Here is a 244,372-nt window from a genome sequence, read left to right as displayed (position 1 = left end):
TGCCCCAACAGGAACGTATGCAGGATGTCACCTACATCTTGTTCCCCTAAGCAAACACTCCTTCCTCTAGAGGGACTCCTCTACATTCAGCACTGTAGGAGTGCATGCTCTCATTTATATCCCCCATCCTCAAAACAATCATTTGGGGTACACATATCTCACGAGTGTCTCCCACTTTGGGGTCCATACAGTCTAGTAAATGCCTCTAGAGAGTATGTATCTCCCACCCCTAACATACTCATTCCCTCAGGAGGAATACATATAGAATTTCCTTTGAAGAAGGGGACATGACCTATTTACTGCCTCAGATTTAGGATTTGCAAAAGGTGACTATTGGCCTACTCTGGTAACATGCCTCTGTTTTTGACTGCCCTGTTTTGCTTGGAGATCGTGCTTTCTCCTATTCTTGGGTCCCCTGGAGAAAGAGATTAGGCCATTGTCTCCTAGGTTTGTGTCTAGGATGGAGAAAGAAGCAGCAGCTGTGAAACGTCAAGAGCTTACTACAGGACAGAGTTCATCCTGCTGAAGGCGGAAGCTTATCCAATCAATGTCAGCATAAGGCCCATTGCCTAGGACCTCTCTCCAGTCCTGCCCTGAGCCTGGGATTCAGTCATTGCTGAACCTCTCTTTTGCTCATTGTGCCAGTCACCCCATTCTGTTCCCCTTCTGGTGTTTATTGCTGCCCTGCTTAGCTGGTCCACCTCATTCAACCCTGTCGTTTTTTGGGAAACAGCCAAGATAGATAGGTTGTAGCCAAGTGCTCCTTACAACTCCATAGTGGGTCCCAGCATTAGGATTGAGCTGGAGGGGGTGTAATTGCCCACCTCCTCTTGTGCTGCTGCAGAAAAGAAGCTGAACTCTGCAGGAATGCCCCAGTGCGAGGCTGGTCCCTTTTCCCACCCCCTTCTCACCTCCCCCAGGCAGCTGGAAACAACCTCTCCCTTTGTCTGAGCTTCTTGTACAGAATAATCCTCCTTATGGACAATGTATTCTCTGTGCCCTGTGGACACAGGAGCTGTGTAAGCTGATCCCAGCACCAGGCAGGACGGAGGCTGAGTCCTTCCAAACGCCCACCCTGGGTCAGCTCCTGATTACAGTCCAGATGAACTACGAAGGGGTGTACATTCTCTTCCATCTGCTTTTCCTATCTGCTCCAGAATTAGGGAATAGCCTACTGAAGTGTAGCATTGGGCCAGAAGTAGGAACAGGGACTGTGGTCTTTTTCTGCTCAGTCTTGAGGGTTCACAGTGCCTACTTATGGAGGCTCGATGTGACTCTTGCCTGGAACCTTGAACACACGGGGACTAACCCTTGGAAAGGGCTTGCCACTGTGCAGATGGGGCTTTCTAATTGGAACAGAAGGCAAACTCCAACCCATCTGACGAGACCGTGGTGCCCCATCACTTCAGCATGTGTTTTGTCCCACAAGACAAAGTTCCTTTCTTCCCTTTAACTACCATCTCTTGTTTTTGAGCTCCATGTGTCACTGAGGCAGCTCTTGGATTCCTGTTGTGGTCTCTCAATGAGTCACATGCCATTTGGACATGGCAGCTTCCCTAAGTACATCATGGACAAGGCACCTCACTTCCCTGAGCCTCAGTTTTCTCACTTGGTGGTCCCAGTGATCCTTTTTAGGTCTAAAGTCTGTGGCAGTGATTTTCAAACCCATTTATCCCCAGGTGTTTTGTTTTGTTTTGTTTTCCTTGGTGCATAACTGTTACATAAATAGGCCAAATTTTCCTAGATGAGCCCCCAAGTCCCTCAAACTCCTATAAACTGTTCCTGATGTTCCCTCGCTGTCACCTACACCTTAACATACCAACATCTTTCAGACCACAACATTGAAACTGCTTTCTAAACATCTTTCTCTAAGTGAAGATTCATCAAAGAGATGGTAAGTTACCACAAAGTTATCACAAGTTACAAGTTCTGACATACCTTGTGTGTTAGAAGTCACCCTCCCACTCTCAGACATCTCTCTCTCCCCAGGCAAGATATATGTACCCAAGACACTCCTCCAGTAGAGGCAATAAATTATACTTTTTCCACATGAAGATAACCTTTCCTAGTGAGTCAAATATAAAGTGCCTTGGGATGCTCGTCTTCCTGTGTTTTCTCTACCATTCCAATGCCTTCCCTAATTCTAACCCTAATTTCCCTTGTTTGTGGTCATTTTGATGCTTCATCTTTTCTTGCCTACATTCCCCATGTAGACATCCTTTGTTCTTTTTTTTTTTTTTGAGGCAAGGTCTCACTCTGTCATCCAGGCTTGAGTGCAGTGGCACGACCACCTCTCACTGTGATCCTGCAACTCAGGTGATCCTCCAGGCTCAAGTGATCCTTCCACCTCTCAGCCTCCCAAGTAGCTGGGACCACAGGCCTGTGCCTCCATGCCCACCTAATTTTTTAAATTATTATTTGTAATGGAGACAGGGTGTCTAGTGTTGCCCAGGCTGGTCTCAAACTCCTGAGCTCAAGCGATCCTCCCACCTCAGCCTCCCAAAGTGCTGGGATTGTAGGCGTGAGCCACCACACCCGGTCTATCCTTTGTTCTTTTTGCCAATTTCTCTGGGCTACATTTCATGGCCCTAGATAGTGCCATTTTAGTGTCTCGTCCATTTTAAAAGATCCTTCTTGACCCTACATCCCCTCTCACTGACTCACTCACAGCCATGCTCTTGAAACACAGTGCTTAGAATCACTGTTTCTTTTACCTCCCATTCACTTTTTAACCCCTGTGTTTGGGCTTCTACTTCCACCATTCCTCAGAAACTCAGAGATCACTGTTGACCTAATGACTAAACCCAGAGTTTTTTCAATCCTCATAGTAATGTATCTGCAGCATTAATGCTGACCATTTCCTTTAGCCTCTTTCTCCCCCATGGTTTCTATGGCACACGCTCTCCTTGTTCATCCCCCTCTCTAGCCATTCCTTCTCTGCAGCTTTTGGATTTTTATACTTCTGCCTACTTCTTAAATGTTAGTCTCTAGCACTTGTCCTTAACCCCCTTTTCTTCTTATTCTGCCTGCTTTCTCTGTGACCACCACTTTTATGTGCATAACTTAAGTGAGTTTTATTTTCAGCTCAGACCTCTTTGCTGAGCTGCAGATTCCTAGTGGATATCTCTACCTATATGATCCACAGCTGGTTGAATGTCCAAATCCAGTTATTCTAGCCTACATACCTGTTTTTCTTCTAAGCCAGGAATATGGAAACCATTCTAAACTATTCTCCCTCTGGGTCCCCAACCCCCTCATACCTAATCAGATACTAAATCCTACCAATTCTGTCTCCACCCTGTCCTACAGTTTAGGCTCTGGGCCTTTCTTACTAAAAGTATTGTTCAGACTCCATATCTCCAGCCGTGCCCACTCTAACTCATCTTCCAAAAGGCTGTTAGGTCTTTCTAAACTGCAGATCTGATCTAATTACTCCCCTGATTAAAATCCTTTATCTTCAGTCCTGCCCACTTTAACTTGTCTTCCAAAAAGCTGCCAGGTAGGTCTTTCTGAACTGCAGATCTGATCACATTATTCCTTTGATTGAAAGCTTTCTGATAGTTTACTCCCCATGTGTGCCAGGCATACTGAAAATCACAAGATAAAATCATCCTGGAATGTTCATTTTAAGGGTAATTTAAAACAATACACATTTAGCATGTATTATTATTATTTTATTATTTTGAGACACGGTCTGTCTCACTGTCACCCAGGCTAGAGTGCAGTGGTGTGATCTTGGCTCACCGCAACCTTCACCTCCCAGGCTCAAGTGATCCTCCCACTTCAGCCTCCCAAGTACTGGGACTGCAGGCACGTGCCACTATACCTGGCTAATTTTTGTATTTTTGGTAGAGGTGGGGGTATATGGACCCACCATACCTGGTGGGTGGGTTGGTAGGGGTGGGTGTGCCAGGCATACTGAAAGTCACAAGGTAAAATTATCCTGGAATGTTCATTTTACTTAAGAGTAATTTAAAACAGAGACCACACATTTAGCATGCATTATTATTATTATTTTATTTTGAGACACTGTCTCACTGTGTCATACAGGTTAGAGTGCAGTGGTGTGATCTTGGCTCACTGCAACCTCCACCTCCTGGCTCAAGTGATCCTCCCACCTCAGCCTCCCAAGTAGCTGTGACTACAGGTGCATGCCACCATACCTGGCTAATTTTTTAATTTTTGGTAGAGATGGGGTTTCACCACGTTGCCCAAGCTGGTCTCAAACTCCTGAGCTCAAGTGATCCTCCTGCCTCAGCCTCCCAAAGTGCTGGGATTATAGGCATGAGCCACCATGCCCAGCCAGCATGCATGCATTATTAAGATAAATAGTCTTCAAAGAATTCCTACTAGTCTGAACAGCTTCAGACTAAGCCACCAGATTCCCTAGGGATATTTACTTACTCGTGTTGGCCATTACATTTACCTCATTGGAAAAGCTTAAAAAATAGCTCAGATTGGCCGGGCGCGGTGGCTCAAGCCTGTAATCCCAGCACTTTGGGAGGCCGAGACGGGCGGATCACGAGGTCAGGAGATCGAGACCATCCTGGCTAACACAGTGAAACCCCGTCTCTACTAAAAATACAAAAACTTAGCCGGGCGAGGTGGCGGGCGCCTGTAGTCCCAGCTACTCGGGAGGCTGAGGCAGGAGAATGGCGTAAACCCAGGAGGCGGAGCTTGCAGTGAGCTGAGATCCGGCCACTGCACTCCAGCCTGGGTGACAGAGCGAGACTCCGTCTCAAAAAAAAAAAAAAAAAAAAATAGCTCAGATTTTCTGGAAAGGCAAGTAAGATTCTGTGTGATGCAGCCCCCTGCCTCCTCCTTCTTAGTGTCATGCCACCCACTCAATTCCCAGGCCGTCCACATTGCTTGCAGTTTCCTGAATGTGACAGCTCTTTCAAACCTCCATTCCTTTATTCCCACTGTTCCCTCTGCATGGAACACTTTGCCCTATCATTGTATCTGACAAATACCCAATCTTTCAAAATTCAGCTCACAAGTCACCCCACTCTCGCTGGTGCAGTGGCTTACGCCTGTCATCCCAGCACTTTGGGAGCTGAGGCATGAGGACTGTGTGAGCCCAAGAGTTCAAGACCAGCCTGGACAGCACAGGAAGACCCTGTCTCTACTAAAAAATTAGCCAGGTGTGGTGGCATACACCTGTGGTCCCAGCCACTTGGGAGGCTGAGATGAGAGGATTGCTTGGGCCTGGGAGGTCAAGGCTGCAGTGAGCTGTGATTGTGCCGCTGCACTCCAGCCTGGGCAACAGAGCCAGACCTGTCTCCAAAACAAACAAAAAAGAAAGTCACCCCTATGTGAAGTTTTTTAGTAACCCACAACTCAACACTATTCCCAAGGTGAGATTAATTACGTCCTCTTTTATGCTCCACATTTGTACCTTGTACAAACTTATTCTAGCTCCTGGTGCACTTTATTGTCTCCCAGGTTCAAGCATCCTGAAGTTTGAATCCCAGCTCTTCCACCTGAGAGCTGAGTGATCTTAGACAAGATAATGTGTGTGCCTGGCATACTATAGCATCTAGCCCATCATAAACACCATAAATGGTAGTGCTACTATTATTATTACTATCATGATTTGTTTGTCTTCGGAGAAGTAGTATAAAATAACATTTTGGTTTAAAAAGCAGGTTCTTGTGCCAGACTGCCCCAGTTCAAATCCTAGCTGTGCGACTTACCAGCTGTGTGGCCTTGAGCAAGTTAGTTCACTTCTCTATGCCTTTGTTTCCTTATTCCTGGGGTCGATAACAATGGCTATTTCATAGGGTTGCTGCGAAGTTTAAATGGATTAATACATATGAAGTGCTTAGGATAATGCTGACAACAGTAGAAGCTCAATACATATTATATATCCATAGGGTAACACCTGGAAATCTCTGCTGTCAGTGATTGTTGCTTGAATAAACGATTGACCAATTCCTCTAAGAGGTCATAACCTCTCCTTCCCTCTGCAGCTCCCCTGTGCTCATGTCTCAGGCGCTTAGCCTCAGGAGATGCTTTTTGTGCATACTTCATCCCCCATGGTATCTCCCTAGTAACGTGCAGAGTAGGCACTGGAGCAGTTTTACATTGGATTACCTGACATAAGTCAATTTCAAATCTAGTTTTGTGAATTTTATTTCTCCCACCTAGTTGTTGCCTACATTCTTTCATTAAGAAATTGTATCCTTTTGACTTGAGGCCAAATGACAAGACCTCTCACCTGAAATTGTTTTTCATGCCTTCTGAACTGTATCTCTTCCCTGTCTAAACTAGCTAACCACTCAGTTCCATAGTCTTTCTACAGTCTGTCCCTAAAGGGGGCCCTTCACCACTCATAGCTTTCTCTGTGCAGTTGTGATGAATTCTTGCCTCGCTTGTCTGTGCTTGCTGGGTCGGGCTCAGTTCTTTGTGGGTGGCTGTGTATAATTCACTGGAGATCAAAACCAGAGCTCTTTGGTGCCATGCTTACCTCTCTTCCCACCACATTGACCACCAGTCCTTCAGACTTTGTTTTGTCATGGCATACTCCACGATTCTTGCCACTTTGCCATAAGTGCTCTCAGCTGTAGCCATAAGGACATAGCTGGGAGTCAGGTGTTGCCTTATACCTCCGGGGCTTACACATGCTCTGCCCTACGCAGTACTCCCTCTCTTTTTCCTGCTCCAACCCCCTTATTCACCTGATAAATAATTCATCCTTCTAGTTCAAATGTCACCTACTCATGTAAAGTCTTTCCTACTTCCTCTCCTGTACACTTGACCATTCTTAAACTGTACCTCTCCTGTGCCCTGTACACACTTCCATTCTCGCACCCATAGTTCTATTGCAGTTTATTTATTTTCAAGTTCATATCCTGCTTTGGACACTTATCCACTGTGTGGCCTTAGAAAGTTACTTCACTTCCGGCCGGGCGCGGTGGCTCAAGCCTGTAATCCTAGCACTTTGGGAGGCCGAGACGGGCGGATCACGAGGTCAGGAGATCGAGACCATCCTGGCTAACACGGTGAAACCCCGTCTCTACTAAAAAAACACAAAAAACTAGCCAGGTGAGGTGGCGGGCGCCTGTAGTCCCAGCTACTCGGGAGGCTGAGGCAGGAGAATGGCGTAAACCCGGGAGGTGGAGCTTGCAGTGAGCTGAGATCCGGCCACTGCACTCCACCCTGGGCGACAGAGCGAGACTCCGTCTCAAAAAAAAAAAAAAAAAAGAAAGTTACTTCACTTCCAAGAACCTCAGTTTCCAGCTCTATAGGATGGGATTATAGTACCAACTTCAAAGAGCACCTTCAACAAAACGTATTTAAAGTTAGTAGCTCTTAATTTTCTACCAGATAAAGTCCAAGCTTCTTAAAAAGGCCCTTCAGGCAAATAGTCAACACTCAAGTGGTAACTGTTAGTCTCTTCTACTTTCTCCTGAGCAATCTCATTTTTATGTGATGGTCTAGTAGACTGTTTTGATTGCAAGACATTATAATTAAACTAGCCTAATAAAAATTACAATTAAACTGGCTTAATAAAAAAACAAAAAAAAAGAATCAGCTGTATTTGGGTTATGTGGATGGCTCTAGGTGGGCTCAGAGGCTCAAATGTTGTCTGGACTCTCTGTCTCTGCATTTCTCCACTCTACATTATTAGAACTCATCTCATGGGAGAGCTCTGGTTTCACTTGGATTATGTGCCGTTAGGAGCTTGGCCTGGGAGGAAGTAGGGAAGAATACCAGCATTAATGAGCCAATGGGGTAGGGAATTTCTCAAAGGAAATGAAAGCAGGGGATGGGAAAGTTTCTGAATACAGCCAAAACTAGAGCTACCACACTCCAGTCCACTTTGTGTGGTTTCACCTCTATATAGAGAATCCTCAGATTTTTTTTCTCAAGTTCCGTCCTTTCTCCTGAATGCACAGTATTATGTTTTAGATTGCTTGTTGAATGGGCCATCTCACCTCAAACTCAGGATGTCCCAAACTGCATTCATTTTCTCCATCCTGCCCCACCTGAGTTATCCAGCTGGACATCTGCTGTTAGTTCTGGGTCTTCTTTCTGCTGTATCCCCTTTTCTTCCTTCTCACTGCCATTCTTCTAGGTCAGGCCTTTGTTATGTCACACCCAGACCTCTGAGCTGGCTCCCAGCTGGTATCCCTGCCTTCTTCTGCTTTCCTCTTGATAATATATCTTACTCTTGCCAAGTTTGTCTTTTTTTCTTTCTTTCTGAGACAGTCTTGCTCTGTCACCCAGGCTGGAGTGCAGTGGTGCGATCTTGGCTCACTGCAACTGCCACCTCCCAGGTTCAAGCGATTCTCCTGCCTCAGCTTTCCAAGTAGCTGGGACTACAGGCACATGCCACCACGCCCACCTAATTTTGTATTTTTAGTAGAGATGGGGTTTCACCATGTTGGTCCAGGCTGTCTCGAACTCCTGACCTCAAGTGATCCACCCACCTTGGCCTCCCAAAGTGTTAGGATTATAGGTGTGAACCACTGTGCCCATCCCCAAATTTGTCTTTTTAAAGCACAGTGGGGATCATATCAGCCTGCCACTTAAAATCTTTAGAGACGGGCCAGGCACGGTGGCTCACACCTGTAATCCCAGCACTTTGGGAGGCCGAGGCAGGCACATCACGGGGTCAGGAGATCGAGACCATCCTGGCTAACACAGTGAAATCCCGTCTCTACTGAAAATACAAAAAATTAGCCGGGTGTGGTGGCGGGCGCCTGTAGTTCCAGCTACTCGGGAGGTTGAGGCAGGAGAATGGCGTGAACCCGGGAGGTGGAGCTTGCAATGAGCCGAGATGGCGCCACCACACTCCAGCCTGGGCAATAGAGTGAGACTCCATCTCAGAAAAAAAAAAAAAAGAAAGAAATCTTCAGAGACATCCCAATATAAAGTAAACTCATTTTTTAAAATTCAAAACATTTCATGATCTGGGGCCACTCATTAACCTTCTATCATATGAAGGCCTTTCATTAGCCATATCCTTTAGCCCAAGGGTCCCCAACCCCTGGGCCATGGACCAGTACCGGTCTGTGGCCTGTTAGGAACCAGGCCACATAGCAGAAGGTGAGTGGTGGGCAAGTGAGCAAGCGTTAACGCCTGAACTCCTCCTCCTGTCAGATCAGCAGCAGCATTAGATTCTCATAGGCGCGGGAGCCCTATTGTGAACTGTGCATGCAAGGGATCTAGGTTGTGCGCTCCTTATGAGAATCTAACGAATGCCTGATGATCTGAGGTGGAACAGTTTCCTCCTGAAACCATCCCCCTGCCCCTTGCCCCCCACATCACCCCACAAGCCCCCATCCTTGGAAAAATTGCCTTCAACCTCTGATTTCAGTTTATCTGTTAAGAGGTGATCATATAACTTACCTTACAGGATGGAAACATTCGAACATATGGAACGCAGCTGGTTTCATCCTTGCCAGAAAAAGTACTAATAGAATAATAAGTTTCTCATTCCCCTCTTGGTCCTTCTCATGTGTCTTCTGGATCTTACTAACTCCCTTTCCTCCATCTTGATAGCATCCCCTGGTTTGCCCCCTAACAAAAAGCCTCTCCTTTTTTCTCTGCAGAGTTTTTCCTGCAGGTTCTGTCACATCCCTTTCCCCCTTTCTAAGTTTCTTTTGTTCAGTTCAATGAACAGTGAATGATACCCATAGTACGTAGGCACTGGTTACCCACTGATGGATCAGACGTTGGCCCTGACCTTTCAGGGGTCCAGGCCAACCCTCAAATTCCAGAAGATCCAAAGAATGTTTGCATGCAGTCTCTCCCCTCTGCCAGCCCGATGTCTTTCCAGCCCTGGTTCCTTCAGCCAAGGTCCCAGCCTGCTTTGGAAGAGGATACCAACTAGCTGGCTGGGGCCCAGGGACATGCAGAATTATTAACTGGCAAACTCTTTGCCCTCATCTTCGCTCTCCCATCCTCACAGGCTAACCCTCCCATCACCTCTTCTGCGTGGGTACTGTGTAGGAAGTGTCCTTTGTCCTTTACAGGATGGAAAATGGAGAAGCTTGACACAGCCCCCAGGAGGCTGCTTCCATCTCCACCTGCCAGTTCTGTTGCCCCTCAATCTGGACCTTCAGTTCCTGTTCATAACTGATACCCCGTCTCTTATTGTGTTTTCCCTCCACTCTTCCACTCACTCACTCACTCATGAACATGCAGGCGTACCTTTTTCCATTTTTTTCCTCATTGCCATTTCTGTTTCTCTGATCCTACCTCCATTTAATATTTGTGCTGAAACATATAAAGCCTCAGAAAATCATGGGAATCGAGTTCATACAGATAGTGATTTTCAGGCTGAACTTCTGGAGAAACGACATCCATGGTTTATCTTCTTGAGAAAGAGGATGGAGACCGGCCCTTTGAAGAGCAGTGAGTGAGGAGTGAGTCAGACAGGGTGGGACCTGGGGGAAGTCGCCACCTCATTTCCCATTAGTCAGGAAGGCTCCATGAAAGGGATGGAATTTTAGTTGTTGGACTGGGTTTCCTTTCCCCACTGTACCTGGCCTTCATCCTTATCAAACCTATGAGTTCCTTGACCTCTTCAGTTTCTCCAGTTTATCAGTGTACCCTTGGTTTAGTTTAGTCTACTCAGCCTTCACTGAACCCTCTCCCAAGCAAGGCCTTCCATCTGGCTTCCCTACAGATCCCTATTTCCGCTTTACTGACTCCCACTCACTTAGCTCTGCTGGAGAACATCATAGCCTTCTAAACTGGTACACTCCTTATGGTCTCCCACCCAGCGCGGCCTTCCACTCTGTTCACCAAGCTTTCCCAGCATTCCATCATCAGCTACTCTAGACTGTACCACTTCCCTACAATTCCTTATCCTACCACCTACCCATCCCCCACGTTCAGCAAATACCTGACATCTGACTGAAGGAAAAAATAGACTCCTTTAGACTCCCTCAATTTCCTCCCATTCCACTGATGAACTTACTCTATTTCCGTTCTCCTTAGCCAGAGGCTACTCTCTTAATGTGTATGCTGGATCCCATTGTCTCTCTCCACACAGCATATAAACATGCTTCGGCCTCTTCCCATTGAGAACAACCATCTAGCATCAATCTGGAGGTGAGAGCCAGGCACTGATATTTTAAAAGCTCCCCAGTTGATTCTAGTTGCAGCCAGGGCTGAAAAACGAACAGAATAAAATCCATTCTTCTTCTTATGGCATGCAAGGCTCTTCATAAACTGACTCATGCCTTTCTTGTCCTTCCATATGCCCTCTGAACTGGAGTCATACCAAACTACTTAGCGTTCCCAAATCCGCCACATCTCTTGCTTCTATGCCTTCACATACATGCTTCACTCTGTTTAGAATGCCTTTCCCTGCTTTCTAGAAAGTGTCTTTTTTTTTTTTTTTCTTTTTTTTGAGATGGAGTCTCACTCTTGGCGCCCAGGTCAGAGTGCAGTGGTGCAACCTCGGCTCACTGCAACCTCCGCCTCCTGCCTTCAAGTGGTTCTCCTGCCTCAGCCTCCTGAGTAGCTGGAATTTTAGGCACCTGCCACCAGGCCTGGCTAATTTTTGTGTATTTTTTAGTAGAGATGGGGTTTCACCATGTTGGCCAGTCTGGTTTCAAACTCCTGACCTCTGGTGATCCACCCACCTCGGCCTCCTAAAGTGCTGGGATTACAGGCATGAGCCACCTCACCCGGCCTAGAAAGTGACCTTTAATGCTCAATTAAGTGTCATTTTTGCATCATCTTCAAGAATTAGCCTCCACACTGAGTTAAGGTGCCCCCGCACACCAGTGCTTTCATAACCCTCTGGGTTTATCTCTATGGGAACACTCACCACATATATAATTGCTCATCTATATGTCTGTCTTTCCTATCACACTGAGTGTTTTGCAGGAACCCCAGGGCCATGAAGATGCCATTTGGTAGGATCTGGGGCTAAGTGGTCTATATCAGATATTTAAAGATGCTTGCTCCGATCCATTTTTGTTCAGTTTGCCAAACTGAACAAAAGAAACTCAGGAAAGGGGAGAGGGGTGTGATACAACCTGGGACAAGAGCTGAACAACTGTCTTTGAGCATGTTCATTCATGTAATCAGTCAGCATTTATTGAGGGCTTGCCATGGTCATTTACCAATATGGTCCAGGTAAATAAATACACAGTTGAAGTTTCCTATCACTACTGCGTTTGGCCTCTGGGATGGTTTCATCATCTATAATAGTCTGCTTTCTTTGTCTCTAGTGCACTCTTATGATGGACATTTAATCCAAAATCTCTCAATAGTGCTCTCACAACAGTGGTTTGCACAGAGTAACTGTTTAGGAAATATTATTAAAAGAATGCTCATGAATCTACATATAAGTATGTACCTTCCTGATATTTTGGGCACTTTCCCACCTTCTCCATTAAATGTTGAGACAGAAACAGTGCTAAGCACTTTACATGTGTTATCTCCTTCAGTCTTCACAGCAGTCCTATGAGATAGGTACTCTTATTGCTCCAATTTTATAGAAGTTCAGCAACTTACATAAGGTCACACCCAACATCACTGGAGTATACCTGGAACACAGGCTTTCAATAAATATTTATGGACTCAGTGATACTGTTCCCAAGGGAAATGGAAAGGCTTTCAAATTCTTATTGTCTTCTCCCCTTGACTCTGGTTCCCTTGGCCTCTCTTCCTTTCCCACATCATCCCATTCACACTAACATTCATTCAACAAACGTAGAGGGTCAACTGAGTACCAGATAATGGGCCAGATGCTGGAGATACAGAGATGACAAAACATGGCCCATACTGAGAGGAACTTACAGTTTTGCGATGCGGATAAGCAGATAATTACAATTGTGGGAGCAAGAGGAGGGAGTGATTTACTGCCTAGGAGACCTGACTGTTCCTTGTGCTGAGCCAGGGGGTGCGGGTTGAGGGGGGTATGAAAGATGCTGACATCCTCGGGGAATGGTTAAAGCACTGGGTGGGGCCCAGGAGAGTGTCACAGGTAGAATGAGAGGACAAGGCAGGGACCAGATCAGTTAGGATCTTAGTGTTGGAGCTTTTTAAATAGTGAATTCTTCTGCCATTTCCTTTCAAGGGTGGGTACTAATGGGCTGGGTCATATCTGTACTTTGGCTCAGACCTGTTACCTAAGCTCTAGGACTAAACTTTCACATAGCTATATCCCACCATTTGTGGAGTCATTTATTTATTCATTTATTTAGAGACAAGGTTTCTGTCATTCAGACTGGAGTGCAGTGACGTGATCTTGGCTCACTGCAACCTCCGCTTCCTGGGCTCAAGTCATCCTCCCACCTCAGCCTCCAGAGTAGCTGGGACGATAGGCATGCATCACCATGCCTGGCTAATTTTTTGTATTTTTTGTAGAGCCAGGGTCTCACGATGTTGCCTAGGCTCAAACTTGTGAGCTCAAGTGATCTGCCTGCCGCGGCCTTACAAAGTGCTGGGATTACAGGCGTGAGCCACCATCCCCAGCCTATCCTACCATTTATGAACACCTTTTTTTTTGTTTTTTGGTTTTTTTTTGGAGACAGAGTCTCGCTCTGTCGCCCAGGCTGGAGTGCAGTGGCACAATCTCGGCTCACTGCAACCTCTACCTCCCAGGTTCAAACAATTCTCTTGCCTCAACCTCCCGAGTAGCTGGGACAACAGGCTTATGCCGCCACACCCAGATAATTTTTTTTGTGTGTGTGTGTGTGTTTTAGTAGAGACGGGGTTTCACTGTGTTGCCCAGGCTGATCTCGAACTCCTGAGCTCAGGCAATCCTCCCGCCGTGGCCTCCCAAAGTGCTAGTATTACAGGCATGAGCCACCGTGCCTGGCCTGAATATCTTATTCTCCCAACCACCACGTCTTCCGAATTCCCTCTTTTTTTTTTTGGAGACGGAGTCTTGCTCTTTCGCCAGGGTGGAGTATAGTGGCTCCATCTTGGCTCACTGCAACCTCCGCCTCCCAGGTTCAAGCAATTCTCCTGCCTCAACCTCCCGAGTAGCTGGGATTACAGGCATGCGCCACCATGCCCGGCTAATTTTTGTATTTTCAGTAGAGATGGGTTTTCACCATGTTGGCCAGGCTGGTCCTGACCTCAGGTGATCTTTCCGCCTCAGCCTCCCAAAGTACTGGGATTACAGGCTTGAGCCACTGCACCCGGCCGATTCTTTTTTCTATTTTTTGAGAGGGAGTCTCGCTCTGTCGCCCAGGCTGGAGTGCAGTGGCTGGATCTGGGCTCACTGCAAGCTCCACCTCCCGAGGTCAGCCATTCTCCTGCCTTAGCCTCCTGAGTAGATGGGACTACAGGCGCCTGCCACCACGCCTGGCTAACTTTTTGTATTTTCAGTAGAGACGGGGTTTCACTGTGTTAACCAGGATGGTCTCAATCTTCTGACTTCATGATCCGCCCACCTCAGCCTCCCAAAGTGCTGGGATTACAGGCATGAGCCACCGTGCCCGACCTTTTTTTAAAAACTGTGTTTATTTTCCTTGTGGAGCAGTGCTGCCCCATAGGCAGTGTGCCCAGAGTAGCCCAGATTCCCAAATTCTGTCCACACTTACACAATCCAATCCTGCAAGCAGTTAGTAGATCGTTGTGTGCTCCTGTTCCAGGGGCCGCTGGAGGCAGAAATTCCATTTCACTAAAATCTACTCCGTCCTTTGCACCCACTAGTTGAGTCCAGTTAGTGAGTGTGGAGGTGGGGGCTGGGGTGTAGAATAGATAAATAAATATATAGAGAGCCAGTCCAGCTGTCTGGAGGAAAGCTCGACATTGTCCGCCTCTTCCAATCCCATCAGTTGCCACATCTTCTTTGGTCAGGCTGGCTTTGTCACCTGGTCTCCTTCCTGTGCCCTCCTCACACTAGCTGCCAGAGTAAAGTGATTAAGCCAGAGAGACTGCAAGCCCCGTGAGTGCAGGGACGTTGGGTGGTCCATAAACGTCTGATGAATTTATGATACAAGCCTGATTATAGTCTCCTCAAAAATCTTTACTGTTTCTCCTCTGCTTCTAGAATAAAAATCAGATCGCTCATTTGGCCTTCACGACCTACTACATTCAGCCGCAGTCAGCTTCATTTCCCTTTTTTCCTTTCACTACCTCGAAGGCCAGTTTAGCCAGTGATTCACTATGCTTGCCCCGGGCCACTTGTATCCTCCCACCTCCATTCCAGGCAGCCCTCGCAGCAGATCCTAACGCTTAGGGCTCCTCCAAGTGTACGGGCTCGTGAGGCTTCCCTCCCGCTAAGACCAGTCCGTCCTCAGCACACGCAGTGTGCTCCCGCCCGCCGCTCTGCGCTCACCCTGCAGGAGAGGGAGCTCTTTGAGGGCAAGGCCGAACCCTCCCCCGAGCCCTGAGCTGGGCCTGCCGCACACAGATGCGCGGTCCTGCCGGGGAGCAGTCACCGGGGGACAGGGCCGGGTCCGAGGCTGCACGTCGGGAAGAGACGGCGTGCTCCCGAGGTGGCCAGGCCGCTGTAATCGGCCAGGGCGGGCCCGGGCGGCGAGGGAAGAGGTGGGGAACCCGGGCCGCGGCGCTTCCTGCCGGGACCCGGCGGCCCGCCCCAGCCTCTGCCCCCGCCCCGGCCGAGCCTGCGCTGCCGGCCTCCGGCCCCGCTGGCCGCCCAATCAGCGGGCGCCCCCCGCGCGGCCCGCCCCTCCCCCTCTGGTGACAGAAAGTCGGCCCAGCAGATGAGGAAGTGGCAGGCAGGCAGGCTGGCCCCGGGGACTTCTCTGTGGCCCTGCTCCCTCCAAGCCCTCCGCCGTTGCCCGCCTGGCCCCTACGGGTGAGTCTGGACCTTCCACGGGCTCTCCACGTGCCGGCGCCCCCTGCCTTGCCAGCCCGGCCCAGCTCTGCCCTGCCCTGCCCAGGCTGTGGGAGAGGCTGTTCCCGGAGCCAGTGGGTGGGAGGTCCCAGCTCCCTGGGGCCGGGCCTCGCCAGCACCCTCCCTCCCCCACACCCCCGTCTCTGGCCCCCATTTGCCTACACCCAGGCCTTCCTCCACCACCCGTGCTTTTATCCCTCTCCCTCCTCCTCTCCCTTCCCTCCCCCGGCTCCCCTAACTTTGCCAGGCTCCTTTTCCCTTCGATCCATCTTAAAGGAAGGAAGGGACGGGCTGAGTTCCCCGACGAGGGACACACCCAGATTTTCCTGCAGCTTGGGGAGAGGTCCTCCCAGGAGCCTTGGTCCCTCCTGGTCTGCCGGGTGTGTGGGTTGATCTTGGGGGCTGGTGGTTGAGAGATAACAGGCTGGCTGGCTCCCATGTGTCAGGGAGGAACCTGTGTTGGCGCCCTCGCCCCGGCCTGGGCCCTGCCGGGGATGGGCGGCCAGCAAGCCCGATGGTGGGGGAACAAGTGAGGAGGGGATCCGAGCGTGGCCAAGCAGCGCGCACACGTGTGTGAGTGGCCCCGCGGGTGAGCCCGTGCGTGTGCCTGGGCGGCGGCCGAGCTGCGTGAGGGCCGGGAGCCATGCGTGTCAGCCCACGGAGGTGCTGGGTGGTGTGTCAGGCAGGAAACATGTGTGCCAGCCCTTGGCGTGGCGCCTTCGCCGTTGGGGGTGGAGAGCTGGGTGAGGGGTGGGTGTGGACAGCAGGCTTGGGGCCTGACCACGGTGGGCCTAAAGAAGCCGGGCCTCCTGGAGGTGAGGGGTGTGCGGGGCGGGGAGGTGACAGAGGTGCGCCTCTTCACTTCGCACCTGCACAGGTGCTTCTCTGGAAGCAAGGAGTCTGGGGCACCTGCTGCCCTGGGCCCTGCTCTGTTCCAAGAATGCCTTGTCCCTCAGGGATTGTCAGTACCATGCTCTCCTGGGTCTGGCCAGAGGCTTTTATGTCCCTGGAAGCCTTCCCCCGACATTCCTTTAGGCCCTGAGGGGGAGGGGGCCTAGCCCATTAGGGCCCCTCCCTGAGGGAGGGGAAGATTCCTGCGACCTCCCCCACTCCCCAACCCCCTCACATGCCACTGGCTTCCCTGCCTTCCCAGGAAGGGAAGAGTGATTGTACCCATTCTGAAGTAGGACAAACTGAGAAGTTCTGGCCAGCTTAGGAGAGGATGCTGGGTGTGGATTTTCAGCAGTGCTTTGGGCCAGGGCTGGGGCTGGGACTAGGGTCGGAGGAGGTTTCTGGCTCAGAACCTAGGACCTTAGTTCATCAGGCTGGTCCCGGGTTGGTGGGTGGTGAGCCTGGGGCTTTACTTGGCTTTCCCAATCCTGGTGGGTCCTGCTTCCCCAGGCACTGACCTGTGGCCTGGACCCACCCTCCACCCCATGCGCAGTACAGCGGGGGCGGGCAGAGGGCGGGGCTGCTGCCAGATCTAGTCAGACAGGTGGAGCCGCCGGGGCAGGAGTCTCAAAGAGCCAGGCTCCAGGAGAGGAAGGGCTCTGCCAGAGGAGAGAGGAGAGCGCTGGAGAGGAGAGGCTGGAGGTGAGAGCCCCGGGAAGGCAGAGGAGAAACGTAGGGAGATGAATGTCCCAGCACAGGCAAGGAGGAATCCCAGGATAAGGTTCTGGAGGGAAAAGAAGGGCCCAGGGAGGTGAGAGTCCTGGCAGGGGCAGGAGGGACCCTGGGGAGAAGAAGAGAGTTCCTGGAAGGGTCCAGAGGGACGGGAAGTAGAGAGGGCAGGAGAGGAGAGATTGAAGGGGAGAATCCTGAGAGAGAAGAAAGACCCAGAGCTGGGGGGGTGAGGGACTCAGGTGAGGAAGGGAGACGGATTTCAAGAGCTCCCTGTTGGTGAGAAGGTAAGACTCTCCAATAAGAGACCTGGAATTGAGAGTCCTTTTGTGGAGGAAGAGGGGAAGGGAGGCCAGGAAGTAAAACTGTGGAGAGGAGAGGAGAGGAGAGTAAGGTGTGGAGAGGAAGGGTAGAACAGCCGTTCCCAGGCAGGGAGGACGTGTGGGGAGCAGATGCCTCAACCAAACTGCCTCCTCCCACTAGTTACCAGTAATTCCTTCCTTTCACTGTTCTGTCCTTTCTGCAATGAGGCATTGGGAGTTTTCTTGTCTGGTTCTGTGTCTTATCTCTGTGGGATGGGGGTGTGCAGTGGGCTCTGTCTGACATCCACCCTCTGTACCTCCCCAGAGTCCTGAGCCAGGATGGAGGCTGTTATGAACTTGTACCAAGAGATGATGAAGCACGCAGGTAAGACACTGTCCACCAGCCCTTTCCTCTCTTCTTTCCCGGGATCCCTGGATCTAGGGCTGTCTTCTAATGGAGAGTTCCTATGAACCCCTTGACCCTTGACCCTTTGCGACCTGACCTCATGTCTGTAGACCTAATGAAGACCCTTCAAACCCTGTGACTCTTCCTGATTCTTTGACCCTTATTCATAGATCCCCGGATCCAGGGCTACCCTCTGATGGGGTCCCCCTTGCTAATGACCTCCATCCTCCTGACCTACGTGTACTTCGTTCTGTCACTTGGGCCTCGCATCATGGCTAATCGAAAGCCCTTCCAGCTCCGTGGCTTCATGATTGTCTACAACTTCTCACTAGTGGCACTCTCCCTCTACATTGTTTATGAGGTGGGCCCCTGGGATGCTGGGCTTTAATTTCTGTCAGCAGGATAAGGAGCAGGCCATAGAGCCAGAGCATGGCATTTCTCCTTTCCAGAGAGGTTCAGATACATGTCCTCAGCTAGTGAAGGGGAGGGATGGCTGGGAAGGGAGAACTCTGGTGGTCTAATCCACATCCCTTCCTAGTTCCTGATGTCAGGCTGGCTGAGCACCTATACCTGGCGCTGTGACCCTGTGGACTATTCCAACAGCCCTGAGGCACTTAGGGTAAGTAGGGGCTGGGGCTAGGTCATAAGCAACCTGGTAGATATGACCAGTTTGGGGCCTGTGCTCAAGGCCCAATTTAGGGAGGCTCTTAGAACAGCGTATGAGGTCCTAAGGCTATCCCAACTTCTTGCAGATGGTTCGGGTGGCCTGGCTCTTCCTCTTCTCCAAGTTCATTGAGCTGATGGACACAGTAAGTAGTTATATGAGATGTGAGAACTTGTGGGGAGAATGAGGTGGAGAGGCCCAGGTTCTGAATCCCCTTCCCTCACTCTTCTCTCAGGTGATCTTTATTCTCCGAAAGAAAGATGGGCAGGTGACCTTCCTACATGTCTTCCATCACTCTGTGCTTCCCTGGAGCTGGTGGTGGGGGGTAAAGATTGCCCCGGGTGAGTGGTGAAGGCCACTATGGGAAAGGGTGGGCACCAGAGGCTGGACTCTGCTGACCCTGTCTTATTGTCTACTCACAGGAGGAATGGGCTCTTTCCATGCCATGATAAACTCTTCTGTGCATGTCATAATGTACCTGTACTACGGATTGTCTGCCATTGGCCCTGTGGCTCAACCCTACCTTTGGTGGAAAAAGCACATGACAGCCATTCAGCTGGTGAGGGGCTTGGCCTGACTTACCTATAACCATCCCCCCACATTCCTAGCCTGGATCCTCCCTTTATCCAGTCTGTCTCACCTTTGACCCCATCTGTCCCTACTCAACATTTCTCTTTCTCTATATGCTCTTCCCCTCTAGTTCTCTCAGTATTCCCTCTGACCCTGACCTTTATCTATCCTAGATCCAATTTGTCCTGGTCTCACTGCACATCTCCCAGTACTACTTTATGTCCAGCTGTAACTACCAGCACCCAGTCATTATTCACCTCATCTGGATGTATGGCACCATTTTCTTCATGCTGTTCTCCAACTTCTGGTATCACTCTTATACCAAGGGCAAGCGGCTGCCCCGTGCACTTCAGCAAAATGGAGCTCCAGGTATTGCCAAGGTCAAGGCCAACTGAGAAGCATGGCCTAGATAGGCGCCCACCTAAGTGCCTCAGGACTGACTGCACCTTGGGCAGCGTCCGTCAGTGCCCTCTCCACCTACACCTGTGACCAAGGCTTATGTGGCCAGGACTGAGCAGGGGACTGGCCCTCCCCTCCCCACAGCTGCTCTACAGGGACCACGGCTTTGGTTCCTCACCCACTTCCCCCAGCCAGCTCCAGGGATGTGGCCTCATTGCTGTCTGCCACTCCAGAGCTGGGGGCTAAAAGGGCTGTACAGTTACTTCCCACTCCCTGCCTTAAACTTGGGAGAGGAGCACTCAGGGCTGGCCCCACAAGGGTCTCGTGGCTTTTTTTCTCACAGAAGAGGTCAGCAATAATGTCACTGTGGACCCAGTCTCCCTCCTCCACCCCACACGCTGAAGCAGTAGCTTCTGGGCCAAAGGTCAGGGTGGGCGGGGGCCTGGGAATACAGCCTGTAGAGGCTGCTTACTCACTTGTGTCTTAAATTAAACGTGACAGAGGAAACCACAGAGGCTGTGTGTATACATGTGTGAATGGAGGAGGTGGAGGAACACAACATGCTTAGCCCTGTCCACAAACAGGAGCAATGGATGATGGTCCAGGCTCCCAGAGGACATATCTAGCTCTCTGATCCCAGTAGAGTAGAGCCCCTAGGAAGGCTGCTGGGATCATGAAAGAAGAGGGATTAGCTGAAACAGATTAAAAAAAAAAACACGAAGGGAGACATGACTTTATTAGAAAAATAAAAAACAACTGAGGTGATGGGTTAGTTTTCAGCGGATGCCTTGGTGGATGAGGCTGCTTTTGGCTGCACTGGCCTTCTCCCGCTCCCGCCGCCGCGCAGGGTCCAACTCAAAGCAGCGCCATAGCCTCAGGGTTTCATCTGCTGCTGCGGATGCCACTGTGGCCCCATCTGGGCTCATGGTCAGACTCAGGACCCGGGATGTGTGACCTGGAGCAAATGAGAACAGTACATACGAATGTTGATGCAGCCATAGCTCTCCCATAAAGGAGGCACATGCCTCCCTTTTTTTCTTTCTTTTTTTTTTTTTTTTTAAGACGGAGCCTTGCTCTGTTGCCCAGGCTGGAGTGCAGTGGCGCAATCTGGGCTCACTGCAAGCTCCGCCTCCCACTCCTGCCTCAGCCTCATAAGTAGCTGGGACTATAGGCACCCGCCACCATGCCCGGCTACTTTTTTGTATTTTTAATAGAGACGGGGTTTCACTGTGTTAGCCAAGATGGCCTCTATCTCCTCACCTCATGATCTGCCCGCCTTGGCCTCCCAAAGTGCTGGGATTACAGGTGTGAGCCACCACGCCCGGCCTCCTCTCTTTTCAATGGTGTTACTGAGATATAATTCACATACCATAAAATGCATCCTTTTAAAGTGTACGGTTTAGTGGTTTTTAGTATATTCACAAAATTGTACAACTGTTAAAACTAATTCTAAGACATTTTCAACACTTCCCATTACCCTCTCTCCTCAGCCCCTGGCAACCATTAATGTGTTTTTTTCTGTGGATTTGCCTATTCTGGACATTTCAGTCATACATTATGTGGCCTTTTATGTCTGGCTTTTTACCTAGCCACTTACCTTTGAGTTCAGCCACCTTGGCCATGGTTGGGTACTTCCAAATAACCAGCTGGTTCTGTGCAAAGCCATGGCCTGAGATGAGCTCCTTGTAGTGGGGAGACCAGAGGATGGAGCACACCTGTGGAGAGGAGCCAGTGTGGGCATGACATATAGCCAAGGCTACTTAAGTCAGAACTGAGCCCATTCTAGTGTTAGGCACCCTGCCACGTGCTCCAGACTCAGAGTTGAATGATCACAGTCCATACAAAAGTTCCTTGAGAGGCAAATTATAGACACTCCCTGACGTAACCATTTTTTAACTTTACAGTGGGTTTACTGGGACTTAAATCGGGGAGCGTCTGTATTACCCATTGTACAGATGAGGAATCAATCAGAAGGAAGCTCAATAGGTTGCCAAAGGTCACATTCAAGTTTAGCAGATGATGGAGCCAGAATTTTAACTTGGGCAGTCTGGCTCTAGAGTCCATATCTACAGTGAAGGCTGAATGTGAGGCGAGTGGAAGGAGAGAGCCTCAAGCATCTTTCTAATGGATTTGAATTATATGCCATAGGTGATGAGAAGCCATCACAGGTTTAAGGACAGTATAGTGTAACAAACCACAGCATGGAGGATGCATTGCAGGAGATAACAAAGAATGCTTGACACCAGTGAGGAAGCACTGTGGTGGGCCTCCACTGGGAAGGATGAGGCTGAGGGGAGGGGACAGATGTCAATGATATTTTAAGGTAAAACTGATAGATCCTGGTGAGGAGGATGAAAAATTCTAGGAGGTTTTTCAGATTTCTGAGCAGGTTCTGCCATTCCAAAGCAATGTGACAGAGGAAGGAACATTTCAGGGAGGCAAGGGGAAGTGAAAAGGTTAATTTGGGACAGATCAAGGTAGTGGTGCTTATAGGACATGGGATTGGAGATAGCCACAGACTGCTGGAAATGAAGCTCATGAGTTAGAAGTTTGGGAATCACCAAGGCACAGAGTTGGTGAAGACATTGGAATGGATGCACTCTCGATGTGGATGCCCAGTAAGAATGCATGTGGGAGAGGCAGGAACAGGCAAAAGATTACCTGGGAATGGGCATCCACAGCACTCAGACAGGCCCCAGAGCACACGTTCCAGATGCGAATGTGTCGATCACTGGTGCCCCCTCCTGTTGCCAGGACATTGGACTGCCAGGGACACCATGCTACGGCCTAGATGGGATAAAGGTGGGGTCAGCAGGTACTAGAGCTAGACAAGGAGCTCTGGGGGTCACAGATTAACCCAGTCCAATCCTACCATCCCTTCTCCCCTTAACAGTCCCCAGGTTATAGGTGAGGGTCTGCAGAGGCTTCAGCCCAACCCTACTCACCTTGACAGCCCCTTGATGCTGGGTGAATGTCTGCAAAGGAACCCAGCCACCCTCTCCAGGAGCGCTAGGCCACACATTGACCAAGTTATCATTGCCACCACTGGCCAAATGTCGTCCATCTGGGGCCCAGCGCAGCCCACACACTTCCTGGCTGTGGCCACTCAGTGTAGCCACATGGTGTTCTGCTACCCGAACATCATGGTGGTGGATGTGGCCAGAACGTGAACCACTGGAGGAGGAAAGAAGGGAATCAGGTTCTGTGGCAGCACCAAATGCAAGCAAGCCAGAGGTGGTTCAGTTCAGGGGTGTACAGTCAAGGGTAGGGTGGGCAAATATCAGACTACCATAGACCAACAAAAACCACTGACCTGGAGAGGATATAGCTGTTCCAGCTTAGGGAGCCCACTCGGGCAGAGTGACTGGTCATATTTCGAAGCCGTTTCTGCTGCTGCACATCCCATAGCTAGAGAGAGAAGCCCACTAGGATCAGAGATTGGGACTTGGCATTAATATCCTCCAGCTGTGCAAGCCTATTGGGACTGGTGTGAATGGCAGCACAGGACATGTCTCACCTGCACCTCAGCACTGCTGGTGCCCACAGCCAAGTAGTTGCCCTCTTTGATCCAGGCCACAGAGGATACATATTCCCCAGGCTGCTCCATTTGCAAAAGCTGCAGGATGTCACCAGAGCTTGCGCTCCACAGGTACACACTGTTGTCCAGTGCCACGGCCAGTACATTCCCAGAGCTCCAATCCACAAGGTTCAGGTCTGTCAGAGGCGGAGAAAAGAGCATGAGCTTCCTTGTTTGTGTGGTCCCAGGCCCTCTTTCTCCATCCATGAGGCAAGGATAAGGATGCACTTACAGTAGTCATTTCGAATTTCAGGGGCATCCAGGATGCGGTCTGGCAGGGAAGGAATGTAACGGCAGGTCTTCCGGCTGGAGCCAGGAGTGGCCTTTTGGCTGTAGAGTACTTTCAGTCTGTTCTGGTAACCTGTGGCAACAGAGTGGGTCCAGACGCTGGGAAAATCAACACCTCCCTTGCCCTCAGTCTTAGATAAGAGCAGACAGATATCTGTGCTCAGCCCTGGAGATGAACTGACACCTCCCTCCAGGAACCAGGAACTTCGGGTCTTACCCTCTGGTGCATTTTGTGGTTTTCCACTGAGCCTAAGGATCTTGGCTTCCTCTACATCAAAACCGTTCAGGTTCAAAGCCCAGGCTTTCTGATGTTCCTGGCATAAAGGGTAGTGGAGAAGCAAGATAGTATTATCCAAAGAACAGTCGGGTCCCGTGCCTTAAGCCCTTCTGGCACACATACCTTCTTGGTGGGCGTCTGGCTGTTTTCAGGCTGGTTCTCCTTGCTCAGGAGGAAGCTGGCCACCTCCATCTGGGCAGCACTGCGATGGGGGATATAGCGGTCACCGCCAGGTTTGCTAGGAGTGGTCTGAACCTTGGAACTGGATTTGCCTGGGGCGGAGAAAGAGAAGACAGTCTGACCAGGCTCCCGGGGGAGAAAGTATGAAGGCTGCTCTCACCCAGTTCCTTTGGCACCTCACTGACCAGGAGTTCGGCCCGGAGTTCTGCCGGCGCTGTGGGATCGGTTGGCGGCCCGCATGGGTGAGGGGGCCGGGCCTGAGGCTTCCTTGGCTTTGCGCTGCCAGCGCGCAGGGGGTGCATTGGGGATGGGTGCATCTAGCTGAAGCAGCGAGTGCAGGTCACTCTCGAACGCGAATTGTGCCATGGGAACGCCCGCAGCGGGAGGGGTCCTTGCAGTTGGTGCCTGCGGAGCCCTGGAGGAAAAGAGGCGACGGTGCTCAGGGGACAGCAAAGGACCCCTTCGCTCCTGGCCGGCCACACAATCAGGGCCACCCTCGGTTGCTGCCCCTTCTGGCCTAGCACCCCCTCCCCCTGGCCACGACCCGAACCAGGCTCAGCCCCGCCGCCTCTCACCGTGCCCTCCCGAGCAAGTTGCAGTTCCGACCGGCTTTAACACGCCTCGCTTACGCCTCTTAAACTCTCCGCTCTGAGCGCCCATTGGCTCCTTCAAAACCCAACCGTCGCAACCGTTGCCCTCGCCCATTGGCCTCTCCGGCGAAGGGGGCGGGCCTTCCGGGGCAAATCTCAGCTATCACGAGAGTCCAGCCGCGGAGCGGGATTTGAAGGGTGAGAGAGGGGCTGGGAGCCGGCCCCAGAGAACTGGTGCTGGAAAGCGGGCGGGGCGGGCCCGGGGTGGGCCTGCTCTGCCTCAGCGTCCTCGAGTTGTCCCGATTTGTTCCTCTGCGTCCCCTCTACCGCCGCGAGCTCGGAATGTCTGGCCCCCCGTGCTTCAGGGTCCGAGAGCCTGCAGAAGTTCACACTTAAATCCTAAACGAAGGTCATATTTATGATGCAGAACTCGGTGCAGAACCCGATGGAGGTGACCAAGGCGCTTGAGCTGTTCCTAGAAGGGAAAGGAGAGCCGCGGGCGGCAGCGGGACAGGGGACGGAATTGGGAAGCTAGGGAGCAGGAAGAAGGCCAGAGCTACTTAGGGTACATTCCACTTTTGCTTGGCGCCGGGTAGGAACCCTGCTAGAAAGGAAGTAACGTGTGTTTGTCTTGTTTGCTGTTGTTGTTACAAACAGGGAAAATGAGTTTGAAAAGGGTGAATGAATTCCTTAAGGTCAGGAAAAAGGATCGGTATTCAAACCTGCCTATCTGGAAGATAAGCTTAGACTGCCCTACAGGAGGCACTGTGGCTTACCCCCTTGGGGCTTTAAAGAGATGTGAGAACCTTAGAGATCCATTAGTCTAATCTGTGCGTGGTGCACCCTCCCCACCCCAACAACAAATCCGTATTTTACAGATGGAGAACCGAGGCCCAGGGAAGGGATGTGCCCGAGGTCATACAAAGAAGTTTGTGGGAATCCAGGTCTGGCTCCATTCAGTACAGTGCTCTAATAATGACTTGAGTGAATTGTATGAATGTGCTCATGGGTGGAGCAGCTATCATAAAAATAATAATGGTACCATTTATGGACCATCTAACTGCTGTGTTAAAACAGTTTACAGGCCGGGCGCGGTGGCTCACGCCTGTAATCCCAGCACTTTGGGAGGCCGAGGCGGGCGGAACACGAGGTCAGAAGATCGAGACCATCCTGGCTAACACGGTGAAGCCCCGTCTCTACTAAAAATACAAAAAATTAGCCGGGCGTGGTGGCTGGCGCCTGTAGTCCCAGCTACTCCGGAGGCTGAGGCAGGAGAATGGCGTGAACCCGGGAGGCGGAGCTTGCAGTGAGCCGAGATAGCACCACTGCACTCCAGCGTGGGCAACAGAGGGAGACTCTGTCTCAAAAAAAAAAAAAAAAAGTTTACATACATAATCGAGTTCAATCCTTAATCCCAATAAGGCAGATAGATACCCTATCTTCCCTTTACAAAAAAAAGAAACTGGGTCAGAAAGATTAGAAACTTGCCCAAAGGCTTGCAGCCAATAATAAGTAGGAGAGCCCAGGATTCAAACTATCTGACTAATCCCTGCAATCCTAACAATACGCTATACTGTCCCAGAAAGAGGCTGGAAAAATCAAGTTTTCAATCATTAGCCTAAAGTCCACTCTGATGCTGACAGATAATGTTATTATCTTTGACTTGAAGACTTTGCATTCTCTATTTCTAATTACCTTGGAAAATGAGGAATTGGATATACTTAGGTTAGAGGTGGGGAGTTGCCAGAAAACATAGAAAAGTTTGTCTCATGTCAGGTTGGTCAGGGTCTTAAATGTCAAGCTAAAGACTTTGGACTTTATCTGCTAGGCATTGTGGAACCTGTGGGGTTTCTGTGTAGGGAAGGACCAAATAAAACATATCTGAGCGGGGGAATATGGCAATAATTTGCAACTTCTGGACTAATGGTAGCTGTAGAGAGGGCTAAAGGGTATAACCTCAGGGAATTTGTACATTTAAAAATAAAGGATTTGGGCCGGGTGTGGTGGTTCACTCCTGTAATCCCAGCACTTTGGGAGGCTGAGGCGGGCAGATCACTTGAGGTCAGTAGTTCAAGACCAGTCTGGCCAATGTGGCGAAACCCTGTGTCTACTAAAAGTACAAAATTAGCCAGGTGCGGTGGTGCATGCCTGTAATCCCAGCTACTCGGGAGGCAGAGGCAGGGGAATCCCTTGAACCTGGGAGGCGGAGGTTGTAGTGAGCGAGATCACGCCACTGCACTCTAGCCTGGGTGACAGAGGGAGATTTTGTCTCAAAATAATAATAATAAAGGAATGAATGAAGGCAATGGAAATTATCCAGACATGGATCTTGAAGTGGGAGATACTCTAATATGATGTAAAGTAGTCAAGTGAAATGATGACAGAAGGGGTCAGATTTGTCCATTGAAAATCAAATCACCGGTGACTTTGGAGAGAGCAGGATCAGGAAGGTGGGTGGCCTGAGATCCATTTTGGAGGAGTTGCAGAAAGAATGAAATAGGGAGAACAGGAAGCCGGCAAGCATAGGTGACTTGTGTACCTCGTCCCCTGATATCCTCTGTATTCGTTTGCTAAAGTTACTGTAATAAAGTACCACAAACTGGCTTAAAATGTACTACAAACTGACTTAAATGACAGAAATTGGCTGTCTCACAATTCTGGAGGCTGGAAGTTCCAGATCAAGGTGTCATGAGAGTTGCGTGAGAACTGTGAGGAAGAATCTGTTCCATGCCTCTCCCCTGGCTTCTGGTGGTGGTTTGCCAGCAATCTTTGTCATTCCTTGGCTTGTAGAAGAATCACCCTGTTCTCTGCCTTCATCTTCACTTGGCTTTCTTTGTGTATGTGTCTAATTTTCTCTTTTTATAAGAATACCAATCACATTGAATTAGGGCCCTGACCTCATCTTAACTAATTATATCTGCAATGACCCTATTTCCTAATAAGGTGATATTTGACGTACTGGGAGTTAAGACTTCAACATCTGGCTGGGTGTGGTGGCTTACACTTGTAATCTCAGCACTTTGGAAGGCCAAGGCCGGAGGACTGCTTGAGCCCAAGAGTTAGGGACCAGTCTGGGCAACATAGTATCAAACTGTCTCTAAAAAAATACAGAAAACAGGCCTGTGAGGTGGCTCATGCCTGTAATCCCAGCATTTTGGGAGGCTGAGGCGGGCAGATCACCAGATCAGGAGATTGAGACCATCCTAGCTAACACGGTGAAACCCCGTCCTACTAAAAATATTTTTAAAATTAGCCGGGCGTGGTGGCGGGTGCCTGTCGTCCCAGCTACTTGGGAGGCTGAGGCAGGAGAATGGCATGAACCCAGGAGGCTGAGCTTGCAGTAGGCTGAGATCACGCCACTGCACTCCAGCCTGGGTGACAGAGCGAGACTCCATCTAAAAACAACAACAACAACAACAACAAAAGCAAACATTAGCCAAGTTGGTGGTGCACACCTGTAAGTCCAGTAGTCCCAGCTACTTGGGAGGCTGAGGTGGGAGGGTTGCTTGAGACCCGGAGTTTGAGGCTGCAGTGAGCCATGACCACACCACTGCATTCCAGCAGTGCATTCCAGCAGAGACAGAGTGAAGACCCTTCTCAAAAAAAAAAAAAAAAAAAAAGACTTTTGTCTTTTTTTGTGGTGTGGTCTTGGCTCACTGTAATCTCTGCCTCCCAGTTTCAAGTGATTTTGTGCCTCAGCCTCCCAAGTAGCTGGGATTACAGGTGTGTGCCACCGCGCCCAGCCAAAAAAAAAAAAAAAAGAAGAAGACTTTAACATGTGAATTTGAGGGGGAGGAGAAGAATATCATTCAATCCATAATATCCTCCTATTGTTGGAACCCAAGCAGAAACCAAAGCCCAAGAGAATGCTTTGATTTTGATGCAGGCCATATGAATCAGCCTTGCTAAGCACAGGACAAGATGGAGAACAATGGAGAATAGGTCTGGGTGGGACAAATGGATGACGTCCAGTATACCCAATCTCCATAATTCCTCCCCAGCCATGTGAAAGGCTCTGACTTTACTCCTAGGGACCCAAGACTGGAATGGGAGGAGCATGAAATTGAGCTGTCTATCCCCCTGGCTCTCTCATTGCCACCTGCCCATAGGCTGGCCGCATCCCTCCACCAAAGAAAGGCCATGACTCCTTCCAGGCAGCCCTGTCTTACAGCTACTCTCTGGTGATCTGGGAACCACTCCCTCCCTTACCCCTTGATGCCTAGGGCTAGTGCCAGCACCTTGTTATTGTTAGCCTCAGAGGCACTTGCACTGTTCCTTGATGGTTTTCCCAAATCTTGCCCTCATCTTTGTAAATACTGTTTGCCCTTTATTACACTCTCATCATATTACCCAATTTGAGTGTGTCATCTATTTCTGCCAAGACCCTGACTGATACAGTGGGTATGTTTGGAGCCAACAAAAAACAACAATGACAACAAAACCATTTGTTTGAGAATTGGAATGTGTTAGGAGAGTCCATAACCAGCGGTCTGAGCACATTTACTACTGCCTGTGAATGGTTTAGAGGATGAGAACAGCTGGCATGGGATTCAGGTAACCTTGCCCAGAAAGATTTCATTCATTTAGAGAAAATTTATTGAAGGCCTACTATCATGCACCAAGCACTACTCTAGGTGCTGGGGGAAAAGGACAAATAAATCATGGTCCTTTCCCTCAAGGAGCTCACAATCTAGTAGCAGGGGACAGACATGTAAACAGTTAGTTGCATAAAGCATCACAGTGCTGTAGTAGACGTCTGAGCTAGAGATAAGAACTTTAGAATGGTCAACATATAGTAAAGGCAGAGAATAGATGGGATTGGAGACTCTTAAGAAATGGAATCTTGAAGGACTGTAATAATTGGAAGAAATGCTAGAAGAGAGTAAGAAGGAATAATTACAACAGTAGTTCAGATATATTAATCATTTACTATGTCCTAGGTACTGTGCTTTACTTAGATTACCTCAATCCTCGTCACAACTTTGTGGGGTGCTGTTATTATCCCTGTTTTATAGATGAAAAAACTAAGGCTCAAAGACATTAAGTTATGTGCCCAAGGTTGCACAGCTAGCACATGTGAAGGACAGGAATTCAATCCAGCTCTGATTCTAGATCTACTTTATTCTCTTAACTACTAGTACACTCAGCTGGGTGCAGTGGCTCATGCCTGTAATCCCATTACTTTGGGAGGCCAAGGTGGGTGGATCACCCGAGGTTAGGAGTTCAAGAGCAGCCTGGGCAACATGGCAAAACCCTGTCTCTACTAAAAATACGAAAATTAGCTGGGGCTGGGCGCAGTGGGTCACACCTGTAATCCCAGCACTTTGGGAGGCCAAGGCAGGCGGATCATGAGGTCAGGATATTGAGAGCATCCTGGCCAACGTGGCAAAACCCCATCTCTACTAAAAATACAAAAAAATTAGTCAGGTGTGGTGGCAGGCACCTGTATCCCGGCTACTTGGGAGGCTGAGGCAGAACTGCTTGAATCTGGGAGGCGGAGGTTGCAGTGAGCCGAGATCGCGCCACTGCACTCCAGTCTGGTGACAAGAGTGAGACTCCGCCTCGAAAAAAAAAAAAATTAGCTGTGTATGGTGATGTGCACTTGTAATCCCAACTACTAGGGAGGCTGAGACCCAAGAATCGCTTGAACCCAGGAGGTGGAGGTTGCAGTGAGCTGAGATTGCGCCATTGCACTCCAGCCTGGGTGACAGAGTGAGACCCTGTCTCAAACAAACAAATAAAAAAAACTACTAGTCTACTCAAAAAGGCAGGACCAAGGTAAGAAAGAATTTAAAGGAAAAGTGAGTAGTCAGCCATGACAAATCTCACAGAGAGATCAAAGGAACTGATGATTAACGAGATCCTTTGGATCTTGGAATTCGAAGATTTGAGGTGCACTTTGCCTGGGCAGTTTTACTAGCAAAATGTAGTAGGGGAACTAATTGAAGTAGTCTGAAGAGTAAATGGGGAGTGTGGGGAAGTGAAGGCTTGTTTTCAAGGTGTTTGGCATTAAGGAGGAGAGAGAAAGTAAAAGAAGAGCTTAGTGAAATGAGCCTGCCTGTGGAGAAAGGGTCCTGGTTTTATGTCAGCAGCAGTAGAGTAAGATCAGTGCTATGAAGCCTAATTGTGAGGGCAGACAGAGGGGGATGAAGGTGAGGTCTGGGGTACTTGTGTTGTGGGGGTAGGGTGGGGAAGTTCACAGGGAAGTCTTGAGGGTTTAGCTCCGTCCAGGGAACTGGGAGTGAGGAGCCTCAAGGCTGTCCTCAAGGCTGCTGCCAATAGCTTAGTGGTAGGTAGGAATGATTGGCAATGTGGGTGGTACAGCAGGACCCTGACTCAGCCATGGGTGGGCACACAGACAGGGGCATGGTCCCCAGGCAAGAAGGCTGCAATCTTCGGTAGTCCATCTGGGACTGGGAGGAACACAGGGGCAAAGGAGTCCTCTCTGAGGACTTGGGGAGGATTTCAAGGAGGCTGGGTTCCACTTCTTCACAGGTATCTGAGACTGTGGCCTTGGGCTGGGAGAGATGAGGAGAGGCATTGGATTAGAGCAGATCCTGTGGGAGGAGGGGCTGGACTGTACAGGAAGGAGAAGGGCTGGGGTAGTGCTGGGGTAGTGCCTGGGGATGGCACGCTGGTAGGGCAAGGACCTTGAACAAGTTGTGTTGTTGGGGCAAAGATCCAGTACCAGGCAGGGTTGGTGGTGGGCACAGGGGAGGGAACCTCACTCACCGGACTCAGGGCTGCAGTGTCCCTAAGGTACTGGCCTAGGACTCGGTGCAGATCTGGAAGTGAGGGCCACAGGGCATGCCTCAATCTCCTGGGGGAGAAGAGAAGCAGACTGAGCCATGGCAGTGAATTGGTGTGGAGGAGGAGAGCAGTTGGGGTGGGGGAGCAGTGAGGCCAGGGAGTAAGACTTGGAGAGATAACAGCATGGTCAAGGCAATAAAGTCAGGCAGGGGAGTAGAGTAAGAAGAAAACCTCAGGTAGGGGAGTGAAGTCAGTGGTGGGCAGGTTCAACAAAGGGTGCTGCAGTTTCCTCAAACATTCCAATGTTTGTTCTGTCTGGAACACTGGATTCATTCCCTCACCTCATTGTGGGCCTCTGTTCAAATGTCATCCCTGACTACCCTGCCTGAAACACAGTAGTCCCCCTTTATCTGCAGGGGATATGTTTCAAGACTCCCAGCAGATGTTTTTTCTATACGTACATACCTATGATAAAGTTTACAAATTAGGCACAGTAAGAGATTAACAATGACTAATAATAAAATAGAACAAGCATAATAATGTGCCAACATCACTACTCTTGTTCTTTGGGGCCATTATTAACTAAAATAAGGGTTACTTGAACACAGCACTGCAATACCTCAACGAGTCAATTTGATAAGCAAGACAGCTGCTAAGTGACTATGCGGCAGAGAGCATATACAGCGTGGAGATGCTGGACAAAGGGATGATTTACACCCCGGGTGAGACAGAGCGGCATGGCAAGAGATTTCATCATGTTACTTACAATTTAAAATACGTGAATTGTTTATTTCTGGAATTTTCCATTTAATTTTTTTCGGACCTTAATTGACCGCGTGTAACTGAAACCACAAAAAGTGAAACTGTGGATAAGAGGGGACCACTGTAGTACCACTTCCTTTCCCCATGACAGGCTATCTCCTGCTGTACTTCATTTTTCTTTATAGCATGTGACTTGTACATTTATTGTATTGTTATATATATTTCTTTTTGTCTATCTCACCCCACTAGAACATATGGTCCCTGAGAACAGAGAGTTTGTCTATTTATTCACTCCTATATTTCTAGGATGTAGAATAGTGTCTGACCCTTAGTATGTGCTCAGTAAATTAGCTGAATGAATGAATGAATGAATGAATGAATGAATAAAACCAGTGGAGCTTATTAGTAAGTTATCTGGGAAGAATATGGATTAAGGTGTGTTGGAGGAACCTCAATTCTTTTTTTTTGAGACGGAGTCTTGCTCTGTCACCCAGGCTGCAGTGTAGTGGCACCGTCTTGGCTCACTGCAAGCTCCGCCTCTCAGGTTCACGTCATTCTCTTGCCTCAGCCTCTCCAGTAGCTGGGACTACAGGCACCCACCACCATGCCCATCTAGTTTTTTTGTATTTTTAGTAGAGACGGGGTTTCACCGTGTTAGCCAGGATGGTCTCGATCTCCTGACCTTGTGATCCGCCTGCCTCGGCCTCCCAAAATGCTGGGATTACAGGCGTGAGCCACCGCGCCCGGCCAGAACCTCAATTCTTTAGCCTCATATTTCCATGTGGAGGGACGTCAGCAGAACATTTCAGGCTGCTTCAGTGACCTCACTCATATCTCTCCAGAGGACGAGGTGTGACTTACCTGGTAAATTGGGGAAAAGGAACTGAGTATGCCTTCTCAGCAGACCACCTCCTCCTACTTCTCCAACTTTTTTGTTGGATCTGGCTACCTTCATGAAAGCTACCTTTCAGTCTGCTCATACATATGGGTAGATTAAAAGTTCAAAGAGAGGTATGTTCAGAGGGAGATGGTAGCCCACGAGAGTGGCACCTGAACCAACCCAGGACCATCAAAAGACACCATCTGGAGGAGCTGACTTCTGAGCTAAGTCTTCAAGAAGCAGCAGATGAAGGACGGAGGTGGGATGCATTCTACCCTTCATGTTTATAGCCTCCAATGGCATTTCTCCTCAGCCTTCGTCTTCCCACATAAATGAGTCACTCATTAATAACATTTATTTAAGGGCCTGCTTTTTGGCAGGCACTGTGCTAAGGATTTAAAGATGACCAAGTAAGGTATAATAGGGAAGATATATAAAGAAATAAACACAGTAAAACACTACTGGTACTGTATTGGAGCACAAAGCAGCGGCCAAACGGGGGAGGGTCAGGAAAGGTTTCTTATGAGTTGGTGAAGAAAGTTATTTACAGATGAATGGGTTTAGTCAGACAGGGAGGCTATTTCAGGCAGAGGGGACATTATGTGCAAAGGCACTGAGAAGTAAAACCTGACTTGTGGAGAAAACCAGTTTGGAAAGGCTGATGCACAGGGTAGAAGAGGCTGAAGTGCTTGCTGGCAGGGGTCGATTTTGCAGAGCCTCGCTTGTCATCATAGGGAGCCTGGACTATATCCTGGGAGCTATTAAAGGGATTTAAGGAGGGAATTGATAGGTTCATGTGCGCATTTTAGAAAGATTATTCTGTTGGCTGTGTGAGGCTAGATCGGAGCGGGAAGAGGTTCTGTTTCAGTGAGTCAGGGCTAGAGAAAGGGGGCCATTGTTTGGACTAGGTTTAGGAGGTGGGACCTGATGGCCAATTGGATGGGGGTGGAGTGGGCAGTTTGGCTGAAGGGTGGACGGTGGCCTAGTCGCCAAGGTGAGCAGCAGGAGGCGGAGCTGTTCGAGGTGTGCGGTATAGTGGGCGTGTTAGAGTGTAAGGAGTCGCGGCAAGTCCCAGAGGAGACGTGCAGGAAGCGGCGAAGCCGTAGGTGCGCACGGGCGGTGACCGGAGATCTAGGGTCACAGAGCGAACCGAGAATGCCTGTTTAGAGGCCTCCGGCTCCGCCCGGTCCACCACCAGTCTCCTGCCTGGCGGGGGTGGTACCTGTAGTGTGCAGGAAACTGCCACCTCAGCAGCAGCAGGCCCAGGACGGCGCTGAGGCCCAGCACTAGCAGCAGAGCGGTCACCAAGGAAATCCAGGCTAGGAGACAAAAAGGGTCAGACCTCTGCCCACAGGGCCTGAGCCCCGCCCTCAGCCCGCCAGCCCCTGCTCTGGCCCCGCCCCTCGCCGCCCTGGGCACTGCGGGCGCCCGCGCAGCCGTCAGGGCCCCGCCCCTCTCCGAGCCCCGCCCCTCCCGCCTCCGACGCCCCGTCCCTCCCGCACCCGGCGCCCAGTCCCTGGCGCAGGCGCTGTGCGGCTTTGGCGCGGCCGGGGCCTGCCTCACCGGTCTCGGTGGCAGTCTCCACCCTAGCTGGGTCCGACCACGAGCTCCAGGGACCTTGGTAGGTGGGGCCATTGAGCCTGGCGCGCAGCTGTAAACGGTAGCGAGATCGCGGGCGCAGCTCCAGGGTCCCTCCTCGGGCCCCGAGAGGCGGCTCCAGCACCTGCACAAAGAAGTGTGCGGTGGCCCGGCGTCGGGGCTTCGACAGCCGGGCGTCTGTTTGACCCAAATCCTACAGCTCCGAATCCCCAGGCTGTCGGAGATCCCCACAAAGAGCCCCACTGGCATAAAACACGCTTCCCGGCAGAAACAGGATAGAGCGCCCTAACCGAAAGCCTCTCCCCAACAGGATCACGCTCTGCCCGAGAGAAAGGCGCCAGACCTCACCTCAGAGAGCTACGTATCCTAACACCAACACCCAGGTACACCCTCGGCAAGGATCCCGGTACACACGCACCCTGCCCTGTGCTCTCACAACTCCAGGTCGGGCGATGGACACCCCCAGAAACAGATATATTCAGAGTCACATAGACCATGCCACAAATAATACTCATGCTGCGGAGGATGCCAGATTTGCGTCAGGCGCTGGGGTACAAGCATCACGTGTACAAGCAGGAAGACAGCAAACATTTATGAACTGTGTGATACTCCAAACATTGGGTTAAGCAAGCGCTGGGGAGAAAGCAATAAAACACCGTCTCTTACATGTCTAATGAGGGAGACCCAAACAGGTAAATAATCACAACAATTAATTAGTGCAAGGCACCATGGAAGTCCAGAGAAGCATTTAATGCTTGGTTTTGTGCCACAGAGTAGTTTAGTGTGCTAAAAGCCTGGATGACAAGGCTGGATGGTCACAGATGAGGCTAAGGCAATCCTGGTAGGAATTTGAGGACTGTTAGTACGTTATTGCCATCAACTTAGTTGTTGATGAGTAAGGGGAAGGGGTAAGGGAAGAGCAAGAAGAGTCAAGGGTGCTTCCAGGCTTGGGTACTGGGTAAGTAGTGGTGCCATTGTCAGAGACAGGAAACAGAAGAGAAGTTAGTTTGGGGAAGATATACTTTAGGGTTCCATTTTATAGAGTTCAACAACAATCCAAAGGAATCAATGGTAATGTCAGGATGGTGATTACCTTTGGTGGCGGGGGATGTGGTGGGGCATTGGGAGCTTCTGAGGTGCTGGAAATAATTTATGTCTTGATCCTGGTTATGGTTACATGGATGTATACACATGTACAGACTATTTGTACACTTTGTTGTATGTAAGTTTTATCACAATAAAAAAGTAAAGCTTCAGGAGGAAGAGGAGTTCCATTCTGGATAGACTGAGTCTGAAATGTCCAGGGGGAGGAGGTTTTGCTGGAACCATAAGATGTTGCACATAGTTGTATATATGTGTGGCAAATGAGAATAAACGTAACGTATATTGGGCACTTTCCTTATGCCAGTATTTAGATATAGTATTTAATTTTTACTATAACTCCATAAGGTAGATAGCTTCATCCCCATTTCACCAATGAGGAAACAGACTTCAAACGTTTTGGTAATTTGTGGTTTGTAAATTCCTTTCCATATGGGAATTAGAATGGTAAAATTGCGATTGTAATGTATGGCCATTGAAACCATGGAGTTGAAGCACTCACCTGGGGAGAAGATATTTTTTTTTATCAGAGGAGAAAAGAGCCTAGGATGAGACTGTAGGAAGCACAGCATTTTGTGGAAGGCTGGCAAGGAGGAGACAGGAGAGGAGAGTGAGAAAGTTCAGTCAGAGAGGTAGGAGGAAAATCAGGGAAGACTGATATCCCAAAGACAAAGGGAAGAGAAATGTTAAGTAGGAGTAGCCAGAAGTATCGGATGCTCAAGAGAGACTAAGATACCAGTTGACTCTGATAAACATAGATATACTAGCAGAGACTGGATACATAGACACTTTCACTCCTGCTAACAGGCATGGCCAACCCCAGGGATCCCCTGCATAGTGAGGTCTGTGGGCGTTTGTTGCTTGACCATACCTTCCAGTCCTGATGGCCTTCTCCTGTGTATCGGAGTTGATAGCAGGTCTCTTGGGCTGCCCAGGATGATGGGTGCTGCCACTCCAATTCCAGATGCCCGCTGGAGATCTCCCTCCAGTGTAAGTTTGGGGTGGGGAGGCGCACTACAGGGATGTCAGCAGGGAGCAGCTTAAGTCCTTCTGTGTACGAGGCGTCGTGCCACCAGAACCATTGGTCAGAAGGGTCAGAGTTGGGGATCCTGGGCACAGGGTCAGATTCAGTGGGGCTGGGAACTATGTGGGAAGAATGGGGAAGAAAGTTCTTACCAGCCTGGTGGATCCAGAAAGGGGAGCCCAGGTAACTGTGAACAGCACCCAGGGCTGTGGTCACCTCCACAAGGATGTGAATAACGCTGTCATTTCGTGACTTGAAGTGGCAGCGAGAGAACTGTGGGGTCTGTAATCCTGGATTTGTTTTCTCTTCCTCTTCACAGTCCTCCCAGACGGGGTACCTAAGACCCAGCCCCACAGAGTCATTGAATCAGGCCTGCCCCAGAGACTAATCCCAAGGCTTCCCATCCCACAAGAACGATGGCCTGCAGGGATTATCATCTAACTCCTTCCTTCAAGGGGCCTCTAGAGCTTTCCCTCTGTCTTTATGCCATGATGTTTTCTTTTTTTTTTTTTTTTCTTTTTCCTGTGTTCATTTGATCATTTGTTTGTTTTTGCTATTTTGCCATGATGTTTTCTGAAGTCAGCTTTGGTGTCTGGCCTCTTCCCTTTGAGGAAAGACCTAGCATGATATGTGAAAACAGCATGGGTTTTCACCAAGAGTTCAGGTCTTGGCTTACTTTTGTATAACTTTGGGCAAATGACTTGGTTTATTTCTGCTCCAGTTTCCTTCTATTTGTAAAATGGGTTAATGATACCAACCTCACAGGATTGTTTCAAAGATTAAAGAACCCTCATCTTTCTGGAGAAAAATATCCTATATTTTTAACGTGTTCTCATACGTCATTCCTCCTACTCTCCCCTATGTGTTATTTTGCTATTAGATTATTACAATAGTCTCCTAACTGGCTTTTCTGCTTTTGTTTTTGCCACTACCTTCAAGTTGTTCTCCACATGGCTACCAGAATTTGTTTCCACAAATGTTGATGTGATAATGTCCAGAATATAATGTCACAAATCTATTGATTTTGATCTTTACCACTGCTATGTTAGATGAAGCCACTATTATTCCTTGCTTGGATTAAGGCAAATTTCTAACTGGTGATTCTGCTTCTACTCTTATTTATTTATTCACAGAGAAACATATCTTTTAAAAATGTCATTCAAATTGTCATCGTTTACTGCTTAAAATCCTTTAGCGGCTCTTCATCCCACTTTGAATAAAACCCAAACTCTTTACCAGGCCTATGGGAGTCTGTGATTTGGTTTCTCCTTGCCTCACCATTCTCATCTCTTATGATTCTCATGCCAGTTTATCACCCTTTATCCACACAGGCCTTCTTTCTGTGCCGCAGATATGCCAAATGTGCTATCTTTGCACTTTGCCTTTGCCCTGGATTGCTCTGACTGCAGGTCTTCATGTGACTCATTCTTTCTTGCCATTTAGATCTCGGCTTATCTATCACCTCCCTGGTGAGGCTTTTCCTGGCCACTCAGTCTAAATTAGCAGTACCCACCCCGCCCACCCACCACACGCCCCCCTTTAGTCTCTATTATAACTTTGTTCCTTTATTTCTTTACTTACTTGTCTCCCCCTCCTTTTCCCCTCCCCTCTACTAATGTAAGCCCCAACAATGCTGGAACCTTTTCCATTTTATTTATTTTTAAAAATGTTTTGAGACAGTCTTGCTTTGTTGCCCAGGCTGGAGTGCAGTGGTGCGATCTCAGCTCACTGCAGCCTCTGCCTCCTGGGTCCAGGCAATTCTCCTGCCTCAGCCTCCTGAGTAGCTGGGATTACAGGCACCTACCACCACACCTGGCTAATTTCTGTATTTTTAGTAGAGATGGGGTTTCACCATGTTGGCCAGGCTCATCTCCAACTCCTGACCTCAAGTGATCTGCCCACCCTGGCCTCCCAAAGTGCTGGGATTATAGGTGTGAGCCACTGAGCCTGGCCCCTTTTCCATTTTATTTGTTGTACTATTTATCCCCAGTGCCTTGTACAAAGTCACCCTCAATAATTCTTTATTGAACAACTGAATCATGTCTCCCTCTTGATTATAACCCCTAAGTGGCTCACCATCACTAAAATGGGTATGTTTACCCATTTAATCAACAAATAATTTATACTATGTGCCAATTGGTACTGTGCCAGGCCCTAAGAGTGCATAGAGGAATAAGCTTCAAAGAGCTCTAATTTCAGTGGGAAAGACAGAAAAACAAACATGCTATTTTTCTGTGATGTGCATAGACTGGCTTGGGAGCATCAAAGGGGAGCATCCACCCAGACTAGGAGGGTCAGGGAATGCTTCCTGGATAAGGCGATGTTTAGACTGAGTTTTGGACTAAAAATAGGATAGGCAAAAGGGACAAACAGGCATCCCAGGCACATGGTTGTGCATAGATAAGAGAGTGTGGTGCTTTGGGGGAGATTCTAAGTGGTGCAGATGGTTTTCGCATAAAGGGCCTGGTGGTAAGTGGTAAACGCAAGACTGCAGACCATGTCATGGATGGCCTTATGGCCTTTCTGGGGAGCTTGAACTTGAATTACTGCTAACTTTGTAGTAGTTATGTAGACATTTAAGGATTTTCAGCAGGGAAGTGCTTAAACTGGCTTTGTACTTTAGGAAGATCATTCTAACTGCAGTCTGCAGAAAGGATTTGTGAGGGCCGACTAGAAGCAGAGAAATCCATTATGACACTCTTGTAGTTTTTCATGTGCTAAGTGATGAGGATGTGAAAATAGAATAGCGGCAGTGAGATAGAGGGGAAGAGATGACTGAAGAAATATTGAAAAGGTGAAAATGACGAGACTATTTCTGGTTAGGCCTGGAGGGTATAGGAATGAGAGAAGTCCAGGATGATTTCTGTTTTTCAGTCCAGGAAAACTCAGTTCGTGGTAGGATCGGGGACAATAAAGAAAAAGCAATTTTTTAAATTTAATTTTATTTTTTGAGAAGGAGTCTTTTCTCTGTTGCCCAGGCTGGAGTGCAGGGGCATGATCTTGGCTCACTGCAACCTCTGCTTCCCCGGTTCAAGCATTTTTCCTGCCTCAGCCTCCCAAGAAGCTGGGACTACAGGCATGTGCCACCACGCCCGGCTAATTTTTGTATTTTTAGTAGAGATGAGGTTTCACCATGTTGTCCAGGCTGATTTCCAACTGCTGACCTCAAATGATCCACCCACCTCGGCCTCCCAAAGTGCTGGGATTATAGGTGTGAGCCACCGTGCCCAGCAGGAAAAGCAAGTTTTGATAGAGGAAATGATGACTTCAGTTTTGCTACTCTTTAGTCCACTCAGGCATCTCTATCCTATGGATATCTATGCAGTGATTAAAAAGAATGAGTTACATCTTTTTGTAATGATCTCTGAGACATGTTTTTAAGCAAAAAGGCAAACTACATATAAAATGTAATCTAATTTATATTAAAAAATTAAATATTAGGCTGGGTGTGGTGGCTAATGCCTGTAATCCCAGCACTTTGGGAGGCTGAGGTGGGTGGATCACTTGAGGTCAAGAGTTCAAGACCAGCCTGGCTAACATGATGAAACCCCATCTCCACTAAAAATACAAAAAATTAGCCGGGCGTGGTGGCGCACGTCTGTAATCCCAGCTACTTGGGAGGCTGAGGCAGGAGAATCGCTTGAACCCAGGAGGCGGAGGTTGCAGTGAGCTGAGATTGCACCACTGCACTCCAGCCTGGGCAACAAAGCGAGACTCCGTCTCAAAAAAAAATAATAATAATAAATAAATATTAGGCTGGGAGTGGTAGCAGGGCTGAGATGGGAGGATTGCTTGAGCTCAGGAGTTTGAGACCAGTCTCAGCAACATAGGGAGACCTTGTCTCTACTTTTAAAAAAAAAGAAAGAAAATGCCTGTAGTCCTAGCTAATCAGGAGGCTCAGGTGGGAGAATCGCTTGAGCCTGGGAGGTCGAGGCTGCAGTGAGCCATAATCACGCCACTGCACTCCAGCCTGGGCAATGGAGCAAGACCCTATCTCAAAAATAATAAAATGTAAATGTTGTATATAGATGTATGTAAATACATAGAAAAAACTGGAAGAATATATTTAAATAGTTAATAGTGGTTTTTTTTCATTATTCATTAGTTCAACAATTTTTTACTGGGCATCTACTATTGGTAGGTGAGAATATATTGGTGAATAAAAACAGACATTGATCTTGCCCTCATGGATCATATTTGGTCAAGGTCAGACTTTCTCAATTGGAGTTCTAAGAGATTTTTTTTTTGGAGACAAAATCTTGATCTGTTGCCCAGGCTGGAGTGCAGTGGTATAATCATAGCTCACGGTAACCTCAAACTCCTAGGCTCATGCCGTCCTCTCACCTTAGCCTCCCGAGTAGCTAGGAATACAGGCACATGCTACCATGCCTGGCTAATTAAAAAAAAGAAATTTTGTAGAGACGAAGTCTCACTATGTTGTCTAGGCTGGTCTCAAACTCCTGGCCTCAAGTGATGTTCACACCTTAGCCTCCCAAAGTGCTGGGATTACAGGTGTGAGCCACTGGGCCTAGCGAGATTTTTATTGTCAACCAAATAATCATATAAAGTGTAAATATAAAAGTGTGACTATGATAAGTACTCAAGAAGGAGAGGTATGGCCGGGCGCAGTGGCTCACGCCTGTAATCCCAGCACTTTGGGAGGCCGAGGCGGGTGGATCATGAGGTCAGATTGAGACCATTCTGGCTAACACGGTGAAATCGCATCTCTCCTAAAAATACAAAAAATTAGCCAAGCATGGTAGCAGGTGCCTGTAGTCCCAGCTACTTGGGAGGCTGAGGCAGCAGAATGGCACGAACCCAGGAGGCGGGGCTTGCAGTGAGCCGAGATCGCGCCACTGCACTCCAGCCTCAGCGACAGAGCGAGACTCCGTCTCAAAAAAAAAAGAAGGAGCGGTACATGGTACAACAAGAATGTATAATAGTGCTATTGGACTTAATAAGGAAGGCCAGAGGAGGGTCCCTAAGAGAGTGACGCTTGAGTTGAGATTTGGAGGATAAGTAGAGGTTAAGTAAAGACAGGAGGGCTGGGTAAACAGCAGTGTAAAGACCTAGAGCAGGAGGGAATATGCCAGATATGAGTGGACCACAGAAGGCCCGTGCCGGAACATGGGGATCAAAGGGCAGCATAGCACAAGATGAAGCTGAAGAGGTAGGTAGGGTCTGAGTCTCAGAACTTTTCAAGTCCATGATAGAGGTTTTTTTTTATCCTAAGACTAGTTGAAAGCTATTGAAGATTTTTAAGCAGAGAGTGTTATGTTCATTTTTGCACTTTTAAAAGATCCCTTCAGGCCAGGAACGGTGGCTCACACCTGTAATCCCAGCACTTTGGGAGGCCGAGGCAGGTGGATCACCTGAGGTCAGGAGTTCGAGACCAGCCTGACCAACATGGTGAAGCCCTCTCTCTACTAAATACAAAAAAAATTAATGGGGTGTGGTGGCACATGCCTGTAATCCCAGCTACATGGGAGGCTGAGGCAGGAGAATCACTTGATCCCAGGAGGTGGAGGTTGCAGTGAGCCAAGATTGTGCTATTGCACTACAGCCTGGGCAACAGAGTGAGACTCTGTCTCAAAACAAAACAAAAAGTTCCCTTCAGCACCTGTGTGAAGAATTACTTGGAAGACTCAGGGTGGTCAGTTACTACATCTTTTCAGTAGCTGAAGAGAGAATTGATGATGGGTTGTAGTAGGATAATGGCAGTGATAGACAAGTGGGCAGATTCTAGAGTTAGTTAATAGGTAAAATCAATACAACTTGGTTATAGATTTAGATATGGAGAGGATGAAGAATTAATGAGGTGCTTGGTGGAACTCTTTGAAGGCCAGGCTAAATTTTTTATGGCTTTGATAATGAGAAATTGCAGTACATATTTGAGTAGGGGGAGACCATGCAAAGTTAGAGCTTTACAAAGGTCATACACAGTTTGAGCTTAACAAAGATCACTCTGTTAGCAGCATGGGGAATACACTGGAGGTGAATTAGACTGTAGGCTGTTGCAGTGGTCCCAGTGACATGACTAAGGCTGAACTAAACCAAAGCATTCCCAATGGGAACACAGAGGGGTTGAGAAGATAAAATATCGACTGGAGGATGAGAGAATAGATAAGAGAGCATTGAAAGCTGTATGGATTTGGGACAAAGGAGGAGAGTGAAGACGACCAAGAACACTCTCTTCCTTTTTTCTGCAGGACTGTGGCTCACTCCCATGACACCAACCTCAATCAGCAGTTCAGCTCTCACCTGTCTCTGGGGCAGCACCGTGCCCTGCTGTGGTAGAAGAAACCTTGGGATCTAGCATGGTCCTCTTGCTGCCATTGACAGGTAACATTCTTCAGGTCCAAGGTAAAGCATTGCAGTCCAATTGCCACTAAAGTCAAAGAAGTAAGTCCCATCAGGGTCCGTGTGCCCCTACTGTATAGGGTGTTCAGATCATTTCTACACATACAACTTAGAACATGGACTCCTATTCTCTCTTCTTTCCCTGAACATAGTTCATCCTGTCCAATGGCAAGTTCGAGATCATCAGGGAGGACCATGGTTCCCAGAGCTTGAGATCCAGCCCAGGCTTCCCTAGAGCTCTTCTTTTATCTGCTCCCCATCTCCCTATTCCTTTGTGGACTCACCTGCATCTCCAGGCAGGTCCACAGTCACAGGGAGGGACCAGGATCCCCAGGAGCCACCGAGGGAGATCCCATCAGGTTCGCTGCGCAGCTGCAGCCAGTAGGAGTTGCCAGGCTGGAGTCCTGAGATGAGGCAGCTTCCACCCACTGCTGTCAGAGCTGAAGCCTTGGGAGGAAAATCCCAGCTTCACAATCTAGGTCTGCCTGTCAGCTGAGACAGCCTCCAACCCTTATATTTGCACACTATCCCTGTGGAGAGGAGCTCAGCTCCTTGCTGGATAGATATGCACACAGACCAGGGGCCAAGTTGGTGGGTTTCAGGTGGTGTTCAGGGTTTTGTTGGGAAATCTCCATTAATTTGGAGACCTAAAAGACTTCATTTTTATCAGTGGGAATGACCCAAAGTAGGAAGCCCCTAAGTAGACATGGCTCATATCTGAGCCTATACTAACTCTCCAAGGATGAACCCAGGTCTGGAATCCCCAAAGTATGGTCTGTCCTTTCCTGGGGCAAGATTGAAGGTAGGAGATAGGAGGTGAGGCAGAGGAAGGTCAGCATACTTCTCTAGTTGGGGAGGTCTGCTTTGGTCCATCTTGCCAGGGCACTGTGGGCTGAGCACATGGAGACTGGTCCAGAGCAGAGGCTGAGTGTGGCCTCTGCAGAGCAGGGCAGCAGGTTTCTGTGGCGATCAACTGTATGACCGTGGGACCAGTGGAGTTCTTGAGATCTTTGGGGCCATAGCGGAGTTCGTACCTCAGGAAATCACTGATTTCTGGAGCTGGGGCCTCCCAGCTGATCTGAAGTTCCCCTGGCTGGCTCCCACCCATGGCCTTGATGATACTGGGGGGAGCCGGCAGGCCTGAGGGCAAGACAGGGCACATCAGAACTCTGAGTACCACAGTCTATGGCTCAGCCTCTGGACTGCAGAGAGGGGTGCTGGGGGCTGAATTGGGGCAGCTTCTGGATTCAAAAATTGTAGGCTGTCATTCTCCTGGAGGGCAGGCTAGGGAGGCTCCTGATTCTGTTCTTCCCTCATGAGAACAGTGACTTCATTGCAGTATGATGGCTAGCTAGACTCAGTGCTTCTTGGAAGCAGGGATCCCGTTTTCTCCATATCCCATCACCTAGCCCAGTGTCTGGCACACAGTAGGTATTCTGGAACTCTTGAATGGATGAATAAATGATTTGTTAATGATGGGAGGACCAGGGTGTCCCTGGTGTGAAATGATATGTGGGGCAGTTCTAGCTCTAGATGCCAAGGCTGGGAGGAATGACAAGGGAGTCTTGGGGTGCCTCGGGGGTCTGTTAATAGGGGTATCCGTGCTGAGCCGGAAGGGCACAGATAAGTCTGATTCCAGGAGCTGGACTGGGGGCAGCAAGTGGAGGGGCCGGGTGACAGGAGGATGACTCTTACCTACACTGTCCACAAAGAGGACTCGCTGAATCTGAGTCTGGTTTAGGAACACATTCTTCACCCAGAGGTGCAGCGGAAAGAAGAGACGCACTTCTTCCTGGGCTGGAAACTGGCACACGTATCGGGTTCCAAAGCGGGGCACGCTCTGAGAACTCAGGGGGCAGGCACGGGGCTTCTCCCTGTTGGCATAGCAGAGATCCCTCCTACACAGCCACCAGGCAGAGCCCTGAGGACCCAGACCTGGGCTCATGCCCAACTTTTGTCTCTAGTACTGCCATTTTTCTTCTTAATGCCTGGGATAGGTGGGATTAGGGGTTATGTAGGGCTGGAGTTGGGGCCCACATACATCCAAAGCACATCTGTTCAAAAACTGGGTACTTAGGGCTTGTATTCAGAGTGATCCTCGGACGGGCAGGAAAGCTGCTGGAGTGGGACTCAGCTAAATGCAGGGACAGATAGATATATGGGGAGTGGGGCACAGTCCAGCACCTACCCCGGGTAGGCATACAGCAGCTGGTATGTCCCACTGGGTGCTGCCTCTTCCTCATCCCAGAAGCAAGTGAGGTCCTCAAATGTTCGGGAGAAACACTTCAGGGGCTCTGAGTCCGAGGCCAGCAAGGAGACATCTAAGGAACAGCTGGTGAGTTGGCCCTGGGTCCTCCCAGGCATGTTTACGTGGAAGAGGAGGGGACCAGCAGGAGAGCCTCTTACTCTACCTCCCCTCCCAGGGCCTTGCATCCCCTCCCAGGGCCCTGCATCACCTCCCAGGGCTCCCTCTTCCTGGGCATAGGTGATCTCCACCCTCCATGCACCTCACCTTGGCTGCTGACTTGGGCCAGGTTTTGAGGGGCCAGGAGGAGGCAGGAGGTGACCATGAAGAGGGCCCAGGAGGGCATCTTCTCCGCCACTGTGTGCCTGCCTTAGCCCATCCTCCCTTCAGGAAGCCGGGCCCCAATCCCCTCCCAGGCCAGCCCCTCAGGTTCCTGTCAGATACAGCCCCACGTCCTGTCCCTGTCCCTGCCCCTCTGGGGCCCATCCAGACCACACTGGGGCCAGGGGCCAGGGGAGGGAGAGTGGGCAGGAGGGAAGGAGGAATTTGAAAGAGAGGACACAGGCCTTTTGGTGGGAGGGAGATGGGGGTTGTATATTTGACTGTGTACCAAAAGGCAAGTCAGCCTCTGTATCTATGTTAATGATTATAGAATGGTATAACAGCATCAGAATAGCAGCCTTTACTGAGTACTAACTATGCTGCCATGTGTTAAGCACTTTATATCCATTCACTTAGACAGTCCTCACAATAGTCTTGTTATTTCCATTATAGAGATGAGGAAACAGATGTAGAGAAGTTAAGGATTTGCCCAAGATTACATATGTACTAAGACATGAAGCTCAAGAGGTCAACCTTCAGAACCCATGTGAGTAACAACCATACTGTGCTATGCTCTTAGGAGGCTAATGTGCTGAGAAATGACTGTCTGCCCCACAACATGCCAAATGGTGGGTATTTCCACTTTAATAGTTCTGTGACTTTGTGCATGAATAAACACATTCTCTCTGGAACTGGACATGCCCTCTCCGTTATGGGCGGCCTCCACGGCTGCCTCTAATCCCTTGCTACTCAAAGTGTGGTCTGTAGACCAGGAGCAACAGCATTAGGTGGACACTTATTAGAAATGCAGAATATTAGGTCCCGCCCCAGGCCTGTTAAAATAGAACCTGCATTTTACCAAAATCCCCAGATGGTTTGAATGTAACTTAAAGTTGGAGAAGCAATGGTCTTCAATACTTTTATCCTGTTTGCTCAGAACCAGTGGGTCGGGCTGGGTGCAGTGGCTCACACTTGTAATACCAGCACTTTGGAAGGTCAAGCTGGGTGGATCATCTGAGGTCAGGAGTTTGAGACCAGCCTGGCCAGTATGGTGAAACCCCATCTTTACTAAAAATACAAAAAAATTAGCCAGGCGTGGTAGCGCTTGCCTGTAGTCCCAGCTACTCAGAAGACTGAGGCATGAGAATCTCTTAAACTCAGGGGGCAGAGGTTGCAGTGACCCAAGATTGCACCACTGCACTCCAGCCTGGGTGACAGGGCAAGACTGTCTCAAAAAAAAAAGAAAAAGAAAAAAAGAAAAATTCAGTGGATGGCTGGTCTCAGCTCTTCAGCCTGTGCTCATCTCCTGTCACTGAACCCCAAGCCTTCCCCTTGGACTGCTCTGTATATGGATTTTATGCCAATTCTAGGAGCCTTGACTCTTGTGTGGGTGGGGGTGGGGACAGGAGATGAGTTGTGGGGAGGGCGCATAGCCACATTAACTCCCATTTTTCGCTGGGACTCCCATTGCTGGCTTTACAGACTAAGTATCCTCAATATCACCTTCCTGTCTTCTTCCTTCTTAATTAATTTTACTAACAGAATTGTGGGAGGTGCTGGAGGAGATGGAACTCCTTCAGCCCTCCTGTGAAGTCTTAGTTTCTCTGGCACCATTTCTCTGCAAGCAGTCCCTGACTCAGATTTGTCTTTAGCTGTACCTGGCTCTCACATTATGAGGACTGATGGTAATGACATTGGATGCCTTCCCCAGTCCCCAGGCAAGGGCTACCCAAACTTCTGTGAGATCAAGTGAGAGGGGAAACACAACTTGAGTGTTCATGCAGTCCCATGGCTTTGATGCTCTGTATATGCTGATGACTTCAAAATGATATCTCTAGCTGTGACTTCTTCCCTGGGCTCCAGATTTGGATCGCCAACTGCCTACTTGACTTCCCCACTTGCATATCTAAAAGCATCTTATACTTTTAAAAATTTTTTGTAGACGGAGTTTTGCTCTTGTTGCCCAGGCTGGAGTGCAATGGTGCAATCTCAGCTCACTGCAACCTCTGCCTCCCGGGTTCAAGCAATTCTCTTGCCTCAGCCTCCCAAGTAGCTGGGATTACAGGCGCCCACTACCACGCCTGGCTAATTTTTGTATTTTTAGTAGAGACAGGGTTTCGCCATGTTGACCAGGCTGGTCTCGAACTCCTGACCTCAGGTGATCCACCTGCCTTAGCCTCCCAAAGTGCTGGGATTACAGGTGGGAGCCACCACGCCCGGCAAGCATCTTATACTTAAGGTGGTCAAAATAAAACTCTGGATTCTCATTCCCACCTCTAACCCTGTTTATTTGGTTTTCCTCTAGCCTTGCCTACCCCTGTAAATAGCATTACCACCTACTTAGTTGCTTGAACCAACACCCTCCATACTCGTTGATCCCTGTCTCTCTCTTACTCTGCATTCTACATCCAATTAATTAGCAAGTCCTGTCAGACCTTCCTTCAAAATGTATACTGAATCTGAACACATTTAACCACCTCCACCCTTACTGTCCTAGTCCAAGTCTGGGTTACTATAATAGCTTCCTAACTGGTGTCCCACCTCCATTCCCACCCTCACCCCCCAGGCTGTCCTCCACACAACACTGTGATATGTTTAAAATGCACATCGGATTTCTTCACTCCCCTCTTAAAATCCTCCAAAGATTTCCCACTTAGAATACCACTCAAATGCCTTCTGATGGCATGCCTGGCCCTGCCTGACCTGGCCCCTGCCTACTTGAATCTTATCTCCTACTTTCTTTCTTCCCTCTCAGCCAGCCACAATCATCTCACTGTGTCTCTCATCTTAATCCTCTTCGTATTCAACCTTTCTGCAACACTTGATAATCTTCATCCTTCCAATGTCACATTCTCCTGGTTTCCTGCTACCTCCTATCACATCCCCACTCAGTTTCCTTCTGTGGTTGCTCTTTCTCTTAAATCTTGCTGCCTCCAGGTGTCCCTGCTCAGCCCTTTCTATTGCCAGAGTGATCGCATGGCTTCAACTCTGTCTACACACTGGTAACTTGCAAGATCTCATCAGTCTCTCGAACTTCAGATTCTCAATTGGACATCTCTATTTGTTGTCCCATAGGCACTTCAAACTCCCCAAGCCCCAAATATAACTAACTCCCATACACCCTTTGGGTCCTCTCTTCAAGCTCTGTTCTGCATCTCTCATGGGCTACCTAGGCTCCTAAGCCTGGAACCTGAGAGTTATCCTCAAACCTTCCTTCTCCCTCTACACCTACATCTAAGTCCTGTGTCTTCTACAGGGAGGCGGTATAATAGCAGTTAAAGGTGCAGAGACCGCAAGGGGCTTGTGTATGACTGTCAGAAAGGGGCTTTCTGAGAGTTGAGAAAGGGGCTCTCTGCTTCTGCATGGGAGAGGTCCACTCTCTATCCCTGTCATTTTCCCATTTTCTTTTGCTTCCACACAGCTGAAAAAAGTAGTCTTCTCCAGGCCTTGATTCCTTCCTTCCTTCCCTCCCTCCCTCCCTTCCTTCCTTCCTTCTCCCCCCCTTTTCTTTTTTTGATGGAGTCTCGCTCTCTCGCCCAGACTGGAGGGCAATAGCACGGTCTCAGCTCACTGCAACCTCCGCCTCCCAGGTTCAAGCAATTCTCCTGTCTCAGCCTCCTGAGTAGCTGGGATTACAGGCGCCTGCCACCATGCCTGGCTAATTTTTGTATTTTTAGTAGAGATGGGGTGTCACCATGTTGGCCAGGCTGGTCTCGAACTGTTGACCTCGTGATCCACCTGCCTTGGCCTCCCAAAGTGTTGGGATTACAGGCGTGAGCCACCACGCCTGGCCCAGGCCTTGATTTCTTTAGAATATCAAACAGGAACTGGGATATCTAGGAGAAAGGAGGCCATATAGGTCTGCCTGCTTTGGTGAAGGAGTTCTGCAGGCTCTTGAAAGTCCAATGCTGCTCAGCAGGCCTAGGCTTTCCTTTTGGGATATAAGGCCAAAGACCTGGCTTATAAAACTGGTACCTGATCTCTGGGTAGCTATCATTCAGAGAACTCAAGGGGTTGCTGGATGAGGATTGGCTCAGGCTATGGTGTGCTGACAAACTGGCTGAGGTGGGGTAGGGTGTTCTGTTTGGTAACATTTGCTGCTTTTTGTGGTGTAAATACTTCTGTCATGGCCTGTTTCAAGCTACTAACATGATGTCACTGAGCAGTGAGCTGGGAAGATAACTGGCTCTTGGCTCTCGTGACCCTGTGCCTGTGCACTTGCCCTTTATCTCCCCATGTTTTCAGATTTCCCAACACCTGCTGGTTTTTATCCAGTTAGAAAATTAGGGACAGGTAGCTTTAGGCACTAGGATTCTCTATCGCCTCATCTCTTTCTCAACATTGCTAGTTGTCTCTCTAGAATGATGGTTCCGGCCGGGCACGGTGACTCACGCCTGTAATCCCAGCACTTTGGGAGGCCGAGGTGGGCGGATCACCTGAGGTCAGGAGTTCAAGACCAGTCTGACCAACATGGAGAAACCCCATCTCTACTAAAAATACAAAATTAGCCGGGCGTGGTGGCACATGCCTGTAATCCCAGCTACTCAGGAGGCTGAGGCAGGAGAATCGCTTGAACCCGAGAGGCGGAGGTTGCGGTGAGCTGAGTTTGTGCCATTGCACTCCAGCCTGGGCAACAAGAGTGAAACTCCATCTCAAAATAAACAAACACATAAATAAATAAATAAATAAATAAATAAATAAACAAATAATGATGATTCCATTTATACACTTAGCAGCATGTTAGGGTGCTGTATTTCCCCCACATCCTTGTCAACTTTTTTGTTTGTTTGTTTTTGTTTTGACAGTCTTAACTCTGTCGCCCAGGCAGGAGTGCAGTGTGGGACACACAGCCCCTGGGAGGAGCCTGAGCTGCCTGCAGGAAATCACCCCTTCCTTGGGGGCGGGAGGGGAATGAATGACTCAGGGCCAACTGGTGGGAGTTCTGTTTTTGTGGTCAGGATGGGCTGTAGGGAGGTTCCTGGGATGAAGTACTCACTGGGTTCGCCTTTCCCAGCTGCCTCCTAATGAGGCTTTTCCTCTGACCTTTTCCATTCTATACCTGGAAACAAGTTTGTGCTACTGGTCTGGTCTTTTGCTCCAAGCCCCACCCAACCCAGGCCATCTCCTGTGAGAATATGGCTGTTGAGTGAAGCAGTGAGAACTGAGGCTATAACAGGTGCGGGCAGGCGAGGCTGAGCATTTAGGACTGTGCTCTGGACCTGCAGTTTGCTGACTTGCGTGTATTGGGGTCCTGGGTCTTCAGTGCTACAGTGGGAATGGGGAGACCTTCTGTTGGGCGAGGGTATCTTTGGGGCCCACAACCTGGAACGTGGTGTGTGATTGATATATTTGTGGTGAATTTGGAAGTGTACTATACCCAAATCTGGCCCTTTCACTGTGCCAGAGAAGCAGCATAGTACTGTGGCTAAGAGAGGGAGCAAGAATATCCAGGTTTAAATATCAGCTCTTGGCCAGGTGCAGTGGCTCACGCCTGTAATCCCAGCACTTTGAGAGGCTTGAGGCAGGAGGATCACTTGAGCCCAGGAGTTTGAGACCAGCCTGGGTAACAAAGGGAGACACCCCTCTCTACAAAAAAATAAAAAAAAAAAAAATAGCTGAGCATGGTGGTGCATGCCTGTAGTCCCATCTACTTGGGAGGCTGAGACAAGAGGATTGCTTGAGCCCAGGAGGTTGAGGCTGCAGTGAGCTATGATTGAATCACTGCACTCCAGCCTGGGAGACTAAGCGAGATCCTGTCTTAAAACAAGAACAACAAAAACATCCACAAAAAACCGCTCTGCCCCTTACTAGCTATCAGATTTTAGCCAAGTTACTAGCCTCTCTAGTCCTGTTCTCTGTAAAATGAGAATAATAATGGTACCTACTAATAGGGTTGTTGAAGACTGAATGAATTAATACGTGCAAAATGCTTGGAATGGTGCCCAGCAATTAAGTACTATGTAACTATTAGCTGTTTTTATTCTTTTAGTGACTGGTATCACCACCCACCCATCATATAAACAGAAGCTTGGCAGCGATCCTAGACTCTTCTCCTTTCAGTCCCATATTCAACCCCTGTCCATTCTTTCTTCGTGTTATTTCTTCCAGTTTGCTACCACCACACCATCGTTTCACTCACACTACTATATATAGTGGTCTTTCACTGATCTCCTTGCCTTCACTTAAAAAATAAACCCAGCTTGGCCAGGCGCGGTGGCTCTTGCCTGTAATCCCAGCACTTCGGGAGGCCAAGGCGGGCAGATCACAAGGTCAGGAGATCAAGACCATCCTAGCTAACACAGCAAAATCCTGTCTCTACTAAAAAAAAAAAAAAAAAAATTAGCCAGGCGTGGTGGTGGGTGTCTGTAGTCCCAGCTACTTGGGAGACTAAGGCAGGAGAATGGTGTGAACCCGGGAGGTGGAGCTTGCAGTGAGCCAAGATCGCACCACTGCACTCCAGCCTGGGCAACAGAGCGAGACTCCATCTCAAAAAAACAAATGAATGAACAAACAAAAAACAACCCAGCTTTATTTGGATATATAATTCACACACCGTACAACTCACCCATTTAAAGTGTACAGATCAGTGGTTTTTAGTATATTCACAGATATGTGCAACCACAGTCAAGTTTAGATCATTTTTATCACCTCAAAAAGAAATCCTGTACCTTTTACACTCATCCTTTTATCTCCCCAACTTCCTTCTAGTCCTAAGCAACCACTAATCTACTTTCTACCTCTATAGATTTGCCTAGTATGGAAATTTCATATAAATGGAATATGACTACCATATGTTGTCTTTTGTGACTGGCTTCTTTCACTTAGCGTGGTATTTTCTTTTTTTTTTTTTTTTTTTTTGAGACGGAGTCTCGCTGTGCTCCCAGGCTGGCGTGCAGTGGCGTGATCTCGGCTCACTGCAAGCTCCGCCTCCCGGGTTCATGCCATTCTCCCGCCTCAGCCTCCCAAGTAGCTGAGACTACAGGCGCCCGCCACCACGCCCGGCTAGTTTTTTGTATTTTTAGTAGAGGCAGGGTTTCACCATGTTAGCCAGGATAGTCTCGATCTCCTGACCTCGTGATCCACCTGCCTCGGCCTCCCAAAGTGCTGGGATTACAGGCTTGAGCCACCGCACCCGGCCTAGCGTGGTATTTTCAATGTTCATTTACAATATAGCATGCATTAGTATTTCATTCACCGCCCCCCACTCTTTTTTTCTGAGACTGGATCTCACTCCATCGCCTAGGCTGGAGTACAGTGGCACAATCACAGCTCACTGCAGCCTTGACCTCCCAGGCTCAGGTGATCCACTCACCTGAGCTTCCTGAGTAGCTGGGACTACAGGCATGCACCATCACTCCTGGCAAATTTTTGTATTTTTTGTAGAGACAGGGTTTTGCCATGTTGCTCAGGCTGGTCTTGACCTCCTGGGCTTCAGCAATCTGCCTGCCTCAGCCTCCTAAAGTGCTGGGGTTACAGGTACAAGCCATCATGCCCAGCCTTCATTCCCTTTTAATGGCTGAATAATATTCCACTGTATGGATATACCATATACCATTTATCCATTCATCAGATGATGAACATTTGAGTTGTTTCTACTTTTTGGCTATTATGAATAATATTGCTATAAACATCCATGTACATATTTTTGTGTGCACATACATTCTCATTTCTCTTGGGCATATATGCCTAGGAGTGGAATTTCTGGGTCTTCTGAGAACTCTATGTGTAGAGTTTCCACATGTTTAAGGAGCTGCCAGACTGGTTTCCAAAGAGGCTGCACAATTTTACATTCCCACCAACAGTGTATGATGGTTCCATTTTCTTCCTTGCCAACACTTGTTATGTTTTTCATTATAGCCATCTTAGCGTGTATGAAGTAGTATCTCACATTGGTTTTGATTTGCATTTCCTGATGACTCCTCATGTTGAACATCTTTTTCATGTGCTTATTGGCCATTTGTTTTTCTTTTTTGGAGAAAGGTCTATTCAGATCCTTTGTCCATTAAAAGATACTGGGTTATCTGCCACTTTACTATTGAGTTATAAGGCTTCTTTATATTAATATATTCTAGATATAAGTCTCTTACAGGATATGTGACTTGCAAATGTTTTCTTCTATTCTGTGATTTTCACTTTCCTGATACTGTCCTTTGATGCACAAAAGTTTTCAATTTTGATGAATTCTAACTTATGTATTTTTTATTTTGTTACCTGTACCTTTGCTGTTACATCTAAAAATCCACTGCCAAATCTGAGGTAATTATGATTTACTTCTATGCTTTCTTTAAGGGCTTTATAATTTTGGTTCTAATATTTAGGTCTTTGACCCACTTTGAGTTAATTTTTGTATGTGGTGTTTGGGTAGGAGTCCAAATTCATTCTTTTACATGTAGCTATCCAGTTGTCCCTGCACCATTTGTTGAAGACTATTCTTTCTCCGTTAAATGGCCTTGGCACCTCTGTTGAAAATCAGTTGACCACAGACACATGGGTTTAGTTCTGCACTCTCAATTCTGTTCCATTGATCTCATATGTTTGTATCTAAAAAAAGATACAAAAATTAGCCAGGCATGGTGGCGGGCACCTGTAGTCTCAGCTACTGGGGAGGCTGAGGCAGGAGAATAGAGTGAACCTGGGAGGTGAAGCTTGCAGTGAGCCGAGATCACGCCACTGCACTCCAGCCTAGGCCAAAAAAAGAAAATTTCTCAAAAAAAAAAAAAAAAAAAAAAAAAGTTTGCCAAAAAAAATAATTTGTATACTTTAATGTTTGTTTCCCGTATAAGTCTGAAGATCCAGCGAGGTAAAGGCCATGTCTATATATTGTTTCTTTTTTCTTTTTTCTTTTTTTTTTTTTTTTTGAGACAGAGTCTCGTTCTGCGGCCCAGGCTGGAGTGCAGTGGCGTTACCTCGGCTCAATGCAAGCTCCACCTCCTGGGTTCACGCCATTCTCCTGCCTCAGCCTCCCGAGTAGCTGGGACTACAGGTGCCCGCCACCTCGCCCAACTAATTTTTTGCATTTTTAGTAGAGATGGGGTTTCACCATATTAGCCAGGATGGTCTCCATCTTCTGACCTCGTGATCTGCCCGCCTCGGCCTCCCAAAGTGCTGGGATTACAGGCATGAGCCACCGCGCCCGGCCAATTTCTGTCTCTTGGGTTTAACTACGCCCCTCACCCCAAGATTGACCAGCAGTAAAAGGTAGACATTGAATGGAGCTTATTAGAACATTTATTTTTTTCTGAATGACAGGCCGGGAGTGGGAGTAGCTGAACAGGGCATGTTAGTGGTATGAGTGCTGGCTTAAGCAGAGGAGCTGGAGTGGGGGTTTGTGTTGGGGAAGGAGTGGGATGGGAAGCACACCTGTGGGGCAGCTGAACTAGAAGGAAGGATGCCCAGGATAGCTATGAGACACCTACAAAGCATGAGGACCCAGTTCCCCTAAGCCCACCCCATCCCCAGATCCCTTTTTTTCTCCCTTAAGTTAAAAAAATTCATTGAGGCAGCTTAAGTCAGAGGCTGTAAGGGTCAGACTGGTCACAGGTTAGACAGCAGAGTTTGCTCCGGCCAGCAGAGCCAGGTTCTGGCTGGATGGCAGCTCAGGCCTCCTCAGCTGTGGCATCAATGCCCGCGTAAGTGAAGTTCTCAAACAGCGACATGTTCACATAGGCCTGGGGGCAGAGCAAGCTTTAGTGGGGGCCAGGAATAGGGATGAATCTGGCCGCAAGCTCTTTGACTTCCATGTGGTTGGGGCATTTGAACTGACACTGATTTGTTCTGGAGACTCAAGATGGCCCCATGGCCAAGAGTGGCCTTTACCAGCCCAGGGCAGTGAAGGCATCAGGCCACAGCTGGGGCCTCAGGTGAGAGGCCCTCAATGCCACTGTTAGAGGACGGTTTTTATATGCACTCTTTCAGTGAATTCTTGGCTTATGCATTCATTCATTAAGTAACTTACCTGTTCAAAAGCCATTTTAGATGACTCACCCATTTATATGGTTATTTGATCATTCCCTCATTCTTAAGATGGTTAATCATTAATTTACTTGAAGAACTCTTCATATTTACTAATTTTGATATATTTTTCATTATATTTATTTGATAATTCACTTATTCACATGGTTAGTAGATTCAGTTATTGAATTACATGTTTATATGATTATTGTATCATCTATCCACTAATTCCATTCATTCATTCATTCATACAGTTACTGTATCACTCATTTACCCATCCATCCATTTGGTTAGTGACCATTCATGCACTCTGCTCTGGCTCTGGCAGGTGGGGAGAGGTGTCCCAGATGAGAATGGGCTGATGGCCTCAGCAGAGGACAGGCAAGCAGTCTGGGACTTGGGACTCAAGGGAGGGATTTGCTGCTGGGGCTAAGCAGTGGCCTTGAAAGAGTTTTGGAAGGGCCTGGTGTCTAACCCAGTGAGGGCTGGAAAGGCAGGCTGCATCCTGGGGCCCAGCCTAGCTGTGGTGACAGCCCCCAGTGAGGGAGTTTGGGCAGGTAGTGTGGTTGGGACAGGGTCACGGCACCTCTGAGAGGGCACTCTGGAGCACTCTGTGAGCCCAACCCGCCACCTCAGCCCGTCTCCTCACCTTCCTGGCTTCCAGCATGCGGCCTAGCTGCAGCGCAATCTGGGCAAAGGGGGGTCGCTCATAGGGACGGTCCCGCCAGCACTGACGCATCAGCTCGTACCTGCGAGGGGGCATTGCTGAGATGAGGAGTCAGGCCAGCTGGGGTGATGGGGTCACAGGGATCAAAGCTGAGGTCACTCATCACAGAGATAGGGTCATGGAGCTCAAGGATGGGGTGACTCACACTTCATCGTCACAGTTTCGAGGCTGCTCCATGCGGTAGCCCTGGGGCAGCTTTTCGTAGAGCTCGGCACAGGTCATCCCACAGTAGGGTGTACCTCCTGCGAAGGGACAAAGTGCTCTTGGTCCAGGGCTCCACGTGGGGTAAGGTGGGGCACTCTGGGCAATGGGGGTTAGGAACTCACCAAGGCTCACTATCTCCCAGAGAAGGACCCCAAAGGACCAGCTGAAATAAGAAGGATGCACTTAGTTACCTTCTAGGCCCTGGCCCCTAGCAGTTTAGTTTCTACCTACCCAAGATGTGCAGTACCTCCCAGCCCCCCTGTATGTGTCTACTCTGTAAGTATCTGGCCTTGGCCAGCTGTGGTCTCTGCTCTAGTGAAGCTCCTTCATACTGCCCCCATCCCTGGGCTCAACACCATTAGAGCTAATTTTTTTTTTTTCTTGAAACAGACCCTGTCACCCAGGCTGGAGTGCAGTGGCTTACTGCAGCCTCAACCTCCCAGGAACAAGTGGTCCTCCCGCCTCAGTCTCCCTTATAGCTGGCATGTGCCACCATGCTCAGCTAATGTTTTGTTTGTTTGTTTATTTATTTATTTATGAGACAGAGTCTTGCTCTGTCGCCCAGGCTGGAATGCAGTGGCGAGATCTCAGCTCACTGCAAGCTCTGCCTCCCGGGTTCACACCATTCTCCTGCCTCAGCCTCCCCAGTAGCTGGGACTACAGGCGCCCACGACCACGCCTGGCTAATTTCTTTTTGTATTTTTAGTAGAGACGGGGTTTCACTGTGTTAACCAGGATGGTCTCAATCTCCTGACTTCGTGATCTGCCCACCTCGGCCTCCCAAAGTGCTGGGATTACAGATGTGAGCCACCACGCCCGGCCATGTTTTGTATTTTTAGTAAAGACAGGGTCTTGCCATCTTGCCCAGGCTGGTCTCAAACTCCGGGTCTCCAGTGATTTGCCTGCCTGGCCTCCCATAGTGCTGGGATTACACATGTGGGCCACCACAGCCAGCCGAGCTAACATTTTCATTGAGCACTTACTGTGGTCCAGGCACTGGTCATTTAACAGATATGTTAATTCATTTAACCCTCACACCAACCCTATGATACAGATTCTATTATTCTTGCCATTTTACAGATGAAGACACTGAGGCACTGAGAGGTTAGCTAGATTGCCCAAGGCCATACAGCTAGTTAGTGGCAGAGCAAGTGTTCAAACCCAGGCAGTCTGGCTCCAAAGCTCTTGCTCTTGACTGCATCTCACTTTGTAACAGCCTCTGTGTAGTGTGCATCAGGCCTGAGACCAGGGGAGAGAGTTCAAGGAGGTGGAGGGAATCTAGGGAGTGTTGGGGCAGAAGCAGGAAGTAGGCATGTAGTGGTCAGAGGGGTGATCAGTGTGGTAAGCAGTGAGCCGTGCAGGCAAGGACAAAGGGCTTGGGGCAAGGGGTAGGTTCAGACCAAGATGGACATCCCTGGAGAGACAGGAGGAGTGTGCCAAGAGGGCTGTCTGCAGGGGAGGGGCACAGAGAGGGAGTCTTGGGGGTCATGCTCTGGTAAGATCCTCAGGTGGGCATGACATTGCCCTTCAGGGAGGAAGATGAGAGCAATTCCTGAGTGGCCTCTCTATCTACCTCAGGAAGCATCCACCAGCATTCCCAAACCTCTCCAAGGCATCCCCCTGTCACTTACACAAACATAATCTGAAACTACCTTTACCCCAGTCCTATCCCTGAAACACCTTCTGAGACTCCTTCCAGCTGGCCCCACCTTGGCTGGGTACTTTATACCAAAGACACACCCGTGTCACACCTGGAACACAGCCCAGGTCATGCCTTAGACCACCCATGACATTTCTGAGATGTGTCTAGGTCAGGCCTGTGTGATTCTTGGGGCCAAGCCCTCCTGTGCCCTCCCATCCTACACTCACACATCACTCTTGGTGGTATAGACACTGTAGTTCAGGGACTCAATGGCCATCCAGCGCACGGGGAGACGCCCCTAGGAGAGAATGGGTTTAAGGGGCTGAGTGTGGAGGAAGGGCCTGTTTGAGGCCCCTATGGGGCAGGGCCAGGCACAAGCCCTAAGGGTGAGGGTTGAATGAGACTCACCATCGTCTTCTTCACATAAACCTCCTCTCCTCGAGAAAGCCCGAAGTCTGCAATCTTGGAGGCCAGGTTCTCTCCGACCAGCACATTTCGGGCAGCCAGGTCCCTGTGAATGAACTGTAGGCAGGGTCAGAAGTCAGGAGAGACTGGGGATGAGGGAGCCCAGGCCAGTCAGGCCAGTAAGGAGTCAGTCTTTGTGGGTACCCTGGTTGCCTTCAGTACCCCATACTCTTTCTCCTCCCCGCCTGGCTGAAATCTCATCAGCTGACTCATGTCTGAGAAAGATCAGTGTTGGTTCTCACCCGCTCCTTCCTGGGCCATGGCCAAGTTCAGGCTGGATCCCTTTTCCTGAGACAGTGGTGGCCATACTGCACCTTCTCCTCTTTCCATGCTTCTCCCCCTCCCTCTTCCCATCCCCTGGGTTCCAGTTTCTCTCCCTTAGAGAAACTTTCTTCTCCCCAGCTTCCAGAGACCTCTCTCCACCAGCCCCTCCCTCTGCACTGGCCCTATCCCCTGCCCCTCTGCTTTCAAACATACTCAAAACTTTACTATCTTTAAAATGCTGGCCAGGTGCCGTGGCTCATGCCTGTAATCCCAGCACTTTGGGAGGCTGAGGCGGGTGGATCACTTGAGGTCGCGAGTTCAAGACCAGCCTGGCCAGCATGGTGAAACCCCGTCTCTACTAAAAATACGAAAATTAGCTGGCCGTGGTGGTGCATGCCTATAATCCCAGCTACTCAGGAGACTGAGGCAGGAGAACTGCTCGAACCTGGGAGGCAGAGGTTGTAGTGAGCCAAAATCGTGCCACTGCACTCCAGCCTGGGCAAAAAAATGAGACTCAGTCTCAAAAAAAAAAGAAAAAAAAAAAAAGAATAAAATGCCTTCCCTCAGTCTTACATTCCCCTGGACAGTCATCCCCCTGTCCTTTCATTCAGGCCTGAGCTGACTTGGGCTCGGATCTCTGCTCTTCCCTCTCTCCGGCAGATCGTACCAGGTCCATTGCCATTAGGCACCATCTGTGGGGTGACAGCTCACACGCAGATGCTGTCTCCAGCCTGGGCCTCTCTCCTGAGTTCCAGGCTAACATCTAGACCTGCTCACTCAACACCTGCACCCTCCATACTGGAAGTCCCCACCTCCTCCAGACCTGCCCCTTGGCCCTGCCTCCTCGCTCTGCTTGCACCCACACACCCACTTGGGCCAGGAACCTCAATCCCCACATCCAATCAGGGCCGGCTGACTTCTTCCCCTGACATCGGCCCAGTGGCTTCCCCCTCTGGCCTCCACCCGCCCCCACTCACACACACCTGCTTCTCACTCAGGTACTGCATGCCATTGGCTGCATCACTGGCGAAACGCAGCAGCTGCCGGGAGCTGAGGGTAGAGGCTGTCCCATGCTCTCGAGCAAAAGCTGGGTCAGTCTCTAGGACCCGGCTTTTCCGCAGAAAATCTAGCAGGTTCCCGTAGGGGGCATATTCAATAGCGATATACAAGTAACCTGAGAGGCAAAGAGACAGACCGTGGTGATTTAGACACAGGGAACCTAGGGTGGGAGCAGGCACCCGATGGCAACAGACAGGGATGAGGGAGGATCGAGGGCGATGCACAGGTCGCCAGCAGCCCCTGGCAAGCTAGTCATGTGGTGGAGGTGATGGCTGAGGATGGGGGTTTGGAAGAAGGGGTAGGTGATGAGCAGGGGGCTCACCTCGGTTCTTACAGGCCCCCAGGAGGTTGATGATGTTGGGGTGATGCCCCAATTTGCACAGAACTTCCAGTTCTCCAGCAAAGTCACGATGGTCATTTTCGGAGGCATACTCTGTAAAGAATCCAGTATTACTTTTGCCAGAAATAACTCTGGAGAAAGGGCTGGCAAGGGCTGGGGTCAATTGCTGGAGGAAGCCAGGTGGGGCCTGGGATTTGTGGGACAAAGGAGAGCATTGGGGCTGGGCCAGGGGTCGCCCCAGTGGACCTTTCAGCATCTTGATGGCTGCATTCATCTTCAGCCCATCCTTCTTGATCATGGCCCGGATGACCTGGCCGAAGTTCCCCTCCCCGATGAGGTCCTCAAAGGTGATGTCCTCCCACTCCAGCACTGGGTAGCTCAGGGGCTCAGGCTGCGGTTTTGGCCGCCGGGTCAGTGTCAAAGTCCCTGAGCTGAACTGCAGGATGGTCTCCTCGCCCTTCACAGGATGAGACAAGAGGGTAGACAGTCCACGCGAGAGTTAAAGGGGGCAGAAGGAGGCACAGACAGGCACACAAGGAGGTTTCAGTGTCAGACAAGTGGGCAGAGACCCAGACAGAGGGCACCCTGGTGGTCAGCCAGGGACGGACAGGCAGACAGAGGACATAACTGAGACAGAATCTTAGGTAACAGAGCCACAGGTAGGCTGCTGGGTGGGCAGATGTCCAAGGAGAGAAATGCAGAGGCTGCAGCGGGGGGATCAGGTGTGCAGGACTCCGGAAGGCAGAACCAGGGCTTGTGGGTAAAGTTGCTAGAAGCCACAATGTGGGTCAATGGAAGGAGGATATTTCTAACATTTAAAACAGAAAAGGATTGGAATGAGCTTCCTATGACTGTGCTAATCCCACAACCAGGGTTTTTTTTTTTTTTGGAGGGGTCACCAGGGAAGCTCTGGAGAAGATTCCAGCCTTAGGGAGTAGGCCAGGGTATATTCCCTGAACACCTACTACATGCTCAGCCCTGAGTTGCTGGGAGCCAGTGGAGGGGTTTTCTTCTCCACAGTAGCAGAGGCAGAGATTACCCTGTCCACACACTTGGCTTCTCTCCATAGCTCTAAAACCAGGCCAGGACCTGCAAATAGCAAAACCATAACAAAGAGGAATGTCCAATTCCCTAATTGAGTAGGAGGAGGCCATCTGGGCGGGGCTGATGGCAGGAAAAGGAAATAAGTGAACAGGACCAAAGAAGCTACCAATATGAGAACTGGAAGAAGGGTTAAGATAGACCTTCTGGTGGAGCTTCCTAAGTGCACTGAAGCCCAGCTTGATGGGCAAGGGCTGAGGACCTGGGGCACCGGGATTTGCATGAAGCACTGGTGCTGACGGCACATACCAAATGCACGTGATGTTCTTGGTGCATGCATGTATAGGTCCATATACACACGCAGGCCTGAAGGTGCACAGGCATAGGGACACGTGCATCTGGGACACATGCATTTACACATGGGGCACTCACAGGGGATGCACGTGTGCACTCATACATGGGGCGCACGCATTTGTGCACACACATTTCCTATCCATATGCAGGCACATGTACCAGGGATATATCCTTTTGTTTGTTTTGAGACAGGGTCTCGGTCTGTTGCCTAGGCGAAAGCGCAGTGGCATGATGTCAGCTCATTGCAGCCTCAAGCTTTTGAGTGCAAGCAATCCTCCCACCTCAGCCTCCCGAGTAGGTGGGCCCACAGGTGCACACCTCCACGCCCATCTAATTTTCATATTTTCTTTTATTGTAGAGATGGAGTTTTGCCATGTTGCCCAGGCTAGGGGGATATATCTTGATATATACTATGACACCATGTCTGTTCAAGACTGCTTTCCCATCTCCTGCCGTCAACATCTGTATCCACTGCCCTCCCCCACCACAGCAGTGAGGGCTTTCTGTGCACTGACCTCAGAGGAAGGGCCAACACAGCTTGGAACAAAGAAGCCAATTGAATCTCTGAATGGATTTTTTTTTTTTTTTGGAAGTGGAGTCTCACTCACTCTGTCGCCCAGGCTGGAGAGCAGTGGCATGATCTTGGCTCACTGCAACTTCTGCCATCCGGGTTCAAGCGATTCTCCTGCCTCAGCCTCCCTAGTAGCTGGGATTACAGGCACCTGCCACTGTGCCTGGCTAATTTTTGTTGTTTTAGTAGAGATGGGGTTTCACCAATTGGGCAGGCTGGTCTTGAACTCCTGACCTCGTGATCCACCCGCCTCAGCCTCCCAAAGTGCTGGGATTACAGGCGTGAGCCACCACCTCCCGGTCTCTGAATGGATTTTTTAAAGGCATAGCAGGGACACTAGCTTTTCTATCACAAGGGTCAGCCCTTGAGAGAGAAGAGGGTTTTCTTTCTTTTTTTTATTTTTTATTTGAAATGCCAAAGCTTAGCTCTCAATATTAAGAGTCCAGGCCTGGAAGGCCAAGGACAGAGTTCGGATCTTAAGTGACGACTTGAGGAAGCCCTCAGAGGAGACAGGACCTGCGGATGGGTGGCTAGAAGGAAGAATGTGACAGGATGAAGGGATAGTGGGTCTGCTCCCACGCCCCACCTCTAAGCAGGGGCCTGAGGGATGGAAGGGTGTGGGCCACAGGAGGACAGAAAACTCAGGCAGGATTACAGGGAAGCCAGGAGGAGTGGAGGTTTGTGCTTCCTCTTTCAAGGAGCAATGGGTGAGGTTGCAGGCCAGCACAATTCTAGAATGGTAGAAACAGTTGTCTAAGTGGGACAGTGGGTCTGAGGGCCACAGAATATGCCTCCCTCCATAAGGTATAAGGAAGCCCCTATAGTTCTTTAGTTCTTTCTCTTTTTCTTTTTTTATTTTTTTGAGACAGGGTCTTGCTCTATTGCCCAGTCTGGAGTGCAGTGGCAACATCTCAGCTCACTGCAACCTCCACCTCCTGGGTTCAAGAAATTCTCCTGCCTCAGCCTCCTGAGTAGCTGGGATTACAGGCGTGTGCCACCATGCCTGGCTAATTTTTGTATTTTTAGTAGAGACGGGTTTTCACCATGTTGGTCAGGCTGGTCTCGAACTCCTGACTTCAGGCGATCTGCCCGCCTCAGCCTCCCAAAATGCTGGGATTACAGGCGTGAGCTGCTGCGCCCGGCCCCTTTCTTAAGTCTCTGAAAGGAGGCCCTGGGATTTGCAAGAATGGAGGTTAGGATGAGGAGGTCACAGCATGACTGGCCTACTGGCAGGTGACCACAGTAGAGCTAAGGACATCAGCCAAAGATGTGTGCAGACAGAGGCTGGCTCTCAAGTCCAGGAAGGCCTGCAAGGACAGAGGCCAGCATGAACCCCAAGTGTCCTTGCATTTGATCACCTTGCTATTTAGGCCTAGATAACCGCTAGGGAGAAGGAAAAGAGGGGAGAGGAAAATCTCCAATTGACAGAGCCCAAACCTGGAGTGTCCCTCATGAAATATGGTCATCACGGAATTCTTTTGAATTGGGAATATTAAATATTTCACCACTAATATAAATGGGCTCGTGAGCTGAGTTCAGTTTTAGAGAAATAAAGAAAATTATATTTTGTACCCTTTAACATTGTTGAGTGTAATCTTTTACCTGCTACACACACACGCACACACACACAAGGTGTACAAGGTCTTGTGTGTACTCAGGTAGAAACACATACACGGGCTGTGAGCATGCACCTGGGGGCGGGGCGGGTCACTGACCGAGCCTGACTGGTAGGTGAAGGTGCGTCTCCGATGCAGGCAGCTTCTGCGGATGCACACCAGGGTTAAAAGGGCTGCCAGGATGGTGAGGCAGGTGGCAGACACGGAGCCCACCACCGCCAGGATCAGCTGCTGATCCAGGCCCTCTTCTGCTGCCCGGCTCTCTTGGACTGGGCCCTCAGCCTGCAGCCCTGGATACAGTGAGAGGGGCAGATTGTGGGGACACCGGGGTCAGGGAACCCAGAGGCCACCATGGGGTTACACAGAGGGAGAGGTGACAGATCCCAGTGCCAGGACTGTCAGGAAATCACTTGGGCCACATGAAGGAAGGGATGAGGGGTGTCAGAGGGGTGACATGATTTTCCCAGCCCTAGGACAGTGGATCATGAGAAGGGAAGGCTAAGTCCCCCGGACTGGGGCTGAGTCTTTGTTGGGAGGGGCCTGGGATGCCCTAGTTCCACAGCAGGGGGTGATGTGGAGGGAGAGCACGCTGAGCTCTCCCCGCTCAGAGCCCGGGGGTCCCGTGGGCCTTCCCCTCTCACCGTTGCCCAGGGTAGACTCTTCTACTGTGTTGCTCCAGTCCCCGAGCCCCTGAATGCTGGCCCGCACGCGGAAGAGGTAGCGCGTGCTGGCGTTGAGGCCACGGATGATGGTGCTTGTCTCCTCAGGCCTGTCCACGTCTATCCACAGTGGGTCTCCTGCACCCCCAGCCACCTGCACCTCCACAACGTACTTGGATATCGGCCCAGGCAGAGCCTCCGGGTGCTGCCATGTCAGCTGGATCTCGGAGTCTGAGAGAGCCTGGGCGTGGAGGTGTCGGGGGGCTGGAGGCCCTGAGGAGATGGGGGCGGGAAGGCAAGGCTCAGACGGGACTGGGCTATGTAGCTGTGGCGCTGGACACATCTGCTCTAGCTGTGCCCCCTGCTCTGTGGGTCCACGCACAGGAGCCACCCTGCCAACTTCCTCCTCCCCACCAGCCTGAATTCCTTTCCATTCCCCCAGGCCACCTTCACCCCCAAGCTTCTGCTTCTCCTTGTACTACTTGTATCCCAAGTCCTCTCCACATCCTCCCATGCCCCCTGCTCCCCAAGTCTCTTGCCCTCCCATGACCCTGGTTCTCGCCATGAACCCTGACCTCCCCATGCTCTCCCCACATGCTCCTGGTGATCTGTGTCCTCCTGGTATCCTGGATCTTCCCCAAGTCCCATGTCCCCGCTGGGGTCACGTCTGCCTAATACCCTAGGCATGTCCCATGTCCTCTCCATGTCCATTAATCTATAGCCTCCTGTGTCTCCTAGGTCTCATGTGTCCCTGCGTCCCACGTCCTCCCCCAACCCCCAGCTATCCCTGCGCCCTGGGCATACCACTGGGGGGCAGAAGCACGTGTGCAGGGGGCGAGGCTGGGCCCAGGAGAGTGCAGTGGTAGAGCTGCACATCCAGCTGGTAGTGAGTGCCAGGCGTAAGTCCCGTCAGGAGGGCAGTGCGGGCCTGGGGGGATGAGACGTTCTCCCGCCGCTCCTGCCCCCGTGTCCCGTCCCACAGGCGCAGCAGGAAACCGTCGCCCACCAGTGGCCCGGGCACCAAGGGCAAGGACCAGCTCACTCGCAGCCGGTCAGGGCCTTCCACATGCCAGCCCTCCAGCCACGGCTGCAACAAAGGCTCTGGGGCCAGAGGTCAGGGGTCAGAACTGTCCAGTAGGTACTTGGGGCTGGACAGGACAGTGATCCCCAGTGAACAAGGAAGAACAACCTCCAATGGGAAAGGCAGGGGTCCCTGGGGTGGACAGGACAGTAACTGCTGGGGGGACAGGAAGAGATGACTCTTGGCCTCTCACCAGGACAGTCTGTGGTCATGAGGGTGGGAGGCCCCCAGGCCCCCTCTCCTCCTTCCCCTGGCCGGCTCAGCTGCACACGAACACTGTATCCTGTCTTTGGCCTTAGGTTCATTAATGTCACGTTCTCACTGGGGTCCACTGGGGGTGGGGTGTACAGCACACATCATTCAGCCCCCACCTCTTCTAGAAGCTTCCATGCTCCCTTCAGCCCCCTCGAACCATTTGCCCTCCCTCTCCTGCTCACCGTATCCCTTCACTATTACCCAACACCCCTGTCCTGCCCCAGCTCTCTCCCTACTCACCCACAATGGTCGACCAGTCCATGGTACTGTCCTGGGGCCGGTAGTGCAGGCGGACGGAGGAGATGGGTCCATCACCAGAGAACGAGACCAGCGGGGAGACCACAAGCTGGCGGCTCTGCTTGGTCAGGAGCCGAGGTGCAACCAGGGGCACGGGGGGCACTGCCAGGAGACTTGGGGTAAGGCATGGCCACACAGCCTATCCAGTCCACTTCTGTGTCTTACTTCAAGCTGGGGACCCTCTGGGCTTGAGGGACACCAAGTTCAACAGATGACCATAGTGGCCAGGGCCCAGGGAGGACAGAGTTCGGGCCCCTGGGTAGCTTGGGGCACAAGGATTAAGCAATAAAAGCATGAGGGTGTCCCAAAAGATAGTAGATGAGGAAGTGACATGGCCAGACATGGTTTGGGGGTGCACTCTTCCCATGCAGTGTGGGGGTAGACAGAAGGGGCTGAAACCCAGGGCAGGGAGACAACCTGGGCATCATCCTGCTCTCTGCCCCTGCCCTCATTCACCACTCTCTTAATTTAAAAAAATGGCACTGGCCCTGAAGCACCTGCTCCCCACCACATGCTTCATAGTATGACCTCTAATTCTCACAGCCACCTTTCCGTCAGGGCTCATTAGCCTGCATTATGAAAACACTGAGACTCGGCCGGGCGCGGTGGCTCAAGCCTGTAATCCCAGCACTTTGGGAGGCCGAGACGGGCGGATCACGAGGTCAGGAGATCGAGACCATCCTGGCTAACACGGTGAAACCCCGTCTCTATTAAGAAATACAAAAAACTAGCCGGGCGAGGTGGCGGGCGCCTGTAGTCCCAGCTACTCGGGAGGCTGAGGCCGGAGAATGGCGTGAACCCGGGAGGCGGAGCTTGCAGTGAGCTGAGATCCGGCCACTGCAGTCCAGCCTGGGCGACAGAGCGAGACTCCGTCTCAAAAAAAAAAAAAAAAAAAAAAGAAAACACTGAGACTCAGAGACACCGAATAACTTGCCTAAGGACACACAACTAGGAGGAGATACAGCCATGTGTTGAACTAGGTCTGTCTGCACAGGCCGCCTGGATCTATCCATTCTACTCCAAAACAGCCTTCGTGTCCCTGTCCCACTTCCTCACCCCATGATCGCTGTTCCTATTCTGGACTCAACTTTTTCTCTCCAGATTATTGCATTAGTGCTTTTAACAGGTTCCCTTGACTCTTACAAATGTTTATGAGACTGGCTTTTTGAGAGGAAAGGAAGGAAGGAAAGAGGGAGGGAGCAAGGGAGGAAAAGGATGCAGCGCTGTAAGCTGAGGGAGTATCAGGCAGCAATAAGCATGTCAGGAGGCGGTGCTGATTTGGGGGGAGATGAAGGTCCATTTTGGGTGCGGAGAAGCCCTTGGTGCCTTTGTCTCATGCAGGGGATTAGATGTCCAGGAAGTGGCTGGATATAAAATGGGCCTCTGAATCATACAGCAGCCACTTTCCACACTAACTTCAAAACCAGACTTCCAGAGAAGATGCCCCACTTCATGGAGGCCCCACCAAATGATCTGGAGTCAGAAGAGGGGTCCCGGCTGCAGATCATATGTGAGAGCTGCTAGAGAACAATCAAAATCTAGGGACTAGGTGACATTTTAAATAATAAGAACAATAATTATCAACATATATTGAGCATGCACCCTGTATTGGGCACTGTGCTAAATGCTTAAATGCATCATCTAATTTAATCTTCCTAACAACCCCATCAAGTGCTAACTATCCCCATTTCACAGAGAGAGAAACAAAGTAAGAGAGGTTAAGTACTTTGCTTAAGGTGATGGGGCAAGGAATTTGTGGAGAGAGGGTTCAAGCCCAGGTTGTCTGGCTCCTAAGCCTGGGCAGAGTGAGAAGAGAAAGGCGGAAGGTGGGGCATGATGGCAGAGAGGGATGCACAGTCACAGGATGGGGAGATGGCGAGGACCTGGGAGGCAGAGTGTGGCAATGAGAAAGCAGAAGGTGAGAGAGGGGGCTTACATGCGGTAACAGGAAGCAGGAGGAGAGGGACAGCAGGGTCACGGGGTGGCCGGGGTGCAAACGGTTAAGGCTTAGGGTGCTGGAGAAGCTGGAGAAGGTGAAGGGACTGGGGGTTGGGGGTGCTCTGGTCTGAGTAATCTTGGGCACTGGGAGGTCCCTCCTTATTTACCTGGCAGATTCCTAGGCATGCACCACTTCTAGGAAGCCAAGCTGGTCACCCTCTGAGCTCCACAGCCCCATGTGCTCCCCCTGGGCTAGCACTGAGTGTCTGTGGGGTGACTCAGAGATGGGAGGCAGCATCCCTGAGCAGAGTTAAAGGTACACTTGTGTGTGTGTGGTGGTTGGTGGGGGACAGCATGGCTGGGCAGGAGGAAGGGCGGGGCTGGAGAGTGTCCCCAGTTTCTGGGGCACAGGATGTCCTTTCCAGATGGGTCTAAGCTGTACTCCAGCCTTGACACTGCCCAGTCCGGACCTCTGGTTGACCACAACCCCTCTTTTTGCCTGGCGCTAGGCTATGACCTTAGATGTCCTTGTCCTTCCTGCTAGGACCTCCAGCCTGAGCAGCATCAGCTAGAGCCTACTGTGGTCACCGTCCATCCCCTGTGGACCTAGGACATCACTGACCTTTCACATTGACCTTGAAGCGCCGGCTGTCTTGGCCGCCAGATGTGGACACACGGCACTCCCAGAACCCACTGTCCGCAAGAACCAAGCGTGGCACCTCAAACTCAGCTGTGGTCTTATCTGGCTCCACAATGGCCTTGGTGGACTAAAAGAGATGGGGGAGGGGGACAGGTCACAGGGAAGGAGCACCCCTGTGGCAGGCACGCAGGTGTCCATCTGGACTGATGGCAGGACAGAGGCCCAGTGGCAGCCCCTCACCAATCAGCCTGACCTCATCTGAGCAATGGTCAGGCCAATGGGTGGGCCCTATAGAAAGTTCTGAGGGACTAGGGGTCTAGGGATCAGCTGTGAAGCAGGCGGCTTGTGGGACTGGTGGGTTGGGTGACTGGGGCTGACCAGGAGCACAGTGCCATCTGGCTTGCGTAGCTCTATGCTGCCCCGCACTGGGAAGGGGTTCCCTGCAGCTGCACAGTTGATCCGGGGCATCGTCTCTAAGTTGAACTCCAGTTCTGAGGCCATGTTGAGGATTTGGGGGATCCGGTCTGGGGAGAGAGGACACTCATCCTGGAGCTTACACGGGGCAAATACGTGACCACCAAAGCGCCCCTCATCCATGTTCTGTTTCTCAGTGGAAGCACTGCCATCTACCCAGTCCCTCCAGCAAAGGCCCGTATGACTCCTCCAGCGTCCCAGCCCCACATCCCATCAGCTGCAAAGTCTACTTCCTACCTACTTCCCCACTTCCTGATACCCTCTAATACCTGCCAGCAGGCCCCTCACCATCCTCCCGGCCAGCACACTAGCTCAGGCCTCATCATTTCTGGTCCCCAGGTACAGACTCCTCCAGGGTCTCCTACTCTCGCTCCCCGGCCAACAGCTACGGGTCCTTTCTCCAACACAGATCTGACCCCTTTGTTCCTCTTTAACAATTCCCTCTTGCCCCATCATATGAAGTGCACTCTTTGGCCTTCATTCAAAGGCCCCACGATTTGACCTCTTTTGACCATTTCCCCAATCCCCCACTCCACTGTCCCGGCACCCAAGCCTGAGTCCCCCATCCCTGGGTCCCCTACTCCACTGTCCCGGCACCCAAGCCTGAGTCCCCAATCCCTGCGTCCCCTACTCCACTGTCCTGGCACCCAAACCTGAGTCCCCAGTCCCTGGGTCTTTGCTCTTGTTCTTTCCTCAGCTATCTCTCTCTTGTCTTTCATATCCAATCTCAGATCACACCTGCTTCCAGACCCTTCCCTGACCTGCTCAGTCTGCCCAGGGGCATCCTCTGGGCTCCCACATTCTCTGGGTTGCTGCCCTTTCCAGTATGGCTGGTTGGCAGTGAGCTCCCTGCTGGACTGACTCCCTACCAGACTGACTCCCTGCCAGAGCTCCCTGCCCACTAGACTCTAAGCTCCCTGAAGGCAGGACTTGGACCCTTGCAGGGAAAGGAGGGACCAGTCTCTTCCACCAGGGAGAAGTGTTTGGTAAAGGCCGACTTATCTTGGGGGAGTCTCAAAGGTAATAGTGCTTATACCTGACTTCTCACAGTGCACTCCATGCCACCCAGAGGGGCAGACACAGCCACTGAACCGGTCACAAGTGCCACCATTCTGACACTGGCACTGGAGTCGGCAATCAGCCCCAAAATGACCAGGGGTACAGGCTGGGAATAGAGGAGGTATGATTAGAGGGGCATGGGACAGGGGGCAATTAGGGCACAGATTAGGGCACAGATGGGGCACAGGTTATACAATAGGCTGAGGGTAGAAGGACTGGTCAAGTGAGCAGGGGGGCTTGCTGTGTAAGTCAGAGGCAGAGTGAAGGGTCCGGGTCAAGCTTGTGGCCAGCTGTCTTGGTCAGGGACCATGAGGGTGGGTTAAGCATACCTTCCTGGCACTGGCTTCCTCTCCAGCCAGATCCACAAGAGCAGCCATAGGGGTCTGGGAGGCAGAAGGTGAGGCCCCGGCAGCCTGATATGCCTGGGCACTGCTCCTGGCAGCTCTGCCCGAAACGGCCCTCTCTACAGGCTAGAAAAAGAGTGTGTGGGGTGTATGGGCCTTTATGGGTCCCTGGGCCCAGGACCTGTCTGTTGCCCTCACCCCCCAAGCTCCACCCACATGGTTCTAGGGTCTCCTCCCAGTAAGGGACCCTCTCCTGCCTGGGTCCTAGCTCCCCTCCTCCTTACCCTGTTCACAGCGGGTGCCAGTGAAGCCAGGGGGGCATACACATTCACCGTCATGGTCATGGCAGACACCTCCATGTAGGCAGCCTGGGCACTCTTTGGTACAGTCTGGCCCCCAGTGCCCAGCCCCACAACCTGGAGGAAGGTGTCTTCAGCAGCGGCCCCTCGCCCACCTGACCACTGCTGCTGAGGACTGGAGATCCAGGGGCTTCAGGGGACCCACAGGAAGTACCCACAGGGCTCTCAGCCTCCCACCCTACCCACAACCTCTGCCCTCTGCCTCTGACCCCGCACGATGAGCCGAAAGAAGGCGCTGCCCAGGGGGCTGGCTTCCAAGTAAGTGGCACTGTAGATGCCGCTTGATGGTGGCTGCACATTTGGGAGCTGCAGCAGGAACCGCCCATCCTGGGCTTCATGCCAGTCCAGAGTGTAGAAGTAGGATCCTGGGGGAGCATGAATGGGTCAGGGGCCTCAGCACTCCATGAGGGTTGTGTTACCTCTCTCTGTCCGCCTCTGCTCAGGTCACACCGGTGGGCCCCATGCACAATGATGAGACCTGGGGCCGGCACCAAGAGAGCCGATGCCCATGCCACAAAGCTCAGAAGCGCCCTCTTCTTCATGCTCCATCAACCACCCAGTAAATCACCAAGTCCTGCTCCGTCCACCTCCTCCTCATCCCCTAACCCAGTCCGCTTCTCCCCACCCACTGCCACTGCCCTAGTCCTGGCCTCCAGGGCCTCGCAAGCAGGCTCCTCTGCCTCCAGTGTCACCCTTTCTTGTCCCTCCTCCACCCAGCAGCCAGCGTGATTTTTTACAACAGACTCCTCTTTAACTCCTCCGCTGAAACTCTCCTGGTTCTACAGTGACCTCAGGACAAAAATTCAGCTCCTTAGACATCATTTTCACCAATTTGGCCATGGCCAAGCCATCCAGCCCCATTCCTCTTCACCCACTTCTTGACTCCTAACATTTCTGAATTCCTGAATGTATTGTTTATCTTTCAGAAACACCCTTGTGTTTCAGATCCCCCTGCTCTTCTCAGTCCCTCCTCCTGGAATGCCCTTCCTTCCCTTTCTGCCTTCTTTGTCTTCCCATTTTTCCTCTGAGCACAATTCAAGTGCCACTTACTCTGGGGTTTCTCCCGTGAGCCTCTCCCTTTTAGAAGAGTGCCCCAGTCCCTGCCCCACCCATTTCTTGCCTCTTTGCTCAGGGCTGAACAGAGAGCCTAGAGACCCAGGTCTGCCTGTGCCTCTTCACATCTCCTGTCAATTCAGGGAGTCCAGAGCTCAGGAGGCAGCCCCCATGGCCAAAGGAAAGGGTCTTCCTCCCTCAGGAGCCCAGGGATTCAAGAGTCAGCCAAGGGGTTGTGAACCTGAGGACTGAGGCAGGAATCTTGGGGCCACATAGGAAAACAGCTTCCTGCTATGGGGTGGCCAAAGGGTCAGGCCTGGGACTGAGATCCCAGGGATCTACCCAGGCCTCAGCATCAGGCTGTCTTGGGTATCAAGGATCTGGGCTGGACAGATCTTTGGGAGAGGCTAGCCTCTGCCCTGCCTGTGTTGGGCATGATGTTACCAGTTCTCTTCTTCCTCAGGGGGACTGCTGCTGTCCGCCAGGTTGACTATGTGACAGCACCTGCTAACTCCCAGGGGAGAGTCAAAGATGAGGGTTTAACATCATGCTCATTTGGGGCTAAAAGGGAAGGGGCAGCTGACCACAGGCTCCTGGCCCTCTGTGTACAGTAAGAGGGCAGCTCAGAACTACAGATAAGATAGGTGCAGGTGCATCCCATGGGACCTGGTCCACCACAGAGGAGGGGCCCTGGAGGTCGGGTGTGTTAGGGACCAAAGCTGAGGGTTCCATGGGCGATGAAAGTGTTGGGGCCTCAGAACGATGGGTCTACCTACCCCATCAGTTCAAATGCCCCTCTCACCGTTGCTCTTCCAGATCACATCTGTCTGCTTCTCCTTGTGCACACGTGCAGAAAGTACAGCGGTGTCGCCTTTGTTCACAGTGTGTGTGACCTTGTCTGGAAGCAGGTGGGCTGTGGGATGGAAGGTAGGTCAGCGGCCTGGTTTCCCCCTTGCCATCCCCTTGCCTGCCAGACTCACCTCCAGGACTGTTGTGCACATAGATGACGCGCGTGCGCCGTGTCCCGGAGCCGCCCACGCAGGAGAAGACGCCCACGAGGTCTGAGGGCTTTGAGAAGCGGTGAAGCGTGACCTGGTGCGAACCGTTGCGCGCCAGGCGCAGGGGCTGCCCGGGCGGGGTGCGCACGATGCGGTCGTCCTTCTCCAGCAGCAGGGGCGGGCCCCAGGCGTCGGAGCCCCTCCCCGCCCCGGCCTCCCCAGACACGCAGGTCAGGAAGAAGCGCTGGGGGTCCGTGAACCGCAGGTTGGCCAGCAGCGTCAGGTCCACCGCCGCGCCTGGGGCCAGGACACCAGTGACCCTATTGTAGTCCCAGCCAACCCTAGTGCCCTAGAACCCCCCAGCCCCAGTCCTCTAGTCTTACTGAACCACCGTCCTCTTAGAAGAGGGTCTCCAACCTTCACCCCTCTTCCTTCTCCTGCCCGGTTCTTCGGACTCCACAGGCACCTCAGTTTATCAGGCATGCCCATCCCCCTCTGCTTTCCCCTTCCATGCGCACTGTCCTCTTCCCTCAAGTCTCTTCATTTTAAAAGAACGAAAAACCACGAATCCTCTGGCCGCGTCCCCTCCCTTCTCCTGCCAGATGGCTTCCCTTTCGCCCCAGCTTTCGGAAAGAATGATCTATGCTCCCTGTCTCCGTTTCCTCACTTTATTTTCTATCAGTCCTGTTTCCCCACTCGTCTCTAAAACAGCCCGGCAAAGGTCGCTGTGAGCCACTTCTCCCTGCCCTCACCACGAGAGTGCAGGCCAGGAGAGCCAGTCAGAACAGACGTGTCCCATGGGTCCCCCTCTCTGTCACTATGGAGATCTAGAAATGTCTGCTGGGCTGGGATTTGAGATGGGAGAGGCTGAGTCTTGCAGCCAGAAGGTTGTGGCGCAGAAATGGAGCTAGGGCTGGGTGCGGTGGCTCACGCCTGGAATCCCAGCACTCAAGGAGGCAGAGGCGGGAGGATCCGTTGAGCACAGGAGTTTGAGATCAGCCTGGGCAACATAGCAAGACCCCATTCTCCGGAAAAAGAAAAACAAAAAGAAATGGAGCTAAGCTTGGGGCAGGGCCCAGAGCCAGGGAGGGCAGCCCCAGGGCAGGCCTGGAGCCCAGCAGACTCAGACACGAGGTGGGTCTTGGTCTTTGCCTTCCAAAGAGCTCACGCCCTACTTGGAGGAACAGGCATGGACATAGCTGCCAAATGTAGGGCGCTGTGCTTTTGAGCACAGAGAAGGGGCCCCTGATCCAGCCTGGGGGAGCACAGGGAGATGAAGAGATGATTCCTGGGAGGTAAAATTGGAGCAGGACACATTGGTGTGAGGACAATGGGGAGGGAGAGAAGTCAGGGGCAGGAGAGGGCATCCTAGACAGAGGGAACAGCCTGGGCAAAGGCCTGCAGTGGCAATATTATGGCAGGTGAAGACTCCAGGTTTGTGTGGAGGCTGAGGCAGGAGAGACCAGGTGGAGTCAGAATCCAGGTTGGATGGTGGAGAGCCTGCGAGCCTGCCTCAGCTCCAGGACCCAGCACCCCTCCACCAGCCCTTCCTTCTCTGTCTCTGCTAGCTGACTGTCAAGCAGTTAATTAGTTTAAATACCACCTAGCTTATCAGTGTTTGAAAGGCTACCATGAGCAAATGAAACTGGCATTTACTGACCGCCCAGCACATACCAAACCCCCATTTTCCACTGGATCCTCACAACCAGTGAAGTGGATATTCTTTCATTTATAAAGGAGGATCATGGTAATTATTCTACTGTCTTCTTTGAGCAAGCTCGCCCACTCCCCTGGTTTTAACCATCACCTCTGAGTCAATAACTCGGGAACTGTCTTTCAGCTTGGACCTGCATTTCCATCAGCTTTTCCCAAACCTGCTCCTCTCCAGTGCTCCCTGACTCACGGGTCAGCACCTGCCACCTGAGACACAAACTATGGAGTCATCTCTACTCCCATTGTCATGAGAATGAATGTTTATTGGCTGCCAGTTATGCACCAGGCACTTTACTGATGTTGTCTCATTTTACCATCCCAGCTATCCTGGGAGGTGGATGTTATTATCCCTGTTTTATAGGCAGGAAAGGGAGGCTCAGAGAAGTTAAGTAACTTGCCCAAGGTCATACAATTAGTAAGCGGCAGGGCCAGGTTGTCTGATTCTAAAGTCCACACCTCTGAGCACTGTGCTGGCTGCCCCATCAGTCACAGAAGTCTGCACATTGTTTCCTGAATGCTGCTTCTTCATCCCACACCCCCAGCCTGCCTTTGTTCAGCCCTCCTTACTCACCTGGACCATCCCAACAGCCACAGCCCCTCCTTCTGCAACTCATCCTCCACAGTGATCTAACACCAAATCTGATCTTGTGACTTTCTTGCCTATGACCTCCCACGGCTCCCCGTTGCCCTTAGGATAATGTCCATGCTCCTGAGCCCCCCATGCTGCTCCCACACTGTCCCTCCTGTTGTGTTCCTAACAGGCTCCTTCTCTCCTATGCACCTCCATGCCTATGAGACTTGCATTTTTTATGTTCTGGCTGCCTGGAATGAAGACCACCCCTCTTAGTGAAATCTTCCCTGACTCCCTTTTTGTCTCCTACCCGAGGCAGTGTAAGCTGACTCCTCCTCAGTGCTCCTCTAGAGCTCCTGTGTCTGTCCCTGGTTAGCCCTCTCCCCCTGTCCTGTGTTCTGCACTAGACCATGAACCACTCAAAGGCAGCCTCTGTGTGCTAATCCTCTGACCAGCAGACTGAAGGAATCAGCTGCCACTTATTCAGAAATCCTTAGCAAGCGCAGGGCACTATGCCAACTGCTCTGCATCATTTTCTCATTTAAACCCCATAACAACCATAGGACGCTGGCATCATTTAATCTCATTGTACAGACTTGGGGGTTGCCAGCCTCTCAACTAATGGCCCAGCACTTAACACAACTCCTGGAATATTGTTGGTGTGCAATAAATGTTTGTCCAGTGAATAATTGAATGAATCCAACACAATGATCCTAGGAACACCCCCTGAAAATGGCCTCCCACAGATCCTCAGATCCAACACAGTCAGCAACTACTCCTCACTCCTCCCCTGATCCCAGGTTGCAGTGATTTCTGGCACTTGCCTGGGTTTTCCTGGCCTTGATCTCACTTTCTAGTGGATCAAAATGATGGCAGTGATGATAGGGTTTGTTTTCCAAAGTTTTTTATTGTGGTGAAATACATATAACATACATTTTACTATCTTTGTTTTTTGGATGAGTCTCGCTCTGTCGCCCAGGCTGGAGTGCAGTGGCGCCATCTCGGCTCACTGCAACCTCTGCCTCCCAGATTCAAGCGGTTCTCCTCCCTCAGCCTCCTGAGTAGCTGGGATTACAGATGCCTGCCACCATGCCCAGTTAATTTTTGTATTTTTAGTAGAGATGGGGTTTCACCATGTTTGCCAGGCTGGTCTCAATCTCCTGACCCTGTGATCCACCCGTTCGGCCTCCCAAAGTGCTGGGATTACAGGCATGAGCCACCACTCCTGGCAAATTTTACCATCTTAACCATCTGTAAGCAGCATATAACCCAACGTGATTAAATACATTCCTAATGTTGTCCCACCATCACCACCATCCATCCTTTTTTTTTTTTTTTTTGAAAAAGAAAAAAAGTTTAAACAAAATGGAGATGGGGTTTCACTATGTTGACCAGTCTGGTCTTGAACTCCTGGCCTCAAGTGATCCTCCCATCTCGGCCACCTGAAGTGCTGGGATTACAGGTATGAGCCACCGCACCCGGCCCCATCTTTATAACTCTTTTAATCTTGTAAAACCGAGTAAAAATCTTGTAAAAAACTCTGTACCCTTTAGACAAAACTCCCCATTTCTTCCTCCCTGCCGCCCATGGCAACCACCATCCTACTTTCTGTCTCTACAATAAAATAGGGTTTCTCGGGTGGAAATCAGGGCCTCGGGGCCTAGAAATGGGGTGAGGGACTCAGGGGAGACTTACCCACATAAGAAGCCAAGAAGAGGATGGAGAGCAAGAAAGGAGGCACCCGCCAGACCATACTCCAGAGGCCGACCCAGGCCAGCCAGGATGAGCTGGGCCTGGGGTCAGATGCTGTGGGCCTGACTGCTCGGCCTGTGCTGGTCTGTGTGGGTCGGTGCTGGGGAGGAAGAGGAAATGAGATGGCTTGGGTGGGAGGGGTGGCAGGGGTGGGGGTGGAGGACTTATTCTGCCTTTGAGGCCTCTCTGGCCCCCACAAGGCTGGGGATGGGTGTGGCCTGGAAGGAGTCACTTGAGGTGGGGGGAAAGTTATGGTAAGGGCAGACCTGGGGACAGTTGGACTGATTTTTCCCAACCCCTGCCTCCCTCCAATCCTCAGTCTTGCTGGCACAAAGGAGGCAGGAGGCAGGAAAGGGAGGAAGCCAGTGGCTTCCGCCTATTGAGGAAGGGGGTGGGGTAGGGGACAGTGTTCTGGGGTCTCCCCTCCCCCCAGCGCAAACACACAATACGGCCCACATGAGTCCTCATGTATGTGCCCCAGGACACAGGTGGTTACCTGGGTTTCCTAGAGAGCAGTTCATACAGGAAACACAAGGGACCTTTGTGGGCCTGAGAACACGTACACTCAAAGGAACACAGGGCTCAGGCAACACAGAGCCTTGGAGTCTACCTTGTGTACCTCTCCCATTTTACAAATGGGAAAACTGAGGCTCGCTGTGCTCGAGGGCACCCTGAGGCTGTGGCAGGGCTGGGACTTGAACTTCTGACTTAGTCCTTGCTTTCTTGGTGCCAGTCGCTCCACAAGGGCACACATTAAGCAGACCCAGGGGAACACACAGGGAGTGTCAGTTGCCTAGATAGTCCTCAGCTTAAGCTGCTAATGAAAGCTTCAGCTTATTGTCTGCCAGGTGTCATTCATTTTGCAGCAAACCCATGTCTATCCCTGGGCACTGGGGCAGCAGAAGTCTGCCCCGGGAGGTGCACTCACTCTTGACGGCTGACAACAACCTGGGGGCAGTCCCCCTGCCTTGGCAAAGTCTCTAAAGCCCTGTGGATCTTGCCTCTGCTTCCCTCCCAGACTCACCTCTCCCTGCCCTGGCACCCGTTGCTCCACCTCTTGCCACCACTGGCAGTTGCCAGAACAGAACAAGACCTGTAGGTACAGAATGCCCACGAAGAGGCCCTTCCAGGGAGCAGAGGGAGCAACCGTCGGATGGGCAGCCTCGCTGGTTGAATCGATGACCCCTCTGACCCGGAATGGAATGATTGGGATGGATGAGACCTGGTGTCAGCTTAGGTGACTTAGGTCTGGAAGTACAAACCCTCCCCCTGGGCCTGGGACATCTTCCCAGAATCTTTTCGGTGAAGGCTTCATTCTCCTCTGGGTGCACCAGGCTCACATTCACTTTCCTCAGGAGGCTGGGTCCCTGCAGCTTCGTTGAGCTGGTTTAGGCCCAGGGTTCTTCTGAAGCTCCCTGAAAAGTCTCAGGAGAGGTTTTGACTCCTGGAGTAGCATAGAAAAGGATCAGGAAAGACCTCCCCACCAATGTGTGGCCCACAGAGACTCCCATTCCTGGGCTTCAGGCTGGGAAGAGCGTTCTCTGGACAAGGCTTTGGGTGGGATGGGAGTAGGAGCAGGGGGAGAGTGGTGGATGCCTTAGACTTCAGCTCATCCTGGTGCCAGACCTTTGAATCTGGAAAGAAAAAGGAGCTGGAAAGTGCTGGGACTGTTTGTGTGACAGGATTCACTTTTGTGAAACAAAAGGAACTTTTCCTCTGGTTCTTGGAAGACCTGGGGGGCCTGATGTCATTTTGCAAATGTATGGAGAGCACTTAGGCAGCATTCATTCTTCTTGGAAGTGACACAGATATTGGCACAGGTATTTGCTTCGAATGGAAAAGTTTGAGACTGCACGATCCTGGCACATGTAAAGACTCCGAGCCCATCTGCCCTCCCCACTCTCCACTGGGAAACAAAAACTGGTAATAATGATCTGTACATCAATAAAATGTTAATGGAGTTTGTACACAAGAATTTGTATTATAAAACAATACCCTACAAGTGTAAAAGTATTTTTACATGTGTTGAGATTATGCTGCAAGTAATTTAAATAGCATCAATTTACAAACAATATGTCCTAAATGAAATATTACTGCACAAACAAATTTTGAGTGGGTTGTGTATACATCTGCTGTTGCAGATGTATAAGAAGACTTAAGCCATAATGCACATCTTGAAGTCTCAGTCACTGGAAAATTATAGGCTAAAAATAATGCAAATATGAAGTTCTATACATTGGAGGGTTAACCTCCAAACCCGAAACAAACTCAACTGATAATGATAGAGTTAAACTCAAGGCCCCCGGCCAACTCAAGGTAATTTATTTTTTAACAGCCGGGCGCAGTGGCTAACACCTGTAATCCCAGCACTTTGCGAGGCCAAGGCAGGCAGATCACTTGAGGCCAGGAGTTCGAGACCAGCCTGGCCAACATGGTGAAACCCCATCTCTACCAAAAATACAAAAATTAGCCAGGCGTGGTGGAACATACCTGTAATCCCAGCTACTCAGGAAGCTGAGGTAGGAGAATCGCCTGGACCCGGGAGGTGGAGGTTGCAGTGGAACTGAGATCGCGCCACTGCACTCCAGCCTGGGTAACAGAGCTAGACTCCATCTCAAAAATAAAAATAAAAACAAAACTCTTCCTCACTACCGTTCTCACCTATCAGTTTGGCAGAAGTCTGGGAGTTTTATAACACACATTCTTGACAAGGTCGTGGGGAAATAGGCATGTGCTATATAGGCATGTTGATGTAACTCTGATGGAGGGCAACTTGGGAATATCTGGCAAATTCATGAACAAGGCCAGGGGCGGTGGCTCACGCCTGTAATCCCAGCACTTTGGGAGGCCAAGGCAGGAGGATCACGAGGTCAGGAGATCGAGACCATCCTGGCTAACACGGTGAAACCCTGTCTCTACTAAAAACACAAAGAATTAGCCGGGCATGGTGGCGTGTGCCTGTAGTCCCAGCTACTCGGGAGGCTGAGGCAGGAGAATGGCGTGAACCCGGGAGGCGGAGCTTACAGTAAGCTGAGATCGCGCCACAGCCCTCCAGCCAGGACTACAGAGTGAGACTCCGCCTCAAAAAAAAAAAAAAAATTCATTAGCACATGTATCCTTGACTCACAATTGCATTCTTGGGACTTTATCCTGCAGGTATACTCCCATAGCACAACAAATGTCATGGTTATTCATTGTAGCATTATATGTAATGGCAGGAGATTAGGAACAATTCATGTGTCAATCAATGGGGAAATGGTTAAATAAATTTTGATGTAGCTATACAGTAAAATATAACAGCTGTGAAATTTGTTGAAGAAACTCTCCAAGTCTATATACTGGTTTTTAAAAGCTCTCCAAGACATACTAATTAGTAAGTGATAAAAAGAAGGTACAAAAGTGTATGTTGTATGTTAGCGTTTGCCTAAAAAAGAAAAAATAGGAATATATATTCATACTGCTTGTACACGTTGAGTATCCCTTATCCAAAATGCTAGGGACAAGAAGTGTTCAGATTTCAGACTTTTCTGAATTTTGGGATATTTGCATATACATAATGAAATATCTTAGGGATAAGACCCAAGTCTAAATATGAAATCCATTTATGTTTCATGCATACCTTATACACATAGCCTGAAGGTAATTTTAAACAATATTTCATATGATATATATGACCCATCACATGAGGTCAGATGTGGATTTTCCACTTGTGGCATCACAAAGTGCTCAAAAAGTTTCAAATCTGGGAGCATTTCGGATTTCACATTTTCGGATTAGGGGTGCTCAACCTGTGTTTGCACAGGGTGAATATCTGTTGTGGTATTAAATTCCACTTTGGTGGCAGTGCTCATTTGGAAACCAAAGTTTTTTTTTTCTTTTATGTTAGGAAAGTAAAGGTCCATCCCCTGTGGCCACTCCAGCGAGTTGGACTCACTGTTCTCCAAGTGACTGTCATGATCAAGAGGGACAGGAAAGCCTGACTCTCCAAGTTCCACTCATTTCCCTTAACAGGTGGCTCAGACAACTAATCTATGCCCCTTAGAACATTCATTTGGGGCCGAGGCGGTGGCTCAAGCCTGTAATCCCAGCACTTTGGGAGGCGAGACGAGGCGGATCACAAGGTCGGAGGTCGAGACCATCGGCTGACCGGTGAAACCCCTCTCTACTAAAAATGTCCCAAAACTAGCGGGCGAGGTGGCGGCGCCTGTAGTCCAAGCTACTCGGAGGCTGAGAGGCAGGAGAATGGCGTAAACCCAGGAGGCGGAGCTTGTAGTGAGCTGAGTCCGGCCACTGCACACTCCAGCCTGGAAGCGTGGGAAACAGGGCGCTCAGTCTCAAAAAAAAAAAAGGAGAACATTCATTTGGGTCTTTTGTGTGGCTTCTTACAATGTCCTTAGGGTTTTGGAGCATGAGCACATGTGGAAACATTTGACAGACTCTTTTTTTTTTTTTTTTTGAATGGTCTGTCTGTAGCTGGAGTGCAGTAGCAGCAGATCTCAGCTCACCTATCCGCCTCCTGCCTCAACTCAATAAGCTGCTCCCGCCTATTGGCATTACACTGTATTTTTTTAGCTCTTGGCTTGCTGGATAGTCATTCTGACTGGGTGCCCGTCTCCTGTCACTAGATGACTCCTGAAACAGACAGACTCTTAAAAATGTCTATGAATTTGATTTAATTTTCTCTATAGACAAACTCCATAGTCTTCTTGCAGAAATGATGGCTCAGTTGAGATCCATTTGGGTGAAATTGTTGTGCAAATTATGCACAAAAAAGCTGGTGAAATTTGTGACTGGATCAACAGAGGATGAGTTGGGGGGAAAGAATGAACCTCTCCAAGTTGCTCCCCAAAAATGAAGTCAGGGCTATCTGGATTAAAGAGTCAAGTTGGTACTATTCTAAGTAACAGAGACCTCTTCCAATTGAACTTGCCAGACTGGGGTGGGTTACATGGGTGACCATGCAGTTAGTTTTCAAAATAAACAGTGAGAGGCCCGGCACAGTGACTCATGCCTGTAATCCCAGCACTTTGGGAGGTCGAGGCAGGCAGATTGCCTGAGGCCAGGAGTTCAAGACCACCCTGGCCAACATAGTGAAACCCCATGTCTACTAAAAATACAAAAAGATTAGCCGGATGTGGTTGCACACACCTGTAGTCCCAGCTACTTGGGAGGCTGAGGCACAAGAATTGCTTGAACCCAGGAGGCAGAGGTTGCAGTGAGCTGAGATCATGCCACTGCACTCCAGCCTGGGTGACAGAGTGAGACTTTGTCTCAAAAAATAAAAAGCAATAAATAAAACATAAACAGTAAGAGTCCCATCTTTGCTTCTTAAAGTCAAACTATTATATATAAGCTATGTAAAGTCAGTATGTGAAGTAGAATGCTGCTTTGTTTTGCTCAGTGATTTTAAAGGGAAGGAGTAGTTCCAATTTTCCTCCCAAATTACATTCCTATGTTCTCCTAAAGCATGCCCTTGTGTCTTGGCTCCTAGAATATTTTGAAAAGCATTTAAGATATTTCTTTGTTATGTGCAGCTCCAAATGCTGGCATCTTTGTATATGCCATAAGTGCCTTAACTCTCTGTACTGTTTGTCACAATTGCTTTTCCAAGAACCACGTACATGCTGCCCAAACAAACTAGAACGTTTTCTTTTGGTTGAAATAAGCAACACTTTAACCCGATTCCTAAGTTCTACCTTTGCCTGAAATTGACTTTACTGATAAATCATTCTTCATATTGATCAGCAAAGAAAGGAAAATTTCTTTTTTGTTGTTGTTGTCCAAAAAACAGAAAAAAAAAGAAAAGAAAAGAAAAGGAAAAGAAAGTAATTCTTTTAAGATTTTGTTTAAGTTAACAGTAACAATGGTACTTTCACTTAACTTCAGCAGCAACTAAAGCCATACTGTCAATTCCAAAATAATTTTTGTTGTTCTTCCAGGAAATAACTCTGTAGTGAGAGGAAGTTTGCAGTAAATGCTTTTGGAGCATCAGGCTAAGTCTGTGTCCCTGAAGCATGTGTGTGTGTGTGTGTGTGTGTGTGCGCGCGCGCATGCGTGTGTGTTTTCACACTGGTCAGAAAAGACATGCCAGGTGTTTGTGACAAGCTGTGATGAGGACTGGAGATTACTTGGAATCCATTGTGTTCTTTTCCTTGTTGGAAAAAGAAAGCTTCTAAAAACAAGCCCTTATTTAAAGGAAGCCCCAGTTAATTCAACAAGGCTTTGAAAGAAGTCCCTTTTATAGAAACTGCTTGACAAAGGCCATTTGGCCCAGAGGAGTCCTGTGAGGTCAGAAACTGAAATCAACCGCCACGTCGGGTTCAGGCAGTTAGAAGCTCAGAGCATATTTAGTAAAGCATAACAAACTTTTACCCACTTTGGTCAGAATGGAATTTACACAGCAATGCTGAATCTTATGCTAGAACACCAACAAACCTCAATTATAATGACTAACAGTTGCTACACATTTACAGGTGCTGGCAAAAAGTGTTGGCTACACCCCATGGACTCTTAGCCTTTTGAGATGGGTGTCACTATTATTATTATTTTGAGATGGAGTCTTGTTCTGTCACCCAGGCTGGAGTGCAATGGCACAATCTCGGCTCACTGCAACCACCACCTCCCGGGTCCAAGCCATTCTCCTGTGTCAGCCTCCTGAGTAGCTGGGATTAGAGGCTAATTTTGTATTTTTTTTAGTAGATACTGGGTTTCTCCGTGTTGGTTGGGCTCAGGCTTGTCTCGAACTCCCGACCTCAGGTGATCTGCCCTGCTTGGCCTCCCTAAGTGCTGGGATTACAGGCGTGAGCCACCGTGTCAGGCCGGGTGTCATTATTATTATCCCCATTTTGCAGATGAGGAAACCGATGCATCCTCAGGTTAGTTAAGTGATGGTGTTCAATTCTGACCCCAGACAGTTTGATCCACAGCCAGAGAGCTTAACTATACCCAAGGCCTGTTAGACTATACTACCTAGACAGGAAGAAGGCTAACAGTCTCTGCCAGCACACCCAGGGAGGCTGCTATCATCTGCATGTCATCCCTCAAACTCTTAAAAATGATTTAAGAAAACCAGTGCTTTTGTGTCCAGCATGCATCTGAGATTTTATTCTGGAAAACAATGAGGTCAACTCTGTGCTGTGTGATGATGGAGTGGTGCCCTTTAAAAGACAAGGGCCGATCAGGACAGATGGGCAGGCATGAATTTTAAGGATGTCTTGCCTTTAAGTTCCACCAGGTCCTTGCTTCACCCCAGGTCACTCTGAGATCCTAGAAGAATAGCTCACCCAACAGCACGAGACACAAGTGACTCATTGTCTTTCTGCCTCAAACAACAGCAGCCTACTTAGCATACAAAACACATTCTATGAGGGAAAGCTGGCCCAGCCACAGCGGTGCATTCTTTGCAGGAGCCCCACATGGGGGTTGCTTTCTGGTTATTCAGTCTTACTTTGTTTATTTATTATTATTATTATTATTATTATTACTTTAGAGACTGAGTCTCGCTCTATTGCCCAGGCTGGAGTGCAGTGGTGCAATCATAGCTTGCTGCAGCCTCAAACTCCTGGGCTCAAGCAATCCTCCCACCTCAGCTTCCTGAGTAGCTGGGACTATAGGTGTGTGCTACCACCCCTGGCTTCAGTCTTACTTTGAGGATAAGAGGTAGTGACAACACAAGTCCATTAGTGCTCATCATGATTTTGGCTAAATGAGTGACACATAGGGATGACAGGAAAGGCAGATGCAACTCACTGCTACTAGCCCTTTCTCCCTAAAGGCATATTGGTGCTTTGCCATCTCCACCCTTGCTGGCACCCTAAGGAAGGGACACTTGTTTCCCACCCTAAGGAAGGGACACTTGTTTACCCTAAGGAAGGGACACTTGTTTCCCACCCTAAGGAAGGGACACTTGTTCCAACTGGGGAGTCAGCGGAGTGAACTACCGCTTTACACAGGTGTGGGCTTCCTGCTCTCTTGGGGAGAGACCTCTCCTACAGGCTTAAGTGGTGCCTGCCCCCAGAGGATTTCTCTATGGGAACTGCTCCAACAGCCCTGGAGTCTCAGAGCTGGGGTCTCAGGTGGGTACCAGCTTTCCTCCTTTCCCCTTTCTAACAAGGCCCCCATGAGAAAGCAAGAATGTGGCAGAGATGACTGTTCAGAGATGACTGTTGGTATTGCAGGGGCCCAGGGAGGCATGGCTGGGAGGGGCAGCTCTGTCCAGTGAGTCTATGGCCTCTGGCCAGCTGCATGGACACGACATCCTCAGGAGAGGGTGTGGGAGTCCCTGGCAGGCCTGCTGAGCTCTGTTCTTGTGAGACCTGGCTACCCCAGAGATAATAACCAAGGGGATTCATAGACTGCCATTGTTACACTGTGCATATGTGATATCTAATGATCTTCCTAGGTCAGATGTGGTGAGGTGGAGCTGGTGGCTTTGGGAGAAATTGTCCCATGAACCCGAGGTTAGATCTGATGTGGCAACTCCATGAGGTAGTCACACTGGAGTTTCAGGGTGGTGTGGTTGGTGATCCATGAGGCTTGGTGAGCTCTCCCCCTCAGGATTTCATGGCATACATGGCCCTGGATAGGCTGGTCTCCTCCTGAAGAAGTGAGGAAACCCTAGAAGTTGTGTCTCGAAACATTCCCTAGTCTCAGTCTCCTGGGATGCTCCACTGAGGATAGATCCTTTGAGCTGACTCAGGGAACTGTGACTTCTTAGGGATAACTGGGTCAGGGGGCTCGTTTTCACCAACCTTCAAGCACAGCCCTCAGTGGGACTGCAGGGATGCTTCCAATGCCAGGGCATGTCTAGGAGGTCAGGGAGGGCAGACTAGGAATAGGGAAAGGCAGCCTTCTGGGAAGGTGGAGCTTGAATGAAGGAGGAAGAGTGTGGTGTCCCTAAGGACAGTCCTAAGTCCCAAGAAGGGGCTGATTCCTCTCTGGGAGGCTGGGGCTGGAAGAAGCCAGAAGCCTGGGAAATGGGCAGCCTTCCTCCAAAGGGTTACAAAGAGAAGGAAAGTGTCCTCTACCAATTCAAAAGGGGCATCTGCTTACAACAGAATAGAGATCCCTGTACAAAGAGTGGAAAGTGTTAACACTAGTTTCTTTTTTTTGGTTTTTGTTTTTGAGATGCAGTCTCATTTCTAGGCTGGAGTACAGTGTGGTGCAGTCACAGCTCACTGCAGCCTTGACATCCAGGGCTCAAGCGATCCTCCTACCTCAGCCCCCTTAGTAGCTAGGACTACAGGTGCATACCACCACGTCTGGCTAATTTTTTTTTAAATTTTTTATTTTTGTAGATACAGGGTTTCACCATGTTGTCCAGGCTGATCTCCAGCTCCTGAGCTCAAGCGATCAGCCTGCCTCAACTTCTCAAAGTGCTGGGATTACAGGCATGTGTCACCGCGCCCAGCCCATAACACCAGTTCTTAATCTGGCGTGAGCAAGTGAGCTGCCTGGAATTCTAACCATTCATTCATCCAGTAAGTTTTTATGGAACATCTTATTAGCATCTGGCCTGCGAGTATATCTGCGCCTGGCTGAGACCCTGTCTCTTAAAAAAACAAAACAAAATAAAATAAAAACCCTGCAGGCCAGGCACAGTGGCTCACGCCTATAATCCCAGCACTTTGGAGGCCGAGGCGGGAGGATCATGAGGTCATGAGATCGAGACTATCCTGGCCAACATGGTGAAACCCCAACTCTATTAAAAATACAGAAATTAGCTGGGCGTGGTGGTGCGTGCCTGTAATTCCAGCTACTCAGGAGCTTGAGGCAGGAGAATTGCTTGAACCAGGGAGTCGGAGGTTGCAGTGAGCGGAGATCGCGCCACTGCACTCCAGCCTCGTGACAGAGTGAGACTCTGTCTAAAAAAAAAAAACAAAAAAACAAAAAAACAAACTGTATCCCCTAGTGTAACTTCAATTTCCTTCTGCCACCATCTGCCCACCACCTCCTGTTTATCTATTTTTTCTACTCACTCTCTCTAGTACACCAGCAATCCATCCTGAAATCCATTGATCCTACCACCTTTTTGGGTTCTCTGCACTCCTCTGTCCCCACTTCCCCCTTTACCCTGACCAGATACTGTGGGCCATCATTACAACCACTCCCTTGCCCGCAGCTCAGCTCCCTTGCCCGCCCCCTTCTTGCTTTTTCATATTTGCCCAGCAAATCCCTAATCTTGCCAAAACCCCTCTCTCCATCTTCTTCCCACCTGCACTTGGAGGGACTAGAAAAGGAAAAACTCAGACACCCTAACTGACCATGCCCATCTACCTTACAGGGGGCCTGAGGCTGTCTGGTAAACCCATTACACGGCTGGGCCCATTATCTCTGCCATGCTCTGGGGTGGTGAATTCACACCTTTTCTTCTCTTCAGCCTCAGCACCCTCTTCCTGCTCTTCACTCAGCTGAGGACACTGCTTCTTATTTCTCTGGAAAAATGGAAGCCATCAGGGGAAAGCTTCCTAAGGTTCCCATTGCAGACCTAGTGCATTTCACCTGTCTAAGCCACCTTCCTCCTGTGACTCAGAGGGACTCTGCTGCCAACCCTCCTCGTGCCCTTGACCCCACCCTCTCGATTCCTCAGGGACTCCACACTTGCCTTGTCCCTTCTCTTCCTTCTGCATCATCAGTTTCCGGTCTCTCCTGGCTTATTCTGGCCAGCATTACACACATGGTTTAACAGCTCCTCCCCTTAAAGCAAAATCCTCCCTTAGTCCCACACCCATCTCCAGGGTCAGTCCCATGTCTCTGCTCCTTTTATAGCAAAGTTCCTTGGAGGCGTGGCCTCCACTTCCTCTGGTCCCATACTTATGCTTCACTCCAATCAGGCGGTTGACCCCAGAACACTCTCTTGTCTCTTAAAACTGCTCTCATTGCTGGGCACAGTGGCTCGCGCCTATAATACCAGCACTTTGGGAGGCCGAGGCAGGCGGATTGCTTGAGGTCAGGAGTTCAAGACCAGCCTGGCCAACATGGTGAAACCCCGTCTCTACTACAGAAATTAGCCAGGTGTGGCGGCGTGCGCCTGTATTCCCAGCTACTTGGGAGGCTGAGGCAGGAGAATCGCTTGAACCTGGGAGGCAGAGGTTGCAGAGAACTGAGATCATGCCACTGCAGTCCAGCCTGGGCTACAGAGCAAGACTTCATCTCCAAAAAAGAAAAAGACCAAACCAAACCAAACCAAAACACAAAAAACCCCTGCTCTTGTCAAGGTCACTGGTGATCTCCACTTTGCCAATTTCAAAGGTCAATTCTCACTCCTTATCTTCAAAAACCTTCCTGCAGCATTTGACTAACCAAGCTAGCTGAGCCCTTGCCCTTGAAACGCTTTCTTCCCTGGCCAGGACTCTCCCACATTTGCCTCCTACTTTGTGGGCCCCTCCCTGGTCTCCTTTCCTGCTTTTCCTCCCCACTCTGACCTCTACTCCTGGCACATTCCAGGGCTCCTCTCTCTCTACACTTATCCTTGAGGATCTCATCCAGATGCCTGGCTTTGACAATCATCTATGTTTTGTTGGTTCCTAAGTGTATATTTCTAGTCCCCACCGCCCGTTGCATCCAGGCCACTTGACGCTACGCTCTACTCAGGATGCTACCGGATGGCTCACAGGCATCCAATGTGTCCAAAACTGAGGTCCTAGTTTCCCTCCCAGACTCCTCCCACTTCATTAAACGACAGCTCCAGTCTTCCAGTTGCTCAGGCCAAAACTTTGGAGTTATTCTTGAATCCTTTCTTTTTCTCAAGTCCCACAATTAATCAGCCAATCATGTCAACTTTACCTTCAGATATATCTGGAGTCTGAGCACTTGTCCCCACCTTCACCAGACTTCCCGGCTGCCACATGTCCTTTCCCCTCGATGATTGCAGCAGCCTCCTAACTGGCCTCCTGCTTCTACCCTGGCCTCCCCTGGTCCATACTTCATGCAGAAGACAGACCGGTTCCTTTACAATGCAAAGAGCAGTCCTCTGCTCACATGCCCAGTGACTTCCTATCTCCCGGAGAGATCCGATGAGGCCCCTCCTGACATCACCTGGTGTAGCCCCTCAGATCTGCCCCCATCTTTCTGCACTCCATCCAGCGGCTGCCTTGCTGTAGTTGAACAAGCCAGCCGTGCTCCTGCATCTCAGCATTTGTGCTGGCGGTTCCCTTTAGCTGGAATGCTCTGCCCCCAGATATTGGCACAATCGCTGTCTCACTCTTAGGCAGATCTCAGCTCCAATGTGCCCTCTTCAGTGAGTCCCCTCTTCCGACTATCTAAAGTAGCAGCCACCTCATGTACACATGGAGCTATCACGAAGCTGTTTTCTTCCCAACACTTACTGTTATCTGAAATAATCTTATTTATTTCTTTGTGTATTGTTCGTCTTATCCACCAGAATGGAAGCTTTATGGCGGCAGAAATTGTCCCACAAGCTAGCACAGAGCCTACCACATGGTTGCCGGGGCTGCCACAGAAGGTTGTAAAGGTTGTTCACTGCATCAGAGCTCTTGGCTGAGGAGCCGTGGGTGCTGACACCCAGTTTGCCCTCTGTTCTGCACGATGTGGGGCCGTCCAGCAGCTAGCCATCTGCTTTTCAGCAATCTGTGACATATGGGCTGGCTGTGACTCTGGTGGCCATTCAAAAAATATTCATTGAATAAATTACTGAATGATGGATGTGCAGACCCTCTGCTTGTTTTCCTCTGCAGGACTTCATGCCAATTACCTTCTCACAGCCTCATTTTCCTTTTCCATTAAGGGGACAGTTAACATCTACCTCATAGTATGGTTACAAGGATTAAGTGAAACAGTTCATTAAAAAGCTGGCATAAATGTGATTCCATTTATATGAAATATCCAGAACAGGCAAATCCATAGAGACTGAAAGCAAATTAATGGTCGTGAAAGACTGGGGGGAAAGGGACGTGGGAAATACTGCTTAATTGGTCAGGGGTATCCCTTTGGGGTGATGAAAATGTTTTAGAACTAGAGTGATGGTTGCATGACATTATGAATGTACTACACACTACTGAACCGTGTACCAGGAAATGGCTAACATGGGGAATTTTATGTTATATGAATTAGGTTATGGTATATGAACACCTCAATTTAACAAAACCTGGCACAGTGTCTAGGACGTGGTAGGTGCTCATGAATATCAGTTGAATCTCATGATTTCCTTGCTTCAAAAACAAAGTAAAACCCTAAGCCCTCCTTGGTGCCTCATTGCCCCATCCAGGATAATCCTCTCTTTCCTCAAATTTGTTTCAGAAGAGTATACTGTTGCCATTTTAGATATGGGGGATATGATGGAAACAAGACCAATGCAGAGCCCACTCCCAGGGTTTACAGGTTGGGGGAAACTAAAGAGAAAATCACACCCAACATGGTTCAGGATATAGGGGAGAAGGGCCACCATCTGCAGGGGTGCAGTGGAGAGTGGGGAAGGCAGGAGTCCCAGGAGAAGGGAGCAGAGCCAGGGAGATGAGAGGGCATGGTGGGTTCAGGGAATAGAAGAGAGTTTGGTGGCCGGGCGCAGTGGCTCATGCCTGTAATCCCAGCACTTGGGAGGCTGAGACGGGCAGATCACTTGAGGTCAGGAGTTCGAGACCAGCCTGGCCAACATGGCAAAAACCTGTCTCTACTAAGAACACAAAAATTAGCTGGGTGTGGTGGTGCATGCCTGTAATCTAGCCACTCGGGAGGCTGAGGCAGGAGAATCGCTTGAACCCCAGGGCTGGAGGTTGCAGTGAACTGAGATCGCACCACTGTACTCTAACCTGGGTGACAGAGACTCTGTCTCAAAAAAAAAAAAAAAAAAAAAAGAAAATAGAAAAAAGAAAAGAAAATAGTTTGGTATAGCTGCAGCAGAGGAGGCAGGATAGGTGGGAAGGGATGCCCTGAGGGTTCAGATTTCAACCTAAGATTTTCAAGGCCAAGTGTGAACTGGCCTCCACCTTCCAGCCACAGTTCTACCATGCCTTGTTTGCATCTCCTTTCTGTACCCCCTCTTTTATTTTTTTGAGACAGGGTCTTGCTCTGTAGCCCAGGCTGGAGTGTAATGGCGCAATCATGGCTCACTGTAGTCTAAAACTTCTGGGCTCTGGCAGTCCTCCCGCTTCAGCTTCCCCAGTAGCTAGGACTACAGGTGAGCATTATCACGCCCAACTAATTTTTGTGTTCGTAGTAGAGATGGGGTCTCCCTGTGTTGCCCAGGCTGATCTCCAACTCACGGGCTCAAGCAATCAACCCGCTTCGGCCTCCCAAAGTGCTGGGATTACAGGCGTGAGCCACCATGCCTGGCCTCTCTGCAGCCCTTGTTCCCACTGTGCCCTGTCTCTCCTTGTGAATTCGGGGCCTCCAGGCCTTGGCACATGCTGTCCTTCTTCCCTTAGGTAGTTACGGGGAGCCTGGCCTGGTTCAGTACTGTGCTGGGAGCCACAGGCTGTCAAAGCCTGGCCCCACCCTGGGAAAGCGAATAATCACAAGATAATGAGGAATGCTGTGGGTGCTCTGGGCGTGGAAGAGTAGGGGCTTGCAGGGTAGAGGGAGGGCTCAGGGAAGGTGATTCCTGAACTGGAACTTGAAGAACAGGGGGCACCAGGCCCAGAGACGAGGAGTAAAGCTGAAGGGAATCAGAGAGCACCCGGGAGAGGTTCAGAGGCTGGCTTGTGGGGTCACAGAATCCTGAGATCCAGATGAAGGTTGAGCCCCCATCCAGATCCACCACTCACCCCCTACACAGTTACACACCCATTTGCAGGCAATTTGGGAGAGTTCTTGGTCCTTCTGGCTTTGCCTGGAAAGAATGCCCTCCCCACCCGCTCTGGTTCCAGCCCACCACCCTTACAGGCCTGCAAAGCTCCTGCTTCAACTCTGGACTTTGTACCAGTCACCGGACATTCAGTTGTTTATCAGCCTGAGCATCTGCCTGCTGAGGTGTCTGCCCCTCTAGGGGCCGCTGGACCCTTCTCTGGATCCCAGCTGTACAAACCCCCAGCATTGGGGGGTGAGGGTGAGATCTACACCCATAAAGTTCTTGGCAAAAGCTTGGGGGAGACGTAGAATGATCCCTCCCCACTGGAGGCGCTGCCCACCGCAGCCCGCCCTCTGCCCGACCTGCAACTTCGGCCCCGCCCACTGCCTCCGCAGGTGAGTCAAGCTTGGCCTTGACCCGCCCACCTGTCCAGGTTCTGCCGGCCCCAGCCGGAAGCTTACTCCGCGGACTGTGCACAGTTCTTGAGGTGGGAACAGAAGGCTCGGGGGGGCCGGGGAGGGGGTACCCAGGCTCTGCACAGATCCTCAGGGGCTCCTGGCAGCGGGAAAGAAGCTACACATCAGAGTGGGGGTAGGTGTCTGTGCATGTCAGAGGGTGTGTTTGTTGGTGGAGGAAAGTGTGACTTGGGGGGAGGGGCGACTATGCGTATGTGTGTATGGGGGATGGGCAGGTCAGTGTGGGCTGTGAGTTCAGAGGCTTGTTGGGGAGTGTGTATGTGCCCTTGGAAGGTTAGTGTGTGTGTGTCTTCTTGGGAAGAATTCACAGGGCAGGGAGGAAAGGAATAGGAGTACAACCTTAGAAATGTCAGATTGAATTCAGTTCATTCCAGTGTTACACATTCTCATGTTTTGCGGATCTAGTGCTAGGATGAGGCCCACAGCAGGCTGAGAAATGAATGAGCAGGTGACCTCTCCTTCCTAGGACGTCTCTCCTGCTCCCCTCGTTAATGTCACAAGCACCACACTGAGCGGCTGGGTGCCCAGCTCCCTGCAGCACGAGGGTACAGATCCATCAGCCAGCACTTGACCACGGGGAGCTGCCCGCCTAGCAATGACTGGTTCTGACTGATGGTTGACTGGGCAGGATGGTGACAGGTCACCCAGTGTAGGTCCAGGGACAACCTCACAGGCAGGTATGGTCTGATTTGGCCTTGACAGACTGGGGCCCCAAAAACTGAGGAGGGTGTGGCCAGGGAGCAGGAGGGTGGGTGAGTGGGAGGGTGGTGTGTGTGTCTGTCTGGAGTGCTGGGTAGGGAACTGTGGAGAAGAGGAAGAAGAGTTTGGCTTGAGGGCCATGTGCTGGATTGCAAGGCACTGTGGGGAATGGGGAGCGTTTAAAGGAATTTTAACCAGGCTAGTGATGGGGTCAGAGTTCGGTTCTAGGCCAATCACTCCGGGGAAGAGACCAGAGGTGGGGAGACCAGTTAGGAGATTATGGCTAGAGTACAAGAGGAAGGTGGCTTGGACTCAGCTGTGGCAGAGGGGTGGAGAGAAGGGTATTGTCATTCCAGAGATGTTTAGTGGAAGAGATGATGGGGCTTGATGCCAGGTTGGACCTGAGGAGGTGGGGGGGAATTTTGAAGGCACTTGTATCAAAGAATATACTGGGGTACTCCCCTCAGCTTCTCTCCTAAGTACTTTCCTAGCCTGGCTACTCTGCCCCCAAGGACTCCCTTGGTTCAGGTGCTCCACCTGCAGATACGCTCCTGCCCTAGCTCTTCGTCTGCCAGGTACTTCTAACTTTCATGCTCCTCCTCTAGATACTCCCCAGATTCAGGTGTGCCTCCTCCAGACACTCCAGGTGTTTCCAAGCCTGGATGATCTTCCTCCAGCTACTCCCCTAATTGAAGTGTTCCTCCTGTAGGTGTCCCCAGCCCTGGGTGGTAATTTCCTGATTCAGGTGATCCTCATTTGAATACTCCCTGGCTTGAGCCTCCCTCTAGGGGCAGAGTGTGGGCCTCCTGTAAGTAGAGGTGAATGGACAGGGATTTGCTTGAAGGGCTGAGAGTAGAGGTGGGCAGCAGCTGCTTTCAACTTAGAGGCAGAAGGGCCAGGGCTGCACTGGCTGTGTCCAGGGCCCCTGTCCTCAGTTGGGACTTGCATCACTCTCCCCATATGTAGTCTCCGCTTTGGCTGGGTAGCTCCAAGCAATTGCTGTTTTCTGACCTTTGGGAGCCAGGACCCGCCTCTGCTCCTGTCTCCCATCCTTAGCTTACCAAGCAGTGCAACAGACTGGGCTCTGGGTTGGAATCTGAGGACTTTGGTTGAGTCAGTTCACCTTTTTCCGCCTCAGAGCCCTCATCTATAAAGTGGGGATAATGTTTATACCTACCTTACTGGGTTTTGTGAGCATGATGCCTGGTGCTTGAATTACAAGGAATGCTCAGTAAGTTCTACAATTTAGTTATTTTTTTTTTTTTTAGCATCTTCCAGAGCAAAACCCTGTGATGGTCCCTTACAAATAGCCAGTTTCTGTAGGCTCAGCTTGTTTCTCTTCTGTGGACAACTGGTGTGGTCAGTTGTCCAGTCCCCAGAGTTTGTGCAGCACTACCATGGCTGTGAGTGTGACCTGGAAAGTGCACCCTGTGACCGTCCCTGACACCCATACCTACGTTATTTTCTAGGACTTGTGCCCTGGGGCTGCCTGGCATCTGGGGGCGTCCTCAGAGCCAGGGCTCTTTCTGGTTGAGGCTGAGACTCACTGGTGTCATCAGGCCCCTCCATGAATGAGACAAACAAAAGTGAGTGACAGTGGGAGGATGATGGGGGTGAGGGGCTTCCCCTTAGAGGCTGGGGTTGGGGGAAGGACCCTACCCGCACTCCTGTTGGTTTCTCCAGGGAGCCCCCTCTGGGGCCCACCTATAATGCTATCCCTTTCTCTGCAGCACTTGTGGGGCCCTCGGAGCTCCCCACAGCATCTGCTGTGGCCCCTGGCCCAGGCACTGGGGCTCGGGCGTGGCCTGTGCTGGTAGGATTTGTGCTGGGGGCTGTGGTCCTCTCGCTCCTCATCGCACTGGCTGCCAAATGCCACCTCTGCCGCCGATACCATGCCAGCTACCGGCACCGCCCACTGCCTGGGACAGGAAGGGGGGGCCACCCACAGGTGGCTGAAGATGAGGATGATGATGGCTTCATCGAGGACAATTACATTCAGCCTGGGACTGGCGAGCTGGGGACAGAGGGTAGCAGGGACAACTTCTCCCTCTGAGCTCCCATCTTTGGACCCTCCCCATTCCCTCCATGCCTGACAGCTTAAGGACAGTGGTTATGACACGGGGGTTCCTCGAACCTCAGGGACAGAGGTGGCTGGGGCTTAAAGGTTGGTCAGGGATGGAGTAAACCTCACTTTCCTGACACTAGCCAGCAAAGTGACAATGACCCTCCCTTGCTCAATAACTCTCAATGGTTCCCTGCTGTTCTCAGGATAAAGCCAAACAAAGGCTTGAGTGTGGATATAAGGCCCTCTGTGATCATGCCTCCGGGCCTCTTGGTTTCTTTTCTTGCCTTCCCCTACTTTACTCTCGAACTAAATGTTATTCTCCCTCCCACCACTTGCCATGCAGTTTCCCCAGGCACCTTTGCTCACATTGGTCCCCCTGCCTATGCTACTCTTCTCCTAAATCCTCTATGACTGTGATGGCCTGCCTACCTGCCAGCATTTCAAATATGCCCAGATGGTAACATTTGTGCAGGTGAAAACCAGTGCCAAGCTTCATTTTTTCTTTTTTCATTTTTCTTTTTTTTCTCCTGAGATGGAGTCTCACTCTGTTGCCCAGGCTGGAGCGCAATGGCACGTCTTGGCTCATTGCAACCTCCGCCTCCCAGGTTCAAGTGATTCTCCTGCCTCAGCCTCCCAAGTAGCTGGGATTGCAGGTGTCTGCTACCACGCCCGGCTAATTTTTTGTATTTTTAGTAGAGACAGGGTTTCACTGTGTTAGCCAGGATGGTCTCGATCTCCTGATTTCATGATCCACCTGCCTCGGCCTCCCAAAGTGCTGGGATTACAGGCATAAGCCACTGCACCTGGCCACTAATTTTTATATTTTTAGTAGAGACGGGGTTTCGCCATGTTGGCCAGGATGGTCTCAAACTCTTGACGTCAGGTAATCTGCCTGCCTTGGCTTCCCAAAGTGCTGGGATTACAGGCGTGAGCCACTGTGCCCAGCCAGCTTCTTAATGAATTGTTTTCCTATAAATAAAGTGGGTAATCTGGTTATAATATGTTTTTCACAGGAATTAATAAATCTATTTTCATTTTGAATAAAAATAAAAAATTGTCACTCATTTTTATTTTTCTGGAGCTGGGCTTTATCTCTCAGAGCTAGAAGACACTGCTCAGATGTTCCCCCCTCCACAACACCTTCCATGAGCCCTTCTCTAGTATTGTCCTGTCCACATTTTGTTTTCATCTTTTTGTTTGTTTTGAGATAGAGTCTTGGTCTTGTTGCCCAGGCTGGAGTGCAGTGGCGCAATCTTGGCTCACTGCAACCTCCACCTCCCATGTTCAAGCGATTCTCCCACCTCAGCCTCCCAAGTAGCTGGGATTACAGGCACCCACCACCACACCCAGCTAATTTTTGTATTTTTAGTAGAGATGGGGTTTTTCCATACTGGCCAGGTTGGTCTCAAACTGCTGACCTCAGGTGATCTGCCCTCCAAAAGGTGACTCGGCCTCCCAAAGTGGTAGGATTACAGGTGTGAGCCACCGCACCTGGCCATCTTTTATTTCTTTTTTTTTTTTTTGACACAGGGTCTTTCTCTATCACCCAAGCTGCAGTATGGTGGGGGTATCACAGCTCACTGTAGCCTCGACCTCCTGTGCTTAAGTGATCCTCCCATCTCAGCCTCCCAAGTAGCTGGGAATACATGCATGTGCCACTGTGCATGGCTATTTTCTGTAGAGATGGCGTCTCACTGTATCACCCAGGCTTGTCTTGAACTCCTAGACTTTAGTAATCCTCGTGCCTCTGCCTCCCAAAGTGCTGGGATTTACAGGCTTATTTTAATCTCTGTGACAGTTTGTACTTGCCCCTTACTATGCCTGCCCCCATAGCTAAACTGGGAGCTCCCTGAGGCCCCAGGCTGTGTCTTATTCTGTATCCTCAGATTCTTGCACAAGGGAGCTAGTTTTAAGATGGAAAAGACTTGAGTTAAGCTATTTTTAATTGCAAGCAATAGAAAGGAGTTTGGGGGAGAATCCTGGCTGTTGCATAGAATCAAAGGGACAGCAGGAAGCAGGCAGTCCCAGCAGCCAGAGGTCAGGCATTTCACATCTAGCATCCTGTTATTTAGGGGCACTGATGGGACTCTCTATAACCAGGACTTCCAAACTCTCAATTCCAAGTTTCAAGTGCTCAGACAAGAGAATCAGTTTGGCCTAGCTTTGGTCAAGTATACAGGGGCTTAAAGCATAATCTGCTGTGAGTCCAAGGGACATGGTTTTGGGAACCTATCTGTTTGTTCCAGATCATTCTCAGACAAGAGGCAGTTCTCATGAGCCAGGCAGCCGCCCCCATGTGTTCCCCAAGTACAGTGTCAGCCTTTGAGGAATGAGCTGGTACAGAAGGGAAGTGAGGCATTGGCAAATGTAGTGAGGTGCTTGGCGGGAGATTGAGGAGGACTTGAGTGTAGTGTCTGAGAGGTGCCCATGGTAGTGAGGAAGCCCAAGAGTGGACTGGATCTGTTAGGGTCTTGGATGCCAAGCTCACACTTCAACCCGAGAACCATGGAGGCTCATCTGTGGACTTTTTTTGTGCAAGGGCATGACATAATCATGATAGAAAAGTCATTCTGGGCCGGGCGCGGTGGCTCAAGCCTGTAATCCCAGCACTTTGGGAGGCCGAGGCGGGTGGATCATGAGGTCAGGAGATCGAGACCATCCTGGCTAACATGGTGAAACCGCGTCTCTACTAAAAATACAAAAAACTAGCCGGGCGTGGTGGCCGGCGCCTGTAGTCCCAGCTACTCAGAGGCTGAGGCAGGAGAATGGTGTGAACCTGGGAGGCGGAGCTTGCAGTGAGCCGAGATCGCGCCACTGCACTCCAGCCTGGGTGACACAGCGCGAGACTCCATCTCAAAAAAAAAAAAAAAAAAAAAAAAGAAAAGTCATTCTGGCTGCTGTGCAGAGATGGATTCGGGGGAGACACTGGGAGAAGGTGATAAGACCTGACTAAGGTGTGACATAGGAACAGACTCTGAGACAGGAGGGAGGAATTGCTGATAGGACCTGTTGACTTTGGATATGGGGAATAGGTAGGTATCAGAAAAAACCGCCCTGGCTTCTGGCTTGGTTGCTGGGTGCATGGACAAAGAGCAGGTCGGGGCAATGGGGATTCAGTGTTGGATGCAGGATTTCAGGGGAGATGCCTCGGGGCCGCTGGGTTCGCAGGGAGAAGTCTAGTCTGCAGACACAGGCTTGGGAACACTTAGCACCAGGGTCACTGAGAGCGGGAGTGGATGAGATCACCAGGGAGGAGCGGAGTGGGAAACACATCTCAAGATTGTCAGCGGACCAAGGCCTGGCAAGGGAGTTGGAGGAAGCAGAGAGGAGGGAAGCCCAGCTCACGTGACCCCCAACCTGGCCATGGTTCCTGAGTCCAGAGATGGTCTGCCCCTCACAGGCCTGGGGAGAGCAGAGGCTGCCCCAGCCTGAGACCCTGGAGGAGGACCCCAGAGACTGACCTAAGGGGCATGTCCTGGCCTTCAAGGAAAACCTGCTGCCCAGGCAGCTGGGCCTGCCCCCTGCCCCTGGGCTCCTTCGACTGCCACCACAGAGGAGCCGCCCTGCGTGCAGTTCTGTGCTCGGCTGGCCCTGTTCTCCTGTACTCTTTCGGGCGTCAGTCAGAACCTCTGAGGGACCCAGGAGAAGAAGGTAATGGCCTGATCCCAGACCCGCAGTTGATTTTGCTGAGCCTATGCCCCGCAGGGTGCCCGAGCCGGGGCTTCCCCTCAGAACCTGCTGTGGGTGGCCAGCCTGCCTGAGCAGGGCCCTGTAGTCACAAGAATCTTGGACCCTATTCTTGAAGGCCTTGATTCCTTGGAGGAATTTCTTCCCACTGTGGTTTGCGTGCCTGGCCTCAAGTGCAAGGAGGGAGCATGACCTGGGCCCACAGACGCAAAGGGCTGGGAGTGTTGGAGCTGCTGAGCTTGGGATGCGGCCAGGCCCTCTTTGGTTTGGCCTCTTCTGGCTTCGGGTCCTGGCCCCACCTACCTCTGCCCCTGGTCCTTCACCTTGTCCTCCACTCCTTGGCAGCTGCCACTACCTACTCTGCCTTGGGAATCCCAACCCAGCCACCCACTGTCTCATCCTGCTGCCTCAAAGGCAAGGCAACATCCCTTGCACTGTGTGGAGGCCAAAGATGGAGTCCCACAAAGCCACCAACATGACGATTAAGAAACTCCAGCAGTTGGCCGGGCGCGGCGGCTCACGCCTGTAATCCCAGCACTTCGGGAGGCTGAGGCGGGCGGATCACGAGGTCAGGAGATTGAGACCATCCTGGCTAACACGGTGAAACCTGTCTCTACTGAAAATACAAAACATCAGCTGGGTGTGGTGGCGGGTGCCTGTAGTCCCAGCTACTCAGGAGGCTGAGGCAGGAGAATGATGTGAACCTGGGAGGTGGAGCTTGCAGTGAGCTGAGATGGCACCACTGCACTCCAGCCTAGGTGACAGAGAGAGACTCCGTCTCAGGAAAAAAAAAAAAAGAAAAAGGAAACTCCAGCAATTTCCTAGCAGACTGGCAAAGTGAGTTGAGGGTACATGTTACCTGAATTTAAATCCTGGCTCGGCCATGTATATGCTGGGAGGCCTTGGGCAAGTTACTTAGCCTCTCAGCGCCCCAACTTCTCAGTGAAATGGGGATTAAAACAGTGCTTACCTCATAAGGTTGTTAGCAGGATGAAATGAGTCTATGTCAAGTGGAACTGAGCGGAGCAAGTGCTCTGCAGTGTTAGTGATATCCCTGTGGGCACCCTGAGGGCAACAGCTCCTCATAAGAGGTAACAGTGTTCGTCCTGAGGGAGTGACTTGCTGGTCTCCTTCCTCCTCATTCCCTTCCCGCTGGGGATTTGACTGTCTCTTTCTCATGACTTAGGTTGGAAGATCTGGTCAGGACAGCAAAGGATTTGAATTAGAATCTCTGATGCTGTAGAATAATAGTACTGATGTTGTTCTAGCACTTTTTTTTTTTTTTTTTTGAGACGGAAGTCTTGCTCTGTCACCCAGGCTGGAGTGCAATGGTGCGATCTCAGCTCACTGCAACCTCCACCCTCCTGGGTTCAAGTGATTTTCCTGCCTCAGCCTCCTGAGTAGCTGGGATTACAGGCATGCACCATCACGCCCAGCTAAGTTTTTTGTATTTTTAGTAGAGACGGGGTTTCACCATGGTGGCCAGTCTGGTCTTGAACTTCTGACCTCAAGTGATCCGCCTGCCTTGACCTCCCAAAGTGCTGGGATTACAGGCGTGGGCCACCGCGCCCGGCTGTTCTAACATTTTCTTACAACAGCCCTGCTTAATCTATGTTATAGATTGAGAAGATGAGGCTCAAACAAGTTCACTGCAATTTGCTCACCTCACTCCACAATAACACCGTTATCTCACCTTGAAGTAACAATGAAATAGACTCAGAGAAGGACCCTCTTGGCTGTTGGACTCTCATCTTGCCTGGGCTGGGTCCTCCCACCTTCACCCTCTACAGTGAATAGGGGCTGAGAAGTCTCAGGGTACAAGGTCCAGGTTTTGGAGAGCAGGTCATGAGGGTAGAGCTGGTGTGTCCCGTCCCTGGCTGAGCCTGGCCCTCAGCTTCTGTTGCCCTCCAGGTATCTGGGGTGGCTGCCAGGGCTATGCCCAGGGGAGTCTCACAGGACCCCTGCAGAAGGCAGAAAGGCAGCCCCTGTCCTTGTGCTCCTGCATGAGCTGAGTATGACAGGGCATGTGCGGGTCCCTTGGGGCCTGGAGGAAGCTCCTTCAAAGGAGACCTGAGTGTCCAGAGGCCCGAGGTCTCCTGTGAGATGTGACTGGATGTGATGTGAGGACCACCTGGACTGGACCAGATTTGGCAGTTTTTTTTTTTTTTTTTTTTTTGAGACCGAGTCTCGCTCTGTTGCCAGGCTGGAGTGCAGTGGCATGGTCTCGCCTCACTGAAACCTCCACCTCCTGGGTTCAAGCGATTCTCCTGCCTCAGCCTCCCGAGTAGCTGGGATTACAGGTGCCCGCCACCATGCCCAGCTGATTTTTGTATTTTTAGTAGAGATGGGATTTCACCATGTTGGCCAGGCTGGTCTTGAACTCCTGACCTTGTGATCTGCCCGCCTCAGCCTCCCAAAGTGCTGGGATTACAGGTGTGAGCCACCGCGCCCAGCCTAGATTTGGCAGTTTCTAGAGCACATTCTTCCAGTCTCAGATATGAAGAGACATGGCTTAGAATCTAGAGTTTGACTGTTAAACCCAGGAGGAACATGTGTCAAGTCCCTCTCTCCACCTCACACCATCCGAGGGGAGCCTCTAGGTCCAGACCAGGCTACGCTATCTCTCCATCAGCCCCCGTTTTGGCCTTTTCCTTCATCTAATGCCAGTTTAGATTTCCAGGTCTGGACCCTTCTTTGTGCTATTCCTTCTTTCTGGGATACTCTTCCCAAACTCTCTAGCTGGGCCAGCTGCTTCTTGTCCCTCGGTGGCCAGCCGAGACGGGCTGTTTGGCCATTTCTTCTCATTCTTTTTCTTCTAAGGCCAATCCCTGGCTCCACACAGCAGCCAGCAAGTCCCAAATTCTATTCTGGCCACAGTATCCTACTCCCCTGGTGAAAGTCTTTCCATGTTTTCCAGTGTCCTGAGGACAAAGTCCAAATTCCTCTGCTGGCTTGCCAAGGCCACTGGCCAAGCAGGAGTAAGGTAGGATAGATTTGGTGGGAGCCGTGGTGAAGGGCTCCTGTCACGGGCTCTCGCCTTGTCACGAAGGGAGGAGGCTAAGTCTTCTGCAGACAGTGGTGCTGGGGGTGGGAGGTGAGTGCAGAGGGAGGGGATGTTGGGGTTGGGGGTGGTGAAGAGGGTGGAGAGAACTTCAGAGTCACTGTTTGAGCAGGAGCCAACCAGGAAAAGGCAGTGTCACTGAGGAACCGCAGTGCAGATTCAGATGAGAACTTTTTTTTTTTTTTTGTATCTTCAGTAGAGACAGGGTTTTTGCCATGTTACCCAGGCTGATTTTGAGCTCCTGGGCTCAAGCAATCCACCCATCTCAGCTTCCCAAAGTGCGGGGATTACAGGCGTGAGCCACTGTGCCTGGCCTCAGCTGAGAAGTTGATAGAGGAGTTCACAGTGACAGCAGGCTATCTGGCTGTGCAGATTTCTCTAATGGCCACTCACAGTGGGGCAGGTGCATCCAAGGCAGATGGGTGGATTTGTCCATGGAGGGGGTTTGGCTGGGAGGGTGGCACCCAAAGGCAGGGGGCTAAGGACTTGACAAGTCTGTCAAAGAGCAGGTGAAATGATGGCGACAGAACCTTAACCAGGTGGTAAGGGGGTGGACAGGAGAGGGCAGTGAAGTCAGGAGGAAGCAGCTTTACAGAGGGAGAACGGAGATGCCAGTGAGCTTCCGGTTGCAATGGAGGCGGAGAAAGTATTTAGCGAAATGACTTGAGCAGGCTGAAGGCAAGAGGTTGTGGGAAGCCTACGTTAGTGATTGAGGAGGTAGACACATTTCTGCCCTGCCCATGCCTCACGTAGCCCGTACCATCACCTCTCTCCTGTTATAGCTGGCTGTCCATTACCCTATGGGATCAGTTCTCTGGGGCCATGAGCCCTAGTCTCCATCTCCCGTCCTTCCCGGGAGAGCCTGGTGCTGGACTCGCCCACGGCAGCTGCTCAGTCAGATGCTTATGCCAGGTAACCCCCTCTTTCCCCATTTTCTGAGCCTCTATGCTTCTGCTTTTTCTTTAGTTTCTTAAAAGAAATATTGTAAATAACCGGGCAAGGTGGCATGCGCCTGTAATCCCAGCTACCCGGGAGGGTGAGGCACAAGAACCTGCAAGGCAGAGGTTGCAGTGAGCAGAGATCACGTCACTGCAGTCCAGCCTGGGTGACTCATGGAGACTCGATCTCAAAGAAAAAAAAAAAAAAATAATGTGAGAATTGCAAGAGTCTAACTCTGTCTCAGATGAAAGGAAAGGGTATTTCTCCCCATATTACAGGAAAGCAGGACATTTTGTAGTCCCATATCAGGCCAGGAGTGGGTCATAGCGATCGACTGCTCTTGGGCACTCAGGAAGAGTGAGAACTGTGGTAGAGAGCATGGGGCTTTGGGAGGGACAGATTCAGGGCCAACAGGGGCAGTGGCCTACTTTCCCTATCCCCTCCCAGTTATAGGTGGGTCTCTCCTTGCTCCTTGCACACACATTGCCATCTGGCCATGCCGGAGTCCTTCATCCACCCAATAAAGAACCTACTCTGTGTCAGCTGGGCACGGTGACTCACGCCTATAATCCCAGCATTTGGGGAGGCCGAGGTGGGCGGATCATGAGGTCAGGAGTTCAAGACCAGCCTGACCAACATGGTGAAACCTCGTCTCTACTAAAAATACAATAATTAGCCAGGTGTGCTGGCATACGCCTGTAATCTCAGCTATTCAGGAGGCTGAGGCAGGAGAATCACTTGAACCCGGGAGGCAGAGGTTGCAGTGAGCCAAGATCTTGCCGCTGCACTCCAGCCTGGGCAACAGAGGGAGACTCTGTCTCAAAAAAAAAAAAAAAAAAAGGACCTACTCTGTGTCAGGCCTATGCTGGGAGCAAGGGATGAGCATATGAGCAGATGAGCACAATGCCAGTCTGGTTAGGACGAGCTCACCTGATCAAGGAGACAGGCACAAAAAGAAATAATTGCAGATGGGTCTACAATGGAGGGTGCTGTGGGCATAGAAAGAGGGAAACTCACTGGTCTAAGGGCCAAGGAAGATCCCTGGAGAACTGGATCTTGAAGGACGAGAAGGCAAAGAGCACAGAACATGTAAAGGCTGGCACAAATGAGAGGGCCTGGGGAGTTGGTGGAAATAGCTCAGCGGGGCTGCTCATGGGGTTTTCTGAGTGGGACCAAACCAGGTTAGGGAGCCTGGAAGGGGTGGGCAGCCACAGACAGGCTCTGAGGCACATTTTCGTTTTAGCTTTAGGATGATCACTCTGGCTCAAGGGATGTGCGTGTGCGTGGCTGGGGGAAGGGGAATGAAGAGGAGAAAAGAGCAGAAGCAGGGAGAGAGAAGGAGGCTGATGTGCCACTCAGGCAGGGATGAAGAGGGTCCCTTCTGGGCAGTGAGCATGAATACATGGCTTGCCAGACAAATCTGTGTGAGGGGAAGCAGAGGAGTTGGTGATTTGTCACTGGACTTGGGTGAGGAGACAGTGACGGTGCCATCTAGCACTGCACCGAGTCTCTAACCTAGATGCCCCCTGAGCATGGCACTTCTGGGTGAGAGAGAGGAGCTCATTCAAGATGAGAGGAGCAGGGTCAGTTTGGAATATGGTGGATATGAGGTACCCCTGGAGCACCCAGGGGAGCCGTTTCTGTTGTCCTTGGCGTTCTGGGACACGCCTTGTCTTTCTCTCCCGGGTCTGTTCACACTGTTCCCTCCCTCCATTGGCAACACTCTTCCCCTCATCTGTCAGCCCGGTGTTTTCTCCAGGAGACATCCTTGACGTTGCCTGCTGAAAGTCAACTTTTTGTTGTCAGAGCCTCTGTACTGTAACATCTCTTCGAAGACAGGTCTCATTTCCCTGCCTCTCTGGGCATCTTCCACGGGCTTCATGCAGTCTGCACCTCGAGAAGCAGGAAGTGATGAAACACCTGAGTGCTGCTTCCCGTGGATCTCCATCACCCAGGAAATGGCACTGCATGCTACAGAGGGGGGATCCTCCCAGGGCTGACTCCAAGCAGGAAGTGACTCTCACCACCCTAGGGGGTTTGAAACACCTCTCCCATGCCCAGGAACCTAGAGCAGGCCAGCTGGCGCAGCCACTGCCCAGACGCGGGATGTTCTGGTTTCAGAGGTGGGGTAGGGAGCTGTAGCCTCCCAGTCGCCCTCAGGGAATCTGCTGAGGCACAGCCGATGGCAGGTGCAGTTGCCAGAGAAACCAGCTAATAACACCAAACACGTAAGGCCTCATCCTGACCCAGCATGTGAGCAAATGCGAAGGACTCAGGTCCCTCACCTCTCCCTGGGACTGGAAACCAACAACTTTCCCAAGGCTGGTATCCAGTCCGTCCTCTCCCTACCTAACAGGAGAAACCACAGGCCTGACTGAGGAGACCCTCAAGGCACCGTTTATGAGGCTGAGATAGGAGTGAGGAGTTCGTTTTGGATGGGGCAGGGCTTGGGGTAGGGGAGGAAGGGTCTCTGAGGTGACATCCTGAGATGGAGACAATGACAACGGCAGCCGCCATTTTATTGCACATCAGCCACGAGCCCCGCCTTCCATGCACAATGACATTTCATCCCCACAATCGATGAACACAACCATGATAGCCACGAACTCCCAACTCCTCCAGCTGCTAGTGCTCAACGGGGAAATCCCTGCCAGGTCTGTCTCATTGCAGAGCCCATATTCTTTCTGCCTGGCAGCAGTTACTCTCCTCAATGAGCAGGCACTGGTGCAGTCTTGGGTGGACACCAGTCACCCCTATGGAAATCTTTGATGGATGTTACAGGACAGGATTGGATTTGAGGGGTTTTGGAAATGGGGCTCAAGAGTCTTCATCATGAGGTGTTTCTGCGTCTACTGACCTGAGATACAGACAGGAAGTTCCATGGACACAAACACCCAGTTCCAAGGAGGCACACATTAACCTTCCCATGGTGTGGATGTGTGGGAACACATGGGCTGTTCATCACATTGCACCACTCTTCTGCAATCCACAGAAGAGCTGACCCAGCCTGGGGGCATACACGCACTCACGTATACTCAGCGTCCACATGCACTCACACCCTAGCTCAGCTCTGGGGACACTGAGGCCAGTGTGGGAAGAAGGGCTCTGGCTCCATCAGATGAGGCTGGCAATGCTGGATGTGGTCTCATGACGCCGGCCAGCAGACAACTGTCCTGAGATGCTGAAGATGCTGCCATGGCCGCCATGGCCACTGTGGGTGGAGGAGGTGGGCATACAGATGGAGGGGCAGTGTCCGCTCACGCCCACTTGATACAGCAGCAGGCCCAGCAGCAAAAGTGAGCCCAAGGCAGCCAGAGCAATGCCCACAGACAGCATGGCGGCCAGCGGCCTAGCAGGGGCAGGGGCGGCGGCCAGCCCGGCCAGGGTCAGGCCGGTCACCAGCAGCACGAGGCCACTGAGCAGCACCACGAGGGCATCGGCCCCTCCACCACTGCGCAGGAGGGCCACATGGTGGGCCTGGCGGATGCAGTTCATGTCCTGCACGGCCGAGCTCATCAGCTGTTTCACCAGAACCAGCAGAGCCAGCAGACAGAGCACAGTGCCTGTTGCTAGCCGCCATTCACCTGAGCGGCTGCTGGTGGTTGACAGCAGTGCCACGCCGCCCGCGCCACAGCCTGCCACGAGGCCCACTGCCACGACAAAGCAGAGCGCCGAGCGCCGTGGCTGCTGGGACCACCACAGCTCCACCTGCTCTGCCAGCATGTCTGGGGGCAGCCCCCGGCCCCTTGGGGCTTGAGCCTCCTGTTCAGACATGGCTTGGTCAGGCAGGGGTCAGGGTAGGTCAACGTCAGGGGTCAGAGGGTGCAGATCACAGCCTGGAGCACCCGCCACCTGCTTGGCAGCTACAGGCCCAGAGTCCCATTCCTCTCACAGTCCAGGATATAGTCACCCTCACCTGTAGGGGAAGAATCACAGTCTTACCCTCCCAGCCCACCTATCCCCCATGGTCCCACCTGGGGAGCCTTGGGGATGACCCCTGAGAATCCACCCCGGTGTCCCCCTGAATCTCCCCTGGGAAAGCCCCCTCTGCAGCACTGTCCCTTGGAAATGGCTCTCCAATGAAGCCAGGAGAGTATCCTGCCCATACAGTACCCCCCAAAACCCTCCAGGGAATCCCCTCACCCAGGCCCTGACCTCTCTGCCTCTGGCTCTCTCAGTCGCTGGTCCCATCCCGGCTGGCTGAGGGAGCTGGTGCCACGGTGGACGATGGGATGAACAGCCAGAGATAAAGCCTCATTCAGGATCCTACTCACATGGCCTCAGCTGTCACCACTGGTTCCTGGGGGGGAGCTGTGGGGATGGAGGGGGTGCTTATGACTTAACCCTTCTGGAACCAGAAGCCTGACTGACCTTTACTTCTTTTTTTTTTTTTTTTTTTTTTTTTGAGATGGAGTCTCACTCTATCACCCAGGCTGGAGTGCAGTGGCCAGACTTTAGTTCACTGCAAGCTCTGCCTCCCGGGTTTACGCCATTCTCCTGCCTCAGCCTCCTGAGTAGCTGGGACTACAGGCGCCCGCCACCGCGCCTGGCTAGTTTTTTTTTGTATTTTTTTTAGTAGAGACAGGGTTTCACCATGTTAGCCAGGATGGTCTCGATCTCCTGACCTCGTGATCCGCCCGTCTCAGCCTCCCAAAGTGCTGGTATTACAGGCTTGAGCCACCGCGCCCGGCCCGATACTTCTCTTTTAGGGCTGTGTCTCCTCCTCCTCTGTGGGTTAGGACCAGGCCCCTAACACCCTCCCTCCCCTAACATCCCATCCAATCCCACAGCCATGAGTTTGGTGTTATAAGCTGCCGGTTCCCAAATTCCTCTCTCCAACCTACATCTCCCTCCTGAGTCACTTGTCACTTTGATGTCCCTGTGATGCAACAGGTCCCAACCTAAGCTCGTTATCTTATTCAAACCTGCTCCTCCTGCGTTCCTCACTTCAGGCATGCCATCACCGCCCTCTCGGCCAGCTCCTCCTCCCTCTGCAGTATCTAATCCACATCCTGTCCCCAGGGCTCCACCTCTAAACACTTCTTTTTTTTTTTTTTTTTTTTTTGAGACGGAGTCTCACTCTGTAGCCCAGGCTGGAGTGCAGTGGCCGGATCTCAGCTCACTGCAAGCTCCGCCTCCCGGGTTCACGCCATTCTCCGGCCTCAGCCTCCCGAGTAGCTGGGACTACAGGCGCCCGCCACCTCGCCCGGCTATTTTTTGTATTTCTTAGTAGAGACGGGGTTTCACCGTGTTAGCCAGGATGGTCTCGATCTCCTGACCTCGTGATCCGCCCATCTCGGCCTCCCAAAGTGCTGGGATTACAGGCTTGAGCCACCGCGCCCGGCCTCTAAACACTTCTTTAGCCAGTTCCCTGCTCTTGTATTCACAGCTCCCGCCTCCACCTCCTCACTGGTCTTTCTGCTCCCCTTGCTCTTCTCCACACTCGCCATTCCCTCATGCCATCCTCCTCCACGATTTCTCTAAAGTGGAGCAAAGGAAAAAAGAGGGCTCTGGATTTGAACCCCAGCTCCAGTCCTTCCCACCGGTAGGAGCATGGCCAGGCACCTAACAGTGGTTGCTGATTTAACGTGTCTTCCAGAGGACAGCATGTCTCACACTGGGCAAAAATAAAGCACATGAGGTCCCTGCCCTCATGGAGCCCCAGTCTGCAGCAGGAGACAGAGACAGAAGCAAGCAGGCTGATGCCTGTGCTACGTGTGGGTGGGGGTTCGTCAGTCCAGAGCCCTGCAGAGCCCAGGAGAGGGGTCTAGGGGAGGTGCCAGGAAGCCTGAGTGGTTCATCTCTTTTTTTTTTTTTTTTTTTTTTTTTTTTTGAGACGGAGTCTCGCTGTGTCTCCCGGACTGGAGTGCAGTGGCGTGATCTCGGCTCACTGCAAGCTCCGCCTCCCGGGTTCACGCCATTCTCCCGCCTCAGCCTCCCAAGTAGCTGAGACTACAGGCGCCCGCCACCTCGCCCGGCTAGTTTTTTGTATTTTTAGTAGAGACGGGGTTTCACCGTGTTAGCCAGGATAGTCTTGATCTCCTGACCTCGTGATCCACCCGCCTCGGCCTCCCAAAGTGCTGGGATTACAGGCTTGAGCCACCGCGCCCGGCCTGAGTGGTTCATCTCTTACAGCCTCAGTCTCCTTATCTGAAAAGTGAGGACAATAACATTTATCTTGAGGGGTGGGGATGAGCCACCTGACATCTTCGTTTCGGAATTCCAACGGGGCCTAGAGCCTGCATAGATGCTCAAAGCGTGCTTTTTGAATACATGAAAATGATGTTACCCCTCCAAAGCAGGACAGGGCAGAAGATGTAGGTCCTGGGTCATTCTGGGAATATTACTATGTGGCCGTACACAGGTTACATCCTGACAAGGTATCTGTCCTCCCGGAGACTCCTCTGCAGAGGCTGACCCCTACCCCCCAGGTGGGCAGGGGCTGGTGCCAATGCCTCCAAGGAAGTGGGGGAGGTGGGCGTGGCCATGGAGTCTGTCCCAGCATTCCCCTGGGCTGTGACTTCACTGGTCTGAAAGTGCTTGCAGAGGTGTGCTGAGACAGCGGGGGCCAGGCTGGGGGCAGGGTGGAGGTTCTCAGGGGAAAAGCGAGTGGGAGAACGTAGGGGTGGTGGGGTGTGGGGGGACAATAGGTAACTCACGAGAAGCCTGGACGTGCTGGATCCCATCCGAGAAGGCAGGGCTGAGCAGGTGGGGCACTCTAGCTCGGTTTCCGGGGAGACACTTCACCTGCCTAACCTGCACTCAGGTGAGCCTGTGGGGAGGAGGATGAACAGGTGTTTCCAGGGCAGGGCCTGAGCCGATTGGCTGACGTGGCACTGCTCCTTCTGCTGGGCAGAGGCATTCCTGGGAAGGGAGGGGCTTCTGTCTGCTGCTGTTAGGGCTGGGAACACAATTCGCCGACCTAGGCAGCAGGAGGAATGTTGTGTATCTGCCCCAGAGTCTGGGCGCCAACCCATTCCCCAGCTCCGACCCGATTTAACTTTAGCTCCAGCTTCAAAACCACCCCCTAACTCCAGCTGCAGCTGCAAACCCTAGCTAGAACCCCCAGCTTCCACCCCTGTCCCAGCTCCTGCCGCACATCTCAGCCCCAACTCCCAGCCCCATTTCCAAATTCAATTCCAGTTCCAACTCCAAATCCAACCTCAAGTCTGGCTAGAAATCTCAGCTCCCAACTCCTAACTCCAACTCAGATTCTAGACTAAGGTCCTAGATCCCAACCTCATGCTCAGCCCGAACCTCGACTCCTGTTCCTGGATCCAGCCCCCAAACCCAACGCCAACCTCAAACCCAGCTTTAGCCCCAAATTCCAACACCAGCAGACCGCAAACACAGCCCCAGTACCTCCATTCCTTGGCCCTAGGCTGGAGCCTCCAAAAGCCCTTCGCTCATTCTCCCTCCAACGCCTGGCTTGCCCCACAGACTGGATCCTACTGGGGAAGCAGGATTTGAGTGAACAGGGAGGAGGGGTGAAGGCCTTTCAGGCGGGAGACAGGAGCTCCCAGAATAAACACTTCAGAGTAAACGCCACACTCCTTCACAAGGCTCATAAAGCCTCTGCCACATGCACCAGGTCAGTCATTTGCCACTGGCACCCTGCCCTCCTCTCTGCCCTTCCAGTTTTTGAACTCAAGAGTTCTCTCTTGCCTGGGATATTCGCCACTCCCCAGCCTCAGTCTGAGCGACTTGCATTCTTCAACTGAGATGCCACCTCCTCCAGGAAGCCCTCCCTGATTTGCAGGCTGGTTTAGGTGCCTCTTGCGTGCACCCATGGTCCCTGTGCTTCCCCAACTACTACTCTTACTGCAATGTGCTTAACTGCCTATTATGCATTTACCTGTCATCCTCTGCTAGATGTGTGGTCCCCAGCAAGTACAGGGACAGTGTGTCTTTTACTAATCATCATGACCTCAGTAGCTAGTATGTAGGAAATAATCAACACATATTTGTTGAATAATTGATTAGCAGACTAAACGATAGCGTGAACTGACAGCTGTGGGGGTTTTGAGCAGGAAGCATGTGAGATGAAGCTGGAAAGACAAGTTTGGCTCAGGTGGTTCAGGGTCTTGAAGGCCCATAGTGAGGCACTTGGACCGTGTAAGGGGCCCATGAAGGGGTCTGAAGTTTAACAGGGACACGGTCGGAGCTTCTAATAGGCAAATCTGGCACCACACACACACACACCACCCTCCGGACTGGTGAAAGGCAGGCTGGCTGGAGCTGGTATAGGCTGTCCCTCATCTCCTGGACCAGCCCCTGTGGTGTCTCTTGCTGTCTCCTCCTCATGTGTGTGAACTAGAAAAGAAAAACAAGATCACACTTGTCTTGTCATTATCAGTTCACAAAATAATTGTACTTAGCCCGCTTTTGCCATCTCTTTGCTTTGTTCCGTGGAGGTGACTGGAGGCCAGTCATAATTCTAGAACAGCCCTGTCCACTAGAAATATAGCCTGAGCCGCCGGGCACGGTGGCTCACTCCTGTAATCCCAGCACTTTGGTAGGCTGAGGTGGGTGGATCACGAGCTCAGGAGTTCAAGACCAGCCTGGCCAACATGGTGAAACCCTGTCTCTGCTAAAAACACAAAAATTAGCCAGGCATGGTGGTGGGTGCCTGTAGTCCCAGCTACTCAGGAGGCTGAGGCAGGAGAATCGCTTGAACCCAGGAGGCAGAGGTTGCAGTGGGGTGAGATTGCGACACTGCACTCCAACCTGGGTGACAGAGCAAGACTCCATCTCGGTGGGGTGGGGGGAGAAAAAAGAAATATAGTGTGAGCCACAGATATAATTTAAACATTTCTAATAGCTGCATTCAAAAATGAAAAAGAAACCCATACAATTAATACATTGAAATTAATATATTTTAATTGCAAAACACATTTTAATATATGTTATTGATGAGCTATTTTACAGTTTTATTTTGTACAAGGTATTTTATTTTTATTTTTAAAAATAGAGATGGGGGTCTCGCTGTGTTGTCCAGGCTGTTCTCAAACTCCTGGGTTCAAGCGATCCTCCTGCCTCGGCTTCCCAAAGTGCTGAGATTACAGGCGTGAAAAAAGTCTTGAAAATCTGGTGGGTATTATTTTACACTTACAGTGCATCTCATTTATCCCAGCCACATTGCAAATGCCCAGGCACCACATCTGTCATGTGGCTGTGTCCTTACTGGATGGCATGGCTCTAGATGTCCTTCCCCTCAGAGAAAGGTCAGGGCAGGCTGGATCAGGAGGATGGTTGGGCAGAATGGGTGGGGAAACAGTGGTGTGGCATTGCAGGTGTTCATCCTGTCACTTTGCAAAGGATTATAAAGGTATCCCCTTTATAATAAAGGGGCTTGACTCAGAGGAGCAGGGGAGCCAGAGGCCCAACAGGGCTTGCTGGCTGCAGATTCCTCTTGTACACATCTGACATTTATTTACCCACCCTGGTCCCCAGGAGGGTCCAGTCCCAGCCAGACCCATGGGCCAGCTGTTCCAGGCAGAGCTGCAGCAGGGGACCCATGAAATTTTCCTTCTTTTTCCCTGTCCCTTGGGGGTTTGAAGGGAACTTTTTGGATGGGAGAAACAAAGCCTAAAAGCTTCGTTGGTTTAAACATTGATTGGGCAAGGCTCTATTCTAGTTCTGGGTCTTATCAAGTAACTTGGAGTCAAGTGGAAAGGCAGGCTTCTCACAGGGCTGTTGAACTCTGTCCCCAAAACAGAGGTTGTTGGGGTAATTCAGACTGGCGACGGTGAAGGTCAGCAGGAGGAGGCAGCCGTGGGCACAGAGCGGAAGGTGCGGACGAACCACCCGCAGATTCACAAGAAGGTGGCGAATGGGAGTACTTGGGGGAGAACGCAGAGGCTGCGGGGCTGTCTCCCAGCTTCTGCCATGTTCCCACCACAGGCTGTTCTTAACCCAGTGGCCCCAGTGATCCAGTTAGGAGGTGCAGAGTCCCTCCAGCGGCCCGCCTCCCTCAGAGGAGCAGAGTCCTCCCGCCGCCTTAAGGCCCTCTCTGGCTTCATTCCTATTGCCCCAGAGCCTCTGCACCAGCAGCTCCATCTGCCTGGAATGCTTCCGATCCACATGACTCCCTCCCTCCCTCCTTCAGGAATGTTCTCAAATGGCATCTTCTCAGGGAGACCTCTTGGTCACCTTGTCTCAAATTGCAACCTCCCCAGTACTTCCTTTTTTTTTTTTTTTTTTTTTGAGACGGAGTCTCGCTGTGCTCCCAGGCTGGAGTGCAGTGGCCTGATCTCGGCTCACTGCAAGCTCTGCCTCCCGGGTTCACGCCATTCTCCCGCCTCAGCCTCCCAAGTAGCTGAGACTACAGGCGCCCGCCACCACGCCCGGCTAGTTTTTTGTATTTTCAGTAGAGACGGGGTTTCACCATGTTAGCCAGGATAGTCTCGATCTCCTGACCTCGTGATCCACCCGCCTCGGCCTCCCAAAGTGCTGGGATTACAGGCTTGAGCCACCGCGCCCGGCCCCCAGTACTTCCTATCCCCTGTCCTTATGTCTTTTATTTCCTTATGTCTTTTATTTCCTTATGTTTCTCCTTAGCATGATCACTCTGACATGCTATATATCTTTCTTATCAAATGGGAGTTTTGTCTCCTAGATAGTAAGCTTCCTGAAGGAAAGGATTTGTGTCTGTTTACTGTCCTATCCCTACCTCCTGGAACAGGACTGGCATAGAGTAGGTGCTCAATAAACATTTGTTGAATGAATGAATGAATAGTGGAAAGAACACTGGGTTTGGAGCTAGATTGATCTTGAAGGTTCAAGCCCCAGCTCTAGCTGTGTAACCGGAGAAAAACTGCTTAATCTCCATGTGTCTCATTCATTTGTAAGACGGAGATGACATAACTTACTTTATATAGTTGTAGGGGGATTAAATAATATAATTTGTCTGGGCATGGTGGCTGGCACCTATAACCCAGCACTTTGGGAGGCTGAGGTGGGCAGATAACTTGAGGTCAGGAGTTCAAGACCAGCCTGGGCAACATGGTGAAACCCCGTCTCTACTAAAAACGCAAAAAATTTGCTAGGTGTGGTGGCGGGCGCCTGTAGCCCCAGCTACTTGGGAGGCGGAGGCAGGTAATTGCTTGAACCCAGGAGATAGAGGTTGCAGTGAGCCGAGATTGCACCACTGTACTCCAGCCTGGGCAACAGAGCAAGACCCCGTCTCAAAAAAAGAAAAAAAAGAATGAATCCATTCAGCATCCATTGATCATATCCTTCCTGTGGCCCAGGTGTTGTGCAGGTGCTGGAGATACTGTGGTGAGTGGAGAGGCACTGTTCTTGCCATCCTGAGGGTGGTCTCAGGGGACAATGGATGTAAGGCATAGCACCTACAGGCTTCCAGTGTCTCCAGGCACCCACTCCCTTCTTAGTGAGTGATAGTTCCCCGAGATAGACATCTTTTGGAGTATTGGTCCCATTCACCATGACCATCCTCACTGCAAGGAAGAATCCCAACGACCAGATTATGTTTTGTGACCCACCACTGCAGCTACAGTTGATTAGATAGTGCCTCAGACTCTAGCTAGGCACCCAGATAGGTGAGTGTCCTTTGTGGGTCCAGACAGCAGGATCTGCTCCTCCCAATTTGGGAAATTTTAAAAGGAATTTCCATTTGTAGGTGGAACAAGCCCAACTGACTGAGAGGGAAGCGCTGCGACTGTTTCAGTACGGACACTCTTGGGGACTTGTTTGTACTTGTGTGTTATGTCCCAGCAAGTGAGCATCTTTTTTGGGTACCAGATGGCGGGGTCAGCTCCTCTCAATTTGGGAAATTCCTTAAGGAATTCCCATTTGCTGGTTGATCAAGCCCAAACACAGAAGAGAGAGGAAGCACCCTGACTGTTTCAGTTTGGACACTCTAGGGGCTTGTGTGTTGCTGCAGTAGTTGGATAGTGTTCTGGTGATTGTGTGTGTTTGATACAGTCATGAGGAATTAGAATTCAATTTGATAATCTTTTGCAATACTGTTTGGCCCCAATCTTGTTTGGAATCTGGAGTTGGCTGTTGAATGGGAAAGTGGGATGGAGTTGCATGTATCCAGGCTTTTGCGGTGCTGTTGTAAGCACAGTCAGGCCTGGTTAATATGCGATGTTTTCCTTTGGTGCTGTTTAGCCCCAGTGCTCTTTGGAGTCTGGGGAGGTTTGGCCCTTAAAAATCAAACTGCCATGAAAACTGCTTTACCCAAAATTTTGGCTCATAGCCTTTGTTGGATTACCTGTCAGGGCAAACAAAGTGTAACCATGTAAAGCTGGTGAGTTTGTATTGCTATGGCATGGGTGAAGTTTCAAGGTAAAAGCTATTGGATTTTCACTTGTATATGTGTCTACATACCTAGATGTGTTTATTTGTATGTACACTTGCTGTTGTATGTTGTGTTGGCTTATAAGAGCACTCATAAATTAAGTAAATAAGTCTAAGCAATTTTCTTTTCTTTTCTTTTTTTTTTGAGATGGAGTCTCGCTGTGTTGCCCAGGCTGGAGTGCAGTGACGTGATCTCGGCTCACTGCAAGCTCCGCCTCCCGGGTTCACGCCATTCTCCTGCCTCAGCCTCCTGAGTAGCTGGGACTACAGGCGCCCGCCACCACGCCTGGCTAATTTTTTGTATTTTTAGTACAGACGGGGTTTCACCATGTTAGCCAGGATGGTCTGGATCTCCTGACTTTGTGATCCTCCTGTCTCGGCCTCCCAAAGTGCTGGGATTACAGGCGTGAGCCACCGCACCCGGTTGAAGCAGTTTTCAAGTTCACATGACTTAAGTAAATCTTTACTAAACAAACTGGTTTTAAAATTATTGGTAGAATGAAAATATAAATGTCTTCAGAATTGTCAGCATACATTTCTGTCTGGATTTTATATTTGTCACCGTGCTTGGCCCTTAACTTGGAGGCTCTAAAGAGAGCACCTGAAGTTCACTGGCTATGAAAAAACTGGTTAGGCCGGGTGTGGTGGCTTATGCCTGTAATCCCAGCACTTTGGGAGGCCGAAGCAGGCAGATCACTTGAGGTCAGGAGTTTGAGACCAGCCTGGCCAACGTGGTGAAACCCCATCTCTACTAAAAATACAAATTAGCTGGATGCGCTGGTGCACACCTGTAATCCCAGCTACTTGGGAAGCTGAGGCAGGAGAATTGCTTAAACCCAGGAGGCAGAGGTTGCAGTGAGTTGAGACTGCACCACTGCACTCCAGCCTGGGTGATAAGGTGAGACACTGTCTCAAACAAACAAACAAAAAAAAAAAAAAAAAGAAAAAAAAAAAGAAAAAAACTGGTTAACAAGGAAATAAACAACTTTAAATGATGGTGTCTAATAACTGTTTTCAGAAATAATCTAGATAAACTGTTAAAAATGAAAGAATTGAGTACATGTAAATGGCATGTTTTAGGTAAACTTTTTGTGTAATTTTAAATCTTAAAATTATTTTGATGCTCATTAACATCTGCATCATTTCCAGTTAAGAAAGGGTTATGATACGGGGAAATATGTTTCTAGAAACTGTGAAACTGTTCTCAGCTATAAAATGCTCACATCTGATAGTTCAGGATTTATTGCTTCCTAGGGTTTCACTAAAACTTAAGGTTACCAAGGATAAGAATTAGAGTTAATATATAATTATGCCTATAAAATGTGCCACAAATGTGCTATTAGTGAGAAAAAGAATAATTATATCTAATTCAGAAGTTATTTAAAAGTAAAATTAATTCAAATTATGGACTTGAAAATGATTATGAAACAAAGTAGTAAGGAACCAGTAAGTAAGGGAGAGAGGTGTGAAGAAAGTCATGGATGTGAAGATGTAATTTTGGCAAAGAAGATTGTAAAGAAAAGATAATAATTTTGTATGAGAAAGGATCTTGTGTGGTGAATTTTTTATCTTGGAGTAAAATGTCTGGTTATTTAAAGAAAAAACAAGAAGAAAAAAATCTGGGACTGGATGGAAAACCCAGTCATGTTGTAAAAAGACTTATTTTTTTAAGTTCTGAACAGAAATAGTACATTATATATTTTGTTGTTTGGAGAAGTGGATGAGAGTGGAACTGTTTTAAGTGGTGTTTGTTTCCAGGGTGAGTCAACTGAATCAATAGTTTGGGTTGGTTTCAGATCGGTTCCTTTAATGAAGAAAAACTGTGATATGGATACAAAGTTTTAATGTTCAGGAAAGATTAGCCTTGTCCTTAAGGAAATTATATTGATTAGAATTTCTCTCAAATGAATTTAAAGTGACATTCACTTGGATTAAGTAGTAATAAAAAAGGTGATATTTTCTAGTGATTTTTAAAAATCTGAAGTGGTTTATCACTGATTGACCTTCATGTGTATAACCTGAAAACAAAATATGTGCAAGTGTTGCACTGGTTTGAAGATTTTGGCAGTAAAAGTTACCTAATCAGTTGTCAGTACTGTGTCTAGAAACCAGTCTTGGAAGTGTGATGATGTGCTTTTAAAATAACTGAAAAGAAATTGTTTTGTACTTGTTCTTACTTTGTCCTTGTTTTGTTGTATAGTATTGTGTCCGGAATTGGTTCCTTCCAGTGGGTTCTTGGTCTCGCTGACTTCAACAATGAAGCCGTGGACCCTCGCAGTGAGCGTCACAGTTTTTAAAGATGGTGTGTCCAGAGTTTGTTCCTTCCGATGTTCAGATGTGTCCAGAGTTTCTTGCTTCTGGTGGGTTCCTGGTCTCGCCTGACTTCAGGAGTGAAGCTGCAGACCTTTGCAGTGAGTGTTACAGCTCTTAAAGGTGGCGTGTATGGAGTTGTTTGTTCCTCCTGGTGGGTTCATGGTCTCGCTGACTTCAGAAGTGAAGCCACAGACCTTCGCAGTGAGTGCTACAGCTCTTAAAGGTAGTGCGGACCCAAAGAGTGAGCAGCAGCAAGATTTATTGCGAAAAGTGAAAGAACAAAGCTCCCACAGCCTGGAAGGGGACCCAAGCAGGTTGCCACTGGCTGCGCGGATGGCCAGCGTTTATTCCCTTATTTGGCCCCACCCATGTCCTGATGATTGGTCCATTTTACAGAGCACTGATTGGGCCATTTTTACAGAGTGCTGATTGGTGCGTTTACAAACCTTTAGCTAGACACAGAGCACTCATTGGTGTGTTTTTACAGAGGGCTGGTTGGTGCGTTTACAAACCTTTAGCTAGACACAGAGCACTCACTGGTGTGTTTACAATCCTTTAGCTAGACAGAAAGGTTCTCCAAATCCCCACCCGATCCAGAAGCCCAGCCAGCTTCACCTCTCTGTATTTAAGTGAAAGATTATTTCTCATATTGAATTTACAAAACTGATACTTGCATTTACCATATTTCAATGATGGAGGAAAAAGTTGTCTTAGTTTGGTAAGTTTGGCATAGGGCTTATCACATTTTTGATGCTTTGGGTCACAGTTCTGTCACTAGAATACTAGCAATTAGACATATGCAATGAGTAACCTAACTATTTTAATACACTGGTTTGAAATACTGCAGGCAGTTATTCCTAAACACTAAATCACACTGTTTTTATTTGTAACATGTTAGAGAAAACGATAGGACTTTCTTTAGTATAAATATCCTAGTAACTAATGCTTGTGTTGTTAAGTTACAGGGCTTTGATTCTTGAGCCTCAAGAAGGCACCAACCTGATAAATTTTGAGCATTGATACCAGTCAAATCCTCAGGACAGTGATGCAAGGCCAGTTCTGGGCCCATGTGTTGGAATAACAGGGTTTTCTTGGAGTATTGATCTGCTCTTTAATAGAAAATTGGGACCAGGCATGGTGGCTCATGCCTATAATCTCAGCACTTTGGAAGACCGAAGTGGAGGATCACTTGAGGCTAGGAGTTCAGGACCACACTGGCCAACATGGCGAAACCCTGTCTCTACTAAAAATACAAAAATTAGCTGGGCGTGGTGTCGTATGCCTCCCAGCTACTTGGGAGGCTGAGACACGAGAATCTCTTGAACCCAGGAGGTGGAGGTTACAGTGAGCCAAGATGGTACCCCACTGCACTCTTGAATGCAGGTTTCTGATAACTTTGGAGATTGTGCCATTGAATTAGAGAGAAAACTTTCAGTGCACTTATTGAAAGGCTGATGTGCTCATATCCCAATACAAAGCAGAGCAGGAGTTGATTGCATGGACTGAACTAATAAGGGACTGAATTTTTTAATGGCTTTTGTTGTTTGAAATATTGCTGATTCTTTTTGTTTTTCAGAGTCTGGAGAATTTTTTTCTTTTGAGCTATTTATATCCTTGAAATATACTTTAAGTGTATTGAGTAGAGTATACTCCTATAAACACAATTTGAAACATGTTTCTCTCTCTGCCTAATTTCTCCAGAATTTGGAAACTATTTGTGAATATTCTTTTTTTTTTTTCCCCCTGAGATAGAGTCTCGCTCTGTCACCCAGGCTGGACTGCAGTGGCGCGATCTCTGCTCACTGCAAGCTCTGCCTCCCGAGTTCCTGCCATTCTCCTGCCTCAGCCTCCTGAGTAGCTGGGACTACAGGTGGACTACCTGCCACCATGCCCAGCTAATTTTGTGTATTTTTAGTAGAGACGGGGTTTCACCATGTTAGTCAGGATGGTCTCGATCTCCTGACCTTGTGATCCGCCTGCCTCAGCCTTCCAAAGTGCTGGGATTACAGGCATGAGCCACCATGCCTGGCCGAATATTCTTAATTCATGGCAATGTGTTTGCTTTCATACATTAAATAAGAATCTGTTTTCTTTTGTAATGGGACACACTTGGAGGAACTGGTTATTTTCCCAGTGCTTTGAAATGGCCTTGTGATAGGTTCCAGCAAAGCCAATTTAGGAGAGCTTATGTTGTCAATGATTCTTGCTGCAGTTTGTGTAGGCAATCAGGTCAAGTATATGGGACTGAAGCCTATTTTGCAGGTAGATTGGTCCTGCTGTGATTCATCTTTGGTGAAAGTGGCAGACTGGAGAAAGAAAGACTGTTTCAGAAGAAAACTCTGTATTAGATTAACCTTTGATTCCTCAGCGGCCACATGGTCACTCATGGTATGGAGCTGCCTACGACACCCCTCCTCAGCATGAAGCAGCCAGAAACATTGACAGCCAGATTCCTTATGATTGAGTAACTGATAAATAGAAAGGGAGCACTGAAACTGGCCCAAGACTCCCAAAGACTGTTCTTTTGGAGGAACATAGAAATTGATCCTTCTGCTGTTAAAGCTTGAAACTTGTATTAGTTTTATCTGAGTTCCTTCCTCAGGAAAGGACCTTCAAAAAAAGTATCAGAGAACTGAAACTCACCAGATCACTGCACCAGATGCCTCCTTGCCCCTCCATAGTCCTTGTTTTCTTACACATTGTTACATTTCTTCCCTGGTATATAAACCCCTAGTTTTTAGTCAGGGAGATGGATTTGAGGCTGAGCTCTCATCTCCTTGGCTGCAGCACCTGATTAAAGCCTTCTTCCTTGGCAATACTTGTCCTCTCAGTGATTGGCTTTCTGTGTGGTGAGCAGCAGGACCTGGACCAAACCTCGGGTGTTTCCCTAACATTCTCATAGTTCCACTTACAATACACTTAATATGTTAATACATGCAGTAGGTGTTTGGCACTAATTCCTATTTGTAGCCCCTGCCAAATCCCATAGATGAGCAATAAATATAAATCTACATAGTAGATGAGCAATATATATAAATTCTTGTATGCTACTGGTCATAGTAGGTGATTAGTAATGCTAGTCCCTCCTGCTTCCAGGTGCACAGAGCAGGCTTATTTCTTTGGAAATCTGCTCCCCAGCCTACCTCAGCATAGGGCAGTCTGGGCACATCTTAGACATGCTTGAAGCCTAAGTAGGCCCTTGAACCTCCAGTGGTCTAGGAGAGCTCACCCCAGTGGAGTTCAGAAAGAGTGAACTCCCATTCCTGGCCCTAACATGCCTTCCCTTTCACTTCTCACTCCGAATCCAGAGGAGTGATTATAAGGGGATCCTACCTGGGCACACAGATGTTCCCAGGCCTTCAGGTACTTCCTGGGAACAGCAATGGCTGGCCATATTTTGTATAAGAAGCAGGACAGTGATGCTAGAATCTTCTGTAGGTCAGGCTTTTCAGTGTTGAGATAACAGGATACCGGGGGAGTCTCAGCTAGGTAGCTCACACTGCCTGGCCACAGCTGATGCCAAAACTCTAGAAGAAGGTGAGGGGCCCAGTGAGGAATTCTGGAGGTTACTATACAAAAGTGGCACAGCACTCCCCAAAGGCACCAGCCATCACACCAGAATTGAGTGAATATCTAGAGCTCAATGATGGACTGCAACCGGGAGAGCAAGAGTGGAGTCTGTGTGCCAAGGCCTAGTCACTTGAGTGACCAGCAGGGGCCCTAAGGCTGCTTACAGGAGGAGGTGACTGCTAGGTCTGCTCCAGCCCTGAGGGGGCTGAAGCAGTCAACTGGATGAAGAAACTCGTGAAGGAAAAGGGGCACCAAAGGGGTGAGTGCCTTCAGTTTCTCCATGGAGTCTGGATAGACAAAGTAGAGGGAGGTCTTGGATGCTAGAGAACCAATGCCTCCAGATGGGTGGATTAGGAGCAAGCACTGAAGACAGAACATGGAGACATAAGCAAGATGGAACCTCTGGCCCTACATTTACTAACAAGAAGCTGTGTGCACCTCTATGCAGCCAAGAAAACACCTTGTTGACCTGCTGGCCAAGGTGCCAGGTTCTGCTAGGGTGGGGCCCTCCCTCGGCCCATACTTCTTCCTCACCAGCTGGACAGCATCCAGGTTTAGGTTAGGCTTAGATTAGCTTAGCCTGGGAGTTTCCACTCCTTTAACTTCTGATTTAGACTCTCAGGGTTTCAAGTTCCTATAACCTTCACTTGGTCTACAGTGTTTTGTTTGGGCATCTCTCCAGTGCAGTGCATAAGAAGAGTACCTTTGGAGTCACTGGGTTGACTGGGATGCAACCCCACCCCTGCCTGTGTGACTATGTGCCAATCACTTTACTCCTCTTTGGTTTTGATTTCCTTGTCTGCGGACCGAGGTCCATCTTGTACTTGAAATGTGACATCACAATTCGAAGACATTTTGCAGCTGAAAAATCTATCACTTGAATATTGATATGTCAGCCATTAAGAATTTCCTTCTGGTCTTCAGAAAAGCTCCAGTTTCTAGTGCATTTTTCTTTTTCCCAGGCCCCTGCTCCTTGCCCCTTGGTTTGGCTAACTCTCACCAGTCCTTAAGTCCAAAGAGTTCACATCTCTTCCTCCCCACTGCCATCATCCTGGTCCAAGCTACTGTCCTGTTTCACCTGGGCACCCACGACATCCCCTGCATCCACTACTGCATCCCTTACCCTGTAGAACTCTCCTAGCGGGACAGACAGGTATTAAGCAACTAAACACACGTTACAGTGAGGATTATGAAGAAAAACGATGCGGTGCGTGCAGTTTAGGTGGGAGAGAGTCAAGGACTGCCTTTCTGAGGAAGTGACATTTAAGCTGAGATCTAAAGGATAAATAGAAGTTCACAAAGTGAGGTGTGGGGCAAGAGCGTTTCAGGCAGAAGAAACTGTGTGGAAAGAGCTGAAGGCAGGAAAAACCTTGGCCTCTTGTAGGAACTGAAAGGACACCAATGTGGCAAGAGCTTGGTGAGCAGCGGCACTGACTCCCAGCGGCTTAGCATTGGCTTCTGGGTGGCCCATAGCTTCTGTGTGCCTTTAAGGTCCTGCACAATCTGCCCCTGCCGGCCCCTCATCCCCAGTCTCATTTCAAGTCCGTTTCTTCTGCCAAGGTGAAGCCAACATGCCAGTTTGAAGTGGAGGAGTTTGGGTCCTGGAAGATCCCACCTATCCATCATAATAATGCAATGGGCTGTCATCTTTGCAGCTGAACTTCTCTGGGGGTGCCTGGATCCTTCCCTGCTCTCTGGATCTGGCTTCCCAGTAGGGCGAGGGCATGTGAAGAACATGACAGCATGGGGGAATGAGCTGGCTGCTGTGACAGGGTGCAGGCTGGGTGGGGGTTGTTCCTCAGCAGAGAGAGTCTCCTGCAGACCCTGTGGAGCCCTTTGCTCATGGCCTTTGCCTGCATGCTCCTTCTGCTACCCCAGCCTTTGGGAGACCTTGCCAAATGTGACTGCCAAGCCTCAGCTCTCTGTGAAAGTCAATCCATGAGCAGTGCTGAGAGTTTCAGTAAAGTGATTACGGAAAGATGGGACAATGCCAGGTTTAAGACAGCCAGAGGTGACCAGCAGGGACCAGCAGGGACTGTGGGCTTAAACATTTCTTATTTGGGTATTAGAGGGGCGTCTGGTCTCTGCAGGTGGGAGAAGAGAGGGACATTGGATTATATTCTTTTGCTCTTTAATGCATAAAGAATTATCTCTCTTGGTACCTGTGTGTGGCTGGGTCTCCCAGGATGGGGCCTGAGAGGAATAACCAAAGGGGAAGTGCATCCCTCCCACCCCAGAAATGGAGGAGCAGCGCAGGACCCTGCAGAACAAAGACGGCAAGTCTAGAATGACATGGAGGCACAGGAAATGAGGGCAGGGCTCTACTTAAGAGTTCCAAGAACAGGGTCAGCAGATAATGTAAGACTTCGGGGAATTCTTGCAACACTTCCATGTCTGCTATTTTACCGTCATCTTTTCCTTCTTTACACAGATTAAAAAAAAAAAAAAACCCTCAGAGGCCAGGCACAGTGGCTTACGCCTGTAATGCCAGCACTTTGGGAGGCCAAGGCAGGTGGATCACTTGAGGTCAGGAGTTCGAGACTAATCTAACCAACATGGTGAAACCCTGTCTCTACTAAAAATACAAAAATTAGCCGAGTGTGGTGGCACACACCTGTAGTCCCAGCTACTCAGGAGGCTGAGGCAGGGGAATCACTTGAACTCGGGAGGCAGAGGTTGCAGTGAGCCAAGATCGTGCCACTGCACTCCAGCCTGGGCGACACAGCGAGATTCCATCTCCAAAAAAAAAAAAAAAAAAAAATCCGGCCAGGCACGGTGGCTCACACCTGTAATCCCCAGTGGATCACGAGGTCAGGAGATGAAGATCATCCTGGCTAACACGGTGAAACACTGTCTCCAATAAAAATACAAAAAATTAGCCGAGTGTGGTGGTGGGCAACTGTAGTCCCAGCTACTCAGGAGGCTGAGGCAGGAGAATGGCATGAACCCGGGAGGCGGAGCTTGCAGTGAGCTGAGATCGCGCCACTGCACTCCAGCCTGGGCGACAGAGCGAGACTCTGTCTCAAAAAAAAACAGTCCTTAGAAAGCCTCGCTGCATTTCATGAAGGAGACAGGAATGAGCAGGCTTTGGTCCTTACTGAGCTGGCAGAGGAGAGGCCAGGCGAGGAGCAGCAGGCAGCCCCATCTGCAAGGCCCGGAAGAAAGGGTGGCAGGAAAGCCAGCCCCAAGTCCAGTGTGATCTCTCAGTGCCAGGCAGTCCTGTGCCCAGACAGGGACAAGCATAGGTGGCTTCAGATGAGCTGGAGCGCCCAGTCCTCAGCCTCCCTTCTTTCCCTCTCCTGGCCTTGGCCTCCCAGCTAAGCAGAAGTTAGACAAGGTGTGGGCAAACATCTTTATTCTGTGTCCCAGATTCCCCAGGGCAAGAGAAAGAGGTTGCTGGGGTCAGTGCTGCAGGGACCATACAGACTCCAACCGCAAATCTGGCCTGGGGACAGACATGCTGTGTTTCTTCTGGTTGTGGCTGGAGATGGCTCACCAGAGGGGGTCAGTTGGTCTTCACCTCTAAGTCTACCTCAGAGTTGGAGAGGGAAGGAAGCCGAACTCCAGCAAGGGTGTGGAACCCTGTGATCTGCTCTTGCTCTTGGATCTGGTCTCTGAGGCGCTGGATTTCTAGGCGCTGCATTTCGATGATCCTCCCAGTTTCTTCTTGCTCGTTCAACCTTGCGGTGGGAGCCGTGCTGAGCATGTCCCTGCTGGGTTCTGTGAGGGACAGCAGGACTCATGTGGACCTGTCCATTGCACTGCTGCAGAGCCGATCCTCCCCTCCTCCCTCCCTGCTTCCTCAAACATTTATTGGGCACCTACTGTGGAGCCGACACTCAATCCCAGATGCCAGAGGTACAGAGACAAGCCATTTTGCCGTCTCGCAGAGAGATGGAGAAGTGAAGCAGCATACTTTTGAGTGATGAGGTGAATACTGAGAACCACCCCAGCCCAACCCCTCTCCTAAGCCCCCAGATCCGCCTGCACAGAGGCCCCCACCCACGGAGGCCACCCCTTCTCCCATTCTCCACATCCTAGGCAAGATGGCACTCTTCTGCTGACCTATGTTGGCTTCTGAACTGCCAGTCTTTCTCCTTGTGCAAAACCCCTGCTCCTGGAGACAGACCCCTTCCTGCCTCTCCAGGTGTGTCCACTCGTATCCTGTTCCTTGAAGACTTTCTCCCCGAGTCATCCTCCCTGTCTGAGGTGCTGGCATCATCCTGGGCAATGGCAGTGTCCACCAGGGTCCACGGCTCACCGCTGCCCCACAAGGCTGAACTTGCAGCGTTAGTGACCTTGGCCTCCACGCCATGCCAGCACCCACTCCTGTGGCTTCCCCTCCCTTGTCACCTGGATGCCATGCTTTAGGTCTTTCACTCTAGCACTGTTCTCTATTTTCTGACCACAACTGCTGTAACTGCTCTATGCATGTCACACATGATCCTGGACTAAACTGAGACCCCCCTCTTCCTGGACAACTCAATTTCTTGCCTACCAAATGGGCTCTTTTTAGATTTACTCCCTTTTCTGGCCAGCTAGACCCCAGTGAGTTTCTTCCTCCATCTTCCCAACAGCGCCCTCAGTGTTCTGGTTGCCTTGTCCTCCTGTCCTATGCGCCCTGCTTGGGATCCACTGGGCTTCCTAGATTTGATGATAGGCATCTTTCATCAATTCTGGAAAAACTCTCGGCTGTGCCTTATTGTAATGTTGCCTCTCCTCATTCTTTCTTTCTCAAACTTCAATTAGACATACATTGCTTTATCCCACTCTCTCCTCTTTGTCTTTTACTATATCTTTATCTCTCTAGGCTGCAATCTGGGCAATTTATTCTTTTAGCTCACAAATTCCCCCTTCAGATGTGTCTAATCTACTGTTCAATCTGTCCATTGAGCTTCTAATTATAATAGTTTTCATTTCTAGAAGTATTATTTGGTTCCTTTTCAAATCTGCCTATGCAATTTTGGAAGACTTTTGCTTTTTTGTCTTATTTTCAAATTCCTTTTTTATTTTTTCAGACATGAAATTTTCTTATTTTAATAATCATACGAGCTGTGGGTCTTTGTTGGTTTTATTCTGTAGTTTGATTTTTTTGTTGATTTTCACTCCTGGCGGTTTATTTTTTCAAGTATTTAGTGACTTTTGATTGTGAGCTCATGTTCCTCAGAATATTATTTATGGGAATTCTTTGAAGCCTGTATTTAAAATGTACTCCTCCAGAGAAAATTTGCATTTGCTTCTGCTTGGGGCCTAAGGACACTACTACTATGGGGTCCTTTTAAGGTAAATTTTCAGCTAAGATGGCCTTGAGACACAAATTGAATGCAAATTCTAGACTAAAACTTGTCTGAGTAGGGACTTTTGGTTAGAAGTTGTCATGCAGAGACCTCGTCTCAAGTTTTTTCTTTCCTTCATCCAGAGCCAAGATTGACACAAACACTTTCTCACCCATCTTCTTATGCAAGGTAAGTTTTCTCCTGTAGTCAATCTTTAGTTTTCTAATTCATTCTATTTTGCTTTGACTCTTTCTTTTTTTTTCTTTCTTTTTAAAACAGAGATCCTTGTCAGTTTTCCCATATGCATAAGGGGAGAAAAATAAAAACGTGCCTGCAACAGTAAACTGGAAGGAAAGCATGGTTTTCCTAATATTTTATTAATTTAATTTTGAAAGTTATATATGCTTGTAGTCAAATAACCCTATAAGGCTTATTACAAATAACAGTATCTCTTGTTCTACATTCCACTCAATTTCTCAATCCTCAGAGGCAACAATTTCAATTATTTTAGCTAATTCTTTTGATATCTACTTCCACACTCTGCTTTGATTAATGTGCTTACATTGCTTCTTTGATTTATCATTTTTAGGCATTATCTATTGACTTCTCTCTTGAAAGACGAGGATTTAGCTTTCCTTCAGCACCCTCCCCTGCCCCTGCATACTTCCCATCCTTTCATCCTCCCAATTTTGAGTAGATCAATAGTTAGAATTTAATTATGATTAACATAACTGCTGGTCACAGTTGAGCCATGTAGTATACAATGATTCATTTCTCTTTTCCATACAATAATTTCTGTTCCCTAAAGTTAATAATTGCTTTGTGTTTTCATTTGCAAAATTTTATTTTTATTTTTTAAAATTTATTTATTTATTTATTTATTTATTTATTTATTTATTTATTTTTGAGATGGAGTCTTGCTCTGTTGCCCAGGCTGGAGTGCAGTGGCACCATCTCGGCTCACTGCAACCTCCACCTACCAGGTTCACACCATTCTCCTGCCTCAGCCTTCCGAGTAGCTGGGACTACAGGCGCTTGCCACCATGCCTGGCTAATTTTTTGTATTTTTGGTAGAGACAGGGTTTCATCATGTTAGCCAGGATGGTCTCGATCTCCTGACCTTGTGATCCACCCACTTCGGCCTCCCAAAGTGCTGGGATTACAGCCGGCCTCATTTGCAAAATTTTATATGTCCATATTGCTAATGAAACTGTCTCAATAGTCCCATAGACAGTTGTTTTTGAATAAACATAGAAATTGACCCTTCTGCTATTAAAACCTGAAACCTGTATTTGTTTTATCTGAGTTCCCTCTTCAGGAAAGGACCTTCAGGCTCCTTAAAAAGGGAATGTCAAAGAACTGAAACTCACCAGATCGCTGCACTGGGTGGCCCTTGGCTCCTCCCTAGTTCTTGTTTTCTTACCCATGTTACATTTCTTCCCTGCTATATAAACCCCCAGTTTTAGTCAGTAAGAGATATGGATCTGAGACTCAGCTCCCATCTCCTTGGCTGCAGCACCTGATTAAAGCCTTCTTCCTTGGCAATACTTGTCCTCCCAGTGATTGGCTTTCTATGCTGTGAGCAGCAGGACCTTGACCAAACCCCTGGTGTTTCAGTAATATATTTTGTTTCCTTGATCAGGGACGTCTTGCTTGTGGCAGCTTGGCTGCTGTGGGCTGGCAGTCTCAGAAGCCCTCCTAAGCAGCTGCCCATCTAATTTTGGCTGGAGGTGAGTTTCCATCTCTCTCTGGCCCTGCCATAGCCAGCCCCAACTTTGTTCCTGATTGCCTTGGAAGAACTGCCTTTGAAATTTGACATCTGTACCCAGACAGGTGAGTGTCCTTTGTGGGTCCAGACAGCAGGATCTGCTTCTGTCAATTTGGGAAATTTTTAAAGGAATTTCCATTTGTAGGTGGAACAAGCCCAACGGACTGAGAGGGAAGCACCCTGACTGTTTCAATACGGACACTCTTGGGGACTTGTTTGTAATTGTGTGTTGCGTCCCAGCAAGTGAGTGTCTCTCTTGGGTACCAGACAGTGGGATCAACTCCTCTCAATTTGGGAAATTCCTTATGGAATTTCCATTTGCAGGTCGATCAAGCCCAACCAGTAGAGAAAGGAAGCACCCTGACTGTTTCAGTTTGGACACTAGGGGCTTGTTTGTTGCTGCAGCAGTTGGATAATGTTTTGGTGATTGTGTGTGTTTGATATAGTCATGGGAAATCAGAATGTAGCCAAGTTGATATTCTTTTGCAATACTGTTTGGCCCCAGTCTTGTTTGGAATCTGGAGTTTGCTGTTGAATGGAAAAGTGGGATGGAGTTGCATGTATCCAGGCTTTTGTGCTGCTGTTGTAAGCAGAGTCGGGCCTGGTTAATGTGTAATGTTTCCTTTGGTGCTGTTTAGTTAGCCCCAGTGTTCTTTGGAGTCTAGGGAAGTTTGACCTTTAAAAATCAAACTGCCATGGAAACTGCTTTACCCAAAATTTCAGTTCACATTCTTCATTGGATTAACTATTGGGGCAAACAACGTATAACTATGTAAAACCAGTGAGCTTGTATTGGCATTTCATGGCTAGAGTTCCAAGGTAAAAGTTACTGGATTTTCGTTTGTGTGTGTGTCTACATGTCCATTTGTATGTGTTTATTTGTATGTATACTTATTGTTACATGTTGTGTCTACCAAGTTGGCTTATAGGTAAAAGAGCACTCATACATTAAGTAAAAATGTCCAAGCAATTTTCAAGTTCACATGACTTATGTTAATCTTTACTAAACAAACTGACTTTAAAATTATTTGTAAAATGAAAATAGAAATGTCTTCAGAATTGTCAGCATACATTTTTGTTTGGGTTTTTTTATACGTCTCTGCTAGATATTCTGAGGTTTCAGTGTTCGGCATAGAAGGTTATAAAGCTATTAATCTCACCAAAACAAAATGATCTTGGTTTATATACCTTCTTTGACAGATAAGACTAATTTAATGTTGTTACGTGAATCTTCTGAGTTATTGGCAAAAATACCTATGTATTTAACTTTGAGGATATTTTGGTGAGCACCTAATGTTCACTGGCTATTAAGAAAATGGTTGGACTGGGTGCAGTAGCTCACGCCTGTAATCCCAGCACTTTGGGAGGCCGAGGCAGGTGGATTGGCTGAGCTCAGGAGTTTGAGACCAGCCTGGGCAACACGGTGAAACCCTGTTTCTACTAAAAAAAAAAAAAAAAAAATTAGCTGGGTGTGGTGGCTTGCGCCTGTAGTCCCAGCTACTCAGGAGGCTGAGGCAGGAGAATTGCTTGTACCCGGGAGGCAGAGGTTATAGTGAGCCAAGATTGCGTCACTGCACTCCAGCCTGGGCAACAAAGCAAGACTCTGTCTCAAAAAAAAAAAAAAAAGACATGGTTAACAAAGAAATAACTAACTTTGTATGATTGTGTCTAATACCTGTTTTCAGAAGTAGTCTACATAAACTGTTAAAAATGAAGAAACCGGGCCAGGTGCAGTGGCTCAAGCCTGTAATCCTAGCACTTTGGGAGGCCGAGACGGGCGGATCACGAAGTCAGGAGATGGAGACCATCCTGGCTAACATGGTGAAACCCCGTCTCTACTAAAAAATACAAAAAACTAGCTGGGCGAGGTGGTGGGCGTCTGTAGTCCCAGCTACTTGGGAGGCTGAGGCAGGAGAATGGCATGAACCCGGGAGGCAGAGCTTGCAGTGAGCTGAGATCCAGCCACTGCACTCCAGTCTGGGTGACAGAGCGAGACTCTGTCTCAAAAAACAAAAAAAACAAAAAAAAAAAAAACGAAGAAACTGAATACATGTCAATGGGATAAATGTTTTAGGTAAACTTTTTGTGTAATTTAAAATCTTAAAATTATTTTTGATGCTCATTGGCTATCTGGGTCATTTCCAATTAAGAAAGGGTTATGGGCTGGGTGTGGTGGCTCAGACTGTAATCCCAGCACTTTGGGAGGCTGAGGCAGGAGGATCACGAGGTCAGGAGATGGAGGCCATCCTAGCTAACATGTTGAAACCTCATCTCTACTAAAAATACAAGAAAAAAACAAAATAAGCCAGGCATGGTGGCAGGCGCCTGTAGTCCCAGCTATCTGGGAGGCTGAGCCAGGAGAATGGTGTGAACCCAGGAGGTGGAGCTTGCAGTGAGCCAAGATCCCACCACTGCACTCCAGTCTGGGCAATAGAGTGAGATTCCATCTCAAAAAAAAAAAAAAAAAGAAAACTTTTTTGTGAAACAAGGTAGGGGAGAGAGATGTGAAGAAAGTTATGGATATGAAGATATATTTTTTGGTAAGGAAGGTTATAAAGAGAAGATAATAAATTTGTATGAGAAAGAATTTTGTATGATGGATTTTTTGTCCCGGAGCAAAACGACTGTTTTTTTTTTTTGAGACGGAGTCTTGCTCTGTCACCCAGGCTGGAGTGCAATCTTGGCTCACTGCAAGCTCTGCCTCCCGGGTTCATGCCATTCTCCTGCCTCAGCCTCCCGAGTAGCTGGGACTACAGGTGCCTGCCACCACACCTGGCTAATTTTTTGTACTTTTAGTAGAGACAGGGTTTCACCGTATTAGCGAGGATGTTCTCGATCTCCTGACCTCATATCCGCCTGCCTTGGCCTCCCAAAGCGCTGGAATTACAGGCATGAGCTACTGCGCCCAGCCAAATGACTGGTTCTTTAAAGAAAAATGAAGAAGAAGAAAATCTGGGACTGGATGGAAAGCTCAGGCATGTCGCGCATGGTCTGTGTCAGTCACATGTAGTTTTTTTTGTTTGTTTCTTTGCACATACAGAGAAATTAAAAAGTTTAGATAATAAAATATTCTTTAAAACCTTATAGAGAATTGGAAAAATTTGGATAATTAACATTTTTATAATTAAAATTCTTAGTCTTGATGAAGGTAAAATAAGAAATATTTTAAAGACATGCATTGGCAGTTTGGCAACTCTTTTTTTTTTTGAGATGGAGTCTAGCTCTGGCACCCAGGCTGGAGTGCAGTGTCGTGATCTGTGCTCACTGCAAGCTCCGCCTCCCGGGCTCACACCATTCTCCTGCCTCAGCTTCCCAAGTAGCTGGGACTACAGGTGCCTGCTGCCATACCCAGCTAATTTTTTTGTATTTTTTTTTTTTAATAGAGACAGGGTTTCACCGTGTTAGCCAGGATGGTCTCGATCTCCTGACCTCGTGATCCACCTGCCACGGCCTCCCAAAGTGCTGGGATTACAGGCATGAGCCACTGTGCCTGACTGGCAATTCTTTTTTAATACAGTGAAGCATGAAGCCAGCTTTAGTGTGAAGCCAAATCTCACATACATGCTTGTATCGCTTCACACTGTGTTTGCTGTTTTGCATGAATAATGCTGGCACTGGAGTACTTACTAGTAGGTCATGTGCCTAGAGTGAATTTCTTGATTGCACAGGATGTATGGTGATATTGGTGGACTTAAGGATATTGAATTGTGTATGAGGAATAAAATATTCATCATGTGGTTTTTTGGGCTCTGGGTAAATGGTAGTCTCCAGGGTAGACTGAGTGGGGAAAATGGTGGCATTGGTTTCCTGTTTGTTTTGCTTCTAATTTTTATTTGTTTGCTGTTTGTTCTCCTTTGTGTTTTGCTTGTGTATGCATATGTATAAAATCATCCATGTTCTTTAGTTTCTAGTGGAAGGCTTTTATAAGTTCTGAACAGAAATAGTACATTATATATTGTTGTTTGGAGAGGTGGATGAAAGTGGAACTGTTTTTGAGTGGTGGTTGTTTCTAGTGTGAGTCACTTGAATCAATAGTTTGTGTTGGTTTTAGATCTTTTCCTTTAATGAAGAAGAACTGTGATATGGGTACAAAGTTTTAATGTTCAGGAAATATTGGCCTTGTCCTTAAGGAAATTATATTGATTAGAATTTATCTCAAACTAATTTAAAGTGACATTCACTTGGATTAAGTAGTAATAAAAAAAAGGTGAGACTTTCTAGTAATTTTTAATCTCAAGCTGTTTATCACTGATGGGCCTTCATGTGTGTACTCAAAAACAAAATATGTTCAGGTTTTTAATACAATTAAGCATGATGCCAGATTTAGTATGGAGCCAAATCTCACACACATGCCTGCATTGCTTACATTGCTGCAAATCTCACAAACAACTTATCTATTTTTTATTTTGTTGCCCGTGCTTTTTGTGTCATTCACCAAATAAATATTGCCAAATCCAATGTTACGAAGCTTTTCCTCTATGCTTTCTTCTAAGAGTTTTATAGTTTTAGCTCTTCTGTTTAGATCTTTGATTCATTTTGAGTTAACTGTTGTATATGGTGTAAGGTAAGGATCTACCTTAATTCTTTTGTATGTGTATATCCAGTTTTCCCAACACTACTTCTTGAGAAGACTGTCCTTTCCCCACTAAATGATCTTGGTACCCTTGTTGACAATCACTTGACCATATATTTGAGGGTTTATATCTGGCCTCTACATTCTATTCCATTGGTCTGTATGTCTGTTTTTATGCCAGTATCACACTGTTTTGATTGCTATAGCTTTGTTGTAGGTTGTGAAATCAAAAATATGAGACCTCCAACCTTGTTCTTCTTTTTCAAGATTGTTTTGGCTATTCAGGGTACGCTGAGATTCCATATGAATTTTAGAATGGATTTTTCTGTTTCTGCAAAAATGTCATTGAGGTTTTTATGGGGACTGCAATGAATCTTCAGATCACTTTGGGTAGTACTGACATCTTTTTTTTTTTTTTTTTTTTTGAGACGGAGTCTCGCTCTGTCGCCCAGGCTGGAGTGCAGTGGCCGGATCTCAGCTCACTGCAAGCTCCGTCTCCCGGGTTCCCGCCATTCTCCTACCTCAGCCTCCCGAGTAGCTGGGACTACAGGCGCCCACAACTGCGCCCGGCTAATTTTTTTTGTATTTTTAGTAGAGATGAGGTTTCACTGTGGTCTCGATCTCCTGACCTTGTGATCCGCCCGCCTCGGCCTCCCAAAGTCCTGGGATTACAGGCGTGAGCCACCGCGCCCGGCCAGTACTGACATCTTAACAACAAGTCTTCCAATCCACCACTTACTGGTATTTAATTTCTTTCAGCAGTGTTTTGTAGTTTTCAGTCTTTTGCCTCTTCAGTTAAATTGATTCCCAAGTATTTTATTCTTTTTGATGCAATTGTAATGCAATTGTTTTCTTAATTTCCTTTTTGGATAGTACACTGTTAGTATAAAAAATTGCAACTTTTTTGTGTGCCTTGATTTTGTATCCTATAATTGTGATTTTTGATCCTTCGTATAAAAATTTTCCTTAACTCCTTTGGAAGTCTGGAGGATTTTTTTCCTTATACTCTGGTGTTCTGAAATTTCAAGATGATGGACTTGATGTGGGTCTGTTTTTAGCCACTGTGTTGGATAGTAGGTGGATCTAACAGCTTCTTAAACAGATTTTTTTCTGTTTTCAGCCCTACCTTCACTTCCACCTCCAGAGATATCTGCTCCTGATCATTGCTGAGCCTTTTGAGGGTTTTGTGGCATACATTAGATTTCTTCTAGGTTCACCACTCTGGCTTCTGGGTGGGGGTATATTGATGAAACACAAGTGACAGGAGTTGATATTTGTTGAAGTTGGGGACTGGGGTCACAGGAATTCATTAGACTTCTCTCTCAATTTTTGTATATGTCTGGAAATCTCCATGATAGTAATATGAAGAATCTGGCTATATCACATGGCATCCCGAGGAGGTCTCAACTGAATATTTTGTTAGGATACTTGGACATATTTAAAACTTTTTTTTTTTTTTTTGAGACAGGGTCTTGCTCTGTCACTGGGACTGGAATGCAGTGGTGTGATCATGGCTCACAGCAGCCTTGAACCTCTGAGGCTCAGGTGATCAATTTTACTCTAAAATCCTCACACCTCAGCCTCCCAAGTAGCTGGGACTGCAGGCATGTGCCATCATGCCTGGCTAATTTTTGTATTTTTTGTAGAGATGTAGTTTCACCATGTTGCCCAGGCTAGTCTTGAACTTCTGGGCACAAGCGTTCTGCTCGCCTTGGCCTCCCAAAGTGCTGGGATTAAAGGTGTGAGCCATGGCACCTGGCCTGAAACATTTTTTAAGAGAAGTTTTGCAATTGTTCACATCTGTGCTTTATTTTCAAGAGAAGAGAAGATGGTTTCACCTCTGAGAAGTCAAGTATGTCAGTTTTCTTTTGTTTTTTTGTTTCTTGTTTCTTGTTTTGAGACGGAGTCTCACTCTGTCGCCCAGGCTGGAGTGCAATGGCACAATCTCGGCTCGCTGCAACCTCCGCTTCCCAGGTTCAAGCAATTCTCCTGCCTCAGTCTCCCGAGTAGCTGGGACTACAGGCCTGCGCCACCATGCCCAGCTAATTTTTGTATTTTTAGTAGAGACGGGGTTTCACCATGCTGGCCAGGATGGTCTCGATCTCTTGACTTTGTGATCCGCCTGCCTCAGCCTCCCAAAGTGCTGGGATTACAGATGTGAGCCACCGCACCTGGCTGCAAGTATTTCAGTCTTTATGACACATGCTGTGCTCTCACATCAACTCCGTAGGCCTGGTATTGCCACTTCAGGTACTACTCAGGGTTTACACTTGTCTCAACTTCAACCCTAGCCAAAAGTGCACAAAACGACAAAATTAAATACATATATAAGATTTTACATATATGTATTTAATTTTGTTATTAAATATATATAGTTATATAGTTGAAGACCAAAAAGAAGTTGCAAAAGTAGTACAAGGTTCCTGTGTACCTTTCAACCACCTTTCCACATCATAATCCTATGTGATCATGGTACAAGAGACAACTGACACTTCAGAGACCCAATCCATAGCTATGGGATGTTTCAGTTCAAGCCTCTAATCTTTATTCCTGAATGCAAACCACCCGAAAACAACAACTTGAACCGTGTTGGCTTAGTTTGCCATAGAGATGCCTTAATCTCTTGGTTTTATTGATTGTCCAGATAAGGAATGGATACTTAAAAAATGCTTCTTTGGGGCCCGAAAGCGGCATGTGTAATTAAAGGCTGTTCATTGTTACTCATTCCTTTCCTAAGGATCCATGTGCTAAGTTTCTCAGAGAATTTATTGCCAGGGAAACGTTTGTTTCTCCAGAAAAAAGCTCCCTTTTGCCATACAATATAAACGATCATATTTCTTTGTTTCTCTTTTTGCCTTGGCCGTCAGAAATTCAGAGGAACTTTAGGATATAATTGCAGTAACTGACTCATTTAATATTTATGTAATTATTTCCCCTCTTCCTTTAAATAGCTTCTCATCTTGCTTTTTGTCTTCATTTTAATTGTACAGGTTCACAATCCCTTATTCACTATTCTAAAATGCAAGAAGATCTAAAAACGGAGTGCCTTTTTAAATTCAGGAAGCTTAGTGTGAATATTCATATGTCACTACAGAAATACTAAAGTGTTTGATTTCAGGGCATTGCCCCAGACCCCTCTGGGAATGTTACATAAGTATTCACTTTCCAAAATCTGAAAGAGTCTGTATTCTGAACTGTAGCTAACCTCACGGATGTCAGCCAGGGGACTGTGGACCTGTGTGTGTCTGAGTGTGGGAAGGCCCTCACGGATTCCTCGGAGAGCAGGCATGTGCCCCGGACAGGATCCCAGACGGCTATGTGGAGATGTGACCTGATACAGAAGGAAGCCAAAGGGAGACCTGCCTGCGGCTGCATAAATCCCTTCGTCCCAATGCCCATCTCCCCTGGCCACTGGTGACATTACCTGTCTCTGAAACTTCTTGTGGTCGGACTTTCTTGGTCAGTTTCAGAGCTGCTTCGAGGTCATAAACTTGGGACCGAGTGAACTTCAGCTCCCTGCGGAGCTCATTAATTTCCTTGATCAGAGAGACATTTTCCTGCAGAAAAAGGGGGAAGATTGAGGGAGTGTGGACAGATGCGTGGTCAGTGGGCACATGGCACGCCCTCCTGGGCTGAGTGTATGGGGAATGGGCAGGGTTAGGCCTGGATCCAGAACTCTGGATCCTCTACTGGGGCCTGAGCCTTTATTCCAGCCTATTGCTCAGCCTCTTAAGGAACCAGCTAACTTACCTTCAGGTGGACTCAGCACCATTCCCCCATCCACTTGTTGTTGCAACGTCAACAGCAACAACAACGCTTTTCCACGCACTTTTTATAGGAGTTTAAATGCATCATAACCACCCTATGGCTGGGTTGTTATTACAATCACAATTTTACAAAAGAGAAAACTGAGGCACAGAGAGGTATGACTTGCTCAATTACACAGCTAGCAATCAGTAGAGTCAGGATTCCAACCCCAACAGTCTGGCTCCAGAGTTCGTAAGCACTGTGCTGTACTTCATTCATTTTTCATTCGTCTGCTGAACCCACATTTATAGGCTATCTGGGAAGTGCATAAAATGCAAACAGAAATAGGACATGGTCTGCCCTCAGCAGCATGCTATTTAGTGAGTAAAACAGAAAAGTACATGGATAATTAACGTTTGCTGCATCCATTGGAAGCTCACTTCTCTGATTTGTGTTTGACAAATATCCATCCATCCATTCATCCATGCAACTATCTACCTAATAAATGTTTATAGAGTACCCATAATGTAATCATGCAATATTATAGAGATACTATGTTAATCCTAGAGTATAGAGAGTAAATCTTAGCTTCTGCTCTTGAGGAGTTTACAGTTTAGTGGGGGGCGTGGGTACAGTTTAGCATGGTGGCCACCTTGCTGTGATGGAGGAGTGGGCCTACAGGAAAGATGTTTACTTCTGCCTGAATGACTAGGGTGGATTCCTAGGAATTGACTCCCGGGGTGAGGCTTGAAGGAGTCACCAAGGAGACGGTAAAGGAGTCCCAGACAACTAGAACAGCAGGAGCAAAGGCACAGAATATGACACAGCTGATGGGGGTGGGGGAGACCTGCAGCAGTCCTGCATCACTGGAATGCAGAGTGAAAGGAGGGGAGTCGACAGGAGTGAGAACGAAACTTGCTGGGGGCAAGGTGGTGCAGCCTCTGCACCCTGGGACCAAACAGTCTCTTCTCTCCTCTTTTCCCACACCTCAAATCTCTGCCTTCCATTTCACACCCAGCACAAGTACCCCAAGGAGGAGCCCCATCCCCAAGGGCCCAAAGAGACTGGCCACTTTGCTCTTAGATCCCACAGCCACAGTGGCTTGTCTACAGCAGTGCCTCATGTATGACCATACAAATACATCACCTGACCACCTTGTTAGCTGCCACTCTGACTCATAGGTCTGGGATGGGCCCTGAAATCCTGCATTGGACTTCCAAGAGATGCTGCTGCTGGTCTGCGGGCCAGACCACACTTTCAGTTGCAAAGCACCTGAGGGTCCGCACACCAGAAAAGGCAGTTGCAGGCCAAATCTACGTAAAATGGACCTGTGCCAGGAACAAACTGTGCTTCTACTTGGGACATTATCTCACGAGTGGGGGCTACGGAGTCAGAGCCCAGTGAACAGGACGGTCTTAAGCACTGTTCTCCCTGAGCTGTGACAAACAGTCCTCTGCTGTGAGGAGGTACCTGTGGAGCCCAGGAGGGAGCGGGGGTTGGGCTAGAGACACCGCAACAGATTCTTTTCCTCCAGAAATGCTTCATCTAAAGCACAGACCTACACCTTTAGACTTCCAGTATATTACTTAATTTCACTATTCCTTACAATATAGTTTGGATGTTTGTCTCCTCGAAATCTCCTGTTGAAAATTGATCTCCAGTGTTGGAGGTGGGGCCTAGAGGGAGGTCTTTGGGTCATGGGAGCAGATTCCTCATGAAGGGCTTGGTGCCATCCTCGTGGTAATGAGTGAGTGCTTGTTCTATTCGTTCCTGCAAGAACTAGTTGTTTTAAAAGAACCTGGTCCCGGCTGGGTGCGGTGGCTTACACCTGTAATCCCAGCACTTTGGGAGGCTCAGACAGGCAGATCACAAGGTCAGGAGATCGAGACCATCTTGGCTAACACAGTGAAATCCTGTCTCTGCTAAAAATACAAACAATTAGCTGGGCGTGGTGGCGGGTGCCTGTAGTCCCAGCTACTCGGGAGGCTGAGGCAGGAGAATGGCATGAACCCAGGAGGCGGAGCTTGCAGTGAGCCAAGATGGTGCCACTGTGCTCCAGCCTGGGTGACAGAGTGAGACTCCATCACAAAAAAAAAAAAAAAACCTGGCCCCTTCTCCTCTCCTGCTCCCTCTTTTGCCATGTGACATGCCTGCTCCTCCTCTGCCTTCCATCATGAGTAAAAGCTTCCTGAGGTCTTGACCAGAGGCAATGCTGGCGCCATGCTTCTTGTACAGCCCTCAGAACTGTGAGCCAAATAAATCTCTTTTCTTTATAAATTACCCAGCCTCAGGTATTCCTTTATAGTCATGAAATTCTCTCTCTCAGATGAAATGCCTAGTCCTCATTGTCAACCCTTCATTCTTGATGCTAGGATCTGTACTTGTGTTTCTGAGTCAGATGTCTTCTCCATTGAATGCTTTACCCTTTTAACCAACCCAGGCCTTGGTGACTGTGGTGTGATGCGCCCCCCACCAGGTTACTTAAGGGTGTATGCTCACTGTCTGAACCCTCAAGGCCAGGCAGTTAGTCAAGGCCATGGTGTCCAGCTGAGGCGCAGGTGTCCCTGAGAATCCAAACATCCTAGAAGATACCTGAAAACCTACCAAGGAAAACAGTCCCATGGCACATACACTGAGGTGAAGAGCCAGAAAATTAGCTTAAAAGCAGCTTCGAGATGGGAGGCAATGCAGGTCTCTAGAGCGGTCCTGCGGCTGCCCAGGAGTGCCCCGCATGGAAGACCTAAATAAACTCATCCACTCGCCAAGCTGGACTTGTCATTCTTTGGTCTCCCCAGTTTGGGAGGGAGGGTGGGGAACATTACAGTTCCAGATTTTCTCATAACAGTGATAGGTTTCCCACATTTCCTTTCCAGATGCTGCTGGTGAAACTCTGCTAGATCCTCCCATGGACTTTCTCCTTGATAGACTTGCTATCATGACATGATCAATTCAATACATATTTATTGGGTTATGGACCTTGGACCCTGCCTTGCATGTTAGAGGTGCTCAATAAATATGTGTGAAATGGATGAGAAAATGAATAACTAACGCAGTGCATACCAAACCAAATAAGATGAGATTCTTACTAATAAGGAAGTTACAAACCAAGGGATAAGGGAGAGGTGAGAGATCAGAACAGAAGGGAGGGTCTTAGAGCCACAGGGGCAAGCTTGCTCGCTCCAGGTCTCTCTCCATTTCTCCTTTCAGTAGGCTTTGCTAAGCTTCACTTCTCCTGATCCTCATTAAATAACTCATTAATAATCATCAGAATAAGCACTAGAAACTGAAAGCGCAATTCGAGTTCTCTCACAGTTTGCATCTTTAGTTGCTTCCTCTTTTTGGTCATCTCCTTCCATTCTGTCACTGAGTCCTATTGCTTTTGTGTCTGATCTGATTCTGATGTTCACCCTTCCTGCTGGTTTGTCACCAGCTCTTAGTGCTCTCCCCTGTTCTGCTGTAAAGCGCCCCGCCCCGCAAGTGGAGCCCTGTCCTGGTTTCTCCCCACCCCCTCCACCCTCTACGGCCCTGTCACTGTGATTGGGATTTCTGGCTCCTGGTACCTGTTGGTGTGAATGCCAGTTTCTGACCCCCCTGCCAACCTCTGACATCTTCATGATGCTCCCTCACCTAAATGGGTCTCCAGGGCTTAATCCTTGTTGGAGTATGATTGAGGCCCACCACTCAGTGCAGCCTGACTCTCTTGTTCTGTTCATTCATTCATTCATTCATTCATTCATTCATTCACTTATTCATTTAAATAAGTAAGAACCAGTTCCTGAAAGCTTACAGTGGTCACTGTGCCAGACGTGGGAGGTCCCGCTTGGCTCCAGTGCAGAGCTGCCATGAGAGGCTGAAGCAGGGGCCCAACCCAGTGTGAGGAGGGCTCCCAGGGGAGACAGAGGAGAAGAGTGTTCCAGGCCCAGAGCCAGGAGGTTGGAAAGGAGAACCTAAGGCAGGAAGAGCTTGATGATAACAATAATAAGAGTAACCACAATTGCAAGGGTTGATTGGATCACTGCAATGTATCAAACAGCGTGCATACAGTCCCTCAGTTCCTCCTTACACCAACCTTGTGAGGAAACTGAGGCCGTACCTCAGTGGTAGAGCTGGGGTCTGAACCCTGTCATGCCTCCATCCAGAGTGCCCTGTTCCTCCATGACTACTGCTTTCCAGGCTCTGCTGTCCCCCCTCACATTTCTGTCACCTCCATTCCAATACCTCACATAGTATCATGGCCAAGGACACTCCCAATATATATAAGTTGGGCTACCCGCAAAATGTTTTCTGGGATGGCCTGTGTTCTGAGGGCCTGAGGTCACATTGAGGTCAACTGTTTATGCTTTGGATGGCTTTGTGAATTAAAAATGTGAATGCAATGGGTTTGCTGAGCCTTCTCTTCCTGATCGCTCCCTGGTCAGTTTGACTTCCAAAAGCCCCTCCAATCCTCCAGACCCCCACCCAGGTCTACATAGCTGCAGAGGAAACCTGACCTGGGGTCCACCAAGGTGCCAAGTCTTGGGGGATGTGAAACTGTTTATGTAAAAAGCTTTCTAAGCAAAGGGGCTCTGCCAAGCTGTCCAGGACTGCCTTTGGCCTTTGGAACTGACTGATGACCCCGGCAGGTCTTTCCAGACCTCCGTATTGAGCAGAGAAGAGAAGGGAATGCCTACAGCGCCCCCTAATGGCATGGCCTGAGTCGATGCCTTTAGAATATGGCAATACCTCACAGCCCGGAAAAAGCAGGCAACAGATTTATTCCATGGACTTGGAATCCTTGCATCAGTGACATCTTTCTGGAACCCACAGTTAGTGGGCTCACCATCTGCCTAACTGCACAAATGAGCCATCCTGGAATCCTCCGTTCTTTCAGCCTTCCTCCCATGTCTAACCTGACATTTCTATTTGTCATTTCTACTCCGAAATGCCTTTTGACACCACAACTTTCCCCTTTCCAAGTCCTTCTCATCTACCCTTAACATGACAGTCACTTCCTAACGGGTTTTTCTGCCACCTGCCTCTTTCCCCACCAGTCTTCCCACCTTGCCAATGGAGTGTTTTGTCTTTTCAAAACAAAGACACCCCTACCTAAGAAACCTTGGGTGGAGCCTGTTTACAGGACAAACTGTACTTTTTGGCATGGCATGGAGGCCCTTTTCAACATGACCTTCAGCCACCAACCATTTCAGTGGGTTCTTCTCCACTTGGACGCTCATCTTTTGGACTCCTGGGTCTCCAAGCACCTCACAGGCCTCATTCTTCTCTGCTTTTTCTCAGGTTGTTCCCACAGCCTGGAAGGCTCTTCCCTGACTTGTTCCATGATCAACCTCTACTCACCCTTCAAGGCCCAGCTCAAATGCCCCTTGCCCCAGAAACCTTCCACAAGTCCTGAAGGCATCACTGAACCCCTTTTCCAGGATGAGCCCACAGCACTGCATACAATGAGTTGAGCAGTAATTATTTTTATCTGGTCCAGGTTCCCAGTGATGAACTCCGTGAGAGTAGGAACACTATCACATTCATCTTGGAATCCTCTGTGACTGACACAGAGCTTGCTGTACAGGAAGCCCTCAAAAAATGTGTACTGAATGAATAAAATGCGTGTCCTAGATGTTTGTATCTCATAGCAACTCTTATTTTCATATCTGTCAGTTTGCTAAGGAATGGAGTGGGGAGGCTGAGCTCCTGTCTGAATATGCAAATGAGACAGTGACCTCATTTTCTGTTATTTTCTAATGAGTTACTCTTAGATGCCATGTTTGCCGCGGCCTTCCTCAGCCTTTTTGGATTGAAGTGCCAGGGCCATGGCAACCTGAAGATGAGGTTCAGCTAGCTCCTGACCAGCATACACCAAGGCCACCAACTGAGGGTCTGGAATCAGTTGTGCCATCCACCCTCCATCCCCTGCCACCTGCAGTCCACAGGCACCAGTGGCCCATCCTGTGATGGACTTCTAGGCTTTCCCACTGGATTTCTACCTTGGTTCTTGGATAGGTCCTCTGCTTGGATGACAAGGATGGAAATTGCCGTTTTTTTCTTTCTTTCTTTCTTTTTTTGAGACGGAGTCTTGCTCTGTTACCCAGGCTGGAGCACAGTGGCGTGATCTTGGCTCACTGCAAGCTCCGCCTCCCGGGTTCACGCCATTCTCCTGCCTCAGCCTCCCGAGTAGTTGGGACTACAGATGGCCGCCACCACACCCGGCTAATTTTTTGTATTTTTAGTAGAGACAGGGTTTCACCGTGTTAGCCAGGATGGTCTCGATCTTCTGACTTCGTGATCCGCCTGCCTCGGCCTCCCAGAGTGCTGGGATTACAGGTGTGAGCCACTGTACCCAGCTGGAAATTGCTTTTTTTTGAGCACTTATTCTGTACCAGGCCAGTGCCTGGTGCCTCATATGGTTATCCCATTCGATCTTGCAGGAACTCCCCCCAGCCCTCAGGTTGCTGTTTTCTTCCTTGTTTTACAGATAGGGAGGGTGGCTCCTTGAGTTAAGGAATTTACCCAAGGTCTCCTGGCAGAGGAGTGGCGGAGCACGGTAAACCAGGGTCGGCACAGTGGTTTTGAAAACTTTTTTTTTTTTAATCTTCCAAGCTTTTTGCCAACAAAAAGAGCCCCACTGTTATCAACAAGCAGTCTCTTTCTGGTTGAAGGGGTGCGGACCCGGAGACCTGCACCCCCTGCCACACACCCCCGCCCCGGGCCCCTTCTTACTTCCTGCAGTTGCTGGAGTTACTTATTTGGATCCATGGGACTCCCCAGCATGCAGGTTACAATGCTCCTGGAGAAAATGTTCTTCCAGGGTCTTCACTCTGCTAGCCATCAGGGAGGCCCCGCTTGGGTCTCCTCTGCTTTCCACCCCACCCTGGCCCAGCACCCTCCAGGGCATGGGGAAGCAGAAGAGGACAGGATGCCGGCCCCAGCAGCCTCATGCTGATGCTCACACCCTCTGGCTAGCCTGTGGTCTTCCTTCTCCTACACCGATGTTTGCTTTGGCTGCTTGGCATGGAGAGAGGGAGCCAGTTCCTCAGGCCTGTGCTCTGGTGATAGGGCACAGAGGGTGCTGGGTGATGTCAGCAGCTGACAATGCCTCCTGCTGTCACCCTGGTTCCCCTTCCCTGCTTGCTGCACTCCAGAGCCCCAGGTAGTGGTTCAGTGTACGGCTGCTGGTGTCTCAGGGCTCCACCAACTGGAGGCACTTCTATCTCTGGGCCTCTGACAGCTTTCATGGCCACGGAGTAGGGCAATGGGTAGATGGACTGGGCTGCTTTTCAGTGGGGACTGGTCGTAAGATGGCATGAGACCAGCCATGCCTGGATCTGGCCTGAATCACAGTGTGCTCTGCCCAGCTGTGTATGAACTGGCCAAGCTGGGAACTGGTTTGTTTCAATCTAATTGCAACCTGTTCTCATTCCAGTATTTTAATTATGGCATTAAAGAAATGTGAACATAAAAAGGTACGTGCTTTATAAATGTGATTCTGATGTTCCCTTTTGATACTAATTCACATTAATTGCCTCAGACGATACTGATACCCAAACAGAAATCTGGCAGAAGAATCCCGACTGGCATTCCTGATAACGTGCCTGTGTGGAGGCGGCAGTAATGGGGTCAGGCTCTCTGAACAGCCTATGAAGGATCCGGGGAGGTGGGTGTGAGGCGCTTCTTAAACCAGAGTGAGGCCAGCTCTGGGAGGGTGTGGATAACTCAGGACACAAGAGATAAGGGTAGGGACCTGAGGCACCAGAAAAATCAGATGAGGCGTGGCCACGAGATATGGGTAGCAGAATAAAAAGGAGCAAGGCAAAGTCAGGTGAAATGGGAGTTGGGAACAGAAGAGAGAAGGGAGAGGCTCAGGAGAGCTAAGATGATGTGGATGAAGGTCTAGAGGGCCCAGGGGCTGATGAGAGGAGTGGGGCAGGACATAGGTGTGCTCTGGATAAAGATGGGGTAGAAAAGAAGAACAGGGTGCCTGGGGAAGGGAGGTGGGCATTGGTGGGGTGGGGGGCAGGGTGCAGCATGGAAGTGCCTAGAAAACCTCCTAGGTGAGCTCTCAGCCACAGTCACAGCCAAGATGAGCTCAGAGGAGAGGAGCCAAAATAAGACTTTAGGGGGAGCTACTGCGCCCCCAGACACCTGAGTAGCTCTGAAGACAGGTGGTCTCAGAGGGACCCTTGATGGGATCTCTCATCTTGGATGGCTTGGCCTCCCCAGGGGCCGAAGGGAGTGTGCAGGTACCTGCATGATGCGGACGTAGTCTGTGCGGTGCAGCTCGCTCTCCTTGACCACCTTCTTCTTGAGAGTGGCCAGGTTCCTCTCCAGATGCTCCCGCTGCCGGGCGTACTCCTGCTGCAGGTCTGTGTTCAGCCCTGCGATCTCCACCTGACGGGGCCCAGGAGGTTCTCAGTGAGGGAGACGAGACCCCGGAGGGCAGGGCTGGCAGGAGGGGAGGCTGAACTTACCATGTCTGCTCGCTGCACGTACTTCTCAAAGAGACCTCGAATCTTCTCCTTCAGCAGCCGCGGCTCCTGAATATAGGCTACGCAGTTGTGGAGGTCTGTTTTGAACCTTTTGACGAGCGCTTCCAAGTCTCGCTCCTGCAATCAGAGACATTTCCTTCTGGCACTGTAGGGTGCTCTCCAGGTGGAGGGGCGGGGGCTGCAGGCAGAGGTTAATGGCACAGCAAGGGAAAAGAGACGCCTCATCTGGGACTCACAGCTGACCACCAGGGGCCACACTGGGCACAGAGATTAGATGGGCACAGAGCCAACAGGTGGAGGCACAAAAAGTCTTGTGCACCTGCCCTTGGCTGGGCACCTGGCCTGAACAGCCTATATGGGGCTTCATCCTTAAGAGGCCACACAGATGGGCTTCTTTATTGGCTCTGATTTCCTTCAGGACCACAGGCCTTAAAAGATGAAAGGAAGCTCATGTGGTTACCCATATCCCTTTAGAGCCAACACAGATGGCATCATTTCTCTCTTGCAGATTCCTGGCCGGGGCTTCCACGTCCCCCATATTAGCTCATCCAGTGCTTACCCTTCCCGATAGTCAGGAGCGCAGATGTAAGGGGTCAGGTTGGTTTATCTACACACTTGGGCTAGCGTCCCCTCTTCATCGTGCTTTTCCCTGTCTTCCCCAGCCCTGACCTGGAGAAAGTCTCTCCTTTCTCTTGCTGCCATCCATGGCCCTTTCTACATGTTCCACCGTTTTCCACCTCTCAATGTAACTATTATGCACATGCCACAAATTCCTGATCATCGTCTTCAGCTTGGAAGGAGCAGGATCTGTATCAGTTCACATTTATGGCTCTGCAGCTGCTAGTGTTACCTAGTGCAGAGTTAATTAATGCTTACTGCAGAGGATGGAAAGTTCCAATCTTTTTTTTTTTTTTTTTAAGACGGAGTCCTGCTCTGTCACCCAGGCTGGAGTGTAGTAGTGCAATCTTGGCTCACTGCAACCTCTGCCTCCCAGGTTCAAGCAATTCTCCTGCCTCAGTCTCCCAGTTAGCTAGGACTACAGGCACGTGCCACCATGCCTGGCTAATTTTTGTATTTTTAGTAGAGATGGGGTTTCACTATGTTGGCCAGGCTGGTCTTGAACTCTTGATCTCGTGATCCGCCTACCTCGGCCTCCCAAAGTGCTAGGATTATAGGCATGAACCACTGTGCCCGGACGGAAAGTTCCAATCTTATTCAACAAATGTTAAGGAGTGGCCTGTGCTAGGGAAGAGGGCACAATCGTGTCCAGGCCCATGTCCAGAAAACCTAGATTCCATTACTAGCTCTGTGTGTACTACCTAGCTGTGGGTGCTGGGTGAAGTTTCTTAATCTCCCAATTTTGGGGGCCTAATTTTTCTTATTTGTAACACAGAGAAATGGGAATCGATGATCTTTGAAGTTCCCCTGGCCTCTGCAATTTTTTGGTTGTCAAAGCCTTAAACCAGTGGCAACAAAATTGCCTCTCTGAGCATGTACTTTCCTCCGCCAAAGAAGCCAAATGCTACAAATATTCCTGCCACGCTGACTTGCCACCTCCTTGATCACTTACCCAAAGTGATTTTATAGTCTCAGATGAGTTCAGTGATGTAAATCTACATGGGCCTGAAAGCAGGCAGGGCTGGGAGCAAGTAAAGAATGTGAGTTAAAATGGGAAACATGTCCTCGCAGTGGGCTGGCTCTGTCTCTTGGAAGCCAGCTGCCCATTGCAGATAGGTGCCAGATCCCGAATCCAAGAACTGCCAGACTCTGAAACCCTCACACCTTCTGTCTCTCTCTGCGCATCTCCTGATCGGTGGCTCTCAGTTTCTGCCACAATTCTGTGATGTTCAGCTCCAGTTGAGTGTTCTGCTTATGGAAATTCTCCAGTTCGGCTTCCATCTGTAGAGAACGAGGGAAACGCGTGAAGAAGAAGAAAGTGAGATCATGAAAACTGCATTTGAGAACCGCAGTCTTTCAGTGGGGACGCCGCCCCTGACACCCGGGCATTTCTTTTCTCATCCCCTTTTGTGTCCTCTGGATCAAAACCTTTCTCTACTTGCTTTCCTAACAGCTCCCCACCCCTGGACTGATAGGCTAAACCAGCATCACGTGTTTCCACGGCCAGGCTGGGACGTTTTCCCTGTGAGTCACTTTCCCTTTCCTTCAACCATGCTGATTGTTTTATTTTCTTGAATTCTTTATAAAGTGGTGCCACCCAAATACTAGAACCTCAACTCTAACCTGAGGCAGGGCTCCCCAGAGAGGCGCCTCCCTCGCCTGCTTTGTGAAGTTGTATGAGCGAATCTCGACCCTCTGGGGCCACGGGTCATTTAAAGCAGAAAGTTTGCAGGGACCAACACGTGGGCACCACCCATCTAAGGCATAAAACAGGAAAGGGGAAGCTGAGAAGGAGCCTCAGCCTCATCATTCTGTTGAAAGGTCTTAAAAAGTACAACTGAGAAGTGTCCTGTCTTCACAGGAAAAATAATAAACCACCAGTGAGCTTCTGAAATACATATTTTTTAGATGGAGTCTTGCTCTGTTGCCCAGGCTGGAGTGCAGTCGTGTGATCTCTATCTTGGCTCACTGCAACCTCCACTTCCGGGTTCAAGCAATTCTCTAGCCTCAGCCTCCCAAGTAGCTGGGATTACAGGTAAGTGCCACCATGACCAGCTTTTTTTTTTTTTTTTTTTGTATTTTTAGGAGAGACAGGGTTTTACTATGTTGCCCAGGCTGGTCTTGAACTCCTGACCTCAAGTGATCTGCCCACCTCGGCTTCTCAAAGTGCTGGGATTACAGGCATGAGCCACTGTGCCTGGGCTGAAAGATTTTTTAAAAATTCACAGTTGCATTTATATTAACAAAAGTCATGGGAATGACAACTGGAGTGTCCAATTAGAATGAGACTAGCCGTGCGTGAGCTTTCATTGACCTAATTCCTAATGACTTATGGACTAAATCTGGTGGACACTAGTATTTCTGTTAAAAGAGAGGTTTGCTGACTGTTTTGGGAGAATGGGATAGTTCACTGGGTTTTTTCACGGCTGGGTAGAGTAGTCCCTCCCCCTCTAGTCTATCCCAGGCCTTTGATCAAATTTCAAGGCTCTTGGCAACCTTCTGGGGGGTACCAGAGGCCCTAATGAACCACATCCATGTTCTAGACACAAAGGGGCAGCTTTTAGAAGAACGTTTTCCTCATTATTAGAAGCATTTTGTATAGACAGAATAGCCCTGTGACCCAAAGCCTGGCATAAAGGTGGCATGCAAATATTTGACGAATGAACGAATAATGGCAAGTGTGGTGGGTAAAGGACAGCAATAGTGAGGGACACGAGAAGAGCCTGAAACAACCTGCTTCTGGAAGAGGAATGATAAGATAAGAAGGCAGAATTGGCAGAGTTATGTAGAACCACCTTGTAGGGGACACACATTGAGTGTGGGTATTTGCACAGCTAAAGAATGTGCCCATTAGAAAGGGCCGCCCAGCTTGTTGTAGACTTAGGGATCTAAAGCTGATTAAGAGGTAGTTTCCGCCTTCAAGAGGCCTCAGGTCTGCAGGGATAAGTAGTAAGTCAGAAATTCAGGTGGAGTAGGATAAACACTGCAGTCAAGGCAGAAAGCACTGTGTATACACAGAGGAGGTGAGCAGGCAGCGCCCAAAAAGATGGGATGTGTCCCCTGGATTTGGGAGGAAGAAAAAGTATTAGAGGACAAAGGGGGAAAGAATTCTAGGCAGAGAGAACAGCCTGCACAGAGAGGACCAGAGACATGGGCAGCCTGGCGCATCTCTGCAGGCTACAAGTGGCTCAGGGTGGCTGCAGGAGGGGGGATTTGAAGAAGGGGGAGAGGGGAGGGACAGGAGAGGCTGGCTGAACTAGGTCATGCAGGACCCAAGGGCAGAGGCTCAAATGGTGAGAAGTTTGCCTTTACCCTGAAAGCTCAGAGAGCCGCTGAAGGCTTAGACCAGGATGGAATGATGTAATTTGCATCTTGGAGGGCCTGATGCAGAGGTTCTACTGAATAGAGCAAAATGGGGGCCAGCCAGACCAGTCGGGAGCTGCCAGTGTGGCTGAGGAGACAGATGATAGCATCCTAGGCCAAGGCAATGGCAGCTGGAAGAGAGAAAGGGGGCTTCTATCTGAGGGGCTCCCGAAGATCATGTCTGAGTGCCTCATTCTCTAAATCTCAGGCCAACAGTGACAGATAAGGTTAGCATGGAGGGCCTACAGGAGTATATTATTTACTTCTGTTCATTTTTTCCCCCAGGCAAAGACTCATACTACTCTGAGAATAAAAATAATCTGTTTATAGAAAAATTGAGAAATATGTCAAATTTGAGTAGCTGGCTGGACAGCCAGAAGCCTAGCCCATTATGTGGAAACAAGCATCTTTCCCAGTGTGGAAATTCCATCTACTTTTCCATGTGTTTTTCATCACACTCAGAGATTCTCAATGGGGCTCAGGCAGGAGATAGAAAGCATTTTGCCCCCCAGGGGACCTCTGGCAAGGTCTGAAGGCATTTTTTAGTTTTAACACCCTGGATAGGGGGTGCTTTTGGGATCTAGCAAGTAGAGACCAGGGATGCTGCTAAACATTCTACAATATACAGGACAGACCCTCCACGACAGAGAATTACCTACCTCAAAATAGTAATAGTGCTGAGCTTGAAAAACCCTGCCCTAGATAAGTAAATAAATGAGTGTACACTAAAACAACAAGCCTCAGGAAACCTCTCCCCTAGGCAGGGCAAAGGGACCCTTGAATCATCAGAGCCAAGTTGGAAAAAGAGTATGTGAGGGGAGGTACCTGAATCAGGAAGTGTTATAAGAGGTTGCAGCTCTACAAATGAGCCGAGGGCTTGAGGCTTCCTTCCTGGGAGAAAAGGACCTTTACAGGAGATCCACAGTGCATGAACCAAAGATGTCTATGACCCCCAGAGGGAAGCCCCAAGGTCAGAGGCTCCTGGAAGCACCCAGGCCCAGATATCAGCCCTGATAGCAACTGGCACCAGCGAAAGGAGGTAGAAGGCATCCTGCTGGAATCACTCCCAAGGCGCGAGTGTATTCCCTGCTGAGCATTAAGGCCATGGTTGGCCCCTGTAACTGCCAGAGAAGGTGAATGGTCTCCCCAGGTGTGTTGGTGGGGGAAGTAAGCTAACCATTAGCAAACAATGGACCTGACCTGAAATACAGCTGACAAATGTGTCAAATGAGGAGGGAGAAAGGGGGCAGTGCTGTGCTGGCCCTCCAGGTGGGTGGGGCCTCTGTTCTTCCTCTCATCTTCTCAGGCTGCTATGGTCTGAACCTCCGTGCCGTCCACCCCAAATTCCTGTGGTGGAACCTGACCCCCAAAGTGAGGTCAGCTCTTTGGGAGGTGATTGGGTCACAAGGGCAGAGCCCTCACAAATGGGATTTGTGCCCTTTTATGAGGCTGGAGGGAGCTTATCTGCCCCCTTTTACCCTTCCCTCACATGAGGACACATAGCAGGTGTCATCTGTGAGGAACAGGCCTGGACACCAGATCTGCTGGAGTCTTGGTCTTAGACTTCCCAGCCTCCAGTACTTTCAGCAATACATTCTGTTGGCTATAAATTACCCCTTCTAAGGTATTTTGTTATAGCACCCCAAATGGACTGACAGCTGCCATTTTGGGGCCTGGAAATTACTCAAGAATGGCAGGAGGCCCCGTGGAGGCAGGTCTGTGGTCAGCTGGGGACATCCTTTCTCATCCCAGCAGCCAGGGAAAAAGTCATTGTCACAAGGACTTACCCTCTCTGGGCGCCCTGACCCTGGACTGATCTCCACTGGGCTTCTTTACTGGGCCTACCAGAGCAAAGGCGCCATGGGGCAGAACCGGCACCACCATGGCTCTTGCACTTCTAGTTGGGTCATCAGTGCTCTCTGATACCCTTGTATCTGTTATCCTGGCTCAGTATAAACAATTAGAGGAGATGGAGGGGGAGCAGAAGCCTATTTTGTCTAGGGTGGTCAGGGAAGGCATATAGACTGAGACCGGAAAGATGCAAAGAAACCAGCCATGTGGCGATCTGGGGGAAGAGCCTTCCAGGCAGAGGCAGCAGCGCAGCAGAGGTTCTGAGACGGAAAAGCGTGACTTTAGGAACTGTCAGAAAGCCAGTGGGCTGGAGCAGGGAAAGGGAGCTTCGAGAGGAGGCTGGAGAGGCAGGGAGAGGCTGGATCACATAGGACCTTATGGGCCTGACTGGGACTCTGGATTTTACTGTAGGTGAGATGGGACCCCACTGGGGAGTTCACTCAGGCCTCTATGTGGAGACCAGACTGGAGGCTGGAGTCCAGTCCATATAAGAGATGGTGGCTGCTTGGACCGGGGTGATAGCAGCAGTGGGAAAGGAGGGTTTGATGTGAGATGTGTTTTGGAAATGGATCAGATAGCTGTTGCTGATGATTTGGATACAGGAGTTACGAGAAGTGAAGAATCAAGGAAGACGTCTGCATTTCTGCATTAAGTAACTGGGTGGATCATGGACCACTAACTGAGAAAGGGAAAACTGGAGGAAGCAGGAGAGAAAAATCAAGAATTCAGTTTTAGATCAACATGGACTCCACTGTCAGCCCAGCAGGGGAGGCTGATGGGGAAACATATGTTGCAGGGAAAGGTGGTATGTGCGGGGGGACGGGAGACCTTACAGGATTCTCAGAAACCCTTGTCCAGTTGATCTTGCTTCTAATCTCGCCTCTCTACCTCCATCCTGTTTGCTTCCCAGAACACATTCTTAATTATGTCACTCTTCTGCTCAAGAGCCTCTGATGACTTCTCATTCCTTATCAGATGAAGTCCAAACACCATGGCCTCGCCTAGGGTCTCAACCAACATTTCCAGTTTGAGAACAAACGTTGAACCAGAAGGACAGCCTGTTGGCTGAGTACACACTGCCCTCTGGTGGCCAAATGCCCAATAGCTGCGTCTCCCTTAGGAGGGCACAGAACACTGCACACGGAGGCACGGGTAGGGCCAAAGCCCATCTCCAGGTCCTGCAGCAAGTTAACTCCCAAGCGATTTGCTTTTGGACAGCTGAGCCTGCAGTAGGGCCACGGCCTTCCCAGTTGCACCGCTGTGGACTGGAGGCTGCATACACCTTGGGAGCAGAGAGGACTGTGAGGAGAGCTTCCTCTCAGTCCCTGAGGCCAGCTAGCCAATCGTGGAAGAAGAGACAGAGGGTCTGAGAGGCCAGAGTGTTGCAAATGGCTTCTCACCTCCTGAATCTGTTCCTTCATCACCCTGATCTCATTTTCTCGAGGTTCTATTTGCTTCTTCAGCTCCTTTATTTTGTAGTCAAGCACAAACTTGAATTTCCCCAGTTCTTGATTTTTCTTTTTCAGATCATAAATTCGCTTCTCCTGGGGGTGAGAAGAGACAGAAGTGAGAGATATCGTAAGGCTTTGGTATACTGCAGCCCTTTAGGGCAAAGAGCACGAAGCCTGTGACTCTCCCGGTTGAAGAGGTCAACCAGGAGACTCCTCTCCTCTCTTCGTCAGTACAGAGGCTGGCACTCTCCCCACGGGGCTACAGCACAGACCCCTCAGCTTCTGTACCAGGACTCTCATGCATTCACTCACTCATTCATATTAGGTTGTGAACAATGGTATTTTCCAGCGATGGCCCCCACAGCGTCTCCCACCCCACACTCCAGCTGTTCTCCAGCGTGACCTTGCTGCTTCTCCATCAGGAGGTGGAAGTAAATCCCCTTCCCTTGCATTTGCCTGGACTAGTGACTTGTTCATAACCCAAATAATGCAACAGAAGGGAGACTGTGTGGCTTCCAAGGCTAGGCCGAAAAAGGCCAAGCAGTTTTTACCTGGCTCTCTTGGGACACCTGCTCTGGGGGAGGCCATCTGCTATGTAAGAAGTCCAACTACACTGAGACATCCAGGCTGGTGGGCACATTAGGGACTCTGGTCAAAAGACCCAGCTGAGCCTAGCCTCCCAGACATCCCTGCCAAGGTGCCAGACATGTGACTGAAGAAGCCACATTGGATGTTGATCTTCCAGCCTCCAGCTGTTTTGAGTCACCCCCAGTAGTCCCAGCTGAGGCCCCAGACATCGGGGACAGAGATAAGCCACTCTGTGGTACCCTGTCCAGATTCCAGACCTGTGGAACCTGTGAGCAGAATAAAATAGTTGCTTTCAGTCACTAAGTTTTTCCTTTTGAGACAGCGTCTGACTCTGTCACCCAGGCTGGAGTGCAGTGGCAAGATCTCGGCTCACTGCAAACTCTGTCTTCCAAGTTCATGCGATTCTCTTGCCTCAGCCTCCTGAGTAGCTGGGATTACAGGCATGTGCCACCACTCCCGGCTAATTTTTGTATTTTTAGTAGAGACAGCGTTTCACCATGTTGGCCAGGCTGATCTTGAACTCCTGACCTCAATGATCCACCTGCCTCTGCCTCCCAAAGTGTTGGGATTACAGGCGTGAGCCACCACGCCTGGCCTCAATCACTAAGTTTTAAGGTTAATTCATTGCATGGTGATAGTAATCAGAACATAAATATATCCATCTCTCAAACATTTACTGAATGAAGATCTTTTGCCAAGTATTGGGTTTCCAAATATAAATACAGCACAGTCCCTTGCCCTTAAAAGAAAACACTAGCTGGGAAAGAAGATACAGAAGCAAATCTAAGCCTAAAACGTGACAAATGTTGTAAAAGAGGAAAGCACAGAAGGCAAAGTATATATTGAGGGTGCTGAGAATGACTGGCTTGAGAGCCAAGTGGTGGTTCATGGGGGAAGTGAGAGGTGAGGCTGGGGAAATAGAGGAGGGAGGTGAGGGTCTTCGTGTTGGGGGAAAGAATTCAGAATTTATCTCCTAGGCAATGGGCTGGCAAACTACAGCCTATGGGCCACATTTGGCCTGCCGTCTATTTCTGTAAAGCTTTATCGGAACACAGCCAAGTTCATTCATTAATGTTTTGTTTATGGGTGGTTTCACTCTACAGCAGCGGTGTTGATTCATGTTGATTCGTTGAGACAGACCACATTGCCTCCAAAGCCAAAAATATTTACTACCTAGGCCTTTACAGAAAGAGCGTGCTGACCCCTGCTGTAGCAATGGGGAGCTGTAAGGGCTTTGAGCAGGAGAGTGGCGGCATTGCACCTGCACCCTGCCAGTCCATGGTGATGGAAGGTGGGAAATGAGGCCATTAGACTGCTTAGGAGGCTGTTGCCATTTTCTAGGGGAGGAGGCCTTCATCTCTTTCTTGTCAAAGCCCCCTTTGAGAATCTGAACAGAACTTTGGATCCTCCCTAAAAAATAAAATAAAATAAAATAAAAATAAAAAGCCCAGATTCATACACTGACACTCACATGCAGAAACGACATCTAGGCATGATCCCATGTCATCCTTACAAGACCCCTTGAGGTGGTGATCATCCCCATTTTATAGGTGAGAAAATGAAGGCTGAGAGAAGTTGCTCGAGGTGCAATGGCCAGTAAATGGAACCTGTGCCAGACCTAGTTCCCTAACACTGAAGCCCATGTTCTCAGCCCTTGGAGAATTCCTCCTGCCTTGGGCCATAGTGGCAGAGGCGATGGAAAGGAGGGCACGGAATCTGGATGTGCTCAGGAGGATGATACTACATGGTCTGCCCCACAGAATGTGATGTCTCTGTCATCTGAGTGTTTTGGAAGAAAGGCATCCCCAAAGTAGAAGCAGCCTCCTGGACAGGGTCAACCCCAGGAGAGTCCCACTGCGACACAGGGACCACGTGGGCAGTGTGGCAAGTGAGCTGCCCCCAGTCCATGGGGGAGCGCCTCTGAGGATGCCTGGAGCAGTGGAGTCAGCTGACTCAGGTTCTTCTTGCAGCCCGTCACCTATTGAAGTGTGTGACCCCTGGGCGAGATACCCAGCCTCTTGGAGTTCAGCTTCCCGAACCATAACACTGGGTTCTCAGGCCCCCTGGGTTGTTGGCAGAACTGAATGCGATGTGTTGATAGCGATTAGCCCAGCGCCAAACACACAAGAGGCGCTTCATTGACCGCTGGTTCCCCCATTGAGTTAAAGAAATGCGTCCTGAGAAGCTAGGGACCCTCTCTCCCCTGAGCTTTGCCTTCCTTGCCTTGGCCCATCTGGCCATAGCTGAGGGAGGACAGAAGGAGAGCTGTCACCTTGTCCTGAATAGTCTCGTCTCTTTCCTGGATCTCTCGCTTGAGGCCTTGGATATCCTTCTCCAGAGACTTAATGACTCCTTGCAGCTTCACCTGCTCTCCTTTTAGGGTCTCGATGTCATTGGTTCGTTCTTCAATCTCCTTCTGCAGGCTGCTGAACTAGAAAAGCGAACGGCAACAACAAAGACCACTAAAGTCGGAACTCATCTCCATTCCTCCCACTGCCTCAATGTAAGGGGTTCCCTACCACTGGCCAACTGTGATCTGAATCACCCCACCTTCTGTGGCCTGAAAACACTTAGCACTCAACATTTCTGGGATTTTAGGAATGAATATTTGGAGAATTTGGGACAGTTCAGGAATTTCCCAGGCCAAATGGATGATGTAGTATTTGTCCCATAACATCCAGGCCCATTCCCCTGTGAGAGGACTGACTGTCTTCACAAGAGGTTCTGGAGACCGGTGCGCCAAGTGGACCAGAGACTTCTGTGACCACACTCATCTTGAAAGGCTGGGATCCACCCTGCATCAAGGTCACAGAAAGTGGGCTCTAACTGATGAGCCATCTTAGCCATGACCAAGAAGGGAAGACTGATTGTCCCCTGGATTTACTAGTGTGCTTTCTAATAGGAAGAAACTCGAGCTTGCTTTGAACTTAGCTTCTCCAGGGCTAAATGTTTTGGGGAAACTGAGTTGAATCCTCCCTCACCCTCGATGGTGAGTGAACTAAAAACATCTTCCTCACTTCATAAACTAAGCATCCTACACCCCCGTTCCCTCTTCCACCCGTAGTGCTGAACGGGAGCCGCCCACGACTCCCTGGACCAAGAGCCTGAGGATGCCCCCAGGCCAAGACTTCATCTACCTCATCCCCAGAAGACCTTATTTCCATTTCCATTTCCATCGGAGGGCTAGCTCGGAAAACACTGACTGAATCCTACTTGCCAATAAGTGAAAACTAGAAAGCCTCTATCTGCACACAGGGAACCCCAATAATCTGTGAAAAGGAGAGCAGGGAAGCCCGTGTGGCTGCCTTTCTGAGGGCGTGGTGGGGAGGGTCCGTCTGCGTGAGTGTGCGCTGGCTCGTGCTCTTCTCCCGGCCTGCTTGCTGAAGATGGGGACAGGCAGGACCCTGGCCAGGCCCCCCAGGCTGGTCAGTCCACCCACCCCAGCTTTCTCTGCAACACCCTCGCCCACCCCAGGTCTCTGGGAGAACAGCCTGCTACCTTCTTCCTCATGATGCCTGTTTCTCCCTTGAGCCGCAAGTTTGATTCCTTTTCATCCCGAAGCTTTTTCTCATACTTGGTTTTGATATCTTGGATTTCTCGGTCTTCATCTTCTTCAATCTGCTTCTTGGTCTCTTCAAATTCCCGCAGCTGCTGCCTGACGTCTTCCTGTGCCTGGCTCGGAGAGAGTGGGCATGTGGTCAGGGGAGAAGGGACTCCCGCACCTTTGTGCCCACAGGGCTTGAGGTGAGATGAGCATGGGGACCTGTCCCAAGGAGTGGGAGGTGAGTGCCATTCCAGAAACGGAGACCATGGCCACAGGGCCCTTGACCTGTCCACCTTCTTCCCGTCTGTCCTCTCTTCCTGCCTCCCCTCTTTTCCTACCAAATCAGGCCTCATGCTCCACCACTTCAACCCCAACCTTTCCAACACCCCATCCCTGTTCTCCTTTGGTCTTGTTCACTGGAAACCCAGGCTTCCCATATTTTTCTCTCACAGAACTTGTGACAATCGTAACGTTCTATTTATTTGCGATGTTATTTGGCTCTCTCTCCCGTTAGATACAAGTTCCTTGGCGGTAGAAACCATGTCTGTCCCCGTGTGCAACACATCTGGCATACAGTGGCTATGCCATGGAGATCTGAGTGAATGGCGGCTTTTCTCTGGGAAAGGGAGGCACAGCATGGCTTCCTGTGAGTACCTCTTCCAGAAGGGTGGTTTTCTCCTGCAGTTTGGCCTCGTAAAACTCAGTCAGCTCCTCCAGGGCCTGGCTCTTGGTCTCATCATTATCCCGGAGCTGTTTTTCATACTCTTCCTGCATCCTCTGGGACTTGAGCTGCAGCTCCTGGTACTTCTCATATTCTAGAAGCAACTTTTGGTTGTTGCAACATTCTGGAGAGAAGCAAGGAAGGTATTTAAGGTGGCAGAGCAGCACCCGCCTCAGGGACACCCAGGAGCCTTGGGCACTTTCCCATTCCTTCCAGCACCAGCTGGAGCAGCTGCCTTCAGAGCCAAGATTCAAATGCCTGCCTGGCTTCCTCACCGCCACCCCCTCATCCCGTCATCTCATCCGGTAGCCAAACTCCCTGCCTGCCTGCTCTGGGAAGAAAAGTTTCCAGGAAAGCACAGAGTGGTATCTGGGGACTCAGGGCCAAGAAGAATATCCTGAGTGTGAAAACTAGGTGTTAGGACCCCCACTTTATAGAAGAGTAAAGTGAGGCTCGGTAAGGTGAGGTGACTCCCTAGAGCACCTGGCAAGTACGTGGTGAGCCTGGGACCCAAGGCAAGACTGTCAGGTTCCAAACTTGAACTTTTCCATGTCTCCTACTTTCATGCAATAGGTGTTTAATGTGCTGAGTGAATGAGTAAAAACCACCGTGAGTTCCAGGGGATACACGTAGCCTGTTTTTAGACAGAGCTATATTCCCTGAGACTTCTACCGTGTCTGGGGGACTCTCAAGTGTTTCCCCATAACGTAGCTCTTCCAACCCTAACCAACGAGGCCTCTACTTGTGGGCTCACCCAGGTCTTGCAGTTCCCGGCTTTGCTTGTCTAGGAGGTCTTCTATGTGCTCACGGTGATAAACATCCTGCTTTTCTTTTTCTGTTCTTAAGACCTAAAACAGTCACATGTCCTCATTTACACACATCTGCTGAAAGCACTATGAGGGCAAGAACTGACTTTACAAGTTACACCCTTCTTCACTCACAAACATTTCTCAAGCCCTTATTTTGCACCAAGCACTGTTCTATGAAGCAACAACCACATTGTCACCTTTTATTTATGTTATATTCTGCTGGAAAAGCTCTATACTGTTCCTATTTCTATTCTTGCTACTAAATGGGTTTGTCAATGATGAGTTCAGTTTTGGACACGTGTCAAAAGGACTTCTGGATGAAAAAGTAGGGATTCATTTGAATCCTCTGTTGCCGGCACATTGCTGTCAATGAAATCCTTGGGTGTGTTCATGGGTAAAGCTTCTGAGCAAGTGTTTTCTTTAACTGAGCAGGAAAGCTTTCAGGCTTGGGGGGCGAGTTGGAGGTGGTGTGCCATTTTCAGGACCTAACTTTGCGCCTGGCTTATATACAGCACCAAATAACTGTTGGCTAAAAGAATAAAATTATAAAATGAATTAATTAATACAATTAATAGCCAAGGTTTTTCTTTCTTTTTTTTAGCAAAACTTTATGACCCATAGACATTAAAGAAACAAATATCCCTCAAGCACATAATTGGGAATTTTTTTAGGGGGTGAGGGACAGGGCTTCACTCTGTCATCCAGGCTGGAGTGCAGTGGTGAGATCATGACTCACTGCAGCCTCCACCTCTCAGGCTCAAGCAATCCTCCCATCGCAGCCTCCCAAGTAGCTAGAACTACGGGCACATGCCAGCATGGCAGACTCATTTTTAATTTTATGTTGGAGACAGGGTCTCACTATGTTAACCATGCTGGTCTCAAGCTCTCAGATGCAAGCAATCCTCCTGCCTAGGCCTTCCAAAGTGTCAGGATTATAGGGGTGAGCCACCTTGCCCAGCGGGGATTTTAGATAGGTGTCCAGATTTGTGTAGAACAAAGAAAAGAATCTGGGAGAGTCCCGGACCAAATCTAACTATGTAAAGGCCATGTAGACTAATTTTATTTAACTTCCTGACAACCCAGGAATTCTGCTAGTTATTCTCCATCTATGCTTTGATTTTCTTATCTTCTTGCTTTTTCTTTTCTTTTCATTTTGTTTTTAAATAAGTTTCTCCTAATCATAATTCTCATTGTAGAGAATTTAGAAATTACATAAAGGATAAAAAACAAAATTTAAATTATCTGTAATCTCAACTTCCAGAGATAATTATACTGTTATCTATTTTCTATATGTATTTTACTACTATAGATTAATTAATCTGTTAATACCACTAATACCGATTAATACCATTCACCATAAAGTGGTTTATATTCTGCTTTTTTTTTCACTTAGCAATTGATTGTAAGCATATTTATTTATTTATGTTTTTAGATAGAGTCTCTGTTGCCCAGGCTGGACCACGTTGGCCAGGCTGGTCTCGAACTCCCGACCTCAAGTGATCCGCCCACCTTGGCCTCCCAAAGTGCTGGGATTGTAGGCGTCAGCCACTGTGCCCGGCATTTCTGATATCAACAACTATGCTTTAAAATTGGACATTTTCACATATCTTACTGTTTGAGCATAGCTTGGGCAGTATATGACAGTCCTGTCTTGAAAGTGGAAATTTCTTGTTATTTGCGCTTGTTGGTCAGTCTCTTAAACAGACCTGGTTTTTTGTTTTCAAGGACTCCATTTCCTGGATGAACTTGTCTGTTAGCTCCTTAATCTTCTCAGAATAGTTCATGTCCTTTAGTCGGAGTTGATACTCATTCTCCATTTTTAATTCCTCCACACGAGTCTTTAGCTCCAACATAACCTGAGCCTTTGGGAGAAGGACAGAAAATCAAGAACACTGACAGTGAGGGTGAATCAGAATATTTAAACCTGCGGCCTTGACCTGAGACCTGCAGCTCTGCCTAGCTTCAAACTCAATGTGTCTCAACTGGAACCTGTCATCTTTTCCCCAGAAGACACACCGGCTAAAAACGAGGAGACACATGAGCTTCCTCCTCTATCCTCAAAAAGTCCTTACTACATTGTGCTAGTAATGCTCTCAACTCTTTCAAGTTGATGAAACGTCTCCTGCTTGATGAGGCTGACTTGGACCACACTGTTTAATTCTGCAACCCCTTCCCATTCCCGGGACCCATCACCTTTCTTACTCTGCTCTACTTCTTCTTATTTCCTTAGATCTTGCACTTTCTATAATTTACTTATTATTTTATTATTTTTATTCTTCTTTCCCTATTAGAACTTGCTCCACATAGACCAGAATCTTTGTAGGGTTTGTTTGCTGATATATCCCAAGTACTGGAACAGTGTCTAACACAGAGTAGGATCTCAGAAGATATTTACTAAAGCATGACTCCTGTCCCCATAGAACTTAGAGTCTACTGAGGCAGTCAGATAAACACATTATGACAAATAGTGGTAAGTGCCCAAAGCTGGGTCCCTCTTGATGTCTTCTTAGACTCACTTTTATTACTTTAAATCCTAACTCTTCTGTCTTGCTGGTTTTTATGCCTAGTATCTTCTTATACTTCCTTTTTTCTTTCTTTTTTTTTTCTTTTAAGACTTGGTTTCACTCTGTCACCCAGGCTGGAGTGCAGCAGTGTGATCACGGCTCACTGTAGCCTTGACCTCCTGGGCTCAAGTGATCCTCCCACCTCAGCCTGCCAAGTAGCAGGATGCCCCACCACACCTGGTTAATTTTTATATTTTGTGTAGAGATGGGGGTCTCACTATGTTGCCTGGGCTGGTCTCAAACTCCTGGGCTCAAGCAATCCTCCTGCCTCAGCCTCCCAAAGTGCTGGGATTACAGGCCTGAGCCACTGCACCCGGCCTAGTGTCTTCTCCCATCACACTCACTGATGCCAAAGTTTTCTAAAAATACTATAATACACACACCCTTCATTTCCTTAAAAAGTTAATGTTGATGACAAGAGTGGGTCAGAATGCAGTGTTTTCTTCTTGCTTACCTACGGGGAGACCCCGTGCATCCCTATCTCACCATTTCTGGTCTGTCTCCTCTACCACCTGTGAAAGACTTGATATCAAGGAACTGAATTACACACATTTCTGCATTTCTGGCCAGCAGACTAGTGAGGATCTGGTGCACAGGAAGTACTGAGATGAAGGATAAGCACAAATTGCACATGCAAAGTCAGAGAAGAGGGAGCAGGAATGCCTGGCCAGGGCACTCACTGCATGTGACATGGCACAGGTGGGATGCACAGGAAAGGGCAGCCAAGACTGCGTCAGACCATCAGGGGTCTGGTAGGCCATGCTAGGAAGTTTGGATTTTATCCTAGAGGGCTTCCAAAGGTCCTCATCAAACCTGATCAGTCTGACTTTGGTGGTATAAAGATCTCTCCCATGGCGGTATGCAGCATGGACTAGATTAAGGAAGGACCAAAAGCAGGATGATGAGTTGCTGGGGTGGGTGGGGCGCAACTGCATAGACTAGGTGAGAGATGGACAGGGTTTGGACTGAGGTAGGGGAGGGGGCCGGAGAGGAATGGAGAGGTTGGAGAGAGTGAGTTTAGAGAGGGTAGTGCCTGATTGGGTGTGGGGTGGAGAGGTAAGGATCATGGATGAAGGCTGTCTCCTAGGTAGAAGGGCTGGTACCTGAGGGTGGGGCTTGGCCTGTCTTGCTTCACCGCTTTATCCCCAGAACCTAGCATAAAACTAGCAACATGGTCAGCACTGAATGAATACTTATCAATGACCCCAGGGGTCTGCCCTGGCTAGTGGGATATATTTATCCATGGGAATGACCCGGCCTTTGACATGTTGTGTTTGAGGTCCTTGTTCAGTGTCCTTCCTTCATCTCTTCTCCACGTTGCTGCAGAGTAATCTCTCTGAGATGTGAATCATATTAAGTCGTTCCCTAGCTTAAATTTATGAACGGTCCTTATGAACAATGTGCAGCCTAATGCATGGTCTAAAAGGCCCCCCTGACCTGTTTCTCTCCAGCTTCATCTTCAGCCCTTCTCTCTGGCACACCCTAACTAGGAGCAGCTTTGCAGATCACCGCTCCCTCATCCCTCTGCACACACTCACTGCTTATTGCTCAGTGGCCCTTGTCTATTTGTTCTGGAAGGCTCTGAGCAAGGCTCATGTCCTCTGGCACCACCTGGCCTGAGCCAAGTTCCTTCCCCTGTGATCCCACAGCGTCGTTCCTTCATGATACTTCCTTCCGCTGCACGTTTCATTCCCTTCTTTATGATACTCTGCCCTCTTCCCAGGCTATCAGCTAAAGGATGCTCTGTGTCTTTTATCTCTATAATCCCAGACCTTAGTATAGTGTCAGGTACACAGCAGACCCCTCTGTAAATCCTAGGCAGAGAAGGTAAATCATGGTCTGAGAGTTACATAGACTATAATAGAATATAAAGAGAGCTGGGAATTCTGGGAACATGCTTTTAAAGGGACAGGTGGAGGAAGAGCCAGGACAGGAGTGGGGAGGAGGAGTCAGAAAGGTTTACAGGGAACAGAGTGTGGTCACACGGATGGTAAGACAGAAGGGAGTTTCAAGAAGGAGCGGTACATGCGCGAGTCATTTCCAGCCTGGCAGTGGTACTGTCAGGTCCATCTGGGGACTGTGGTCAGAAGTCAGCTTGGGCACCTTCAGGCCTTTGGTTTAGCCTGCTGTCTCCTATTTGGCCTCTTCCCCTACCCTCTGGGAAGAACAGAAAAGATAACAGAGAAAAGGAGGGGTTCCTTCTGCAGCAGGTCAGGCCCCCACTCTCACGGGGCCCTCCCTCATCCTCTTCTCCCTCGCTGCTTTTCCTGCGGAAAATTCTAGGGAGCTCTAGAAGGGATCTCCAGCACATGCCAGAGGCTTGTCACTCTGCTTTGTGGCAGTGTTGCATTGCCGCTCTGATGGCTTTACTTGTTTCTATCTCTTACCTGACTGAACTTCCTGGTTATGTCACAGGGCCCATACCTGTCTTTTTCACACATGCATCCCCAGTGCCTAGCAAATGGTAGGTATTCAATAAACACAGTTAAGATTCTGGACAAACAGCAATGACTGTGTAGCTCTGTGATCCTCCGTGAGCCTTGTGTGTTTATCATCCATTCAGCTTCTCCCTTAGGGAGCATAGCACAGAGCTATGTACTCACATCTCTGCAAAACGCACCTTTATGAAATGTTTACTGCATCATCAGGAAGGAAGGGATGTTCCTTTGGTATGGTGATTAAAGGAGGGGGCTCTAGATTAAATCTGGATTAGAACTCTGGTCCTATTAATTATTAGCACACTGATTTTGGACACGTCCCTCAAGCTCTCCTAATTTGTTTTTTGAAACATGGGGAGAATGACAGTATCTTCTTCAGAGAGATGTTGTGAGATTTAAATGAGAATATACTTTACTTTTGTAAATATTTATTGATTGTCTTCCATGTGCTCAGCATGTGCTAGAAACTGTTGGTCATAAGAGAACTGTATGTTTCATTGTTCTTGGTTTCAAAGAGTAGGAAGAGGAAAACCAGATCACAGAATAAAAGCAAAGCACAGTGTAAGTCAAGATGATCACATGGCAGAAAGACAGGCAGAGTAGGGTGGACAGTGGCAGTGAGGAGGAGAGCTTGGTTGTGTGGACAGCGCATGTGCAGGGAGCCGTGGGGGTCTGCACTGGGCACAGGGTGTAGTTAGGCTGTAGAGGGCCCTGGTGCTGGACCCGCATTTGAATGCAGTCTGGTAAGGAATTCCATGTCCCTCTTCATTAGATCCAGTTCTTACCTTTTCTTCCATGTCTGTTTTAGTCACAAGCACCTCTTCGGCAAAGCCCACCTCCCTCTCTCGCTTGATTCCCCGGCCATCCTTATCAAAGACCTTCCAGGTGAACAGGCAGCCATCCTCAGCAGCAGTCAGCAGGAATTGATCATCAAAGGTAAGCAACATCTGAAGAGAAAAAGGTCATGCCCAGGAAGCTTTCAAGGCCACAGATGACCAGGGCTGCGCCAGCTGTTGTGCAAGGCTTCCCCCCATGCAATCCTGGGCACAGCCTCACAGTGGGGTAAACTAGATCCCAGGTAAGAATGAGACAGGAGCCCTCACAGGCATCTGTTAATGAATAGAAGAAGCAAGGTTATGTCTACATTCCCTGTGGATTTGGAATCTGAAGAATCAGCTATTATCTAGAATAGATAAGGAACTCTCAAAAACTCAACAGTAAAAAAGCCAAACAATTCAATCAGAAAGCAGACAAAAGATATGGAGACATTTCACCAGGGAAAATATACAGATGGCAAGTAAGCACATGAAGAGATGTTCCACATTATTAGCCATTTAGGAAAATGCAAAATTAGGACCATGATGAGATATCACTCCACACCCATTAGAACAGCTAAAATAAAAAAACAGTCACACCACCAAGTGCTGGCAATGATGCAGAGATACTGGGTCTCATACATTCTTGGTGGGAATGGAAAATGGTACAGCCACTCTGGAAAATAGCTTGGCAGTTTAAAAAAAAAACCTACCATATGATTCAGCAATTATACTCCTGGGCATTTATCCCAGAGAAATGAAAACTTATTTCCACACAAAAGCCTGTATATGACTGGTCACAGCAGCTTTATTTATAATAGCTGAAAACTGGAAAAAATTAAAAATATCCTACAATAGGTGAATGGCTACACAAACTGTGATTTGCTTTTTGTGGAACACTGCTCAGCAATAAAAGGAATAAACTATGATTGATACACAACACAACTTGGATGGATTTGAAGGGGATTAAGCTGAGTGGAAAAAGCCACAATCAGGACATTAAGCTAAAAAGCTTCTGCACAGCAAAGGAAATAATTGACAGAGTGAAGAGACAACCTGTCAAATGGGAGAAAATATTTGCAAACTATTACTCTGACAAAAGACCAATATCCAGAATACACAAAGAACTCAAAAAACTCAACATTAAACAAACAAAAAAATCTAAAAATCTCATTAAAAAGTCAGCTAAGGGGCAGGCGTGGTGGTTCACACCTGTTATCGCGGCACGGTGGGAGGCCTAGGCGGGTGGATCACCTGAGGTCAGGAGTTTGAGACCAGCCTGGCCAACATGGTGCAACCTCATCCCTATTAAAAATATAAAAATTAGCTGGGCGTGGTGACAGGCACCTGTAATCCCAGCTACTCGGGAGGCTGAGGCAGGAGAATTTCTTGAACCTAGGAGTGGGAGGTTGCAGTGAGCTGAGAGCGCACCATTGCATTCCAGCCTGGGCGACAAGAGCGAGACTCTGTCCAGAAAAAAAAAAAAAAAGAAAAGAAAAGAAAAAAAAAGTGGGCTAAGGACATGAACAGACATTTCTCAAAAGAAGACATACAAATGGCCAGCAAGCATATGAAAAAATGCTCAACATCACTAATCATCAGGGAAATGCAAATCAAAACCACAATGAGATACTATCTTACCCCAGTTAGAGTAGGTATTATTAAAAAGACAACAAATACAACAAATAACAGATTCTGGCAAGAATGTGGAGAGAAGAGAACTCTTATACACTGTTGGTGGGAAGGTAAATTAGTACAACCACTATGGAAAACAGTATGTAGACTTCTCAAAAAAACTAAAAATAGAACTACCATCCAATCCTGCAATCTCATTACTGGGTATTTACCTAAAGGAAAGGAAATCAGTATATTGAAAGCATACCTGCACCCCACCCCCCATATTTATTGTACCACTATTTACAATAGTAAAGATATGGAATCAACCTAAGTGTCCATCAGTGGATGAATGAATAAAGAAAATGTGGTATATATACCCACTGAAATACTATTTGGCCATAAAAATGAATGAAATCATGTTTTTGCAGCAACATGGATGGAACTGGAGGTCGTGAAGTTAAGTGAAATATGTCAGGTACAGAAAAACAAATATTGTATGTTCTCATTCATATGTGAGAGCTAAAAAATGTTGACTCTAGCTGGGCGTGATGGCATGTGCCTGTAATCCCAGCTACTTGGGAGGCTGAGGTGGAAAAATCGCTTGAACCCAGGAGGCAGTGGTTGCAGTGAGCTGAGATCGTGCCATCGCACTCCAGCCTGGGCAACAGAGTGAGACTCTGTCTCAAAAAAAAAAAAAAAAAGTTGACCTCATGGAGGTAGAGAGTGGCATGATGGATACTAGGGAAAAGTGTATGGGTGGGTGGGGTGACAGAGATTGGTTAACAGATACAGACATTAGATAGAAGAAATCAGTTTTCTTTTCTTTCTTTTTTTGAGACAGAGTCTTGCTGTGTTGCCCAGCCTAAGAGTGCAGTGGCACGATCTCCCGGCTCACTGTAACCCCTGCTTCTCAGGTTCAAGCAATTCTCCTTCCTCAGCCTCTTGTGTAGCTGGGATTACAGGCGTGCACCACCATGCCTGGCTAATTTTTTGTATTTTTAGTAGAGATGGGGGTTTCACCATGTTGGCCAGACTGGTCTCAAATTCCTGACTTCAGGTGATCTGGCTGCGTTGGCTTTCCAGAGTGTTGGGATTACAGGCATGACGCACGTGCCAGGTTGAAGAAGAAATAAGTTCTAATGTTTGATAGCAGAGTAAGGTGACTATAGTTAACAACAATGTATTGTATATTTTTAAATTGCTAGAAGAGAGGACTTGAAATGCCCTCAACACACAGAAATCATAAATACGTGAGGTGGATGGAAACCCTAAATATCCTGACCTGATCATTACACGCTCTATGCCTGTAACAAAATATCACATGTACTTCATAAATATGTACAAATATTATGTATCAATAAAAAAGCCACTTTGAGAAGGCCACATACAGTATAATAGCATATGCAATTCTCAAAATGACAAAAGTTATGGAAATAAGAACAAATTAGTGGTTGCCAGGGATTAGGGATGGTAGTTGAGAGGAGTGGTATGACTCTAAAGGGTAGATGGAGATCTCTGTGGGGATGGAACGGTTCTATATTGTGATTGTAGTGGTGGTTACACAAACTGCATGTGAGAAATAATTCAGAAATACATATACAGTGTGGACCACTGTCAATTTTCTGGTTTGATATTTTGCTACCGTTCTAGGAGATGTAATGACTGGGGGAAACTGAGTGAGGGGTACATGGGAACTCTGTGCCATCTTTAAAATTTCCTCTAAACCTATAAGTATTTCAATATAAACAGTTAAAACAAAAGAGTTAACTATGAAAAATGTCTTCTCACAATCAGCAGTATGTCAAGAATCTTGAGAATGGCAATACTCTTGAATTCAGGAATTCTCTCTCCAGGAATTTAGTCTTAGGAGAGAATCAGAGATGCAAATATAAATTTGTAAACTGCGCTACTCACTGTAGATCATAAGATAATTTAAATGCCTAATTGCAGGAGAAGAGTTAGTAAGTTACAGTCCATCATAGGATAGGATATTTGTGTAGCTACTAAAGTCATGCTTCTGAGAAATATTTAATTGTATGGACAAACGCTTACAGTAGTGTGAAGTTAAAAACAAGCGGGTCACGAGAGTGGCCTCACAGTATGATCTTAATTTTATTTAAAACACACACACATGGAAATGTAGAAGTAAATGCATGAAAGAAATGATGATGCTATTATAAGGATTTTTTTGTTTGTTTGTTTTTTTGAGACAGAGTCTCGCTCCGTTGCCCAGGCTGGAGTGCAGTGGCGCCATCTCAGCTCACTGCAACCTCCGCCTCCTGGGTTCAAGTGATTATCCTGCCTCAGCCTCCTGAGTAGCTGGGACTACAGGCGCCCGCCACCACGCCCGGCTAATTTTTTGTATTTTTAGTAGAGATGGGGTTTCACCGTGTCAGCCAGGATGGTCTTGATCTCCTGACCTCATCATCTGCCCGCCTTGGGCTTCCAAAGTGCTAGGATTACAGGCGTGAGCCACTGCGCCTGGCAAGGATTTTTATTTTAAAAATAAACAGGCATTGCTTCTATAATCAGAAAAATAAATTCCTTATCCACAAAACTTAGCAGATCTGAAGGGAAGATGGGGAATATGCTGTAGTAATTTACTTTAGACCTAAGGCCCGGGCTTGGTACAGAATGTTCTGTTTTATAATGAGAAACCTATTCTTAATACAGCTAGTGTTGCAGGTAAGCCACTATGGAGTTTGAGACATAATTCAAAACCTCAGGTCTATGTCATTCAATCTGCAGAAAGCGAGAGTAAGGAAGAGGAGACGCACACCTTCCCAGTGCCTGTTTTTCAGGGGGTCAGTGTAGGTATAGACATTGCTTTTTTTTTTGCACTATGAATAACCTTGAATTTACTATTGACTATGATTTCTTGGCAACCATTTCACATGCAAGATAATTCTTTTTAATTTCATTTTTAAAATTGTGGTAAAATACATATTCTGTAAAATTTGCTATCTTAACCATTTTCAAGTGTACAGTTCATGTTATTAAATACATTTGTAATGTTGTGCAACCATCGCCACCAACCACCCCCATAACCCTTTTGTCTTGTAAAACCAAAACTCTATACCTATGAAACAATCACTCCCCATTCCCCGTCCCGCAGCCCCTGCCAACCACCACTCTGTCTTTGTGATTCTGACTGCTCTAAGTATCTCCTAAAAGTGGAATCACACTGTATTTATCTTTTTGTGGCTGGCCTTATTTAATTTAGCATAACATCCTCAAGGTTCATCCATGTGGTGGCACTTTGCAGAATTCCCTTCCTTTTTAGGCAGGATACTGTTCCATTGTGCAGATATACCATCTTTTGCTTATACATTCGTCTGTCGGTGGACACTTGGCTGCTTCCACGTTTTGACTGTTGAACACAGACACTACTTTATGAGAAGGGTGAATGGAAGGACAATTTACAAATGTGTACTCATGGTATTGCCCCTGGGGTGGCCTTTTGTACCCTTAGGGGCTAATCTTCAGGGCTATGGCTCCTTTCAGTCCGGGCCATTCTCTGGAGAAGGAGGCAGCTGTGGTCAAGCGCAGGCCACACTCACAGTAGCTACGGCATCCACCAAATGGCCCCTTATTATGCATAATATTATGGTGAAAACGTCATACATACATTTTTAGGTGTATCTTTGATGATTTCCTAGGCTCAATTCCTGGAAGTAGTTTTAAACAAAGAGTATATTCATAGTCAATAGACAGTGATTCAATGAATGATGGATGAATAAATAAGAGAGACTAAGGAGAGAGAAAAGACATTGGGAGGTTGAAGGGACGAACAAGGCATGTGGCAGGCAGGTGTGGGACTGGGTTCCTGGGGAGAGGGCCCTACTCACCTTGGTGATAGGACCGGCATGGGCCTGGTACTCATTGAATTCCTTCTGCAGAGGCAGAGGGTACTTCATGGCACGAATGGTTCCCACTGAGGTGCCCACAAACATCATGCGTCCGGAATGCGAGATGACAATGGTGGTGTAGGTGACGTCAAACGCCGATATCTCTCGAAGGATCTGGGACACAGGCAGCTCTGCTCAGTGTGAGGGGTCGAGCTGTGGCCTCCATGTCCCGGTGCCATTCTCTCTCGCCCTCTCCTCTAACAGATCCCTAGGGACCTGTCTTTAAAACATGCTTTTTCTATCCCTTTTGGCATCCAGAATAGTGCCTAGCACACACACAAAAAAACGGTGCAAGCTGGATATTCCTTGTTGTGTTGCTGGTAAATAACCAGTTTCATGAGTTACGAATAATACTAGTGAAGAGAGATATTCACATAGCACCTACTATGTGCCAAGCACTGTTCTGTGCCTTCTCCATGTTGCAACTCATTCAATCCTCACAAAACCCTCTGAGGCAGTTACTGTTATCCCTAGTCTACAGATGATGGACCATCTGTGTGACAAGGGACTTGCTTCAACTCATGTACCTAGGTGGGCTCCAGTCTCTGCTTTGACTGCTATGCTTGGGTGCATTTCAAAATGAGAATGGGCTATTGGTCATAAATGTATTCAGCAACATTTATTAATGCTCATTACATAAACAAAACTATACATTAGTCTCCCCTTATCCTCGAGGGATATGTTCCAAGATCCCCAGTGGATGCCTGAAACCACAGATAGTACTGAACCCTATATATACTATGTTTTTTTCCTATACATACATAACTATGATATGGTTTAATTTATAAATTAGGCCCAGTAAGAGATAAATAATACCTAATAATAAAATAGAACAGTTATATGAATACCGTATAAAAGCTGTGTGAATGTGGTTTCTCTGTCTCAAAATACCTTACTCACAGTATGGTACTCACCTGTTTTTGGACTTTGGTTGACCACAGGTAACTGAAACTGTGGATAAGGCGGGACTACCATACTATCAGAGCGCCCCTCCATTCCCTCACTCATTCACGCACTCATCTACCGACCCACCTATACACACATTTATTGAACACTGTGCACCACACAGTGTGCCAGCTAGCAGGGCTACCAAGAGGAGCAAAACATGGCCTTGCCCTAAAGGGGCTTTATTCTGGCACAGCACTGATAGCTGCCATTGAATTAGGACCGGGCTACTCGGGAGTACACAGGAGAGTCACCATACTGTCAACTGTGTTCCAGCCCCAGGGAGACCTGCCTTGGGCTAGCTTGCTGCCGTGGTATCTACACACTTTCCCAGGCACCAGTCACAGGAAAAGTGGGAGGAGCCAGCTGGAGGAGCGCACAGGCCTTGTTTGTAGGACACATCCTTGCTGAGCTCCTCTCTTTTCCCTTCACTATTTGGAGCCTAGTGTAACTGTACAGTTTCAGAGTTTGGGGATTTCAAAAGAATACAGTGGCAAGCCTAGGTGATAGCAGCTAACTGCACAGTCATGCATTGCTTGATATGGGATACATGGTTAGGCTATTTTGTCACATCATGGAGTGTATTTACCCAAACCTAGCTGTGACAGCCTACTATACACCTAGGCTACGTGGTACAGCCTACTGCTCCTAGGTTACAAACCTGAATAGCACGTGACTATGCTGAATACTGTAGGCAACTGTGACACAATGGAAAATATCTGTATATCTAAACAGAAAAAGTACAGTGAAAATTTGGCATTATAATCTTATGGCATTACAATCTTATAGTCTGTGTGGTGCATCATTGGTGTTACTCAGTGCATACTGTAGATAGGTTTTTACCCCAGGAAAGTTAAGTGCAGACCAAGGGTAAGAGCGCAGTTTAGAGATGACATGACCTCCATGCCTGGAAGGTGGGAGAGAAGTTACAGACGGCAAGTAAAACAGAAATGAAAAAGAGGCCGCAATTTACAATTTCACCCAGTCAGGAAGGAAACTGAGCAGGAAATTCAGGAAGTGACGGTAAGGGAGCTAATCCAAAAGGAATGAGGAGCCTGATGTTATCTTGGGAAGAAGGGGCCCTGTACACAGAGGCCCTCATTCCGTGCATACTTTCTGCTGTAAGCATGGGAGGCTGTCCCTGCAGATCTGTGCAGCAGCCCAGAGGCGGGGCAGGGGCAGACTCACCGAGGAATCCGCAATCTCCTTGAGGGTGTGGTCTGATCCAACAGCAAAGATAATTTTGGCATCGGGGGAGACAGTAACACAGTTGTAGCTGCAAGACTTGAGCACGCATTCTGTCTCTCTCTTTCCTGTGGACAGATTCCACTCATACACAGCACCATCTGTGCCACCAGAAATCAGTTTGCTATCATCTGCATTCCACACAATTGAGCGAATCTGCAGGAGAGGAAGACATATCCAGTGAAGAGCATATACACACATACATCCTAACACAGAAAAGGGTGCAAACTCCTCAGGTGCTCCACTAGACTGAGCAGAACATCCTTTCCTGCTGTAGGCCCTTCTGTCAGCACAAAACGTAGCTTCTTGTGAACGTACACATTCTGTTTTCTATGACACTTGCAAATTACTTCTATGACACTTGCAAAAAAAGACACTCCCATTTCTTTTTCACGTTATGAACGTAAAGACTGAATCATACAGGTTTCTTAAGGCTAGAACCAACCAATTATTGCTGTTTTTTCAAAACATTTTTGACATAATTATATATTCACAGAAACTTGCAAAAATAGGACAGAGAGAGTGGACTTCTGGAATGGCAGGGTAAGGACCTCAACTTGACCTTCTCTCTGACAATGTAGGTTAACTGGTAAATATGATAAAAATAATCATTTAAAGTCTCTAGAAGGCTGGGTGCAGTGGATCACATCTGTAGGCCCAACTCTTTGGGAGGCTGAGGTGGGAGGATCACTTCAGCCCAGCAGTTTGAGAATAGCCTGGGTAACATAGTGAAACCCTGTCTTCATAAAAATAGTAAGCTGGTCATGGTGGCATGTGCCTGAGGCAGGAAGATGGCTTGGACTGGGGAGGTTGAGGCTGCAGTAAAAGCTATGAGTGTACCACTGTACTCCGGCGTCAGTGACAGAGTGAGACCCTGTCTAAAATAAAATAAATAAAATGTGTCTGGAAATTGTCCTCAGGGAATACAGCAAATGGGAAAACATTTATTCAAGAAAATCTGCTCAATCCCAGTAAGAACAGGGTCTGCAGCATTTGAGCCATGACTCGCTCTGTTACAGCCTCAGCTCCAGAAACTTCACCGCTGTGCACACTGGGCAGGTGTGGCCAAGACAAGCGACTCCCTCTCCCCATAGCTCCTGGTCTTGGGCTATGGTTTCAGTCTAGAAAGGGAAACTGCTGGGATTTCTTATTCTTACCCCAGCCCCATGTTGCAGAAGCTCTATTCCAAGCAGGTGTGGCCGAGAGGGCTCAGACTCTCTTCCCCCCAGCCCATTCTCACTTGTTGGAAGAAGCTCCACTCCAAGCTCAGCATACTGAGAATAACTGTGCCCCAATGATTCCTGACCCAGTTTGCTCATACAGTGAAAGAGCCAAGCCATGAAGGGCAAGCCAAAAAGACCAGGGGCTTACAGACGTGCACATACACACACGCACGCACGCACAGACACCTCAAGTGTCACTCACGGAAGTGAGATGTTACTCCTGGAAAAGCAGGTCCCCGCCCCAGCTCTGGTGCAGTGGAGCAAAGGTTCTGACCATGGGAAAGTCAGGTGCTAAGACAGGGAGCTCTCAGCTCTGCTTGAGGGGACTGACTTTATTTGGAATAGAACATGGAAAAGTCCATGACTGTGGGCATTGTCTAAAACAATGGAGATCTTGGTGGAAAGTGATTCAGAGGAGGCTGATAACTCCAGGATGTAAGCAAAATGATACAGAGGAGTGGAATTTTGATAGAACAAGGGAAAGGGACAGGGAAGAAGAGCCCTTTAGGGATAACAGACAACTCTAGGGGCTGGAAGGTCTTATGTATGTGCTAGGCTGTACTGATTCAGGTGCAGTCAGAGTGGGATATGGGGAAAACTTGAAAGCATCTCCTAAGCTACACAAAGACCCATTAACATAGGGCAGAGTCTCACTGGCACAATGGGCCTACCAAACACAACAGTCCACCAAACGCTGAACATTAAGCTCTCCCAACCCAGGGGCATCTCCTAGGAAGCCAGGCTTAAAAATGAAATCAGGCGCCCGCCACCACGCCCAGCTAATTTTTTGTATTTTGTAGCGCCACTGCACTCCAGTCTGGGTGACAGAGCGAGACTCCATCTCAAAAAAAAAAAAAAAAAAAAGAAATCATATTCATCCCTCACAGCCTGGAAGACTCTGTGCATGCCCAAGGCTGTACCCTCTTATGTACAATAAGAGAGAGGACATCCAAACTACCAGTCTCTGGCTGAACATGATGCAAAAGCCATTGACTCTCTGAACTGTGATAGCATTTTCCAAGCCACACATAAATCTGGTAGTAAAAGGTAAACACCTAACTGGCTAAGGGGGTTTATGCACAATCCATAACTAATTAGCAGCTCAGGCAACTCATGGGCAACCCTAGGTAGCCAGGCTAAAAGAAAAGATGAAAAATATCTGAGTAGTGATATGAGACACTGCACACTACAGGGGAAACAGACTTTACAGAATTAGCTCAGCCAAGTCATGAAACAGATAATCAGCCAACCAACAACAACCTCCTGGGGGGACACATATCCAGAACTGCTACAATATATTGTCTAAAATCTTCAGCCAACAAAAAATTGAAACATAAACAAACAAAAAGAGTGTGACCAATAAGAAAAAGCAAGCAAGCAAGCATTCAGGCAATAGAAATTGCCTTTGAAGGGGCCCAGATGGTAGATTTTGCAGCCAAAGACTTCAAAGCAGCGAATACAAATAAGTTCAATTAACTAAAGGAAACTATGCTTAAATAATTAAAGGAAGGTAGGATGACAAGCCTCATCAAATAGAGAATATAATAAGAAGACAGAAATTATTTTAAAAATCAAATGGAAATTCTGGAGTTAAAAAGTACAATAACCAAAACAAAAAATTCACTAGAAGGGCTCAACAGTAGATTTAAGCTGGCAAAATTGAAATAGCTCAAGAGAGATTGTGCAATTGGAAGAACAGAGAGAAATACTAATTAAGAAAAATTAACATTAGCAGAGTTTCAGAGAAATGTGGGCAGCCACTAAATGCACCCACATATGTGTACTGTAATGAGAGCACTAGGAGAAGAGAGAAAAACAACAAATATTCAAATAAATAATGCTGAAAAATCTCAAATTTGTTGAAAAACATTAACCTACACATCCAAGAAGTACAATAAACTCCAAGTAGGACAAATGCAAAGAAATCTAGATCCAGACACATCAAAAACAAAATGTTGAAAGCCAAAGATAAGAAAATCTTGAAAGCTGGTCGGGTGCAGTGGCTCACACCTGTAATTCCAGCACTTTGGGAGGCCAAGGCAGGTGGATCATGAGGTCAAGAGATCGAGACCATCCTGGCCAATATGGTGAAACCCCGTCTCTACTAAAAATGCAAAAATTAGCTGGGCATGGTGGTGCACAACTGTAGTCTCAGCTACTCGGGAGGCTGAGGCAGGAAAATCGTTTGAACCTGGGAGGCGGAGGTTGCAGTGAGCCGAGGTGGTGCCACTGCACATTCCAGCCTGATGACAGAGTAAGACTCCATCTAATATATATATATATATATATATATATATATGTATATAGAAAGCCATAAGAGAAAAATGATTAATCACATAATATCTAACTTATCTCAGAAACAAAGGAGGCCAGAAGCAGTAGGAGTTTATCTTCATGTTTAAAATATAAAAATACAGTTTTGCTGGATGTAAGGTTTTTTTTCTTACTTTCAGTACTTGGGCTATGATTTCAGTCTAGAAAGGGAAACTGCTGGGATTTCTTATTCTTACCCCAGCCCCATGTTGCAGAAGCTCTATTCCAAGCAGGTGTGGCCGAGAGGGCTCAGACTCTCTTCCCCCCAGCCCATTCTCACTTGTTGGAAGAAGCTCCACTCCAAGCTCAGCATACTGAGAATAACTGTGCCCCAATGATTCCTGACCCAGTTTGCTCATAGAGTGAAAGATCCAAGCCACGAAGGGCAAGCCAAAAAGATCAGGGGCTTATACACGTGCACATACACACACGTACGCACGTGCGCACATACACCTCAAGTGTCACTCACGGAAGTGAGATAAACATGAACATAAAGATAAACATGAAGATAAACATGAACATAAAGATATTCTCAGATAAATAAAAACTTTTTTTTTTTTTTTTTTTTTTTTTTTTTTTTACTAGAAGATCTGCCTTCCAGGAAATAGTAAAGGAAGTCCTTCATGCCGAGGTGGGCAGACCACCTGAGGTTGGTAGTTCAACATGGAGAAACCCTGTCTCTACCAAAAATACAAAATTAGCCGGGCGTGGTGGTGCATGCCTGTAATCTCAGCTACTCAGGAGGCTGAGGCAGGAGAATCGCTTGAACCCGGGAGGCAGAGGTTGTGGTGAACTGAGATTGCGCCATTGCATTCCAGCCTGGGCAACAAGAGTGAAACTCTGTCTCAAAAAAAGAGCTTGTGTTACTTAGGAGGCTAAGGCAGGAGAATCGCTTGAACTCAGGAGGTGGAGGTTGCAGTAAGTCGAGATTGCGCCACTGCATTCCAGCCTAGGTGACAGAGTGAGACTCTGTCTCAAAAACAAACAAAAATGCTTGTGTTTACATAGCACTTTCACTTTCCACAAATTTTTACTTTTCCTTCCAATGACCTGTTATTTGCTAAAGTCAATAGTCAGTTTTGGACTTTACATGACCTCCCTCTGACATCTAGTACCACTGACCACTTCAACCTTTCAGAAATTGTTTGGTTCCTTGGCTTCTTTGAGACAATTATTGATTCCGAGTTCTCTTCGTATCTTTATTTTCAGTCTTTCATTGGCTCCTCTTCTTTCACCAGTCTCTTAAACGTTGGTCTCCCCTATCCTGTCCAATATTCTTCTCAGATTCCACATAGGCCCTTGGTGATCTAATCTATGCCTCTGACTTCCTCTACTTTCTAATTCCCCGAATCTTCATATTCAGCCCTGACTTCTTTCCTGACCTCCACACATATACATCACACTTCTGGGCACATGAAATATAACATGGCCGAAATGGAACTTCATCTCTTTCTTCTCTTTGCCTCTGCTACTAAAGTCATGGTTTAGTTCCTAACCCAACTTTCACCTTCACATCCTAGCTGCTCTCCATCACTCCAATTTCCTTCCAGTCTAATCCTTCCTCAACACTGTTTAGACAGTTACCTTTCTGATCCCATTACTTTCTTGCTTAAATCCTTTCCCTTGTTTCTTGTCACTGAAAGACTCAAGTCCAATTCCTTGGCATGGCATACACTACCTTCTACGATGCAGCCAACCTTTCCTACTACCTCTTTATCATCGCTCAAATGTGTCCAGTGTTCCAGCCATATGAACCAACGAGCACCTCCATTTCATACCTCCATTTCATCATCTCCAACAAGTCCTTCTGCCTAGAATGCCTCTCTTTTCCAATGGCCTCTTCTCTCCAGATTCATCTGCTGACTTCTTCTTACCCTCTCCATGCCTCTCCCTCTTAATCATGTCTCACATCTAATCTACTACTCTAGGACCTAGTGATTTTACTTTCTTTTTTTCTTTTTCTCCTCCCTTCCTTCCTTCCTTCCTTCCTTCCTTCCTTCCTTCCTTCCTTCCTTCTTTCTTTCTTTCTTTCTTTTTTTTTTTTTCAGATAGGGTCTTACTCTGTCAGCCAGGCTGGAGTGCAGTGGTGTGATCATGGCTCACTGCAGCCTTGACTTCCTGGGGCCAAGTGATCCTCCTGCCTCAGCCTCCCAAGTAACTGGGACCACAGGTGTGTGCCATCACACCTGGCAAATATTTTTTACTTTTTGTAGACACAGGGTCTCCCTATGCTGCCCAGGTTGGTCTCGAACTCCTGAGTGCAAGCGATCCTCCTGCATCAGTTTCCCAAAGTGCTTAGACTATAGGCATGAGCCCATGACTTGACTTTCTAAAATCATCTGAATCCATCCACTTCTCCCTAACTGTACCACCACCACTATTATCTATGGTGTAGATATCCACAGTAGCCTCCTTACCATTTCTACCCTCGCCCCCTTCAACAGTCTTCACTCTGCAGCCAAAGTAATCCTTCAAAATGCAAATCTAGTCATATCATTCTCTGCCCTGAAAGTCTTCAATGATTTCAAGGAATAAGAAGGATAAATCCTTACAAAGCCTACAAGTTTCCATGCATTTGGGCCCTTGTGACCTCTCCAATCTCAGCCCATCTTTACCCCATGGTTTATCCTGGCACCACATTCCAGGTCCACAGACTTTCATGTCCTCTGACACCCCATGAATCTCCCATCTCTGGCCTTTGGATCCCTATCCGCAATGATTATCCCCACCAGTTCTGTCTGATTAACTCCTACTCACTCTTATAGGACCAAGCCTTTGCAAATACAGCCACCTAAATTATGCCGCCCCCTTCATTATTTCTCTCATAACAACACCATGTTTTTCTTTCAGTGGAACTGCAATTAGTAATTACATTTGTCTGTGCATTTGTTTTATTGTGTCTTTCCCCAAGTAGACAGTGAACCCATGAGGAAAGGAACCACCTCTCTTTTGTTCACCTGCATCCCACTGGCTGGCGGCATGCTTGGCTCTGTGCCCCTTGTTTCCCTGGAGACCGTTCACTCACTCACCTTCCCTGTGTGTCCTTTCAGGCTTGAGATGTTCTCTAGGTTCGTGGTGGTGTAAACGTGAATCACATTTCCACTGACTGCAGCAAACAGGTGACCTCCGTTGCTAAAGGAACACTACAGGGAAAGACAGCAAGACAGCAAGCAAGCAGGAAGCGAGCAGTCTAATTAGAGGTTACAGTCAAGAGGTGATTTTCCCAAGAGTTCGGACTGAAACTACATGTGAGGGTGGGAGTGGGGGTAAGGTGCAAATGAGATTGAGGAGTGGCTGACATTTTCAGACACTTTCACTATTCCTGTGACTCATAGTGGCCAGATGCTGACACTGCCAGGCCCACAAATCATGAAGCCGTTGGGACCACAAGCAGTCATTTTGCCTGTAGAAGCACGTTTTAGAGCGGGGGAAGTAATTCCTGAAGTCATTGCCTTGTTTGTGCAAGTCACCTTGGGGAAAGCTGATGAGCTCTTTCCTGCCTCTCACCATTGATGCTTATTTTTCCGTGGCTCCTGTCTCCAACCTCACCTTCCTAGCTGTGACTCTGATTCTGAGATTACTTTTCTTTTAAAATATTTGCTAATACTCCACCATTACAGACAGGACTTATCATAGCAGGGATCTCACAAGGTTTTAGGTTCAATGAAATAGTCTGGTGGACATAAGAAAATGGGGATGGAAGCATATACTCAATAAGGTTGCTGGGAAAAGAACTGGATTTCCCCCTCCCCACTTTTTTTAAGCCACTATAGTTCTCCAAGACAGATTTTGGTCCCACCTCCCCAGACCATGTTAGCTCCTGATATTTCAGCCGTGGCTTTCCAAGAAACTGGACTTTTGTCTTCAGCAGTTTTTTACCTCTCTGCATCCTCTAACAGAGTATTCTTTGAAAGAACGTATATCATCAATGAGTAGATTCATGAGGCGTAGTTTGTCAGCAAACCCTACTACAATGAAGTGTCCAGATGGATGAAGGCTGATGGAATATGCCTCTTCTTGGTATTCCTTGAATAGTTCCAGAGTGCTGTGAAAAAGATCAATTACTGAATTGTAAGCCTAGCTCACTAAATCCCTCCAGTCATCCACTGTATCTGATATATGTTGTTATCATAGTATTTGAGATACACTACTATTTGCAATTGTTGGTTCCTCTCTTTTCTAGATTTTGGTTATGAGGGTATAATGTCCAGCATGGAGCATGGTAGATAAGGAGATTGGTCAAAGTGTGGTCTAGCAATGCTGAAGACATAGCTGTTTAGATTCCAAAATTCATGAGTATTGTCCAAGTATTTTTTCCCTAGAAGCCCCAGAAGTGGTACACAAGAACAAAGAAAACAGTGGGGGGTGGGAGTCCAACTAGGGTCGGAGCTTCCCAGGGAAGCTGTGCCAGAAGGTAAAATCTGGGTTGGGATAGTGATGTCCTGGGAGAAAGAGGAGGAAGAAAGGGTCTGGAGAGCTCCCTGAAGCAAAGAGCAGTTCCTGTGGGAAACAAGGGGATAGGAGAGGTGGAGGGACACAGGAGTTTATGTAAGAAGGTGAGAGACTGGGGTGTTATCTTCATATCTTCATGTCCCCAGTGTCTGGCATGTGGTAAGCATTAAGTAAACCACAAAGTAGTTTTCTAGCCCATGCAAGAGTAAGAAACAGGTAGGCTGACTGACTTGATTTTTAAAAAATCTTTTCCAACTGAAAGCTTCTAAGTAATTAAAGTTTGAAACACTGTAATTAAAATAATACACATAAACAAATTAACAACTGGAGTCTTGCATATTAAAGTAGGCAAGTCTTTCATTCCTTACTTTGTTTCATAATTCCAAATGCGGATGGATCGATCCAGAGAACAGGTGGCTATGAGGGGTTTGCGGATGCAGGTAGCTAGACCGGTGATGGGTGCTGAGTGCAATGGATACATCAAATACTCAAAGTGAGCAGGCTCCCCCTAGAGAAATCATACAGAACAAGATTCCGCAGAGTAAGCAAAAGGCTGGCTGTACATGTCAGCTCTAATTAGTTCCCAAGAACATTAATTAGCCTGGGTGCACAGAAATTAGGCTGCGGCTAAACTGTTTGAATATTATGCATATTTTCCTGAGCCAATATTATTATTTTTATTTTATTTTTGAGACAGAGTCTTGCTCTGTCCCCCAGGCTGGAGTACAGTGGTGCGATCTCAGCTCACTGCAAACTCCGCCTCCTGGGTTCACGCCATTCTCCTGCCTCAGCCTTCCGAGTAGCTGGGACTACAGGCACCTGCCACCATGCCCGGCTAATTTTCTTTATTTTAATTTTATTTTTTTGTATTTTTAGTAGAGACAGGGCTTCACTGTGTTAGCCAGGATGGTCTCGATCTCCTGACCTTGTGATCTGCCTGCCTTGGCCTCCCAAAGTGCTGGGTTTACAGGCATGAGCCACCACTCTCGGCTGAGCCAATATTATTTTTAAACATTATTTTAATGGCAATAAAATATTTTCTTCAATGGACATCTTTGAATTTAATTTAACCCTTCCTCTGCTGTAGGAACATTTAAGTGGCTTCCAATTTTTGTTATTTATTATAGGAATAACACTAGACTAAATATCCTTATACAAGTCTTTGTGTATCTCTCTGATTATTTCCTTAGCATACATTTCTAGAAGTGGAATACTGGGAAAAATTGTATGAATGATTTTTAAGGATCTGGATAAGTAATTTTCTCTCTGGAGAGACTGTACTAATTATCACCAGTAGCAAATGAGAGTTGGATGGATGATTTTAAATTGAAATGCATCCTACTGCACTGGTTATGTAGGTTACAGATGTCTGTCATCAGAGGCATTGTTTCTGGAACACCTGAATGAGGAGTGATCGTTGGGAAATTTAATGAGATGTACATATTTAGGTCTGTTCACAAGCTAAGACAAAGGCTGAAATGGATTTTTTTTTTTTTGCAAATTCTGCCCCTCTGCCACTTATAAATTTATCTGCATCCACTCTATCCTACCCTAGTATGTCCCATCCAAGTACTAACCAGGCCCGACCCTGCTTAGCTTCTGAGATCAGACAAGATCAGGTACATTCAGGGTGTTATGGCTGTAGACCCTACATCTCAGAGAAAGAGATGCTATGCTGGGTAGGCAGGCACAGGCTATTGTTATTCTTCTCCATCTGTTACCCTTTCTTTCTCCAATATCTTCGACCTGCCTGTCTCTATGAGCACATTCCTATTAGCTTTTACACACTCAAATCTCTCTTGTCTTAAAAACAAAAGCAATGCTCTTGCTTCCTCCTCTGCCTGAGGAGTCATGTAATGATGGGGAATCACACTAGTGGGCTTACTGGTTTCACTGTGAATGCATGATCACAAACCTTCAGTGGGCATTTAACCCTGCCTGGTAACTCTACCATGTTTTTCCATACATTCACTTTCTAAATAACCAAGATAAGTATTTCATACTATTTATTCTCTCTTTTCAAACATTCCAACCTTTTTCTTCCAATTCTAAATCTCGTCTGATGACATCATCTTGTATTTCCTTGATTTCTGTATCTTTGTTTTCGTTTTGCATCTCAGAAGCAGACTTGCAGAGATTCATCATAAATTCATGTAAGACAAATTTTATTTTATTTCACTCCTTTCTTCCTCAATTTTTACTTCTGTTCCTCCCTATGATAAGTAGGCACCAACAAATGGTTTTTATGTATGTCATTGATTATATATAGATGTGTTTAATATTTCTATAAATGATATTGTGCTTCAGATCTCACTCTGTACTTTTACTTTTTTCTCAACATGATATTTTTGAGGAATCATCTATGTTGCAGTATGTATAATTTGCTTCTAACTGATGTTTGATATTCTACAATATACATCTAGCTACTTTACTTCTCCATTACCACTAGGGATGAACATGTGGATTGTCTTCAACTCTCCATTGCTACAAACACTATGGTGAATATCTTTGTCCATGTTCTTTTTTTTTTTTTCTTTTGAGATGGAGTCTCGCTCTGACTGCCAGGCTGGAGTGCAGTGGCGTGATCTCGGCTCACTGCAACCTCTGCCTCTCAGATTCAAGTGATTCTCCTGTCTCAGCCTCTTGAGTAGCTGGGACTACAGGCACGCACCACCATGCCCTGTTAATTTTTGTATTTTTAGTAGAGACGGGGTTTTACCATGTTGGCCAGAATGGTCTTGATCTCTTGACCTCGTGATCCACCCGCCTCAGACTCCCAAAGTGCTGGGATTGCAGGCATGAGCCACCACGCCCGGCCTGTGCATGTTCTTTAATGGCTCTGTAGGATCAGATTCCTGGTATGTATCCAGTGCAGACTACTGGATAACAAGGTACATCCATTCTCTATTTGACCAAGAACTATCAGATTCCTTGCTAGAATGGCTGTATCAGTTTACACTCCCATCATTGCCATATTAGGATTATCATTCTCCCCTGTCCTCAGAAATCTCTGGTAATAACTGGATTTTTAATTTTTGACAATATAATAATGAAACTTCTTATAAAGAAGCATCTCAGAGTTGTATTAATTTGCATTTTTCTGTTCACAGGCAACAAAATTCCTTATGGCAGCACCCAAAGGCTTGAAATTAGCCATTCCAAGTGTGTCCAAAAAACTAAAGGAAACCATGACTAAAGAAGTAAAGATAGAAATGATATGCATCAAATAGAGAAGAATAAAAGGATCCCATCAATATAGGGATAGACTGTAAGAAAATAGAAATTCTAGAGTTAAAAAGTACAATAACTGAAGTGAAAAATCCACTAGAGGTGCTCAATAATAGATCTGAACTGGCAGAAGAATCAGTGAACTTTATAAATCAATAAAGATTAAGCAATTTGAAGAACAGAGAGGAAAAAGAATTACAAATTTACAGAGCCTCAGAAAAATGTGGGACACCATTAAGCACACCAACTAATGCATAAGGTGAATGGGAGAAAGAGAAAGGAACAGAAAAAAAATTTTCATAAATAATTGCTGAAAATATTACAAATTTATTGGGAAACATCAATGTACACATATAGGAAGCTCAATGAACTCCAAGTAGGAAAAACACAAAGAGATCCACAAACAGACACATTTTGGTAAAAATAATGAAAGCTGAAGACGAGAAGAAAATTTTGAAAGCATCGATAGAAAAATGACTGATTGCTTACAAAAGGGTCCCAATAAGATTAATAGCAGATATCTCAGCAACGACAATGGAAGCCAGAAGAGAATGGGATAACATGTTCAAAGTGCTTAAAGTAAAAGCTGTCAAACAAAAACTCAGCAAAGCTATCTTTTAGAACTGAAGGTGAAATAAAAACATTGCCAACAAAAACATGAAATACTAAAGGAAATCCTTCAGGTTGACAGCAAGTTACTCCAGATAGTAATTCAAATCCACACAAAACAAAGAGCACTGGTAAAGGTAATTATAAAAGACAATATAAATATATATTTCATCATCTTTTAGCTGATATAAAAAGCAATTGTATGAAACAATATGCATATAATATACTGTTGTGCCTATAACATATAGAAATGTAATATATTTCCCAGTAGTGGCACACAAATGATGAGTGGGAACAAATGTGTATTGGATTAAAGAAATGACTTCAATGGTAACTCAAGCTCAAGGAACAAATGAAGAGAACCAGAAATGATAGTAAAGGTTAACATAAAAAGACTATAAATATATAATTGCTCCCCATTCTGACCTCAGCTTCTTTAAAAGATATACAATTATATAAGGTAATAATTATAAGAATATATTATTGGGGTTTGTAACACTCATAGATGTAATATGTATAACAATAATACTATTAAAAAGGGGAAAGGGAATGTAGCTATATGGCAGTAACATTTCTATATGTTACTAGCATTAAGTTAGTATGAAATTGAATCAAATTGAATTTGACTATAATGAGTTAAAATGTGTATGGTAAGCCCTAAGAAATAATTAAAAGTATATAGGGAAAAATAAAGATACTAAAATACTACATTAAAATTTTACTTAATGTGAAAGAAGGCATAGAGAAAAATAGAAGAACAAAAATCCCATGATACACACACACAAAAAGGTAAAATGGTAGACATAAATTCAACTATGCCAGTAATAACATTAAATGTGAATTGATTAAACAATCCAATCAAAAGTCAGAGATTGTCAGACTGAATAAAAAAAAGATTAAATTATATGATGTTTATAAGACACAGTTTGGAATCGAAGATATAAATATATTGAGAGTAAAAGGATGAAAAAAGATATACCATACAAACAGCAACAACAAAAGTGCTGGAGTGGCTATAGTAAGATCAGGCAAAATAGGCTTCAAAATAGAAAATGTTACTAGAAATAGAGACATATTTTATAATGCAAAAATCATCAACCCATCAGGAAAATATATTAATTGTAAAGATATGTGTATATAAAAATAGAGCACCCAAATGCATAAAGTAAAAATTGTCAAGAATGAAGAGGAAAATAGTTCAACAATAAGAGTTGAAGATTGCAATATTCCACTTTTTTTTTTTTTTTTCTTTTTGAGATGGAGTTTCACTCTCATTGCCCAGGATGGAGTGCAATGGCATGATCTCGGTTCACTGCAACCTCCGCCTGCTGGGTTCAAGTGATTCTCCTGCCTCAGCCTCCCAATTACAAACATGCACCACCAAGCCCGGCTAATTTTGTATTTTTTTTAGTAGAGATGGGATTTCTCCATGTTGGTCAGGCTGGCTGTGAACTCCTGACCTCAGGTGTTCTGCCGACCTCGGCCTCCCAAAGTGCTGGGATTACAGGCATGAGCCATCACAGCTGCCCATGCAATACACCACTTTCAAAAACAATCAAGACAAACAGGCAGAAGATAACAAGAAACAGAAGACTCGAACAACACTAAAAACCAACCGGACCTAAAAAACGCATATAGAACACCCAACTCAATAGTAACAGAATGTACATTCTTCTCAAGTGCATAAAGAGCAGTCTCCAAAATAGATTATACGTCAGACCAAAAACAAACCTTTTTTTCCTTTTTTTTTTTTTTTTGAGATGGAGGTCTCGCTCTGTCGCCCAGGCTGGAGTGCTGCGGGCCGGACTCAGCTCACTGCAAGCTCCGGCCTCCGGTTCACGCATTCTCCTGCCTCTTAGCCTCCCGAGTAGCTGGGACTACAGGCGCCGCCACCTTGTCTCGGGCTAGTTTTTGTATTTTTAGTAGAGATGGGGTTTCACCTTGCTAGCCAGGATGGTCTCGACCTCCTGGGATCTTGATCCGGGCCTGCCTCTGCCTCCCAAAGTGCTGGGATTACAGGCTTGAGCCACCGCACCCAGCCAAACAAATCTCAATAAATGTAAAATAACAGAAATAATACAAAATATATTCTCTAAGCATAGTGGAATTAAATTAATAATTAATAACAGAAACAGAAATTAACTGGGAAACTCACAAATAAGCAGAAATTTAACAACACATTCCTAAAACCAATGGATCAAAAAGAAATCAAAAGAGAAATTCCAAAATATTTGAGATGAACGAAAATAAAGACATAACATATCAAAATTTATGGTAAGCAATATTAAGAGGAATTTTTTCTGGCTGCAAATACCTACACTTTCAAAAAAGAAAGATCTTAAATAAATAACCTAATCTTCCACCTTAAGGCGCTGGAAAAAAAAAAAAGAGCAACCTAAACCTAAAGCAAGCCAAAGGAAGGAAACAGTAAAGATTAGAGTGAACATTAATGAAATAGAGAATAGCAAAGCAATAGAGAAAAATCAACGAAACAGAAAGCTGATTCTTTAAAGAGACCAAAAAAAAAAAAGGAGGGGAGGGGACAGAGGGAAGGAAAATCATATTAATGTAATCGGAAATGAAAGAGGGAATATTACTATTAAGCTTACAGAAATAAAAAGGATCATAAAGGAATACTAGGAACAATTATATGTGACTAAATTAGACAACTTAAATATACAAATTCCTAGAATGACACAAAAAATGAAACTGGCTCAAGAAGAAATAGACAATCTAAATAGATGAAAATAGGTAATGAGATTCATTAGAAAAAGAAACTTCCCACAAAGAAAAGCCCAGGCCCAGATGAGTTCACTGGTGAATTCTACCAAACACTTAAAGAAGAATTAATACCAATTCTTCACAAACACTTTAAAAAATCAGAAGAGGCTGGAACACTTCCCAACTCATTCTATGAGGCCCTGATGCAATAGCAGTCAAAGACATTGCAAGAAAACTATAGATCACTATTTCTTATAGATACAAAAATCCTCAACAAAATACTAGTAAATTGAATATTCTAACATGAAAATGACTATATACTATGGCCAAGTGGATTTTATCCCAGGAATGCAAGGGCAGTTTAACATCTGGAAATCACTTAGTATAATATACTATATTGATAGAGTAAAAACAAAAACTCACACAATCATCTCAATAGATACAGAGAAAAAAATCTGACAAAATCCAACAGCCATTCATGATAAAAACATTCAACAAACTAGGAATAGAAGGGAACTTTTTCAGCCTGATAAACAGTATCTTCAAAAAAACCTACAGACAGTATCAAACTTAATCGTTAAAGACTGGATGCAGCCGGGCGTGGTGGCTCACGCCTGTAATCCCAGCACTTTAGGAGGCTGAGGTGGGTGGATTACGAGGTCAGGAGATTGAGACTATCCTGGCTAACACAGTGAAACCCCTTCTCTACTAAAAACACAAAAAATTAGCTGGGCGTGGTGGTGGGTGCCTGTAATGCCAGCTACTTGGGAGGCTGAGGCAAGAGAATGGCATGAACCTGGGAGGTGGAGCTTGCAGTGAGCTGAGATCACGCCACTGCACTCAAGCCTGGATGACAGAGCGAGACTCCTTCTCAAAAAAAAAAAAAAAAAAAAAAAAGACTGGATGCTTTCTCCCTAAGATTAGGAATAAGGCAAGGATCCACTCCCATCCCTTATGTTTGACATGAGACTAGAGGTTCTAGCCATGGCAATTAGGCAAGGAAAATAAGTTACAGGCATTCACAGATTGGAAAGGAAGGCTAAAACTACCTCTATTGCAGATGTCATGATCTTATATATAGAAAATCCTAAGGAATTCACTAAAAACACTGAAAAAATTTGGATATTTGTCTCCTCCAAATCTCATGTTGAAATGTAATCCCCAGTGTTGAAGGTGGGACCTGGTGGGAGGTGCTTGGATCATTGGGGCATATCCCTCATGAATGGTTTAGTGACATCCCCTTGGTGATGAGTGAGTTCATGAGAGATCTGGTTTTTAACAGTGTGTGGCATCTCTCACCTCCCTCTCTTGCTCCTGCTCTCACCATGTGATGCGCCTACTACCCCTTCATCTTCCACCACGATTGTAAGCTTCCTGAACCCTTACCAGAAGCAGATGCCAGCATCACGCTTCCTGTACACCCTGCAGAACCATGAGCCAATTAAACTTTCTTTCTTTATAAATTACTCAGTCTCAGGTATTCGTTTATAGCAATGCCAGAATAACCCAATACAAAAACTATTGGAACTAATAAGTGGGTTTGGCAAGGTTGCAGGAGACAAGATCAGTATGCAAAAATTAATTGTATTTCTATACATTTGGAATGAACAATCCAAAAATGAAGTTAGGAAAATAATTCAATTTACAATAGCATCAAAAAGAAGAAAACTTTTCACAAATATTTAACAAAAGAAGTGCAAAAGTTATATTCTGAAAACTATAAAACATTCTTGAAACAAATTAAAGACAACCTAAATAAATGGAAAATATCTCATGCTCAAGAATTGGAAGGCTTAATACTGTTAAGATGGCAACAGTCCTCACATTGATCTATAAATTCAATGCAGTCCCTATGAGGATCCCAGATGGCTTCTTGTAGAAATTGAAAAGCTGACTGTAAAATCCATATAGAATTGCAAGGGACACAGACTACCCAAAACAATCTTGATAAAGAAGACTAAAGTTGTAAGATTCACAATTCCCAATTTTAAAACTTGCTACAAAGCAGCAGTAATCAAGACAGTGTGGTACTGGCATAAAGACAGACAGCTAGATCAACGGAACAGAATTGGGAGTCCTGAAACAAACCCATGTGTCAACTGATTTCCAACAAGATGCCAAGACTACTCAATGGAGAAAGACTAGCCTTTTCAACAAATGATGCTGTGACAACTGGATATCTACATGCCAAAGAATGAAGTTGGACCCCTATACCATCCCATATACACAAATGAATTCAAAATGGATTAAAGACCTGGATGCAAGAGCTAGCACTATGAAACTCTTAGAAGAAATATAGGGGTAAATCTTCATGACCTCAGGCATTGGCTTCTTAAATATAACACGAAAAGCACAACCAACAAAAGAAAAATAGATAAATTCGATTTCGATTTCATCAAAATTGAAAACTGTTCATCAAAGGACAACATCAAAAAAGTGAAAAGACAACCCACAGAATGGGACATAGTATTTGCAAATCACATATCTGATAAAGGACTTATATCTAGAATATATAAATAACTGTTACAACTCAATAATAAAAAGACATATGACTCAATTTTTTAAATGGGCAAAAAATCTGAATAGACATTTCTTCAAAGAAGAATTATAAATTTTTGAAAAGATGTTCATGAAAAGATGTTCATCATTAATCATCAGGTAAATGCAAGTCAAAACCACAATGAGATATCACTTCTTACCCATTAAGATGGCTATAATAAAAAAGATAATAACAAGTTTTGGCAAGGATATAGAGAAATCAGAATGCTCATATACTGCTTATGGGAATATAAAATGGTCCAGTCACTTTGGAAAACAGTATGACAGTTCCTCAAATAATTGAACATGAAGTTACCATATGACTCAGCAATTCCACTTCTAGGAAGAGAAATGAAAACCCATCCATATAAAAACTAGTTGCATTATTCATAAAAGCCAAAAGGTAGAAACAACCCAAATATACAAATTTGGTGAATAAAATGTAGTATATCCACATAATTAAATATTATTTGGCCATAAAAAAGGAATTAAGTACTGATACATGCTACAACGTGGATGAACACTGAAAACTGGCCATGTGTGGAGGCTCATGCCTGTAATCCCAACACTTTGGGAGGACAAGGTGGGCGGACTGCTTGAGCTCAGGAGCTCAAGACCAGCCTGGGCAACGTGACAAAACCCTGTCTCTACTAAAAACACAAAAGCTAGCTGGATGTGGTGGTGTGTACCTGTAGTCCTAACTACTTGGGAGGCTGAGGTGGGAAGATTGCTTGAGCCCAGGAGGTCAAGGCTGCAGTGAGCCATGATTGCACTACTGTACTCCCACCTGGGCAACAGAGCGAGACCCTGTGTCAAAACAACAACAAAACCCATTATGCTAAGTCAAAGAAGCCAGTCATAAAAGTCCACGTTTTATGATTCCATTTGTATGAAATGTCCAGAATAGGCAATTAGACATAAAGACAAAAATAGAGACATAAAGTAGGTAAGCGGTGGCCTAGGGCTGGGGTGGGGACGGGTGATAATTGGGAGGATGGAGGAATAATAATAGCTAAAGGGTATGGCTTTTTAGTTTTTTGAGGTGATAAAAATGTCTGAAGGCTGTCTATGATAAATGGTTGCATAACTCTTTGAATATACTAAAAACAACTGAATTGTATACTTTGAATAGGCAATTTGTATGTGAATCATAACTCAATTAAGCTGTTATAAAAAAAAGCACCATTACTGAGAAAGATATGTTAAATCTTCTACTGTGATTGTAGATGGTTTATTTTCCTTGTTGTTCTGTCCAGTTTCGCTTTATATATTTTGAATCTATGGTATTAGGTACATACAGACTTAAAATTGTAGTATCTTATTGGTACTGAGCCATTTTAAGTACAATATGATCTCTGTCTTTAATAGTGCTTTTCTTATTGTAATGTCTGCAGTGTATTTATACCAGCTTTCTTTGTTATTCCAAAACAGTAAAAAGGAAAAAGAAACATTTTTATATATACACATTTGTGTACATGAGCAAATATAGCAATAGATTAAATGCCTTAAAATGCAATTTCTGGGTAAAAGGATATGTGGGATTTAAATCTGAGACAATGCCAATGTGTCCTCCAAAGTTACTGGAGTAATCACAGTCCCACTGAGTCTATCAGCATGCTTCTATGTGAACATCTTAAAATTAGAATTTTGTTTTGCTCTGTGTGAAGGGGATGTATGAGTTTATGCTAACTTATTTGGATTAAAATTTGCCCACATGGTGACCAGTCCCCCAGCCAGGCACACGGGTCCTGGTCTGGAAGGACCATTGCTGGGAAGACTCACCTTGCTGATTTCTGTCAGGGACATGGTGATGCTGTAGAGTTGGTTCTTACTGGTGCTGGCAACCAGAGTTTCCTCTGAGGGGCTGAAGCATAGGCAGAGAACGTCCTGTTTGTCAGACTGACTTGGATCATTGCTCTGCGGGTCCACAGGAATCTGCTCAAGATGCAAAACAGCTATCAGTAATGTCCCCAGGTTGTCAGTGGGCCTTAGGCTTTCAGAGTTTTCTTGGATGACTTTAGCTTACAGACTCCCAGACCAGGCTGCTTCCTGGGATCCCCCTATTCTTTGTTTGTTTTTTTTGAGAGAGGGTCTGGCTCTGTCACCCAGACTGGAATACAGTGGCTTGATCTTGGCTCAATGCAACTTCCACCTGCCAGGCTCAAACCATCCTCTCACCTCAGCCTCCCAAGTAACTGGGACTACAGGTGCACACCACCACACCTGGCAATTTTTTTTTTTCTTTTTTTTTGAGACAGAGTCTTGCTCTGTCGCCCAGGCTGGAGTGCAGTGGTATAATCTTGGCTCTCTGCAACCTCTGCTGCCTGGATTCAAACAATTCTAGCTGGAATTACAGACACATGCCACCATGCCTGTTTACTTTTTTTTTTTTTTTTTTGAGAGAGAGTTTCAATCTGTCACCCAGGCTAGAGTGCAGTGGCGTGATCCTGGCTCACTGCAACCTCTGCCTCCCAGGTTCAAACTATTCTCTTGCCTCAGCCTCCCAAGTAGCTGGGACAACAGGCACACACTGCCATGCCTGGCTAATTTTTGTATTTTTAGCACAGATAGGGTTTCACCATGTCGTCCAGGCTGGTCTCAAACTCCCGACCTCATAATTTTTTTTTTTTTTTTTTTTGTAGAGATGGGGTTTCACCATGTTGCCCAGGCTGTTCTAGTTCAAGAGAGCCACCCGCCTAGTTCAAGAGAGCCACCCGCCTCTCTGAGTTCAAGAGACCCACCCGCCTTGGCCTCCCAAAGTGCTGGGATTATAGGCATAAGCCACTATGCTGGTTGATTTTCCTATTTTTAAACTAACTCTGTTCGCCTCATCCTAAAACCTCTCTCAGGACAGATATCTCAAGTCACCATTTCACCATTTCTGCTCAGCAATCCTGCCCTATCCCTCCCCATCAGATGCCTTCTCAGAAAACTGCTGCTGGGGAACAAATGCCAATAGGACCCGTTTTGCTGCTTTCTTCTTCCCTCCTTACCCTGATTTCTCTGCTCTCACGGTAAAAATCCTTTTCTTCCATCTTCTCAAACAGCAGAACTCTCCCTGGCCCAGCAGAACAGGCAAATCCCTTTGAATAGGCTGCAATGGCAAACACCTGGGGCATGGCCAGCTGGCTGTGGCTACTGGTCGCCACCATCTGTTCATAGGAAGGGAGTGGAGAACTGATTGGTGGAAATTCGATCAGGCTGGAAACAAAAAAACAGCATATACAATTTACAGAGACAATCTTGAGGAGATGGAATTCTGCTGGGGAGGAGAAAGAAGGCTGTCATTGGGTGTGACAGAAACCACCCAATGATCCCCTTTTCCATAGCCAAATACTGCCCTTTGGCTTGGGAGCTGTACACAAACTGCACATGGCCAAGCCCAGAAGCAAGCGAGTACTCGGGGCATGTGGAGTAGACAGAGGCAAGGGTTGTAGAGGAAGAGAGCCGCAGGTATGCTTGGGCCAAGCCAACGAGTCTGGGCTTTTTTCTGGGAGGCCTGGACCCCAGAGCTTAAGGACTGTGAACGCAGCTCCTGGAGAAGGTTATGGGGACTTTTTAGGAAGCTCCTAATTACAAAAAAAAAAAAGAAAAAAAAAGAAAAAAAGAGGATATGCCATTGGCATGGGGGGATGGTAGTGAAAATGGGTGGATTGAAGGTTATTGAGGAAGAAGAATCTACAGGATGTCATTGGGGTTGAGGGCCCAGGTTCTGGCATCCGAGAGATCTGGGTTTGAATCCTGAGCCTGCCACTTCTCAGAGCAATGATCTTGGATAGGCCACTTACCTCTTTGATCCTCAGTTTCCTTGTCTACAAAATGGGCATGATAATAGTATGAACTATATAGGGTAAGAATCAAATGGAAATATTTATAAAGTGTTTAAAGCAATGTTTGGTACATGCAATGGTACATTCCAATCCACAGGAGATATGATTTTTACTGGTTGTCACAGTGGTAATGTGGCATCTCTCTTACCATGGTCAATAACCACTCCTTCCTGAGACTGCACTTTACCCCATCCTCTGTCAGATTTACCTAAAACATTTCCTTGCATTTGTTGGTCTGTCGCCTCCTGCTGAATTATAAGTTCTGTGAGGACTTGTGTCCCCAGCATCTAGCAAGAGATGCCTTTTGTATACTGCAAGGGCTTGGTGGACATGAATCAACTCATTAAATTAGTCACTGTAAAATATGTTTCTAAAACTATAGTTTTGAAGACCAGCCATATTATAATGCTTATAAAATGAGGTTAGGTATAAAAAATAAAAAGAATTGTAGCTAGCCTATGGTTATAACTGTTAAATTTGTGCTTAAATATAGATGAAAACTCTTCGAGAGGAAGAGGGAAAATGGGCATAGTTGACTTTTATGGCAGAGGGGTTATGAGTGGTTTCTAAAGAGTGCTGTCTTCTGTATAACGCTGTTAGTACAATGAATGTGGGAGTGCCAGGCCAGGAAGCACCATTACCTCTCTGATTCCTGGATGACATCCAGGCTCTTTGAGTCATGGGTGGGTTCTTTGACCATTATGCTGGTCTCCCAACGCTGATCTCCAGATTCAAAGAGGAAGAGTTTGCCTGTGTCAGTGCCAACAACAATCTTGTCATCAGCCACCCAGGTGTGGGCTAGATAGTTTTGGGGTTCTCCCCTCTGAAAATTGGTTTGCTTCAGGGTTCCCTCAGTGAAACGGAGAAGCTTAAACATCCCATTTCCAGTGACACACACCTGAGTGTTATCCTGTGGACTGAAGCTCACCTGTAAAATGTGAGAGAATTGGAGAAAAAAATTTATGAAACTAATCTTGATGGAATTATTTCCCATTTTACAAGTTAATATTTATTTCAGGCTGCTCAGAATATCTCCTAAACATCACAAAATCATGTAATTTTATGCTGCATTTGATAAGGGGACACATCTATAATCCATTATATTTATCCATTATATTTATAGGGATATGAGTCAAACTAGGAGTCAAACTAGGAAATCTACAAAGGCCAAAGAGCAGAATGAGCAGATTTTGACAAGAGCCACACCCAGTGCCGACAAAATGGAATAAAGCTCAGCTGGAAACACAGAAAAAGAGGGTCTGATAGGTTTACATAGCCCTGTCCAGGAGGAAAGAAATCACGTGTCAGGGGATGCTATGTGGTCTCCTACCAACTGAACATCCTTCAACCACAGCTCTTAGCCCAATATACACCTGCTCCTCTAGTTACAATGGGATCATGTCCTGATAAACCCATCATAAGCTGAAAATGGGCAAAGCCATGTGGCCACACAGCACCACACTGTAGAGTACCTTGGTTGTTACCTTCGTGATTGAGTGGCTGACTGGGGGCTGTGGCTGCAGCTGCTGCCCAGCATCATGAAAGTATATCACTTGGCCTCTTTCTCCAGAGTGCGTATCACTCTTGTACCATTGTAAAGATGAAAATTTTAAGTTTAACCATAGTAAGTTGGGGACTACCTGTACAGTAATAGGCAGTCAACCTGCTGTCCTGGCTAGACAGTGAGCAACTTGAAGGGCTGTGACTTTTTCATCTCTGTTTTCCCAGTCCTGGATTCATCATGGGCATCCAATAAATGGTTGCTGAATCTACTTAGTCAGAGCAGGAGGTGCTTCATCAGGCCTCACTGTGGCCTGGTTGAAATCCTCTTCTGGTTCTACCTGCCTTTGGTCTGATTCTGGAATAATCACTCAGCAGCTTTCTGATTACTATTATACTTTCACCTCGCAACTTCTCTACTACTAGGAAGGGAATACACTGGATAAATAATGTGAGCGTTCTGGTTGTAATATGCTGGTTTACACATCAACATCTTGTGGGTTGAATAAGTGAGTCTATGCCGGAGACACTGATTAGCTAGAATCCCTGAACATGAACAGAACTGAGTCATGGAACTTGTGGAATTGAGTGCTAGATCCCAGCCTAGGGTGAGTGAACCAATATCAAACCTCCTTGGGACCCCTTGCCTAAGCCATCAATCAGGTTCCTGAGGGGTCTTCTTCCTTTTGCCCTCAAGACACAATAGAAGGTTCTGCTCCTTACATAACTGCAACTTCAGCAACAGCTTCCTAAAGACCTACCACTTTACATCACATTTCGGAAATCTTCCTACTGCCCGGCAATGCTGCTGGAAAAACAGGCTAGGACCAGGGAGAGAAAGCAAGTTTTATTAATCCACTTCTGGGCCAAACCTGTGACCAGAAAGCAGTTCTGGGCCAAAGTAAAGAAGATAGGAGCTGGAGTTGGGGAACTCCTAGCTCTGCTACTCACTACCTCTGTGATCTTGGGTGAGTTACCTAACCTCTTGGAGCCTCAGCTCTCTCATCTGTAAAATGGGGATAATGATTGTGCATACCTTATATGGTTGTTGTAAGACTAAATATAAAAATGCATGGAGGAAATCAGAACTGTGGCACACAGCACTCAGTAAAAAGTAGTTCTATTTTTTGTAATTTTCACGATACTTGTCACACTACTAGGTACCTGGTAGACAGGGTTGTTCTGAGTGTCGATTCTAACAATGGCCATTACTTTCTGTTTTTCCCACAGCCAATAGACAAGATTTGACTCTGGAGGTGATGTCTGAGCCAACAGGTATTTGGAGTCTGGAGAAAAAGCCATGCTAATAAATTTCTGAACTTGGAAGTCAAAATTATTAAGAACTTTGCGCTTCCGGCAAGGGATGGATGACAATTCATAAATGGTGATGGCAGGTTTTTCTTGCACAGTCTCAGAGATAGCGAGATACCGCCGATTGGGACTGATGGACAAGGCCAACATGCCCTGACTCTTGTCTGAGCCTGCAAACAGAGGAAAAAGGAAATAATCAGGGTAGATCACACTTTTCACCAGGATTCAACAGGAACCAGGCACAGTAGTGGGCATTGGAGTGGACAGAAAGAATAAAGGCAGCCTTGGCATAGCTGTGTTTGGGCATTATGAAAATGACTAGGGGCCAGGCGTGGTGGCTCACGCCTGTAATCCTGGCACTTCAGGGGGCCGAGGCAGGCAGATGACTGGAGATGGGGAGTTCGAGACCAGCCTACCCAACATGGTGAAACCCCGTCTCTACTAAAAATAAAAAAATTAGCCGGGTGTGGTGGCAGGTACCTGTAATCCCAGCTACTCAGGAAGCTGAGGCAGGAGAATTGCTTGAACCTGGGAGGCGGAGACGGCAGTGAGCTGAGAGCGTGCCACTGCACTCCAGCCTGGGAGACAGAGGGAGACTCTGTCCCCAAAAGAAACTGACTAGGGCAGGCACCTCTGAGGATGAGGTGGGAGGAGAAGTCAGAGAAAGCTTCCTAAAGGAGGGCAGGGGGTGAGGTGAGATGGGGGCGGGGTGGCAGGTGGCAGTAAGAGCTTGAGCCAAGGGGTGGATGTGACAAAGGGTACGGCATAGTGCGAGAACTGCAAGCAGTGGGTTTGCTGGGGCACTGCATGTGAGATGGGGTGACCAAAGATGGGCCTAAAGGGGTGGAATCGGGTCAGACCATATAGGCCTTTATTCCCTGAGTGGCTGGCTCATCACTCCTCCTCTCCTCCAGAGGCTGGGACGCCAACTACTGGATTCCTCAGCCTCCCTTGCAGTTAGCTGATGTGTGTGACATTCTGGACATGAGGTGGAGGCAGAAGTCTTCTAGAGTGGCTTTATGATAAAGCTGGTGCTTCCTTAAAAACCAGACAGATGCATTCTATCACCTTTTTCCTGAAATCTAGAGGTGATATCTGGAGATAGAGCTCTCATCTCACAACCATGAGGTAATAAGAATGAAAATGAAGGCTGTGATCCTCTAGAAAACAGAGCCTCAGACAAAGATTAAAGTGTAAATACTTTATTTAGGAAATGCAATCAGGGTCACATTACGGTTTTTGAGGGCTCTAGGTACTTTTGATTTCATGGCCCCCTCCTTCATTAAAAAATGTTTAAAAATATATTTACAGGCCGGGCGTGGTGGCTTACGCCTGTAATCCCAGCACTCTGGGAGGCCGAGGTGGGCGTATCACCTGAAGTTGGGAGCTCGAAACCAGCCTAACCAACACAGAGAAACCCTGTCTCTACTAAAAAATACAAAATTAGCTGGGCATGGTGGCCCATGCCTGTAATCCCAGCTACTCAGGAGGCTGAGGCAGGAGAATCACTTGAACCTGGGAGGTGGAGGTTGTGGTGAGCCGAAATTGAGCTATTGCATTCCAGCTTGGGCACACACACAGCGACACATATATACACGGTGTGGTGGCTTGTACCTGTAATCCCAGCTACTTGGGAGGCTGAGGTGGGAGGATGGGTTGAGTCCAGGAGTTCAAGACCAGCCTGGGCAACATAGCCAGACCCCATCTACATAAAAAAAATTAGCTGGTCAAGGTGGTGCATGCCTGTATTCCCAGTTATTCAGGAGGTTAAGGTGGGGAGGATGGCCTGAACCCAGGAGTTTGAGACTGCTGTGAGCTATGATTGTGCCAGTGCACTCTAGCCTGGGCAACAGAGTGAGACCTGGTTTCTTTAAAAAAGGAAAAGAAAAGAAAAGAAAAGAAAAAAACTGTGGAGGATGGAGTTGAGACGGTTTGGAGTTCCAGAAGGAGATAACAGAACAAAAAAGATACCTGTCCTTAGATCCAGGAATCTCAAAGAATCCCTAAGAGGATAAAAAATGAAAATATAAACTATACTGTATGTCTGTATGTATCTATGTGTGTGTGTGTGTATATATATACACACATATGTATACATATATATGTATATATGTACATCATATATACATGTACATATATGTATATGGTGTGTGTATATATGGTACATATTTTATACATATATATGTATATAGTGTATGTGCATAGATATATATATACACACACACACACCATAGACAGACATTAAACATCCAGGAAAAAAGATCATCTACAGAAAGACGATGCTGATAGCTAATTTCTTAAGCACAGCAACAAAACAGAAGCCAAAAAAACACAATGGAATACGATTTATAATGTGTTGATAAAAATTGCATACCTGTTGAAACTATCTTTCAGAAGTGAGGATAAAATAAAGTCATTTTCAGACAAAAACTGGGAGAGTTTATTAACACATTATCAGTAAATGCAGAAGGAAAATGATCCCACCTGGAATATCTGATTTGTAAAGAGTGACGGTGGGCAAAGAGTTTGGTAAGTATGACAGCAAATATAAATTAATGTTGTCTGTATAAAACCATAATTTAATTAATATTGGGAAGTCATATGATCTTTTTTATTTCTGTTTTTGAGACAGGGTCTTGCTTGGTTGCCCAGGCTGGAGTACAGTGGCACGATCTCGGCTCCCTGCAACCTCCGCCTACCAGGTTCAAGCAATTCTCCTGCTTCAGCCTCTCAAGTAGCTGGGACTACAGGCACGTGCCACCACGCCCAGCTGATTTTTGTATTTTTAGTAGAGATGGGGTTTCACTATATTGGCCAGGATGGTCTCGATCTCTTGACCTCGTGATCTGCCCACCTCAGCCTCCCAAAGTGCTGGAATTACAGGCGTGAGCAACTGCGCCTGGCCAGATGTCCATATTTATCACCCGTATTCAACACTGTCTGGAGGTGCTTACCAGCACAGGTAGCACAAGAAAAAGGAAGAAAACCATTGTTATTTGTAGATAATATGATAGTCTATATAGAAATCCCTGCATAATCTATAGACAAATCATTAGAATTAATAATAATTTAGCAAATATGCTAGAAATAAACATTAATAAATAAAAGTCAACTGTATTTAATACAGTTTGTTCCAACAGAATATTATGTGGTTGATAAATTTGACTTTATTAAAACTAATAATTTTTGTCCATCAAAAGATACTGTAAGGTGGGAGAAAAATGCCCCAAACTGGAAGAAATTATTTGCAAGACATATATATATCTCTGACAAATTATTGGTATACAGAATAGATAAATTGTGCATGTAAATCAATAAAATTGCCAAAAATTTCCTGCACAACAAACTATAAAAAACAAGTAAAAGACTTGAACAAGGCATTTAACATACGACTAAATAGGAATAGCCCATAAACATGTAAACAGATACTCATCATCATTAATGATAGCGAAATGCAAACGAAAACCACAATTCCTTTTCTCAACTACTGGATTAGCAAAAAATTAGGAAGTTGGACAATACCAAGGGTTGGCAGGGTTGTTGAGGAATGAGAACTCTTATGCACTCCTGGTGGGAGTGTAAATTGGTACTATCATATTACTCAGTAAGTTTAGTCCTGGCCGTGTGTCCTAGAGAATCTGCACAAATAGATAAATGTATATGCATGCAAGAATGTTTATAGTAGTATAGTTTGTAATAGCAAATGATTGTTATTTCCCAAATGTCCCTCAACACTAGAGTGAATACATATATTTGAGACATTATATTCATATGATGGAACACTACATAGCAATACAATGAACTTGGTTATATGTATCAAGATGCATGAATCTCAAAAGCATGATGTTGAACTGACGCAGCAGGACACAGAATACAGGGAGAAGCCCTAGAACTGGTAATATTCTATTTCCTATGCTGGTGGCTGGGTTCACAGATCTACATTCTATTGTAATTCTTTAAATATTACATATACGTAGGGTACATTCTTTCGTGTGTATATGTCACAATAAAAGGTGTCAATGCAACAAAAAATGGGAAAATGGATTCGGTTGTTGAAATCATGAATATCATCAACAGGACCACTGTGAACAAAAATAAGGGCTGTAATGTTATACAAATGGTTATTTGCAACTTGGGATAAAGTTTACAGTGTCTTCATCATACATGGATTCAAAAGGTGATGTAATGAAGGTGGTGTGCTCAGGAAAACTGTGTCAGACAACTCAAAAAGGGGCTCTGGTAATGACAAAGGCAATGATATTGAAGATACCAAAAGAGGGATTCTTAACATGTTTTCCTGAAATTACAGTGAAAAAAGTACTTTTAAATTAACATTTTATATGTGATTTTAACTACGTATGCATGACTGATTAATCTAGTTTCATAATACAAGTTGCCATTTATTTCCTCTACCTTTATAATACTGCATATATATTCAAATTGGCCAAAATCTTTCTTTCCAATCATCATGCTGGGATTATGGGGTTATATGTGGCACATACCAGCTGGGATTATGGGGTTATATGTGGCACATACCATTCCTGTATATGTCAGGATGGAAAGGGTTTTTACCTGGAATGAATTTTTGCCATTTCTGATCCACATTGTACTTCACACAGTGATTTCCTGAAGGAAATATAATGATCTGTTCATCGAAGTAGAAGATATTGTTGGCCACGTGGGATCGAAGACCAAAAACATGCAGCGTCTGAGCTACCACGGCCGACATGATCTCCCGCCAAAGAGTTCTGCTGAACCACCAAGGCAGCGCTTCAGAGTGGAGAGCGTTGCCCCGCTCCGCCCCGACCCCGCCCCCGGCCCAGACACGCCCCGCCCAGCATCCAGGACACGCCCCCCCGCCCCTTGCCCCTCCCCTTTCCCCCTCCCCTTCCCCCTCCCCCGGGGTCCTCCTGCGCGCCACCCCATCCCCGCGGCTCCTTTTTCTGCCTTTCCTTTGTACCCTCACTGCTACCAGCTCCTTCTGGCGACCCCCAGGTACCCTCTCCCACCTTTCACTTCTCTCTGGGTCAGCAGACCACGCATGTATCCACAGGCACTACCTGTGCGGATCCTGAGTAACCCGGGCACTTTCAAACGCCGTAGCGGTTCCTATAGCAACGACAAACCGGAAGTATGGTTTGCCGCCGGAAGCGGAAGTCCCAATCAAAAGTTGAGCAGTAGCTGTGAGTTGCTAGCCCTGGTGCGGCTCGGTGGCACGTGGAGCCACGACCTGGGAGTAGGGGGCTGAAGGCAGGCAGCGGCGGCCAGGGCCGCCCTCTGCTAGCCGCTTGGGTCTCGGGATACCCCGCTTCTTCCTGTAGGTATAGGACGTCCGTGCGGCGAGATGGACACTCCTCCGCTCTCGGATTCGGAGTCGGAATCCGATGAATCTCTTGTCACAGATAGAGAGGTAAGTGTCAGCCGAGCTCGCGGGGCTGGGCGTGGGAGAGGGGGTCTTACACCCCTGGGAGTGACCGTGATTGTGTCCTGCAGTTGCAGGATGCGTTTTCCCGAGGGCTTCTGAAGCCAGGCCTCAATGTCGTGCTAGAGGGGCCGAAGAAGGCCGTGAACGACGTGGTGAGCGCGGGCACAGGGTCGGGGGTACTCAGACTTGGGATGCGCACCAGCCGCTGTTGGGCTTGGGAGACCGATTCTTGTCCCAGGAAAAGATGCACCCTGAGCCTTGCCAAGAGGGTCTATTACCTGTCTGTGTATTAGGGATTAGCGCTTTGTCCCTTCGCCTAACAGCCTGTGCTTGGGAAGAACAAACTCAGAATCCCCTTCTTATGAGCTCAGTGTCTGGATTTCCTAGAATGGCCTGAAGCAATGTTTGGCAGAATTCAAGCGGGATCTGGAATGGGTTGAAAGACTCGATGTGACACTGGGTCCGGTGCCAGAAATCGGTGGATCTGAGGCGCCAACACCTCAGAACAAGGACCAGAAAGCTGTTGATCCAGAAGACGACTTCCAGCGAGAGATGAGTTTGTATGTTTTCAAATGTTGGAGAAGTTGAGGATCCTTGTGCAGGAGAGTGGCAAAGAGGGGAAATTAGTAAGCCTGCACTCAGAATAAGCTTAGGAGTAGGGAGAGCGGCTTCTTTTGACTAAGAATAGCTAGGAGATTCTCGCTGTTTGAGAGGAGAGCTCCTTGGTCCACAGTCACGATTCAAAATCCAGTTTATGGACTAATTTGAAATATTCATGTTAAAACTTTTTGTGCATGCTTCAGTTAAAAAAAAAAACAAAACATTGCTTATGGGATGTTCTTGTGTGGAACTGCTTTAGTAATTACGTAAGAATCCATAATCGACGTTAGTTTGTGCTAATGGGTACCTTTAGAGTAGTCATTCTCTTAAACTATTTTTAGCAATACCCCTCACCTTTTTAAAAACTGGTATATGTCTGCATTTCTTTTAGATACTAAATCAGTGAGGTTTGCTGACAGTTTTTATTTGTTTGTTCTTGTTAATGGAGGTCAGATTTTGAGAGTCCTTCTGAGCTTGGATAACTCATGAGAGGCAATAAAAAGGAACGTAAGGCCTCTCTCCTTCACCTCATTATACATTTTGTCCCACAATTCTCAGCTACCGCCAAGCCCAGGCCGCAGTGCTTGCAGTCTTACCCCGCCTCCATCAGCTCAAAGTCCCTACCAAGCGACCCACTGATTATTTTGCAGAAATGGCCAAGTCTGATCTGCAGATGCAGAAGGTAAGAAATAGAAGTTTTCCTCTGGAAAGCCAAAACTTTGTACTTAAGCATATTCAGCTGGCTTAGAAAGATAGCTGTGAGCTCAATAATGGGGAGCCAGTTGTCAGAGGACAATTATTACCTCTTCCATAGATTGACTACTTCAGAGTCATGCCAGTTACCACCAATTAGATGCATATAAGAATGACATTTTTTCTAAAATCAGCAATTAAGGAGAGGAACAGTGCTGTGAGAAGTGTGGTCCTTGAGGTGAAGATGGCCCATTGCATTTCCTAGCTGGCTTGGTCATGGCATGGTGTGCAGAGAAGACAGCATTCTTGTGCCCTTGCCACTGGTAGTGCTAGAACTTGTAGATAATTACTTTTCTCTGGGCCTCAGTTTTCTCCTCTATAAAATGAGGGATTCTTAGATGGTTCAGATGCAGTACAATTTAGAGTTGGGTAGAACTTGGACCTCATTTAACTTTGGAGGAGGGGATTGCCAGCATGTAATCCAAGATATACTCAGCCCTCCATAGCCTTGGGTTCAGCATCTGTGGATTCAACCAACCTTGGATCAAAAATATTTGAGAAAAAAATTTGAAAATGTTGCAAAAAGAAAACTTGAATTTGCCATGTGCTGAGAACATTTAATCTGTGAGAATGACATGATGCGTAGCATTGAATTCAGTATTATAAGTAATCTAGAGACTATTTAAAGCAGTGGTCTAGCACCAGGGACCGGTTTCATGGATGACAATTTTTTCATGAACTGGGGGAGGGGATAGTTTTGGGATGAAACTGTTCCACCTCAGATCATCAGGCATTAGATTCTTATAAGGAGCACACAACCTAAATCCTTTGCATGCTTAGTTCACAGTAGAGTTTGGGCTCCTATGAGAATTTAATGCAGCCGCTGATCTGACAGGAGGTGGAGCTCAGGTGGTAACGCTTACTTGCCTGCCACTCACTTCCTGCTGTGTGGCCTGGTTCCTAACAGGCCACAGATTCATAGCAGGTTCGTGGCAGTCTGTGGCCCAGGAGTTGAGGTCCCCTGACTTTAAAGTATACTGGAGGCGAGTGTAGGTTATATGCAAACGCTACACCATTTTTATATGAGGGACTTGAGCATCTGTGGATTTTGATGTCTGTAGTGGGTCCTAGAACTAATCCTCTATGGATACTGAGGGATGAGTATATTTAAATTGTACCCTGGGGTCTCAAACTGGATTTTAGGGAGCTTTTGTCATGGTAGTATTTCACCTTCTCACTGTGAACTCTGTAAAAGTTCTCACAACTTCTCGTCCTTTAACTAAAATGTGTATGTTTGACTGAAAAGGCTAGGCACCTGATATCTGCGTGGATTTTTATTGTGTGTGTGGTATACTAGAAAAGGACACTGAGGCCGCATACTGGTTTCCAGCCTCAGTCTACTGACAGTAGAAATGGGGAGAAGTTTGTCTTCTTTCCTGGGCTTCAGACAGGCAGTTTGTAAAATGAAACAGACAGCACACTGGGAGTGGGAAGGTGGCTTTCAATCTCTGGCTTCACTCTGACACTTTTGGTAAAGTGCTCAGCCTGTGGGCCCCATTGTCCTCAGGGGTTGGAATTGATGATTTACAAGTTCCACAGTTTAAAGAACAGGGAATATCTGTTCCCTGCTCTAGTGCATCCTAAGTAGTGGTCATTCCAGATTCAAATAACATAAACTGACAGCGTTTTGTGTTGTAGATTCGACAGAAGCTGCAGACTAAACAGGCTGCCATGGAGAGGTCTGAAAAGGCTAAACAACTGCGAGCACTTAGGAAATACGGGAAGAAGGTGAGAAGGAAAGTGTGCAGGGAACAGGAAGAGGTGGAGTGTGTGTGTTAAATGAGATTGCCGTAGTCTGACGTGGTCCCCTGAACTGAATGGAGCTGTGTGTTGATCGTGTGTTTACCGTCTCTCAGTGTATGTGCTGGTATTCATGAGCACAGTCTTGCCTGGACATGAATGCTTCCCCAGGAGTAGTATGGTGACTGCAGGCGAGCCAGTCACCTCTCGGGTCTTCAGTTTTCATATCTATACACTGGGTCCAGATGAGTGGTTTCCAAACCTGACCTCACAGCAAAATCACCAGGGGAAGTTTTTCAAAACAGAATTCTAGACTTCAGAATCCCTGGGAATCTGTGTCTGTTTTCCCCCTTCCCCAGAAGCTTTCCAGGTGATTCTGAAATGCATCCTGGTTTGGGATTCACTGGCCTATGTGATAATCATGTCCCTGAAGAAATTATCCTAATGATTGTCGTCCAATCTGAAAGATTGCCTGTGTGTTTGAACTGTGAATGTCTTGCTAATGTAACACCAGATCAGGCATACCCTGAAACTTTTCTTGGTTTTCCTTTTTTATTTTATGGTCATCTAAGAAAGAAGATGACGAGTTTTAAAGTTAGGATTGTGGAAAAACATGAATGTGAGGAAGATTGGCGTGGATGTTAAGACTTTGTCAACATTTGGACAGAAGCAGTTGTGATCTGGGTTGCAGGACCCTTGTCCACATTTGGGGTCGTTTCACTGATACATTCTCAGCAGAGTAAGAATAGGCTGGGATCCTGTCCTCTACAAAAGGCCTGCTGCAGATTTATTATTTCTTTGATCTGGAGGTGGATGGTTGAGATTCTCTCAAAGACACCAATAAGTAATTTAACATAACCAAAATTACCAAAAGCAAAGACAAACTCACTTTGGCCTTTTAGTTCACTGTTCCTAATTTAAGGAAACACTGGGGAAGAGGTTGTCAACTGGGGTGAATTTGCTTCCCAGGAGTTTTCTATGACTGCCTGGTGATATTTTTAGTTGTCAAATTTGGGAGGGAGGGTACTACTGGCATCTAGTAGGTAGAGGGCAGGGGTGCTGCTAAATATCCTACAGTGCAGGACAGGCCCCTACGCCCCAGCAAAGAATTATTCTCTCCACACTGTAGCAGTATCAAGATTGAGAAACCCTCTGTTAGAGTATTATAAAATGTCTCCTTTTATCCTTCAAACTTTTTTCTTTTCTTTTCCTGGGGACATTGTTTTTTTTCTCTTCCTTTTGATTACTTTCATGCCTAGTAACAGTGAGTTAAATAATCTGTCCAAATGTGATGTGAAAATTGTTGTAGTCTTAAACATGATTTGCTTCAGTTTTGTAGGCAGGATTGTATAATAGGATGAGTGCTGGCTTTGGAGTCAAACAGCATGGGTCATCTCAGCTGTGCACTTTTTCACTATGCAACTTGGGCAAGTTAACTTCTCTGTGCTTCAATTTAGGGGATAACACAAATTTCAACTTCACTGCATTGTTATGAGACAGATATATCTTCATCTATGAAGAATATACCTAGATCTAAGAATATACTTAGAGTCCCTAACAGTTTTTGGCACATAGTAAATGTCAAAGGGTAGTGGCATTCATCATGGTATAGACACTGGAGTAATGGTATGGAATAGCTATAATAGTCCTTGTGTTCATATCACAGGTGCAAACGGAGGTTCTTCAGAAGAGGCAGCAGGAGAAAGCACATATGATGAATGCTATTAAGAAGTATCAGAAAGGTTGGTACATCTCTCTGCTAGGGGAACAAGGGTAGCAGGTACTTTAGAGTTGATTTGAACACTTAGTGCTTTGGAGCCTTCTTGGTTGATGTGGACCTATCGGATCTAGGTGTTGGGAATGGTGTTGGAGAGCAGGATGTGACTGTTAAAATCAGTGTAGCAAATAATAGCCTCATATGGTGGTTTAAACTTTTCTTCTTAGAATACAGTGGTGCCGATCACAATTACTTCTTCACTTACAGGCTTCTCCGATAAACTGGATTTCCTTGAGGGAGATCAGAAACCTCTGGCACAGCGCACGAAGGCAGGAGCCAAAGGCCAGCAGATGAAGAAGGGGTGAGAAGTGTTTTGGCATGGTTTCTTTGGATCCCGTGAGGTGTGATGGGGCCACAGGTCACAAGGATGGCAGACAGAGCACCTCACCTCCACCAGCACAGCCATAGAGTCCAGACAGTGCAGCTGCTGCCTGTGGCCGAGACCCCTAGCACTGTGTGATGGGCCCTTTTAGCCATGCCAGTCTTTGAAGAGTAAAAGAAGGCACTTTTTAAACTTGTGTTTTTTGGACAGAGTCTCAGTCTGTCACCCAGGCTATAGTGCAGTGGTACAGTCTTGGCTCACTGCAACCTCCACTACCTGGGTTCAAGCGATTCTTGTGCCTCAGCCTCCTGAGTAACTGGAACTACAGGTGCCCGCCACCACATCCAGCTAATTTTTGCATTTTTAGTAGAGGTGGGGTTTCGCCATGTTGGCCAGCCTGGTCTTGAACTCCTGGCCTCAAGTGATTCACCCACCTCAGCCTCCCAAAGTGCTGGGATTATAGGTGTGAACCACTGCACCCATCCCAAGAAGATACTTTTAAGTATGTGGCACCCTTTAAGTGAATGCCGAGTAAAAGTTGATTCCTCATCACACAGTGTGATGGTCGAGAGTTCAGACTTAGGGTTCAGATCCCGACTCTACCACTCAGTAGGAGGGCAGTTTTGAACAAGTTACCATACCTTTCTAAATGCTAATTGCCTCATCTGCTAAGTTGAGGAAATAGTGTCCGCCTCATAGTATGAAGATTAAAAGAGAGAATGTGGGCTCTCATTGTTCTTTCTAGTCCACTTTTTTGCGTACCTGGATACCAGGCCTAGGGGAAATGATAATTTCCATGTAAGATAGTAAGTGCTACGATAGAGGCATTTGGGGATTAGTACTGAGGCAGCTTTTATAAATACCTGACAGGGTCTGGGGATGGGTTTCTGGAGGAGGGTTCGACTTGAGCATTGCTTGAAGCATGAGTAGGAATTAACCACGAGAATAGAAGAGAAGCTGGGTTTAGGAAGAAGTGAAAGCCTGAAAGAGCAAAGCCATCGAGGTGTGAAATCTCAGGGGTTTGTGAGGAACAGTAAGCCCTTGGTGTCACTGGGAATACAGTGCAAAGCAAGGAGGGGTACGATGTGGCTGGGGGGACCTGGGCTGTGGGTTTGCCTTGTTGAGGAGCTTGGGCTTTGTCTAGAAGGCAGTAGAGAGACTAAGTTGTACGTTGTACTAATAATAATGAGCAGGTTATATTCATGTTTTTAAAAAGATTACAGTGGATTTTGTATAGGTGACAGACTTGAGGCAAGCTGAGAAAATGACAAGGAGACTATTGCTAAAGTCCAGATGAGCAATGATAATAACCTGAAAGTGGCAACTGAGGGAGAAGAGAAGATGGATTGAAGAAACATTGAAGAGGTGAAATGAGCAGGACTTAGTAATTGACTTGGGTATAAAGAGTGAGAGAAGAACCAAGGCTGACTCTCACATGTTTGACCTGTGTGTCTGGGTTGGTGGGAGCAGTGCCAGCCTCAAGTGAGGGCATATGTACAGCAAGTAGAGCCAGTCCAGGAGATGACATGAATTTGGAGATGCTGAATTCAAGATTCCTATTGGATGACCAGTTTTACATTTGAATGTTATTCCATTTGAATGTTATTCGAATGCCTATAATTACATTTGAATGTTTACATTTGAATGTATTCATTTCATTACATTTGAATGTTACAAATGTAACATTAGATTTGGATGTGAACTGCATGTATTTACCCTTGAGAGGAATAGACACAACTGAGGGTGATTTAACAAGATTTTGTTAAAATAGAAAGCTTTCTTTTTTTTTCTGAGACAGAATCTTGCTCCGCCACCCAGGCTGGAGTGCAGTGGCGTGATCTTGCTCACTGTAAGCTCCGCCTCCCGGGTTCATGCCATTCTCCTGCCTCAGCCTCCTGAGTAGCTGGGACTACAGTCATCCGCCACCACACCCGGCTAAGTTTTTGTATTTTTTTAGTAGAGACGGGATTTCACCGTGTTAGCCAGGATGGTCTTGATCTCCTGACCTCATGATCCACCTGCCTCAGCCTCCCAAAGTGCTGGGATTACAGGCGTGAGCCCCTGCACCCAGCCTAAAATAGAAAGGTTTCTAAAGACAGCAGGAAGCCACGTGATACATGTAGAGCCTTCCCTGCTTCTTGCTTTATTTTCCTGCCCTGGTGGTCAGAACTGTAAATAAACGAGCTAGATGAGTTTGTCTAGAGAGGCTGTAGCATAGGATTGTGGGGCCAAGGATGAGATTCTGGGTTACAGACGTGCCTAAGGTGCTTTGCTTATAGAAAGGAAACTGAGAGCATTGCTGGGCCATCAAATTCATGAGGGTTTACAGTGCTGTGGGTGATGTCTAGGACCATTCTTTTCCAGGCCCAGTGCTAAACGACGGTATAAAAACCAGAAGTTTGGTTTTGGTGGAAAGAAGAAAGGCTCAAAGTGGAACACTCGGGAGAGCTATGATGATGTATCTAGCTTCCGGGCCAAGACAGCTCATGGCAGAGGCCTCAAGAGGCCTGGCAAGAAAGGATCAAATGTAAGTGAGCCCAGGTGTCCGGGTGAGGAGCAGGCTCAGCCTCCCCTCCCACTCCCAACCCTGCCCTCTCCCTTCAGTTATGTTCGTCCTCACCTGGGGCAGAAGGCAAGCTGCTATGTGACCAGATGTGGTATATCTTTTTCTGTAGAAGAGACCTGGAAAACGAACAAGAGAGAAGATGAAGAACAGAATGCACTAAACAGCATCTTTGAATACAAAGAGCCAAGAAAAAGGGATGAAGACTCACAATTTCACAACACACTTTGATCCCTTCTGTTGGTGTCATGTTGTAAACATTTCTTTCAATAAACTAAAGAAAAATTATTAAAGGAACACATACCTTTGGTTAAATAGTCCAGACTAAAAGATTGAGAAGTTACTTTGCATTGCTATCTATTGATAATTTAGACATTGAGTTCAAATTGCCTTCATTTTGTGATAAATGATTTAACTGACACCTCCCTCATTTCTTATGCCTCATCTTTCTAAGTAGTTATATTACAATCAATCCCCGTAAAGCTCAATGCCCATATTTTACAGGCGTGAGCCACTGTGATTTTCTTTGTGGTACAGCTTTTGGTTTTTCCTCCAGTTAACTTTCACCTTACATTCTTCTGCTTGCCTAATTTTCCTTCTGTATTCTTAGTTCTTTCCAGATGCTTTATCATCTTACCCACTTTATAATTTTTCTCCTACAACCTAGTTACGCCACACAACTGTCCCTTTTTTCCTAGACCTTCTAAGTTGGTGCCATTATTTCCAGAATCCCATATTTTCCCATCTTAGCATATGTCTTCTTTTGCTGTGTACCATTTTTTGGTATCTTACTAAGAAAGGGAAAATAAGAGGTAAACTTTTTATCTCCTTGCATTTCTGAAATTGCCTTTAATTTGGGCTGATAGGAATTTCCTCCTTAGAATTTTAGAATTTCACAGGCACTGTTTCTAAGTTGTATTTCAGTTCTACTTTTGGGGGAGAGATTTCTTTGTTTTTAAAATTTTTTTTGAAACACAGTCTCGCTCCATCACTCAGGCTGGAGTGCAGTGACACAATCTCGGCTCACTGCAACCTCCACTTCCCGGGTTCCAGCGATTCTGCCTCAGCTTCCTAAGTAGCTTGGATTACGGGCATGTGCCACCACACCCAGCTAATTTTTGTATTTTTAGTAGAGACAGGGTTTCACCATATTGGTCAGGCTGGTCTTGAACTCCTGACCTCAGGTGAACCACCTGCCTCTGCCTCCCAAAGTGCTGGGATTACAGGTGTGAGCTACTGTGCCCGATCTAAAATCATTTTATTGAATATGTATTTTAGCTTTCATTTCATTTATCCCCCAAGAGTTCCTTATTCTCGAATTGGTCATTTTTCATATCATTTTATTCTCTAGATGCAGTATCTTATATCTCTCAGGATATGATTATAATTCTAATTTTTTGATAAAGTTTCCTTCTGTTCCCTTCATTCTGTTTCTGCAGTCCGTGCATTTTGATCTCCCCTTTCCCATGTTTGAGCAGTAGAGTATTGTAGAAGCTAAGAAGCATGGACTCTGGGGCCTGGCTCTGTTGCTTAGTTGCTGTTTGACCATAGGGAATTTAATTTGTATTTCCCGTGTCATCTCTGGCATAATATAGATGTATCTACCTCATTGGGTTCCTGTCAGCATTGGGTTAATCAACGTAAAACACTTAGAACATTGCCTGCCATATAATTAAAACGTTATCCTAATATAACACGATAATCTGATAATCCCCTTTGATTAGGATTATTTTGCTGGGGTTTCTTTCCTTAATATCTGGCAAGCCTTGGTTGTTCATATTTGAGAAGTACTAGCATAGGCGGAAGCTCTGTGTAGGTGGTATGTTGAGTAGGCAGTCCACATTAATTGTTGGGCTTTACTCTGTGTTGATAGAGTGGTAAGCCATTTTACCTGCCCCTTCTCTCTCCATTCCAGTTTAGAAACCATATTTTATTTTTAAGGAAGTTAGAAATGCCTGAGAGCTATGTAGTATCTTTAGCAGAAAGAATAACTTATTTTCACATTTTCTTGTAGCATTATTGGCACATGAAAAGGATATTTCTGGATTCATATAATACTAAGATTGTAATGTAGAACAAAGATAATTTAGTTTTTATAAACTAATTTCAACTAACAAAACTGTGGTCACACAGGTCACATGTCAAGAAGACAAAAACATTTACTCTGTCCTCTTTCATAATTCATGCCATATTATTGCATGGGGATAATGTGTAACAGGCTCAGAAGCAGTTAGAGACTGAATTATGCAAGTAACACAGAGTTTCACAAAAGGAGAACACAGGTTAACAACATTTCACACTGATAAAGCTAAAGCCAAAAGTAAGTTATTAATGCAACATACTTTTACAGGCTTTGAAAACTATGCCCCCCCCAACTTTTACTTCCTCGGTGTTTTTCTTTTTTATTATAGAGCAAAGATTTACATATGGAATCACTTTCCTTAATTTTAGAAATATCCTTTGTAGAACTCATTTACATCACTTCTACCATTCTAACCCTCAAAATAAAGGATGTTCAAGGTGCAGGTAGCATTCTGTCTTCTTTTTCTTTTGTAAAAACAAGGTCTCACTCTGTTGCCCATGCTGGATTACAGTGATATGATCATAGCTCACTGTAGCGTCAAACTCGTGGGCTCAAGCAATCCTCCTGCCTCAGCCTCCCAACTAGCTGGGACTACAGGTGCATGCCACTATGCCTGGCTAGGTTTTTTTTTTTTTTAATTTTTTGTAGGGACAGGGTCTTGCTCTACTGCCTAGGCTGGTCTCAAACTCCTGGGCTTAGGCAATCCTGCCTCGGCATCACAGAGTGCTGGGAATACAGGTATGAGCCACTGCACTCAGCCTCCTTCATATTGCTTTAAAATAAATACAATCCCATTCATTGAAAAATAAGTATGAACTTAGGAGTCCCCAGTACAGATTCTAATATGCATGAATTCAGTTATCATGATGTAATTAAATAAGTTTCTCATCAACAATGTTCACATTTCAGTTACCAAAGTAATAACTGAGTAATTGCATAAAGTAGAAATAGTCGCTGCTAGTAGCTCTTTAGTCCACAAATCACTCCATACATGACAGATGCATGAAAACTAATGACCATCACTTCTTTCAAAGTCTGTCCAAAATCAGCCTCTGCATCTGTTATTCATTTCACACACACACACACACAGCAAAGTGTGTAGTTGTGTTGCCTCTGTCTTTAGCAATAAACTCATGCATTTTATAGAGTTGAGAGGGAATTGACCACCAAGGATCAATGTACACCAAAGAAACAAAAAATGATAGGGCACAGTGACTCACCCCTGTAATCCCAGCACTTTGGGAGGCCATCTGAGCCCAGGAGTTTGAGACCAGCCTGGGCAACACAGTGAGACCTCTCTACAAAAAATTTTTGGCCAGGCGTGGTGGCTCATGCCTGTAATCCCAGCACTTTGGGAGGCCGAGGCGGGCAGATCATGAGGTCAGGAGATCGAGACCATTCAGGCTAACACAGTGAAACCCTGTCTCTACTAAAAATACAAAAAATTAGCTGGGCGTGGTGGCGGGTACCTGTATTCCCTGCTATTCAGGAGGCTGAGGCAGGAGAATGGCGTGAATCCGGGAGGCGGAGCTTGCAGTGAGCTGAGATGGCACCACTGCACTCCAGCCTGGGCGACAGAGTGAGACTCCATCTCAAAAAAAAAAAAAATTTTTTTTTTTTAATTGGCCAGGCATTGGTGGTATGCACTTGTCCCAGCTACCGAGGAGGCTGAGGTGGGAGAATATCTTGTGCTTGGGAGTTTGAGGCTGCAGTGAGCCATGTTTGTGCCACTACACTCCAGTCTGGGTGATAGAGTGAGAACCTGTCTCAAAAAACTCAAAAAAAAATTTTTTTTTTTTTAAATGATGAGACTGGAAGTAAAATTTGAGTGCAACGCAAATGGAATTGTAGATAAAATAGCTGATACTGGACTGTGAATGCTGTTGCCATTCTAGAGACTAGATATACAGCCAGAGAAACCTTGTGAAGGCAAACTTACAAATGAGGAAAGAGATGGAAAAGATGAAGATGTCTCCAGGGAGTGACACTAGTGAAAAACTTCACATTAAAGCGACTCTTGGAGATATGTAATGACACTGGAAGATCAAGTGATAAATTGTTGGAACTAAATCCAAACTTAGAAAGGAGTAAAGACAATTTGCCAAGGCACGGAAAAGATGCTTGTTCTATATTGTAAGTTACAGAAGGGAAAAAAGAAGACAAGCATGGTTTTTCATACAGAAATAAAACACTTGATTCTCAATGTTTCTACTGTTTTAAAGTTAGTCTACTAAATATTACTATTTTAATTTTGTTACGCATTGAACAGAGTTTTTAATACTTTCACACAATTTTTTTTCATTGTTTAGTTTTCGTTTCTAAGCCTTAAAGATTCATGCTTTTTCTTTTCTCTTTTTTTTTCTTTTTCTTTTTTCTTTTTTTTTTTGAGACAGAGTCTCGCTCTGTCGCCCAGGCTGGAATGCAGTGGTGCGATCTTATCTCACTGCAAGCTCCGCCTCCTGGGTTCTCGCCATTCTCCTGCCTCAGCCTCCGGAGTAGCTGGGACTACAGGCGCCTGCCACCACGCCTGGCTAATTTTTTGTATTTTTAGTAGAGACAGGGTTTAACTGTGTTAGCCAAGATGGTCTCGATCTCCTGACCTTGTGATCTGCCCGCCTTGGTCTCTCAAAGTGCTAGGATTGCAAGCATGAGCCACTGCACCCGGCCAGGTTCATACTTTTTAAAAGGACTTTTGGACAATTTTTCTTTAAAGGTCACAGAACAATTGTAATTTTCCCCCAACGATGATTAAGATCGCTTTGCATAGTTTCAGCAAGCAGGACATTTTTGTAGTCCTGCATTATTGTGCAAAGTGAAGACTGACTATATATGCTTTTTTAGATGAGTATACAAAGTAACAGCTTTCTGTTTTTTGGGCAGAGTTGGGAAGGAGATGAAAGCAGAAAATGTGGTTGCTCTCTTTGCAGGAGCAGAGCTACAGAAGCATATTGATTGCTTTCAGAGCACAACCTTGTGATGAAAACATTCAGGCATTTAATCTATTTTATAATTTACAGTGGATCATAAAACTAGACTCACCTTTCTGCATATCAACGAATCCACTTTTTATGCTGTTCTGAAAATTTAAATATTCATGAAGATGAATTCAAGTGTAATTATAAGAGGTACCTTTTTCACATTGAAGACTAGATGTCAAATAATATTCCAGAATCTTTTGGTATAAGATTTTTGTTTGTTTCTTTGTTTTTTATTTTTTGCGACAGAGTTTCGCTCTGTCACCCAGGCTGGAGTGCAATGGCGTGATCTTGGCTCACTGCAACCTCCGCCTTCTGGGTTCAAGTGATTCTCCTGCCTCAGCCTCCCAAGTAGCTGAGATTACAGGCACCCACCACCAAGCCCGGCTAATTTTTGTAGTTTTAGTAGAGATGGGGTTTCACCATGGTGGCCAGGCTGGTCTCGAACTCCTGACCTCAGGTGATCTGCCCGCCTCGGCCTCCCAAAGTTCTGGGATTACAGGTGTAAGCCACCGCGCCAGGCCTAAGATCTTTAATTGGAAGTCATTGGACCTCAACTGCATACATGTAAACTAACTCTTCTGGCCAATCAGAAATGATATCTGATCATTATCCTGTATATTACCTACTACATTGCTGGTTAAACTACTTCCAGTACTAGATATGCAGTTTTGCTATAGATGATGGTAGCTATGATGATACCAAAGAAAAGGCTCTTTTTAGCCCAACAAAAATTTTAAAAGAACATTGAAAACAAGCAGAGTGGATACATAAGAATTATGCATATGCTCATGGAAAAGCAATTTCAAACAGACGTGTAAAGGAAAATGAACCTGTTCTATTCTGATATAAAAACAATGCACAGTATTTCATTTGCATTTTAAAAAACAGAACCAAGATTATATGCAGCATTTACAAGTATCTTACCTTGAATCACAGTGCAGGATTCCACTGCTCCCCATCAATGTACTCTGAATTTAATATGGGCTTCTGTGATATAAAATGGGGCGAATCTGCTGAGACTTGCCCTCAGGGTTTCCTTCCTTAACCAAACCCTATTACATATTGCAGGGTCCATGGCCTTCTTCTCAAAACAAAGAATTAAAATAAAAATCGAGATCCTAAGACAAAACATACCTAACTCTTTTTAAATAATGAGCAATGATTTCTTGTCATTAGATGCATTCCCCCTCACTCAGGAAAAGGAGATCTTTAACAGTTTCTTCTTTATCCGCTTAGGCCAAAGAAAAAGCCAAAGTGATCACTATATATTAAAATTTAGATATTAATTTTATTTTCTCTAAGTTTTTATACTTCCTAGTTTAAAAAAAAATGCCAAAATGTTCATGTTCTGGTTTTCTATGGTTTAAATAGCAACTTGGGATGGCAACATTGGCTTCTGCGGTTTTACAAAGACAACTCCCTTGGCGTACAGAACGGCCAACAAAGGATCTAGCCTGATGGCAGCTGGGAACAAGTCTAACTTTCTGGAACTCATCATTTGAGGCTTCAGTGGCAGCACACTTCTTTTCATTTGCCTGCTCCATTATCTCGTGAGTTGCCTCTTTGATTTCATTTCCACCCCCCCATTTTTTTTTTTTTTTTTTTTTTAACCTCAGTGCCTGGCTCAATGACATCTTTATGATCAGTTCCTAGATTACTTTCCTTACCTGCTGGCCCTTCTGTAAAGATTCCTTGGACTTCCTTCTCCCCCTCCTCTCCTTGGCATTCCTCTTTAAGAAGCTAAGGCTCCTTGAGGAAGAGATGGTACTGGATCCCTTGGGCCCTCCACACTTTCCTCAGGGACGTGCAGCAGCTGGGGATGCAGGAGACCAGATTTCTGCTAACACAGCCCCACCCAGTCATTTGGTCACTCTGGAGAGATCTGTGGCCCACATGGCCCTGCAGAGGTGGCACACTGGCTGCAGAGGCTGAGCAGAAGCTGAGGTGGCTGCAACTCTGAAGCATGTGGTAGCTCAACAGGATGAGGTCCAGGAGGAACGGTTCGTAGCAGGAAGGGGAAAAGGAAATTGACTTCCCTGGTTCTTTCCTTAAAGGTCTCTCAAATGGTACTATGTGGGGGTCTCTAGAGAAGTTTCATTATTTTTCCAGAGGGGAACACTCCATCTTCAAACCTAGGGTAAAAATGTAGTATATGTGTAGGTGGGCACCTGGGCTAGGGGTTCAGCCTTCTTTTTGTAGATTTTCACAGATTGTTTTCAGCTCCGTGCCTGACTCATGCCTTGTGTTTTAGTATCCCTAAGCCCTGGGCTTCTCCTCTTCCCCCAAGAATAACTCCCCAGCCTCCAGCGCGGGGGAGATGTTATACACCTGGCTCCTGGTGTGTGGGGGGGTGGGATTACCCCTACCCACATCCAATTTCAGTCCTCTGCTTCACACCCCACTCTGTCTGAGTCCTGAACCTCTGTCTAGAGTTCTGGAAGGCCTGTGCTCAGAGGCGTTCCATCAGCTTGCATTTTGTGGTTCCTGCCATCCTCCTCCATCAGCTTTCTATCTCCTGAACACACTTCCAGTTTTTTTCTGTTGGTAACATTTTCCTTCCATTCTCTCAGTGGTGGGTTTTGTATCCCTTTGTGATCCTTTATTAGTATTAGGAAGGCAGAGCAGATGATTGTGTGCAATTAGCCCACCATCTTTATCTGATTTCTCACTTTACTTTACCACACAAGGATTTCAACCAGTGGACTCAGCCAGAAATGAGAAAAGTGAGACTTGACTTTAAAGTTATATTTTATTTCTCTGGGCCGTGCACACTTAGGGCATTAGATCCACAGATGGGCTCCTCTGCTGGGATGCTACTTGTGGCGATCATCTCCTAAGCCCCATGTTTTAGCCTTGTACAGAGTGATGTCACTGCAGACCCTGAAGTGATTCAGCCTGCGGTCATGGCGTTCTGGGTTGACCTAGAAAGGAGGATGCAGAATCAGGAAGAAGTCTGTGAGGATGCAGGAGGACCTGGGTTTGGAGTCAATGGACTTGGCTTATATCAGGCTTCACCCTCCTGACCTGTGGCTGCATTGTGGAATGGAGATGACCACATGCACATCAAAAAGGTTGTGAGATCGGAGGAGAATAACCTATGCACAGTTGTGGTCTTCCCTGTCCCACTGCCTGACTTGGAGACCACAGTATCCTCAGCACCTAGAGCAAGACCCAGTGCACACTAGGTATTCAATGCATATTTGCTGAAAGAATGAATTTGTTGAAAGAGTCACATAGAACCTGAGTAATAGTCAGCACTCCGACACATCGATCTTATAGAAGTTACACCGTGCAAATAATTTTAAAAATGTATTTCCAAAAAATATTACCAGGAGATGAGAGGCTGAGTGATGGTCCTTGAGTCTGGCTTTGCCAGTGTCCCAATACTGAGGTTGGAGGTATCTTGTCTATCCAAGGTGAGGCCCTGCCAGGGGGCAGGGAGCTTCCAGTTGCTGCTGATCAAGCTCCAACTACTTCACTCTGAAACTCCAACTTAATTACCTCTTCCGGTTGCACAGCACCTGCATCTAATGGTTTTTAAGGTACACTTTCTTACTATGCTAACAGTGGCCTCTGATGGCATTGTCCCCAGGTTTATGATGATGAAGAGCATGGAATATTTGCAGACCCTTTGCAACTCCAGAGTGTTCACTGATCTGGAGACACATGCCATCTGTGATCTGCAGAGCCTACGAAGGTCTGAGCAGGGCAGGCCACACTTTTCCATCCTGTCATCGTAAGCCTGCGTGAGATGTCCTGGAGGGTCAAAGATGCAACATCTCCACATGCACACTTTGTACTTGTGTGAGCCAGGTCTTTACTTTTTTTTTTTTTGAGACAGAGTCTTGCTCTTTATCCCAGGCAGGACTGCAGTGGCACTATCTCAGCTCACTGCAAGCTCCGCCTCCCGGGTTCATGTCATTCACCTGCCTCAGCCTCCTCAGTAGCTGGGACTACAGGCGCCCGCCACTGCACCTGGCTAAGTTTTTGTATTTTTAGTAGAGACGGGGTTTCACCGTATTAGCCAGGATGGTCTTGATCTCCTGACCTTGTGATCTGCCTGCCTCGACCTCCCAAAGTGCTGGGATTACAGGTGTGAGCCACTGCGCCTGGCCTGTCTTTACTCTTTAACAAAATGAAGAGTGGTGAATTAATTTACTTGTGCGTTGCACTGTTTTTCTAAGTTGTTTCATGATCTATCTTGGCTGATTTCTGTCTTCATGCCAACACTCCTTCCTTCACAACCTTTCTTCTCCCTAGCAAAGATTTTTTCCTTGACCAAACTCTATTCAGGCTCCCTGAACTACTTTTCAACCAGGTCTGATGTTGGGATTTCCATTTCCTCTGCATTGTCCAATTCTAGCAAAAATCCTGCTAAGGTGATTTAACCAGAACCCCCCCACCTTTCATATCTGATCACCCTTGATATCCGATTGGGTTCCTCATCCTCCACCACTCTCCAGGGGGTGTCTGATCCTGCTAGCCTGCCTTCAGCAAGCACCCTGTTAGGTGGAAGTTAGCCAGAATCTACCCCTACCCTGATGTTTCCTCCTAGTATTTTTCCATCACTGACCCCCACCTTATTCCTTGGCTACACAGTCGCACTTGCCCATGCTATAATCAGAGTTGAGACCAGTCTCTCTCCCTCCCTCACCGCAAAACCCCACAGTGGTGCCTACGCCTTTCACCGTAGTTTCCCCACTTGAAAAGTCTTCTTTCTGGTTTTTAAATTTAAAATTTATTTTTTTTCCACTAGCACTTCCAGTACCATTCCTTCTGGTTTTTAACAGTTATTGAATATTGGCCTATTATTCATATTTATATTCAATAACTGTCACTGAATACATATTTTAACACTTTTCTCTTATTCATGATGTTAGACCTCCCCACCTCCTCTTCCTCTTTGAGTGTTTATCTTCTCCAGCTCTCTAACCATACCTCTCCTTTTGTACCAAGTCCCTCCTTGTAGGTGTGTATATATGTATACATACGTGTGTGTATGTACATCTATATGTACATATTTTGTGTATGTGTGTGTATATATATACACACAAAAAAAAGAGAGAGAAGAAGAAGAAAAAAAAGTTAGGGAAAAATACAGAATAGTTGCTTGATAATGTAGGTGTTGAAGGTTTTCCTAAGCAAGGCACAAAACCCAGAAACCATAATGAAAATTGGTTGTATATTTGATGACTTAAAAATGAAAACCTTCTGCATGATCAAAGATATAAGCAGATTTAAAGACTTGTGTGGCAGAAATTTCTTTGACTTGTCTATTCCATATTGCACACTTCTCCCTTAAAAACAGAAGCGCTGTATTCCTTAGGGTGATTGTGTGCCAAAGTGGCTAATTGTGCCTTTCCTATCAAACAAGGAGAGGATCCTTACTCACATGTCCATTTTCTATGTATTTTTGTTTTAATTTTTGAAATTTTTTAATTTTTAAAAATGTTATTTATTTATATATTTTTAAAATTAATATTTTTTTTTAGAAAGAGTCTCACTCTGTCACCTAGGCTGGAGTGCAGTGGCATGATCTTGGCTCACTGCAGGCTCCACCTCCTGGGTTCAAGTGATTCGCCTGCTTCAGCCTCCCCAGTAGATGAGACTACAAGCATGCGACACCACGCCCAGCCAATTTTTGTAGAGATGGGGTTTCGCCATGTTGGCCAGGCTGGTCTCGAACTCCTGACCTCAGGTGATCCGCCTGCCTTGGCTTCCCAAAGTGCTGGGATTACAGGCATAAGCCACTACGCCCAGTCACATGTCCATTTTTTATGGATAAGGAAGCAGAACTCAGAGATATTGAGTGGCACACCCAAGACCACCTTGCTGATAGCTGATGGAGCTGACTTAGGTATCTGTCGTCAGTACGTTTATTTAAACACACAGTGTTTACCATGTGCCAGGCCCTGTTCCAGGAACTGCACAAATATCACCTAGTTTCATCCTCATAACAAGCTTTTGAGATAGGTATTAGCTGTATTAGCTCCATTTTACAACAATTAAACTGAGTCATAAGAGAGCTTAGTAACTTACCCAGCTGGTAAGAGGTAGCCAGGTTCAAGCCCAGGCACGTCTGGCCCCCTGCTCTATTCTACAGTCACCACCTACATTGCCGCTGTGTTTCCTCGTGTTTCCTGAGGAAGAAGCCACGCTTACCAAGGGCTCTAAGTCCCATCCAACTTCCTGGTTTTCAGTCTGTGTCTCTGGGTACTTCTTCCTTGGTCCCTGGGCAGTATGGTGAATGAGATTCAGAAACCTGGCTGGGAGATGAGGTATGAGTTACGAAGGAGTCAGGCTTTGGGACCAGAGATTGGTCCTGTGCCCTTTCCTGCGTCCACATTGTTCCTTTCAGGCAGAGCATCTGGGCCTTGAAGGTTTGTCTCATCCTCGAGACCAGGGTGTCTGGTCTCTCCACTCATTTTTCAACAAAGATGGTGGTGAGCTCAAACTCTATGCCAGGCATGGTTCTGGGCGCTGGGCATAGAGTGCTGAGTGACAGCGTGGTCCCTGCTTTCCTAGAGCTCATGGTCTAGACGGGGCAGAGGACACAGTATGCAGGTTTACAAAATGACGTGATGGTGGCAGACGGGGATATGCGCTGTGAAGAAAGGAATAGGTGAAGGGTCATGTGCAGGCAAGGGCAGCTGCTGTAGAGGGGGCAGCGAGAGAAGGCCTCTCTGGTTGACAAGCAGGAACCAGCCCCGGAAGAGGCAGAGGAAGAGCACACTGCAGGCAGCAAGAGCAAAGGCCCCGAGGCATGAGCAAGTTTGGCCAGTGTAGCACAGCAGAGAGTGAGGAGCAAGCTTGTAAGAAGTGAGGTTAAATCTTTGTGTACTGAAATAAGTATGGCTGCCGACACCAGATGGATTTGCAGCTCCATAGTTCTTCTGCCCTCTCAAGTCTCCGCCAGAGAGAGGCAGGCGGACAGTGGAATGAACCTGGGCTTTGGAGTCAGTGCTAGTACCGGCTTGTTGGGTGGCATCACTTCTCTGGGCCACACTTCACTCATCTGTGAAATGGGAGGAAAATGTCTATCTCAGCAAGATGGCTGGGAATGAAATGAAGGAAGGTGATTCAAGGGACTGACACTGGGCTGGCGCATCCTTAATGTAAGGGAGAGGGCAGCTAACTCCTGCCTGACTTTCAGGACCCTCATTTCCTGTTGTATTCCTTACTGCTACAGGTTCTCAGATTGCACCCTTTGCCCTAGTTGGGAGAGAACACTACGGATAACACCTTACTGCCTGTGATGATGCCCTCTCTATTAGTCTATTGACTTGTCTACCTCCTTCATAAAGCTCTGAGATCCTCTGCTCCCCTACTTCCCATCCCAGCCACGGTCATCTGTCCTTCACCAAAGTTTGCTCATAGAAGGTAGAGGGGAAGAAGGAAAGCTTTCCAAGAGGGATGCAGTTTTCCACCAAATATCTCTCCTCCCTCACTCCCAAATAGGGCCCTTTCTCCACCTGTATGTTGTGGCCATGCCAAACTACTTGTAGTCATGTTTCTTTTTCTGTAATTTTCCATAGAACTTGGAATGTCCTTCCACAATCTTCTCCACCTCACCCTGTGGTCACCTCCTCCAAGAGGTCTTCCCAGAACTCCACTGCCTGATGGAGGCACCTGTTTCCTATGCTGTTCTCACACCAGTCATGGTCCCTTTTTACTTGTCTACTTATTTCCAAGTCTACTTCTCTTCTTCTTCATTATTCTATGAGATCTCCCCAACCCAGAGCCAGCATAGAGATGACCTAATAATGAAAATAACAATGGGACTAATATTTCCTGAGGACCATGTACCAGCTACTATTCTATGCACTGGCATTGTTTTGTCTAATCCTCACATCAATCCTGAGAAATAGGCTAAGAGAGGTGAAAAACCTGCCCAATATTACAGTTAATGAGTAGCAGAACCAGGATTTGGACTGAGTTAGTACAGCTTCAGAACTTGTGCTTGTAACATTTACGTATCTGATGAATGAATGAAGGCAATGTTAAGCCAGTAGGAACACTAGTTGGCTTGACAGTTATAGTTGCATATGTCCATCTTTTAAAAATTATACTAATTTTTTTAAAAAATTATTTTTTATTCTATCTGCCACAGACTGTCTGAGTAGCCATCTTTTTTGAGCTTGGTTAGCATGAGTCCCATTTCCAGGATCAAAGCAGAGGACTCTGATGCGTGCTCCAGGGTATCAGTACCCTGAGAGGTCTCTCCAGCCGGTCTGCCTCTCTGGGCTGTATCTCAATGGCATTTCAAACCCCAGGACTTACCATCTGCAGGTTCCTCCAGGTTATCATGCCAAGACATGGGCTTCCTGGTGATTGTGTGAACTAGAAAAAAAGAAAAAAAGTGCCATCACAGGTTCAGACATGAATTCCCTGCCCTCTCTAAGACCCACCTTAAACAGGGCACCCATCTGGCACTGGTACATGCCAGGCATTATCCTGGGTGCTAGGATAATACACGATTGGATAAGGCCCTCAAGAACCTGACAGTCTAGAGTGGTACTGCCCAGAATGGTGGTCATCAGCCACGTGTGGCTCCTTGAATTTGAATAACTAAAATTAAATACGATGTTCAGTTCCTTAGTCACGTTAGTCACACTTCAAGTGCTCAATAGCCACATGTGGTTAATGGCTACAGTGTTGACTACAGCCAAGACAGAGAACATTTTCATCACTGATGAATTCTCTTGGACAGTGCTGGCCTATGGGGAAGGCCAAAGAGGTTTGCCAGGCAGTGATCTATGCCCAGGAGGGCACATGGTAACAGAGGAGCAGCACCCACATTCATCCACTCAGCTCATAATTACTGTGCACTGAAGAACAGGCTGTAAACAAGACAGAGCTGGCTCTTGTGCCCTCTGAGCTTTTACTCTATTTGTGGTGACAGGCAATATATATATATATATATATATGTAAGTGGGCAAATAAATGTAAGTGTGATGGAGAACAGTAAAGCAGGTTATGTGGATGGAGAGTTGGCATTGGGGCTGGGGTGTGAGTGATGTATCTCTAGGGAGATACATATTAGCAGAGCTTTGAATGAAATGAGGGAATGTGCTATGTATGTGGGAAGCGTATAAGCATGAGCCTGGGGAGTTTGAGAAACGTCAAGAAAGCCAGAGTGGCTCCAGTGGAGTGAGCCAGATGGAGAGTAGTGGGAAATGAGCAGACACCAGTAGAAACCAGTGGTCTCCAAGCTGCTTGTCTCAAACTCCTATCAGTAAAAGGACTTTAGAACATGCGCCCTTAAAATATGTATAATTATATAGTTTTTATGTACTATTATCAGTATATTAGCGATGAAAATTTCTATCTTTATAAATAAAAGTAATCAATACCAGTTGTAATATTTTCTCACTTTATTCCAATGGCTCACATGCTCGAGGGACATGAGCTGGGAGACAGCATTTTCCCTAGATAGCATGAAGGTTGCCTGAAGAGGTTATTTCCATTGTTGGAATGGACCCAGTTTGAACGGCTTTCCACGCTAATTTGCTTTCCTGAAACTAGCGGTTGGGGGCTCCAGAAGAAAACCAAGTTAGTTAGAAGGAAAGTGAAGACAGTACATTTTCTCTACAGAGCCGGGCAACAAAGTGTACTTTACTTACTAGGCACAGAGTTGGGAAAGGCATTCAGGAAGAAGCAACAATGTTTATGCAGGTAAAGTGGGAAATGACATGACGCATTTAGGAAATCCATTTATTTAGAAACAGCAGGGGGAAAGGCCTGTGTGTGGGATTCATCAGCAATGGCTGGTGCAGAGTAGCCACCAAAGCATTTCTTAAAGGAGCAGGGTAAAGTCGGGGAGAGGAGTATGGGATGAAGCTGGCAGGAACCAGAGCCAGTTCCAATGCGCCTTATGTCCGGATTGATTTAAGCTTTACCTCAGAAGCTATGAGAAGGATGTTAGGTGGGATTGATGTGATCTAATTGTCCTCCTAGCATAGCACTAAGCTAGCAAGGGTGTAGGTGTTTGGTCGGAGGGGCCAGCTTGGAGGGAAAGAGAATAAGGAATTGGGAGCCCATCAGACCAATCCAGGCGGTAAGGACTAGGGCCCTGCAGAGGCTTCAGGAATGAGGATGCAGGCAGAGGCTGTTTGAGGTGCTACTTAGAGCATGAAAGTACCTGAGCAGAGGCAGAGAGGAACCCATATGCATGATAGTGTCTTTCACTGAAGCAGGAACAGGTAGGTGAGGGGAGAGGAATGTTAATAAACAGGGCTTGTGCCTTTTTTAAGTGTGTGGAGGGAGGGAGAGAGACCTTGAGGAGGACTCCGAGGCTTCTAATGATCACGAGATCGTTAGATGATGAGAGTGAATGATCCTGATCATGAGAGTGAATCATCCGGGGATCCTTTTGCAGAGACAGGGTATTCTGGAGCAGCAGAGAGTGGGAAAGGTGGGGATGAGCCTGGCTTTCCTCCTGCTGGGTGTGAGGTGCCTGTGGGTGGTCCAGGCAGGGGAGCTGGGAGGTGGTTGGGCGTGTGCATCTGAAGCTCCATTTGAGACCCAGTGGCATTCAGGGGAAACTGGTGTGACAGGACAGATCAAACTGCCCAAGGAGGGTGCACAGAGACAAGAGTGGAGGGTAGGGCTGTTTTATCAGGGGGCACCCCGGAACTTTCCGAAGGACAATATAAGAAGCCTGAAGAAAAACCTTTCACTTGTTAAAAACCGAAAATACAAACAAAAACTAAACACAAACAGCCTGCAAAATATAATTATTTCAAAAATAAAATCATAAAAAGCTATACAACCTTTTTTTCTTCTACAACGAAAAGGTTTAATTGTGTTGCGCATGAACTTTAATACAGCGAATACATCTGATATGATGTGGCCTCTCCAAAGTCATGGTGCCTGAAATCTAGGAAAGGGGGTGGATGCTGGGGAAAGCGTTTTTGCTGGGACCGCGTTCCCATCCCGCAGCCCGGAGGGCTCCTTCCCCGACGCCTTCCCGCTGTCGCCCCTCCCCCGCCCCACAGTGCCTCTCACTCTTGCGGAGGGGATTCACGTGATACTGCGTGTAGAGTTTCTGGGTTCGTAACTCCTTGTGGTACAGTTCCCGCAAGATCTGGTTCTGATGGACCTCATCTGGAATCACCTTCTCTCTTGGGTGTCCCGCCATGGCCTTCGGCTGCCCCGTGCCCTCTTGCCTGGGCCTTCCACAGTTTCCAGGCAGCGCGTCCCCGCTGTCTCCAGGCAACGGCGTCCCGCGGTCTCCAGGCAACAGCGCTCTGGTAGTGCTGCCGGGTCGGGGCGGGTCTCACTCGGCCAACCCATTCCCCTGCCTGCATCGCCCCGCCCCGCGCCCGCCTGTCGGGATCTTATTTCGCGCCCCGCCCTTTTCTGGCGCTGCACCTACCTGCCCCAGCTTCTCAGGCCGGGCTGGTTACTATAAGGTCCCCTGGATACCGCCAGGAAAGGGCTTCCTGGCAAGGGGGCAGACCCAGGAGGTAAGGGACAGATGATTGGACCTCACCTTGGCCAATCATTTTCTAAAAAAGCTTTTGGAAGGAGTCAGAAATCACTTCCACGTTAAAGCAGATGCCCAGAATCAAAACCTCACAAAAAAATCGGAGGTTTCTTCTCTGAGAAAACGTTGTGGCCAGTGTGGCCAAGATTACCAATGTGATAATATTGACAGAGTAAACTTTTCCTAATTAAGGAACTTGCTGACTTTATAGTTTATTTTTAATGTTTGTGTTTAAAATGCACATAATATAATTTTACCATCTTAGCCATTTTTAAGTATTACAGTACAGTAGTATTAAGTATATTCAAACTATGTGAAACCAATCTCCAGAACTTTTTCACACCCATTAAACAACGTTTCCGTTTTCCCTTCTCTCCAGCCCCTGTCATTTCACTTTTTGTTTCTATGAATTTGAGTCTGCCAGCTACCTTAAATAATGTAGTTTATTTTAAAAGAATCGCCGGGCACAGTGGCTCACGCCTGTAATCCCAGCACTTTGGGAGGCCGAGGCAGGTGGAGCACCTGAGGTCAGGAGTTCGAGACCAGCCTGACCAACATGGTGAAACCCTATCTCGACTAAAAATACAAAATTAGCCAGGCGTGATGGCGCATGCCTGTAATCCCAGCTACTCGAGAGGCTGAGGCAGGAGAATCGCTTGAACTTGGGAGGTGGAGGTTGCAGTGAGCTGAGACCACGCCATTGCATTCCAGCCTGGGTGACAGAGACTCTGTCTAAAAAGATTTTTTTTAAAAAGAATCAAAAGTAGGTCTAGCATAAAGAAAGAAGCCACCCCTAGTTTTAGTAAGCACCTAAATACTGACTGAAGACTGTGCTTTTCCCCACTCAGTACTTCATTCATTCATCCATTCATTCATTCACTCAGAACACAATGTGATTTGCAGAATGGGTTTAGTCTGGGACACAGTGTCGAACACAATTTTTAATTGGATCATTTATCTTTATCAATTTGTTGGAGTTCTTAATGTATTATTTTGAGGGCTGTACATGCTGCAAATTTACTTTCCCTCTGTGTGGCTTGCCATTTTAGTCTCTTAATGGTGTCTTTTGGACACCAAAAGTTAGACGTAGTCAAATATATTAGTGTTTTCCTTTATGATTATTGCTTCTTGATTTTCATTTAAGACATCTTTTTCTAATTTGATGACCTGAGGTTATTTTTATTTTACTTTTCAGAGCAGTGCTGTTCAGTGAAAGTATGAGCTGAGCCACTCATGTAATTTAAAATATTCTAGTATCTGCATTAAGAGGGCAAGAATTAGATAAAACTAATTTTAATAATGTGATATTTAACTCAGTATATCCAATTTGTCAATGATTCAATGTTTGAATATAAAAATTATTGAGATATTTTACATTGTTTTGTCCTACTAATGCTTAAAATCCAGTGCAGATTTTATACTTCATAGTACATCTCAAGAGCTCCATGGCCATTTGTGGGCAGAGCTATTAATATTTAAGAGGATTTGTTGTTTTACCCTTTCTCGGTGAGATCTGTATTCCACCTGAAATTGGTTTTCGAGTGCAGTGTGAGGTAGGAATCCAGCTTAATTTTTTCTTTCCAAACAAGCATCCAGTTGACCCACCACCAACTTATGGAAGAGACAGTCCTTCCTCACTGGTCTGCTGTGCTACTGCAGCCATAAAGAAAGTGTCCCCATATGTGCAAGTCCGTTTCTGGACTCTATTCTGTGCCATTGGTCTATTTGTCTATTTGCACTATCTTAATTATCATAATTTGTTTAACAAATTCTAACATCTGGTAGGGAAGGATGTCTTCTCAAGAGAGTCTTGCCTCTTCTTGGCCCTTTGTATGTCCACATAAATTATAACGAGCTTGTCAAGTTCCCTAAAAATACCTTTTGGGATTTTTATTGAGATTATATTGAATCCAGACCTCAGTTTGAGGAAAGCACTTTTTTTTTTTTTTTTTTTTTTTTGAGACGGAGTCTTGCTCTGTCGCCCAGGCTGGATGGAGTGCGGTGGCCAGATCTCAGCTCACTGCAAGCTCCGCCTCCCGAGTTTACGCCATTCTCCTGCCTCAGCCTCCCAAGTAGCTGGGACTACAGGTGCCCGCCACCTCGCCTGGCTAGTTTTTGTATTTTTTAGTAGAGACAGGGCTTCACCGTGTTAGTCAGGATGGTCTCGATCTCCTGACCTCGTGATCCACCTGTCTCGGCCTCCCAAAGTGCTGGGATTACAGGCTTGAACCACCGCGCCCGGCCTAAGGAGAGCACTTCTTAATGTCATGTGTTCATCTGATGCTATCATCTGCTCAGGATCTGGACACATTCTTGCCTTCTAGACTGCTACCTTTCCCATTCTGAAGTAGAAGTGCTGACTGAGCAAGAGGCTCAACCCTCAGAGCTTTGATGAGAGCACAATGGAGGGACCCTCCCCTTTTTGCAGGAGACATTTCTCAAGGGCAGAAAGTCCTTGGGATGGTCCTGGAATCCTAGGATGAAGAAAATGGAGTCTGGGAGGAACCAGACCAAAGGAAACAGAAACAAACCTGAGTCTCCATCTATCTATAGCAGGGACCTTGTGCCCTGTGTGATCCTCAGGGGTTGCACTCACTTGAATGCAGGGCAGATCAACAGGACTTACCCTCCAGAGAACACATTAGATGTGTTCCACTCCTCACTCTCCTCTTCATTCTCTGTCACTGGCCCCGCAATTTGCTCTGTGACTACAGACCAAGTTCCATGGAGAAGCCAGTCTCAAACGTAGAGAGCCTCACGCAGGCTGGCTGACCAGGCATGAGAGGAAAGGAGGGAACTGTTGAAAAAAAGGAAATCTCTGGCATCTGAAGAGGATTGCCCAGATGGGAATGGAGACAAAATAGAGATAGTAGCAAGGTAACCAGGATCTGGTCATGGAAAAGGGGTCCTGTCACTTACCAAGGCTGAAGGTGGGTTTGCTGTTGTCTTGCATTCTGTGTGTCCACCAGGCCAAGCTGCTGGGAATCCACAGTCCTGGCCATTCTGAACTGCCCCAGAACTGCCCCAGCAGGAGGGAAACCATCTCTCCAGGATGAGAGCTGTGAATTGTCGTGGCTGGTTGGGGTTGGCTTGATAGGGAGTGGGAGCTAGAGTACAATGGATTAGAAACAAGGGCTAGGAGGAGGAGCAGAGGGAAAGGCAGGGGAGTAATGGAAATTGGGACCCTGATGAACACGGCAACAGCAGATGCATGGTTTAAAACCAACAGAGGAAGAGCTGGGCAGATCCTTACAGTAGGGTAGCGGGCAGGGCTGACGTTATTCAGAGAGGGGTTATTCAGATATTCAAATAGGGCAGAACCCCGTTATTCAAATAGGGCAGAACCCTGAAAATGTGGGTTGGCACAGGAGACTAGGGTGCAGGCTTGAACACTGAGGAAAAATGGCAGAAAGGAGGGCTGGATAATGAGAGCATTAAGGAACAGAAAAGGTGAAATCGTGGGTTGAGAAAGAGAAATTTGAGGTAGCTTGCTTGTCATTCTTTCAAATGGGAGCTCTCGTTACTTGTCCAAATGAATCCAAATGAGTCATTGGGATGTGGGCAGACCTACTCCAAGATTTATCTCGCACACAGCCCTCACATCATCCCATAACTGAATGTCCATTATGAAATGTACATACACATCTCTTTTGGTCTAGTGAGCAGGTCCCACCAATCAGGGAAATGGTGCTAGTTTCTAGGTTTAAGAGTTGCCATGGGAAATGGCAAAGAGAAGAAATGGGGCTGTAGTAATAATCCTTGTTCTTGGGATACTACGTAGTTTTGCCCTCAGTAGGCAAAGACTGACCAAAGGGCTAGGATAGATTTAGAGGGCTGGAGCCTAGGAGAGCAGTGCTGAAGCAGGAATTGGGAAAATGGGAAGACATCAGTGCCCCAGTATCCTTCCCTGACAACACTGTTCAAAGCCCTTTTCACTGCATTTACATCACTGGATGGATATGTGTGATTAGAGATGTCGTGTCCATTTTACCATGAGGATGGTGAAGACCAGAGAAGGAAGTCCCATAGGTGGCAAAGGGGTGACAAAGCATATGGGACTAGAACTTGGGCCAAAAGAAGGGGGCAGGAATGAGGGAGCACAGAATGGTGCAAAGCGCAGACCAGCAGCTTTGCCTCCTCCTGCGTCTCTGAACAGGATCCTGTAGGGGGCGCTTCAGAGCAGAACTGAACTTTTTGGAGCGTACCATCTTGGTTCCTGTGTTTCCTTGGTTTGATGACTTACTCTTAACTGGAACCATAAACATAGGGCTGAAACTGGTAGGATGACTTCCCACTCCTGAGTGCCTAACAACTAGATTTGGACTTCATTGCTCACTACCTGAGATGCCTGTCTCCATGTCAGATAATTAAGGAGAGTGCACCCTCCCCCTTTCTTTAGTCTGACGAAGCAATCCATTCTTCTGCTAACCATTCCTCCTTTCTTTGATCACCATCCAAATCATGTCCATTTGCTCACCTATTCTCTCTGGTATTTTTATCACTATAATATTCTGATTGTTTTTTCTTGACCCAACACCCTTTTCCTCCCTTACTTTCAGTGGTACTCTATGGGTTCAGCTGCACGATTAGCAAACTTCCCTAATTCCTTAGACTGCTTCTGTATGGACAGTTCCTTGCTTCTCCCAGCTTTAAATGTAGCTTGGATTTCCCTTGAGGACATTGCGTCCTGTGTATTTCAGGTAGAGACTACTTATTCTCTGAAACTCTGAGTACTTCACGGTGGGAATGTGGCGTATAGGTTCTCTTTGCTCCTTTTGATTCCTTTCAAACCATTATTCCTCTCTTCCTACTATAAATCTCTTGCTCCTACATGTGTACTTGAGGGTCGTGAGAGGAGAGAGAGGATTGAAAAGCTACCTATGGTGTACTATACTTATTAGCTGGGTGGCAAATAATCAGTACACTAAACTCCCGTGATATGCAGTTTACCTGTATAAACCTGCACATGCACTCCAGAGCCTAAAAGTTAAAAAAAGAAATATACACAATATTATGTGTATGTGTTACATGTATTTGTAATATAGACTTTATATATTAAATATATAATATTTTAGATGTCAGTTGTATTGATATTTATATAAACTATGCAACTATATATGATTAATAAATATAATATGCATATTTACATATAAATAGACTTGAATTGCTGGTATAAGGTATGTTGTTAAACTTTAATAAATTCAGCATGAACACTGAAAACCAGCAATAGTGCCCCAGCCCATGGCTGCTTCCCCACTACAGTGCCCAAGGGTCATAAAGCTCAGGACCCTTCCCCGTGTCCCTGCTGAGCCAAGCAGTGACCCGCCCAACACTGAGGATGCTGAGTGACCTGAGGGGCCTGTGGGGGAACACAGAGCAGCAGGTGCTGGGGAGATGGGCAGTGGGTCTGGACTCCCAGTGGAGGGATGTTTAAAAAAAAAAAAAAAGAAAACCTCTTGCTTCTTAAAGTTTGTGCTATACATCACCATTTCCCTGCATCATCCCCTAACATCTCCTGGACACTCTGTTTCTCTCTTTTCCTATTAACATTGTTACAGTTGTCTCAAAGTCTTATTCTTGAGTTCATCACACTGAGTGACTTCAGTATCCATTTAGATGGCCTGATTCAATTCTCTGACCGCTGTGTGTGTGTGTGTGTGTGTGTGTGTGTGTGTGTTTTACTTATAACACATTCTGTATTTTGTAAAAGTTTGATTTTTGACACATGAGAATTGCACATATTTATGGTGTGATGTTTTGATACTTGTGTACATTGTGTAATGATCAAATCAGTGTATGTAACAAATACATCACCTCACTTATTTCTTCTTGGCGCAAATATCGAAAAGACTCTTTTATATGTCTTGAAATAACAATAGTCCCTCTAATATGAAATAGAACACCAGAACTTATTTCTCCTATCTGTAATTTTGTACTGTTTCACCAATCTCTCCCCATTTCTCCTCTAGCAAACACTATTCTGTTCTGTACTTTTATGAGATTGACTTTTTTTAGAGCCCACAAATGAGTGAGATCATGTGGTATTTGTCTTTCTGTGCCTGGCTTTTTCACTTAATATAATGTCCTCTAGGTTCACTTAACATAATGTCCTATAGGTTCATCTACATTGCTGCAAATAACAAGGTGTCATGCTTTTTTATGACTAAATTTTATTCTATTGTGCATATGTACTACCTTTTCTTTATTCAGTCATGCATTGATGGACATTTAGGATAATTTCATAGCTTGCTTATTGTGAATAATGCTCCAGGAAACATGGGAGTGCAGATTTCCCTTTGACATATTCATTTTTTTTGGATCAATACCCAGTAGTGGGATTTCTGAATCACATGATACTTCTACTTTTAATTTATTTGTGGAAACTCTATACTGTCTTTCATAATGGTTGTAATAGTTTACACTCCCACCAGAACAGTGTGTAAGGGTTCTGTTTTCTCCATATCCACACGAGCATTTGTCATTTTTGCCTTTTTGATAGTACTCATTCTATTTAGGGTGATGTGATATCAAACTGTAGTTTTGATTCGCATTTCCCTGATGATTAGTGACGCTGAGCATTTTTTTCATATACCTGTTGGCCATATATATGTGTTCTTTTGAGAAATGTCTATTTTGGTCTTTTGCCCACTTTTAAATTAAATTATTTGGTGTTTGTTTTGTTGCTATTGAGTTGTTTGATTTCCTTGTATATTTTGGATATAATCCCCTGTCAGATGCATGGTTTGCAAATCTTCACCAAAATTCACCACTTGCCTTCTACTTCAGCCACTTATGGACATATCTGGTCCTTCTCATTACTGAAGAATTGTCGCACTTCTGAAACCACATATTCAGATATCCTGTTCTCTGACCATGACTTCCTGTCCTTACAGTGTAATCACTCTATTCCTCCCAGTTCACTTGGTCTCCAGCCCACCATCCTTTCTTTTTCTATATCTAGTAACTCTAATTCCCATGCTGTCTTTACTTCCCTCCTTACATACTTCAGAGTCTATGATTTTATAATTTCAATGACTTTTTAAAAATCAATATTATCAATTATCTTGCAGTATTATTATTTTTTATCTCACTTTTCTGGAGAGAAAAACTCAACCTGGCTGATCCCAGCCATTTGCCTTTCCTGTGGTGCTGAATGCTGTTGAGAAAATATTTCATAAAACCTAAGAGATTGAAGTACTCTATCCTAAACAATACCCACAATACTCAATTCGTAGAAGTTGTTGGAATAAAAAAATTGAAAGCAATCTAAATAATTATAAATAAAAATAGGTAAATTATGGTAGAGCTACACCATACAATGTAAAAAGAAAATCCACAAATATAAAAAAGGAATCTTTTCAGTAATATATAAAAGAACTCCTATAAATAAATTAAAAAATACACACTCCAGTAGAAAAATAGTAAGAGACTTGAAAAGGTACTTCACAAAAGAGGAGAGCAAAATGACCAATAATATTCAAAAAGGAGCTCAGCCTCATAGATGTTCAGGAAAATACACATTAAAACCACAATGAGTTAACACTACAGACCCATCAGAATGGCTAAAATAAAAAAGATGGTCAATACCAAATACTAGCAAGATTATGGAGCAACTGGAGCTCTTATACCTTGATGCTGGGTATTTAAATTGGTAGAACCACTTTGGAAAATGTTTGACATTATGTACTAAAGAAGAGTATGCGTGTATTGTATAATCCAGTAACTTCATGCCTATCTATATGTATTAAAGAAATGGTTACACAGATATAATTAAAGATATGAAAGAGGTTCATGGCAGCATTATTTGTAATAAACCCAAACTCAAAACAACTCAATAACAATGTAATGGATAAATAAATTATGGCATATTCATACACTGGAATATTATACAGCAATACAAATGTATGAACAATACAGCTATATACAATAATATGGGTAAATCTGGCATACATAGTGTTGAATGAAAGCAGACACAATAATGCATCCTGTGTAATTCCATTTATAAAACATTTAAAACTAAGCAAAACTAATCTATGGTGTAGGGTCCAGCCCTATGGGGCTTTACGGTGTTCTCCCCGTGTGCGGAGATGAGAGATTGTAAGAAATAAAGATACAAGGCAAAGAGATAAAGAGAAGACAACTGGGCCCAGGGGACCACTACCACCAAGACGCGGTAACCGGTAGTGGCCCCGAATAGCTGGGCGCACTGATATTTATTGCATACAGGACAAGGGGGCAGGGTAAGGAGGGTGAGTCATCCAGGTGATTGATAAGGTCAAGCAAGTCACATGTCATGGGACAGGGGGCCCTTCGCTTTTAGGTAGCCGAAGCAGGGAGGGAAGGCAGTATATGTCAGCGTTTTCTTCTGTGCACTTATAAGAAAGATCAAAGACTTTAAGACTTTCACTATTTCTTCTACCGCTATCTCCTAAGAAATTCAAAGAGGAAGCAGGAGTATGAGAGGAACATGAAAGTGGACAAGGAGCGTGACCACTGAAGCACAGCACCACAGGGAGGAGTTTAGACCTCCTGATGACTGCGGGCAGGCCTGGATAATATCCAGCCTTCACTTTCATAATAGACTTGCTTTCACTTTACTCTATAGACTCGCCCTGAATTCTGTTTTTGCATGAGATCCAAGAACCCTCTCTTGTGGTCTGGATCCAGTCCCCTTTCTGGTAACACTTCTGGGCCTGCATAACTCATGAGAGGCAGTGAGAAGAAATGTGAGGCCTCTCTCCCTCACCTTACCTCACCAGAAGGTAAGAAAAGGTGAGATACAATGAAGTTTTCTTTTGGAAAGCCAAAGAGAAGAGAGTGGGTAGAAGGGCAGGGAGCTGCACAGCCCTCCAACACTTAATGCCTTCAACAGTCACCTTGACTGCCTCCTCTCCCAGCCCAAGGCTGCCGGAAGAATCTGGTGGCCATGAGCAGTCTGGTAGTGATATGGGGACACCTGAAGCACTGACTCACAAGTCGTACCTCTCTTTCAGAAATGAGGCAGCTCACAGTATTTGGAGGAGCTAGAGGAGTTCCATCTGTCTTACCCTGCCAAACTTCAGGGTGGAGTGGAAACCTGAGCCTACAGGCTCACTTTTCCTCATAGATGGATTCAGGTCTGGCCCTACATCCCCTCCTGCCGTACAACCACACACACCAGTCTGGGCTGGAAGCAGTGCCTGTTAGAGTAGGGGGAGGAGTCTCTTTCCCTCCCTGATCATACCTGTATCTCCATCTTCCCAACACTTACCCCAGTCTGGTTGCCTGGGAGACACGGAGTAAGGGTGGTTGGAAATGCGCAAGGAGTTAGACAGGTGGTCCTGGAGTTTCCCCAATCACACGCACACAATGGGGTCCCCCGTAGGCCAACTACTGACACTGTTGTTGACCTTGGGGTAGGGGTGGATGGGCTGGTGGTGAGATCACTCTTGGAGGGGCTCAGGAAGGCCATGCTGGTGAGTAGGGGTTTCAAAATACATAAAGCAAAAATGGAGAAATCTCCAAAGAGAAACAGATAAATCCAGAATTATAGGCAGATACATCAATACCTCTCAATAATCACTAGAACAAATGGAAAATCCACAGAGATATAGAAGATGTCAACACTATCAACCAACTTGATGGAATTGAGATTTATAGAACATGCCATTCAGCAACAGCAGAATAAACATTTCTTTCCAGTACATAGAAAACATTGGGCCAAAATAGTCCATACGCTGGATTATAAAGCGTGTCTTCAAATGAAAAGTATTCAAGTGATACAGAGTGTACACCAAAGAAAATCACTGAGGCAAGTCTCAATCAATTTAAAGGTTTATTTTTCCAAGGCTGAGGATGTGCCTGGGAAAAAGAGACACAAGCCACAGTAAGACTGTAGGATCTGTGACCTGTACTTTTTTCCAAATGGGATTTTGAAGGATTCAATGTTTAAATGGGGAAAAGTGGGCAGGAGGGGAAAGGGGAAAAAGAAAAAAAAGAGGGAGTGTATGGTCACATTCTTCCAAGGCTTTGATTAGGCTCACTGAATCCAAATGTTGCACAACAAAAGGAAGGGTAGAGGGAACAGTCAATTATGTATTTGTCTTCTGTTCAGTAAATCTGCACTTCACATAAAATAAACATAGAGTAGAGGAAGCAGTCAAACATGCAATCCTGGGATGGGTGGGAGATGATTTCTTTTTGTCCCTTGCCTGTGAAGATAAGCTGTTAATTTGTATTGTCAGGGTGAGGGAGGCCCCCACATGTGGCCTTCTAGCTGTAGCTATCAGTTTAGGAACAAAAGAAAAAGCAAGCGTTTTGCTTTATTTCATGACTTAGCTTCCAAGGTTAATTTTTCCCTTTTGGCATAGTTAATTTGAGGTGCCAAGATTTTATATTCCTTTCAGAAGAGTATGTTCTGTGACTGCAAATTAAATTGGGAATAGTAACAAAGACTAACAGGAATCTCCAAATATTTGGAAACTAAATAACAGACTTCTAAAAAGTAGAAAATTAGAAAGTATTTTGAGCTGAATGAAAATTGAAAATATAACATATCAAAATTTGTGGAATGTTGCTCAAGCAGTACTTAAGCAACGTTCTTAACCACTTTAAGAAACTGGAAAAAGAAGAGCAGATGAAACTAAAAATAAGCAGAAGAAATGAAATAATAAAAATTAGAGTGCAAATCAATAAAGCAGTAAACAGTAAACAAGGAAGAAAAATCAACGAATAGTTCTCAAAGAACCAACGTTCACTCAAGAAGAGTCAACTTGAATAGTTCTTTATTTATTAAATAAATTAAATTTTTGAAGAGACCTTCTCACAAAGAAAACCCCAGCCCAGATAGCTTCACTGGTGAATTCTACCAAACATTTAATGAGAAAACAACTTCAGTTCTACACAGACTGTTCCAGAATATTGAAGAGAATACTTCTCTACTCATTCTATGAGGCTAGAATTACTCTGATAGCAAAACCAATCAGATATTACAAGAAGAGAAAATTATAGATCAATGTCCCTTATGAACATATATGCACAAATTCTTTAAAAATTAGCAAATCAAATCTAACAATATGTTTTTAAAATAAAACATCATGACCAAGTAGGGTTTATTGCAGGAACACAAAGTTCATTTGACATCCCCAAATCAATTACTGTATTTGACCATATTAACAAACTAAAAACCATGCGATCCATCTCAATAGATGAAGGAGGAGCATTGACAAAATCCAGCAACCATTCCTGATAAATCTCTCAGCTAAGAGGGAATAGAAGGAACTTCCTGAACCTGATGAAGAGTGTCTATGAAAACTCTACAGCTAAAATTACATTTAATGGTGAAAGGCATGAATGATTGTGTCCTAAGATCAAGAACAAGACAAGAACATCTGCATTCACCATTTTTATTAAATGTTGTGCTGGAGAATCTAGCCAGTGTAATAAGGCAAGAAAAAGAAAGAAGAGGCAACTGTTGGGGAAAAAAGGAGTCTATTATTTGATGACACGATTGTCTATGTGGACATTTGACACAACTATTCAATGTGTGTTACATAGCTTTGAAATGATTTCAAACACTTACGTAGTTTGCTACATGAGTGATACATGTTTTACTGTGGTAAGAACTTGAAGTGTACTTCCCTTCCCCCTGAGAATGTTACATCACACATCACACCTATGAGACCTCATAGGTGAGTTACAGACTTCAACTACTGTATTTAAAAGTACATATAAACCTAAGAGTTTGACAGACACTTTGAGAATTTAGGCCTTGGCAGGGCTACACTCTGTCGGCTGCTTCTCCAAAGACCTACAGCTCAGGCTGCAACAGGGCTGAACCATGTTAGCCTTTGAGTTAATCTCTGAAGCCTCACCAGTCAACACTGGCACTGCCCTCTCACGTCTAGGAAATATAAATATTGTCACAGATTTCTACTGTGTTGCTCAAGCCATATAAAGGTACTCCCTAAACTTCAATTAGACTTTTCTTTCCATAGAAGCCCATTGTCATCCTAATTGACCAACTAGACTTTAATAATTAGCCTGTAACAAAATTGGAACTCATTCACTATGTGGTTAATGTACTTCATCCGTCAAGTGTATTCCCTGTGAAATTTGCTCTAATTATTCTCCCCGTCTTTAAGCATTATGATCAAAGGAAACTTTTTGTATGGCAATAAACTATGTGCTTCATACTTTGATCACCCTTTTATTTTAACCACACAAAATAATGTGTTGGAATTTCTGGGCTTTTCTAAGCTTCAGCAGAGGAAATCTTCAGAGTCCTGTTACTAGAAGCAGTGGATGTTGGCTAGCAAAATCAGTTGCCCAACATAGTCTATAACATCAATTTTAGAAATCATCCCTTAGGAATTAGTACAAAAATGGAGAATCCTACATCTACAAAGAAGTTCATTTCAGTATTGATTACAAACCATGCATCATATTATGCATCCATTTAAGATAGATGTATTCAATGTGCAGTAACTTGGAGCAATGCATGTGATATAATATGAAGTGGAGAAAAGCAGTCTACCAAATGACTAGTATACAACAAGTGCAAGTTTATATATACAAAAAATATGTATAAAATAGTGGAAGAAAATACACTGAAAAGAAAAAGTCATTGGTTTTGGGGAAGTGGAATCATGGTTGATCCCCTTTTCGTATTCCCTATCTTCCAGTCTTTCAAGAATATTATCACAACAGGATGTTGACTGGGACTTTTCCTGTTATCTCAAAAGATCTTGAGATCTTTACATCTTTACTTTTAAAAAAAGTCTCAGCAAGTTGCTAGACACAAACCAATCCTGTGACCATCACTCCATTATCACATACCTATAGACTACAAGAAAAGACTTGAAATGTGAAAGAGAAGTTCATTAAACAGGAAAATGTAGTCTTTATTGCAGGGGAGAGTAATGTGGCTTTTTCCCTCCTGGGCTGTCCTCTAGGTCTCCTCCCCACTTTTGCCCCATGATGACATTGGACAGGTGCACCAGGAGGACTTGGGACGTTTTGGTGTGTCCCTTGGAATTTTGGGGATAAATGAGTCTGATGTCTCCTGCACACCTGGAGAATTCTAAAGGCAAAGGCTGACTGGAGAGGCCCATGAAAGAAGAAAGAGGAGAAAGGGCAACTGAGGGACAGCCAACAGTGGGATTTCCTGATTTGGTGTTGCAAGGATGTGTGTGTTCAATATGGGATTTGGCAGTGTGCATCCTGCTTGGAAACTTAACTTGGCTCCTTGGTCCCTACCCTTGTGGAGGTTATACTCTGAGTGGGAGGCAGATAGTAGTCAAAGAGTCCTATAAATAAACATAAACCTACTTGTTGGAAGTATTAAATAGAAAAGTGCATGGTGCTACATGAGCATATAGTAGGTACGCCCAGCCTCATTAGAAAGGTCTGGGAGGATTTCCTTGTGGAAGTGTTGTATGAGATCCTAAAATAAGAGTTGACCAGAGGAAATTTGTAGGGGAGGATGAGAGCATTCCTGGGGGAAGGCAACAACATATGCCAAGTTCCTGTTACTAGAAGGAGCTTGCCTGTGCAAGGAACAGAAAGAAGGTCCAGTCGGGCAGAAAACAAGGGAGAGCAGGTGCAGAAGTGCAAGGCCAACCATGGGCCTTGTGGGCCACATAGGAATTTAGTCCTTTATCTGAACAGCTCTGGAAAGGGATTAAAGCGTTTGAACCTGGGGATGATGTTCTAAGACTTGAGATTTGAATGGATCATTCTAGCTGAAGTGTGGAAAAGAGATTATCAGAAGAGAATGCATGCAGGTGTAGATCTTTTTACTAATTTTGCCTGGAATATACGGGACGTTTCAATCTTCAGAGTATTTCTTTGGAAATTCAGAAAGTGTTTTCCTATATATTATACCTTTGGATATACTTATTCTGACTCTGTGATCCATTTACTGTTTTCTTCTTTAGACGTTCTTTAATGCTTACAGGTTGGATCTATGTAACTCATCCTCCATTCTGTAATTATCAGAATTTTCCTTCTTTTCCATTCCATTCTGAGAAGATTTTAATGTTTATACAAGGTCCATTTTTCTGTTTATTCTCTCCAGTTTAGGTTATATTTTGACCATTGTGTCAAATTTTATTTCATTGTATTTCTTCATTTAATTTCTTATCTCAGTCTATTACCTTCTTACTCTTGCACCTGATTGAAATAAGAGAAAACCTATTTAAAAATACTTTTATTGTCTGCCTTTCAAATAAGGGCTTTTTCTTAGAATCTTCAGGACATTTTTCTGTTCTCATGAACTACAGATGTATATTATGGTTGTGGCCATGGGAGTGGTGAAATGGTGCAGCTGAATGATGGTGTTTGCAACGATAATGGGGTGACGATAATACTGATGATGATGATAATAATGGTTAAATCATGAGTTGGTGATAATACTGAGAATGATAATGTAATAGGAAAAGGACGATAGTTCTGGGATGATGGTGAAGCAAAGCAATGATGAGGATACTGATGGGTGATAAGGTTGTAATAATGTATGATGAAAATAACAGCGATAGTGGTGGTGAAAGTGGAGGTGTCTTGGGTATGTGCTTCGTAGCTAGTGTACACACTTGGGATAGAATTAGGTAAAAGTTAAAACAAGTTTTTTCGGATGCCTCTGAGGGACACTGAGTCACTTACACTTTTTCTGCTTTGCAGCTGGTGTTGGCCCAGCTGCCTATTAAGCTGAAGTTCTTAATGATGTTCCTTCCATTTTCGGAAGCACTGAACTTAACAAGCCTCCCAGGAATTCTCACTTCTGAGCAGCTCAACTGTGGCTTAATTGGGCCACAGCCAGGAGAGAAGACTCCTGAGGCAGAGGGACCCAGGAGTGGCCCCCAATTACTGGGGAATAAACCTGGAGCCTCATAGCAGGAGGAGGAAAGAGAAAGAGTGGAGACTGTCAAGATACTACAGAACGTAGCTCTCTGTATAATTGGCAGTTCTTATATCCTCCTGGGGAGTGTCAGCCTAATGCAGAGCTTGTGGGAGATTCTCAGCAGCTCAAAGCCTGGGGCCTGTGATTATGCCTGTAAAGTGACATACATAATTCTAACGCAGGTCCCTGAATTCAGGTAATTATGTGTCTGCCTGAGAAGTTTTTATCCACCTTCAGCTATCCTTGACATGCAAACCAGTCACTGAAGATCAGTGCTATTAGGAGCCTTCAAGGTTGACTTTGCTAGTTTTTAAGTGACAGTGCAAGGGCTAGTACAACCTGGCTACATCAGAAGCCTCTCAAGTTTCATTGCTGTTGTTTGTAGTTTCTTCTATTTTTTTTCTAATTACACAAGTAGCCATTAATGTGCTCATTATAAACATTCAAATACAAACAAGTAAAGGTTCTCTTTGATCCTCTCTTCAACACTAGCCCTCACACCAGAGGTTAAGTCTGCTTCCACACTTTTAAAAAATATGCTTTAATATTACATGTGTGAATATAAAGAAATATGATTTTTTCTGTTTCTTTTTTCTAAGGTAAAGGATATAATGACATCATAACATAACATAACAATAATACAAATTATCAACTATTTTTATTGCTAGGTCAAACATATATATATACGCACACACTAACTTTTAATGGATGCTTCCAAAAGGGCAATATTCAATTTAAAGTCTCATCAAGAATGGTCATTAGAGGCTGGGCGGTGGTTCACGCCTGTAATCCCAGCACTTTGGGAGACTGAGGTAGGAGGATCACAAAGTCAGGAGAGTGAGACCAGCCTGGCTAAAACAGTGAAACCCCATCTCTACTAAAAACACAAAAAATTAGCCGGGCATTGTGGAGGGCGCCTGTAGTCCCAGCTACTCCGGAGGCTGAGGCAGGAGAATGGCGAGAACCCGGGAGGTGGAGCTTGCAGTGAGCCGAGATTGAGCCACTGCACTCCAGCCTGGGCAACAGAGCGACACTCCGTCTCAAAAAAAAAAAAAAAATGGTCATTTGGTCATTGCAGAAATGCAAATCAAAGCCACAGTGAGATACCATCTCATGCCCATTAGAATGGCAATCATTAAAAAGTCAGGAAACAACAGATGCTGGAGAGGATGTGGAGAAATAGGAACGCCTTTACACTGTTGGTGGGAGTGTAAATTAGTTCAACCATTGTGGAAGACAGTGTGGCAATTCCTCAAGGATCTAGAACTAGAAATATCATTTGACCCAGCAATCCCATTGCTGGGTATATACCCAAAGGATTATAAATCATGCTGCTATAAAGACACATGCACATGTATGTTTACTGCAACACTATTTACAATAGCAAAGACTTGGAAACAACACAAATGTCCATTAGCGACAGACTGGATAAAGAAAATGTGGCACATATACACCATGGAATACTATGTAGCCATAAAAAAGGATGAGTTCATGTCCTTTGCAGGGATATGGATGAAACTGGAAACCATCATTCTCAGAAAAGTAACAAAAGAAGAGAAAACCAAATGCTTCATGTTGTCATTCATAAGTGGGAGGTGAACAATGAGAACACATGGACACAGGGCGGAGAACATCACACACTGGGATCTGTTGGGGGGCGGGATAGCATTAGGAGAAATACTTAATGTAAATGACGAGTTGATGGGTGCAGCAAACCAACATGTCACATGTGTACCTATGTAACAAACCTGCACATTGTGCACATGTACCCCAGAACTTAAAAAACTATGAAAATATTCATTTTCTCATATCACTGCAATCATTTAAAAAGTTTTTGGCCAATCTAATGGGTGAATTAACATCTTTAATTTGAATTTCACTGATTGCAAATGAAGTTGGACATCTTTTCAAACGTATATTGGTCATAATAATTTTTTATTTTTTGTGGATTACCTATTCACACCACTTGTCCACTTTTTCTATCGGTTTTGTTTTTTAAAATTATTTATATGTTCTGAATATATCCTTTATATGGTATATATAATATATATTTATACATATATGTATATATTGTATATATGCATGTATGTATATTGTATATATTAACATATATACAATATATAAAGTGTATATGAGTGTATATAAATCTCCTTTGTGTATCGTGTATTGTAAACCAAAAATAAAATTCTAAGCCCTTCACCTGACCATCTGAATGGACCCCTCCGCTCAGCAAGGGCATTCCAAGGCTAACCTGAGAGACTGGTTCAGGCTGTGAGGGAGGACGGGTGTCAGCCATGCCTTATTATATACTCCTCCCTAATTACTAATAGATTACTAATTACTAATAGGAATTACTAATAGAACAGACTCTTTAAGTTGATGAGAAATATTTACAATCTATTCTGTCTGAAGTCTGTTACCTGGAAGCTTCATCTGCATGACAAAAAAAAATTTTTGTCTCCACAGCTCCTTATCATCATAACCCAGACCTTCCTTTCTATTGACTCCAGGTCTTTGTTAATTTTTAATTTTTTGAGACAGAGTCTTGCTCTGTTGTCTAGGCTGGAGTGCAGTGGCACAGTCTGGGCTCACTGCAACCTCTGCCTCCCAGGTTCAAGCGATTCTCGTGCCTCGGCCTCCCAAGTAGCTAGGATCACAGGTGCCGCTACCACTCCTGGCGAATTTTTGTATTGTTAGTAGAGATGGGGTTTCACCATGTTGGCCAGGCTAGTATTAAACTTCTGACCTCAAATAATCCGCCCACCTTGGACTCCCAAAGTGCTGGGATTGCAGGCATGCACTTGGCCTCTTTTTTCTATTTCATTAATGTATGCGTTTACTTTTATTCTATTTTGTCAGTATTAAATTGTTTTTAAATAGTTGTTATTACATTTAAGCGTACTGCATTTATTTTTAATTTTTCAAAAAAGTATTTTTTTCTGGTAGGTGTATTGAAGTCTATAAAATTTTCCCTGAGTGTGTCTTTAGCTTCAATCTACCTGTCTTTATATGAAATGGTCATTTTTTTGTTATTCATTGATACACAGATTGTAATTTCCATTTTGATTTTCTGTTTAACCCAAGTAATTTTGAATATTGCTTTTAAATTTCCAAGCATATACTTTGATCACATCTTAGTTGTTAATGTCTAATTTTATTGCATTGTATTCAATGAATGCAGCCTGCTTGTGTCTTTTTGGGAGAAAAATTAAAAATTAAAAATGATTTTATTTTAAAAAATTAAAAATGCTTAATGCATGGCCAATTTTTGGTGAATGGCCTCCTCTTGCATTCAGTTTTGGTCGGCTATATTTTACCTCCTAGTATTTTTTTATCCAGAGGATTTATATGGGAAGTGAATAATCTGTGTCCCCACAACATCTGAAAATGTTTTTATATTATACGCACATATATGACAGCTTGCACAGTATTCAATGAACATTTATTGAGAGTCCTCTATGTATAAGCATAGCACTAGGAGCTGAATATTAAAATGAAAAACCTATGTCTCCCATTTTTGAAGAATTCACAGCTTCATGGGTAAGACAAAAGATATATAAATTACCATGGAAGTGGTTAACAGGGGGCAACTCACCTTGTTGGGGGGAAAAAAGCAGAGGAATTCAGAAAGTCTTCACTAGCAAGGTGATCTTTTAGTGGGTGTTAAAATTGGACTTAAAAGGCTAGGAGGAGGAAATCCTGGGGACACACGAAGAGAAAGTTTCCAAGACTCAGAAATGTGAGAGAAGAAAATATATCTGCACATGGTCAAGTTGTCCAAAGCAACTGGAGCAAAAGTGTATGGGTTGAAGTATCAGAAGAAAAAAATAGGATGCATATATTATTATCAAATGACAAAAAGCTGCATTATCAGGCTAAGGAGTTCGGACTTTATCCTGTGAGTGATGAAAGCCCAGTGTTGGAGCCAAGACTACTCAGCTTTCCTAAGTCTAATCACAGGTCGCTTAACTCTATACTGCATGGTCTGTCTCCTTGGTTAGTTAGCAAGGCCCTGAATGTGATTGGAAGCCTTCTTCAGACATGCCTCTTACCCGCCTTGCATGCGACTTTTAGAATATCCTGGGGTAATAATTCTCCTCAGAACATTCTGTTTTCTTTCATGTCTTAGTATGATCAGGGTTGGCTTGGTTGAGGGATTACTAAAGCATCTAGTGTGGACTTTCTTTCCCTCGGCAACCCAGTTGCCAGGCACCTGAGGACCAAACCAATTTGTACGTCATAGGGAAAGACCCCAGTTCCAGCACCAGAGAGGTCTAGAGCACACACATGGAGTTCAGAGGAGAGCTAAAAACAGATAGAAACCACGCAGGCAAGACCCGGAGGTTGGATGAGGATGGGATTTGGGCAAAGTAGGTGGGGAACAAGTTAGGAGGGGACTGGACAATAATCATAAACACCACACAACACTGGGCAGGTGGGCAAGTGGTTTGTGATCAAGCTAGGCTACCTCAGTTCTGCAGATGCTGCTCCTGCTAAAGAGATATTCTCTCTTCCTTTCTTCATGTAGACAACTCCTGTTTATCCTTCAAGGCCCAACTGAATGTCTCTTCTTCCAGGAAACCCTTCCTGACCTTTCTCAGGCACAATTCCTCCCTCTGCCTTTCTACAGTACCCTGTGCCAGCGTCCACTAATCAATTAGTTTAATTTTTTGCTTATACGGCCACCTCTCCCTTTAGACTGTGAGCTCGCCAGTGCAGAAA

At 47.0% G+C, this 244,372-nt stretch overlaps 9 protein-coding genes and 4 long non-coding RNA genes across 40 annotated transcripts; 6 read left to right on the top strand and 7 right to left on the bottom strand.

The window, feature by feature from the left end:
- Positions 1-14,423: 14,423 nt before the first annotated feature.
- LOC103884269 lies at positions 14,424-15,507 on the bottom strand. Its single transcript, XR_646802.4, has 2 exons — positions 15,263-15,507; positions 14,424-14,970 (listed from the first exon to the last, which is right to left on the bottom strand). It is a non-coding gene; the product is annotated as an uncharacterized LOC103884269 (long non-coding RNA).
- A 59-nt stretch (positions 15,508-15,566) lies between these two features.
- Positions 15,567-20,255, top strand: ELOVL1 (ELOVL fatty acid elongase 1). 3 transcript variants are annotated; one of them, XM_003891720.4, is made up of 8 exons: positions 15,567-15,745; positions 18,032-18,091; positions 18,283-18,473; positions 18,651-18,731; positions 18,865-18,921; positions 19,012-19,117; positions 19,199-19,335; positions 19,520-20,255. In XM_003891720.4, exons 2-8 carry the CDS (start codon positions 18,046-18,048, stop codon positions 19,739-19,741), a joined length of 840 nt encoding a protein of 279 aa, XP_003891769.1. In that variant the 5' UTR covers positions 15,567-15,745; positions 18,032-18,045; the 3' UTR covers positions 19,742-20,255. The 3 variants fall into 3 exon arrangements, with proteins under 3 accessions (XP_003891769.1, XP_003891770.1, XP_009204870.1); XM_003891721.5 differs by lacking the exon at positions 15,567-15,745 and adding an exon at positions 15,790-16,164 and having other exon boundaries at positions 19,520-20,248; XM_009206606.3 differs by lacking the exon at positions 15,567-15,745 and adding an exon at positions 16,180-17,377 and having other exon boundaries at positions 19,520-20,226.
- A 194-nt stretch (positions 20,256-20,449) lies between these two features.
- CDC20 (cell division cycle 20) lies at positions 20,450-24,957 on the bottom strand. The gene is made up of 11 exons (XM_009206589.4): positions 24,643-24,957; positions 24,253-24,482; positions 24,011-24,159; positions 23,828-23,924; positions 23,555-23,683; positions 23,263-23,459; positions 23,059-23,153; positions 22,691-22,919; positions 22,407-22,532; positions 21,343-21,460; positions 20,450-20,700 (listed from the first exon to the last, which is right to left on the bottom strand). Exons 2-11 carry the CDS (start codon positions 24,431-24,433, stop codon positions 20,522-20,524), a joined length of 1,500 nt encoding a protein of 499 aa, XP_009204853.1. The 5' UTR covers positions 24,434-24,482; positions 24,643-24,957; the 3' UTR covers positions 20,450-20,521.
- Positions 24,958-25,041: 84 nt separating this feature from the next.
- On the top strand, positions 25,042-45,460 carry LOC116275547. Of its 4 annotated transcripts, none has more exons than XR_004184678.1 (4): positions 25,042-25,108; positions 34,959-35,340; positions 42,983-43,115; positions 45,382-45,460. It is a non-coding gene; the product is annotated as an uncharacterized LOC116275547 (long non-coding RNA). The 4 variants fall into 4 exon arrangements; XR_004184684.1 differs by lacking the exon at positions 25,042-25,108 and adding an exon at positions 32,832-34,155; XR_004184672.1 differs by lacking the exon at positions 25,042-25,108 and adding an exon at positions 34,590-34,670.
- On the bottom strand, positions 29,759-45,755 carry MPL (MPL proto-oncogene, thrombopoietin receptor). 4 transcript variants are annotated; one of them, XM_003891715.4, is made up of 12 exons: positions 45,646-45,755; positions 45,322-45,454; positions 44,829-45,007; positions 43,975-44,273; positions 43,418-43,580; positions 43,035-43,161; positions 36,926-37,110; positions 36,621-36,763; positions 34,613-34,772; positions 34,272-34,368; positions 31,390-31,477; positions 29,759-31,175 (listed from the first exon to the last, which is right to left on the bottom strand). In XM_003891715.4, exons 1-12 carry the CDS (start codon positions 45,722-45,724, stop codon positions 30,921-30,923), a joined length of 1,908 nt encoding a protein of 635 aa, XP_003891764.1. In that variant the 5' UTR covers positions 45,725-45,755; the 3' UTR covers positions 29,759-30,920. The 4 variants fall into 4 exon arrangements, with proteins under 4 accessions (XP_003891764.1, XP_009204838.1, XP_017816087.1 ...); XM_009206574.4 differs by having other exon boundaries at positions 30,327-31,175; positions 36,621-37,110; positions 45,646-45,732; XM_017960598.3 differs by lacking the exon at positions 45,646-45,755 and having other exon boundaries at positions 30,327-31,175; positions 45,322-45,585.
- A 9,154-nt stretch (positions 45,756-54,909) lies between these two features.
- Positions 54,910-77,406, bottom strand: TIE1 (tyrosine kinase with immunoglobulin like and EGF like domains 1). Of its 3 annotated transcripts, none has more exons than XM_021940404.2 (23): positions 77,070-77,406; positions 73,073-73,387; positions 72,895-73,005; positions 71,249-71,404; positions 70,965-71,096; positions 70,666-70,806; positions 70,314-70,442; positions 69,182-69,327; positions 68,786-68,930; positions 66,169-66,327; positions 65,867-66,004; positions 65,397-65,693; positions 64,575-64,865; positions 64,009-64,223; positions 60,598-60,808; positions 60,334-60,444; positions 59,936-60,126; positions 58,632-58,745; positions 58,451-58,521; positions 56,704-56,744; positions 56,523-56,619; positions 56,300-56,399; positions 54,910-55,367 (listed from the first exon to the last, which is right to left on the bottom strand). In XM_021940404.2, exons 1-23 carry the CDS (start codon positions 77,125-77,127, stop codon positions 55,296-55,298), a joined length of 3,441 nt encoding a protein of 1,146 aa, XP_021796096.2. In that variant the 5' UTR covers positions 77,128-77,406; the 3' UTR covers positions 54,910-55,295. The 3 variants fall into 3 exon arrangements, with proteins under 3 accessions (XP_021796096.2, XP_017816166.3, XP_021796105.1); XM_017960677.3 differs by having other exon boundaries at positions 64,033-64,223; XM_021940413.2 differs by lacking the exons at positions 69,182-69,327; positions 72,895-73,005; positions 73,073-73,387; positions 77,070-77,406 and having other exon boundaries at positions 71,249-71,367.
- Positions 77,407-91,781: 14,375 nt separating this feature from the next.
- C1H1orf210 (chromosome 1 C1orf210 homolog) lies at positions 91,782-95,347 on the top strand. 2 transcript variants are annotated; one of them, XM_009206552.4, is made up of 3 exons: positions 91,782-92,264; positions 94,514-94,630; positions 94,775-95,347. In XM_009206552.4, the coding sequence occupies exons 2-3, from the start codon at positions 94,612-94,614 to the stop codon at positions 95,095-95,097; spliced, it is 342 nt and encodes a 113-aa protein (XP_009204816.2). In that variant the 5' UTR covers positions 91,782-92,264; positions 94,514-94,611; the 3' UTR covers positions 95,098-95,347. The 2 variants fall into 2 exon arrangements, with proteins under 2 accessions (XP_009204816.2, XP_003891762.2); XM_003891713.4 differs by lacking the exon at positions 91,782-92,264 and adding an exon at positions 92,293-92,460.
- Positions 95,348-105,285: 9,938 nt separating this feature from the next.
- On the bottom strand, positions 105,286-110,434 carry TMEM125 (transmembrane protein 125). The gene is made up of 4 exons (XM_003891711.5): positions 110,159-110,434; positions 109,456-109,568; positions 106,952-107,107; positions 105,286-106,712 (listed from the first exon to the last, which is right to left on the bottom strand). The coding sequence occupies exon 4, from the start codon at positions 106,568-106,570 to the stop codon at positions 105,911-105,913; it is 660 nt and encodes a 219-aa protein (XP_003891760.1). The 5' UTR covers positions 106,571-106,712; positions 106,952-107,107; positions 109,456-109,568; positions 110,159-110,434; the 3' UTR covers positions 105,286-105,910.
- LOC110743664 lies at positions 109,483-199,749 on the top strand. 9 transcript variants are annotated; one of them, XR_004184585.1, is made up of 9 exons: positions 126,228-126,468; positions 127,922-128,112; positions 163,597-163,724; positions 177,905-178,068; positions 182,417-183,280; positions 194,963-195,007; positions 195,958-196,171; positions 197,438-197,572; positions 198,782-199,622. It is a non-coding gene; the product is annotated as an uncharacterized LOC110743664 (long non-coding RNA). The 9 variants fall into 9 exon arrangements; XR_004184584.1 differs by lacking the exon at positions 126,228-126,468 and adding an exon at positions 193,356-194,700 and having other exon boundaries at positions 127,358-128,112; XR_002523000.2 differs by lacking the exon at positions 126,228-126,468 and adding an exon at positions 199,663-199,747 and having other exon boundaries at positions 127,361-128,112; positions 198,782-198,938.
- Positions 124,342-200,357, bottom strand: CFAP57 (cilia and flagella associated protein 57). 6 transcript variants are annotated; one of them, XM_021940360.2, is made up of 24 exons: positions 200,053-200,357; positions 199,616-199,791; positions 194,897-195,213; positions 192,874-193,160; positions 191,396-191,603; positions 190,185-190,337; positions 179,675-179,814; positions 178,734-178,899; positions 177,884-177,997; positions 171,262-171,474; positions 169,069-169,242; positions 163,574-163,735; positions 159,493-159,648; positions 157,732-157,825; positions 156,911-157,101; positions 156,211-156,384; positions 154,985-155,143; positions 152,074-152,217; positions 146,624-146,740; positions 146,412-146,480; positions 144,824-144,958; positions 144,600-144,743; positions 136,045-136,177; positions 124,342-124,723 (listed from the first exon to the last, which is right to left on the bottom strand). In XM_021940360.2, the coding sequence occupies exons 2-24, from the start codon at positions 199,770-199,772 to the stop codon at positions 124,509-124,511; spliced, it is 3,822 nt and encodes a 1,273-aa protein (XP_021796052.1). In that variant the 5' UTR covers positions 199,773-199,791; positions 200,053-200,357; the 3' UTR covers positions 124,342-124,508. The 6 variants fall into 6 exon arrangements, with proteins under 6 accessions (XP_021796052.1, XP_021796048.1, XP_021796076.1 ...); XM_021940356.2 differs by having other exon boundaries at positions 199,616-199,794; positions 200,053-200,176; XM_021940384.2 differs by lacking the exon at positions 146,412-146,480 and adding an exon at positions 147,083-147,173 and having other exon boundaries at positions 152,075-152,217; positions 199,616-199,794; positions 200,053-200,176.
- LOC110743667 lies at positions 128,123-141,975 on the top strand. The gene is made up of 2 exons (XR_002523011.2): positions 128,123-128,866; positions 141,642-141,975. It is a non-coding gene; the product is annotated as an uncharacterized LOC110743667 (long non-coding RNA).
- Positions 199,938-208,524, top strand: EBNA1BP2 (EBNA1 binding protein 2). Its single transcript, XM_003891709.4, has 10 exons — positions 199,938-200,226; positions 200,365-200,453; positions 200,537-200,620; positions 200,856-201,028; positions 201,627-201,750; positions 203,460-203,549; positions 205,228-205,303; positions 205,546-205,639; positions 208,025-208,187; positions 208,336-208,524. Exons 1-10 carry the CDS (start codon positions 200,085-200,087, stop codon positions 208,384-208,386), a joined length of 1,086 nt encoding a protein of 361 aa, XP_003891758.3. The 5' UTR covers positions 199,938-200,084; the 3' UTR covers positions 208,387-208,524.
- A 7,490-nt stretch (positions 208,525-216,014) lies between these two features.
- Positions 216,015-224,608, bottom strand: FAM183A (family with sequence similarity 183 member A). Of its 4 annotated transcripts, none has more exons than XM_021940339.1 (4): positions 224,401-224,608; positions 221,565-221,624; positions 219,447-219,550; positions 216,015-216,205 (listed from the first exon to the last, which is right to left on the bottom strand). In XM_021940339.1, the coding sequence occupies exons 1-4, from the start codon at positions 224,591-224,593 to the stop codon at positions 216,098-216,100; spliced, it is 465 nt and encodes a 154-aa protein (XP_021796031.1). In that variant the 5' UTR covers positions 224,594-224,608; the 3' UTR covers positions 216,015-216,097. The 4 variants fall into 4 exon arrangements, with proteins under 4 accessions (XP_021796031.1, XP_003891759.1, XP_021796037.1 ...); XM_003891710.5 differs by having other exon boundaries at positions 224,292-224,531; XM_021940345.1 differs by having other exon boundaries at positions 216,117-216,205; positions 219,324-219,550.
- Between the last annotated feature and the right edge of the window lie 19,764 nt (positions 224,609-244,372).

Source organism: Papio anubis, chromosome 1 (genome assembly GCF_008728515.1).
Source record: "Papio anubis isolate 15944 chromosome 1, Panubis1.0, whole genome shotgun sequence".
Lineage (NCBI taxonomy): Eukaryota > Metazoa > Chordata > Mammalia > Primates > Cercopithecidae > Papio > Papio anubis.
Note: the sequence above shows the minus strand (reverse complement) of the source record. Positions and strands in the feature narration are given on the sequence as shown.

Bases quoted from the DNA above. Each gene is read 5' to 3' on its own strand.
- FAM183A (XM_021940339.1), bottom strand. From the start codon at position 224,593: ATGCAGGCAGGGGAATGGGTTGGCCGAGTGAGACCCGCCCCGACCCGG. The intron at 219,551-221,564 runs GTAAGTCCTGGG...CTCATCTCCCAG, and splicing joins CCTGGAGGAACCTGCAGATG to CCAGGTTTCTGAATCTCATT. The intron at 216,206-219,446 runs GTAAGCGTGGCT...CCTCCTTTCTAG, and splicing joins GATGGGACTTAGAGCCCTTG to GTCAACCCAGAACGCCATGA.
- ELOVL1 (XM_003891720.4), top strand. From the start codon at position 18,046: ATGGAGGCTGTTATGAACTTGTACCAAGAGATGATGAAGCACGCAG. The intron at 18,092-18,282 runs GTAAGACACTGT...CCTTATTCATAG, and splicing joins AGAGATGATGAAGCACGCAG to ATCCCCGGATCCAGGGCTAC. The intron at 18,922-19,011 runs GTAAGTAGTTAT...CTCTTCTCTCAG, and splicing joins TCATTGAGCTGATGGACACA to GTGATCTTTATTCTCCGAAA.
- TMEM125 (XM_003891711.5), bottom strand. From the start codon at position 106,570: ATGTCTGAACAGGAGGCTCAAGCCCCAAGGGGCCGGGGGCTGCCCCCA.
- MPL (XM_017960591.3), bottom strand. From the start codon at position 45,566: ATGCAAGGCCCTGGGAGGGGAGGTAGAGTAAGAGGCTCTCCTGCTGGT. The intron at 31,478-34,271 runs GTACCACCCCCG...CTTCTCCCCCAG, and splicing joins CAGTTTCCTGCACACTACAG to GAGATTGAGGCATGCCCTGT. The intron at 31,176-31,389 runs GTGAGTGAGGTT...CATCTCTCCCAG, and splicing joins ACACTGCAGCCCTGAGTCCG to CCCAAGGCCACAGTCTCAGA.
- TIE1 (XM_021940404.2), bottom strand. From the start codon at position 77,127: ATGGTCTGGCGGGTGCCTCCTTTCTTGCTCTCCATCCTCTTCTTGGCT. The intron at 71,097-71,248 runs GTCAGAGGCAGA...ACCTTCCTCCAG, and splicing joins CTTTCGGCTCATCGTGCGGG to GTTGTGGGGCTGGGCACTGG. The intron at 60,127-60,333 runs GTGAGCCCCCTG...TTTGCCTCTCAG, and splicing joins GGGGGCCTGTAAGAACCGAG to GTTACTTGTATATCGCTATT.
- CFAP57 (XM_021940384.2), bottom strand. From the start codon at position 199,772: ATGTCGGCCGTGGTAGCTCAGACGCTGCATGTTTTTGGTCTTCGATCC. The intron at 163,736-169,068 runs GTGAGTAGGGCC...TTTTCTCTTCAG, and splicing joins ATGCCGGTCCTATCACCAAG to ATGTTGCTTACCTTTGATGA. The intron at 146,741-147,082 runs GTTAGAGTTGAG...CGTTCTCTACAG, and splicing joins TCTGGGGAGCCCTGCCTCAG to ATGGAAGCCGAACTGGAGAA.
- EBNA1BP2 (XM_003891709.4), top strand. From the start codon at position 200,085: ATGTATCCACAGGCACTACCTGTGCGGATCCTGAGTAACCCGGGCACT. The intron at 200,454-200,536 runs GTAAGTGTCAGC...TGTGTCCTGCAG, and splicing joins CTCTTGTCACAGATAGAGAG to TTGCAGGATGCGTTTTCCCG. The intron at 205,304-205,545 runs GTTGGTACATCT...CTTCACTTACAG, and splicing joins TATTAAGAAGTATCAGAAAG to GCTTCTCCGATAAACTGGAT.
- CDC20 (XM_009206589.4), bottom strand. From the start codon at position 24,433: ATGGCACAATTCGCGTTCGAGAGTGACCTGCACTCGCTGCTTCAGCTA. The intron at 24,160-24,252 runs GTCAGTGAGGTG...TCTCCGCCCCAG, and splicing joins AACTCCGGGCCGAACTCCTG to GCAAATCCAGTTCCAAGGTT. The intron at 23,684-23,827 runs GTAAGACCCGAA...CTGTTGCCACAG, and splicing joins ACCACAAAATGCACCAGAGG to GTTACCAGAACAGACTGAAA.